Below are 288,358 nucleotides of genomic sequence, written 5' to 3' on the forward strand. Positions count from 1 at the left end.
GGGGCAGGTGGAGGGGGGGAGAGGACATCCTCCACCTAAACCATCTGATTCACACAATACATGCCGGAGAGTGAACTGAATGAAATTACTATGGACCAGGACCAGCAGACAGTACCTGCGAACGGACGAATCACAGATACAGGTCAGAGGCCGTTTCCATTGTTGGAAAAATAATGCGGCCACCTTTGAGACCCGGAACCCTCTCTCCACACCCCACCAGTCATGAGAACCATCCTCAGAGGTCTCTTTCTGTTGGGAATTCTCTCTGGTAAGCGATATCCTTCTATTACAGCAGAATGAATAGAGGCAAAACACAGCGGAGTCTGCCCAGTCATGCGTGTTTGTTAAGAGCAAAAGAAACTTGGAGCCAGTTCATAGTTTCATAGTTTCAAATAGTTGGAGAACTCCATTCTAGATAGGAAAGTGGAGAGACACAATCTCTAATCTAGCTAGCTAGCTGGATGCAGAGAGGTGCTGTCTGCATCTTTGCACACATGGCACAGAGAGCGAGGTGAGTGTGTGTGATAGGGAGAAGAAGGGGGGGCAGGCAGGCAGGAAGTCCCTGAGAGTAGCAATCTACATATCAAAGAGATAGTGTCAGAACAGTAGAGAGAAGGAATGACCAATGTCTTGACCCCTCTAGCCCTCTGACTCACTAGTCTGTCCCCCTCTGTCATTGAGGCATGAGGCAGCACAGAGTCCTTCATTTCCAACAATATGTTCACAGCTTGCCAGCACTATTCAGGAAACTAATCTTGTTGCTCTTTGGAGTCACAGCTAAATTTGAACTAGCAGGTAGCAATGTCTTTTTCAATTAACCCTTGAAAGATATGAGATAAAGGTAAGGATAGCTGTTCCTGAATATTTTCAGAGTGCCTTCCTCCCCTCTGAATATACACAACACACTTCCACATGCTAGGCAGAAAGCCTGGCGTTCAGGCAGAGATTCTCCTGCAGCTTCTCCCCTTGGCAGCTTTTGCCTACATGCATTCCATTTAGAACCATTATTTAAAGAAGCATAATTACATAACTAACTGTACTGCATTGCTTCTTTCCTCCTAACATTTGTTCTGGATGAACTGAAAACGGGAAGAAGGCAAGGATTAGTTGGCATTGCCCGATATTGCTAATGGGCCTGCCTACTTTGCCGGACCTACTTTTATGCATGGAGAAGAGAGAGTGGACAGAGAGAAATCTTTCTCCCTCTCTAACAAATCTCATGGGTCTGAAGGCCAGGTAAAATAGGACCAACTAAAGGAAGTCATTTTTCACAGAGCAGAAAATTAATCTATGGAATTCTCTGCTATGGGATGTGGCAAATAGAGAAAGAAAGAAAAAAGGCATGCCCTTACCTCTTGCCAGTTGGCTTCTCAGAGGCATCTGGTAGGCCACTGTGTGAAACAGTAAGGCTGTTCTTATGTTCTTGAATGGAAAGGTTTTCATCCCCTTCCAAGTCCTTAGAGTGTTTTCTCAAAAAATTAAGGAATAATTACTCATTCCACTGAGTAAATTCACAGGGAAATCCTTCAATGGTGCTTTGTCATTCACACTTCACACAAAAGTAGTTCCAGGATTTCAGGAGTTCCTGGAGAGAATAAATCCATACCAGTCTATGATATATTTCATCCATCAGTTCTGGTCGTATGCATTTCTCTGTTCACTCCCAAAGCATGGCTTTTATGTTCCAAATCATGACAACTGCACTGGGGAGGGGAAACTGGGGAGCCTTCCTGAATCTGTGCTTGAAATGGGTATGTCTGGGCAGAGCTATAACATCTACAATGCTGTTTATGCTGTAGCACATGCTCTCCATTCTATGTATTCACCGAAAGTTAAACAGAAAGAAATGGAGAAACTCGGGGGAAAGAGTCTTTTGTGACGGCCTGTATGTTTTTCCTCCTCTTTGTTTCCATGTCACTTCCCATTGTTTTAGTTCATAACTCATACTAGCAGTTCTGTGATATAAAGTCTGATTATGGCATGCAGTTGTATGCAGTTCCTGGCAACCTGACTAACAAAGCACTGGTGAAGCAGTGTGAGGTAGCTTAGGCTGAGAGAGAAGAAACACCCAGAATCACCCATGAACTTCATGGCTAAATGGGGATTTGAATCTGAATTTGGGAAATTCAATTGGAAATCAAATCAAATTGCCCTTTTAAGGGGTGACACAATTATAATGCTTTTCAACAGAAATAAATTTCAGGAAGAAAACCTTATATCAAGCATCTTGTAATTGTTTATTCAATATTCAGTATTTTTTAATGTTTGATTGCCATTCCAGAATAAGGTAAATGGATGTCAGTTTTTCCAAAAGTCTTTCCCTTTGTAATAATTATCCCAAATTTGCTTTGTATATCAATTTATATGTGAGTATTCTTTCCCGTAAGATCCTGTACGACTCATCAACAGGAATTGCTGTTGCTTCTCATGGCTTGCTACCAATATAAACATGCTTAAAGGTATATTCCTGATAGGTATATAGTATTTCTTCTCAGTGACAACTTCCAGTTGGTGATCAAGGGATTTGTGGTTAAAGTGATAATCTTAATGCAATTTTCCACAATTTGACCCAGGGTGTGAACTTTTTCTCCTCCTAATTAGCTTCATGCTTTTCTGAGCAATATCCATTTCAATAATAGTGCTGGGGAACAAATCTTTTTTGATGAGGAAGGGAGCCTGCCATCAGGATACAATATCATCAACTTGGTCACATTCCCCAATGACACCTTCCAGAAAGTCCAAACCGGAAGGATGGATCCCCTGGCTCGTGAAGGAAAAAGGTTCACCATGAATGGAAGTGCTACTGTATGGAACCACAAGTTTAAAGAGGTATGGAGACCTGTCCCGCCTCACCTTGCTGGGTTCCCTGACTTTAAGGGGTTTTCTCACAACCCAGCTCCAATATCAGGAGTCAAGTATGTTGGGAGGGAGAAATGGGCTGAAAGGAATGGAGTGCCATGATGGGGGATGCTCTGTTTCTCTCCTCTGGGCAATGCTCCGGGAGTCTCAGATTGAGGACTCCAGCAGTAGGGTCCAGGTGACCTCCCCCCCCCCGACAGAGGAAATTATCAGCCTGACCCCAGATTTGCCTTTACCATGTTTGATGCCTCTGACCTCTTTTTGTCTGCCTGCAGTCAGACCCACCTTGGCTTTTGCCTGGTTCAGGGAGTAGACCCCTATTCCATACTCTTTATATGTGGATATTTAGTTTTGAGAATAATAGAAGTGGAGGAAAATCGGAACATTCTTCCTTCTTGCTCCTGTTAGATGCAACCCCGTTCCCGATGTGTTGAGAGCTGCCATCTTGGATCCAGCAGGATTGCCCAGCAGGGAAGACAAGTTTGTTGTTATGATTGTGCTCAGTGTCCTGCGGGGAGGATTTCAAAACAGACCGGTAAAAACATGTATATTGGGAAACCAAATCCAAATGTTTAAAATTCTCTATCTTCTTTTCTACATCAAATAGATGACTGAATTTCTCAACATACTTCTGTTGAACTCAAGTACTAGTGCCAAGATCTGAGGGTTTTATTTCGTCTGGCAAATCTTTTCACTTGAAAAACTTTCCCTACTCCTTCTCCAGGAGGAGCAATCTGCCCTCTGCAGCATCATCTAGGATTTAATCTTCAGGTATTAGCACCCTTGCACGGAAAGGAAACATTTTGTTTTCTTACAACTAAATTCTCAGAATATCTAGGCTTTTCATGTGAAGCCAGAATCTGTAACCTTTCCAAAATTAGAAAGAGTTTATGCAGGATAGAGACTATGGCATTTATGATGAGCATTCCTTTAGTTTAAGTTTTCAGGTGCTGGCCTTTGCAGAAGAATATCCTGGATTCTTTGAAAGTTAAAACAATAACCTGCAATGGCCGATGTTCCCATTAGAAAAAGCTGATGCTAGGTGATATGCATTGATGCTGCTGAAGGGGTCAACGAATGGAACACTGCTACTAACTTGGGGACAGTGAATTTGGATGAATGCTACTTCCCCCCAGAAGCATTATTTGCCAGTTGAAAATATGTCCCTGAGGGTCATGTAGCTCTCAGGGACATGGTTTTGACTGGTGCAGAGCACTTCTGGGGGAAGAAGAGATAATCAAAAATTAATCTCTCTCTCATAGGTGCTGGTGCTGTATTACACTTCATAGGTAGTACCAGCATTTTACAACTCAACATTTCTGCCAATATAAACAAAATAAATCATTGCCCCCAAAAAAGCCTATAAATTTCACAGTGTCTACAAATGAGAAACATGAACTTGGCTTTTTTGTTTTTAATTGCTTTGCATTGCTTTTTTGTTTTTAATTTTCATATTGCCTCTTGTTAAAATTCTATGTATAATAGGGAAGTGCAAAATGTTTTGGATGTTCCGTCACCGAAACAAAAAACCCAATCACCATCCTTAAATTTTTTGGAGCCGAAACGAATCGCCCTCGATTTGGTTCCGAATGTGTTGTTGTTTCGGCCCTCCATTTTGTGACCAAGAACGTGCTTCTCCTTTCTCCTCCAATTTGAGTTCTGATGTGTGCTTGAATTTCCTGCCTTTCAGCCTCCCATTGACTTCCGCAAAGTTCCAAAATGTGTGTCTTCTTCCTCCTCCATTGAGTTCGGTGACATGTGCTTGAATTTCCTGCCTTTCAGCCTCCCATTGACTTCAATGCAATGTTCTGATGTGCAAAATAATGCCCATATTTGGCTCTACAGGAGCCAAATTAATCTCCCATTAGCTAAGGGGAGGTGGAGGAGGGGGCAAGGGGGGGATTTCGGGAGATATTTCAGGAGGGTATTAAAGGGCCAGTAGCCATTTCTTCCTTGCTGTGCCTTGTGTGGGGAGAGAGCTCTTTTTCATGATTGCTCAGCCTTGCCATCACACATCCACCATTACCTCCAACCATTGTTCAGCACTGCCACCATTGCCACCTTTTTTTATCCAGCAATTTTTTTAATTGAGAAAAATAAGAAGATTCCATCTTTTATTCCTTCTGTCTTGCTAACACAGAAAGCCTGCTACCTGAGCCATCCTTGGACCTTGGCTGGATTCTCTCCTGTATTTGTTGAGAAAGCTTTGGCGAAAAGATGGGTTTTGAGGTGTTTTTTTAAAAATTGCCAGAGATGGGGAGGATCATATCTCAGCAGGGAGAACATTCCACAATCTTGGGACAGCAACCGAGAAGGCCCGGCTGTGGGTAGCCACCAAAAGAGTTGGCGGTAACTGGAAACGGACCTCCTCAGATGACCTCAATGGGTGGTGAGGCTCATAGTGAAGAAGACGCTATCTTAGATACCCAGGGCCTAAGCCATTTAGGGCTTTATAAGTTATAACTAGCACTTTGTATTTTGTCCGGAAACCTATTGGCAGCCAGTGTAGCTCCATCAGTAAAGGAGTAACATGGTCTCTCCAAGATGACCCAGAGACCAACCTGGCTGCCACATTTTGAACCAACTGAAGTTTCTGGAATATGTACAAAGGCAGCCTCACGTAGAGCGCATTACAGAAGTCAAGTCTGGAGGTTACCAACTGTTTTGAGGATACTGAACTTGAGAAACAGGTGCAGCTGGTGTATTAGCCAAAGCAGATAAAAAGCACCCCTGGCCACCACCTCAACCTGAGAAACCAGGAGAGATGTGGATCCAGAAGTACTCCTAGATGCGAAGCTGTTCCCTTAGGGGAAGTGTGACCCCTTCTAGAACAGGTAGATCAGAATAGTCTCTGGAGTTCTGGCCCCACACAATAAGTACCTCTGTCTTATCTGGATTCAGCTTCAGTTAATTCTCCCTCATCCAGCCCATTACTGCTTCCAGGCAAGCATTAGGGAGGATATGCCAGTTCCTGAAGAAGTTGACATGGAGAAGTAGATCTGGGTGTCATCAGCGTACTGGTAACACCCAGCTACAAATCCCCTGATGATCTTTGCCAGAGGTTTCATGTAGATGTTAAAAAACATTGGAGAAAGTATGGAGCCTTGAGGGGCACCATGCTAAAGCTCAGATTTCGTAGAGCAATAATCTCCAATCAACACCATCTAGAATCTATCTGAGAGGTAGGAGCAGAAACACTGTAAAAGAGTGCCTCCCACCCACAACAAACTCAAATGTTCCAGAAGGATACTATGGTCGATAGTATCAAAATCCGCTGAGAGATCCAAAAGGGACAACAGAGTCACTTCCCCTGTCAATTGCCAATTGGAGATCATCCATCAGGCCGGCCAAGGCAGTCTCCACTCCATAGCCCGCCCGGAAACCAGTTTGAAATGGGTCTAGATAATCGGTTTCCTCCAAGGCCACCTGGAGCTGAGAGGCCACCACCTTCTCATTTACTTTGCCCGGCCATGGGAGGTAGGAAACAAGCCTATAATTGCTCAACTCTGAGGGATCTAACACAGGCTTCTTTAGAAGAGGTCTAATGATTGCCTCCTTAAGACAAGGAGGCATCCTGCCCCCCCCCCCGAGGAACATTTATGATTTGCACCAGGCTTTCTACAACAGCCCCCCTGTTAGATCGAACAAGCCATGTTGGAGAAGGGTCAAGTGAACAGGTGGTAGGCCTCACTGCTCCAAGCAGCTTGTCCACCTCCTCAGGAGTTACAAATTGAAATTGGTCCAGTCAAATCACATAAGAGGAGTTTTTGGGCACCTCCAGTTCAGACACCAAATTAATTGTGGTTTCTCCATCTATGTCTGTCTGAATCCGAGAGATTTTATCTGCGAAAAACTCAATAAACACATCACAGCGGGAAACTGATGACTCCAAATTCTGGTTCAAGGTGGGGGGTGGATACTAGTGCCTTCACAACCCTGAACAACTCCACTGGACATGAACTCGCAGAGGCAATATGGGCAGAAAAGAACCGCCTGTTTGCCACGCGTGTTGCCTGAGCATAGATCTTTAGATGTGCTCTATGTCGCTATCTGTCAGATACGAGTCTTACTCCACTTGCGCTCCAATCTCCTGCCTTGCCACTTCAGCCCCTGTAGATCTTCCGTATACCAAAAGGGGCCAATTTTGAAGCAGGTCAAAGGGGACGCTTTGGAGCAATCGTATCTACTGCCCTGGTGAGCAAGTTGTTCCAATTCTCAACCAGGGTGTCAACAAGATCACCGGCAAAGACAACACTGAATCCTTTCAAGGCTTCTTGGAATCCTACTGGATCCAATAACCTCTTTGGGCGAAAAATTCTAATAGGCCCATCACCCCTGTGGAGGTGGGAAGTGCTTGTAAGTCCAATCTTAACCATCCATGACAATGGGGAAATCACAGGTGTCCCCACCCACAGAACACCACCCTGATCAGAGTCAAAGACAAAATCAAGCATGTGACCTGCAATATGCATCGGTCCAGAGACCACTTGGGATAGGCCCATAGTTGTCATCGCCGCTATGAACTCCTGAGCTGCCCTGGACAGATTGGTCCCGAAATGAACATTGAAGTCCCCCAGCACCAAGAGTCTGGGAGACTCCAACGCGAGTTCTGCAACCAAGTCCATGAGCTTACTAAAGGATTCAATCGGTACACCAACAGAAGTCCCAATCTATCCCTGGTCCCCAAACTTAAGTACACACATTCAATATGGTCTGATACCCTAACAAGGACCCTAGTAAGGGAGATATTATCCTCCACCTCCCCACCCACGTCCCCTCACCCACTCCTCTATAGAATATCCTGGAGGGAGAAACTGGGACCAGAATGGTCCACTAGCCTCCCCCAACCAAGTTTCACTAATACGTACCTGGTCGGCTCCCTCAACAATGATCAAATCAGGGATGAGTTTAGGTTTATTTTGGACCATCTTGGCATTACAGAGGAACAGGGTAAGGCTTTGTGGATTGTTGGCAGTGACCCCCAAGGTCAATGAGCTGGCAGGACAGCCGGAAGGGGAGACCGCTATTAAATTTCTGACTTCCTTCCCCTGGAATGGCCTGCTGACCTGCCAACATTACTTCTTCTATTCCTCACCACTACCAGGATAGCTGTCCCATAGTCAACAAAGGTGATGTCAAAGAGATGTGCCAAAAAATTGTGTGCCACCATTGTTGTTGTTGTCATCATCACTCTTTCAACTTGCGCAGGTGAGAGGGGGGCAAAACCTCGCTATTCCACTGGCAGAATATGTTTTTTAGCAGCATCCTTACTTTACTTGCTTTGGAAACCCGGTTCTCTTCTTTGCAAAGCTCTACTGTTGTTGTTGACGTGTGCTGTTAATGCAGATTTGGGACAGAAAGAGTGGGGGTAGTGGTAGTGCTCCAATGGGTGCCTGCCACCACCCAGTTCCCATAGGGATTGGGCAAATGACTGGGTTTTGGTGATTTGTTGAAGTTTGAGTGACTTTGGGGCAGATTCGTGGCGGAAAGGGGGCATCTGGGGTGGAAGAGTGGGGTGGGGTGATAGCGCCCCAATGGATGCCTGTCATCACCCAGATCCCAAAGGGATTGGGCAAAGGGGTGATTTTTGGTGATTTGTTGAAGTTTCTTTGGGGCAGATTTGGGGCAGAAAGGGGGCATTTGGGGTGGAAGAGTGGGGTGAGGTGGTAGTGCCTTACCCCAGTGGGTGTCTGCCACCACCCAGATCCCAAAGGGATTGGGCAAAGGGCTGATTTTTTGTGATTTGTTGAAGTTTATGCGTCTTTAAGGCTTTTCTCCATAGGAATAATGGAGGTTTCAGCAGCCCCATAATTGCACTTGGGGGGCACTGGGGTGGCCCAGAGCAAGTGACGGTGTAGTGCACAGGGGGTGCCAACCACCCCCATGGGTTGCTAACCCATGGGGTACAGGGTTTTGTTGTTTCTGAGGTGTTCTGAGTGTCTATTCTCTGGTAGCATATGGGATTTATAATGACAAACCATGAATCCACTCTCATTTGCTACCAGTGAAACTACACTAAGAACCCCTCAGAAACAACAAAACCCTATACCCCATGGGATAGCAACCCATGCGGGTGGTTGGCACCCTCTGTGCACTAAACCTCCACTCACCCGGGCCACCGCAGCGTCCCCCAATTGCAGTTATGGGGCTGCTGAAACCTCCATTATTCCCTATTGAGAAAAACTTTAAAGACGCATAAACTTCAAAAATCACTTTAAAATGATCCCTTTGCCCAATTCCTTTGAAATAATTCTGGTACCTTCCTGGCCCCCTTTGGACACTCCCACCCACTACACCACACCCTGGGCCACCCATTTCCCCCCAATGTGAAGAGATGCATTTGCTGAAACCTCCATTATTCCCTATTGAGAAAAACCTTAAAGACACTTAAATTTTAAAAATCACTTTTTAAAAAATCAGCCCTTTTCCCAGTTCCTTAGAAATAATTCTGGTAGCTTCCTTGCCACCGCTAGGCACTACCACCAACCACACTCCACCCTGGGCCATCCCTTTCCCCCCAAACTTAAAGGAGAAAATCTTAAGGATGTGAGAACTTCAAAAAATCACCAAAAAACAGTCCTTTGCTCAATTCCTCTGAAATTTGAGTGGTAGCCTCCACCCATTAGGCACTTCCATCCCATACCATTCTTTTGTCTCCAGGACCGGTTTTTTGAATGCTAATCAGTTCATATTCAGATTTGGATTAATTCGGAACCAAATCGAATCTGGGGTGATTTGGATGGGTCTGATTTGGATCCGAAATGAAATAGGGGTGTTTTGATTTGGGTCCAAAATCAAACATCGAATATCTGAAATGCACACCCCTAGTGTAGATCACAGATAAAATGAAATAAATCATTAAATTAAAAACTATAAGAACAGCAAAAGTAAGAGCAGCTTAAAATCTATCAATGTCACATGAGAGGGAGCAAGCGTTAACAACCCGGTCAGTAGTAAAACAAGGCAGTCAGCAGATTCCAGTTAAAGTTGAACAATGTTTGTGTATCTTGGAAAAACAAAGACTTTGTTGATGTATTTCAGATGCAGACCAGTGTGAGATGTGCCCAGAAGATCAATGTCCAAATGAGAAACAGGATCAATGCATCGCCAAAACAATGACCTATTTATCCTATGGAGAACATTAGGAGCAATTTTGATTTCTTTTGCTCTTTTGTTTTCCCTGATCACCTTTGCTGTGATTGGGATCTTTGTTCTGCTCCGCAAAACTCCCATTGTGAAAGCCAATAACTGGAGCATTACTTGTACCCTTCTCTCCTCTCTGCTGCTTTGCTTTCTCTGCTCCTTCCTATTCATTGGTCAGCCTAGGAAGGTGACCTGTCTCCTCAGACAAACCGTGTTTGGTATCACCTTTACTGTCGCACTTTCCTCTGTGTTGGCTAAAACCATCACTGTTGTTCTGGCCTTCCTGGCCACGAAGCCGGGAAACAGGATGAGAAGATGGATAGGGAAGACGCTGGCAGTATCGGTCATCATTCTCTGTTCACTTATTCAAATTTGAATCTGTGCTGTGTGGCTGGCAAACACTCCCCCTTTCCCAGAGTTTGACATGCACTCTCAGATCAGTGAGATCATTGTGCAATGCAATGAAGGCTCAAACACCATGTTCTACATCGTCCTGGGCTACATGGGTTTTCTGGCCATCATCAGCTTCACTGTGGCCTTCCTTGCGAGAACGTTACCAGATAGCTTGAATGAAGCCAAGCTGATCACCTTCAGCATGCTGGTCTTCTGCACTGTTTGGATTACTTTTGTCCCAAGCTACTTGAGCACCAAGGGGAAATACATGGTGGCTGTGGAGGTCTTCTCCATCATGGCCTCTAGTGGTGGACTGTTGAGTTGTATCTTCCTTCCCAAATGCTACATTATTATTCTTAGACCTGATCTGAACACCAGAGAGCAACTAGTAAGGAAACAATATGGAGACACTGGACTCTTTCAGCCTTTTCTTGTTCTTCGGCACCAAGTCTCTCATCATTATATTCCCATATTAGTAGTGAAGGAAGGCGTAGATTAGAGAATACAGTCAACATGGGTGGTATCGGTGACTAAGCGTGGGTGATATCGGGACAATGGGGGGGGGAAACTGTGGAAGAGCTGCTTGAACAATGAGCCATATTGCACAGCTCTGGCACTGCTTTGAAGGACACATCAGCCCGGTAGCACCATGTGTCCAGAATGCAGCACCGGATGTCAGCCAGCCTACAGTGTGGGCCACAGACTAACAGTTATCAAAGAAGGGAGATATATGTAGACAACCTTATACTTAAGGTTAGGTGAAAAAAGAATGGCTGACATCCAGACTAACACAGTGTGTGGTCATCCAATGAAGCACATTTGTTTGAAATGCATTCTACATTCATCCAGATCATGTTGCAATGCAATGAAGGGTCTGAGGGTCTCTTACATGGGCTTTCTGGCAATCATCAGGTTCACTGTGGCCTTCCTTGCTAGAATGTTACTGATGGATTTATTTATTTAGTCAGTCATTTATTTAAAATATCTTTATACCACCCAAAACTTATGTCTCTGGGCGATTTACAAGAAGATAAAAACAAATATAAAGCATTAGTTAAAAACAAAAACAAGAAATTTTAAACACAACAATTTATTTTTTAAAAAACAATATCCTAAAAACAACATTAAAACAATTTAATGAAGCCAAGCAGATCACCTTCAGCATGCTTGTCTTCTGCAGTATTTGGATGTCCTTTGTCAAAAGCTACTTGAACACCAAGCGGAGATACATGGTGGCTATGGAGGTCTTCTTCATCTTGGTCTCTAGCGGTGAACTATTGAGTTGCATTTTCCTCCCCAAATGCTACATTATTATTCTTAGATCTGATCTGGACACTAGAGAGCAACTAGTACGGAAAATGAATTGTGGCATTGGACTCTTTGGTTATTTTTGATGAGTTTTCTACTATTTCCTACTATTTCCTACTATTCCTCCTGTATTAGTGGTCATGCAAAATAAAGATACTGTTTCAAACAAAGCCATCACCCTGGATGCTAAAGTGTGGGTGACGTCAAGCTCTGGCTACTTGCACATAAAAATGTCACACAGTTCCTGATTATTTCCCCTTCTTTGTTCAACATTCCATTCCATCTTTCTTGTCCTTATTAGTGTCCACACAATTATGTCTGTAGCTGTCCCTCATTTTCAAATTATCTTTGCTTTGAAAATGTACCGCAAGAGACAGAGGAAATAAGTTTTGGTTTGGTTTCTGGATGATTCCTCTGCTATGGTATTGGTTCTAATTTTGCCAGTCTCTGCCGCCGTGCCAGCACAATGAGGTGGGGTTCTGGGTTGTGCCACCATTACATGAGGCAGTCACGGGCACCATCATGCTCCCCTCCACGTGACAGGGATCGGCCAATTAGGCAAGGAGGCGGCCCGATTTCGTCCCGGCTGCCTCCATTCCGTTCAGTGGCTCCGCAGCTTGGCACCAGCGAGGATCACTGGCGTAGCTCTCTCCATAGTGGCCATGTGGAGGGGCTGGGACAGGACTGACGAGAAGGGCCATCGCCAGCAGCATCATGGAGGTGGGGGGCGAGTGCATCAGCGGAGAGTGGCGGAGGCTTGGGGCCAGTACAATGAGGCAGGGTTGTGCCCCTGGCACATGAGGCAGCCACGGGCACCATCTTGCCTCCCCCTCCACCTGGCAGGGATCGGCCAATGAGGGAAAGAGGTGGGGCGATTGGGTGCCGGCTGCCTCCATTCTGTTCAGTTGCTCCACAGCTTAGCACCCACCCAACACCCTGTACGGGGCCAAGTAGGAAATTTTTGGGTCACCCCAGATTGGCACTAGGCATGGCCTTTTTTTGCCTACTTCTCACTGAGTCCTTTGGCTTTCAGTCATAGGTTGGCACTGAAGGAACCGTTCACTTGGCAGGAGAGTGCTGGAGTTGGGTAGGTAGATTGAATAACGGTTTTCGGCTGGAGGCCAATTTGGGGTGGGAGCAGGGCCAGATTAAGCTAGTGTAGGGCCTGTAACATATGTCATAAAGGGGTCCCAAATTTTTAAAATGCACATAAATTTAAAAACATAAATTATTTACTTGCTTAGTAAAGTCATTCAATTTTTTCATTTGCTATACATACCATAGGATAGCCAAGGCAATGTTAAGAATTGCTGCCAGGGCTGGACTGGGGACACTAAGATGGCGGTGGAATTTATGCGGAGAGGGCGCCAGGTTTTGAGCAGAATGGCTACTTAAAGGTGGGAGTATTCATTGCTGCCGAGTACAGCGTGGCACAGTCAACATGGAGACCAGGGTTCCCTTGAAGGTGTACACGTGTGCATGTGCTCACATGGTTTTTGATGTAAGCTCAGTTAATTTTAGATCCCGCTCAGATTGAATCAGGAAGGCCCCACTCTGAATGCACATGGTGCGCGCACACTGCCTTGAAACTGTCACTCAGAACAAAACTCATTCGACACAGAAATGAAAAATATTAGAGAGAACACCAATGGAGACCAGGGCTCCCAGAAGCGTCGTGTATCAATGGCACATATTGCAAAACGTGCTTGGAGTGCAGAAATGTGAACAAACATGCATGCATACAGATCAGCAATCATGTGCACTGGCCACAGATTTCACAAGTGTTGAGCACAACACATGTATACATGAATGGCTGCCATTCATTCTAAGCTCTACGACTGCAGTGGGGGAGGAAGGGGCTTAATCTTTGCAAGGATGAAAGCAGTGACCAACACCTTTGACCCAGCTTCTGGAGGGGAATATAGTATTTGTGCATGCATGGAGATGTACCTGTCTCCGTGGAAATACAGCTGCAGCTTGTTCAGACATGTCCTTGTGTGTCTATTCCAGGGGGCCAAGGAACAGCCTTCCAGGGTTTTTGCGGCCCAAAGGGTTGGGAATGGCGGGGGTGGCAGGCCGGACTGCGGGCACTCAGAGGACGGGGGAATGTTTGTGGGGAGGGTGCCAGGTTTTGAGCAGAATGGGTAATTAAGGTTGGGAATTGGGGCACAGGGGCACCCCTCAGGGTGTGGCGCACCGGAAATATGCCCTGTTGCTAGAAGGTCCCCTGTATTTGTAAAGGGGAATCCAGCTTGCTGGATTCCCATTTACGAGTAGACCCCCTACCAAGCAAGCCTGTGAGCCAGTTCCATGAATGGGGGGTGGTCCAGTTCTAAATCAAACTGGCACCCTCCCTCATACACCTTATGAGGACTGGCCTGGTTCATCCTCGGACCACCCAAACAGGCCTGGCTCTGTCTGAGCTGGTTCGCACAACCCTATTTCTCTCCCTACTTTGTCTACACTAAGCCAGAAGCAAAGCCTGCTTGGAGTCTGCCGTTCCCCAAATCTCATCCTTCCCTAACTTCTCTGAATGTCCGGTGCACCATTATGGAATATTTTATCCCACTAATTCTTCTACTCTCTTTTCTTTCTAAAGACGAAAGCAAGAGGGCAAGCAAACAAACAAACAAACAAAAGGGAGAGGACAAGTTAAGTTAGTTAGGGCTAGTCTTTTATAGGGTTCAATTTCTGGCTATCCCCCTACTAATTGTGCAAAGAGGCACCTTTTAACGTGGTGCATCTCTTTATTTAGCAGGCCCTATCCACCCTCAGCACAGTACCTCCAGTGACTCTTGCTGGTGTCTGTCTTATGTTTCTTTTTAGATTGTGAGCCCTTTGGGGACAGGGAGCCATTTTATTTATTTAATATATTTCTGTGTAAACAGTCCTGAGCCATTTTTGGAAGGGTGGTATAGAAAATGAATGAATGAATGAATGAATGAACGAACAAATGAACGAACGAATGAATGTAATGTATTTGTCTCACTAATTTACTTTCATTCTCTTTTAATAAATTTGAATTTGTTCACTGAAACCTTGTTTTGTCCCTTTGTGTTGTTATTAGTTCCATGTATACCACAGAGGGATAGACATTACAGTAGCAGCCCTAGGCTCCGCATCTTGTAACCGTGGTTTCTGCTATAACACAGGTCCGGATGATCAAAGACAGCAAGGTTACTGAACATGAACAAAGGTTCTGCACTATGTCTGAATCCTGAAATTATTATTTTATTTTTACAAACTTGGGTAGATTTTTTCCTGACCATGAATCCATTTATATACCACATCTTTGCAGTGGAGCCTAGAAACATTTTCATTCACTGGTTTGTTTTCTTTCTGGGGGATTGACATCTAATAGTCAATTAATCCCTGCTTTGGGCCATTTTGAGGGAAGACCTTGCTGATGAATGCTAGGATACCTCATGGAAGTGGAAGAAGGGGAATGTTCTTCCTGACATTTTAGAAGATAGGTCACTTTGCCTATGTAGGACACATTCGTGATCTGTACCCACTCATTATAAAATCAATGAAATATATATAAATAAAATATAATAAAATAAATCATCTGGACGCATTGACCAGATGCCTCTTACTGCATGTTTCCCTTTCTTCTCACTCAAAGCAAGGCCCAATGACCAGCAGGCACTTGGGTCCACAAAGTGTTAACTGAATCCTGTTATTGCCTGCTAAACAACAAATATTGTTTAGGAGGGAATAAGAAATCTTCTCATGGATTGTATAGGGACCAGAGGACAGCAGGGAAAGTGTCAATCCACCCTGTAATTATCAAAATCACTATTATTCAGTTCTGCTTCTTGTGGAAGCCCCATGGCTAGCTAGAGGTCATTTAATGATAAGATAGGTTAATTATAACTCAGTAGCTCATACTAGGACACATTCACTCAGTGTTTTAAGGATTTTAAATTGCCAGTGTGTGCCCTAGAACTCAGAAGACGTTAACATGAAACAAACAAGGCTCTGTCAAATGGAATTTCTGTGTTGGTAAAGTTCTTTGTGGGTAGCCTTCTCTAGCTGACAAAGCAAGTGTACAGCTGGGGTGAGATTCAAAATTTGCAGGAGCTCAGAATGGTTCGGTTACTACCATTCCTCCTATATCTGCCTACTATTTTCAGCAGGCAAAGACATCTGCGCAGAATTCAGCACAATTCCAAGACAGGTTCCAGAGAAGACATTACCATTGGGGAATTTGGATCCTTCTTACAGGGTGTTGTGCTTCTATTCAACTTTACTGTACCACCAGACATATCCACCACAGGATAGTGAGTATTGGATCTTTTGTTTTAATGGTTGTATTGGGTCTTTTAAGTAGGGTTGATCTAATGTATGCCTATCTGGTTTAAATTATTCTAGTGGAGATTCATTATCAATGGCAGCTTCTGATATGCCTCACATGGAGGCTGCAGCATCAAAAGTCACAACAGTCTCAGGAAGACAGTTCCAGCTGACAGTTGGTCAGGAGTCATATTTTCAAATATCCAGTTTTAAATAGCTTTTCTCTATTTTGGTTAGAAGTGGGACAATCATCCTCTACTCCTGCTTCCCCTGAGTGGAGGATGTCTTTGAAGCTCTATTAGATAGACAGTCAAAACCTCTGAAAGGACATTTAGCAGCACAGGTATAGCTCAACCTTGCCTGGAAAAAGAAACTGGCAGGCATACAGAACAAGGATGCAGAGGGGCAGGGAGAAAGCAGCTAAATAGAACTGGTGCAGTAGGGAAGCAGCAATTTATGAGACCCTTCCCTTTCCCAGGAAGCCCTCTGGGCCACCTGAAAATCTGCACAGCCCTCAGGGAGATATTTTCTGGTGGAACACACCAGAACTCACCCTCATATTGTCCAAATGGAGAGGATGCCACTTTTTCTTTATTAAGGGCAGTGGCATCTCTAAGACCTCCTTTGTCATACAGCTGTATGACAAATGGCGATAGTGGGGTATAGATCAGTGGTAGAGCATCTTTTTTGCATACAATGGGTCCCAGGTTCAATCCATGACACCTCCAGGTCGGGCTGGGAAAGACGCCAGCCTGGAACTTTGGATAGCCAACACCAGTCAATGTGGACACTACTGAGCAATAGTCTGACTCGGATTAGAGCAGTTTCCTATGTCCCTAGGAATTCATGAAGGGGAGCTTTCTCCCAAAGGCTGCATATCAACAATGGGGAAAGATGTACTGGCTGCATATCTGTATGTCAGAAAAAATATACAGCTGGTATTAAAGTCATTCAACTATGTTTGCTTGTTTAACACATTTGTATTCTGACCCAAATGCAAGTCTCTGGGCGGTTTACAACAAAACAATAAAAACAACCAATAAAAAGATTAAAACATTTCAGCCATTAAAATTTAAAATGTTAAAACTATTAAAAACACAATCAACCTATTATATGTTGTCTTCCATACTTGCAAGCAGAATAAATAGAAATGCAATAGACTTGTTTTGCTGATCTATGCATGTAAAACTACATTAAAATCTCATTGCAGTTTAATGCCAAAAAATTACCAGCATGTTCTTGCCTTCATCTTTGCAATTCAAGAGATCAACAGGAATGACCACCTCTTACCCAATATCACACTGGGATTCGAAATCTATGAAAATGTTTTCAATCCGCTGAGAGCCGTTGGGAACACTCTGCAGTTCCTCTTCACAGGGCAGGGGAATCCCTTGAATTACAACTGTGACGGGAAGCAGCAGCTAGTCCTTGCCATTGGTGGGCTCACCTCCCCAAATTCCATGCAGATGGCCAGTGTCTTCAGTACCTACAAGATCCCACAGGTATGTCTGTTCCTACAGAGGAGTAGCTGTAGTCATTCAGAAATGGCTACGTTCCTGAGGTAGCTCAGTTTGGAAGCAGCTTTTGAGAAGACAAGGCTTCCTTGTCTGGAGGAGGAAAACGTCTTTTTTCGTTCCTAAAGAAGAAAGCAAGAGGGCAAGCAAACCAACCAACAAGGGGGAAAGGAGAAGGTAAGTTTGTTAGGGTTAGTCTTTTATAGGGTTTAATTTCTGGCTGTACCCCTACTAATTGTGAGGCACCTTTTAGATGAGGTGATGATTCTCTTTATTTAGCAGGGGGAGAGTAACTGCCACAATCCAACCGCAGCACACTATCTTCAATGACTGTTGCTGGTGTCTATATTTCTTTTTAGATTGTGAGCCCTTCAGGGACAGGGATCCACCTTATTTATTTATTATTTCTCTTTGTAAACCACTCTGGAAACTTTTGCAGAGAAGTGGTATAGAAATATTTGTTGTTGTTGGCTGGCTAGGGGTTCATTTTTGACAGGGCAGTTTCAATTTCAGTTTCAGTTGTGCCTAGAGAGAAAATGGGTGGGGATTAGCTACCGCTATGCTCTGAAGGTGGCTCTTTTTGGAAGCCACCCTTGAGAAGACAATGCTGAGACAAGGGCAGTTTTTCTTTTTGGAGATCTGTGAGCAGGAGTTTGGTAACAGACATCAAATGAGTTTTGTGAGGGGTTTAGTAGGGAAGTTGCATGTGGGCCCAGAAGTGGTCTCCCTTTATCAGAAACAAGACACCAAGCATGAAAAAGTGAGTACTGCCCCACTTTTGTAACTTTCCTGGAGGAAGAGCTTGATACCTTTAATTAGATGATGATTGCAGCTTAGACCAATCTGTGAAGTAAACAATCTCTATGTCTGCATTCACACAGAACATGAAACCGGAGGTTTCAAAAACTGTATGTCTGAATGTGGACAACCAGAGTTTCAACAGAAAATGAAGTTGCGGTTTTCCTCCTCTGAGAGTGATTTGCACTTTTGGTTTGTAATGAGGACCACCACCTGGACAGTTCCACCTGAGGACTTGGAACCACAGTTCCAAACCACAGTTTGTTATATGCAAATGCAGCCACTATATTCTAAATTCTAAATAACCAATAAAACCAGTTATGAAGCAAGAATACCCGCTGAAGAGGGGGTGCCTCCCAGAGTGTGACTATCTGCCTGAGGTACAGAAGTTGTGGGTGTGCGTTCGGTGCAAAGAGCTCCTGGCTCTCAGGTAACAAGTTCAAAGAGCTCCTGGCTCTCAGGTAACAAGTGCATTCTCTTGAAGCCAAGATGGCGGACCTGGAGAAGCTCAGGGAAGCAGAGAGGTTTGTGAATGAGACCCTCAGGAATGTGATAGAGGCATCCTATTCCCATGCTGACAGCTCCTCTGCTCTCATCAATGATGATGATGATGATGATGATGATGATGATGATGATGATGATGATGAATTCAATTTCTATACCGCCCTTCCAAAAATGGTTCAGGGCAGTTTACACAGAGAATTAATAAATAAATAAATAAATAAATAAGATGGCTCCCTGTCCCCAAAGGGCTCACATTCTAAAAAAAAAAATGAGATAGAAACCAGCAACAGTCACTGGATGTACTGTGCTGGGGGTGGAAAGGGCCAGTTACTCTCCCCCTGCTAAATAAAGAGAATCACCACAGTGAAAGGTGCCTCTTTGCCCAATTAGCGGGGATGAAGATCTTAGGGATGCAGGGCATCAGTCTGAAGAAGTGAGGACTGCTCTCTTAGAAGAGACACCTTCCTTGGGTAATGCTCCCAAATCCTCTCACACATACGATACTCCTCCGGGGATTGGGGGCCTCCTAGTAGTGGGCAATTTGATAATTAGGAACTGGGGAAGGTGAAGAAGAGTGCAACAAAGATGATCAGGGGCATGGTGCACCTTTCTTATAAGGTAAGTCTACAGTGTCTGGGGCTTTTTAGTTTGGAAAAGAGGTGGCTATGGGGAGACATGCTGGACGTTTATAAAATTATGCATGGAAAAGAGAGAGTGGACAGAGAGAAATCTTTCTCCCTCTCTAACAAATCTCATGGGTCTGAAGGCCAGGTAAAATAGGACCAACTAAAGGAAGTCATTTTTCACAGAGCAGAAAATTAATCTATGGAATTCTCTGCTATGGGATGTGGCAAATATAGAAAACCCCCCCCCCCAAAAGGCATGCGCTCACCTCTTGCCAGTTGGCTTCTCAGAGGCATCTGGTAGGCCACTGTGTGAAACAGCAAGGCTGTTCTTATGTTCTTGAATGGAAAGGTTTTCATCCCCTTCTAAGTTCTTAGAGTGTTTTCTCAAAAAATTAAGGAATATTTACTCAGTCTACTGTGCAATGTCTTATTTTCAATAAATTATTATTGTCATTTTCTTTCAATATTAGGGCCACAACTCCCCTGAACACATTTTCTTTCAAACTGTGTTTCAACCTTGCCCCAGCTTTCACTTTCAAGTAGGAATAGTCTTTAATTTTTCTTCATCCTGTTTAGAATCCTATCCCAGTATAAGACTCAATGGTACCAGTAGTTCCTACTCAAAATAGAAGTATTGTCTTATCTGAAATATTTGATGGAAGCTGAAATTTAGTGAATTGAAGAAGTAATACCTTGTTCAAGAACAAAGGGATATCCTTTTAATACTGTTTTTAAAAAACAAAAAACAATTTTCCCCCCTTTTAGCTGAGTTATGGATCTTTTGACCGTGTGCTAAGTGATCAAACCCGGTTCCCTTTTTTCTTCCGGATGGTTCCAAGTGAAGACCTTCAATATATCGGGATCATTTTGCTGCTGAAGCATTTCAAGTGGAATTGGATCGGTCTGCTCACATCAGATGATGACAGTGGAGAAACATTTCTCCAAAATATGAGACCAAGACTTCTCCAGAGCAATATTTGTATTGCTTTGGCACAATCCATTCCAAAAGTAACGAGTCACACATTAAATACACACACTAAAAAAATGCTGTTGGAAATAGCTAATGCTGTCTGGAAGGAAGCAAAGATGAATGTGGTTCTTGTCTATGGAGATATTCATTCTGTGGAGGGTTTACGAATGATCTTAGAATACTGCGAATTTGATCTTAAGCTTCCATTGGAGAGAGTGTGGCTCATAACTGCTCAGTGGGATTGCACAACTCTTTCTTCATGGGATAAATTCACAGGGAAATCCTTCAATGGTTCTTTGTCATTCACACTTCACACAAAAGTGGTTCCAGGATTTCAGGACTTTCTTGAGAACATAACTCCATACCAGTCTATGATCTATTTCATCCATCAGTTCTGGTGGTTTGCATTTTTCTGTTCACTCCCAAAGCATGGCTTATATGTTCCAAATCAAGACAACTGCACTGAGGAGGAGAAACTGGGGAGCCTTCCTGAATCTGTGCTTGAAATGGGCATGTCTGGGCAGAGCTATAACATCTACAATGCTGTTTATGCTGTAGCCCATGCTCTCCATACTATGTATTCTTCGAAAACTAAACAGAAGGAAATGGAGAAACTCGGGGGAGTCTTCTGTTACGGCCTGTATGTATTTCCTCCTCCTTGTTTGCATTTCACTTCTCATTGCATTAGTTCATAACTCATAATAGCAGTTCTGTGATATAATGTCTGATTGTGGCATGCAGTTCCTGAAATCCTGATTAACAAAGCACTGGTGAAGCAGTGTGAGGTAGCTTAGGCTGAGAGAGAAGAAACACCCAGAATCACCCAAGAACTTCATGGCTAAATGGGGATTTGAATCTGAATTTGGGAAATTCAATTGGAAATCAAATCAAATTGCCCTTTTAAGGGGTGACACAATTATTATGCTTTTCAACAAAAATAAATTTCAGGAAGCAAACCTTGTATCAAACATCTTGTAAATGTTTATTCAATATTCAGTATTGTTTGATGTTTTAATTTATATGTGAATATTCACTGCTGTAAGATCCTGTAATATTCTTCAACAGATATTGCTATTGCCTCCAGTGGCTTGCTACCAATATAAACATGCTTAAAGGTATATTCCTGATAGGTATATAGTATTTCTTCTCAGTGACGTCTTCTAGTTGGTGATCAAGGGATTTGTGGTTAAAGTGATAATGTTAATGCAATTTTCCACAAATTAACCCAGGGTGTGAACTTTTTCTCCTCCCAATTAGCTTCATGCTTTTCTGAGCAATATCCATTTCAACAATAGTGCTCGGGAAGAAATCTTTTTTGATGAGGAAGGGAGCCTGCCGTCAGGATACGATATCATCAACTTGGTCACATTCCCCAATGACACCTTCCAGAAAGTCCAAACTGGAAGGATGGATCCCCTGGCTCGTGAAGGAAAAAGGTTCACCATGAATGCAAGTGCTACTGTATGGAACCACAAGTTTAAAGAGGTATGGAGACCTGTCCCGCCTCACCTTGCTGGGTTCCCTGACTTTAAGGGGTTTTCTCACAACCCAGCTCCAATATCAGGAGTCAAGAGGGTTGGGAGGGAGAAATGGGCTGAAAAGAATGGAGTGCCATGATGGGGGATGCTCTGTTTCTCTCCTCTGGGCAATGCTCCAGGAGTCTCAGATTGAGGACTCCAGCAGTAGGGTCCAGATGACCTCCCGCCACCCCCGACAGCGGAAATTATCAGCCTGACCCCAGACTTGCCTTGACCATGTTTGATGCCTCTGACCTCTTTTTGTCTGCCTGCAGTCAGACCCAACTTGGCTTTTGCCTGGTTCAGGGAGTAGAGCCTGAATATGTGGATATTTGGTTTTGAGAATAATAGAAGTGGGGGGAAATCAGAACATACTTCCTTGTTGTTCCTGTTAGATGCAACCCCGTTCCCGGTGTGTTGAGAGCTGCCATCTTGGATCCAGCATGATTGCCCAGCAGGGAAGACAAGTTTGTTGCTATGATTGTGCTCAGTGTCCTGCGGGAACGATTTCAATACAGACTGGTTAAAAATATATAATGGGAAACCAAATCCAAATGTTTAAAATTCTCTATCTCCTTTTCTACATCAAATAGATGACTGAATTTCTCAACATACTTCTGTTGAACTCAAGTACCCTCTGTGCACTACACCTCCACTCACCCTGGGCCACCCCAGCACTCCCCAAGTGCAGTTATGGGGCTGCTGAAACCTCCATTATTCCCTATTGAGAAAAACCTTAAAGACGCGTAAACTTCATAAATCACTTTAAAATGATCCCTTTGCCCAATTCCTTTGAAATAATTCGGGTAGCTTACTTGCCCCCTTTGGACACTACCACCCACCACACTCCACCCTGGGCCACCCGTTTCCCCCCAATGTGAAGAGATGCATTTGCTGAAACCTCCATCATTCCCTATTGAGTAAAACCTTAAAGACACTTAAATTTTAAAAATCACTTTTTTAAAAAATCAGCCCTTTTCCCAATTCCTTAGAAATAATTCTGGTAGCTTCCTTGCCACCACTAGGCACTACCACCAACTATACTCCAACCTGGGCCATCCCTTTCCCCCTGACATGAAGGATAAAATCTTAAAGATGTGTGAACTTCAAAAAAAATCACCAAAAATCAGCCATTTACTCAATTCCTCTGAAATTTGAGTGGTAGCCTCCACCCATTAGGCACTTCCATCCCATCCCACTCTTTTGGCTCCAGGACCAGTTTTTTGGATGATAATCAGTTCATATTCAGATTTGGATTAATTCGGAACTGAATCGAATCTAGGGTGATTTGGATGGGTCTGATTTGGACCCGAAATGAAACAGAGATGTTTTGATTTGGGTCCAAAATCAAACATCAAATATCCATAATGCACACCCCTAGTGTAGATCACAGATAAAATGAAATAAATCATTAAATTAAAAACTATAAGAACAGCAAAAATAAGAGCAGCTTAAAATCTATCAACGTCACATGAGAGGGAGCACACGTTAACAACCCGGTCTGTAGTAAAACAAGCCAGTCAGCAGATTCCAGTTAAAGTTGAACAATGATTGTTTATCTTGGCAAAACAAATACTTTGTTGATGTATTTCAGATGCAGACCAGTGTGAGATGTGCCCAGAAGATCAATGTCCAAATAAGAAACAGGATCAATGCATCCCCAAAAGAATAACTTATTTATCCTATGGAGAACCATTGTAGAACCATTGGGAGTTTTGATTTCGGTCCAAATTGGAACACAGAAAATCCGAAATGCACACCCCTAGTGTAGAACACAGATAAAATGAAATAAATCATTAAATGAAAAACTATAAGAACAGCAAAAGTAAGAGCAGCTTAAAATCTATCAACATCACGTGAGAGGGAGGAAACGTTAACAACCTGCTTTGTAGTAAAACAAACCAGTCAACAGATTCGTTAAAGTTGAACAATGTTTGTGTATCTTGGCAAAACAAAGACTTTGTTGATGTATTTCAGATGCAGACCAGTGTGAGATGTGCCCAGAAGATCAATGTCCAAATGAGAAACAGGATCAATGCATCGCCAAAACGATGACCTATTTATCCTATGGAGAACCATTGGGAGCGGTTTTGATTTCTTTTGCTCTTTTGTTTTCCCTGATCACCTTTGCTGTGATTGGGATCTTCATTCTGTTCCACAAAACTCCCATTGTGAAAGCCAATAACTGGAGCATTACCTGTACGCTACTCTCCTCTCTGCTGCTTTGCTTTCTCTGCTCCTTCCTATTCATTGGTCAGCCTAGGAAGGTGACCTGCCTCCTCAGACAAACCGTGTTTGGCATCACCTTTACTGTTGCTCTTTCTTCTGTGTTGGCCAAAACCATCACTGTCGTTCTGGCCTTCCTGGCTACCAAGCCAGGAAACAGGTTGAGGAGATGGATAGGGAAGAGACTGGCAGTATCAGTCATCATTCTCTGTTCACTTATTCAAACTGGAATCTGTGCTGTGTGGCTGGCAAACACTCCCCCTTTCCCAGAGTTTGACATGCACTCTCAGATCAGTGAGATCATTGTGCAATGCAATGAAGGCTCAAACACCATGTTCTACATCGTCCTGGGCTACATGGGTTTTCTGGCCATCATCAGCTTCACTGTGGCCTTCCATGCTAGAAAGTTACCAGATAGCTTTAATGAAGCCAAGCTGATCACCTTCAGCATGCTGGTCTTTTGCAGTGTTTGGATTACTTTTGTCCCAAGCTACTTGAGCACCAAGGCGAAATACATGGTGGCTGTGGAGCTCTTCTCCATCATGGCCTCTAGTGGTGGACTGTTGAGTTGTATCTTCCTCCCCAAATGCTACATTATTATTCTTAGACCTGATCTGAACACCAGAGAGCAACTAGTAAGGAAACAATATTGAGACACTGGACTCTTTCAGCCTTTTCTTGTTCTTCGGCACCATGTCTCTCATCATTATATTCCCATATTAGTAGTGAAGGAAGGCGTAGATTAGAGAATACAGTCAACATGGGTTGTATCGGTGACTAAGCGTGGGTGATATCGGGACAATGGGGGGAACTGTGGAAGAGCTGCTTGAACAATGAGCCATATTGCACAGCTCTGGCACTGCTTTGAAGGACACATCAGCCCGGTAGCACCATGTGTCCAGAATGCAGCACTGGATGTCAGCCAGCCTACAGTGTGGGCCACAGACTAATAGTTCTCTCAAAGAAGGGAGATAACTGTAGACAGGCTTATACTTAAGGTTAGTTGAAAAAAGAATGGCTGACAACCAGACTAACGCAGTGTGTGGCCATCAAATGAAGCTCGTGTGTATGACATGCATTCCACATTCATCCAGATCATGGTGCAGTGCAATGAAGATCATTGCAGTGCAATGAAGGGTCTGTTACATGGGTTTTCTGGCCATCATCAGCTTCACTGTGGCCTCCCTTGCTAGAAAGTTACTGATGGATTTAAATTTATTTATTTATTTATTTATTTATTATGTATTTAGTATTTAACATATTTTTATACCGCCCAAAACTTACGTCTCTGGGTGGTTTACAAGATAAAAACAAAAGTAAAACATTAGTTAAAAACAAAAACAAGAGATTTTAAACAAAATATAAAATTTTTGAAACAATATTCTAAAAATAAACATTAAAACAATTGAATGAAGCCAAGCATATCACCTTCAGCATGCTCGTCTTCTGCAGTGTTTGCATGTCCTTTGTTCCAAACTACTTGAGCACCATAGAGAAATACATGGTGGCTGTAGAGGTCTTCTCCATCTTGGCCTCTAGTGGTGGACTGTTGAGTTGTATCTTCCTCCCCAAATGCTACATTATTATTCTTAGACCTGATCTGGACACCAGAGAGCAGTTTGTATGGGGAAAGAATTGTGGCATTGAAGTCTTTGGTTGTTTTTGTTGAGTAATTTCCTACTATTCCTCCTATTTATTATTTTATTTATTATTTATTATTAAAACTTTTATACTGCCCTTCCAAAAGTCCCAGGGTGGTTTACATTAAAACACCATTAAAATCAGTTAATAATTAAAACAAAAATTATAAAGCATAAAACAATGATTAACAATTAAAAACATTGTAAAATAGCAACTAAATAATCAGAACCATTTAAAAACAAGTTTTAAAAAGCTGAGAAATCCTGGTTGAAGAGATGTTTATTCAGAAGTTGTTTAAAAATTGCCAGAGATGAGGAGGCTCACATTCCAGCAGGGAGCGCATTCCACAATATCGGGGCAGCAGCCGAGAAGACCCATCTCTGTGTAGCCACCAAATGAGTTGGCAGTAACTGGAGAAAGACCTCCTCATAGCAAAGAAGATGCTCTCTTAAATACCCAGTGCCTAAGCCGTTTAGGGCTTTATAAGTTATAACTAGCACTTTGTATTTTGTCCGGAAACCTATTGGCAGCCAGTGTATCTCCATCAGTAAAGGAGTAAGGAGGTCTCTCCAAGATGACCCAGAGACCAGCCTGGCTGCTGCATTCTGAACCAACTGAAGTTTCCAGATTACGTACAAAGGCAACCCCACGTAGAGCGCATTACAGAAGTCAAGTCTGGAGGTTACCAACAGATGTACCACTGGTTTGAGGTCACAGATCTCAAGAAACGAGCACAGCTGGTGTATCAGCAGGAGCTGAAAGAAAGCACCCCTGGCCCCTGCCTCAACCTGAGAAACCAGGGAGAGGTGTGGCTCCATAAATACTCTCAGACTGCGAACCTGTTCCTTTTGGGAAATGTGACCCCGTCTAGAACAGGTAGATCAAAATAGTCTCTAGAGTTCTGACTCCGCACAGTAAGTACCTCCATCTTATCTGGATTTCAGCTTCAGTTTATTCTCCCTCATCCAGCCCATTACTGCTTCCAGGCAGGCATTTAGGGAAGATATGCCAACTCCTGAAGACGTTGACATGGAGAAGTAGATCTGGGTGAACTCCTGAGCCGCACGGGACAAATTGGTCCCAAAATGAACATTGAAGTCCCCTAGCACCAAAATCTGTGAGACTCCAACGCAACTTTCACGGACAAGGCTGTGAGCTCAGTAAGGGATTCTGTTGGGCAACGGGGCAATCGGTACACCAACAAAAGTCCCAAACTATCCCTGGTCCCCAAACTCAAGTACACACATTCAATATGGTCCGATACCCTAACAGGGAGATATTATCCTTATAGACCACAGCCACTCCACCCCCCCGCCCACATCCCCTCACCCTCTCCTCTACAGAATATCCTGGAGAAAGAAGCTGGGACCAGGCTGGGCCACTAGCCTCCCTCAACCAAGTCTCGGTAATACACACCAGGTCGGCCCCTTCATCCATGATCAGATCATGGGTGAGTTCTGATTTATTTTGGACCAACCTGGCATTGCAGAGGAGCAAAGTAAGGTTATGTGGGGTGTTGGCAGTGCTCCCCGAGGTCAAAGAGCTGGCAGGACAGCTAGAAGGGGAGACAGCTATTAGGTTTCTGACTACCCTTCCCCTGGAACAGCCTTCTGACCTGCCTGTGGGGGCCAAGAAGGAAATTTTTGGGTCGCACCAGAATGGCACTAGGCATGGCCTTTTTTTGCCTACTTCTCACTGAGTCCTTTGGCTTTCAGGCATAGGTTGGCACTGAAGGAACCGTTCACTTGGCAGGAGAGTGCTGGTGTTGGGTAGGTAGATTGAATAACAGTGTTCGGCTGGAGGCCAATTTGGGGTGGGAGCAGGGCCGGATTAAACTAGGGTGGGGCCTGTAACATATGTCATAAAGGGGTCCCAAATTTTTAAAATGCACATAAATTTTAAAACATAAATTATTTACCTGCTTAGTAAAGTCATTCAGTTTTTTCACTTGCTGTACATATCATATGACAGCCAAGGCAATGTTAAGGAGTGCTGTCAGGGCTGGACTGGGGACAATAAGATGCGGTGGAATTTATGTGGAGAGGGCGCCAGGTTTTGAGCAGAATGGCTACTTAAGGGTGGGAGTATTCATTGCTGCCTAGTGCAGCAGGGCACAGTCAACATGTTGACCAGGATTCCCTCGATGGTGTGCACGTGTGAATGGTGAGCACCTTGTGTTTTTGATGTAAGCTCAGTTAATTGTAGCTCCCGCATAGATTGAATCAGGAAGGCCCCACTCTGAATGCACATGGTGCCTACACACTGCCTTGAAACTGTCACTCAGACCAAACTCACTCCACACTCAGATGAAAAAAAATTAGAGAGAACACTGATGAAGACCAGGGCTCCCAGATGCATCGTGTATGAATGGCACATATTGGAATACGTGCTTGGAGTGCTTGTAGAAATGTGGAAAAAAAAATATGCCTGAATACAGATCAGCAATATGGTTCACTGGCCACAGATTTCACAAGTGTTGAGCACACATGAATGGCTGCTGTTAATTCTCATCTCTGAGATTGCAGTCGGGGAGCAAAGGGGTTTAATCTTTGCAAGGATGATAGCAGTGCCCTCCACCTTTGACACAGCTTCTGGAGGGGAATATAGTATTTTTGCATACATGGAGATGTACCCCACCCACCCCCACAGACAATGCCTCTGCATATTCCTCCCATCAAAATGATAGGCATTTTGCGAGCCAATAAATCATGCAGCAAGGTGTGCATTGAAGATTGGGGTGGGTTGGGGAGGTTGAAAGGAGGGATCACTGTTGTATCAGGCAAAAAGGTGTCCCTTCCTACTTCAAATCTGGAAACATAAACCCACACAGACAGGTCATGCTAAAAACTCTGGTCCTGAAGTCATGACTAAGGAGGAAAAGCAAAAACCATTGATGAAAAGGCAGGCAAGTGGGGCAGGTGGCAGCGGGGGGAGAGGACAACCTCCATCTAAACCATCTGATTCACACAATACATGGCAGAGAGTGAACTGAATGAAATTACTATGGTCCAGGACCAGCAGACAGTACCTGCGAACCAACAAATCACACATACAGGTCAGAGGCAATTTCCGTTGTTGGAAAAATAATGTGGCCACCTTTGAGACCCAGATCCCTCTTTCCACACCCCACTAGTCATGAGAACAATCCTCAAAGGTCTCTTTCCAGGATCTGCTTACAGAACAACATGCTCCTTCCTTCAGAGGTCAAACAAGAGAACCAACCGGCTTCCTTAAAGATTGGTGGGTTTCACAGGAGAGGCTTCTTGGAAAGTCACCTGTGGGTTCAAGCAGTGCTCTAGGTAAGTACGTGTGAACTGGGGAGTGAGAGATCCCTTACTCTCTTCTACATACACACACATACCCCTTGCTCAGTTTGAGACTCCAGAAAGAGAAGGTGGCACCAGTAGATTACAAGCAGAAAGGCACATGGGAATGCAGGGGGGGATATGTGTCCCTAAATAGCTCCCTCTCTCACACACATGCAAAAATGCACATTGGCACCAACTCATTCTCCTAACGGTGGGGGGATTTTGCAAGCAGAAAAGACAAGACACCATGTGAAGGGCGAAGGACGGGAAGCCCGGCGTCCCTGCGTGAAAGCGCAGGCTGGCACTCAGGAGACTGAGCAGAGCAGCACGGAGAGATACGACTCAGCTATGCGCAGGCGCCTGAATTGTTTTATCTCCCCGCCCTCTCTGCCCACAGTCAATCACAAACTAAAAGATGGAAACTGAGCCACATCGCAGGGCTTGTGGGATTTGGAGTTTCTTTCCTCCAAGAGCTTCCATGGAAAATGCTTCACTTCCAGTTAGCGGCAGAAGAACTACAATTCTCAGGTGCCAAAGGGTGACGATGATAGAGTCACTCGTGATCTGAGCCACCGTTCTCTCGAATACTGGGCCCTCGAAAGTGTGGGGCCTGTAGCATTTGCTACTTTTGCTACTAGGTTAATCTGGCAATGGTGAGGTGGCCAAGGAACAGCCTTCCAGGGTTTTTGCAGCCCAAAGTGTTGGGAATGGGGGGGGGGAGGCTCGACTCACCAAATCAGAGTTCCCCTCCCCCCACCCAGCTGGTTGCTGTGCCCGTTGTCATCAGTTGAGTTTTCTTTACATTTAGTCATAGTCCCATTTTTTCACTGTGCTCCTTGACTTTCATTACTAGAGCTTGCAGATATTCCGCATTCTCCACTATGAGAATGGTGTCATCTGTATAGTATTGGTTATTGATGTTTCTTCCTCCAACTTTAAAACCACGCTCATCTTCTTCCAATCCAGCTTCTCTCAGTATATGTTCAGCATATAAATTGAATAAAAAGGGAGAAAGTATACAGCCTTGTCTTACTCTGAACGTCTGGTTCACCACTATGGAGTAAATCCACCTGTCTCCGTGGAAACACAGCTGCAGCTCATTCAGACATGTCCTCGGGTGTCTATTCCAGGGGGCCAAGGAACAACCTTCCAGGGATTTGGCGGCCCAAAGGGTTGGGAATGGCGGGGGTGGCAGGCTGGACTGTGGGCCCTGAGAGGGCGGGGGAATGTTTGTGGGGAGGGCGCCGGGTTTTGAGCAGAATGGGTAATTGAGGGTGGGAATTGGGGCGCAGGGGCACCCCACAGGGTGTGGCACACCGGGAATATTCCCTGTTGCCCTGTGGGCCAATCTGAGCCCGGGTGGCTCGACTCACCAACTCAGAGATCCCCTCCCCACACGTGCGCTTTAAAGTTTTAACAGGAAAGCCTTTTTAGGCTAGGAGATCCCCTGTATTTGTAAAGGGGAATCCCAGCTGGATTCCCAGTTACAAGTATATCCCCCGCCGTACCAGCCTGCAAGCCAGTTTCATGAAATGGGGGGGGGGTTCAATTCTAACTTGGACTGGCACCACCCCCCCTTTTGAGGGCCGGTCTGGTTCATCCTCGGGCCACCCAAACTGGCCTGGCTCAGTCTGAGCTGGTTTGCACAACCCTCTTTCTCTCCCCTCTCTGTCTACACTAAGCCAGAAGCAAAGCCTCTTTGGAATCCGCCTCTTTGGAATCTCATCCTTCCCTACCTTCTCTGAATATCCAGTGCACCACTATGGGATATTTTATCACACTAATTCTGCCATGTAATGTATTTGTTTCACTAATTTACTTTCATTCTCTTTTAATAAATTTGAATTTGTTCACTGAAACCTTGTTTTGTCCCTTTGTTTTGTTATTAGTTCCATGTCTACCACAGAGGGATAGACATTACAGTAGCAGCCCTAGGCCCCGCATATTACAAACCCGCATATTACAAATCCGTAACCGTGGTTTGTGCCATAACACAGGTCCGGATGATCAAAGACAGCAAGGTTACTGAACATGAACAAAGGTTCTGCACTATGTCTGAATCCTGAAACTATTATTTTATTTTTACAAACTTGGGTAGATTTTTTCCTGACCATGAATCCATTTATATACCACATCTTTGCAGTGCAGCCTAGAAACATTTTCATTCAATTGATTATTTTCTTTCTTGGGGATTGACTTCTAATACTTGTCCATCCCTGCTTGGGCCATTTTGCGGGAAGACATTGCTGATGAATGGTAGGATACCCTATGGAAGTGGAAGGATACCCTATGGAAGTGGAAGAAGGGGAATGTTCTGCCTGACATTTTAGAAGTTAAGTCACATTGGCTATGTAGGACACATTGGTGATCTGTACCCACTTGTTATAAAATCAATGAAATACATGAAAATAAAATAAAATAAATCATCTGGATGCATTTACCAGAAGCCCCTTACTGCATATTTAGTTTTCAACGCACTCAACTCAAGGCCCAATGACCAGCAGGCACTTCGGTCCACAAAGTGTTAACTGAATCCTGTTATTGCCTGCTAAATAGCACATATTAGTTAGGAGGGAATAAAAAATGTTCTCTTGGATTGTATGGGGACCAGAGGACTGTAGGGAAAGTGTCAATCCACCCTGAAATTATCAAAATCACTATTATTCAGTTCTGCTTCTTGTGGAAGCCCCATGGGTAGCTAGAGGTCATTTAATGATAAGATCGGTTAATTATAACTCAGTAGCTCATACCAGGCTACACTCACTCAGTGTATAAGAATTTTTAAATGCCCGTGTGTAACCTAGAACTCAGGAGAAGTTAACATGAAACAAACAAGGCTCTGTCAAATGGAATTCCTGTGTTGGTAAAGTTCTTTGTGAGTAGTCTTCTCTAGCTGACAAAGCAAGTGTACAGCTTGGGTGAGATTCAAAATTTGCAGGAGCTCAGAATGGTTTGGTTACTACCATTCCTCCTATATCTGCCTGCTATGTTCAGCAGGCAGAACAACAGGCAAAGACATCTGTGCGAAATTCAGCACAATTCCAAGACAAGTTCCAGAGAAGACATTACCATTGGGGAATTTGTATCCTTCTTACAGGGTGGTGTACTTTTATTCAACTTTACAGTACTACCAGACATATCCACAACAGGATAGTGAGTAGTGCGTTTTTTGTTTTAATGGTTGTATTGGGTCTTTTAGGTAGGGCTGATCTACTGTATGCCTATCTGGTTTAAATTATTCTAGTGGAGATTCATTATCAATGGCAGCTTCTGATATGCCTCGCATGGAGGCTGCAGCATCTAGCCATGGTGTGTGAATGGACCTTAGCAAATCTAATATCACAGTCTGATCTTTAATCATTTGCATTCCAAATCTCCTGGGTTTGATCTCTGGCATCTCCAGGCACGGCTGGGAAACTGCTCTGTCTGAAACCAGATTCCCTGCCAGTCCCAATAAAGAATAGTGACCTAGCTAGACCAATGGCCTGACCAATGGCAACTTGATATGTTTGCATGTCCATACATCATACCAAGCACAATGATTTCCAAGGGGGTATATTCGTGTGTATTCAGATGTATGTGAACCAACACTATTCCTAGGGTTCTTGATTGCTCACCCAACTATCAAAAGTTAAAACTTTCTAAGGAAGCCAGTTCCAGTTGACACTTACTCAGGAGTTGTATTTTCACATTTTCAGTTTTAAATAGTTTTTCTCTATTTTGGTTAGAAGTGGGACAATCATCCTTTAGGAAAAGGACATATAGCAGCACAGTATAGCTCAACGTTGACTGGAAAAAGAAACTGGCAGGCATACGGTACAAGGATGCAGAAGTGTAGGGAGAGAGCAGCTAAATAGAACTGGTGCAGTAAGGAAGCAGCAATTTATGAGACCCTTACCCTCCTCAGGAAGCCCTCTGGGCCACCTGAAAATCTGCACAGCCCTCAGGGACATATCTTCAGGTGTAACACCTGAAGAGAGGGCTTTTGGGGGAAGGGGAATGTGCAGAAAATTGCTGCTTCCCTGCTGAGCAGGTGCAGTTAGTTAGGCAGTTCTGTTAGATGGCTTTCTTGCTGCACCACTGAATCCTTTCTCTCTATGTCAGCAACATTCCCCGATGTTTGGGCAAAACCCTTGTGGTTGTCCGTGCACTGGAGATAGCGCTTCTGCTAATGTCATAGGTGTTCAGCTGTGTATGCAGGGAACAGGGGATAGAGAGGACCTCATTCAGGTCTGTCATAATACTCCCTCTCTCCCCTGCCAAGCGGTTACAATAATGGTTTATGGTGGAGGGGTGGGGGTTTGCATCCGGACAGACAGTGGATAATACTCTTTTTATTCCTCCCCAATTGTTCTTTCCAGTGCATGACTCTACTCCTGCCTCCCCTGAGTGGAGGCTGTCTTTGAAGCTCTATTAGAGTCAAAACCTCTGAAAGGAAAATCAGACACACCAATACAAATATTCTCAGCAGGAATATTGATCGGTATTGCTACATCTTTCACATTAACCTATGATCTTAGGAACTCACCCTCATATTGTCGAAATGGAGAGGATGCCACCTTTTCTTTATGGAGGGCAGCAGCATCTCTAAGACCTCCTTTGTCATACAGCTGTATGACAAATGGCGATAGTAAAGTATAGATCAGTGGTAGAGCATCTTTTTTTCATGCAGTGGGTTCAAGGTTCAATCCATGACACCTCCAGGTCGGGCTGGGAAAGACTCCAGCCTGGAACTTTGGATAGCCATCACCAGTCAATGTAGACACCACTGAGCAATAGTCTGACTCGGATTAGAGCAGTTTCCTATGACCCTAGGAATTCATGAAGGGGAGCTTCTCCCAATGGCTGCATATCAACAATGGGGAAAGATGTACTGGCTGCATATCTGTATGTCAGGAAAAATATACAGCTAGTCTTAAAGTCATTCAACTATGTTTGTTTGTTTAACACATTTGTATTCTGCCCAAAATGCAAGTCTGGGCGGTTTACAACAAAACAATAAAAAGAACCAATAAAAAGATTAAAACATTTCAACCATTAAAATTTAAAATGTTAAAACAATTAAAAACACAATCAAACTATTATATGTTGTCTTCCATACTTGCAAGCAGAATAAATAGAAATGCAATAGACTTGTTTTGCTGATCTATGCATGTAAAACTACATTAAAATCTCTTTACAGTTTAATGCCTAAAAATTACCAGCATGTTCTTGCCTTCATCTTTACAATTCAAGAGATCAACAGGAATGACCACCTCTTACCCAATATCACACTGGGATTTGAAATCTATGACAATGTTTTCAATCCGCTGAAAGCCGTTGGGAACACTCTGCAGTTCCTCTTCACAGGGCAGGGGAATCCCTTGAATTACAACTGTGACGGGAAGCAGCAGCTAGTCCTTGCCATTGGTGGGCTCACCTCCCCAAATTCCATGCAGATGGCCAGTGTCTTCAGTACCTACAAGATCCCACAGGTATGTCTGTTCCTAGCGATGACTAGCTGTAGTCATTCAGAAATGGCTACGTTCCTGAGGTAGCTCAGTTTGGAAGCAGCTTTTGAGAAGACAAGGCTTCTCAAGTGGAAGACAAGTGGAAAACAAGTGGAAGACAAGTGGAGAACATTTGTTTTTGTTCCTAAAGGAGAAAGCAAGAGGGCAAGCAAACAAACCAACAAGGGGGAAAGGACAAGGTAAGTTTGTTAGGGCTAGTCTTTTATAGGGTTTAATTTCTGGTTGTACCCCTACTAATTGTGCAAAGAGGCACCTTTTTGATGTGGTGATGATTCTCTTTATTTAGCAGGGGTAGAGTAACTGGCACAATCTAACCGCAGCACAGTACCTTCAATGACTGTTGCTGTTGTCTATATTTCTTTTTACATTGTGAGCCTTTCAGGGACAGGGATCCACCTTATTTATTTATTATTTCTCTTTGTAAACCACTCTGGAAACTTTTGCTGAGAAGTGGTATAGAAATATTTGTTGTTGTTGGCTGGCTAGGGGTTCATTTTTGACAGGGCAGTTTCAATTTCAGTTTCAGTTGTGCCTAGAGAGAAAATGGGTGGGGATTAGCTACATCTTTGCTCTGAAGGTGGCTCAGTTTGGAGGCCACCCTTGAGAAGACAATGCTGAGACAAGGGCAGTTTTTCTTTTTGGAGATCTGTGAGCAGCAGTTTGGTAACAGACATCAAATGAGTTTTGTGAGGGGTTTAGTAGGGAAGTTGCATGTGGGCCCAGAAGTGGTCTCCCTTTATCAGAAACGAGACACCAAGCATGAGAAGGTGAGTCCTGCCCCACTTTTGTAACTTTCCTGGAGGAAGAGCTTGATACCTTTAATTAGATGATGATTGCAGCTTAGACCAATCTGTGAAGGAAACAATCTCTATGTCTGCATTCACACAGAACACGAAACCGGAGGCGAAGTGACCTCCAGTTTCAAAAAGAAAATGAAGTTGCGGTTTTCCTCCCCTGAGAGTGATTTGCACTTTTGGTTTCTAATGAGGACTACCACTTGGATAGTTCCACCAGAGGTCTTGGAACCACAGTTACAAACCACAGTTTGTTATATGCAAAGGCAGCCACTATATTCTAAATTCTAAATAACCAATAAAACCAGTTATGAAGCAAGAATGCCTGCAGCAGAGGGGGTGCCTCCCAGAGTGTGACTATCTGCCTGAGGTGCAGAAGTTGTGGGTGTGCGTTCGGTGAAAACAGCTCCTGGCTCTCAGGTAACAAGTGCATTCACTTGAAGCCAAGATGGCGGACCTGGAGAAGCACAGGGAAGCACAGAGGTTTGTGGATGAGACCCACAGGAATGTGATAGAGGCATCCTATTCCCATGCTGACAGCTCCTCTGCTCTCATAGATGATGACGATGATGATGATGATGATGATGATGATGATGATGAAGAATTCGATTTCTATACCGCCCTTCCAAAAAATGGCTCAAGGCGGTTTACACAGAGAAATAATAAATAAATAAGATGGCTCCCTGTCCCCAAAGGGCTCACATTCTAAAAAAAAAATACAAGCTAGAAACCAGCAACAGTCACTGGAGGTACTATGCTGGGGGTGGATAGGGCCAGTTACTCTCCCCCTGCTAAATAAAGAGAATCACCACAGTGAAAGGTGCCTCTTTGCCCATTTAGCAGGGGATGAAAATCTTAGGGATGCAGGGCATCAGTCTGAAGAAGAGAGGAATGCTCTCTTAGAAGGGACACCTTCCTTGGTAATGCTCCCAAATCCTCTCACACATAGGATACTCCTCCGGGGATTGGGGGCCTCCTAGTAGTGGGCAATTTGATAATTAGGAACTGGGGAAGGTGAAGAAGAGTGCAACAAAGTTGATCAGGGACATGGTGCACCTTTCTTATAAGGTAAGTCTACAGTGTCTGGGGCTTTTTAGTTTGGAAAAGGGGTGGCTATGGGGAGACATGATGGACGTTTATAAAATTATGCATGGAGAAGAGAGAGTGGACAGAGAGAAATCTTTCTCCCTCTCTAACAAATCTCATGGGTCTGAAGGCCAGGTAAAATAGGACCAACTAAAGGAAGTCATTTTTCACAGAGAAGAAAATTAATCTATGGAATTCTCTGCTATGGGATGTGGCAAATATAGAACCAAAAAAAAAAAGGCATGCCCTTACCTCTTGCCAGTTGGCTTCTCAGAGGCATCTGGTAGGCCACTGTGTGAAACAGCAAGGCTGTTCTTATGTTCTTGAATGGAAAGGTTTTCATCCCCTTCCAAGTCCTTAGAGTGTTTTCTCAAAAAATTAAGGAATAATTACTCAGTCCACTGTGCAATGTCTTGTTTTCAATACATTATTATTGTCATTTTCTTTCAGTATTAGGGCCACAACTCCCCTGAACACATTTTCTTTCAAACTGTGTTTCAACCTTGCCCCAGCTTTCACTTTCAAGTAGGAATAGTCTTTAATCTTTCTTCATCCTGTTTAGAATCCTATCCCAGTATAAGACTCAATGGTACCAGTAGTTCCTACTCAAAATAGAAGTATTGTCTTATCTTAAATATTTGATGGAAGCTGAAATTTAGTGAATTGAAGAAGTAATACTTTGATCAAGAACAAAGGGATGTCCTTGTAATACTCTTTTTAAAAAACAATTTTCCCCCATATAGCTGAGTTATGGATCTTTTGACCCTGTGCTAAGTGACCAAACCCGGTTCCCTTTTTTCTTCCGGATGGTTCCAAGTGAAGACCTTGAATATATCGGGATTATTTTGCTGCTGAAGCATTTCAAGTGGAATTGGATTGGTCTGCTCACATCAGATGATGACAGTGGAGAAACATTTCTTCAAAATATGAGACCAAGACTTCTCCAGAGCAATATTTGTATTGCTTTGGCACAATCCATTCCAAAAGTAACAAGTCGCACTTTAAATACACACACTAAAAAAATGCTGTTGGAAATAGCTAATGCTGTCTGGAAGGAAGCAAAGATGAATGTGGTTCTTGTCCATGGGAATAGTCATTCTATGGAGGGTTTACGAATAATCTTAGAATCCTACGAATTTCATCTTAAGCTTCCATTGGAGAGAGTGTGGCTCATAACTGCTCAGTGGGATTGCACAACTCTTTCTTCATGGGATAAATTCACAGGGAAATCCTTCAATGGTTCTTTGTCATTCACACTTCACACAAAAGTGGTTCCAGGATTTCAGGACTTTCTTGAGAACATAACTCCATACCAGTCTATGATCTATTTCATCCATCAGTTCTGGATGTTTGCATTTTTCTGTTCACTCCCAAAGCATGGCTTATATGTTCCAAATCAAGACAACTGCACTGGGGAGGAGAAACTGGGGAGCCTTCCTGAATCTGTGCTTGAAATGGGCATGTCTGGGCAGAGCTATAACATCTACAATGCTGTTTATGCTGTAGCACATGCTCTCCATTCTATGTATTCACTGAAAGCTAAACAGAAAGAAATGGAGAAACACGGGGGAAAGAGTCTTTTGTTGTGGCCTGTATGTTTCCTCCGCTTTGTTTCCATGTCACTTCTCATTGTATTAGTTCATAACTCATAATAGCAGTTGTGAAATAATGTCTGATTGTGGCATGCAGTTCCTGACATCCTGATTAGCAAAGCACTGGTGAAGCAGTGTGAGTTGGTTTAGGCTGAGAGAGAAGAAACTCACTCAGAATCACACAGAATCACCCATGATCTTCATGGCTAAATGGAGATTTGAATTTGAATTTGAAAAATTCAATTGGAAATCAAATCAAATTGCCCTTTTAAGGGAAGAGACAATTATTATGTTTTCAACAAAAATAAATTTCAGGAAGCAAACCTTATATCAAACATCTTGTAAATGTTTATTCAATATTCAGTATTGTTTTATGTTTTAATATGGCTGATACCCATTCCACAATAAGGTAAATGGATATCAGTTTTTCCAAAAGTCTTTCCCTTTGTTATAATTATCCCCAAATTGCTTTGTATATCAATTTATATTTGAATATTCACTGCTGTAAGATCCTGTACTATTCTTCAACAGAAATTGCTATTGCTTCCAGTGGCTTCCTACCAATATAAACATGCTTAAAGGTATATTCCTGATAGGTATATAGTATTTCTTCTCAGTGACATCTTCCAGTTGGTGATCAAGGGATTTGTTGTTAAAGTGATAATGTTAATGCAATTTTCCACAATTTGACCCAGGGTGTGAACTTTTTCTCCTCCCAATTAGCTTCATGCTTTTCTGAGCAATATCCATTTCAACAATAGTGCTGGGGAAGAAATCTTTTTTGATGAGGAAGGGAGCCTGCCGTCAGGATACGATATCATCAACTTGGTCGCATTCCCCAATGACACCTTCCAGAAAGTCCAAACTGGAAGGATGGATCCCCTCGCTCGTGAAGGAAAAAGGTTCACCATGGATGGAAGTGCTACTGTATGGAACCACAAGTTTAAAGAGGTATGGAGACCTGTCCCGCCTCACCTTGCTAGTTTCTCTGACTTTAAGGGGTTTTCTCACAACCCAGCTCCAATATCAGGAGTCAAGAGGGTTGGGAGGGAGAAATGGGCTGAAAGGAATGGAGTGCCCTGATGGGGGTGCTCTGTTTCTCTCCTCTGGGCAAAGTTCCAGGGGTCTCAGATTGAGGACTCCAGCAGTAGGGTCCAGGTGACCTCCCCCACTCCCTGACAGAGGAAATTATAAGCCTGACCCCAGATTTGCCTTGACCATGTTTGATGCCTCTGACCTCTTTTTGTCTGCCTGCAGTCAGACCCACCTTGGCTTTTGCCTGGTTCAGGGAGTAGACCCCTATTCCATACTCTTCATATGTGGATATTTGGTTTTGAGAATAATAGAAGGGGTGGGCGGAATCGGAACACAGAGGCGTAACAATAGGGGGGCAGGGGGGCACGTGCCCTAGGCGCCACTCTTGCTGGTCACGTGGGGGGCTCCAAAAAGTCCCATCTCCCCCCCCCCCCCCGCCGATCTCTTTTTTAAAAATTATTTATCGGCAGTCAAAGGAACGCGTGGCGCCCCCTCCCACGAGCGGACCCTGCCGCGGCCGCCCGCACCCCCCCCCCCATTTCATTGTTTGGGAAGAAGAAGGAAGGCAGCAAGAGCAAGGCTTCTAGCAGAGCCCCCGCTTGTGCTCGCTTTTCCTCTCGCAGGAGCTGTTTACGGTTTGGCTCCTGGGTAACCCACCCACCCACTGACTTCACCACACCAGTGAGAGCTGAACTCCTGGGGGATGGAGGCTCCCTCGCAGGATGGCCCGCCGATAAGCCTCGCTCGGTCTCAGAAGAAATGCTTGTTGTGCTTTGAGCGAGGGAGGGGCAAAGGCGTACACGCGCTCCGGGAGCTCCCCTTGCCAGGGCGGCTGCTGCTGCTTCCTTTGCTCAGAGAAGCCACAAGCGGCGGCTAGGGTGTTTCTCTGGGCTTGCAGCTGCACGGCCAAGCCGAGAGACTTTGGGAAGAGAAAGAGCCATTATGATGTTGGGGCGCAGAGAGACCACTTCTCCAGATGAACCGCCAGGTCAGTACAGCCGTTTTTGCCCTGCTGTTTGGTAGAGTGAGTCCCTCCACACCAGTTCCGCTCCATACTGTTGCAGCGCCCGTTGCCTTCCTGTGAAAAGCCCCAGTCAGCACAGAGACAGTCAGCAGGATCAAGTGCTGCCGGGCTGTGAACTCTGTCCCACGATCCACTCGCCGCGGAGAGACAGAGGGTGGCACAAAGGCCCTGGCGTGCAAGGATTCTGCCCCCCGCCTCCGACTCCACGCCACTCCAGGGATCTCGCGCGCACTGCTTGAGCAAATCTGGTACTTGCAAGCCGCTCGTCCGCCCACGCGTGTGCCATTGCCAGAGGCATGTCCTTTCCTGTGCTAGGGGGGAAACGGGCATGGTATTTCTAAGATCAAAACATTTTTAACCAGGGAATCCAACTACACATCCCCCCGCCCCATTTAATACATTTCTGTGCCATCAAAGTATACACTCTCATGCTGGTTTACAACCAACAAAAAATAAAACAAAAACAGTTAAAACATAAGTTGATGTCGGCGATGCAATGCACCTATTAACTCTGTCTGCAGTTTAAATAAGGATTGATAGGGAGAGTTTAAATAAGGACAAAATGTGTGTGCATCCATTGTTGATTAACAAATAGACCTTTCTTATAACAACATCAGAGCAACTGAAGAAGGCAGAAGTTGAAACGTATTGCACATTATATTTCTGTTTGTTAATCAACAATAAATGTATTCTATTCTTTTTTATTAACTGTCTCTTTCTGGGGCTCCAGAAAATACTTGTATGGAGTTCTCTTTGCAGCTTTAGAAATAGTCAGTCTCTGTGTGTGTGTTGTGTGTGTGTGTGTATATATATAAAAATATGTAATGAGTGTGTGTGTATGTATATGTATGAATGAATAAATGTATGCATGCATGATGCAGAGATAAAGGGATAATTTAAATAGAGACAACATATGTGTACACAGCTGCAGATGTATTTATTCTCATATATATATATCAACACACAAACACATATTCATTTTCTTGATCCTATCACTATGAAAATACACATTTCGTGTTAGTAAGTAAGCCCCTTTGGTAAGTAGGTAAGTAAGCCCCTTTGAACTTAAAGGGACTTACTTCTGAGTAAATAAATTCAAGTTGATTTAAGTGGGGGAAAAGGTTTAAGGTTTTTCTGAAACATGTTTGTCAGTCAGATGTATGTTGGGGGGGCCACGGGGGGGCGCAATTTCAGTGCTTGCCCCGGGCGCCATTTTCCCTAGTTACGCCTCTGTCGGAACATTCTTCCTTCTTGCTCCTGTTAGATGCAGCCCCGTTCCCGATGTGTTGAGAGCTGCCATCTTGGATCCAGCAGGATTGCCCAGCAGGGAAGACAAGTTTGTTGTTATGATTGTGCTCAGTGTCCTGCGGGGAGGATTTCAACACAGACCGGTAAAAATATGTATATTGGGAAACCAAATCCAAATGTTTAAAATTCTCTATCTTATTTTCTACATCAAATAGATGACTGAATTTCTCAACATACTTCTGTTGAACTCAAGTATTAGTGCCAAGATCTGAGGATTTTATTTAGTCTGGCAAATCTTTTCACTTGAAAAACTTTCCCTACGCCTTCTCCAGGAGCAGCAATCTGCCCTCTGCAGCATCATCTAGGACTTAATCTTCAGGTATTAGCACCCTTGCACGGAAAAGAAACATTTTGTTTTCTTCAACTAAATTCTCAGAATATCTAGGCTTTTCATGTGAAGCCAAAATCTGTAACCATTCCAAAATTAGAAAGAGTTTATGCAGGATAGAGACTATGGCATTTATGATGAGCATTCCTTTAGTTTAAGTTTTCAGGTGCTGGCCTTTGCAGAAGAATATCCTGGATTCTTTGAAAGTTAAAACAATAAGCTTCAGTGGCCAATGTTCCCATTAGAAAAAGTTGATGCTAGGTGATATGCATTGATGCTGCTGAAGGGGTCAACGAATGGAACACTGCTACTCACTTGGGGACAGTGAATTTGGATGATTGCCCCTTCCCCCCAGAAGCATTCTTCACCAGTTGGAAATATGTCCCTGAGGGTCATATAGCTCTCAGGGACATAGTTTTGACTGGTGCAGAGCACTTCTGGGGGAAGGAGAGATCATCAAAAATTATTCTCTCTTTCATAGGTGCTGGTGCTGTATTACCCTTCATAGGTAGTACCAGCATTTTGCAACTCAACATTTCTGCCAATATAGACAAAATAAAACAATGCCAAAAAAATGCCTAAAATGGCACAGTGCCTACTAATGAGAAACATCAACTGTTCTGCTCCTGAATATGGACAAAGAGATTTTATCTTATTTATTGGTTTTGTTTTTTTAATTTCCATGTTGCCTCTTTTTAAAATTCTATGTATAATAGGGAAGTGCAAAACATTTTGGGTGTTCCAGCACCGAAACGAAAAACCCAATCACCATCCTGAAATATTTGGGAGCCGAAACAAATCGCCCTTGTTTCGGTTCCGAAAATGTTGTCGTTTCGGCCCTCCATTTTGTGACCGAGAACGTGCTTCTCCTTTCTCCTCCAATTTGAGTTCTGATGTGTGCTTGAATTTCCTGCCTTTCAGCCTCCCATTGACTTAAATGCAAGTTCTGATGTGCAAAATAATGCCCATATTTGGCTCTACAGGAGCCAAATTAATCCCACATTAGCTAAGGGGAGATGGAGGAGGGGGCAAGTGGGGGGGGATTTTGTGAGATGTTTTCAGGAGGGTATTAAAGGACCAGCAGCCATTTCTTCCTTGCTGCTGCCTTGTGTGGGGAGAGAGCTCTTTTGCATGATTGCTCAGCCTTGCCATCCCACATCCACCATTGCCTCCAACCATTGTTCAGCATTGCCACCATTGCCACCTTTTTTTCTCCAGCAATTTTTTTAATTGAGAAAAAGAAGAGGAATCCATCTTTTATTCCTTCTGTCTTGCTAACACGGAAAGCCTGCTACCTGAGCCATCCTTGGACCTTGGCTGAGCCATCCTTGGACCTGGGGGATCTAACACAGGCTTCTTTGGAAGAGGTCTAATGATTGCCTCCTTAAGACAAGGAGGCATCCTGCCCCCCTCATAGGAGCATTCATGATTACCAACAGGCTTTCTACAACAGCCCACCTGCTAGATCGAACAAGCCATGTTGGAGAAGGATCAAGTGAACAAGTGGTAGGCCTCACTGCTCCAAGCAGCTTGTCAACCTCCTCAGGAGTTACAAACTGAAATTGATCCAGTCAAATCACATAAGAGGAGTTTTTGGGCACCTCCAGTTCAGACACCAAATTAATTGTGGTTTCTCCATTTAGGTCTGCCCGAATCCAAGAGATTTTATCTGCGAAAAACTCAAAAAACACATCACAGTGGGAAACTGATGACTCCAAATTCTGGTTCAAGGTGGAGGGGCGGATACTAGTCCCTTCACAACCCTGAACAACTCCACTGGACGTGAACTCGCAGAGGCAATGTGGGCAGAAAAGAACCACCTGTTTGCTGCGCGTGTTACCTAAGCATAGATCTTTAGATGTGCTTTATGTCGCTATCTGTCGGATACGGGTCTTTCTCCACTTGTGCTCCAATCGCCTGCCTTGCCACTTCAGCCCCTGTAGATCTTCCGTATACCAAAAGGGGCCAATTTTGAAGCGGGTCAAAGGGGACGCTTGGGAGCAATTGTGTCTACTGCCCTGGTGAGCAAGTTGTTCCAATTCTCAACCAGGGTGTCAACAAGATCACCGGCAAAGCCAACACTGAATCCTTTCAAGGCTTCTTGGAATCCTACTGGATCCACTAACCTCTTTGGGCGAAAAATTCTAATAGGCCCCTCGCCCTGGTGGAGGTGGGAAGTGCTTGTAAGTCCAATCTTAACCATCCATGACAATGGGGAAATCACAGGCGTGCCCACCCTGATCAGTCAAAGACCAAATCAAGCATGTGACCTGCAATATGCATCGGTCCAGAGACCACTTGGGATAGGCCCATAGTTGTCATGGCCGCTATGAACTCCTGAGCTGCCCTGGACAGATTGGTCCCGAAATGAACTTTGAAGTCCCCCAGCACCAAGAGTCTGGGAGATTCCAATGCGAGTTCTGCAACCAAGTCCATGAGCTCAGTAAAGGAATCTGTAGGGCAACGGGGTAATCGGTACACCAACAGAAGTCCCAATCTATCCCTGGTCCCCAAACTTAAATATACACATTCAATATGATCTGATACCCTAACAGGGACCCTGGTAAGGGAGATGTTAGCCTCCACCTCCCCACCCACGTCCCCTGACCCGCTCCTCTACAGAATATCCTGGAGGGAGAAGCTGGGACCAGACTGGACCACTAGCCTCCCCCAACCAATTTTCACTAATACATACCAGGTCGGCTCCTTCATCCATGATCAAATCAGGGATGAGTTTAGGTTTATTTTGGACCATCCTGGCATTACAGAGGAACAGGGTAATGCTATGTGGATTGTTGGCAGTGCCCCCCCAAGGTCAAAGAGCTGGCAGGACAGCCAGAAGGGGAGACCGCTATTAAATTTCTGACTACCTTCCCCTGGAATGGCCTGCTGACCTGCCAACATTACTTCTTCTATTCCCCACCACTACCAGGATAGCTGTCCCATAGTCAACAAAGGTGATGTCAAAGAGATGTGCCAAAAAATTGTGTGCCACCATTGTTGTTGTTGTCATCATCACTCTTTCAACTTGCGGAGATGAGAGGGGGGCAAAACCTCGCTATTCCACTGGCAGAATGTGTTGTTTAGCAGCATCCTTACTTTACTTGCTTTGGAAACCCAGTTCTCTTCTTTGCAAAGCTCTACTGTTGTTGTTGATGTGTGCTGTTAATGTAGACTGGGGACAGAAAGAGTGGGGGTAGTGGTAGTGCTCCAATGGGTGCCTGCCACCACCCAGATCCCAAAGGGATTGGGCAAAGGACTGGGTTTTGGTGATTTGTTGAAGTTTGAGAGACTTTGGGGCAGATTCAGGGCAGAAAGGGGGCATCTGGGGTGGAAGAGTGGGGTGGGGAGACAGTGCCCCAATGGATGCCTGTCCTCACCCAAATCCCGAAGGGATTGGGCAAAGGGATGATTTTTGGTGATTTGTTGAAGTTTATGCATCTTTAAGGCTTTTCTCCATAGGAATAATGGAGGTTTCAGCAGCCCCATAACTGCACTTGGGGGGCACTGGGGTGACCCAGAACAAGTGACGGTGTAGTGCACAGGGGGTGCTAACCACCCCAATGGGTTGCTAACCCATGGGGTAGAGGGTTTTTTTGTTTCTGAGGTGTTCTGAGTGTCTATTCTCTGGTAGCATATGGGATTTATAATGACAAACCATGAATCCACTCTCATTTGCTACCAGTGAAACTACACTAAGAACCCCTCAGAAACAACAAAACCCTATACCCCATGGGATGGCAACCCATGCGGGTGGTTGGCACCCTCTGTGCACTAAACCTCCACTCACCCGGGCCACCCCAGAGTCCCCCAATTGCAGTTATGGGGCTGCTGAAACCTCCATTATTCCCTATTGAGAAAAACTTTAAAGACACATAAACTTCAAAAATCACTTTAAAATGACCCCTTTGCCCAATTCCTTTGAAATAATTCTGGTACCTTCCTGGCCCCCTTTGGACACTCCCACCCACCACACCACACCCTGGGCCACCCATTTCCCCCCAATGTGAAGAGATGCATTTGCTGAAACCTCCATTATTCCCTATTGAGAAAAACCTTAAAGACACTTAAATTTTAAAAATCACTTTTTAAAAAATCAGCCCTTTTCCCAATTCCTTAGAAATAATTCTGGTAGCTTCCTTGCCACCGCTAGGCACTACCACCAACCACATTCCACCCTGGGCCATCCCTTTCCCCCCAAACTTAAAGGAGAAAATCTTAAAGATGTGTGAACTTCAAAATATCACCAAAAATCAGTCCTTTGCTCAAGTCCTCTGAAATTTGAGTGGTAGCCTCCACCCATTAGGCATTTCCATCCCATACCATTCTTTTGTCTCCAGGACAAAACGGTTTTTTGAATGCTAATCAGTTCATATTCAGATTTGGATTAATTCGGAACCAAATCGAATCTGGGGTGATTTGGATGGGTCTGATTTGGATCCAAAATGAAATAGGGGTGTTTTGATTTGTGTCCAAAATCAAACATCGAATATCTGAAATGCACACCCCTAGTGTAGATCACAGATAAAATGAAATAAATCATTAAATTAAAAACTATAAGAAAAACAAAAGTAAGAGCAGCTTAAAATCTATCAATGTCACATGAGAGGGAGCAAACCTTAACAACCCGGTCTGTAGTAAAACAAGGCAGTCAGCAGATTCCAGTTAAAGTTCAACAATGTTTGTGTATCTTGGCAAAACAAAGACTTTGTTGATGTATTTCAGATGCAGACCAGTGTGAGATGTGCCCAGAAGATCAATGTCCAAATGAGAAACAGGATCAATGCATCGCCAAAACAATGACCTATTTATCCTATGGAGAACCATTAGGAGCAATTTTGATTTCTTTTGCTCTTTTGTTTTCCCTGATCACCTTTGCTGTGATTGGGATCTTTGTTCTGCTCCGCAAAACTCCCATTGTGAAAGCCAATAACTGGAGCATTACTTGTACCCTTCTCTCCTCTCTGCTGCTTTGCTTTCTCTGCTCCTTCCTATTCATTGGTCAGCCTAGGAAGGTGACCTGTCTCCTCAGACAAACCGTGTTTGGTATCACCTTTACTGTCGCACTTTCCTCTGTGTTGGCTAAAACCATCACTGTTGTTCTGGCCTTCCTGGCCACGAAGCCGGGAAACAGGATGAGAAGATGGATAGGGAAGAGGCTGGCAGTATCGGTCATCATTCTCTGTTCACTTATTCAAATTGGAATCTGTGCTATGTGGCTGGCAAACACTCCCCCTTTCCCAGAGTTTGACATGCACTCTCAGATCAGTGAGATCATTGTGCAATGCAATGAAGGCTCAAACACCATGTTCTACATCGTCCTGGGCTACATGGGTTTTCTGGCCATCATCAGCTTCACTGTGGCCTTCCTTGCGAGAAAGTTACCAGATAGCTTTAATGAAGCCAAGCTGATCACCTTCAGCATGCTGGTCTTCTGCACTGTTTGGATTACTTTTGTCCCAAGCTACTTGAGCACCAAGGGGAAATACATGGTGGCTGTGGAGCTCTTCTCCATCATGGCCTCTAGTGGTGGACTGTTGAGTTGTATCTTCCTTCCCAAATGCTACATTATTATTCTTAGACCTGATCTGAACACCAGAGAGCAACTAGTAAGGAAACAATATTGAGACACTGGACTCTTTCAGCCTTTTCTTGTTCTTCGGCACCATGTCTTTCATCATTATATTCCCATATTAGTAGTGAAGGAAGGCGTAGATTAGAGAATACAGTCAACATGGGTGGTATCGGTGACTAAGCGTGGGTGATATCGGGACAATGGGGGCAACTGTGGAAGAGCTGCTTGAACAATGAGCCATATTGCACAGCTCTGGCACTGCTTTGAAGGACACATCAGCCCGGTAGCACCATGTGTCCAGAATGCAGCACCGGATGTCAGCCAGCCTACAGTATTGGCCACAGACTAATAGTTCTCAAAGAAGGGAGATATATGTAGACAACCTTATACTTAAGGTTAGGTGAAAAAAGAATGGCTGACATCCAGACTAACACAGTGTGTGGTCATCCAATGAAGCACATTTGTTTGAAATGCATTCTACATTCATCCAGATCATGTTGCAATGCAATGAAGGGTCTGAGGGTCTCTTACATGGGCTTTCTGGCAATCATCAGGTTCACTGTGGCCTTCCTTGCTAGAATGTTACTGATGGATTTATTTATTTAGTCAGTCATTTATTTAAAATATCTTTATACCACCCAAAACCTACGTCTCTGGGCGATTTACAAGAAGATAAAAACAAATATAAAACATTAGTTAAAAACAAAAACAAGAAATTTTAAACACAACAATTTATTTTTTAAAAAACAATATCCTAAAACCAACATTAAAACAATTTAATGAAGCCAAGCCGATCACCTTCAGCATGCTGGTCTTCTGCAGTATTTGGATGTTCTTTGTCAAAAGCTACTTGAACACCAAGCGGAGATACATGGTGGCTATGGAGGTCTTCTTCATCTTGGTCTCTAGCGGTGAACTGTTGAGTTGCATCTTCCTCCCCAAATGCTACATTATTATTCTTAGACCTGATCTGGACACCAGAGAGCAAATAGTACGGAAAATGAATTGTGGCATTGGACTCTTTGGTTATTTTTGATGAGTTTTCTACTATTTCCTACTATTTCCTACTATTTCCTACTATTCCTCCTGTATTAGTGGTCATGCAAAATAAAGATACTGTTTCAAACAAAGCCATCACCCTGGATGCTAAAGTGTGGGTGACGTCAAGCTCTGGCTACTTGCACATAAAAATGTCACACAGTTCCTGATTATTTCCCCTTCTTTGTTCAACATTTCATTCCATCTTTCCTGTCCTTATTAGTGTCCACACAATTATGTCTGTAGCTGTCCCTCATTTTCAAATTATCTTTGCTTTGAAAATGTACCGCAAGAGACAGAGGAAATAAGTTTTGGTTTGGTTTCTGGATGATTCCTCTGCTATGGTATTGGTTCTAATTTTGCCAGTCTCTGCCGCCGTGCCAGCACAATGAGGTGGGGTTCTGGGTTGTGCCACCATTACATGAGGCAGTCACGGGCACCATCATGCTCCCCTCCACGTGACAGGGATCGGCCAATGAGGGAAAGAGGTGGGGCGATTGGGTGCCGGCTGCCTCCGTTCCATTCAGTTGCTCCACAGCTTGGCACCCACCCAACACCCTGTACTCAGTGAAGGATAGCCAGTAGCCTGTGGGGGCCAAGTAGGAAATTTTTGGATCGCACCAGATTGGCACTAGGCATGGCCTTTTTTTGCCTACTTCTCACTGAGTCCTTTGGCTTTCAGTCATAGGTTGGCACTGAAGGAACCGTTCACTTGGCAGGAGAGTGCTGGTGTTGGGTAGGTAGATTGAATAACAGTGTTCGGCTGGAGGCCAATTTGGGGTGGGAGCAGGGCCAGATTAAGCTAGTGTAGGGCCTGTAACATATGTCATAAAGGGGCCCCAAATTTTTAAAATGCACATAAATTTAAAAACATAAATTATTTACTTGCTTAGTAAAGTCATTCAATTTTTTCATTTGCTATACATACCATAGGATAGCCAAGGCAATGTTAAGAATTGCTGCCAGGGCTGGACTGGGGACACTAAGATGGCGGTGGAATTTATGCGGAGAGGGCGCCAGGTTTTGAGCAGAATGGCTACTTAAAGGTGGGAGTATTCATTGCTGCCGAGTACAGCGTGGCACAGTCAACATGGAGACCAGGGTTCCCTTGAAGGTGTACACGTGTGCATGTGCTCACATGGTTTTTGATGTAAGCTCAGTTAATTTTAGATCCCGCTCAGATTGAATCAGGAAGGCCCCACTCTGAATGCACATGGTGCGCGCACACTGCCTTGAAACTGTCACTCAGAACAAAACTCATTCGACACAGAAATGAAAAATATTAGAGAGAACACCAATGGAGACCAGGGCTCCCAGAAGCGTCGTGTATCAATGGCACAGGGGCGTAACTATGATAGGGCAAGGGGAGACAGTTGTCTGGGGGCCCACTGCCTTGAGGGGCCCCCCAGAGGGAAGTCACATGACTGACTCCCCCAGCCGTGCACCCACCTGAGTTTCCCTCAGTTGTATTCATCCTCCGAAATTGATGTGAGTGTTAAGACCTGGAGCTACCAGAACAGCATGTCTTTCTCTAGTACCATTAAATGACTTGCATCGTCCACAATTTACAAAACCTTTCAAAAAATAATTTAGGATGATGTTCTATTGTGGCACATAGGATATATAAATTTTACTCTGCTTTTGGTTACCACTATTCAGCTTCATTTACAATTTCTTTACTTCATGAGCTGAGCTTCAGTGACAGGGGGCCTATTTTAAAATCTTGTCTCTGGGCTCACTCCAACCTTGCTACGCCTCTGCAATGGCACATATTGCAATACGTGCTTGGAGTGCAGAAATGTGAACAAATATGCATGCATACAGATCAGCAATCATGTGCACTGGCCACAGATTTCACAAGTGTTGAGCACAACACATGGATACATGAATGGCTGCCATTCATTCTAAGCTCTACGACTACAGTGGGGGAGGAAGGGGTTTAATCTTTGCAAGGATGAAAGCAGTGACCTCCATCTTTGACCCAGCTTCTGGAGGGAATATAGTATTTTTGCATGCATGGAGATGTACCTGTCTCCGTGGAAACACAGCTGCAGCTCATTCAGACATGTCCTTGTGTGTCTATTCCAGGGGGCCAAGGAACAGCCTTCCAGGGTTTTTGTGGCCCAAAGGGTTGGGAATGGCGGGGGTGGCAGGCTGGACTGTGGGCACTGAGAGGGTGGGGCAATGATTGTGGGGAGGGCGCCGGGTTTTGAGCAGAATGGGTAATTAAGGTGGGAATTCGGGCACAGGGGCACCCCGCAGGTCGTGGCGCACCGGAAATATGCCCTCTTGCTAGGAGATCCCCTGTATTTGTAAAAGGGAATCCAGCTTGCTGGATTCCCATTTACGAGTAGACCCCTTACCAAGCAAGCCTGTGAGCCACTTCCATGAATGGGGGGTAGTCCAGTTCTAAATCAGACTGGCACCCTCCCCCATACACCTTATGAGGACTGGCCTGGTTCATCCTCGGACCACCCAAACAGGCCTGGCTCTGTCTGAGCTGGTTCGCACAACCCTATTTCTCTCCCTACTTTGTCTACACTAAGCCAGAAGCAAAGCCTGCTTGGAGTCTGCCGTTCCCCAAATCTCATCCTTCCCTAACTTCTTTGAATGTCCGGTGCACCATTATGGAATATTTCATCCCACTAATTCTTCTACTCTCTTTTCTTTCTAAAGAACAAAGCAAGAGGGCAAGCAAACAAACAAAGAAAGGGGAAAGGACAAGTTAAGTTAGTTAGGGCTAGTCTTTTATAGGGTTCAATTTCTGGCTATCCCCCTACTAATTGTGCAAAGAGGCACCTTTTAACGTGGTGCATCTCTTTATTTAGCAGGCCCTATCCACCCTCAGCACAGTACCTCCAGTGACTCTTGCTGGTGTCTGTCTTATGTTTCTTTTAAGATTGTGAGCCCTTTGGGGACAGGGAGCCATTTTATTTATTTATTATTTTTCTGTGTAAACAGTCCTGAGCCATTATTGGAAGGGTGGTATAGAAAATGAATGAATGAATGAATGAATGAATGAACGAACGAATGAATGAACAAATGAATGTAATGTATTTGTTTCACTAATTTTCTTTCATTCTCTTTTAATAAATTTGAATTTGTTCACTGAAACCTTGTTTTGTCCCTTTGTTTTGTTATTAGTTCCATGTCTACCACAGAGGGATAGACATTACAGTAGCAGCCCTAGGCCCCGCATCTTGTAACCGTGGTTTCTGCCATAACACAGGTCCGGATGATCAAAGACAGCAAGGTTACTGAACATGAACAAAGGTTCTGCACTATGTCTGAATCCTGAAATTATTATTTTATTTTTACAAACTTGGGTAGATTTTTTCCTGACCATGAATCCATTTATATACCACATCTTTGCAGTGGAGCCTAGAAACATTTTCATTCACTGGTTTGTTTTCTTTCTGGTGGATTGACATCTAATAGTCAATTAAGCCCTGCTTTGGGCCATTTTGAGGGAAGACCTTGCTGATGAATGCTAGGATACCCCATGGAAGTGGAAGAACGGGAATGTTCTGCCTGACATTTTAGAAGATAGGTCACTTTGCCTATGTAGGACACATTGGCGATCTGTACACACTCATTATAAAATCAATGAAATATATATAAATAAAATATAATAAAATAAATCATCTGGACACATTGACCAGATGCCTCTTACTGCATGTTTCCCTTTCTTCTCACTCAAAGCAAGGCCCAATGACCAGCAGGCACATGGGTCCACAAAGTGTTAACTGAATCCTGTTATTGCCTGCTAAACAACAAATATTGTTTAGGAGGGAATAAGAAATGTTGTCGTGGATTGTATAGGGACCAGAGGACAGCAGGGAAAGTGTCAATCCACCCTGTAATTATCAAAATCATTATTATTCAGTTCTGCTTCTTGTGGAAGCCCCATGGCTAGCTAGAGGTCATTTAATGATAAGATAGGTTAATTATAACTCAGTAGCTCATACTAGGACACATTCACTCAGTGTTTTAAGGATTTTAAAGTGCCAGTGTGTGCCCTAGAACTCAGAAGACGTTAACATGAAACAAACAAGGCTCTGTCAAATGGAATTTCTGTGTTGGTGAAGTTCTTTGTGGGTAGCCTTCTCTAGCTGACAAAGCAAGTGTACAGCTGGGGTGAGATTCAAAATTTGCAGGAGCTCAGAATGGTTCGGTTACTACCATTCCTCCTATATCTGCCTACTATTTTCAGCAGGCAAAGACATCTGCGCAGAATTCAGCACAATTCCAAGACAGGTTCCAGAGAAGACATTACCATTGGGGAATTTGGATCCTTCTTACAGGGTGTTGTGCTTCTATTCAACTTTACTGTACCACCAGACAGATCCACAACAGGATAGTGAGTATTGCATCTTTTGTTTTAATGGTTGTATTGGGTCTTTTAAGTAGGGTTGATCTAATGTATGCCTATCTGGTTTAAATTATTCTAGTGGAGATTCATTATCAATGGCAGCTTCTGATATGCCTCACATGGAGGCTGCAGCATCAAAAGTCACAACAGTCTCAGGAAGACAGTTCCAGCTGACAGTTGGTCAGGAGTCATATTTTCAAATTTCCAGTATTAAATAGCTTTTCTCTATTTTGGTTAGAAGTGGGACAATCATCCTCTGCTCCTGCTTTCCCTGAGTGGAGGATGTCTTTGAAGCTCTATTAGATAGACAGTCAAAACCTCTGAAAGGACATTTAGCAGCACAGGTATAGCTCAACCTTGCCTGGAAAAAGAAACTGGCAGGCATACAGAACAAGGATGCAGAGGGGCAGGGAGAAAGCAGCTAAATAGAACTGGTGCAGTAGGGAAGCAGCAATTTATGAGACCCTTCCCTTCCCCAGGAAGCCCTCTGGGCCACCTGAAAATCTGCACAGCCCTCAGAGAGATATTTTCTGGTGGAACACCTGAAGAGAGGGCTTTTGGGGGAAGGGGAATGGGCAGAAAATGCCTGCTTCCCTGCTGAGCACGTGCAGTTAGTTAGGAAGTTCTGTTAGATGACTTTCTTGCTGCACCACCGAATCCTTCCTCTCTATGTCAGCAACATTCCCCGATGTTTGGGCAAAACCTTTGTGGTTGTCCGTGCTCTGGAGATAGCGTTTGTGCTATTGTCATAGGTGTTCAGCTGTGTATGCAGGGAATTGGGGACAGAGAGGACCTCAGTCAGGTCTGTCATAATGCTCCCTCTCTCCCCTGCCAAGCAGTTATTATGCTGGTGTATGGTGGAGGGGTGGAGGTTTGCATCTGGACAGACAATGGATAATACCCACTTTATTCCTCTCCAATGGTTCTTTCCAGATCATGGCTCTACTCCTGCCTCCCCTGAGTGGAGGCTGTCTTTGAAGCTCTATTAGATAGAGAGTCAAAACCTCTGAAAGGAAAATCAGACACACCAATTCTTAGCAGGAATATTGATTGGTATTGCTACATCTTTCACATTAACCTATGGTCTTAGGAACTCACCCTCATATTGTCCAAATGGAGAGGATGCCACTTTTTCTTTATTAAGGGCAGTGGCATCTCTAAGACCTCCTTTGTCATACAGCTGTATGACAAATGGCGATAGTGGGGTATAGATCAGTGGTAGAGCATCTTTTTTGCATACAATGGGTCCCAGGTTCAATCCATGACACCTCCAGGTAGGGCTGGGAAAGACGCCAGCCTGGAACTTTGGATAGCCAACACCAGTCAATGTGGACACTACTGAGCAATAGTCTGACTCGGATTAGAGCAGTTTCCTATGTCCCTAGGAATTCATGAAGGGGAGCTTTCTCCCAAAGGCTGCATATCAACAATGGGGAAAGATGTACTGGCTGCATATCTGTATGTCAGAAAAAATATACAGCTGGTCCTAAAGTCATTCAACTATGTTTGCTTGTTTAACACATTTGTATTCTGACCCAAATGCAAGTCTCTGGGCGGTTTACAACAAAACAATAAAAACAACCAATAAAAAGATTAAAACATTTCAGCCATTAAAATTTAAAATGTTAAAACCATTAAAAACACAATCAACCTATTATATGTTGTCTTCCATACTTGCAAGCAGAATAAATAGAAATGCAATAGACTTGTTTTGCTGATCTATGCATGTAAAACTACATTAAAATCTCATTGCAGTTTAATGCCTAAAAATTACCAGCATGTTCTTGCCTTCATCTTTGCAATTCAAGAGATCAACAGGAATGACCATCTCTTACCCAATATCACACTGGGATTTGAAATCTATGACAATGTTTTCAATCCGCTGAGAGCCGTTGGGAACACTCTGCAGTTCCTCTTCACAGGGCAGGGGAATCCCTTGAATTACAACTGTGACGGGAAGCAGCAGCTAGTCCTTGCCATTGGTGGGCTCACCTCCCCAAATTCCATGCAGATGGCCAGTGTCTTCAATACCTACAAGATCCCACAGGTATGTCTGTTCCTACAGAGGAGTAGCTGTAGTCATTCAGAAATGGCTATGTTCCTGAGGTAGCTCAGTTTGGAAGCAGCTTTTGAGAAGACAAGGCTTCCTTGTCTGGAGGAGGAAAACGTCTGTTTTCTTTCCTAAAGAAGAAAGCAAGAGGGCAAGCAAACCAACCAACAAGGGGGAAAGGAGAAGGTAAGTTTGTTAGGGTTAGTCTTTTATAGGGTTTAATTTCTGGCTGTACCCCTACTAATTGTGCAAAGAGGCACCTTTTAGATGTGGTGATTCTCTTTATTTAGCAGAGGGAGAGTAACTGGCCCGATCCAACCACAGCACAGTATCTTCAATGACTGTTGCTGGTGTCTATATTTCTTTTTAGATTGTGAGCCGTTCAGGGACAGGGATTCATCTTATTTATTTATTATTTCTCTATGTAAACCACTCTGGATACTTTTGCTGAGAAGTGGTATATAGATATTTGTTGTTGTTGGCTGGCTATGGGTTCATTTTTGACAGGGCAGTTTCAATTTCAGTTTCAGTTGTGCCTAGAGAGAAAATGGGTGGGGATTAGCTACCGCTATGCTCTGAAGGTGGCTCTTTTTGGAAGCCACCCTTGAGAAGACAATGCTGAGACAAGGGCAGTTTTTCTTTTTGGAGATCTGTGAGCAGGAGTTTGGTAACAGACATCAAATGAGTTTTGTGAGGGGTTTAGTAGGGAAGTTGCATGTGGGCCCAGAAGTGGTCTCCCTTTATCAGAAACAAGACACCAAGCATGAGAAGATGAGTACTGCCCCACTTTTGTAACTTTCCTGGAGCAAGAGCTTGATACCTTTAATTAGATGATGATTGCAGCTTAGACCAATCTGTGAAGGAAACAATCTCTATGTCTGCATTCACACAGAACATGAAACCGGAGGTGAAGTGACCTCCAGTTTCAAAAACTGTATATCTGAATGTGGACAACCAGAGTTTCAACAGAAAATGAAGTTGCGGTTTTCCTCCTCTGAGAGTGATTTGCACTTTTGGTTTGTAATGAGGACCACCACCTGGACAGTTCCACCAGAGGACTTGGAACCCCAGTTCCAAACCACAGTTTGTTATATGCAAATGCAGCCACTATATTCTAAATTCTAAATAACCAATAAAACCAGTTATGAAGCAAGAATGCCAGCAGAAGAGGGGGTGCCTCTCAGAGTGTGACTATCTGCCTGAGGTGCAGAAGTTGTGGATGTGCGTTCGGTGCAAAGAGCTCCTGGCTCTCACGTAACAAGTTCAAAGAGCTCCTGGATCTCAGGTAATAAGTGCATTCTCTTGAAGCCAAGATGGCGGACCTGGAGAAGCTCAGGGAAGCAGAGAGGTTTGTGAATGAGACCCTCAGGAATGTGATAGAGGCATCCTATTCCCATGCTGACAGCTCCTCTGCTCTCATAGATGATGATGATGATGATGATGATGATGATGATGATGATGATGGTGATGATGGTGATTATGATGATGATTAATTCAATTTCTATACCGCCGTTCCAAAAATGGTTCAGGGCAGTTGACACAGAGAAATAATAAATAAATAAGATGGCTCCCTGTCCCCAAAGGGCTCAGATTCTAAAAAAAAAAAAGAGAGATAGAAACCAGCAACAGTCACTGGACGTACTGTGCTGGGGGTGGATAGGGCCAGTTACTCTCACCCTGCTAAATAAAGAGAATCAGCACAGTGAAAGGTGCCTCTTTGCCCAGTTAGCGGGGATGAAGATCTTAGGGATGCAGGGCATCAGTCTGAAGAAGAGAGGAATGCTCTCTTAGAAGGGACACCTTCCTTGGGTAATGCTCCCAAATCCTCTGACACATAGGATACTCCTCCGGGGATTGGGGACCTCCTAGTAGTGGGCAATTTGATAATTAGGAACTGGGGAAGGTGAAGAAGAGTGCAACAAAGATGATCAGGGGCATGGTGCACCTTTCTTATAAGGTAAGTCTACAGTGTCTGGGACTTTTGAGTTTGGAAAAGGGGTGGCTATGGGGAGACATGCTGGACGTTTATAAAATTATGCATGGAAAAGAGAGAGTTGACAGAGAGAAATCTTTCTCCCTCTCTAACAAATCTCATGGGTCTGAAGGCCAGGTAAAATAGGACCAACTAAAGGAAGTCATTTTTCACAGAGCAGAAAATTAATCTATGGAATTCTCTGCTATGGGATGTGGCAAATATAGAAAAAAAACCCCAAAAGGCATGCCCTCACCTCTTGCCAGTTGGCTTCTCAGAGGCATCTGGTAGGCCACTGTGTGAAACAGCAAGGCTGTTCTTATGTTCTTGAATAGAAAGGTTTTCATCCCCTTACAAGTCCTTAGAGAGTTTTCTCAAAAAATTAAGGAATAATTACTCAGTCCGCTGTGCAATGTCTTGTTTTCAATACATTATTATTGTCATTTTCTTTCAATACTACGGCCACAACTCCCCTGAACACATTTTCTTTCAAACTGTGTTTCAACCTTGCCCCAGCTTTCACTTTCAAGTAGGAATAGTCTTTAATCTTTCTTCATCCTGTTTAGAATCCTATCCCAGTATAAGACTCAATGGTACAAGTAGTTCCTACTCAAAATAGAAGTATTGTCTTATCTGTAATATTTGATGGAAGCTGAAATTTAGTGAATTGAAGAAGTAATACCTTGATCAAGAACAAAGGGATGTCCTTTTAATACTGTTTTTAAAAAACAAAAAACAATTTCCCCCCCTTTTAGCTGAGTTATGGATCTTTTGACCCTGTGCTAAGCGATCAAACCCGGTTCCCTTTTTTCTTCCGGATGGTTCCAAGTGAAGACCTTCAATATATCGGGATTATTTTTCTGCTGAAGCATTTCAAGTGGAATTGGATCGGTCTGCTCACATCAGATGATGACAGTGGAGAAACATTTCTTCAAAATATGAGACCAAGACTTCTCCAGAGCAATATTTGTATTGCTTTGGCACAATCCATTCCAAAAGTAACGAGTCGCACATTAAATACACACACTAAAAAAATGCTGTTGGAAATAGCTAATGCTGTCTGGAAGGAAGCAAAGATGAATGTGGTTCTTGTCTATGGGGATATTCATTCTGTGGAGGGTTTACGAATGATCTTAGAATACTGCGAATTTCATCATAAGCTTCCATTGGAGAGAGTGTGGCTCATAACTGCTCAGTGGGATTGCACAACTCTTTCTTCATGGAATAAATTCACAGGGAAATCCTTCAATGGTTCTTTGTCATTCACACTTCACAGAAAAGTGGTTCCAGGATTTCAGGACTTTCTTGAGAACATAAATCCATACCAGTCTATGATCTATTTCATCCATCAGTTCTGGTGGTTTGCATTTTTCTGTTCACTCCCAAAGCATGGCTTATATGTTCCAAATCAAGACAACTGCACTGGGGAGGAGAAACTGGGGAGCCTCCCTGAATCTGTGCTTGAAATGGGCATGTCTGGGCAGAGCTATAACATCTACAATGCTGTTTATGCTGTAGCACATGCTCTCCATACTATTTATTCTTCGAAAACTAAACAGAAGGAAATTGAGAAACTCGGGGGAAAGAGTCTTCTGTTACGGCCTGTATGTATTTCCTCCTCCCTGTTTGCATTTCACTTCTCATTGCATTAATTCATAACTCATAATAGCAGTTCTGTGATATAATGTCTGATTGTGGCATGCAGTTCCTGACATCCTGACTAACAAAGCACTGGTGAAGCAGTGTGAGGTAGCTTAGGCTGAGAGAGAACAAACACCCAGAATCACCCATGAACTTCATGGCTAAATGGCGATTTGAATCTGAATTTGGGAAATTCAATTGGAAATCGAATCAAATTGCCCTTTTATGGGGTGACACAATTATTATGCTTTTCAAAAATAAATAAATTTCAGGAAGCAAACCTTATATCAAACATCTTGTAAATGCTTATTCAATATTCAGTATTGTTTGATGTTTTAATTTATATGTGAATATTCACTGCTGTAAGATCCTTTAATATACTTCAACAGATATTGCTATTGCCTCCAGTGGCTTCCTACCAATATAAACATGCTTAAAGGTATATTCCTGATAGGTATATAGTATTTCTTCTCAGTGACATCTTCCAGTTGGTGATCAAGGGATTTGTGGTTAAAGTGATAATATTAATGCAATTTTCCACAATTTGACCCAGGGTGTGAACTTTTTCTCCTCCCACTTAGCTTCATGCTTTTCTGAGCAATATCCATTTCAACAATAGTGCTGGGGAAGAAATCTTTTTTGATGAGGAAGGGAGCCTGCCATCAGGATACGATATCATCAACTTGGTCACATTCCCCAATGACACCTTCCAGAAAGTCCAAACTGGAAGGATGGATCCCCTCGCTCGTGAAGGAAAAAGGTTCACCATGGATGGAAGTGCTACTGTATGGAACCACAAGTTTAAAGAGGTATGGAGACCTGTCCCGCCTCACCTTGCTGGGTTCCCTGACTTTAAGGGGTTGTCTCACAACCCAGCTCCAATATCAGGAGTCAAGAGGGTTGGGAGGGAGAAATGGGCTGAAAGGAATGGAGTGCCCTGATGGGGGATGCTCTGTTTCTCTCCTCTGGGCAATGCTCCAGGAGTCTCAGATTGAGGACTCCAGCAGTAGGGTCCAGGTGACCTCCCCCACTCCCCGACAGAGGAAATTATCAGCCTGACCCCAGACTTGCCTTCACCATGTTTGATGCCTCTGACCTCTTTTTGTCTGCCTGCAGTCAGACCCAACCTTGCTTTTGCCTGGTTCAGGGAGTAGAGCCTGAATATGTGGATATTTGGTTTTGAGAATAATAGAAGTGTGGTGAAATCAGAACATACTTCCTTGTTGTTCCTGTTAGATGCAACCCCGTTCCCGGTGTGTCGAGAGCTGCCATCTTGGATCCAGCAGGATTGCCCAGCGGGGAAGACAAGTTTGTTGCTATGATTGTGCTCAGTGTCCTGCGGGAAGGATTTCAATACAGACTGGTAAAAATATGTATATTGGGAAACCAAATCCAAATGTTTAAAATTCTGTATCTTATTTTCTACATCAAATAGATGACTGAATTTCTCAACATACTTCTGTTGAACTCAAGTACCCTCTGTGCACTACACCTCCACTCACCATGGGCCACCCCAGCACCCCCCAAATGCCGTTATGGGGCTGCTGAAACCTCCATTATTCCCTATTGAGAAAAACCTTAAAGACGCGTAAACTTCAAAAATCACTTTAAAATAATCCCTTTGCCCAATTCCTTTGAAATAATTCGGGTAGCTTACTTGCCCCCTTTGGACACTACCACCCACCACACTCCACCCTGGGCCACCCGTTTCCCCCCAATGTGAAGAGATGCATTTGCTGAAACCTCCATCATTCCCTATTGAGAAAAACCTTAAAGACACTTAAATTTTAAAATTCACTTTTTTAAAAAATCAGCCCTTTTCCCAATTCCTTAGAAATAATTCTGGTAGCTTCCTTGCCACCACTAGGCACTACCACCAACTATACTCCACCCTGGGCCATCCCTTTCCCCTTGACATGAAGGAGAAAATCTTAAAGATGTGTGAACTTCAAAAAAATCACCAAAAATCAGCCATTTGCTCAAGTCCTCTGAAATTTGAGTGGTAGCCTCCACCCAATAGGCACTTCCATCCCATCCCACTCTTTTGGCTCCAGGACCAGTTTTTTGGATGATAATCAGTTCATATTTGGATTTGGATCAATTCGGAACTGAATCGAATCTTGGGTGATTTGGATGGGTCTGATTTGGATCCGGAATGAAACAGAGATGTTTTGATTTGGGTCCAAAATCAAACATCAAATATCCATAATGCACACCCCTAGTGTAGATCACAGATAAAATGAAATAAATCATTAAATTAAAAACTATAAGAACAGCAAAAATAAGAGCAACTTAAAATCTATCAACGTCACATGAGAGGGAGCAAACGTTAACAACCCGGTCTGTAGTAAAACAAGGCAGTCAGCAGATTCCAGTTAAAGTTGAACAATGTTTGTGTATCTTGGCAAAACAAAGACTTTGTTGATGTATTTCAGATGCAGACCAGTGTGAGATGTGCCCAGAAGATCAATGTCCAAATGAGAAACAGGATCAATGCATCCCCAAAAGAATAACTTATTTATCCTATGGAGAACCATTGGGAGCGGTTTTGATTTCTTTTGCTCTTTTGTTTTCCCTGATCACCTTTGCTGTGATTGGGATCTTTGTTCAGCTCCGCAAAACTCCCATTGTGAAAGCCAATAACTGGAGCATTACCTGTACGCTACTCTTCTCTCTGTTGCTTTGCTTTCTCTGCTCCTTCCTATTCATTGGTCAGCCTAGGAAGGTGACCTGCCTCCTCAGACAAACCGTGTTTGGCATCACCTTTACTGTTGCTCTTTCTTCTGTGTTGGCCAAAACCATCACTGTTGTTCTGGCCTTCCTGGCCACCAAGCCGGGAAACAGGTTGAGGAGATGGATAGGGAAGAGGCTGGCAGTATCGGTCATCATTCTCTGTTCACTTATTCAAACTGGAATCTGTGCTGTGTGGCTGGCAACCACTCCCCCTTTCCCAGAGTTTGACATGCACTCTCAGATCAGTGAGATCATTGTGCAATGCAATGAAGGCTCAAACACCATGTTCTACATCGTCCTGGGCTACATGGGTTTTCTGGCCATCATAAGTTTCACTGTGGCCTTCCTTGCGAAAAAGTTACCTGATAGCTTTAATGAAGCCAAGCTGATCACCTTCAGCATGCTGGTCTTTTGCAGTGTTTGGATAACCTTTGTCCCAAGCTACTTGAGCACCAAGGGAAAATACATGGTGGCAGTGGAGGTCTTCTCCATCATGGCCTCTAGTGGTGGACTGTTGAGTTGTATCTTCCTCCCCAAATGCTACATTATTATTCTTAGACCTGATCTGAATACCAGAGAGCAACTAGTAAGGAAACAATATTGAGACACTGGACTCTTTCTGCCTTTTCTAGTTCTTCAACACCATGTCTCTCATCATTATATTCCCATATTAGTAGTGAAGGAAGACGTAGATTAGGGAATACAGTCAACATGGGTGGTATCAGTGACTAAGTCTGGGTGGTATTGAGACAATGGGGGGAACTGTGGAAGAGCTGCTTGAACAATGAGCCATATTGCACAGCTCTGGCACTGCTTTGAAGGACACAGCAGCAATGCAGCACCATGTGTCCAGAATGCAGCACTGGATGTCAGCCAGTCTACAGTGTGGGCCACAGACTAATAGTTCTCTCAAAGAAGGGAGATAACTGTAGACAGGCTTATACTTAAGGTTAGGTGAAAAAAGAATGACTGACAACCAGACTAACGCAGTGTGTGGCCATCAAATGAAGCACGTGTGTTTGACATGCATTCCACATTCATCCAGATCATGGTGCAGAGCAATGGGGGGTCTGTTACATGGGTTTTCTGGCCATCATCAGCTTCACTTTGGCCTCTCTTGCTAGAATGTTACTGATGGATTTAAATTTATTTTTTGTTTGTTTGTTTGTTTGTTTGTTTGTTTAGTATTTAATGTATTTTTATACCGCCCAAAACTTACGTCTCTGGGTGGTTTACAACAAGATAAAAACAAAAGTAAAACATTAGTTAAAAACAAAAACAAGAAATTTTAAACAAAATTTAAAATTTTTGAAACAATATTCTAAAAACAACATTAAAACAATTTAATGAAGCCAAGCATATCACCTACAGCATGCTTGTCTTCTGCAGTGTTTGCATGTCCTTTGTTCCAAACTACTTGAGCACCAAGGAGAAATGCATGGTGGCTGTAGAGTTCTTCTCCATCTCGGCCTCTAGTGGTGGACTGTTGAGTTGTATCTTCCTCCGCAAATGCTACATTATTATTCTTATACCTGATCTGGACACCAGAGAGCAGTTTGTATGGGGAAAGAATTGTGGCATTGAAGTCTTTGGTTGTTTTTGTTGAGTAATTTCCTACTATTCCTCCTATTTATTATTTTATTTATTATTTATTATTAAAACTTTTATACTGCCCTTCCAAAAGTCCCAGGGTGGTTTACATTAAAACACCATTAAAATCAGTTAATAATTAAAATAAAAATTATAAAGCATAAAACAATAATTAACAATTAAAAACATTGTAAAATAGCAATTAAATAATCAGAACCATTTAAAAACAAGTTTTATAAAGCTGAGAAAGCCTGGTTGAAGAGATGTTTTTTCAGAAGTTGTTTAAAAATTGCCAGAGATGAGGAGGCTCACATTCCAGCAGGGAGCGCATTCCACAATATCGGGTCAGCAGCCGAGAAGACCCATCTCTGTGTAGCCACCAAATGAGTTGGCAGTAACTGGAGACGGACCTCCTCATAGCGAAGAAGATGCTCTCTTAAATAACCAGTGCCTAAGCCGTTTAGGGCTTTATAAGTTATAACTAGCACTTTGTATTTTGTCCGGAAACCTATTGGCAGCCAGTGTAGCTCCATCAGTAAAGGAGTAACGAGGTCTCTCCAAGATGACCCAGAGACCAGCCTGGCTGCTGCATTCTAAACCAACTGAAGTTTCCAGATTACGTACAAAGGCAACCCCACGTAGAGCGCATTACAGAAGTCAAGTCTGGAGGTTACCAACAGATGTACCACTGTTTTGAGGTCACAGATCTCAAGAAACGAGCACAGCTGGTGTATCAGCAGGAGCTGAAAGAAAGCACCCCTGGCCCTGCCTCAACCTGAGAAAACAGGGAGAGGTGTGGATCCATAAATACTCTCAGACTGCGAACCTGTTCCTTTTGGGAAATGTGACCCCGTCTAGAACAGGTAGATCAAAATAGTCTCTATCGTTCTGACCCCGCACAGTAAGTACCTCCGTCTTATCGGGATTTCAGCTTCAGTTTATTCTCCCTCATCCAGCCCATTACTGCTTCCAGGCAGGCATTTAGGGAAGATATGCCAACTCCTGAAGAAGTTGACATGGAGAAGTAGATCTGGGTGAACTCCTGAGCCGCACTGGACAAATTGATCCCAAAAGGAACATTGAAGACCCCTAGCACCAAAAGTCTGTGAGACTCCAACGCAACTTCCACGGACAAGGCCGTGAGCTCAGTAAGGGATTCTGTTGGGCAATGGGGCAATCGGTACACCAACAAAAGTCCCAAAGTATCCCTGGTCCCCAAACTCAAGTACACACATTCAATATGGTCCGATACCCTAACAGGGAGATATTATCCTTATAGACAACAGCCACTCCACCCCACCACCCACATCCCCTCACCCTCTCCTCTACAGAATATCCTGGAGAAAGAAGCTGGGACCAGGCTGGGCCACTAGCCTCCCTCAACCAAGTCTCGGTAATACACACCAGGTCGGCCCCTTCATCCATGATCAGATCATGGATGAGTTCTGATTTATTTTGGACCAACCTGGCATTGCAGAGGAGCAAAGTAAGGTTATGTGGGATGTTGGCAGTGCTCCCCGAGGTCAAAGAGCTGGCAGGACACCTAGAAGGGGAGACAACAATTAGGTTTCTGACTACCCTTCCCCTGGAACAGCCTTCTGACCTGCCTGTGGGGGCCAAGAAGGAAATTTTTGGGTCGCACCAGATTGGCACTAGGCATGGCCTTTTTTTGCCTACTTCTCACTGAGTCCTTTGGCTTTCAGGCATAGGTTGGCACTGAAGGAACCGTTCACTTGGCAGGAGAGTGCTGGTGTTGGGTAGGTAGATTGAATAACAGTGTTCGGCTGGAGGCCAATTTGGGGTGGGAGCAGGGCCGGATTAAACTAGGGTGGGGCCTGTAACATATGTCATAAAGGGGTCCCAAATTTTTAAAATGCACATAAATTTTAAAACATAAATTATTTACTTGCTTAGTAAAGTAATCCAATTTTTTCACTTGCTATACATATCATATGACAGCCAAGGCAATATTAAGAAGTGCTGTCAGGGCTGGACTGGGGACACTAAGATGCCGGTGGAATTTATGTGGAGAGGGCGCCAGGTTTTGAGCAGAATGGCTACTTAAGGGTGGGAGTATTCATTGCTGCCGAGTGCAGCAGGGCACAGTCAACATGTTGACCAGGATTCCCTCGATGGTGTGCACGTGTGAATGTGTTCACAAGGTTTTTGATGTAAGCTCAGTTAATTGTAGCTCCCGCACAGGTTGAATCAGGAAGGCCCCACTCTGAATGCACATGGTGCCTACACACTGCCTTGAAACTGTCACTCAGACCAAACTCACTCCACACTCAGATGAAAAAAAATTAGAGAGAACAGTGATGAAGACCAGGGCTCCCAGAAGCATCGTGTATGAATGGCACATATTGGAATACGTGCTTGGAGTGCAGAAATGTGAAAAAAAATATGCATGAATACAGATCAGCAATATGGTTCACTGGCCACAGATTTCACAAGTGTTGAGCACACATGAATGGCTGCTGTTCATTCTCATCTCTGCGACTGCAGTGGGGAAGCAAAGGGGGTTAATCTTTGCAAGGATGATAGCAGTGCCCTCCACCTTTGACACAGTTTCTGGAAGGGAATATAGTATTTTTGCATACATGGAGATGTACCCCACCCACCCCCACAGACAATGCCTCTGCATATTCCTCCCATCAAAATGATAGGCATTTTGTGAGCCAATAAATCATGCAGCAAGGTGTGCATTGAAGATTGTGGTGGGTTGGGGAGGTTGAAAGGAAGTATCACTGTTGTATCAGGCAAAAAGGTTTCCCTTCCTACTTCAAATCTGGAAACATAAACCCACACAGACAGGTCATGCTAAAAAATCCGGTCCTGAAGTCAAGACTAAGAAGGAAAAGCAAAAACCATTGATGAAAAGGCAGGCAAGTGGGGCAGGTGGAGGGGGGGCGGAGAGGACAACCTCCATCTAAACCATCGGATTCACACAATACATGCCAGAGAGTGAACTGAATGAAATTACTATGGCCCAGGACCAGCAGACAGTACCTGCGAACCAACAAATCACAGATACAGGTCAGAGGCAATTTCCGTTGTTGGAAAAATAATGCGGCCACCTTTGAGACCCAGATCCCTCTTTCCACACCCCACTAGTCATGAGAACAATCCTCAAAGGTCTCTTTCCAGGATCTGCTTCAAAACAACTGTGAGGGGGGAAATCGCTATGCTCCTTCCTTCAGAGGTCAAACAAGAGAACCAACCGGCTTCCTTAAAGATTGGTGGGTTTCACAGTAGAGGCTTCTTGGAACTTCACCTGTGGGTTCAAGCAGTGCTCTAGCTGAGTTCATGTGAATTGGGGAGCGAGAGATCCCTTTCTCTTTTCTACATACACACACATACCCCTTGCTGAGTGTGATAATCCAGAAAGAGAAGGCGGTACCAGTAGATTACAAGCAGAAAGGCACGTGGGAATGCAGGGGGGGATATGTGTCCCTAAATAGCTCCCTCTCTCACACCCGTGCAAAAATGCACATTGGCGCCAACTCACTCTCCTAACGGTGGGGGTATCTTGCAAGCAGAAAAGAAAAGACACCGTGTGAAGGGAGAAGAAAGGGAAGCCCGGCGTCCCTGCGTGAAAGTGCAGGCTGGCACTCAGCAGACTGAGCAGAGCAGCACGGAGCGATACGACTCAGCTTTGCGCAGGCGCCTGAATTATTTATCTCCCCGCCCTCTCTGCCCACAGTCAATCACAAACTAAAAGATGGAAACTGAGCCACATCGCAGGGCTTGTGGGATTTGGAGTTTCTTTCCTCCAAGAGCTTCCATGGAAAATGCTTCAATTCCAGTTAGCGGCAGAAGAACTACAATTCCCAGGTGCCAAAGGGCGACGATGATAGAGTCACTCGTAATCTGACCCGCCGTTCTCTCGAATACTGAGCCCTCGAAAATGTGGGGCCTGTAGCATTTACTACTTTTGCTACTAGGTTAATCTGGCAATGGTGAGGTGGCCAAGGAACAGCCTTCCAGGGTTTTTGCGGTCCAAAGTGTTGGGAATGGGGGGGGGAGGCTCGACTCAACAACTCAGAGTTCCCGTCCCCCCCCCCACCCAGCTTGTTGCTGTGCCCGTTGTCATCAGTTGAGTTTTCTTTACATTTAGGCATAGTCCCATTTTTTCACTGTGCTCCTTGACTTTCATTACTAGAGCTTGCAGATCATCCGCATTCCCCGCTATCAGAATGGTGTCATCAGTATAGTGCAGGTTATTGCTGTTTCTTCCTCCACCTTTAAAACCATGCTCATCTTCTTCCAATTCAGCTTCTCTCAGTATATGTTCAGCATATAAATTGAATAAAAAGGGAGAAAGTATACAGCCTTGTCTTACTCTGAACGTCTGGTTCACCACTATGGAGTAAATCCACCTGTCTCCGTGGAAACACAGCTGCAGCTCATTCAGACATGTCCTTGTGTGTCTATTCCAGGGGGCCAAGGAACAGCCTTCCAGGGTTTTGGCGGCCCAAAGGGTTGGGAATGGCGGGGGTGGCAGGCCAGACTGCGGGCACTGAGAGGGCGGGGGAATGTTTGTGGGGAGGGTGCCGGGTTTTGAGCAGAATGGGTAATTGAGGGTGGGAATTGGGGCACAGGGGCACCCCGCAGGGTGTGGCACACCGGGAATATGCCCTGTTGCCCTGTGGGCCAGTCTGAGCCTGGGTGGCTCAACTCACCAACTCAGAGTTCCCCTCCCCACACGTGCGCTTTAAAGTTTTAACAGGAAAGCCTTTTTAGGCTAGGAGATCCCCTGTATAGGTAAAGGGGAATCCCAGCTGGATTCCCATTTACAAGTATATTCCCCCGCGGAGCCAGCCTGCCAGCCAGTTCCATGAAATGGGGGGGGGGGGTTCAATTCTAACTTGGACTGGCACACACACACCCCTTTTGAGGGCCTTTCTGGTTCATCCTCGGGCCAGCCAAACAGGCCTGGCTCAGTCTGAGCTGGTTCGCATAACCCTCTTTCTCTCCCCTCTCTGTCTACACTAAGCCAGAAGCAAAGCCTCCTTGGAATCTGCCATTCCCCAAATCTCATCCTTCCCTACTTTCTCTCAATATCCAGTGCACCACTATGGGATATTTTATCACACTAATTCTGCCATGTAATGTATTTGTTTCACTAATTTACTTTCATTCTCTTTTAATAAATTTGAATTTCTTCACTGAAACCTTGTTTTGTCCCTTTGTTTTGTTATTAGTTCCATGTCTACCGCAGAGGGATAGACATTACCGTAGCAGCCCTAGGCCCCGCATCTTGTAACCATGGTTTGTGCCATAACACAGGTCCGGATGATCAAAGACAGCAAGGTTACTGAACATGAACAAAGGTTCTGCACTATGTCTGAATCCTGAAATTATTATTTTATTTTTACAAACTTGGGTAGATTATTTCCTGACCATGAATCCATTTATATACCACATCTTTGCAGTGGAGCCTAGAAACATTTCCATTCAATTGTTTATTTTCTTTCTGGGGGATTGACATCTAATACTTTTTCATCCCTGCTTGGGCCATTTTGAGGGAAGACCTTGCTGATGAATGCTGGATACCCTATGGAAGGGGAAGAAGGGGAATGTTCTGCCTGACATTTTAGAAGATAAGTCACATTGGCTATGTAGGACACATTGGCGATCTGTACCCACTTGTTATAAAATCAATGAAATATATAAAAATAAAATAAAATATATCATCTGGATGCATTTACCAGAAGCCCCTTACTGCATGTTTAGTTTTCCTCGCACTCAACGCAAGGCCCAATGACCAGCAGGCACTTGGGTCCCCAAAGTGTTAATTGAATCCTGTTATTGCCTGCTAAATAGCAAAAATTGGTTAGGAGGGAATAAAAAATGTTCTCGTGGATTGTATAGGGACCAGAGGACTGTAGGGAAAGTGTCAATCCACCCTGAAATTATCAAAATCACTATTATTCAGTTCTGCTTCTTGTGGAAGCCCCATGGCTAGATAGAGGTCATTTAATGATAAGATTGGTTAATTATAATTCAGTAGCTCATACCAGGCTACATTCACTCAGTGTATAAGGATTTTAAAATGCCCGTGTGTGCCCTAAAACTCAGGAGATGTTAACATGAATCAAACAAGGCTCTGTCAAATGGAATTTCTGTGTTGGTAAAGTTCTTTGTGGGTAGTCTTCTCTAGCTGACAAAGCAAGTGTACAGCTGGGGTGAGATTCAAAATTTGCAGGAGTTCAGAATGGTTTGGTTACTACCATTCCTCCTATATCTGCCTGCTATTTTCAGCAGGCAGAACAGCAGGCAAAGACACCTGTGCAAAATTCAGCACAATTCCAAGCCAGGTTCCAGAGAAGACATTACCATTGGGGAATTTGGATCCTTCTTACAGGGTGGTGTACTTCGATTCAACTTTACTGTACCACCAGACAGATCCACAACAGGATAGTGAGTAGTGTGTCTTTTGATTTAATGGTTGTATTGGGTCTTTTAGGTAGGGCTGATCTACTGTATGCCTATCTGGTTTAAATTATTCTAGTGGAGATTCATTATTAATGGCAGCTTCTGATATGCCTCGCATGGAGGCTGCAGCATCTAGCCATGGTGTGTGAATGGACCTTAGCAAATCTAATAGCACAGTCTGATCTTTAATCATTTGCATTCCAAATCTCCTGGGTTTGATCTCTGGCATCTCCACGCAGGGATGGGAAAGAAACTCCTCTGTCTGAAACCAGATTCACTGCCAGTCCCAATAAAGAATAGTGACCTAGCTAGACCAACAGCCTGACTCAGTATAAGGCAACTTGATAACCTTGCATGTCCCTATATCATACCAAGCACAATGATTTCAGATGTACGTTTCACATGATTTCAGATGTGTATTCAGATGTACGTGAACCAACACTATTCCTAGGTTTCTAGACTGCTAACCCAACCATGAAAGGTCAAAACACTCTAAGGAAGCAGATCCATTTGACAGTTGATCAAATTTCAAATTTCCAGTTTTAAATAGTTTTTCTCTATTTTAGTTAGAAGTAGGACAATCATCCTTTAGGAAAAAGACATTTATCAGCACAGTATAGCTCAACGTCAACTGGAAAAAGAAACTGGCAGGCATACAGAACAAGGATGCAAAGGTGCAGGGAGAGAGCAGCTAAATAGAACTGGTGCAGTAGGGAAGCAGCAATTTATGAGACCCTTCCCTTCCCCAGGAAGCCCTCTGGGCCACCTGAAAATCTGCACAGCCCTCAGGGACATATTTTCTGGTGGAACACCTGAAGAGAGGGCTTTTGGGGGAAGGGGAATGTGCAGAAAATTGCTGCTTCCCTGCTGAGCAGGTGCAGTTAGTTAGGCAGTTCTGTTAGATGCCTTTCTTGCTGCACCACCAAATCCTTTCTCTCTATGTCAGCAAGATTCCCCGATGTTTGGGCAAAACCCTTGTGGTTGTCCATGCTCTGGAGATAGTGTTTGTGCTAATGTCATAGATGTTCAGCTGTGTATGCAGGGAACAGGGGACAGAGAGGACCTCATTCAGGTCTGTCATAATGCTCCCTCTCTCCCCTGCCAAATGGTTACTATGCTGGTCTATGGTGGAGGAGTGGGGGTTTGCATCTGGACAGACAATGGATAATACCCACTTTATTGCTCCCCAATTGTTCTTTCCAGTGCATGTCTCTACTCCTGCCTCCCCTGAGTGGACATTGTCTTTTAAGCTCTATTAGAAGGAAAGGAAATGAATTTCAGGAAATGATTTCCCTCTGAAAGGAAATCAGACACTCCAATACAAATATTCTCAGCAGGAATATTGATCGGTATTCCTACATCTTTCACATTAACCTATGGTCTCAGGAATTCACCATCATATTATCCAAATGGAGAGGATGCCACCTTTTCTTTATGGAGGGCAGCAGCATCTCTAAGACCTCCTTTGTCATACAGCTGTATGACAAATGGCAATAGTAAAGTATAGATCAGTGGTAGAGCATCATTTTTGCATGCAATGGATCCAGGGTTCAATCCATGACACCTCCAGGTCGAGCTGGGAAAGACTCCAGCCTGAAAATTTGGATAGCCATCACCAGTCATTGTAGACACCACTGAGCAATAGTCTGACTCAGATTAGAGCAGTTTCCTATGTCCCTAGAAATTCATGCAGGGGAGCTTTCTCCCAATGGCTGCATATCAACAATGGGGAAAGATGTACTGGCTGCATATCTGTATGTCAGAAAAAATATACAGTTGGGCTTAAAGTCATTCAACTATGTTTGTTTGTTTAACACATTTGTATTCTGCCCAAAACGCAAGTCTCTGGGCGGTTTACAACAAAACATTAAAAACAACCAATAAAAAGATTAAAACATTTCATCCATTAAAATTTAAAATGTTAAAACTATTAAAAACACAATGAAACTATTATGTGTTGTCTTCCATACTTGCAAGCAGAATATATATAAATGCAATAGACTTGTTTTGCTGATCTATGCATGTAAAACTACATTAAAATCTCTTTACAGTTTAATGCCTAAAAATTACCAGCATGTTCTTGCCTTCATCTTTGCAATTCAAGAGATCAACAGGAATGACCATCTCTTACCCAATATCACACTGGGATTCGAAATCTATGACAATGCTTTCAATCCGCTGAGAGCCGTTTGGAACACTCTGCAGTTCCTCTTCACAGGGCAGGGGAATACCTTGAATTACAACTGTGACAGGAAGCTGCAACTAGTCCTTGCCATTGGTGGGCTCACCTCCCCAAATTCCATGCAGATGGCCAGTGTCTTCAATACCTACAAGATCCCACAGGTATGTCTGTTCCTAGCGATGACTAGCTGTAGTCATTCAGAAATGGCTATGTTCCTGAGGTAGCTCAGTTTGGAAGCAGCTTTTGAGAAGACAAGGCTTCCTTGTCTGGAGGAGGAAAACGTCTGTTTTCGTTCCTAAAGAAGAAAGCAAGAGGGCAAGCAAACCAACCAACAAGGGGGAAAGGACAAGGTATGTTTGTTAGGCTAGTTTTTTATTGGGTTTAATTTCTGGCTATACCCCTACTAATTGTGCAAAGAGGCACCTTTTTGATGTGGTGATGATTCTCTTTATTTAGCAGGGGGAGAGTAACTGGTCCTATCCAACCGCAGCATGGTACCTCCAGTGACTGTTGCTGGTGTCTATATTTCTTTTTAGATTGTGAGCCCTTCAGGGACAGGGATTCATCTTATTTATTTATTATTTCTCTATGTAAACCACTCTGGAAACTTTTGCTGAGAAGTGGTATATAGATATTTGTTGTTGTTGGCTGGCTAGGGGTTCATTTTTGACAGGGCAGTTTCAATTTAAGTTTCAGTTGTGCCTAGAGAGAAAATGGGTGGGGATTGGCTACCGCTATGCTCTGAAGGTGCCTCAGTTTGGAAGCCACCCTTAAGAAGACAATGCTGAGAGAAGGGAAGTTTTTCTTTTTGCAGATCTGTGAGCAGGAGTTTGGTAACAGACATCAAATGAGTTTTGTGAGGGAACTTTTAGTAGGGAAGTTGCATGTGAGCCCAGAAGTGGTCTCCCTTTATCAGAAACAAGACACCAAGCATGAAAAAATGAGTACTGCCCCACTTTTGTAACTTTCCTGGAGCAAGAGCTTGATTGCCCGCTGAAGAGGGGGTGCCTCCCAGAGTGTGACTATCTGCCTGAGGTACAGAAGTTGTGGGTGTGCGTTCGGTGCAAAGAGCTCCTGGCTCTCAGGTAACAAGTGCATTCTCTTGAAGCCAAGATGGCGGACCTGGAGAAGCTTAGGGAAGCAGAGAGGTCTGTGGATGAGACCCTCTGGAATGTGATAGAGGCATCCTATTCCCATGCTGACAGCTCCTCTACTCTCATAGATGATGATGATGACGATGATGATGATGATGATGATGATGATGATGATGATGATTATTTCAGTTTCTATACCGCCCTCCCAAAAATGGTTCGGGGTGGTTTACACAGAGAAATAATAAATAAATAAGATGGCTCCCTGTCCCCAAAGGGCTCACAATCTTAAAAAAAAAAGATACAAGATAGAAACCAGCAACAGTCACTGGACGTACAATGCTGGGGGTGGATAGGGCCAGTTACTCTCCCCCTGCTAAACAAAGAGAATCACCACAGTAAAAGGTTCCTCTTTGCCCAGTTAGCAGGGGATGAAGGGATGTGGGGATGTAGAGATGCAGGGCATCAGTCTGATGAAGAGAGGGATGCTCTCTTAGAAGGGACACCTTCCTTGCGTAATGCTCCCAAATCCTCTCACACATAGGATACTCCTCCGGGGATTGGGGGCCTCCTAGTAGTGGGCAATTTGATAATTAGGAACTGAGGAAGGGGAAGAAGAGTGCAACAAAGATGATCAGAGGCATGGTGCACCTTTCTTATAAGTTAAGTCTACAGTGTCTGGGGCTTTTTAGTTTGGAAAAGGGGTGGCTATGGGGAGACATGATGGACATTTATAAAATTATGCATGGAGAAGATAGAGTGGACAGAGAGAAATCTTTCTCCCTCTCTAACAAATCTCATGGGTCCGAAGGCCAGGTAAAATAGGACCAACTAAAGGAAGTCATTTTTCACAGAGCAGAAAATTAATCTATGGAATTCTCTGCTATGGGATGTGGCAAATATAGAACAAAAAAAATGGCATGCCCTCACCTCTTGCCAGTTGGCTTCTCAGAGGCATCTGGTAGGCCACTGTGTGAAACAGCAAGGCTGTTCTTATGTTCTTGAATAGAAAGGTTTTCATCCCCTTCCAAGTCCTTAGAGTGTTTTCTCAAAAAATTAAGGAATAATTACTCAGTCCGCTGTGCAATGTCTTGTTTTCAATACATTATTATTGTCATTTTCTTTTAATATTAGGGCCACAACTCCCCTGAAAACATTTTCTTTCAAACTGTGTTCAACCTTGTCCCAGCTTTCACTTTCAAGTAGAAATAGTCTTTAATCTTTCTTCATCCTGTTTAGAATCCTATCCCAGTATAAGACTCAATGGTACCAGTAGTTCCTACTCAAAATAGTAGTATTGTCTTATCTGAAATATTTGATGGAAGCTGAAATTTAGTGAATTGAAGAAGTAATACTTTGATCAAGAACAAAGGGATGTCCTTGTAATACTGTTTTTAAAAAACAAAAAACAATTTCCCCCCCCTTTTAGCTGAGTTATGGATCTTTTGACCCTGTGCTAAGTGATCAAACCCGGTTCCCTTTTTTCTTCCGGATGGTTCCAAGTGAAGACCTTCAATATATCGGGATTATTTTTCTGCTGAAGCATTTCAAGTGGAATTGGATCGGTCTGCTCACATCAGATGATGACAGTGGAGAAACATTTCTTCAAAATATGAGACCAAGACTTCTCCAGAGCAATATTTGTATTGCTTTGGCACAATCCATTCCAAAAGTAACAAGTCACACATCAAATACACACACTGAAAAAATGCTGGTGGAAATAGCTAATGCTGTCTGGAAGGAAGCAAAGATGAATGTGGTTCTTGTCTATGGGGATAGTCATTCCATGGAGGGTTTACGAATAATCTTAGAATCCTACGAATTTCATCTTAAGCTTCCATTGGAGAGAGTGTGGCTCATAACTGCTCAGTGGGATTGCACAACTCTTTCTTCATGGGATAAATTCACAGGGAAATCCTTCAATGGTTCTTTGTCATTCACACTTCACACAAAAGTAGTTCCAGGATTTCAGGACTTCCTGCAGAGCATAAATCCATACCAGTCTATGATATATTTCATCCATCAGTTCTGGATGTTTGCATTTCTCTGTTCACTCCCAAAGCATGGCTTATATGTTCCAAATCAAGACAACTGCACTGGGGAGAAGAAACTGGGGAGCCTTCCTGAATCTGTGCTTGAAATGGGCATGTCTGGGCAGAGCTATAACATTTACAATGCTGTTTATGCTGTAGCACATGCTCTCCATTCTATGCATTCACCGAAAACTAAACAGAAGGAAATGGAGAAAAACGGGGGAAAGAGTCTTTTATTACAGCCTGTATGTGTTTCCTCCTCCTTGTTTGCATTTCACTTCTCATTGTATTAGTTCATAACTCATACTAGCAGTTCTGTGATATAATGTTGACTCAGCCTTCCATCCTTCCGAGGTCGGTAAAATGAGTACCCAGAATGTTGGGGGCAATATGCTAAATCATTGTAAACCGCTTAGAGAGCTTTGGCTATAGAGCGGTATATAAATGTAAGTGCTAAGTCCTATGATGTCTGATTGTGGCATGCAGTTCCTGACACCCTGACTAACAAAGCACTGCTGAAGCAGTGTGAGGTAGCTTAGGCTGAGAGAGAAGAAACACCCAGAATCACCCATGAACTTCATGGCTAATTGGAGATTTGAATCTGAATTTGAAAAATTCAGTTGGAAATCAAATCAAATTGCCCTTTTAAGGGGTGACACAATTATTATGCTTTTCAACAAAAATAAATTTCAGGAAGCAAACCTGATATCAAGCAACTTGTAATTGTTTATTCAATATTCAGTATTGTTTGATGTTTTAATATGGCTGATTCCCATTCCAGAATAAGTTAAATGGATGTCACTTTTTCCAAAAGTCTTTCCCTTTGTTATAATTATCCCAAACTTGCTTTGTATATCAATTTATATGTGAGTATTCTTTGCCGTAAGATCCTGTACTATTCTTCAACAGGAATTGCTGTTGCTTCCCGTGGCTTGCTACCAATATAAACATGCTTAAAGGTATATTCCTGATAGGTATATAGTATTTCTTCTCAGTGACATCTTCCAGTTGGTGATCAAGGGATTTGTGGTTAAAGTGATAATCTTAATGCAATGTTCCACAATTTGACCCAGGGTGTGAACTTTTTCTCCTCCCAATTAGCTTCATGCTTTTCTGAGCAATATCCATTTCAATAATAGTGCTGGGGAAGAAATCTTTTTTGATGAGGAAGGGAGCCTGCCATCAGGATACGATATCATCAACTTGGTCACATTCCCCAATGACACCTTCCAGAAAGTCCAAACTGGAAGGATGGATCCCCTGGCTCGTGAAGGAAAAAGGTTCACCACGAATGGAAGTGCTACTGTATGGAACCACAAGTTTAAAGAGGTATGGAGACCTGTCCCGCCTCACCTTGCTAGTTTCCCTGACTTTAAGGGGTTTTCTCACAACCCAGTTCCAATATCAGGAGTGAAGAGTGTTGGGAGGGAGAAATGGGCTGAAAGGAATGGAGTGCCCTGATGGGGAATGCTCTGCTTCTCTCCTCTGGGCAATGCTCCAGGAGTCTCAGACTCCAGCAGTAGGGTCTAGGTGACTTCCCCCCCCCCCCAGACAGAGGAAATAATCAGCCTAACCCCAGATTTGCCTTGACCATGTTTGATGCCTCTGACCTCTTTTTGTCTGCCTGCAGTCAGACCCACCTTGGCTTTTGCCTGGTTCAGAGAGTAGACCCCTATTCCATACTCTTCATATGTGGATTATTTGGTTTTGAGAATAATAGAAGGGGTGGGGGGAATCGGAACATTCTTCCTTCTTGCTCCTGTTAGATGCAGCCCCGTTCCCGGTGTGTTGAGAGCTGCCAACCTGGATCCAGCAGGATTGCCCAGCAGGGAAGACAAGTTTGTTGCTATGATTGTGCTCAGTGTCCTGCGGGGAGGATTTCAACACAGATCGGTAAAAATATGTATATTGTGTAACCAAATCCAAATGTTTAAAATTCTCCTTTTCTACATCAAATATATGACTGAATTTCTAAATCTGAAATAGAATTATGTGAAAGTGATGTGAAACTAATTACCAAAATGTACAATTTGTTATTATGTGAAGAAATGAGAGATGAAGTGGTAAAATCAACAATGGTAAAATGGGCACAAAATGTAGGTCAGAATATTAACTTAGAGGCCTAGGAGAAGCTATGGAAGAAAGATCTTAAATTTATAGCATGTTATCATTTAAAAGAAAATTTAATAAAAATGATGTACAGATGGTATTTAACACCTAAGAAACTAGCTTTAATGTATAAAAATGTATCTAATAAGTGCTGGAGATGTAAAGATAGTGAGGTGTCTTTTTATCACATGTGGTGGTCCTGCAGAGAGGTAAAGAGGTTTTGGCATATGATTTATGATGAACTTTAAAAGATTTTGAAATGTATATTTCATAAGAGACCTGAATCCTTTCTGTTGGGTATAATCAATGAAGAAATCTTGGGGCGGGGGGGGGGAATAGAAATTTATTCCTATATCTTACGACGACAGCTAGAATGGTTCTTGGCAGAAATGGAGATCTGTGGAAATTCCAGCAAGAGAAGAATGGTTGAGGAAGGCATATGAATATGCAGAAATGGCAAAACTTACTGTATTAGTAAGAGATAGTCATATAGAAAACTTTGTAGAAGATTGGAAACCTTTTTGCGGTATATAAAAAACAATGTGAATTTGGATTTATTAAGGGGGGTTGAAATGTAAAGATAACAGTTGGGGGATTTGTTATAGTAATGAAACTATTAGATTACTATGGTGATGAAAACAAGGATTAGGACGTAATAACTAGATATATAAATACGTAGAAAATATTCACATGAGAGCAAACATGGATGTTATAGTATAACTGTGTTGAAAGATGAACCGGAAGTCACACTGATATGTAGAAAACTAATAAACATAAAATGCAAATATATATATATATGACTGAATTCCTCAACATACGTCTGTTGAACTCAAGTACTAGTGCCAAGATCTGAGGGTTTTATTTAGTCTGGCAAATCTTTTCACTTGGAAAACTTTCCCTACTCCTTCTCCAGGAGCAGCAATCTGCCTTCTGCAGCATCATCTAGGACTTAATCTTCAGGTATTAGCACCCTTGCACGGAAAAGAAGCATTTTGTTTTCTTACAACTAAATTCTCAGCATATGTAGGCTTTGTATGTGAAGCCAGAATCTGTAACCATTCCAAAATCTAGAAAAAGTCTGTGCAGGATAGAAACTATGGCATTTATGATGAGCAATCCTTTAGTTTAACTTTTCAGGTGCTGGCCTTTGCAGAAGAACATCCTGGATTCTTTGAAAGTTAAAACAATAAGCTGCAATGGCCGATGTTCCCTTTAGAAAAAGCTGGTGCTAGGTGAGATGCACTGATGCTGCTGAAGGGGTCAACGAAGGGAACACTGCTACTAACTTGGGGACAGTGAATTTGGATGATTGCTACTTCCCCCCAGAAGCATTATTTGCCAGTTGAAAATATGTCCCTGAGGGTTATGTAGCTATCAGGGACATTGTTTAGACTGGCGCAGAACACTTCAGAGGGAAGGAGAGATCATCAAAAATTGATCTCCCTCTCATGGGTGCTGGTGCTGTATTACCCTTCATAGGTAGTACTGGCTTTTAGCAACTCAACATTTCAGCCAATATAAACAAAATAAAACAAGCAGAAAAGATGCCTACAAATGGCACAGTTCCTGCAAATGAGGAACAGCAAGTGTTTTGCTCCTAAAAATGGTCAAAGAGATTATATTTATTGCTTGTTTGTTTTTAATTTTCATATTGCCTCCTGTTAAACACTTCAAGGCAGTGTAGAATAGGGATGTGCGTAACTTTTGGGGTGTTTCGGCACCAAAATGAAACACCCAATCACCATCCCAAAATGTTTTAGAGCCGAAACAAATCGCCCCTGGGTCGGCTCCAAAATTTTTGTAAGTTTTGGTCCTCCATTTTGTGACCGAGATAGTGCTTCTCCTTCCTCCTCCATTTTGAGTTCTGACATGTGCTTGAATTTCCCACCTTTCAGTCTTCCATTGACTTCAATGCAAAGTTCCGATCTGCAACGGAATGCCCATATTTGGCTCTGCAGGATCCAAACTAATCTCCCATTGGCCAAGGGGAGATGAAGGAGGGGGCAAGTGTGGGGGTGGATTTTTGGAGGTGTTTTCAGGGGGGTATTAAAGGGCCAGCAGCCATTTCTTCCTTTCTGCTGCCTCGTGTGGGGAGAGAGTTCTTTTGCCTGATTGCTCAGCCTTGCCATCACACATCCACCATGGCCTCCAACCATTCTTCAGCATTGCTGCCATTGCTGCCTTTTTTTCTCCAGCAATTTTTTAATTGAGAAAAAGAAGATGATTCCATCTTTTATTCCTTCTGCCTTGCTGACACAAACAGCCTGCTACCTGAGCCATCCTGGGACCTTGGCTGGATTCTCTCCTGCTTTTTTCCCTTTTGTATCTGTGAAAAAGAGAATTTGATAATTCAACCTTTTTTGGCCATCACATAGTTGTTTTGACCTGTACTGAGAGAAGAATGCTGTCTGCCTGCACAAGCAGCCACCACCACCAGCCCCAGATCTTCCAGATTTTTGAGCCTTTTGTGGATGCCCCATCTAAAGACTTAAGAAGGAGCAGGAGAGAGAGAGACCAGCAGACCAACAGAAGTAGCAGCCCAACATTTTGGAGAAGAGAAGACTTAGTGGTGAGTTTATTTTAACACACACATACTGTACACACACGCACCACTCTGGGCCTAGGCGCTGCCTATGAGTCTCTCTGTGTGTGTGTGTTTTAAATAAACCAATCCATCCCCCCATTTTATAGAGCAGTAGCAGTATATTAAACCGATTTTCTCAGCCATTATTTTGTATCTTCTTGTCCGGCTGGCTATACCCCATTGTGTCTCTGCTGTTGGGACATTGTATCTCTGCTCTTTTTATCCATCCATCTCCTCCTACTAGCAACTATTATTATTGACAATGTTGCCTCCTCTTTTCTTTTGTTGAATATTTTGAGTTGATGCTGAAATGAAAATGATGAATGTTAATGTGATAATATTAATATGACTAGTGTTTCAGGCCCGTTGTGATAACGGGCGCTAGTAGGGGAGAGTTCCCCCCCCGCCCCACTTCCTCTGGCCTCCCCCCCCACGCCCTCCCAGCTGGCCGAGACTTCCTTACCCAAAGCAGCCCGCGACAGTCGGGCGATCAAAAATCCATTTTTTGCGAAGAAGAGAGGAGCTCCGGAACAGAGCTCCTCTCTGTGCTAAGCCAATGCCCAAACTGCTGCTATGGACGCAAAGGACGCAATAGGCATCCTTTGCGTCCATAGCAGCAGTTTGGGCATTGGCTTAGCACAGAGAGGAGCTCTGTTCCGGAGCTCCTCTCTTCTTCGCAAAAAATGGATTTTTGATCGCCAGACTGTCGCGGGCTGCTTTGGGTAAGGAAGTCTCGGCCAGCTGGGAGGGCGGTTGGCGGCCATGGCGGCGGCCGCGGAGGCATTCTTCTGGGCCGTTTTGGCCGTTAATCATTTGCGGGGGGGGAGCGGGGAAGGAGTATGTGGGCAGCTGGGAGGGCGGGAGAGTGGGCGGTGGCGGTGGCCGGGCAGACTCTGGGGGCGCCGCTGCCGGTCCGGTCCGCCCCCGCCTCACATTCCCGGCTGGTCTCCCCGGACGGGCAAGGGCCCCAAGGACTCGCAGCCGCCTGGCTGCGGCGGCGGTGCCAGGCCTCGGCGGCGGCTCTGCCGCCACCTCGGCCGGCTTACCCCGTCACCTCCTCCCCCCGCCCGGCTTCGGCGGCGCGGCTCCACCGCCGCCTTGGCCGCGCTGCGTCCTCTGGCCGAGGTGGCGGCTTTGCCGCCGCCTCGGCCAGTCTCCTCCTTCCCCGCATTCCCGGCTTCTTCGGGGCGGCCGCTTCTGGCCGCCCAAGATGGCCACCGGGTGCCGGCCCTCATGTCTCCCTTGCCCTGTTCTGCGCCTGCGCTTCGCGCAGGCGCAGAACAGGGCAGGGAGGCACGAACACACGCTTGGTGCCCGTCCACGGACGGACACCAAGCGTTTTATTAGAGAGGATATATATAATGCTGATGCCCTGATGTGATGTGATGATGATTATGAGTTGCTGTTGTTCATGCATTTCTGTTTTGTGATATGCTTTGCTTTCCAAACCACTTGCCTCTTTAATGTTTATTATCTGATACTTTGCTTTATGGCAGAAGGTTCTGTCTCTCTGTGTGGACTTCTTGTTTGCAATGAAAAAGTGGATTGGGTCATATTGTGAGTTGTAGCATCATCAGAGTTTTTATTCAAAGATTGCTTGCATCATGATGTGCTGGTGCCACAGGCTCTGATCCGGTGCAGAAATTTATTTATTTATTTATTTATTTATTTGAACTTTTACACTACCTCTAACTGTCATCTCTGTGCAGTTCACAATAATATAAAACAAGTTAAAAACATATACAAAAAACTTAAAACAATTTAACAATTGAAAAATAAACCAGAGATTAAAACCTAAAAAAATTTAAAAGCTGGGAAAGCTTGGTGAAAACATGGGTTTTGAGGTGCTTTTTAAAAATATTACCAGAGATGGGGAGAATCGTATCTCAGCAGGGAGCACATACCACACTCTTGGGGCAGCACTCGAGAAGGCCCGCCTCTGTGTAGCCACCAAATAAGTTGGCGGTAACTGAAGAAGGACCTCCTCAGATGACCTCAATGGGCGGTGAGGCTCGTAGTGAAGAAGACGCTATCTTAGATACACAGGGCCTAAGCCGTTTAGGGCTTTATAAGTTATAATTAGCACTTTGTATTTTGTCCAGAAACCTATTGGCAGCCAGTGTACCTCCATCACTGTTTTGAGGTCATTGATCTCGAGAAACAGGAGCAGCTGGCGTATCGGCCGGAGCTGATAGAAAGCACCCCTGGCCACCCTTATTGTTCTGACCCCGCACAATAAGTACCTCTGTCTTATTTGGATTCAGCTTCAGTTTATTCTCCCTCATCCAGCCCATTACTGCTTCCAGGCAGGCATTTAGGGAGGATATGCCAGCTCCTGAAGAAGTTGACATGGAGAACTAGATCTGCGTGTCAAAAGTATACTGGTAACACCGAACTCCAAATCCCCTGATGATCTCTCCCAGCGTTTTCATGTAGATGTTAAAAAACATTAAGTATGGAGCCTTGAGGGGAACCATACTTACGCTCAGAGTTTGAAGAGCAACAGTCTCCAATTGACACCATCTGGAATCTGTCCGAGAGGTAGGAGCAGAACCTCTGTAAAAGAGTGCCTCCCACCCTCAACCCCCTCAGACATTCCAGAAGAATACTATGGTTGATAGTATTGAAAGCCTCCGAGAGATCCAAAAGGACCAAAAGGTCATACTTCCTCTGTCAATTCCCAATTGAACATCATCCATCAGGCTGACCAAGGCAGTCTCCACCACATAGCCAACCCTTGAGTCTATATAATCAGTTTCCTCCAAGACCGACTAGAGTTGAGGCCACCACCTTCTCAATTACCTTTCACGGCAATGGGAGGCTGGAAACAGGCCTATAATTGCTCAACTCTGAGGGATCTAATGCAGGTTTTTTTAGAAGAAGTGTAAGTGTAAGAAGTGTTCTTAAGACAAGGAGGCATCCTGCCCTCCCTCAGAGAAGCATTTATGATTTACACCAGGCTGTCTACAACAGCCCCCTTGCTAGATAGAACAAGCCATGTTGGACAAGGGTCAAGAGAACAAGTGGTAGGCCTCAATGCTCCAAGCAGCTTGTCCACCTCCTCAGGAGTTACAAACTGAAAACGATCCAGTCAAATCACATAAGGAGTTGTTGGGCACCTACAGTGCAGGCATCAAATTAATTGTGGAGTCTCCATCTATGTCGGCCTGACTCTGAGAGATTTTATGTGGGGAAAACTATTTAAACACATTGCAGGGGTAATTGATGATTCCAAATTCTGGTTCAAGGGAGGGGAATACTAGTCCCCTCACAACCCTGAACAACTCCACTGGACGTGAACTCGCAGGGCAATATGGGCAGAAAAGAATCGCTTCTTTGCCGGACGTATTGCCGGAGCATAAATCCTTAGATGTGCTCTATATCTCAATCTGTATATCTCAATCTTCGAGCCGAGTCTTTCTCCACTTGCACTCCAGTTGCCAGCCTTGCCACTTCAGCCCCCATAGATCTTCCGTATACCAAGGGGCCAATTTTGAAGCGGATCAGAGAGGACGCTTGGGAGCAATCGTGTCTACTGCCCTGCTGAGCAAGTTGTTCCAATTCTCAACCAGGGTGTCAACAGGAGCACCAGCAAAGCAACATTGAATTCATCCAAGGCTTCTTGGAATCCTACTGGATCCAATAACCTCTTCAGGTGGACCATTCTAATAGGCCCCTTGCCCCTGCAGAGGTGGGAACTGCTTGTAAGTCCAACCTTAACCAGATGGTGGTCTGTCTATGACAATGCGGAAATCACATGTGTCCACATCCATGGAATACCCCCATGATCAGAGTAAAAGACCAAATCAAGCATGTGACCTGCAATATGCGTCGGTCCAGAGACCACTTGGGACAGGCCCATAGTTGTCATGGCTGCTATGAATTCCTGAGCTGCCCTGGACAGATTGGTCCCAAAATGAACATTGCAGTCCCCTAGCACCAAGAGTCTGGGAGACTCCAACGCGGTTTCCACGACCAAGTCCGTGAGCTCAGTAAGAGATTCCGCTGGGCAGCAGGGTGTTCGGTACAACAAAAGAAGTCCCAATCTATCCCTGGTCCCCAAACTTAAGTACACACATTCCATATGGTCTGATACCCTAACAGGGACCCTGGTAAGGGAGATGCTATCCTTATAGAACACAGCCATGCCACCTCCCCACCCACGTCCCCTCACCTGCTCCACTACAGAATATCCTGGAGGTTAAGCTGGAACCAGACTGGACCACTAGCCTCCCACAACTAAGTCTCAGTAATACATACTAGGTGGGATCCTTTATCCATAATCAAATCTCGTATGAGCTCTGGCTTGTTTTGGACTGACCTGGCAGAGGAACAAGGTAAGGCTATATGGCTTTTTGGCAATGCTCCCTAAGGTCAAAGAGCTGGAGAGACAGCCTGAAGGGGAGACAGGTATTAAATTTCTGACTACCCTTCCTCTGGAACAGCCTGCTGACCTGCCAACATTTCTTCTTCTATTCCCCACCACTACCAGGATAGCTGCCCCATAGTCAACGAAGGCAATGTCAAAGAAATGCACCAAAAAATTGTGTGCCATCATTTTTGTCATTGTCGTCATCACTCTTTCGACTTGCGGAGGTGGAAGGGGGGCAAAACTTTGCTGTTTGAGATTTTTAATGACAAACCATGAATCCACTCACATTTGCTACCAGAGAATCTACACTCAGAACATCTCAGAAACAACAAAACCCAGTACCCCATACGTTAGCAACCCATGGGGGTGGTTGGTACCGTCTGTGCACTACACCGCCACTCGCTCTGGGCCACACCAGTGCCCCCCAAGTGCAGTTATGGGGCTCCTGAAACCTCCATTATTCCCTATGAGAAAAACCTTAAAGATGCCTAAACTTCAAAAATCACTTAAAAATCACCCTTTGCCCAATTCCTTTGAAATACTTCTGGTAGCTTCCTTGCCACCACTAGGCATCACCACCAACCACATTCTTCCCGGAGCCAAACCTTTCCTCCTGACATGAAGAGGAAAAGCTTAAAGATGCATGAACTTCAAAAGATCACCAAAAATCAGCCCTTTGCCCAATTCCTTTTTGGGTGGTAGCCTCCACCCATTAGGCGCTACCACACCACCCTGCTCTTTTGGCTCCAGGACCAGTTTTTGGATCCTAAATGATTCAGATTCAGATTTTGAATAATTCAGATTCGAAGCGAATCTGGCGTGATTTGGATGGGTCTGATTTGGATCCCAAATGAAACAGAGATGTTTTTATTTGGGTCCAAATTGAAACACAGAAAATCCGAAATGCACACCCCTAGTGTAGAACACAGATAAAATGAAATAAATCATTAAATTAAAAACTATAAAAACAGCAAAAGTAAGAGCAGCATAAAATCTATCAACATATCACATGAGAGGGAGGAAACGTTAACAACCTGCTTTGTAATATAACAAACCAGTCAACAGATTCGTTCCTTGGCAAAACAAAGACTTTGTTGATGTATTTCAGATGCAGACCAGTGTGAGATGTGCCCAGAAGATCAATGTCCAAATGAGAAACAGGATCAATGCATCGCAAAAACGATGACCTATTTATCCTATGGAGAACCATTGGGAGCGGTTTTGATTTCTTTTGCTCTTTTGTTTTCCCTGATCACCTTTGCTGTGATTGGGATCTTTGTTCTGCTCCGCAAAACTCCCATTGTGAAAGCCAATAACTGGAGCATTACTTGTACCCTTCTCTCCTCTCTGCTGCTATGCTTTCTCTGCTCCTTCCTATTCATTGGTCAGCCTAGGAAGGTGACCTGCCTCCTCAGACAAACCGTGTTTGGCATCACCTTTACTGTTGCTCTTTCCTCTGTGTTGGCTAAAACCATCACTGTTGTTCTGGCCTTCCTGGCCACCAAGCCGGGAAACAGGATGAGGAGATGGATAGGGAAGAGGCTGGCAGTATCGGTCATCATTCTCTGTTCACTTATTCAAATTGGCATCTGTGCTGTGTGGCTGGCAAACACTCCCCCTTTCCCAGAGTTTGACATGCACTCTCAGATCAGTGAGATCATTGTGCAATGCAATGAAGGCTCAAACACCATGTTCTACATCGTCCTGGGCTACATGGGTTTTCTGGCCATCATCAGCTTCACTGTGGCCTTCCATGCTAGAAAGTTACCAGATAGCTTTAATGAAGCCAAGCTGATCACCTTCAGCATGCTGGTCTTCTCCACTGTTTGGATTACTTTTGTCCCAAGCTACTTGAGCACCAAGGGGAAATACATGGTGGCTGTGGAGCTCTTCTCCATCATGGCCTCTAGTGGTGGACTGTTGAGTTGTATCTTCCTCCCCAAATGCTACATTATGATTCTTAGACCTGATCTGAACACCAGAGAGCAACTAGTAAGGAAACAATATTGAGACACTGGACTCTTTCTGCCTTTTCTTGTTCTTCGGCACCATGTCTCTCATCATTATATTCCCATATTAGTAGTGAAGGAAGGCGTAGATTAGAGAATACAGTCAACATGGGTGGTATCGGTGACTAAGCGTAGGTGATATCGGGACAATGGGGGGAACTGTGGAAGAGCTGCTCAAACAATGAGCCATATTGCACAGCTCTGGCACTGCTTTGAAGGACACAGCAGCCCGGCAGCACCATGTGTCCAGAATGCAGCACTGGATGTCAGCCAGCCTACAGTGTGGGCCACAGACTAATAGTTCTCTCAAAGAAGGGAGATAACTGTAGACAGGCTTATACTTAAGGTTAGGTGAGAAAAGAATGGCTGACAACCAGACTAACGCAGTGTGTGGCCATCAAATGAAGCTCGTGTGTTTGACATGCATTCCACATTCATCCAGATCATGGTGCAGTGCAATGAAGGGTCTGTTACATGGGTTTTCTGGCCATCATCAGCTTCACTGTGGCCTTCCATGCTAGAATGTTACTGATGGATTTAAATTTATTTATTTATTTATTTATCATTTATTTATTTATTTTGTATTTAACATATTTTTATACCGCCCAAAACTTACATCTCTGGGTGGTTTACAACAAAAACAAGAAATTTTAAACACAACAATTTAAATTATTTAAAACAATATTCTAAAAACAACATTAAAACAATTTAATGAAGCCAAGCAGATCACCTTCAGCATGCTGGTCTTCTGCAGTGTTTGGATGCCAGGGCTGGACTGGGGGCACTGAGAGGGCGGTGGAATGTATGTGGGGAGGGAGCCAGGATTTGAGCAGAATGGCTACCTAAGGGTGGGAGTATTCATTGCTGCCAAGTGCAGCGGGGCGCAGTCAACATGGAGACCAGGGGTCCCTCTATGGTTTTTGATGTAAGCTGAGTTAATTGTAGCTCCCGCACAGGTTGAATCAGGAAGGCCCCACTCTGAATGCACATGGTGCCCACACACTGCCTTGAAACTGTCACTCAGAACAAAACTCACTCTACACTCAGATGAAAAAAATTAGAGAGAACACTGATGGAGACCAGGCCTCCCAGAAGCGTTGTATATCAATGGCACATATTGTAATACATGCTTGGAGTGCAGAAATGTGAAAAAAATGCTTGAATACAGATCAGCAATCATGTTCACTGGCCACATATTTCACAAGTGTTGAGCACACATGAATGGCTGCTGTTCATTCTCAGCTCTACGACAGCAGTGGGGGAGCAAAGGGGGCTAATCTTTGCAAGGATGATAGCAGTGCCCTCCACCTTTGACCCAGCTTCTGGAGGGGAATATAGTATTTGTGCATGCATGGAGATGTACAAACACACACACACACACACACACAATGCCTCTGCATATTCCTCCCATCATAATGATGGGCATTTTACGAGCCAATAAATCATGCAGCAAGGTGTGCATTGAAGATTGTGGTGGGTTGGGGAGGTTGAAGGGAGGGATCACTGTTCTATCAGGCAAAAAGGTTTCCCTTCCTACTTCAGATCTGGAAACATAAACCCACACAGACAGGTCTTGCTAAAAAATCTGGTCCTGAAGTCATGAATAAGGAGGAAAAGCAAAAACCATTGATGAAAAGGCAGGCAAGTGGGGCAGGTGGACCGGGGGGAGAGGACAACCTCCATCTAAACCATCTGATTCACACAATGCATGCCAGAGAGTGAACTGAATGAAATTACTATGGTCCAGGACCAGCAAACAGTACCTGCGAACCAACAAATCACAGATACAGGTCAGAGGCCATTTCCGTTGTTGGAAAAATAATGCGGCCACCTTTGAGACCCAGATCCCTCTTTCCACACCCCACTAGTCATGAGAACAATCCTCAAAGGTCTCTTTCCAGGATCTGCTTCAAAACAACTGTGAGGAGGGAAATCGCTATGCTCCTTTCTTCAGAAGTCAAACAAGAGAACCAACCGGCTTCCTTAAAGATTGGTGGGTTTCACAGTAGAGGCTTCTTGGAATGTCACCTGTGGGTTCAAGCAGTGCTCTAGCTGAGTTCGTGTGAACTGGGGAGTGAAAGAGCCCTTTCTCTCTTCTCCATACACACACATACCCCTTGCTGAGTGTGATACTCCAGAAAGAGAAGGCGGCACCAGTAGATTACAAGCAGAAAGGCACATGGGAATGCAGGGGGGGATATGTGTCCCTAAATAGCTCCCCCTCTCACACACATGCAAAAATGTGGGGCCCGTAGCATTTGCTACTTTTGCTACTAGGTTAATCCGGCCGTGGTGAGGTGGCCAAGGAACAGCCCTCCAGGCTTTTTGCGGCCCAAAGTGTTGGGAATGCGGTGGGGGGGAGGCTCGACTCACCAACTCAGAGTTCCCCTCCCCCCACCCAGCTGGTTGCTGTGCCCGTTGTCATCAGTTGAGTTTTCTTTACATTTAGACATAGTCCCATTTTTTCACTGTGCTCCTTGACTTTCATTACTAGAGCTTGCAGATATTCCGCATTCTCCGCTATAAGAATGGTGTCATCAGTATAGTATTGGTTATTGCTGTTTCTTCCTCCAGCTTTAAAACCATGCTCATCTTCTTCCAATCCAGCTTCTCTCAGTATATGTTCAGCATATAAATTGAATAAAAAGGGAGAAAGTATACAGCCTTGTCTTACTCTGAACGTCTGGTTCACCACTATGGAGTAAATCCACCTGTCTCCGTGGAAACACAGCTGCAGCTCATTCAGACATGTCCTCGTGTGTCTATTCCAGGGGGCCAAGGAACAACCTTCCAGGGTTTTTGCGGCCCAAAGGGTTGGGAATGGTGGGGGTGGCAGGCCGGACTGCGGGCCCTGAGAGGGCGGGGGAATGTTTGTGGGGAGGGCGCCGGGTTTTGAGCAGAATGGGTAATTGAGGGTGGGAATTGGGGCGCAGGGGCACCCCACAGGGTGTGGCACACCGGGAATATTCCCTGTTGCCCTGTGGGCCAATCTGAGCCCGGGTGGCTCGACTCACCAACTCAGAGTTCCCCTCCCCACACGTGCGCTTTAAAGTTTTAACAGGAAAGCCTTTTTAGGCTAGGAGATCCCCTGTATTTGTAAAGGGGAATCCCAGCCGGATTCCCATTTACAAGTATATCCCCCGCCGAGCCAGGCTGCCAGCCAGTTCCATGAAATGGGGGGGTGGTCCCAATTCTAACTTGGACTGGCACCCCCCCCCCTTTTGAGGGCCGATCTGGTTCATCCTCGGGCCACCCAAAGGGGCCTAGCTCAGTCTGAGCTGGTTCGCGTAAACCTCTTTCTCTCCCCTCTCTGTCTACACGTAGCCAGAAGCAAAACCTCCTTGGAATCTGCCATACCCCAAATCTCATCCTTCCCGACCTTCTCTGAATATCCGGTGCACCACTATGGGATATTTTATCACACTAATTCTTCCATGTAATGTATTTGTTTCACTAATTTACTTTCATTCTCTTTTAATAAATTTGAATTTGTTCACTGAAACCTTGTTTTGTCCCTTTGTTTTGTTATTAGTTCCATGTCTACCGCAGAGGGATAGACATTACAGTAGCAGCCCTAGGCCCCGCTTCTTGTAACCGTGGTTTGTGCCATAACACAGGTCCGGATGATCAAAGACAGCAAGGTTACTGAACATGAACAAAGGTTCTGCACTATGTCTGAATCCTGAAATTATTATTTTATTTTTACAAACTTGGGTAGATTATTTCCTGACCATGAATCCATTTATATACCACATCTTTGCAGTGCAGCCTAGAAACATTTTTTTGTTATTAGAAACATTGTTTTGTTATTAGTTCCATGTCTACCACAGAGGGATAGACATTACAGTAGCAGCCCTAGGCCCCGCATCTTGTAACCATGGTTTGTGCCATAACACAGGTCCGGATGATCAAAGACAGCAAGGTTACTGAACATCAACAAAGGTTCTGCACTAAGTCTGAATCCTGAAATTATTATTTTATTTTTACAAACTTGGGTAGATTATTTCCTGACCATGAATCCATTTATATACCACATCTTTGCAGTGGAGTTTAGAAACATTTTCATTCAATTGTTTATTTTCTTTCTGGGGGATTGACATCTAATACTTGTTCATCCCTGCTTGGGCCATTTTGAGGGAAGACCTTGCTGATGAATGCTAGGATACCCTATGGAAGTGGAAGAAGGGGAATGTTCTGCCTGACATTTTAGAAGTTAAGTCACATTGGCTATGTAGGACACATTGGTGATCTGTACCCACTTGTTATAAAATCAATGAAATATACATAAATAAAATAAATAAAGCCCCTTACTGCATGTTTCGTTTTCCTGGCACTCAACGCAAGGCCCAATGACCAGCAGGCACTTGGGTCCCCAAAGTGTTAATTGAATCCTGTTAATGCCTGCTGAATAGCAAATATTGGTTAGGAGGGAATAAAAAACGTTTTCTTGGTTTGTATAGGGACCAGAGGACTGTAGGGAAAGTGTCAATCCACCCTGTAATTATCAAAATCACTAGTATTGAGTTCTGCTTCTTGTGGAAGCCCCATGGCTAGATAGAGGTCATTTAATGATAAGATAGGTTAATTATAGCTCAGTTGCTCATACCAGGCTACACTCCCTCAGTGTGTAAGGATCTAAAAGTGCCAGTGTGTGCCCTAGAACTCAGGAGACGTTAACATGAATCAAACAAGGCTCTGTCAAATGGAATTTCTGTGTTGGTAAAGTTCTTTGTGGGTAGTCTTCTCTAGCTGACAAAGCAACTGCACAGCTGGGGTGAGATTCAAAATTTGCAGGAGCTCAGAATGGTTCGGTTACTACCATTCCTCCTATATCTGCCTGCTATTTTCAGCAGGCAGAACAGCAGGCAAAGACACCTGTGCAAAATTCAGCACAATTCCAAGACAGATTCCAGAGAAGGCATTACCATTGGGGAATTTGGATCCTTCTTACAGGGTGATGTGCTTCTATTCAACTTTACTGTACCACCAGACAGATTCATAACAGGATAGTGAGTAGTGCGTCTTTTGATTTAATGGTTGTATTGGGTCTTTTAGGTAGGACTGATCTAATGTATGCCTATCTGGTTTAAATTATTCTAGTGGAGATTCATTATCAATGTCAGCTTCTGATATGCCTAACATTGAGGCTGCAGCATCTAGCCATGGTGTGTGAATGGACCTTAGCAAATCTAATAGCACAGTCTGATCTCTAATCATTTGCATTCCAAATCTCCTGGGTTTGATCTCTGGCATCTCCAGGCACAGCTGGGAAACTGCTCTGTCTGAAAGCAGATTCCCTGCCAGTCCCAATAAAGAATAGTGACCTAGCTAGACCAATGGCCTGATTCAATATAAGGCAACTTGATATCCTTGTATGTCCATATATCATACCAAGCACAATGATTTCCAAGGAGGTAATGTAATGTAATGTAATGTAATGTAATTTTATTTACAGTCATTGACCAAACAGAGAGTAAAAACCAGTAAACATTAAAATATGTATATACATATATACAGTTTAAGATTGGGGTGATATCCCATTATACCTTTTAAAAGCAATATAACTAAACTTAGCTACAGGAATAGAAATTAAAGCATCTTTGTCTGAAAGCAGATGTTTTACAAGGTTAGCATCGGATTGATCTGCCAGTTTACATATTAGAGGAGCAATAAGGCGTTCCCTGGGATACAAATGGAGATTACAGTGGAGAAGGATATGTGCGACAGTTTCTGTATCTCCTGATCCACAACGGCAGTGTCGTTCTTCTAAAGGCACACCTTGAAACCTCCCAGCTAGAAGTGCGGATGGAAAGGAATTAACCCTTACTCTTGTGAATATCCATCGAAACTTAGAGAAAGTAATTGTCGACAGATATTTTGCGGGGAAAAGATCCATATTAGTTCTTATAGTTCTATCAAACTCTGGAAGCGCAGCCCAGTTTTCTTGGATCTCAATATCAACAAAGCGTTGTTTCACTACTCTTTTCGCGTTCACTAGACCCAATTCCAGCAGTTGGGCTGGGTCTAAGCCTAGAGAGGTGAGCTTCGTACTTACTGTAGTACACCATAATGGCTGGGGACTAACTGAAAGAAACTCAGGAATTAAACCAACTGGTCGCAGATGTATTTTCAACCAGAAATAAATAATCAAAAGCCAGGCCAGAGATTCAATTTTTATGAAGCCAGCCTATGTCCTTAAAGTCACATTTGCTGTACATTTTGGTGTACCAAAAACATTCCTCAAGAACCCTGATTGGGTTCTTTCCAAAGTGTCAAACCTTGAGTATGGACCTTGTTGTATGCCATACAATAATTACGGAATGACCTTTGCAGTATAAAGCTTTAAGGCAGCTGGTATGTAGCCTGCACCCTGAGTTCTGAAAAAATCTTAAGATTGCTGCTGTGCTGCGTTTTGCTGAGTCTGTGACCATACTAAGATGTGCTGATTTCCCAGCATTATGTTGAAAAATTACCCCCAGGTATTTTATTTGATTTACCTGTTCTAGTCGGTGTCCATCTAGCATCCATACAAATTTTTTAACTTTATTGGTGAAACACATGATTTTAGATTTGTCATAATTAATCTGTAGATGCTCATCTCTGCAGTAAAGTGCTAAGGCATCTAACGCTCTTTTGAGCCCAACCCTGGTTTGAGACAGAATTACTGTGTCGTCGACATACATCAGGATTGGGATTTTCTTGTTGGCTAGTTTTGGTGGGTGTGTGTCAGATGTCTGCAAACACTTTATCAAATCGTTAATGCAAAGGTTGAATAGGTAAGGGGCTAGTACACACCTTTGTCGCACCCCTTTCCTAATGGGTACTAAGTTTGTAAGGTTACCAGCATGGTCTAAACGCACTCTTATAAAGGAATTTTCGTGCATTTTGATGAGCAAGAGTAGAAGCCTTCGGTCCATAGAAGTAGCCGCCAATTTAGACCAAAGACGGCCTCTAGAAACTGCATCAAAAGCCATCTTAAGGTCTATAAAAGCGGTAAACAGGGGTCGCTTATTCCTTTTTACCTGTTTGTCCACAAGATGTTGTAATATTAGACAGTGGTCTAATCCAGATCTGTTAGCTCTAAATCCTGCCTGCTCATCCTCAGTAATGCACTCCTGCTCCATCCAAGCACATAGTTTGACACAGAAGTGCTTGGCATAAAGTTTACTTATGATATTTAAAAGGCTTATTGGTCTATAATTAAAGGGATCATCCCTTCTGCCTTTCTTATGGATGGGAACCACAATCGCCGTTCCCCAATCCTGGGGGAATTGTGCTGTTTGATCAATATGTGTGAAGAGAGCAGCCAGCTCAGGAGCCCACCAATCTTTGTAGAGCTTCAGAGGTTCCGGCGGGATACAATCGTTTCCAGGTGCTTTCCTGCATTTCAGTTGCATGATTAATTGCTCTATCTCTTTAGTGGAGACCGGAGAGCAGTGTGGTAATGAACCTATTTGAAGGGGGCCTTGGGGAGAGATATCATTATAAAGTGCCCGAAAATGAGTTTCCCATCATTCTTGGGTTATTGAGCAGGCCTGAGTGGAGTGTATCTTATTATTTGCTATTGAAATTAGTCTCCAAAAGCTCATTGAGTCATTGTTCTTCACTGCACTTATTAAAAGTGACCACTTCTTTTGTGTATCAGCCCTTTTTTTTAATCTAAGAAGGGCTTTATATTCCTTTTTCTTTTTCGATATTTCTATAACGAGGTCGGCAGAGGGATTAGAGCTAGCATATTTTGAAAGAGTAACAAGATGTTTTTTAGCCCTAATACACTCATAATCGAACCATTTTTTAGGGCGGTAAGATTTTAGTTCTGATCTGGCGTGGTCCGATTTGGTTATCAAAGCTTTAATTGAGCAAATAAGGATCTCATAGTTCTAAGTGACACAATGGATGCCACCTTTTCTTTATGGAGGGCAGCAGCATCTCTAAGACCTCCTTTGTCATACAGCTGTATGACAAATGGCGATAGTAAAGGATAGATCAGTGGTAGAGCATCTTTTTTTCATGCAGTAGGTCCAAGGTTCAATACATGACACCTCCAGGTTGGGCTGGGAAAGACTCAAGCCTGGAACTTTGGATAGCCATCACCAGTCAATGTAGACACCAGTGAGCAATAGTCTGACTCGGATTAGAGCAGATTCCTATGTCCCTAGAAATTCATGCAGGGGAGCTTTCTCCCAATGGCTGCATATCAACAATGGGGAAAGATGTACTGGCTGCATATCTGTATGTCAGAAAAAATATACAACTAGTCTTAAAGTCATTCAACTATGTTTGTTTGTTTAACACATTTGTATTCTGCCCAAAATGCAAGTCTCTGGGCGGTTTACAACAAAACAATAAAAACAACCAATAAAAAGATTAAAACATTTCAACCATTAAAATTTAAAATGTTAAAACTATCAAAAACACAATCAAACTATTATATGTTGTCTTCCATACTTGCAAGCAGAATATATATAAACGCAATACACTTTTTTGCTGATCTATGCATGTAAAACTACATTAAAATCTCATTGCAGTTTAATGCCTAAAAATTACCAGCATGTTCTTGCCTTCATCTTTGCAATTCAAGAGATCAACATGAATGACCACCTCTTACCCAATATCACACTGGGATTCGAAATCTATGACAATGTTTTCAATCCGCTGATAGCCGTTGAGAACACTCTGCAGTTCCTCTTCACAGGGCAGGGGAATCCCTTGAATTACAACTGTGACGGGAAGCAGCAGCTAGTCCTTGCCATTGGTGGGCTCACCTCCCCAAATTCCATGCAGATGGCCAGTGTCTTCAATACCTACAAGATCCCACAGGTATGTCTGTTCCTACAGAGGAGTAGCTGTAGTCATTCAGAAATAGCTACGTTCCTGAGGTAGCTCAGTTTGGAAGCAGCTTTTGAGAAGGCAAGGCTTCTCAAGTGGAAGACAAGTGGAAAACAAGTGGAAGACAAGTGGAGAACATTTGTTTTTGTTCCTAAAGGAGAAAGCAAGAGGGCAAGCAAACAAACCAACAAGGGGGAAACGACAAAGTAAGTTTGTTAGGGCTAGTCTTTTATAGGGTTTAATTTCTGGCTGTACCCCTACTAATTGTGCGAAGAGGCACCTTTTTGATGTGGTGATGATTCTCTTTATTTAGCAGGGGGAGAGTAACTGGCACAATCCAACCGCAGCACAGTACCTTCAATGACTGTTGCTGGTGTCTATATTTCTTTTTAGATTGTGAGCCAGTCAGGGACAGGGATCCATCTTATTTATTTATTATTTCTCTAAGTAAAGCATTCTGGAAAATTTTGCTGAGAAGTGGTATATAATTATTTGTTGTTGTTGGCTGGCTAGGGGTTCATTTTTGACAGGGCAGTTTCAATTTCAGTTTCAGTTGTGCCTAGAGAGAAAATGGGTGGGGATTAGCTACAGCTGTGCTCTGAAGGTGGCTCAGTTTGGAAGCCACCCTTGAGAAGACAATGCTGAGACAAGGGCAGTTTTTCTTTTTGGATATCTATGAGCAGGAGTTTGGTAACAGACATCAAATGAGTTTTGTGAGGGGTTTAGTAGGGAAGTTGCATGTGGGCCCAGAAGTGGTCTCCCTTTATCAGAAACAAGACACCAAGCATGAGAAGGTGAGTACTGCCCCACTTTTGTAACTTTCCTGGAGGAAGAGCTTGATACCTTTAATTAGATGATGATTGCAGCTTAGACCAATCTGTGAAGTAAACAATCTCTATGTCTACATTCACACATAACATGAAACCGGAGGTGAAGTGACCTCCAGTTTCAAAAACTGTTTGTCTGTTTGTGGACAACCACAGTTTCAACAGAAAATGAAGTTGCGGTTTTCCTCCCCTGAGAGTGATTTGCACTTTTGGTTTCTAATGAAGACTACCACTTGGACAGTTCCACCAGAGGACTTGGAACCACAGTTACAAACCACAGTTTGTTATATGCAAATGCAGCCACTATATTCTAAATTCTAAATAACCAATAAAACCAGTTATGAAGCAAGAATGCCTGCAGAAGAGGGGCTGCCTCCCAGAGTGTGACTATCTGCCTGAGGTGCAGAAGTTGTGGGTGTGCGTTCGGTGAAAACAGCTCCTGGTTCTCAGGTAACAAGTGCATTCTCTTGATGCCAAAATGGCGGACCTGGAGAAGCTCAGGGAAGCAGAGAGGTTTGTGGATGAGACCCTCAGGAATGTGATAGAGGCATCCAATTCCCATGCTGACATCTCCTCTACTCTCATAGATGATGATGATGATGATGATGAATTCAATTTCTATACCGCCCTTCCAAAAATGGCTCAAGGCGGTTTACACAGAGAAATAATAAATAAATAAGATGGCTCCCTGTCCCCAAAGGGCTCACATTCTAAAAAAAAAATACAAGATAGAAACCAGCAACAGTCACTGGGGGTACTATGCTGGGGGTGGATAGGGCCAGTTACTCTCCCCCTGCTAAATAAAGAGAATCACCACAGTAAAAGGTGCCTCTTTGCCCAGTTAGCGGGGATGATAATCTAAGGGATGCAGGGCATCAGTCTGAAGAAGAGAGGAATGCTCTCTTAGAAGGGACACCTTCCTTGCATAATGCTCCCAAATCCTCTCACACATAGGATACTCCTCCAGTGATTGGGGGCCTCCTAGTAGTGGGCAATTTGATAATTAGGAACTGGGGAAGGGGAAGAAGAGTGCAACAAAGATGATCAGGGGCATAGTGCACCTTTCTTATAAGGTAAGTCTACAGTGTCTGGGGCTTTTTAGTTTGGAAAAGGGGTGGCTATGGGGAGACATGATGGACGTTTATAAAATTATGCATGGAGAAGAGAGAGTGGACAGAGAGAAATCTTTCTCCCTCTCTAACAAATCTCATGGGTCTGAAGGCCAGGTAAAATAGGACCAACTAAAGGAAGTCATTTTTCACAGAGCAGAAAATTAATCTATGGAGTTCTCTGCTATGGGATGTGGCAAATATAGAAAGAAAGAAAAAAGGCATGCCCTTACCTCTTGCCAGTTGGCTTCTCAGAGGCATCTGGTAGGCCACTGTGTGAAACAGCAAGGCTGTTCTTATGTTCTTGAATAGAAAGGTTTTCATCCCCTTCCAAGTCCTTAGAGTGTTTTCTCAAAAAATTAAGGAATAATTACTCAGTCCACTGTGCAATGTCTTGTTTTCAATACATTATTATTGTCATTTTCTTTCAATATTAGGGTCACAACTCCCCTGAACACATTTTCTTTCAAACTGGGTTTCAACCTTGCACCAGCTTTCACTTTCACGTAGGAATAGTCTTTAATTTTTCTTCATCCTGTTTAGAATCCTATCCCAGTATAAGACTCAATGGTACCAGTCATTCCTACTCAAAATAGAAATATTGTCTTATCTGTAATATTTGATGGAAGCTGAAATTTAGTGAATTGAAGAAGTAATAATTTGATCAAGAACAAAGGGATGTCCTTGTAATACTGTTTTTAAAAAACAATTTCCCCCATATAGCTGAGTTATGGATCTTTTGACCCTGTGCTAAGTGATCAAACCCGGTTCCCTTTTTTCTTCCGGATGGTTCCAAGTGAAGACCTTCAATATATCGGGATTATTTTTCTGCTGAAGCATTTCAAGTGGAATTGGATCGGTCTGCTCACATCAGATGATGACAGTGGAGAAACATTTCTTCAAAATATGAGACCAAGACTTCTCCAGAGCAATATTTGTATTGCTTTGGCACAATCCATTCCAAAAGTAACAAGTCACATCAAATACACACACTGAAAAAATGCTGTTGGAAATAGCTAATGCTGTCTGGAAGGAAGCAAAGATGAATGTGGTTCTTGTCCATGGGAATAGTCATTCTATGGAGGGTTTACGAATAATCTTAGAATCCTACGAATTTCATCTTAAGCTTCCATTGGAGAGAGTGTGGCTCATAACTGCTCAGTGGGATTGCACAACTCTTTTTTCATGGGATAAATTCACAGGGAAATCCTTCAATGGTTCTTTGTCATTCACACTTCACACAAAAGTGGTTCCAGGATTTCAGGACTTTCTTGAGAACATAACTCCATACCAGTCTATGATATATTTCATCCATCAGTTCTGGATGTTTGCATTTTTCTGTTCACTCCCAAAGCATGGCTTATATGTTCCAAATCAAGACAACTGTACTGGGGAGGAGAAACTGGGGAGCCTCCCTGAATCTGTCCTTGAAATGGGCATGTCTGGGCAGAGCTATAACATCCACAATGCTGTTTATGCTGTAGCACATGCTCTCCATTCTATGTATTCATCGAAAGCTAAACAGAAAGAAATGGAGAAACACGGGGGAAAGAGTCTTTTGTTGTGGCCTGTATGTTTCCTCCGCTTTGTTTCCATGTCACTTCTCATTGTATTAGTTCATAACTCATATTAGCAGTTGTGATATAATGTCTGATTGTGGCATGCAGTTCCTGACATCCTGATTAGCAAAGCACTGGTGAAGCAGTGTGAGTTGGTTTAGGCTGAGAGAGAAGAAACTCACTCAGAATCATACAGAATCACCCATGATCTTCATGGCTAAATGGAGATTTGAATTTGAAAAATTCAATTGGAAATCAAATCAAATTGCCCTTTTCAGGGAAGAGACAATTATTATGTTTTCAACAAAAATAAATTTCAGGAAGCAAACCTTATATCAAACATCTTGTAAATGTTTATACAATATTCAGTATTGTTTGATGTTTTAATATGGCTGATACCCATTCCACAATAAGGTAAATGGATATCAGTTTTTCCAAAAGTCTTTCCCTTTGTTATAATTATCCCCAAATTGCTTTGTATATCAATTTATATGTGAATATTCACTGCTGTAAGATCCTGTAATATTCTTCAACAGAAATTGCTATTGCTTCCAGTGGCTTCCTACCAATATAAACATGCTTAAAGGTATATTCCTGATAGGTATATAGTATTTCTTCTCAGTGACGTCTTCCAGTTGGTGATCAAGGGATTTGTTGTTAAAGTGATAAAGTTAATGCAATTTTCCACAATTTGACCCAGGGTGTGAACTTTTTCTCCTCCCAATTAGCTTCATGCTTTTCTGAGCAATATCCATTTCAACAATAGTGCTGGGGAAGAAATCTTTTTTGATGAGGAAGGGAGCCTGCCATCAGGATACGATATCATCAACTTGGTCACATTCCCCAATGACACCTTCCAGAAAGTCCAAACTGGAAGGATGGATTCCCTGGCTCGTGAAGGAAAAAGGTTCACCATGGATGGAAGTGCTACTGTATGGAACCACAAGTTTAAAGAGGTATGGAGACCTGTCCCGCCTCACCTTGCTGGGTTCCCTGACTTTAAGGGGTTTTCTCACAACCCAGCTCCAATATCAGGAGTGAAGAGTGTTGGGAGGGAGAAATGGGCTGAAAGGAATGGAGTGCCATGATGGGGGATGCTCTGTTTCTCTCCTCTGGGCAAAGCTCCGGGAGTCTCAGATTGAGGACTCCAGCAGTAGGGACCAGGTGACCTCCCCCACTCCCTGACAGAGGAATTTATCAGCCTGACCCCAGATTTGCCTTGACCATGTTTGATGCCTCTGACCTCTTTTTGTCTGCCTGCAGTCAGACCCACCTTGGCTTTTGCCTGGTTCAGGGAGTAGACCCCTATTCCATACTCTTCATATGTGGATATTTGGTTTTGAGAATAATAGAAGAGGTGGGGGGAATCGGAACATTCTTCCTTCTTGCTCCTGTTAGATGCAGCCCCGTTCCCGATGTGTTGAGAGCTGCCATCTTGGATCCAGCAGGATTGCCCAGCAGGGAAGACAAGTTTGTTGTTATGATTGTGCTCACTGTCCTGCGGGGAGGATTTCAACACAGACCGGTAAAAACATGTATATTGGGAAACCAAATCCAAATGTTTAAAATTCTCTATCTTATTTTCTACATCAAATAGATGACTGAATTTCTCAACATACTTCTGTTGAACTCAAGTACTAGTGCCAAGATCTGAGGGTTTTATTTAGTCTGGCAAATCTTTTCACTTGAAAAACTTTCCCTACTCCTTCTCCAGGAGCAGCAATCTGCCCTCTGCAGCATCATCTAGGACTTAATCTTCAGGTATTAGCACCCTTGCAGGGAAAGGAAACATTTTGTTTTCTTACAACTAAATTCTCAGAATATCTAGGCTTTTCATGTGAAGCCAGAATCTGTAACCATTCCAAAATTAGAAAGAGTTTATGCAGGATAGAGACTATGGCTTTTATGATGAGCATTCCTTTAGTTTAAGTTTTCAGGTGCTGGCCTTTGCAGAAGAATATCCTGGATTCTTTGAAAGTTAAAACAATAAGCTTCAGTGGCCAATGTTCCCATTAGAAAAAGTTGATGCTAGGTGATATGCATTGATGCTGCTGAAAGGGTCAACGAATGGAACACTGCTACTCACTTGGGGACAGTGAATTTGGATGATCGCCCCTTCCCCCCAGAAGCATTCTTCACCAGTGGGAAATATGTCCCTGAGGGTCATATAGCTCTCAGGGACATAGTTTTGACTGGTGCAGAGCACTTCTGGGGGAAGGAGAGATCATCAAAAATTATTCTCTCTTTCATAGGTGCTGGTGCTGTATTACCCTTCATAGGTAGTACCAGCATTTTGCAACTCAACATTTCTGCCAATATAGACAAAATAAAACAATGCCAAAAAAATGCCTAAAATGGCACAGTGCCTACTAATGAGAAACATCAACTGTTCTGCTCCTGAATATGGACAAAGAGATTTTATCTTATTTATTGGTTTTGTGTTTTCAATTTTCATATTGCCTCTTGTTAAAATTCTATGTATAATAGGGAAGTGCAAAACATTTTGAGTGTTCCGGCACCGAAACGAAAAACCCAATCACCATCCTGAAATATTTTGGAGCTGAAACAAATCGCCCTTGTTTCGGTTCCGAAAATGTTGTCGTTTCGGCCCTCCATTTTGTGACCGAGAACGTGCTTCTCCTTTCTCCTCCAATTTGAGTTCTGATGTGTGCTTGAATTTCCTGCCTTTCAGCCTCCCATTCACTTCCGCAAAGTTCCAAAATGTGCTTCTTCTTCCTCCTCCATTGAGTTCGGTGACATGTGCTTGAATTTCCTCCCTTTCAGCCTCCCATTAACTTAAATGCAAGTTCTGATGTGCAAAATAATGCCCATATTTGGCTCTACAGGAGCCAAATTAATCTCCCATTAGCTAAGGGGAGATGGAGGAGGGGGCAAGTGGGGGGGGGATTTTGTGAGATGTTTTCAGGAGGGTATTAAAGGACCAGCAGCCGTTTCTTCCTTGCTGCTGCCTTGTGTGGGGAGAGAGCTCTTTTGCATGATTGCTCAGCCTTGCCATCCCACATCCACCATTGCCTCCAACCATTGTTCAGCATTGCCACCATTGCCACCTTTTTTTCTCCAGCAATTTTTTTAATTGAGAAAAAGAAGAGGAATCCATCTTTTATTCCTTCTGTCTTGCTAACACGGAAAGCCTGCTACCTGAGCCATCCTTGGACCTTGGCTGAGCCATCCTTGGACCTGGGGGATCTAACACAGGCTTCTTTGGAAGAGGCCTAATGATTGCCTCCTTAAGACAAGGAGGCATCCTGCCCCCCTCAGAGGACCATTTATGATTACCACCAGGCTTTCTACAACAGCCCACCTGCTAGATCGAACAAGCCATGTTGGAGAAGGATCAAGTGAACAAGTGGTAGGCCTCACTGCTCCAAGCAGCTTGTCAACCTCCTCAGGAGTTACAAACTGAAATTGATCCAGTCAAATCACATAGGAGGAGTTTTTGGGCACCTCCAGTTCAGACACCAAATTAATTGTGGTTTCTCCATTTAGGTCTGCCCGAATCCAAGAGATTTTATCTGCGAAAAACTCAAAAAACACATCACAGTGGGAAACTGATGACTCCAAATTCTGGTTCAAGGTGGAGGGGCGGATACTAGTCCCTTCACAACCCTGAACAACTCCACTGGACGTGAACTCGCAGAGGCAATGTGGGCAGAAAAGAACCACCTGTTTGCCGCGCGTGTTACCTGAGCATAGATCTTTAGATGTGCTTTATGTCGCTATCTGTCGGATACGGGTCTTTCTCCACTTGTGCTCCAATCGCCTGCCTTGCCACTTCAGCCCCTGTAGATCTTCCGTATACCAAAAGGGGCCAATTTTGAAGCGGGTCAAAGGGGATGCTTGGGAGCAATTGTGTCTACTGCCCTGGTGAGCAAGTTGTTCCAATTCTCAACCAGGGTGTCAACAAGATCACCGGCAAAGACAACACTGAATCCTTTCAAGGCTTCTTGGAATCCTACTGGATCCAATAACGTCTTTGGGCGAAAAATTCTAATAGGACCCTCGCCCCGGTAGAGGTGGGAAGTGCTTGTAAGTCCAATCTTAACCATCCATGACAATGGGGAAATCACAGGCGTCCCCACCCACAGAACACCACCCTGATCAGTCAAAGACCAAATCAAGCATGTGACCTGCAATACGCATCGGTCCAGAGACCACTTGGGATAGGCCCATAGTTGTCATGGCCGCTATGAACTCCTGAGCTGCCCTGGACAGATTGGTCCCGAAATGAACATTGAAGTCCCCCAGCACCAAGAGTCTGGGAGATTCCAATGTGAGTTCTGCAACCAAGTCCATGAGCTCAGTAAAGGAATCTGTTGGGCAACGGGGCAATCGGTACACCAACAGAAGTCCCAATCTATCCCTGGTCCCCAAATTTAAATACACACATTCAATATGATCTGATACCCGAACAGGGACCCTGGTAAGGGAGATGTTAGCCTCTACCTCCCCACCCACGTCCCCTGACCCGCTCCTCTACAGAATATCCTGGAGGGAGAAGCTGGGACCAGACTGGACCACTAGCCTCCCCCAACCAAGTTTCACTAATACATACCAGGTCGGCTCCTTCATCCATGATCAAATCAGGGATGAGTTTAGGTTTATTTTGGACCATCCTGGCATTACAGAGGAACAGGGTAATGCTATGTGGAATGTTGGCAGTGCCCCCCCAAGGTCAAAGAGCTGGCAGGACATCCGGAAGGGGAGACCGCTATTAAATTTCTGACTACCTTCCCCTGGAATGGCCTGATGACCTGCCAACATTACTTCTTGTATTCCCCACCACTACCAGGATAGCTGTCCCATAGTCAACAAAGGTGATATCAAAGAGATGTGCCAAAAAATTGTGTGTCACCATTGTTGTTGTTGTCATCATCACTCTTTCAACTTGCGCAGGTGAGAGGGGGGCAAAACCTCGCTATTCCACTGGCAGAATGTGTTGTTTAGCAGCATCCTTACTTTACTTGCTTTGGAAACCCGGTTCTCTTCTTTGCAAAGCTCTACTGTTGTTGTTGATGTGTGCTGTTAATGCAGACTGGGGACAGAAAGAGTGGGGGTAGTGGTAGTGCTCCAATGGGTGCCTGCCACCACCCAGATCCCAAAGGGATTGGGCAAAGGACTGGGTTTTGGTCATTTGTTGAAGTTTGAGAGTCTTTGGGGCAGATTCAGGGCAGAAAGGGGGCATCTGGGGTGGAAGAGTGGGGTGGGGAGACAGTGCCCCAATGGATGCCTGTCATCACCCAGATCCCAAAGGGATTGGGCAAAGGGATGATTTTTGGTGATTTGTTGAAGTTTGAGTGTCTTTGGGGCAGATTTGGGGCAGAAAGGGGGCATTTGGGGTGGAAGAGTGGGGTGAGGTGGTAGTGCCATACCCCAGTGGGTGCCTGCCACCACCCAGATCCCAAAGGGATTGGGCTAAGGGCTGATTTTTTGTGATTTGTTGAAGTGTATGCGTCTTTAAGGCTTTTCTCCATAGCAATAATGGAGGTTTCAGCAGCCCCATAACTGCACTTGGGGGGCACTGGGGTGGCCCAGAGCAAGTGACGGTGTAGTGCACAGGGGGTGCCAACCACCCCCATGGGTTGCTAACCCATGGGGTACAGGGTTTTGTTGTTTCTGAGGTGTTCTGAGTGTCTATTCTCTGGTAGCATATGGGATTTATAATGACAAACCATGAATCCACTCTCATTTGCTACCAGTGAAACTACACTAAAAATCCCTCAGAAACAACAAAACCCTATACCCCATGGGATAGCAACCCATGCGGGTGGTTGGCACCCTCTGTGCACTACACCTCCACTCACCCTGGGCCACCCCAGCGTCCCCCAATTGCAGTTATGGGGCTGCTGAAACCTCCATTATTCCCTATTGAGAAAAACCTTAAAGACACTTAAATTTTAAAAAACACTTTTTAAAAAATCAACACTTTTCCCAATTCCTTAGAAATAATTCTGGTAGCTTCCTTGCCACCACTAGGCACTACCACCAACTATACTCCACCCTGGGACATCCCTTCCCCCCCAACATGAAGGAGAAAATCTTAAAGATGTGTGAACTTCAAAAAAATCACCAAAAATCAGCCATTTGCTCAATTCCTCTGAAATTTGAGTGGTAGCCTCCATCCATTAGGCACTTCCATCCCATACCATTCTTTTGGCTCCAGGACCAGTTTTTTGGATGCTAATCAGTTCATATTCAGATTTGGATTAATTCGGAACCGAATCGAATCTGGGGTGATTTGGATGGGTCTGATTTGGATCCGAAATGATATAGGGGTGTTTTGATTTGGGTCCAAAATCAAACGTCGAATATCCGATATGCACATCCCTAGTGTAGATCACAGATAAAATGAAATAAATCATTAAATTAAAAACTATAAGAAAAGCAAAAGTAAGAGCAGCTTAAAATCTATCAATGTCACATGAGAGGGAGCAAACCTTAACAACCCGGTCTGTAGTAAAACAAGAAAGTCAACAGATTCCAGTTAAAGTTGAACAATGTTTGTGTATCTTGGCAAAACAAAGACTTTGTTGATGTATTTCAGATGCAGACCAGTGTGAGATGTGCCCAGAAGATCAATGTCCAAATGAGAAACAGGATCAATGCATCGCCAAAACAATGACCTATTTATCCTATGGAGAACCCTTAGGAGCAATTTTGATTTCTTTTGCTCTTTTGTTTTCCCTGATCACCTTTGCTGTGATTGGAATCTTTGTTCTGCTCTCCAAAACTCCCATTGTGAAAGCCAATAACTGGAGCATTACTTGTACCCTTCTCTCCTCTCTGCTGCTTTGCTTTCTCTGCTCCTTCCTATTCATTGGTCAGCCTAGGAAGGTGACCTGTCTCCTCAGACAAACCGTGTTTGGCATCACCTTTACTGTCGCAATTTCCTCTGTGTTGGCTAAAACCATCACTGTTGTTCTGGCCTTCCTGGCCACCAAGCCAGGAAACAGGATGAGGAGATGGATAGGGAAGAGGCTGGCAGTATCGGTCATCATTCTCTGTTCACTTATTCAAATTGGCATCTGTGCTGTGTGGCTGGCAAACACTCCCCCTTTCCCAGAGTTTGACATGCACTCTCAGATCAGTGAGATCATTGTGCAATGCAATGAAGGCTCAAACACCATGTTCTACATCGTCCTGGGCTACATGGGTTTTCTGGCCATCATCAGCTTCACTGTGGCCTTCCTTGCGAGAAAGTTACCAGATAGCTTTAATGAAGCCAAGCTGATCACCTTCAGCATGCTGGTCTTCTGCACTGTTTGGATTACTTTTGTCCCAAGCTACTTGAGCACCAAGGGGAAATACATGGTGGCTGTGGAGGTCTTCTCCATCATGGCCTCTAGTGGTGGACTGTTGAGTTGTATCTTCCTCCCCAAATGCTACATTATGATTCTTAGACCTGATCTGAACACCAGAGAGCAACTAGTAAGGAAACAATATTGAGACACTGGACTCTTTCAGCCTTTTCTTGTTCTTCGGCACCATGTCTCTCATCATTATATTCCCATATTAGTAGTGAAGGAAGGCGTAGATTAGAGAATACAGTCAACATGGGTGGTATCGGTGACTAAACGTAGGTGATATTGATGGCGTGGGTGATATTGAAACTACTAGAGGGAATACACAGTAGTAAGCATCCTTCTAGCAGAGCAGATCCTTCAGTTTAGTTAAACATACTGGCGTAGCTTATGTCAAGCTGTGAACTTCTATATCTAATTTATCATAAATCAATATCGGGACAATGGGGGGAACTGTGGAAGAGCTGCTTCAACAATCATCCATATTGCACAGCTCTGGCACTGCTTTGAAGGACACAGCAGCCCTGCAGCACCATGTGTCCAGAATGCAGCACTGGATGTCAGCCAGCCTACAATGTGGGCCACAGACTAACAGTTATCTCAAAGAAGGGAGATAACTATAGACAGGCTTATACTTAAGGTTAGGTGAAAAAAGAATGGCTGACAACCAGACTAACGCAGTGTGTGGCCATCAAATGAAGCACGTGTGTTTGACATGCATTCCACATTCATCCAGATCATGGTGCAGTGCAATGAAGGGTCTGTTACATGGGTTTTCTGGCCATCATCAGCTTCATTGTGGCCTTCCTTGCTAGAATGTTACTGATGGATTTAAATTTATTTATTTATTTATTTATTAAGTATTTGACATATTTTTATACCGCCCAAAACTTACGTCTCTGGGTGGTTTACAAAAAGATAAAAACAAAAGTAAAACATTAGTTAAAAACATAAACAAGATATTTTAAACAAAATTTAAAATTTTTGAAACAATATTCTAAAAACAGCATTAAAACAATTTAAAGAGGCCAAGCAGATCACCTTCAGCATGCTGGTCTTCTGCAGTGTTTGCATGTCCTTTGTTCCAAACTACTTGAGCACCAAGGAGAAATACGTGGTGGCTGTAGAGGTCTGCTCCATCTTGGCCTCTAGTGGTGGACTGTTGTATCTTCCTCCCCAAATGCTACATTATTATTCTTATACCTGATCTGGACACCAGAGAGCAGTTTGTATGGGAAAAGAATTGTGGCATTGAAGTCTTTGGTTGTTTTTGTTGAGTAATTTCCTACTATTCCTCCTATTTATTATTTTATTTATTATTTATTATTAAAACTTTTATACTGCCCTTCCAAAAGGCTCAGAGCAGTTTACATTAAAACACCATTAAAATCAGTTAATAATTAAAACAAAAATTATAAAGCATAAAACAATGATTAACAATTAAAAACATTGTAAAATAGCAACTAAATAATCAGAACAATTTAAAAACAAGTTTTAAAAAGCTGAGAAAGCCTGGTTGAAGAGATGTTTTTTCAGAAGTTGTTTAAAAATTGCCAGAGATGAGGAGGCTCACATTCCAGCAGGGAGCGCATTCCACAATCTCGGGGCAGCAGCCGAGAAGACCCATCTCTGTGTAGCCACCAAATGAGTTGGCAGTAACTGGAGACGGACCTCCTCATAGCGAAGAAGATGCTCTCCTAAATACCCAGGGCCTAAGCCGTTTAGGGCTTTATAAGTTATAACTAGCACTTTGCATTTTGTCCGGAAACCTATTGGCAGCCAGTGTAGCTCCATCAGTAAAGGAGTAACGAGGTCTCTCTGAGATGACCCAGAGACCAGCCTGGCTGCCGCATTCTGAACCAACTGAAGTCGACCACGTACAAAAGCAGGCCCACGTAGAGCGCATTACAGAAGTCAAGTCTGCAGCTTACCCAGAGGTGTAACTAGGGAAAACGGCGCCCGGGGCAAGCGCTGAAATTGTCGTGTCCCCCCCCGCCACGCACCCCCCCGCCACCCCCGGAAATATATGGAAATGTGTCACAGCCATAGTCAAATGTGGGTTGTGGGCTGCATCCGTGCAAGTATACTGGGACAGGAAAAAGGAAACATGAGGCTACAGGGCTCTTTAGAAATATATATTTTAAAGAAATGTCTTGCACACCAACAGCCTAAGTTTGCAGTCCTCATGGCCAGAAAATAAATGCTTTTAAACATAGTAATAGGTTTTGTGTCCCAAAATGGAAAAGACAAGACAGGTATTCAGAGGCGTAACTAGGGAAAATGGCGCCTAAGGCAAGCACTGAAATTGTGCCACTGTCCAAGCAGGAATGATGGGACTTGTAGTCAGCAATATCTGGAAATCCCCGTTAAAAGGAACACTGTACCATCTAGACATGGTTGTTGATCAAAACCTGAAAACATGAGCCATCTCTGTAAAAGACTTAGAACAACAGTCAGGAGTTATGCGAGGATTCCAAGTGTCATTTTCTCTGTCTCCTCTCATTCTTTAAAAAACATGACTTTGTCCTAGAGGATCACCTGCCCAAATAGCCACTAGCAAAATAGGGGAAGAAGAAGGTGGTGGTGGTGGTGGTGGGGTAAATGATTCCTGCCAGCCTTTGTCTTATGATGGCTGTTGGCTCATGATGGGGTATATGTGCATTCACCACACTAGTGCTTACTTTGACACCAAGAGGGAGGAGGATACATTAGTTTGCCACACTAGACAGAGGAATTTGCAACAGGAGCAGATAGCCAAGTTCTGCCTGGGCCAAAACGAGCCCCTGCCAAACTAAGAAATCATTGTTATTTGCCCCTTCCTGTCACAAGCAGTGTGCTGTTCTTTTATTATTGACTCTAACTCTCAGATATCCCAGTCATGGATGGAAAATTCAGGGTCAATTTACAAGAGACACATTTTCTACATGGAAGTTTCTTCTGTGCAGGTGCTGTGCAGAAACCCATGTGTAGTGATCAATACATATGTAACTATTCCGCCAGGGGCATAGCAAGGTTGGAATGGGTCCAGAGACAGGATTTCAAAATGGGGCCCCAGACCCTCAAAGTCCAGGGCCTCCACACACCCCAGGCCCCCAAGGATTTAAGTCTGATATTCCAAAATAAGTATGCTGCCTGGAAATACATTTCACTGAATACACGCATGCACACGTCACAGTATATAGTGATATACATTGAGTACTATATTTTTGTGCTACTTTTAATGCCTAGAACACACTAGCAATGCTAATTATTAAAATGGACTCCTTGCTGCAGATTAGCAAATGATACTTTCAACCATGCAGGGTGAGCCTATGTTTGTTTTCTCAGAATTCTGAACAAATTCAGTCAAGTTTGATTCCAGGAGTCTTTTCATACCAGGCTTATAAGCCCTTTAACACACGTCTCCTCTGGAATAGAGGTGCTGCATTCACACGTTGGCCAGATTTACCCTGAAGTCCCTGCAAGTTATTGGGGAGCAGTTCACACACAAGAAAAATAAAATAAAATAAAATCACAACACATGCTTCACAGTTCTCACTCAGACCTTCTGGATTGCAAAACAACTTGAACATAAGTGCATTTATGAATGAATGAATGAATGAATGAAAATAAATAAAATATACTTGTTCCAGAAGTGTTTGTAATTTTCTGACATGAAACAAGCCACCTATAGGCCTTTTAAGATAGTTTTTGTTTTTAAAGCCAGCACATTTTCCAGTCAGTTTTAAATTAAATATTCAGAGACTTCTCAGTCTCGCCCCACCCCCCCATATCAAAGCCCTATGGCAAGCAGATCCCTATATATGGGGGCAACCACAAAAAGGAATTCACAGCCTACCTAGCAATAGCTGTTCTGGATGGTCTGGTCTGGGCAGAGGGTCTGCTGCCTGCTTCCTCCTTCCTTCCTTGCTTGCTTGGGGCCTACTCGAGTTCAGGCTTCAGGGAGGCCTACTGGGAGGCCTCTCTGGAAGCCCCGCCCACCCGCCGATCAGCTGAGAGGCGGGGAGAGAAGAGCTCTGCAGTTTGCAGGCCTTGCCGATCCTAGGCCTCTTTGCCGATCAGCCGGAGCTGGAGGCAAGTGGCTGAGGGGCGCTGGGGCTGGGCAGGTGGGCAATGGGGTGGGGGTGACAGGGACTGGTATGGTGCCCCCACCTCAATGGCTCCTGGGGCACGTGCCCCCCCTGCCCCCCCCCCAGTTACGCCTATGAGCTTACCAACAAATGTACTACTGTTTTGAGGTCATTGATCTCAAGAAACGGGCTAGGCTGGGGTATCAGCCGAAGCTGAAAGAAAGCACCCCTGGCCACCACCTCAACCTGAGAAACCAAGGAGAGACGTTGATCCAGAAGTACACCCAGACTGCAAATCTGTCCCTTTTGAGGAATGTGACCCCGTCTAGAACAGGTAGATCAAAATAGTCTCTAAAGTTCTGACCCCGCACAGTAAGTACCTCCGTCTTATCGGGATTTCAGCTTCAGTTTATTCTCCCTGATCCAGCACATTACTGCTTCCAGGCAGGCATTTAGGGAGGATATGCCAACTCCTGAAGAAGTTGACATGGAGAAGTAGATCTGGGTATCATCAGTGTACTAGTAACACCGCTGAACAACACCGCTGGACGTGAACTCACAGAGGCAATACAGGCAGAAAAGAACCGCTTCTTTGCTGCACGTATCGCCTGAGCATAGATCTTTAAATGTGCTCCATGTAGTAATCTGCCTGATTCAAGTCGAGTCTTTCTCCACTTGCACTCCAGTTGCCTACCTTGCTGCTTCAGTCCCCGTAGATCTTCCGATTACCAAGGGGCCAATTTTGAAGCAGGTCGGAGGGGACACTTAGGAGCAATTGTGTCTACTGCCCTGGTGAGCAAGTTGTTCCAGTTCTCAACCAGGGCATCAACAGGATCACCAGCAGAGCCAACACTGAATCCCTCGAAGGCTTCTTGGAATCCTACCGGATCCAGTAACCTCTTCGGGCAGACCATTCTAATAGGCCCCTCGCCACTGCGAAGGTGGAAAGCGGTTGTAATTCCAACCTTAACCAGATGGTGGTCCGTCCATAACAAAGGGGAGATCGTGGGAGTCCCCACCCACGGAACACCACCCTGATCAGAGTCAAAGAACAAATCAAGTGTGTGACCTGCAATATGTGTCGATCCAGAGACTGCTTGGGATAGGCCCATCGTTTTCATGGCCGCTATGAACTCCTGAGCCGCCCTGGACAAATTGGTCCCGAAATGAACATTGAAGTCCCCTAGCACCAAAAGTCTGTGAGACTCCAACGCAACTTCCGCGGCCAAGTCCGTGAGCTCAGTAAGGGATTCTGTTGGGCAACGGGGCAATCGTTACACCAAGAAAAGTCCCAAACTATCCCTGGTCCCCAAACTCAAGTACACACATTCAATATGGTCCGATACCCTAACAGGGAGATATTATCCTTATAGACCACAGCCACTCCACCTCCCCGCCAACATCCCCTCACCCACTCCTCTACAGAATATCCTGGAGAAAGAAGCTGGGACCAGACAGGGCCACTAGCCTCCCCCAGCCAAGTCTCGCTAATACACACCAGGTTGGCCCTTTCATCCATGATCAGATCATGGATGAGTTCTGATTTATTTTGGACCAACCTGGCATTGCAGAGGAGCAAGGTAAGATTATGTGGGATGTTGGCAGTGCTCCCCGAGGTCAAAGAGCTGGCAGGACAGCTAGAAGGGGAGACAGCTATTAGGTTTCTGACTACCCTTCCCCTGGAACAGCCTTCTGACCTGCCAACGTTATTTCTTCTATTCCCCATCACCACCGGAATAACTGCCCCACATTCAACGAAGGCACTCCCTGCCTCCCCTTCTCCAGACAAACCCACACACATTGCAACTTCAACCCAACTTCAGCACAATTTAAAACTGATTAAACAGAAGCCCCACTATTGAACGCCTCCCTCTATACAAAGAGTTGGACAAAGTGTCCAGCCCTCGCCCTCGTTTCTGCCCCAGTGTGGCTCACCCAAAGGGGTGACCCCGCCACTGAAGGGCCTTATATTATTGGTCAAGCAAAATAAAGATACTATTTCAAATAAAGCCATCACCGTGGGTGCTAAAGTCTGGGAGACATCAAGCTCTGGCTACTTGCACATAAAAATGTCACACAGTTCCTGATTATTTCCCCTTCTTTGTTCATCATTTCATTCCATCTTTCTTGTCCTTATTAGTGTCCACACAATTATGTCTGCACCTGTCCCCCATTATCAAATTATCTTTACTTTGAAAATGTACAGAAGGAAGCACTGAAAATAAGTTTTGGTTTAGTTTCTGGATGATTTCTCTGCTATGGTATTGGTTCTAATTTTGCCAGTCCCCGCCACCATGCCAGCGCAATGAGGTGGGGTTCTGGGTTGTGCCCCATCACATGAGGCAGTCACAGGCACAATCTTGCCCCCTGCCTCCACATGGCAGGAATCAGTCACTTAGGGAAGGAGGTGGGCCGATTGGGTCCTGGCTGCCTCCGTTCCATTCAGCTTGGCACCAGTGAGGATCACTGCGGTAGCTCTCTCCATAGTGGCCATGTGGACAGGCTGGGACAGGACTGACGAGAAGGGCCATCGCCAGCAGCATCATGGAGGTGGGGGGCGAGTGCATCAGCAGAGAGTGGCGGTGGCTTGGGGCCAGTGCGATGAGGCGGGGTTGTGCCCCTGGCACATGAGGCAAGCACGGGCACCATCTTGCCTCCCCCTCCACATGGCAGGGATTGGCCAATGAGGGAAAGAGGTGGGGCAATTGGGTCCCGCCTGCCTCCATTCCGTTCAATTGCTTCACAGCTTAGCACCCACCCATCACCCTGTACGGGGCCAAGTAGGAAATTTTTGGGTCACCCCAGATTGGCACTAGGCATGGCCTTTTTATGCCTACTTCACACTGAGTCCTTTGGCTTTCAGTCATAGGTTGGCACTGAAGGAACCGATCACTTGGCAGGAGAGTGCTGGTGTTGGGTAGGTAGACTGAATAACGGTTTTCAGCTGGAGGCCAATTTGGGGTAGGAGCAGGGCTGGATTAAGCTAGGGTGGGGCCTGTAACATATGTCATAAAGGGGCCCCAAATTTTTAAAATGCACATAAATTTTAAAACATAAATTATTTACTTGCTCAGTAAAGTCATTCAATTTTTTCATTTGCTATACATATCATAGGATAGCCAAGGTAATGTTAAGAATTGCTGCCAGGGCTGGACTGGGGACACTGAGAGGGCAGTGGAATGTATGTGGGGAGTGAGACAGGTTTTGAGCAGAATGGCTACCTAAGGGTGGGAGTATTCATTGCTGCCGAGTGCAGCGGGGCACAGTCAACATGGAGACCAGGGGTCCCTCGATGGTGTGCGCGTGTGCATGTGCTCACACGGTTTTTGATGTAAGCTCAGTTAATTGTAGCTCCCGCACAGGTTGAATCAGGAAGGCCGCACTCTAAATGCACATGGTGCCCACACACTGCCTTGATACTGTCACTCAGAACAAAACTCACTCCACATACATGGAAAAAAATTAGAGAGAACACTGATTGAGACCAGGGCTCCCAGAAGCATCGTGTATCAATGGGACATATTGCAATACATGCTTGGAGTGCAGAATGTGGAAAAAATATGCATGAATACAGATCAGCAATCATGTTCACTGGCCACAGATTTCACAAGTGTTGAGCACAACACATGAATACATGAATGGCTGCTGTTCATTCTCAGCTCTACGACTGCAGTGGGGGAGGAAAGGGGGTTAATCTTTGCAAGGGTGACAGCAGTGCCCTCCACCTTTTACCCAGCTTCTGGAGGGGAATATAGTATTTGTGCATACATAGAGATGTACCCCACCCACAATACCTCTGCATATTCCTCCCATCATAATGATAGGCATTTTGCGAGCCAATAAATCATGCAGTAAGGTGTGCATGGAAGAATGGGGTGGGTTGAGGAGGTTGAAAGGAGGGATCACTGTTGTATCAGGCAAAAAGGTTTCCCTTCCTACTTCAGATCTGGAAACATAAACCCACACAGACAGGTCATGCCAAAAAATCTGGTCCTGAAGTCATGAATAAGGAGGAAAAGCAAAAACCATTGATGGAAAGGCAGGCAAGGGGGGGCAGGTGGAGGGGGGGAGAGGACATCCTCCACCTAAACCATCTGATTCACACAATACATGCCGGAGAGTGAACTGAATGAAATTACTATGGACCAGGACCAGCAGACAGTACCTGCGAACGGACGAATCACAGATACAGGTCAGAGGCCGTTTCCATTGTTGGAAAAATAATGCGGCCACCTTTGAGACCCGGAACCCTCTCTCCACACCCCACCAGTCATGAGAACCATCCTCAGAGGTCTCTTTCTGTTGGGAATTCTCTCTGGTAAGCGATATCCTTCTATTACAGCAGAATGAATAGAGGCAAAACACAGCGGAGTCTGCCCAGTCATGCGTGTTTGTTAAGAGCAAAAGAAACTTGGAGCCAGTTCATAGTTTCATAGTTTCAAATAGTTGGAGAACTCCATTCTAGATAGGAAAGTGGAGAGACACAATCTCTAATCTAGCTAGCTAGCTGGATGCAGAGAGGTGCTGTCTGCATCTTTGCACACATGGCACAGAGAGCGAGGTGAGTGTGTGTGATAGGGAGAAGAAGGGGGGGCAGGCAGGCAGGAAGTCCCTGAGAGTAGCAATCTACATATCAAAGAGATAGTGTCAGAACAGTAGAGAGAAGGAATGACCAATGTCTTGACCCCTCTAGCCCTCTGACTCACTAGTCTGTCCCCCTCTGTCATTGAGGCATGAGGCAGCACAGAGTCCTTCATTTCCAACAATATGTTCACAGCTTGCCAGCACTATTCAGGAAACTAATCTTGTTGCTCTTTGGAGTCACAGCTAAATTTGAACTAGCAGGTAGCAATGTCTTTTTCAATTAACCCTTGAAAGATATGAGATAAAGGTAAGGATAGCTGTTCCTGAATATTTTCAGAGTGCCTTCCTCCCCTCTGAATATACACAACACACTTCCACATGCTAGGCAGAAAGCCTGGCGTTCAGGCAGAGATTCTCCTGCAGCTTCTCCCCTTGGCAGCTTTTGCCTACATGCATTCCATTTAGAACCATTATTTAAAGAAGCATAATTACATAACTAACTGTACTGCATTGCTTCTTTCCTCCTAACATTTGTTCTGGATGAACTGAAAACGGGAAGAAGGCAAGGATTAGTTGGCATTGCCCGATATTGCTAATGGGCCTGCCTACTTTGCCGGACCTACTTTTATGCATGGAGAAGAGAGAGTGGACAGAGAGAAATCTTTCTCCCTCTCTAACAAATCTCATGGGTCTGAAGGCCAGGTAAAATAGGACCAACTAAAGGAAGTCATTTTTCACAGAGCAGAAAATTAATCTATGGAATTCTCTGCTATGGGATGTGGCAAATAGAGAAAGAAAGAAAAAAGGCATGCCCTTACCTCTTGCCAGTTGGCTTCTCAGAGGCATCTGGTAGGCCACTGTGTGAAACAGTAAGGCTGTTCTTATGTTCTTGAATGGAAAGGTTTTCATCCCCTTCCAAGTCCTTAGAGTGTTTTCTCAAAAAATTAAGGAATAATTACTCATTCCACTGAGTAAATTCACAGGGAAATCCTTCAATGGTGCTTTGTCATTCACACTTCACACAAAAGTAGTTCCAGGATTTCAGGAGTTCCTGGAGAGAATAAATCCATACCAGTCTATGATATATTTCATCCATCAGTTCTGGTCGTATGCATTTCTCTGTTCACTCCCAAAGCATGGCTTTTATGTTCCAAATCATGACAACTGCACTGGGGAGGGGAAACTGGGGAGCCTTCCTGAATCTGTGCTTGAAATGGGTATGTCTGGGCAGAGCTATAACATCTACAATGCTGTTTATGCTGTAGCACATGCTCTCCATTCTATGTATTCACCGAAAGTTAAACAGAAAGAAATGGAGAAACTCGGGGGAAAGAGTCTTTTGTGACGGCCTGTATGTTTTTCCTCCTCTTTGTTTCCATGTCACTTCCCATTGTTTTAGTTCATAACTCATACTAGCAGTTCTGTGATATAAAGTCTGATTATGGCATGCAGTTGTATGCAGTTCCTGGCAACCTGACTAACAAAGCACTGGTGAAGCAGTGTGAGGTAGCTTAGGCTGAGAGAGAAGAAACACCCAGAATCACCCATGAACTTCATGGCTAAATGGGGATTTGAATCTGAATTTGGGAAATTCAATTGGAAATCAAATCAAATTGCCCTTTTAAGGGGTGACACAATTATAATGCTTTTCAACAGAAATAAATTTCAGGAAGAAAACCTTATATCAAGCATCTTGTAATTGTTTATTCAATATTCAGTATTTTTTAATGTTTGATTGCCATTCCAGAATAAGGTAAATGGATGTCAGTTTTTCCAAAAGTCTTTCCCTTTGTAATAATTATCCCAAATTTGCTTTGTATATCAATTTATATGTGAGTATTCTTTCCCGTAAGATCCTGTACGACTCATCAACAGGAATTGCTGTTGCTTCTCATGGCTTGCTACCAATATAAACATGCTTAAAGGTATATTCCTGATAGGTATATAGTATTTCTTCTCAGTGACAACTTCCAGTTGGTGATCAAGGGATTTGTGGTTAAAGTGATAATCTTAATGCAATTTTCCACAATTTGACCCAGGGTGTGAACTTTTTCTCCTCCTAATTAGCTTCATGCTTTTCTGAGCAATATCCATTTCAATAATAGTGCTGGGGAACAAATCTTTTTTGATGAGGAAGGGAGCCTGCCATCAGGATACAATATCATCAACTTGGTCACATTCCCCAATGACACCTTCCAGAAAGTCCAAACCGGAAGGATGGATCCCCTGGCTCGTGAAGGAAAAAGGTTCACCATGAATGGAAGTGCTACTGTATGGAACCACAAGTTTAAAGAGGTATGGAGACCTGTCCCGCCTCACCTTGCTGGGTTCCCTGACTTTAAGGGGTTTTCTCACAACCCAGCTCCAATATCAGGAGTCAAGTATGTTGGGAGGGAGAAATGGGCTGAAAGGAATGGCGTGCCATGATGGGGGATGCTCTGTTTCTCTCCTCTGGGCAATGCTCCGGGAGTCTCAGATTGAGGACTCCAGCAGTAGGGTCCAGGTGACCTCCCCCTCCCCCCCCCGACAGAGGAAATTATCAGCCTGACCCCAGATTTGCCTTTACCATGTTTGATGCCTCTGAACTCTTTTTGTCTGCCTGCAGTCAGACCCACCTTGGCTTTTGCCTGGTTCAGGGAGTAGACCCCTATTCCATACTCTTTATATGTGGATATTTAGTTTTGAGAATAATAGAAGTGGAGGGAAATCGGAACATTCTTCCTTCTTGCTCCTGTTAGATGCAACCCCGTTCCCGATGTGTTGAGAGCTGCCATCTTGGATCCAGCAGGATTGCCCAGCAGGGAAGACAAGTTTGTTGTTATGATTGTGCTCAGTGTCCTGCGGGGAGGATTTCAACACAGACCGGTAAAAACATGTATATTGGGAAACCAAATCCAAATGTTTAAAATTCTCTATCTTCTTTTCTACATCAAATAGATGACTGAATTTCTCAACATACTTCTGTTGAACTCAAGTACTAGTGCCAAGATCTGAGGGTTTTATTTCGTCTGGCAAATCTTTTCACTTGAAAAACTTTCCCTACTCCTTCTCCAGGAGGAGCAATCTGCCCTCTGCAGCATCATCTAGGATTTAATCTTCAGGTATTAGCACCCTTGCACGGAAAGGAAACATTTTGTTTTCTTACAACTAAATTCTCAGAATATCTAGGCTTTTCATGTGAAGCCAGAATCTGTAACCTTTCCAAAATTAGAAAGAGTTTATGCAGGATAGAGACTATGGCATTTATGATGAGCATTCCTTTAGTTTAAGTTTTCAGGTGCTGGCCTTTGCAGAAGAATATCCTGGATTCTTTGAAAGTTAAAACAATAACCTGCAATGGCCGATGTTCCCATTAGAAAAAGCTGATGCTAGGTGATATGCATTGATGCTGCTGAAGGGGTCAACGAATGGAACACTGCTACTAACTTGGGGACAGTGAATTTGGATGAATGCTACTTCCCCCCAGAAGCATTATTTGCCAGTTGAAAATATGTCCCTGAGGGTCATGTAGCTCTCAGGGACATGGTTTTGACTGGTGCAGAGCACTTCTGGGGGAAGAAGAGATAATCAAAAATTAATCTCTCTCTCATAGGTGCTGGTGCTGTATTACACTTCATAGGTAGTACCAGCATTTTACAACTCAACATTTCTGCCAATATAAACAAAATAAATCATTGCCCCCAAAAAAGCCTATAAATTTCACAGTGTCTACAAATGAGAAACATGAACTTGGCTTTTTTGTTTTTAATTGCTTTGCATTGCTTTTTTGTTTTTAATTTTCATATTGCCTCTTGTTAAAATTCTATGTATAATAGGGAAGTGCAAAATGTTTTGGATGTTCCGTCACCGAAACAAAAAACCCAATCACCATCCTTAAATTTTTTGGAGCCGAAACGAATCGCCCTCGATTTGGTTCCGAATGTGTTGTCGTTTCGGCCCTCCATTTTGTGACCAAGAACGTGCTTCTCCTTTCTCCTCCAATTTGAGTTCTGATGTGTGCTTGAATTTCCTGCCTTTCAGCCTCCCATTGACTTCCGCAAAGTTCCAAAATGTGTGTCTTCTTCCTCCTCCATTGAGTTCGGTGACATGTGCTTGAATTTCCTGCCTTTCAGCCTCCCATTGACTTCAATGCAATGTTCTGATGTGCAAAATAATGCCCATATTTGGCTCTACAGGAGCCAAATTAATCTCCCATTAGCTAAGGGGAGGTGGAGGAGGGGGCAAGGGGGGGATTTCGGGAGATATTTCAGGAGGGTATTAAAGGGCCAGTAGCCATTTCTTCCTTGCTGTGCCTTGTGTGGGGAGAGAGCTCTTTTTCATGATTGCTCAGCCTTGCCATCACACATCCACCATTACCTCCAACCATTGTTCAGCATTGCCACCATTGCCACCTTTTTTTATCCAGCAATTTTTTTAATTGAGAAAAATAAGAAGATTCCATCTTTTATTCCTTCTGTCTTGCTAACACAGAAAGCCTGCTACCTGAGCCATCCTTGGACCTTGGCTGGATTCTCTCCTGTATTTGTTGAGAAAGCTTTGGCGAAAAGATGGGTTTTGAGGTGTTTTTTTAAAAATTGCCAGAGATGGGGAGGATCATATCTCAGCAGGGAGAACATTCCACAATCTTGGGACAGCAACCGAGAAGGCCCGGCTGTGGGTAGCCACCAAAAGAGTTGGCGGTAACTGGAAACGGACCTCCTCAGATGACCTCAATGGGTGGTGAGGCTCATAGTGAAGAAGACGCTATCTTAGATACCCAGGGCCTAAGCCATTTAGGGCTTTATAAGTTATAACTAGCACTTTGTATTTTGTCCGGAAACCTATTGGCAGCCAGTGTAGCTCCATCAGTAAACGAGTAACATGGTCTCTCCAAGATGACCCAGAGACCAACCTGGCTGCCACATTTTGAACCAACTGAAGTTTCTGGAATATGTACAAAGGCAGCCTCACGTAGAGCGCATTACAGAAGTCAAGTCTGGAGGTTACCAACTGTTTTGAGGATACTGAACTTGAGAAACAGGTGCAGCTGGTGTATTAGCCAAAGCAGATAAAAAGCACCCCTGGCCACCACCTCAACCTGAGAAACCAGGAGAGATGTGGATCCAGAAGTACTCCTAGATGCGAAGCTGTTCCCTTAGGGGAAGTGTGACCCCTTCTAGAACAGGTAGATCAGAATAGTCTCTGGAGTTCTGGCCCCACACAATAAGTACCTCTGTCTTATCTGGATTCAGCTTCAGTTTATTCTCCCTCATCCAGCCCATTACTGCTTCCAGGCAAGCATTTAGGGAGGATATGCCAGTTCCTGAAGAAGTTGACATGGAGAAGTAGATCTGGGTGTCATCAGCGTTCTGGTAACACCCAGCTCCAAATCCCCTGATGATCTTTGCCAGAGGTTTCATGTAGATGTTAAAAAACATTGGAGAAAGTATGGAGCCTTGAGGGGCACCATGCTAAAGCTCAGATTTCGTAGAGCAATAATCTCCAATCAACACCATCTAGAATCTATCTGAGAGGTAGGAGCAGAAACACTGTAAAAGAGTGCCTCCCACCCACAACAAACTCAAATGTTCCAGAAGGATACTATGGTCGATAGTATCAAAATCCGCTGAGAGATCCAAAAGGGACAACAGAGTCACTTCCCCTGTCAATTGCCAATTGGAGATCATCCATCAGGCCGGCCAAGGCAGTCTCCACTCCATAGCCCGCCCGGAAACCAGTTTGAAATGGGTCTAGATAATCGGTTTCCTCCAAGGCCACCTGGAGCTGAGAGGCCACCACCTTCTCATTTACTTTGCCCGGCCATGGGAGGTAGGAAACAAGCCTATAATTGCTCAACTCTGAGGGATCTAACACAGGCTTCTTTAGAAGAGGTCTAATGATTGCCTCCTTAAGACAAGGAGGCATCCTGCCCCCCCCCCCCGAGGAACATTTATGATTTGCACCAGGCTTTCTACAACAGCCCCCCTGTTAGATCGAACAAGCCATGTTGGAGAAGGGTCAAGTGAACAGGTGGTAGGCCTCACTGCTCCAAGCAGCTTGTCCACCTCCTCAGGAGTTACAAATTGAAATTGGTCCAGTCAAATCACATAAGAGGAGTTTTTGGGCACCTCCAGTTCAGACACCAAATTAATTGTGGTTTCTCCATCTATGTCTGTCTGAATCCGAGAGATTTTATCTGCGAAAAACTCAATAAACACATCACAGCGGGAAACTGATGACTCCAAATTCTGGTTCAAGGTGGGGGGTGGATACTAGTGCCTTCACAACCCTGAACAACTCCACTGGACATGAACTCGCAGAGGCAATATGGGCAGAAAAGAACCGCCTGTTTGCCACGCGTGTTGCCTGAGCATAGATCTTTAGATGTGCTCTATGTCGCTATCTGTCAGATACGAGTCTTACTCCACTTGCGCTCCAATCTCCTGCCTTGCCACTTCAGCCCCTGTAGATCTTCCGTATACCAAAAGGGGCCAATTTTGAAGCAGGTCAAAGGGGACGCTTTGGAGCAATCGTATCTACTGCCCTGGTGAGCAAGTTGTTCCAATTCTCAACCAGGGTGTCAACAAGATCACCGGCAAAGACAACACTGAATCCTTTCAAGGCTTCTTGGAATCCTACTGGATCCAATAACCTCTTTGGGCGAAAAATTCTAATAGGCCCATCACCCCTGTGGAGGTGGGAAGTGCTTGTAAGTCCAATCTTAACCATCCATGACAATGGGGAAATCACAGGTGTCCCCACCCACAGAACACCACCCTGATCAGAGTCAAAGACAAAATCAAGCATGTGACCTGCAATACGCATCGGTCCAGAGACCACTTGGGATAGGCCCATAGTTGTCATCGCCGCTATGAACTCCTGAGCTGCCCTGGACAGATTGGTCCCGAAATGAACATTGAAGTCCCCCAGCACCAAGAGTCTGGGAGACTCCAACGCGAGTTCTGCAACCAAGTCCATGAGCTTACTAAAGGATTCAATCGGTACACCAACAGAAGTCCCAATCTATCCCTGGTCCCCAAACTTAAGTACACACATTCAATATGGTCTGATACCCTAACAAGGACCCTAGTAAGGGAGATATTATCCTCCACCTCCCCACCCACGTCCCCTCACCCACTCCTCTATAGAATATCCTGGAGGGAGAAACTGGGACCAGAATGGTCCACTAGCCTCCCCCAACCAAGTTTCACTAATACGTACCTGGTCGGCTCCCTCAACAATGATCAAATCAGGGATGAGTTTAGGTTTATTTTGGACCATCTTGGCATTACAGAGGAACAGGGTAAGGCTTTGTGGATTGTTGGCAGTGACCCCCAAGGTCAATGAGCTGGCAGGACAGCCGGAAGGGGAGACCGCTATTAAATTTCTGACTTCCTTCCCCTGGAATGGCCTGCTGACCTGCCAACATTACTTCTTCTATTCCTCACCACTACCAGGATAGCTGTCCCATAGTCAACAAAGGTGATGTCAAAGAGATGTGCCAAAAAATTGTGTGCCACCATTGTTGTTGTTGTCATCATCACTCTTTCAACTTGCGCAGGTGAGAGGGGGGCAAAACCTCGCTATTCCACTGGCAGAATATGTTTTTTAGCAGCATCCTTACTTTACTTGCTTTGGAAACCCGGTTCTCTTCTTTGCAAAGCTCTACTGTTGTTGTTGACGTGTGCTGTTAATGCAGATTTGGGACAGAAAGAGTGGGGGTAGTGGTAGTGCTCCAATGGGTGCCTGCCACCACCCAGTTCCCATAGGGATTGGGCAAATGACTGGGTTTTGGTGATTTGTTGAAGTTTGAGTGACTTTGGGGCAGATTCGTGGCGGAAAGGGGGCATCTGGGGTGGAAGAGTGGGGTGGGGTGATAGCGCCCCAATGGATGCCTGTCATCACCCAGATCCCAAAGGGATTGGGCAAAGGGGTGATTTTTGGTGATTTGTTGAAGTTTCTTTGGGGCAGATTTGGGGCAGAAAGGGGGCATTTGGGGTGGAAGAGTGGGGTGAGGTGGTAGTGCCTTACCCCAGTGGGTGTCTGCCACCACCCAGATCCCAAAGGGATTGGGCAAAGGGCTGATTTTTTGTGATTTGTTGAAGTTTATGCGTCTTTAAGGCTTTTCTCCATAGGAATAATGGAGGTTTCAGCAGCCCCATAATTGCACTTGGGGGGCACTGGGGTGGCCCAGAGCAAGTGACGGTGTAGTGCACAGGGGGTGCCAACCACCCCCATGGGTTGCTAACCCATGGGGTACAGGGTTTTGTTGTTTCTGAGGTGTTCTGAGTGTCTATTCTCTGGTAGCATATGGGATTTATAATGACAAACCATGAATCCACTCTCATTTGCTACCAGTGAAACTACACTAAGAACCCCTCAGAAACAACAAAACCCTATACCCCATGGGATAGCAACCCATGCGGGTGGTTGGCACCCTCTGTGCACTAAACCTCCACTCACCCGGGCCACCGCAGCGTCCCCCAATTGCAGTTATGGGGCTGCTGAAACCTCCATTATTCCCTATTGAGAAAAACTTTAAAGACGCATAAACTTCAAAAATCACTTTAAAATGATCCCTTTGCCCAATTCCTTTGAAATAATTCGGGTACCTTCCTGGCCCCCTTTGGACACTCCCACCCACTACACCACACCCTGGGCTACCCATTTCCCCCCAATGTGAAGAGATGCATTTGCTGAAACCTCCATTATTCCCTATTGAGAAAAACCTTAAAGACACTTAAATTTTAAAAATCACTTTTTAAAAAATCAGCCCTTTTCCCAGTTCCTTAGAAATAATTCTGGTAGCTTCCTTGCCACCGCTAGGCACTACCACCAACCACACTCCACCCTGGGCCATCCCTTTCCCCCCAAACTTAAAGGAGAAAATCTTAAGGATGTGAGAACTTCAAAAAATCACCAAAAAACAGTCCTTTGCTCAATTCCTCTGAAATTTGAGTGGTAGCCTCCACCCATTAGGCACTTCCATCCCATACCATTCTTTTGTCTCCAGGACCAGTTTTTTGAATGCTAATCAGTTCATATTCAGATTTGGATTAATTCGGAACCAAATCGAATCTGGGGTGATTTGGATGGGTCTGATTTGGATCCGAAATGAAATAGGGGTGTTTTGATTTGGGTCCAAAATCAAACATCGAATATCTGAAATGCACACCCCTAGTGTAGATCACAGATAAAATGAAATAAATCATTAAATTAAAAACTATAAGAACAGCAAAAGTAAGAGCAGCTTAAAATCTATCAATGTCACATGAGAGGGAGCAAGCGTTAACAACCCGGTCAGTAGTAAAACAAGGCAGTCAGCAGATTCCAGTTAAAGTTGAACAATGTTTGTGTATCTTGGAAAAACAAAGACTTTGTTGATGTATTTCAGATGCAGACCAGTGTGAGATGTGCCCAGAAGATCAATGTCCAAATGAGAAACAGGATCAATGCATCGCCAAAACAATGACCTATTTATCCTATGGAGAACCCTTAGGAGCAATTTTGATTTCTTTTGCTCTTTTGTTTTCCCTGATCACCTTTGCTGTGATTGGGATCTTTGTTCTGCTCCGCAAAACTCCCATTGTGAAAGCCAATAACTGGAGCATTACTTGTACCCTTCTCTCCTCTCTGCTGCTTTGCTTTCTCTGCTCCTTCCTATTCATTGGTCAGCCTAGGAAGGTGACCTGTCTCCTCAGACAAACCGTGTTTGGCATCACCTTTACTGTCGCACTTTCCTCTGTGTTGGCTAAAACCATCACTGTTGTTCTGGCCTTCCTGGCCACCAAGCCGGGTAACAGGATGAGAAGATGGATAGGGAAGAGGCTGGCAGTATCGGTCATCATTCTCTGTTCACTTATTCAAATTGGAATCTGTGCTGTGTGGCTGGCAACCACTCCCCCTTTCCCAGAGTTTGACATGCACTCTCAGATCAGTGAGATCATTGTGCAATGCAATGAAGGCTCAAACACCATGTTCTACATCGTCCTGGGCTACATGGGTTTTCTGGCCATCATCAGCTTCACTGTGGCCTTCCTTGTGAGAAAGTTACCAGATAGCTTTAATGAAGCCAAGCTGATCACCTTCAGCATGCTGGTCTTCTCCACTGTTTGGATTACTTTTGTCCCAAGCTACTTGAGCACCAAGGGGAAATACATGGTGGCTGTGGAGGTCTTCTCCATCATGGCCTCTAGTGGTGGACTGTTGAGTTGTATCTTCCTCCCCAAATGCTACATTATGATTCTTAGACCTGATCTGAACACCAGAGAGCAACTAGTAAGGAAACAATATTGAGACACTGGACTCTTTCAGCCTTTTCTTGTTCTTCGGCACCATGTCTTTCATCATTATATTCCCATATTAGTAGTGAAGGAAGGCCTAGATTAGAGAATACAGTCAACATGGGTGGTATCGGTGACTAAGCGTGGGTGATATCGGGACAATGGGGGGGGGAACTGTGGAAGAGCTGCTTGAACAATGAGCCATATTGCACAGCTCTGGCACTGCTTTGAAGGACACATCAGCCCGGCAGCACCATGTGTCCAGAATGCAGCACCGGATGTCAGCCAGCCTACAGTGTGGGCCACAGACTAACAGTTATCAAAGAAGGGAGATATATGTAGACAACCTTATACTTAAGGTTAGGTGAAAAAAGAATGGCTGACATCCAGACTAACACAGTGTGTGGTCATCCAATGAAGCAAATTTGTTTGAAATGCATTCTACATTCATCCTGATCATGTTGCAATGCAATGAAGGGTCTGAGGGTCTCTTACATGGGCTTTCTGGCAATCATCAGCTTCACTGTGGCCTTCCTTGCTAGAATGTTACTGATGGATTTATTTATTTAGTCAGTCATTTATTTAAAATATCTTTATACCACCCAAAACCTACGTCTCTGGGCGATTTACAAGAAGATAAAAACAAATATAAAACATTAGTTAAAAACAAAAACAAGAAATTTTAAACACAACAATTTATTTTTTAAAAAACAATATCCTAAAACCAACATTAAAACAATTTAATGAAGCCAAGCCGATCACCTTCAGCATGCTTGTCTTCTGCAGTATTTGGATGTCCTTTGTCAAAAGCTACTTGAGCACCAAGCGGAGATACATGGTGGCTATGGAGGTCTTCTCCATCTTGGTCTCTAGCGGTGAACTGTTGAGTTGCATCTTCCTCCCCAAATGCTACATTATTATTCTTAGACCTGGTCTGGACACCAGAGAGCAACTAGTACGGAAAATGAATTGTGGCATTGGACTCTTTGGTTATTTTTGATGAGTTTTCTACTATTTCCTACTATTTCCTACTATTTCCTACTATTCCTCCTATATTAGTGGTTATGCAAAATAAAGATACTATTTCAAACAAAGTCATCACCCTGGATGCTAAAGTGTGGGTGACGTCAAGCTCTGGCTACTTGCACATAAAAATGTCACACAGTTCCTGATTATTTCCCCTTCTTTGTTCAACATTCCATTCCATCTTTCTTGTCCTTATTAGTGTCCACACAATTATTTCTGTAGCTGTCCCTCATTTTCAAATTATCTTTGCTTTGAAAATGTACCGCAAGAGACAGAGGAAATAAGTTTTGGTTTAGTTTCTGGATGATTCCTCTGCTATGGTATTGGTTCTAATTTTGCCAGTCTCTGCCGCCGTGCCAGCACAATGAGGTGGGGTTCTGGGTTGTGCCCCCATTACATGAGGCAGTCACGGGCACCATCATGCTCCCCTCCACATGACAGGGATCGGCCAATGAGGGAAAGAGGTGGGGCGATTGGGTGCCGCCTGCCTCCGTTCTGTTCAGTTGCTCCACAGCTTGGCACCCACCCAACACCCTGTACTCAGTGAGGGATAGCCGGTAGCCTGTGGGGGCCAAGTAGGAAATTTTTGGATCTCACCAGATTGGCACTAGGCATGGCCTTTTTTTGCCTACTTCTCACTGAGTCCTTTCGCTTTCAGTCATAGGTTGGCACTGAAGGAACCGTTCACTTGGCAGGAGAGTGCTGGTGTTGGGTAGGTAGATTGAATAATAGTTTTCGGCTGGAGGCCAATTTGGGGTGGGAGCAGGGCCAGATTAAGCTAGTGTAGGGCCTGTAACATATGTCATAAAGGGGCCCCAAATTTTTAAAATTCACATAAATTTAAAAACATAAATTATTTACTTGCTTAGTATAGTCATTCAATTTTTTCATTTGCTATACATACCATAGGATAGCCAAGGCAATGTTAAGAATTGCTGCCAGGGCTGGACTGGGGACACTAAGATGGCGGTGGAATTTATGCGGAGAGGGCGCCAGGTTTTGAGCAGAATGGCTATTTAAGGGTGGGAGTATTCATTGCTGCCGAGTACAGCGTGCCACAGTCAACATGGAGACCAGGGTTCCCTTGAAGGTGTACACGTGTGCATGTGCTCACACGGTTTTTGATGTAAGCTCAGTTAATTTTAGATCCCGCTCAGATTGAATCAGGAAGGCCCCACTCTGAATGCACATGGTGCGTGCACACTGCCTTGAAACTGTCACTCAGAACAAAACTCATTCGACACAGAAATGAAAAATATTAGAGAGAACACCGATGGAGACCAGGCCTCCCAGAAGCATTGTGTATCAATGGCACATATTGCAATACGTGCTTGGAGTGCAGAAATGTGAACAAACATGCATGCACACAGATCAGCAATCATGTGCACTGGCCACAGATTTCACAAGTGTTGAGCACAACACATGGATACATGAATGGCTGCCATTCATTCTAAGCTCTACGACTGCAGTGGGGGAGGAAGGAGCTTAATCTTTGCAAGGATGAAAGCAGTGACCTCCACCTTTGACCCAGCTTCTGGAGGGGAATATAGTATTTTTGCATGCATGGAGATGTACCTGCCTCCGTGGAAACACAGCTGCAGCTCGTTCAGACATGTCCTCGTGTGTCTATTCCTGGGGGCCAAGGAACAGCCTTCCAGGGTTTTTGCGGCCCAACAGGTTGGGAATGGTGGGGGTGGCAGGCCGGACTGCGGGCACTCAGAGGGTGGGGGAATGTTTGTGGGGAGGGCGCCGGGTTTTGAGCAGAATGGGTAATTAAGGGTGGGAATTCGGGCACAGGGGCACCCCGCAGGTCGTGGCGCACCGGAAATATGCCCTGTTGCTAGGAGATCCCCTGTATTTGTAAAAGGGAATCCAGCTTGCTGGATTCCCATTTACAAGTATACCCCCCACCAAGCAAGCCTGTGAGCCACTTCCATGAATGGGGGGTGGTCCAGTTCTAAATCAGACTGGCACCCTCCCCCATACACCTTATGAGGACTGGCCTGGTTCATCCTCGGACCACCCAAACAGGCCTGGCTCTGTCTGAGCTGGTTCGCACAACCCTATTTCTCTCCCTACTTTGTCTACACTAAGCCAGAAGCAAAGCCTGCCTGGAGTCTGCCGTTCCCCAAATCTCATCCTTCCCTAACTTCTCTGAATGTCCGGTGCACCATTATGGAATATTTTATCCCACTAATTCTTCTACTCTCTTTTCTTTCTAAAGAAGAAAGCAAGAGGGCAAGCAAACAAACAAAGAAAGGGGAAAGGACAAGTTAAGTTAGGGCTAGTCTTTTATAGGGTTCAATTTCTGGCTATACCCCTACTAATTGTGCAAAGGTGCACCTTTTAACGTGGTGCATCTCTTTATTTAGCAGGCCTTATCCACCCTCAGCACAGTACCTCCAGTGACTCTTGCTGGTGTCTGTCTTACGTTTCTTTTTAGATTGTGAGCCCTTTGGGGACAGGGAGCCATTTTATTTATTTATTATTTTTCTGTGTAAACAGTCCTGAGCCATTTTTGGAAGGGTGGTATAGAAATTGAATGAATGAATGAATGAATGAATGTAATGAATTTGTTTCAATAATTTACTTTCATTCTCTTTTAATAAATTTGAATTTCTTCACTGAAACCTTGTTTTGTCCCTTTGTTTTGTTATTAGTTCCATGTCCACCACAGAGGGATAGACATTACAGTAGCAGCCCTAGGCCCCGCATCTTGTAACCATGGTTTGTGCCATAACACAGGTCTGGATGATCAAAGACAGCAAGGTTACTGAACATGAACAAAGGTTCTGCACTATGTCTGAATCCTGAAATTATTGTTTTATTTTTACAAACTTGGGTAGATTTTTTCCTAACCATGAATCCATTTATATACCACATCTTTGCAGTGGAGCCTAGAAACATTTTCATTCACTGGTTTATTTTCTTTCTGGGGGATTGACATCTAATAGTCAATTAAGCCCTGCTTTGGGCCATTTTGAGGGAAGACCTTGCTGATGAATGCTAGGATACCCCATGGAAGTGGAAGAAGGGGAATGTTCTTCCTGACATTTTAGAAGATAGGTCACTTTGCCTATGTAGGACACATTGGCGATCTGTACCCACTCATTATAAAATCAATGAAATATATATAAATAAAATATAATAAAATAAATCATCTGAACGCTTTTACCAGACGCCTCTTACTGCATGTTTCCCTTTCTTCTCACTCCATGCAATGCTCAATGACCAGCAGGCACTTGGGTCCACAAAGTGTTAACTGAATCCTGTTATTGCCTGCTAAACAACAAATATTGTTTAGGAGGGAATAAAAAATGTTCTCTTGGATTGTATAGGGACCAGAGGACTGTAGGGAAAGTGTCAATCCACCCTGTAATTATCAAAATCACTATTATTCAGTTCTGCTTCTTGTGGAAGCCCCATGGCTAGCTAGAGGTCATTTAATGATAAGATCGGTTAATTATAACTCAGTAGCTCATACTAGGCTACATTCACTACATTAAGGATTTTAAAGTGCCAGTGTGTGCCCTAGAAGACGTTAAAATGAATCAAACAAGGCTCTGTCAAATGGAATTTCTGTGTTGGTAAAGTTCTTTGTGGGTAGTCTTCTCTAGCTGACAAAGCAAGTGTACAGCTGGGGTGAGATTCAAAATTTGCAGGAGCTCAGAATGGTTCGGTTACTACCATTCCTCCTATATCTGCCTACTATTTTCAGCGGGTGGAACAGCAGGCAAAGACATCTGCGCAGAATTCAGCACAATTCCAAGACAAGTTCCAGAGAAGACATTACCATTGGGGAATTTGGATCCTTCTTACAGAGTGGTGTGCTTCTATACAACTTTACTGTACCACCAGACAGATCCACAGCAGGATAGTGAGTAGTGCGTCTTTTGATTTAGTGGTTGTATTGGGTCTTTAAGGTAGGGCTGATCTAATGTATGCCTATGTGGTTTAAATTATTCTAGTGGAGATTCGTTATCAGTGGGAGCTTCTGATATGCCTCGCATGCAGGCTGCAGCATCTAGCCATGGTGTGTGAATGGACCTTAGCAAATCTAATAGCACAGTCTGATCGTTAATCATTTGCATTCCCAATCTCCTGGGTTTGATCTCTGGCATCTCCAGGCACGGCTGGGAAACTGCTCTGTCTTAACCAGATTCACTGCCAGTCCCAATAAAGAACAGTGACCTAGCTAGACCAATGGCCTGATTCAATATAAGGCAACTTGATATGCTTGCATGTCCATATATCATACCAAGCACAATGAATTCCAAGGGGGTTTATTCACGTGTATTCAGATGTATGTGAACCAACACTATTCCTAGGGTTCTAGATTGCTAACTCAACCATCAAAAGTCACAACAGTCTCAGGAAGCCATTTCCAGCTGACAGTTGGTCAGGAGTCGTATTTTCAAATTTCCAGTTTTAAATAGCTTTTCTCTATTTTGGTTAGAAGTGGGACAATCATCCTCTACTCCTGCTTCCCCTGAGTGGAGGATGTCTTTGAAGCTCTATTAGATAGACAGTCAAAACCTCTGAAAGGACATTTAGCAGCACAGTATAGCTCAACATTGCCTGGAAAAAGAAACTGGCAGGCATACAGAACAAGGATGCAGAGGGGCAGGGAGAAAGCAGCTAAATAGAACTGGTGCAGTAGGGAAGCAGCAATTTATTAGACCCTTCCCTTCCACAGGAAGCCCTCTGGGCCACCTGAAAATCTGCACAGCCCTCTGGGAGATATTTTCTGGTGGAACACCTGAAGAGAGGGCTTTGGGGGGAAGGGGAATGGGCAGAAAATTGCTGCTTCCCTGCTGAGCAGGTGCAGTTAGTTCGGAAGTTCTGTTAGATAGCTTTCTTGCTGCACCACTGAATCCTTTCTCTCTATGTCAGCAACATTCCCCGGTGTTTGGGCACAACCTTTGTGGTTGTCCGTGCTCTGGAGATAGCATTTGTGCTAATGTTATAGGTGTTCAGCTGTGTATGCAGGGAACAGGGGACAGAGAGGACCTCATTCAGGTCTGTCATAATGCTCCCTCTCTCCCCTGCCAAGCAGTTATTATGCTGGTGTATGGTGGAGCGGTGGAGGTTTGCATCTAGACAGACGATGGATAATACCCACTTTATTCCTTTCCAATGGTTCTTTCCAGATCATGACTCTATTCCTGCCTCCCCTGAGTGGAGGCTGTCTTTGAAGCTCTATTAGACAGAGAGTCAAAACCTCTGAAAGGAAAATCAGACACACCAATTCTCTGCAGGAATATTGATTGGTATTGCTACATCTTTCACATTAACCTATGGTCTTAGGAACTCACCCTCATATTGTCCAAATGGAGAGGATGCCACTTTTTCTTTATTAAGGGCAGTGGCATCTCTAAGACCTCCTTTGTCATACAGCTATATCACAAATGGCGATAGTGGGGTATAGATCAGTGGTAGAGCATCTTTTTTGCATGCAATGGGTCCCAGGTTCAATCCATGACACCTCCAGGTAGGGCTGGGAAAGACGCCAGCCTGGAACTTTGGATAGCCAACACCAGTCAATGTGGACACTACTGAGCAATAGTCTGACTCGGATTAGAGCAGTTTCCTATGTCCCTAGGAATTCATGAAGGGGAGTTTTCTCCCAATGGCTGCATATCAACAATAGGGAAAGATGTACTGGCTGCATATCTGTATGTCAGAAAAAATATACAGTTGTGCTTAAAGTCATTCAACTATGTTTGTTTATTTAACACATTTGTATACCGCCCCAAATGCAAGTCTCTGGGCGGTTTACAACAAAACAATAAAAACAACCAATAAAAAGATTAAAACATTTCAACCATTAAAATTTAAAATGTTAAAACTATTAAAAACACAATCAAACTATTATATGTTGTCTTCCATACTTGCAAGCAGAATATACATAAATGCAATAGATTTTTTTGCTGATCTATGCATGTAAAACTACATTAACATCTCATTGCAGTTTAATTTCTAAAAATTACCAGCATGTTCTTACCTTCATCTTTGCAATTCAAGAGATCAACAGGAATGACCATCTCTTACCCAATATCACACTGGGATTCGAAATCTATGACAATGCTTTCAATCCGCTGAGAGCCGTTGGGAACACTCTGCAGTTCCTCTTCACAGGGCAGGGGAATCCCTTCAATTACAACTGTGATGGGAAGCAGCAGCTAGTCCTTGCCATTGGTGGGCTAACCTCTCCAAATTCCATGCAGATGGCCAGTGTCTTCAATACCTACAAGATCCCACAGGTATGTCTGTTCCTAGCAATGACTAGCTGTAGTCATTCAGAAATGGCTATGTTCCTGAGGTAGCTCAGTTTGGAAGCAGCTTTTGAGAAGACAAGGCTTCCTTGTCTGGAGGAGGAAAACGTCTGTTTTCTTTCCTAAAGAAGAAAGCAAGAGGGCAAGCAAACCAACCAACAAGGGGAAAGGAGAAGGTAAGTTTGTTAGGGTTAGTCTTTTATAGGGTTTAATTTCTGGCTGTACCCCTACTAATAGTGCAAAGAGGGACCTTTTAGATGTGGTGATTCTCTTTATTTAGCAGAGGGAGAGTAACTGGCCCGATCCAACCACAGCACAGTATCTTCAATGACTGTTGCTGATGTCTATATTTCTTTTTAGATTGTGAGCCGTTCAGGGACAGGGATCCATCTTATTTATTGATTGATTATTTCTCTATGTAAACCACTCTGGATAATTTCGCTGAGAAATGGTATATAGATATTTGTTGTTGTTGGCTGGCTAGGGGTTCATTTTTGACAGGGCAGTTTCAATTTCAGTTTCAGTTGTGCCTAGAGAGAAAATGGGTGGGGATTAGCTACCGCTATGCTCTGAAGGTGGCTCTTTTTGGAAGCCACCCTTGAGAAGACAATGCTGATACAAGGGCAGTTTTTCTTTTTGGAGATCTGTGAGCAGGAGCTTGGTAACAGACATCAAATGAGTTTTGTGAGGGGTTTAGTAGGTAAGTTGCATGTGGGCCCAGAAGTGGTCTCCCTTTATCAGAAACGAGACACCAAGCATGAGAAGGTGAGTACTGCCCCACTTTTGTAACTTTCCTGGAGGAAGAGATTGATACATTTAATTAGATGATGATTGCAGCTTAGATCAATCTGTGAAGGAATCAATCTCCATGTCTGCATTCACACAGAACATGAAACCGGAGGTGAAGTGACCTCCAGTTTCAAAAACTGTATGTCTGAATGTGGACAACCACAGTTTCAACAGAAAATGAAGTTGCGGTTTTCCTCCCCTGAGAATGATTTGCACTTTTGGTTTGTAATGAGGACTACCACCTGTACAGTTCCACCTGAGGACTTGGAACCACAGTTCCAAACCACAGTTTGTTATATGCAAATGAAGCCACTATATTCTAAACTCTAAATAACCAATAAAACCAGTTATGAAGCAAAAATGCCTGCAGAAGAGGGGGTGCCTCCCAGAGTGTGACTATCTGCCTGAGGTGCAGAAGTTGTGGGTGTGCGTTCGGTGCAAAGAGCTCCTGACTCTCAGGTAACAAGTGCAAAGAGCTCCTGGCTCTCAGGTAACAAGTGCATTCTCTTGAAGCCAAGATGGCGGACCTGGAGAAGCTCAGGGAAGCAGAGAGGTTTGTGAATGAGACCCTCAGGAATGTGATAGAGGCATCCTATTCCGATGCTGACAGCTCCTCTACTCTCATAGATGATGATGATGATGATGATGATGATGATGATGATGATGATTAATTCAATTTCTATACCGCACTTCCAAAAATGGCTCAGGGCAGATTACACAGAGAAATAATAAATAAATAAATAAGATGGCTCCCTGTCCCCAAAGGGCTCACATTCTAAAAAAAAATATGAGATAGAAACCAGCAACAGTCACTGGACGTACTATGCTGGTGGTGGATACGGCCAGTTACTCTCCCCCTGCTAAATAAAGAGAATCACCACAGTGAAAGGTGCCTCTTTGCTCAGTTAGCAGGGGATGAAAATCTTAGGGATGCAGGCCATCAGTCTGAAGAATAGAGGAATGCTCTCTTAGAAGGGACACCTTCCTTGGGTAATGCTCCCAAATCCTCTCACACATAGGATACTCCTCCGGGGATTGGGGGCCTCCTAGTAGTGGGGAATTTGATAATTAGGAACTGGGGAAGGGGAAGAAGAGTGCAACAAAGATGATCAGGGGCATGGTGCACCTTTCTTATAAGGTAAGTCTACAGTGTCTGGGGCTTTTTAGTTTGGAAAAGGGGTGGCTATGGGGAGACATGATGGAGATTTATAAAATTATGCATGGAGGAGAGAGAGTTGACAGAGAGAAATCTTTCTCCCTCTCTAACAAATCTCATGGGTCTGAAGGCCAGGTAAAATAGGACCAACTAAAGGAAGTCATTTTTCACAGAGCAGAAAATTAATCTATGGAATTCTTTGCTATGGGATGTGGCAAATATAGAACCAAAAACTAAAAGGCATGCCTCTTGCCAGTTGGCTTCTCAGAGGCATCTGGTAGGCCACTGTGTGAAACAGCAAGGCTGTTCTTATGTTCTTGAATGGAAAAGTTTTCATCCCCTTCCAAGTTCTTAGAGTGTTTTCTCAAAAAATTAAGGAATAATTACTCAGTCCGCTGTGCAATGTCTTGTTTTCAATACATTATTATTGTCATTTTCTTTCAATATTAGGGCCACAACTCCACTGAACACATTTTCTTTCAAACTGTGTTTCAACCTTGCCCCAGCTTTCACTTTCAAGTGGGAATAGTCTTTAATGTTTCTTCATCCTGTTTAGAATCCTATCCCAGTATAAGACTCAATGGTACCAGTAGTTCCGACTCAAAATAGAAGTATTGTCTTATCTGAAATATTTGATGGAAGCTGAAATTTAGTGAATTGAAGAAGTAATACCTTGTTCAAGAACAAAGGGATGTCCTTGTAATACTGTTTTTAAAAAACAAAAAACAATTTCCCCCTATTTTAGCTGAGTTATGGATCTTTTGACCCTGTGCTAAGTGATCAAACCCGGTTCCCTTTTTTCTTCCGGATGGTTCCAAGTGAAGACCTTCAATATATTGGGATTATTTTTCTGCTGAAGCATTTCAAGTGGAATTGGATCGGTCTGCTCACATCAGATGATGACAGTGGAGAAACATTTCTTCAAAATATGAGACCAAGACTTCTCCAGAGCAATATTTGTATTGCTTTGGCACAATGCATTCCAAAAGTAACAAGTCACACATTAAATACACACACTAAAAAAATGCTGAAGAAGATAGCTTCTGCTGTCTGGAAGGAAGCAAAGATGAATGTGGTTCTTGTCTATGGGGATAGTCATTCTATGGAGGGTTTACGAATGATCTTAGAATCCTACGAATTTCATCCTAAGCTTCCATTGCAGAGAGTGTGGCTCATAACTGCTCATTGGGATTGCACAACTCTTTCTTCATGGGATAAATTCACAAGGAAATCCTTCAATGGTTCTTTGTCATTCACACTTCACACAAAAGTAGTTCCAGGATTTCAGGACTTCCTGCAGAGCATAAATCCATACCAGTCTATGGTCTATTTCATCCATCAGTTCTGGTCATATGCATTTCTCTGTTCACTCCCAAAGCATGGCTTTTATGTTCCAAATCAAGACAACTGCACTGGGGAGGAGAAACTGGGGAGCCTCCCTGAATCTGTGCTTGAAATGGGCATGTCTGGGCAGAGCTATAACATCTACAATGCTGTTTATGCTGTAGCACATGCTCTCCATTCTGTGTATTCACCGAAAGCTAAACAGAAAGAAATGGAGAAACACGGGGGAAAGAGTCTTCTGTTACGGCCTGTATGTGTTTCCTCCTCCTTGTTTGCATTTCACTTCTCATTGCATTAGTTCATAACTCATAATAGCAGTTCTGTGATATAATGTCTGATTGCGACATGCAGTTCCTGACATCCTGACTAACAAAGCACTGGTGAAGCAGTGTGAGGTAGCTTAGGCTGAGAGAGAAGAAACACCCAGAATCACCCATGAACTTCATGGCTAAATGGAGATTTGAATCTGAATTTGAAAAATTCAATTGGAAATCAAATCAAATTGCCCTTTTATGGGGTGACACAATTATTATGCTTTTCAAAAAAAATAAATTTCAGGAAGCAAACATCAAACATCTTGTAAATGTTTATCAAACATCTTTTAAATGTTTATTCAATATTCAGTATTGTTTGATGTTTTAATTTATATGTGAATATTCACTGCTGTAAGATCCTGTAATATTCTTCAACAAATATTGCTATTGCCTCCATTGGCTTGCTACCAATATAAACATGCTTAAAGGTATATTCCTGATAGGTATATAGTATTTCTTCTCAGTGACATCTTCCAGTTGGTGATCAAGGGATTTGTGGTTAAAGTGATAATCTTAATGCAATTTTCCACAATTTGACCCAGGGTGTGAACTTTTTCTCCTCCCAATTAGCTTCATGCTTTTCTGAGCAATATCCATTTCAACAATAGTGCTGGGGAAGAAATCTTTTTTGATGAGGAAGGGAGCCTGCCATCAGGATACGATATCATCAACTTGGTCACATTCCCCAATGACACCTTCCAGAAAGTCCAAACTGGAAGGATGGATCCCCTGGCTCGTGAAGGAAAAAGGTTCACCATGAATGCAAGTGCTACTGTATGGAACCACAAGTTTAAAGAGGTATGGAGACCTGTCCCGCCTCACCTTGCTAGGTTCCCTGACTTTAAGGGGTTTTCTCACAACCCAGCTCCAATATCAGGAGTCAAGAGGGTTGGGAGGGAGAAATGGGCTGAAAGGAATGGAGTGCCCTGATGGGGGATGCTCTGTTTCTCTCCTCTGGGCAATGCTCCAGGAGTCTCAGATTGAGGACTCCAGCAGTAGGGTCCAGGTGACTTCCCCCCACCCCCGAAAGAGGAAATTTTCAGCCTGACCCCAGACTTGCCTTGACCATGTTTGATGCCTCTGACCTCTTTTTGTCTGCCTGCAGTCAGACCCAACTTGGCTTTTGCCTGGTTCAGGGAGTAGACCCTGAATATTTGGATATTTGGTTTTGAGAATAATAGAAGTGGGGGGAAATCAGAACATACTTCCTTGTTGTTCCTGTTAGATGCAACCCCGTTCCCAGTGTGTCGATAGCTGCTATCTTGGATCCAGCAGGATTGCGCAGCAGGGAAGACAAGTTTGTTGCTATGATTGTGCTCAGTGTCCTGCGGGAAGGATTTCAATACAGACTGGTAAAAATATGTATATTGAGAAACCAAATCCAAATGTTTAAAATTCTCTATCTTATTTTCTACATCAGATAGATGACTGAATTTCTCAACATACTTCTGTTGAACTCAAGTACCCTCTGTGCACTACACCTCCACTCACCATGGGCCACCCCAGCACCCCCCAAGTGCAGTTATGGGGCTGCTGAAACCTCCATTATTCCCTACTGAGAAAAACCTTAAAGACGCGTAAACTTCAAAAATCACTTTAAAATGATCCCTTTGCCCAATTCCTTTGAAATAATTCTGGTAGCTTACTTGCCCCCTTTGGACACTACCACCCACCACACTCCACCCTGGGCCACCCGTTTCCCCACAATGTGAAGAGATGCATTTGCTGAAACCTCCATCATTCCCTATTGAAAAGAACCTTAAAGACACTTAAATTTTAAAAATCACATTAAAAAAAAAAATCAGCCCTTTTCCCAATTCCTTAGAAATAATTCTGGTAGCTTCCTTGCCATCACTAGGCACTACCACCAACTATACTCCACCCTCGGCCATCCATTTCCCCCTGACATGAAGGAGAAAATCTTAAAGATGTGTGAACTTCAAAAAAATCACCAAAAATCAGCCATTTGCTCATCTCCTCTGAAATTTGAGTGGTAGCCTCCACCCATTAGGCACTTCCATCCCATACCACTCTTTTGGCTCCAGGACCAGTTTTTTGGATGATAATAAGTTCATATTCAGATTTGGATTAATTCGGAACCGAATCGAATCTAGGGTGATTTGGATGGGTATGATTTGGATCCGAAATGAAACAGGTGTGTTTTGATTTAGGTCCAAAATCAAACATCAAATATCCATAATGCACACCCCTAGTGTAGATCACAGATAAAATGAAATAAATCATTAAATTAAAAAACTGTAAGAACAGCAAAAATAAGAGCAGCTTAAAATCTATCAACGTCACATGAGAGGGAGCAAACGTTAACAACTCGGTCTGTAGTAAAACAAGACAGTCAGCAGATTCCAGTTAAAGTTGAACAATGTTTGTTTATCTTGGCAAAACAAAGACTTTGTTGATGTATTTCAGATGCAGACCAGTGTGAGATGTGCCCAGAAGATCAATGTCCAAATGAGAAACAGGATCAATGCATCCCCAAAAGAATAACTTATTTATCCTATGGAGAACCATTGGGAGCGGTTTTGATTTCTTTTGCTCTTTTGTTTTCCCTGATCACCTTTGCTGTGATTGGGATCTTTGTTCTGCTCCGCAAAACTCCCATTGTGAAAGCCAATAACTGGAGCATTACCTGTACGCTACTCTCCTCTCTGCTGCTTTGCTTTCTCTGCTCCTTCCTATTCATTGGTCAGCCTAGGAAGGTGACATGCCTCCTCAGACAAACCGTGTTTGGCATCACCTTTACTGTTGCTCTTTCTTCTGTGTTGGCCAAAACCATCACTGTCGTTCTGGCCTTCCTGGCCACCAAGCCGGGAAACAGGTTGAGGAGATGGATAGGGAAGAGGCTGGCAGTATCGGTCATCATTCTCTGTTCACTTATTCAAACTGGAATCTGTGCTGTGTGGCTGGCAACCACTCCCCCTTTCCCAGAGTTTGACATGCACTCTCAGATCAGTGAGATCATTGTGCAATGCAATGAAGGCTCAAACACCATGTTCTACATCGTCCTGGGCTACATGGGTTTTCTGGCCATCATCAGCTTCACTGTGGCCTTCCTTGCGAGAAAGTTACCAGATAGCTTTAATGAAGCCAAGCTGATCACCTTCAGCATGCTGGTCTTTTGCAGTGTTTGGGTGACCTTTGTCCCAAGCTACTTGAGCACCAAGGGGAAATACATGGTGGCTGTGGAGGTCTTCTCCATCATGGCCTCTAGTGGTGGACTGTTGAGTTGTATCTTCCTTCCCAAATGCTACATTATGATTCTTAGACCTGATCTGAACACCAGAGAGCAACTGGTTAGGAAACGATATTGAGACACTGGACTCTTTCTGCCTTTTCTAGTTCTTCAACACCATGTCTCTCATCATTATATTCCCATATTAGTAGTGAAGGAAGACGTAGATTAGATAATACAGTCAACATGGGTGGTATCAGTGACTAAGTCTTTGTGGTATTGAGACAATGGAGGGAACTGTGGAAGAGCTGCTTGAACAATGAGCCATATTACACAGCTCTGGCACTGCTTTGAAGGACACAGCAGCCCTGCAGCACCATGTGTCCAGAATGCAGCACTGGATGTCAGCCAGCCTACAGTGTGGGCCACAGACTAATAGTTCTCTCAAAGAAGGGAGATAACTGTAGACAGGCTTATACTTAAGGTTAGGTGAAAAAAGAATGGCTGACAACCAGACTAACGCAGTGTGTGGCAATCAAATGAAGCACGTGTGTTTGACATGCATTCCGCATTCATCCAGATCATGGTGTAGTGCAATGAAGGGTCTGTTACATGGGTTTTCTGGCCATCATCAGCTTCACTGTGGCCTCCCTTGCTAGAATGTTACTGATGGATTTAAATTTATTTATTTATTTATTTATTATTTAACGTATTTTTATACCGCCCAAAACTTACGTCTCTGGGTGGTTTACAACAAGATAAAAACAAAAGTAAAACATTAGTTAAAAACAAAAACAAGAAATTTTAAACAAAATTTAAAATTTTTGAAACAATATTCTAAAAACAACATTTAAACAATTTAATGAAGCCAAGCATATCACCTACAGCATGCTGGTCTTCTGCAGTGTTTGCATGTCCTTTGTTCCAAACTACTTGAGCACCATAGAGAAATACATGGTGGCTGTAGAGGTCTTCTCCATCTTGGCCTCTAGTGGTGGACTGTTGAGTTGTATCTTCCTCCCCAAATGCTACATTATTATTCTTAGACCTGATCTGGACACCAGAGAGCAGTTTGTATGGGGAAAGAATTGTGGCATTGAAGTCTTTGGTTGTTTTTGTTGAGTAATTTCCTCCTATTCCTCCTATGTATTATTTTATTTATTATTTATTATTAAAACTTTTATACTGCCCTTCCAAAAGTCCCAGGGTGGTTTACATTAAAACACCATTAAAATCAGTTAATAATTAAAACAAAAATTATAAAGCATAAAACAATGATTAACAATTAAAAACATTGTCAAATAGCAATTAAATAATCAGAACCATTTAAAAACAAGTTTTAAAAAGCTGAGAAAGCCTGGTTGAAGAGATGTTTTTTCAGAAGTTGTTTAAAAATTGCCAGAGATGAGGAGGCTCACATTCCAACAGGGAGCGCATTCCACAATATCGGGGCAGCAGCCAAGAAGACCCATCTCTGTGTAGCCACCAAATGAGTTGGCAGTAACTGGAGACGTACCTCCTCATAGCGAAGAAGATGCTCTCTTAAATACCCAGGGCCTAAGCCGTTTAGGGCTTTATAAGTTACTAGTATTTTGAAGCCCGTTATAATAACGGGCGCTAGCCTTTTCCTCTCCCCTTTACTGTTTTTTTTAAAAAAAATACTGACGACGCCGTTGCCGCCGAAGTCCCACCCTCCCTCCCTCCCAACTTCCGAAACCACCTTACCCCGGCCCGTGACAGTTGAGAAAAGAAAGACCTAAATTGAAGAGGGACAGAGGAGCTCACAAGCAGTGCTCCTCCCTCTGCAAAGCCTCTTTCCGAACTGGCGCTTGGGGCGGAAAGGACGCCTCTTGCGTCCTTTCGGCCCCAAGCGCCAGTTCGGGCAGAGCCTTTGCAGAGGGAGGAGCACTGCTTGCGAGCTCCTCTCTCCCTCTTCAATTTAGGTCTTTCTTTTCTCAACTGTCACGGGCCGGGGTAAGGTGGTTTCGGAAGTTGGGAGGGAGGGAGGGTGGGACTTTGGCAGCAGCAGCGGCGGCAGCATTTTTACTTTTCGTTTTCTTCGGCCTTCGCTCGGCCCCCGGTCCCGGCCTCCGTCTCCCTGGGCCGGTCTGGACCTCCGCCGCCATTCCCCCTCCCGCCACCCACCGCGGCCCGTGTCTCTGGCCCGGCCGGCCACCCAGGGCTCCGGCGGGCCCGCCACCCACCGCCACCGTGGCTCCAGCAGGCCCACTGCCGCCGCCCGCGGCTCCAGCCGGGCCCTCCGCTGCCCGGGGCCTCTCCCTTGTTGCCGCGGCATGTCCTCTGGCCAAGGCGGCGGCGGCCAATGTCCCCCAGCGCCGCTCACTCGGCTTCTTCGGGGCGGCCGCTTCTGGCCACCCAAGATGGCCACCGGCTGCCAGTGATCGTGTCTCCCTGGCTCTGTTCTGCGCATGCGCTCCGCGCATGCGCAGAACAGGCCAGGGAGGCACGGACACATGCTTGGTGTCCGTCCACGGACGGACACCAAGGGTTTTATTATAGAGGATAACTAGCACTTTGTATTTTGTCCGGAAACCTATTGGCAGCCAGTGTAGCTCCATCAGTAAAGGAGTAACGAGGTCTCTCCGAGATGACCCAGAGACCAGCCTGGCTGCTGCATTCTGAACCAACTGAAGTTTCCAGATTACGTACAAAGGCAACCCCACGTAGAGCGCATTACAGAAGTCAAGTCTGGAGGTTACCAACAGATGTACCACTGTTTTGAGGTCACAGATCTCAAGAAACGAGCACAGCTGGGGTATCAGCAGGAGCTGAAAGAAAGCACCCCTGGCCCCTGCCTCAACCTGAGAAACCAGGGAAAGGTGTGGATCCATAAATACTCTCAGACTGCGAGCCTGTTCCTTTTGGGAAATGTGACCCAGTCTAGAACAGGTAGATCAAAATTGTCTCTAGAGTTCTGACCCCACACAGTAAGTACCTCCGTCTTATCGGGATTTCAGCTTCAGTTTATTCTCCCTCATCCAGCCCATTACTGCTTCCAGGCAGGCATTTAGGGAAGATATGCCAACTCCTGAAGAAGTTGACATGGAGAAGTAGATCTGGGTGAACTCCTGAGCCGCACTGGACAAATTGGTCCCAAAATGAACATTGAAGTCCCCTATCACCAAAAGTCTGTGAGACTCCAACGCAACTTCCACGGACAAGGCCGTGAGCTCAATAAGGGATTCTGTTGGGCAATGGGGCAATCGGTACACCAACAAAAGTCCCAAACTATCCCTGGTCCCCAAACTCAAGTACACACATTCAATATGGTCCGATACCCTAATAGGGAGATATTATCCTTATAGACCACAGCCACTCCACCCCACCGCCCACATCCCCTCACCCTCTCCTCTACAGAATATCCTGGAGAAAGAAGCTGGGACCAGGCTGGGCCACTAGCCTCCCTCAACCAAGTCTCGGTAATACACACCAGGTCGGCCCTTTCATCCATGATCAGATCATGGATGAGTTCTGATTTATTTTGGACCAACCTAGCATTTCAGAGGAGCAAAGTAAGGTTATGTGGGATGTTGGCAGTGCTCCCCAAGGTCAAAGAGCTGGCAGGACAGCTAGAAGGGGAGATAGCTATTAGGTTTCTGACTACCCTTCCCCTGGAACAGCCTTCTGACCTGCCTGTGGGGGCCAAGAAGGAAATTTTTGGGTCGCACCAGATTGGCACTAGGCATGGCCTTTTTTTGCCTACTTCTCACTGAGTCCTTTGGCTTTCAGTCATAGGTTGGCACTGAAGGAACCGTTCACTTGGCAGGAGAGTGCTGGTTTTGGGTAGGTAGATAGAATAACAGTGTTCGGCTGGAGGCCAATTTGGGGTGGGAGCAGGGCCGGATTAAACTAGGGTGGGGCCTGTAACATATGTCATAAAGGGGTCCCAAATTTTTAAAATGCACATAAATTTTAAAACATAAATTATTTACTTGCTTAGTAAAGTAATCCAATTTTTTCACTTGCTATACATATCATATGACAGCCAAGGCAATGTTAAGAAGTGCTGTCAGGGCTGGACTGGGGACACTAAGATGCCGGTGGAATTTATGTGGAGAGGGCGCCAGGTTTTGAGCAGAATGGCTACTTAAGGGTGGGAGTATCATGGGCGTAACGATAGGGGGGGCAGGGGGGGCACGTGCCCCAGGCGCCACTTGCTGGGGGGGCGCCAAAAAGTGCCCGCCAATCCCCGAAAATTTATTGGGGGGAAAAATATTTTTTGCCGCCGAATTTTTTTTTTTTTTGCCGCCGCCGCCGCCACACAGACCGACCGAGCGGCCAATTGTCCGCACCAGAGAAACCCGGCAGGCGGCAGCCACGAGCAGCAGGAATGGGGGAAAGGGAGGGCGCCGGGCGGCTCTGTGCGGCTGGATGGGGGTTGGGCGGCTCTTTACGGCTGGATGGGGGTTGTTCGCCTTCCCGCCATCTCCCTCTGCCTTCCCTCTCACCCTGCCCACCATTCCCGCCCTCCCGTTCGCAGCAGCAGAAGGTGGAAGGAAGCCCACGCCCACCAGTGCCGCACTTTCCGATCACCATTTTAGAGGCAAGGGGGTCGGTCCTCGCTGTCCTCGCCCGCACCTCCTTCTTCAGGAGTCCCCCCACGCAAAGCCAAGCGAAGCCTGCAAGTAAGTGCGTGCAGGCTGTGGCTTCGTAAGTGCAGCTAGGAATGACTGTGGCAAGAGATAGCTCAGCTGTTTCTGGCAACATAAAGCAATGATTCACACTGAAACGCGACAAGTTTATGTATAAAAATAATATGCAATGACCCTATTGTTTACAATTCTATATCCACACGTTGCATATCCTCAAGGGAAAGCTCAGGTGGTTGTCAAGGCAACCCAGTCACTCCCTGCTCTGCTTCCCCCGCCTCCTTCCTTGAGTCTGCTTGCATTTGAATGGACTCACGTGGACTGTCCCGAGATAATTAGAAAACAATCCCGCACTGTTTGAACGTTTCTCAGACCACGAGGTGCTGTTGCTGCTCCCTCTGAGCTTGCTATACGCCACGCCAGCGGATTGGCAAGATAGTGGAATGGGGCTGCAGCAATGGTGACTCAGCCGACTCCACATCTCCCCACACAACCACAACGCTTCCTAGCGTGGATGATCTCCCATTTTTCATATGGTAGCTTCATCTAGGCTTAGGTGTTGCCAAGCTTGTTTCTGGCAGTGCTCATAGCTGAATTGTACAGACCAGACAAAAACCCAATAGAATAAGTTTTCCCAATACTCTATATTCCCATACACGGAAAAGCAGCAACTCTAGAATTCCTGCATGCCATCTAGCTGTTACAACAACTGTGCCAGAAAAAAGGTGGCAAACTTCAGGTCCCTGAAAACATCATGTGAGGTGATTTATCCATTCCCTACTGTGCATTTGTGATAAAGGAGAAAGCAGGAGGGATGAAATAACCTTTTGGTTCTGAGAAGCTGGAAAAAACAAGAATAGGACAGAAAAGGAAACCAATGGTATACAAATCTGTGATAATTTATGGTTTCACTATGAACTCCTCTGTTCTTGTACTAGAACAGTATATTTTCTATAAAAATATAGATGCTTTTCAGCATCTTCCTATAGCACTGCTGCCCAATATTTCTACTTTTTCTGTTATAAAGTTGGGAGAGGAAGCTATTCTTTCCCCATTTTTTATGTGCAGTTTAGCATGGGGGTGGGGAGTGGAAATATCCTATAAAGCCTAAAAGGGATTTTGATCACATCTTTTAAGTGGAGAGATGTTTAGGAAGTTTTGATTGCTGGTTCCTCAGCTGTATCTATATCTATACATCTATAACCTTTAAAGATTGTAAATCCAGCATTTTTCATAACATAAAACTTCAGTTTACATGGGCTGTTAAATGCTGCAGAATGAGTGAATAAAATTTGTCAGCAACGATCATCTACTGATAGTAAATGCTGAGCCCAAGCTTGGTTAGTCATGTAAACATAAGGGTTTATCTTGTAACTAGTAACTACCCTTAGATGCTGTCGCACTCCTCCTGTGGGGCCACATGATATAACTGTGCTTGGCTGGATAGAGGCGTAACGATGGGGGGGGGGCACGCGGGGGGGGGGCCATTTCAGTGCTTGCCCCGGGCGCCGTTTTCCCTAGTTACGCCTCTGGGGAGTATTCATTGCTGCCGAGTGCAGCAGGGCACAGTCAACATGTTGACCAGGATTCCCTCGATGGTGTGCACGTGTGAATGTGCTCACAAGGTTTTTGATGTAAGCTCAGTTAATTGTAGCTCCAGCACAGGTTGAGTCAGGAAGGCCCCACTCTGAATGCACATGGTGCCCACACACTGCCTTGATACTGTTACTCAGACCAAACTCACTCCACACTCAGATGAAAAAAAATTAGAGAGAACAGTGATGAAGACCAGGGCTCCCAGATGCATCGTGTATGAATGGCACATATTGGAATACGTGCTTGGAGTGCAGAAATGTGAAAAAAAATATGCATGAATACAGATCAGCAATATGGTTCACTGGCCACAGATTTCACAAGTGTTGAGCACACATGAATGGCTGCTGTTGATTCTCATCTCTGCGATTGCAGTGGGGGAGCAAAGGGAGTTAATCTTTGCAAGGATGATAGCAGTGCCCTCCACCTTTGACACAGCTTCTGGAGGGGAATATAGTATTTTTGCATACATGGAGATGTACCCCACCCACCCCCACAGACAATGCCTCTGCATATTCCTCCCATCAAAATGATAGGCATTTTGCGAGCCAATAAATCATGCAGCAAGGTGTGCATTGAAGACTGGGGTGGGTTGGGGAGGTTGAAAGGAGGGATCACTGTTGTATCAGGCAAAAAGGTTTCCCTTCCTACTTCAAATCTGGAAACATAAACCCACACAGACAGGTCATGCTAAAAAATCCGGTCCTGAAGTCATGACTAAGGAGGAAAAGCAAAAACCATTGATGAAGGCAGGCAAGTGGGGCAGGTGGAGGGGGGGGGGAGAGGACAACCTCCATCTAAACCATCGGATTCACACAATACATGGCAGAGAGTGAACTGAATGAAATTACTATGGCCCAGGACCAGCAGACAGTACCTGCGAACCAACAAATCACAGATACAGGTCAGAGGCCGTTTCCATTGTTGGAAAAATAATGCGGCCACCTTTGAGACCCAGATCCCTCTTTCCACACCCCACTAGTCATGAGAACAATCCTCAAAGGTCTCTTTCCAGGATCTGCTTACAGAACAACTGTGAGGGGGGAAATGGCCATGCTCCTTCCTTCAGAGCTCAGACAAGAGAACCAACCGGCTTCCTTAAAGATTGGTGGGTTTCACAGGAGAGGCTTCTTGGAAAGTCACCTGTGGGTTCAAGCAGTGCTCTAGGTAAGTACGTGTGAACTGGGGAGTGAGAGATCCCTTACTCTCTTCTACATACACACACATACCTCACATAGTGTGAGACTCCAGAAAGAGAAGGCGGCACCAGTAGATTACAAGCAGAAAGGCACATGGGAATGCAGGGGGGGATATGTGTCCCTAAATAGCTCCCTCTCACACACACATGCAAAAATGCACATTGGCACCAACTCACTCTCCTAACGGTGTGGGGATCTTGCAAGCAGAAAAGAAAAGACACCATGTGAAGGGAGAAGAAAGGGAAGCCCGGCGTCCCTGCGTGAAAGCACAGGCTGGCACTCAGCAGACTGAGCAGAGCAGCACGGAGCGATACGACTCAGCTTTGCGCAGGTGCCTGAATTATTTATCTCCCCGCCCTCTCTTCCCACAGTCAATCACAAACTAAAAGATGGAAACTGAGCCACATCGCAGGGCTTGTGGGATTTGGAGTTTCTTTCCTCCAAGAACTTCCATGGAAAATGCTTCACTTCCAGTTAGCGGCAGAAGAACTACAATTCCCAGGTGCCAAAGGGCGACGATGACAGAGTCACTCGTGATCTGACCCGCCATTCTCTCGAATACTGGGCCCTCGAAAATGTGGGGCCTGTAGCATTTGCTACTTTTGCTACTAGGTTAATCTGGCAATGGTGAGGTGGCCAAGGAACAGCCTTCCAGGGTTTTTGCGGCCCAAAGTGTTGGGAATGGGGGGGGGGGAGGCTCGACTCAACAACTCAGAGTTCCCGTCCCCCCCACCCAGCTTGTTGCTGTGCCCGTTGTCATCAGTTGAGTTTTCTTTACATTTAGTCATAGTCCCATTTTTTCACTGTGCTCCTTGACTTTCATTACTAGAGCTTGCAGATCATCCGCATTCTCCGCTATCAGAATGGTGTCATCAGTATAGTGCAGGTTATTGCTGTTTCTTCCTCCAGCTTTAAAACCATGCTCATCTTCTTCCAATCCAGCTTCTCTCAGTATATGTTCAGCATATAAATTGAATAAAAAGGGAGAAAGTATACAGCCTTGTCTTACTCTGAACGTCTGGTTCACCACTATGGAGTAAATCCACCTGTCTCCGTGGAAACACAGCTGCAGCTCATTCAGACATGTCCTCCTGTGTCTATTCCAGGGGGCCAAGGAACAGCCTTCCAGGGTTTTGGCAGCACAAAGGGTTGGGAATGGCGGGGGTGGCAGGCTGGACTGTGGGCACTGAGAGGGCGGGGGAATGTTTGTGGGGAGGGCGCCGGGTTTTGAGCAGAATGGGTAATTGAGGGTGGGAATTGGGGCGCAGGGGCACCCCGCAGGGTGTGGCACACCGGGAATATGCCCTGTTGCCCTGTGGGCCAGTCTGAGCCCGGGTGGCTCAACTCACCAACTCAGAGTTCCCCTCCCCACACGTGCGCTTTAAAGTTTTAACAGGAAAGCCTTTTTACGCTAGGAAATCCCCTGTATAGGTAAAGGGGAATCCCAGCTGGATTCCCATTTACAAGTATATTCCCCCGCCGAGCCAGCCTTCCAGCCAGTTCCATGAAATGGGGTGGGGGGGTTCAATTCTAACTTGGACTGGCACACACACACCCCTTTTGAGGGCCTTTCTGGTTCATCCTCGGGCCACCCAAACAGGCCTGGCTCAGTCTGAGCTGGTTCGCATAACCCTCTTTCTCTCCTCTCTCTGTCTACACTAAGCCAGAAGCAAAGCCTCCTTGGAATCTGCCATTCCCCAAATCTCATCCTTCCCGACCTTCTCTCAATATCCAGTGCACCACTATGGGATATTTTATCACACTAATTCTGCCATGTAATGTATTTATTTCACTAATTTACTTTCATTCTCTTTTAATAAATTTGAATTTGTTCACTGAAACCTTGTTTTGTCCCTTTGTTTTGTTATTAGTTCCATGTCTACCACAGAGGGATAGACATTACAGTAGCAGCCCTAGGCCCCGCATATTACAAACCCTCATATTACAAATCCGTAACCGTGGTTTGTGCCATAACACAGGTCCGGATGATCAAAGCAAGGTTACTGAACATGAACAAAGGTTCTGCACTATGTCTGAATCCTGAAATTATTATTTTATTTTTACAAACTTGGGTAGATTTTTTCCTGACCATGAATCCATTTATATACCACATCTTTGCAGTGGAGCCTAGAAACATTTCCATTCAATTGTTTATTTTCTTTCTGGGGGATTGACTTCTAATACTTGGTCATCCCTGCCTGGGCCATTTTGAGGGAAGACCTTGCTGATGAATGCTAGGATACCCTATGGAAGGGGAAGAAGGGGAATGTTCTGCCTGACATTTTAGAAGATAAGTCACATTGGCTATGTAGGACACATTGGCGATCTGTACCCACTTGTTATAAAATCAATGAAATATATAAAAATAAAATAAAATATATCATCTGGATGCATTTACCAGAAGCCCCTTACTGCATGTTTAGTTTTCCTCGCACTCAACGCAAGGCCCAATGACCAGCAGGCACTTGGGTCCCCAAGGTATTAATTGAATCCTGTTATTGCCAGCTAAATAGCAAAAATTGGTTAGGAGGGAATAAAAAATGTTCTCGTGGATTGTATAGGGACCAGAGGACTGTAGGGAAAGTGTCAATCCACCCTGAAATTATCAAAATCACTATTATTCAGTTCTGCTTCTTGTGGAAGCCCCATGGCTAGACAGAGGTCATTTAATGATAAGATTGGTTAATTATAACTCAGTAGCTCATACCAGGCTACATTCACTCACTGTATAAGGATTTTAAAATGCCCGTGTGTGCCCTAAAACTCAGGAGACGTTAACATGAATCAAACAAGGCTCTGTCAAATGGAATTTCTGTGTTGGTAAAGTTCTTTATGGGTAGTCTTCTCTAGCTGACAAAGCAAGTGTACAGCTGGGGTGAGATTCAAAATTTGCAGGAGCTCAGAATGGTTCGGTTACTTCCATTCCTCCTATATCTGCCTGCTATTTTCAGCAGGCAGAACAGCAGGCAAAGACATCTGTGCAAAATTCAGCACAATTCCAAGACAGATTCCAGAGAAGACATTACCATTGGGGAATTTGGATCCTTCTTACAGGGTGGTGTGCTTCGATTCAACTTTACTGTACCACCAGACAGATCCACAACAGGATAGTGAGTAGTGTGTCTTTTGATTTAATGGTTGTATTGGGTCTTTTAGGTAGGGCTGATCTATTGTATGCCTATGTGGTTTAAATTATTCTAGTGGAGATTCATTATTAATGGCAGCTTCTGATATGCCTCGCATGGAGGCTGCAGCATCTAGCCATGGTGTGTGAATGGACCTTAGCAAATCTAATAGCACAGTCTGATCTTTAATCATTTGCATTCCAAATCTCCTGGGTTTGATCTCTGGCATCTCCACGCAGGGCTGGGAAAGGAAACTCCTCTGTCTGAAACCAGATTCCCTGCCAGTCCCAATAAAGAATAGTGACCTAGCTAGACGAACAGCCTGACTCAATATAAGGCAACTTGATATCCTTGCATGTCCGTATATCATACCAAGCACAATGATTTCCATGGGGGTTTATTTACTTGTATTCAGATGTACGTGAACCAACACTATTCCTAGGGTTCTAGATTGCTAACCCAACCATCAAAAGTCAAAACACTCTAAGGAAGCAGATCCATTTGACAGTTGGTCAGAAGTAGTATTTTCAAATTTCCAGTTTTAAATAGTTTTTCTCTATTTTAGTTAGAAGTAGGACAATCATCCTTTAGGAAAAAGACATTTATCAGCACAGTATAGCTCAACGTTGCCTGGAAAAAGAAACTGGCAGGCATACAGAACAAGGATGCAAAGGTGCAGGGAGAGAGTAGCTAAATAGAACTGGTGCAGTAGGGAAGCAGCAATTTATGAGACCCTTCCCTTCCCCAGGAAGCCCTCTGGGCCACCTGAAAATCTGCACAGCCCTCAGGGACATATTTTCAGGTGGAACACCTGAAGAGAGGGCTTTTGGGGGATGGTTAATGTGTAAAAAATTGCTGCTTCCCTGCTGAGCATGTGCAGTTAGTTTGAAGGTTCTGTTCGATGGCTTTCTTGCTGCACTGCCGCATCCTTGTTCTGTATGTCAGCAACATTCCCCGATGTTTGGGCAAAACCCTTGTGGTTGTCCGTGCTCTGGAGATAGCGTTTGTGCTAATGTCATAGATGTTCAGCTGTGTATGCAGGGAATAGGGGACAGAGAGGACCTCATTCAGGTCTGTCATAATGCTCCCTCTCTCCCCTGCCAAACGGTTACTATGCTGGTGTATGGTGGAGGGGTGGGGGTTTGCATCTGGTCAGACAAGGGATAATACCCACTTTATTCCTCCCCAATTGTTCTTTCCAGTGCATGTCTCTACTCCTGCCACCCCTGATTGGACATTGTCTTTGAAGCTATATTAGAGTCAAAACCTCTGAAAGGAAATCAGACACACCAATACAAATATTCTCAGCAGGAATATTGATCGTTATTGCTACATCTTTCACATTAACCTATGGTCTCACGAATTCACCATCATATTATCCAAATGGAGAGGATGCCACCTTTTCTTTATGGAGGGCAGCAGCATCTCTAAGACCGCCTTTGTCAAACAGTTGTATGACAAATGGTGATAGTAAAGTATGGATCAGTGGTAGAGCATCTTTTTTTCATGCAGTGGGTCCAAGGTTCAATCCATGACACCTCCAGGTTGAGGTGGGAAAGACTCCAGCCTGAAAATTTGGATAGCCATCACCAGTCAGTGTAGACACCACTGAGCAATAGTCTGACTCGGATTAGAGCAGTTTCCTATGTCCCTAGGAATTCATGAAAGGGAGCTTTCTCCCAATGGCTGCATATCAACAATGGGGAAAGATGTACGGGCTGCATATCTATATGTCAGAAAATATATATGGCTGGCCTTAAAGTCATTCAACTATGTTTGTTTGTTTAACACATTTGTATTCTGCCCAAAACGCAAGTCTCTGGGCGGTTTACAACAAAACAATAAAAACAACCAATAAAAAGATTAAAACATTTCAACCATTAAAATTTAAAATGTTAAAACTATTAAAAACACTATCAAACTATTATATGTTGTCTTCCATATTTGCAAGCAGAATATATATAAACACAATAGACTTGTTTTGCTGATCTATGCATGTAAAACTACATTAAAATCTCATTGCAGTTTAATGCCTAAAAATTACCAGCATGTTCTTGCCTTCATCTTTGCAATTCAAGAGATCAACAGGAATGACCATCTCTTACCCAATATCACACTGGGATTTGAAATCTATGACAATGCTTTCAATCCACTGAGAGTCATTTGGAACACTCTGCAGTTCCTCTTCACAGGTCAGGGGAATCCCTTGAATTACAACTGTGACAGGAAGCAGCAGCTAGTCCTCGCCATTGGTGGGCTCACCTCCCCAAATTCCATGCCGATGGCCAGTGTCTTCAATACCTACAAGATCCCACAGGTATGTCTGTTCCTACAGAGGAGTAGTTGTAGTCATTCAGAAATGGCTATGTTCCTGAGGTAGCTCAGTTTGGAAGCAGCTTTTGAGAAGACAAGGCTTCCTTGTCTGGAGGAGGAAAACATTTGTTTTTTTTCCTAAAGAAGAAAGCAAGAGGGCAAGCAAACCAACCAACAAGGGGGAAAGGACAAGGTAAGTTTGTAAGGGCTAGTCTTTTATTGGGTTTAATTTCTGGCTATACCCCTACTAATTGTGCAAAGAGGCACCTTTTTGATGTGGTGATTCTCTTTATTTAGCATTGGGAGAGTAATTGGCCTGATCCAACCACAGCATGGTACCTCCAATGACTGTTGCTGGTGTCTATATTAATTTTTATATTGTGAGCCCTTCAGGGACAGGGATCCATCTTATTTATTGATTATTTCTCTATGTAAACCACTCTGGATACTTTTGCTGAGAAGTGGTATATAGATATTTGTTGTTGTTGGCTGGCTAGGGGTTCATTTTTGACAGGGCAGTTTCAATTTCAGTTTCAGTTGTGCCTAGAGAGAAAATGGGTGGGGATTAGCTACCGCTATGCTCTGAAGGTGGCTCAGTTTGGAAGCCACCCTTGAGAAGACAATGCTGAGACAAGGGCAGTTTTTCTTTTTGGAGATCTATGAGCAGGAGTTTGGTAACAGACATCAAATGAGTTTTGTGAGGGGTTTAGAAGGGAAGTTGCATGTGGGCCCAGAAGTGGTCTCCCTTTATCAGAAACAAGACACCAAGCATGAAAAAGTGAGTACTGACCCACTTTTGTAACTTTCCTGGAGGAAGAGCTTGATACCTTTAATTAGATGATGATTGCAGCTTAGACCAATCTGTGAAGGAAACAATCTCTATGTCTGCATTCACACAGAACATGAAGCCGGAGGTGAAGTGACCTCCAGTTTCAAAAACCGTATGTCTGAATGTGGACAACCAGAGTTTCAACAGAAAATGAAGTTGCGGTTTTCCTCCTCTGAGAGTGATTTGCACTTTTGGTTTCTAATGAGGACTACCACTTGGACAGTTCCACCAGAGGACTTGGAACCACAGTTCCAAACCACAGTTTGTTATATGCAAATGCAGCCACTATATTCTAAATTCTGAATAACCAATAAAACCAGTTATGAAGCAAGAATGCCTGCAGAAGAGGGGGTGCCTCCCAGAGTGTGACTATCTGCCTGAGGTGCAGAAGTTGTGGTTGTGCGTTCGGTGCAAAGAGCTCCTGGCTCTCAGGTAATAAGTGCATTCTCTTGAAGCCAAGATGGCGGACCTGGAGAAACTCAGGGAAGCAGAGAGGTTTCTGAATGAGACCCTCAGGAATGTGATAGAGGCATCCTAGTCCCATGCTGACAGCTCCTCTACTCTTATAGATGATGATTATGATGATGATGATAATGATGATGATGATGATGATGATGATGATGATGATGATGATGATGATTTCGATTTCTATACCACCCTTCCAAAAATGCCTCGGGTTGGTTTACACAGAGAAATAATAAATAAATAAGATGTCTCCCTGTCCCCAAAGGGCTCACAATCTTTAAAAAAAAGATACAAGATAGAAATCAGCAACAGTCACTGGAGGTACAATGCTGGGGGTGGATAGGGCCAGTTACACTCTCCCTGCTAAATAAAGAGAATCACCACAGTAAAAGGTGCCTCTTTGCCCAGTTAGCAGGGGATGGAAATCTTAGGGATGCAGGGCATCAGTCTGAAGAAGAGAGGGATGCTCTCTTAGAAGGGACACCTTCCTTGCGTAATGCTCCCAAATCCTCTCACACATAGGATACTCCTCCAGGGATTGGGGGCCTCCTAGTAGTGGGCAATTTGATAATTAGGAACTGGGGAAGGTGAAGAAGAGTGCAACAAAGATGATCAGGGGCATGGTGCACCTTTCTTATAAGGTAAGTCTACAGTGTCTGGGGCTTTTTAGTTTGGAAAAGGGGTGGCTATGGGGAGACATGATCGATGTTTATAAAATTATGCATGGAGAAGAGAGAGTGGACAGAGAGAAATCTTTCTCCCTCTCTAACAAATCTCATGGGTCTGAAGGCCAGGTAAAATAGGACCAACTAAAGAAAGTCATTTTTCACAGAGCAGAAAATTAATCTATGGAATTCTCTGCTATGGGATGTGGCAAATATACAGTAGAACCAAAAAAAAAAAAAAAAAAAGGCATGCCCTCACCTCTTGCCAGTTGGCTTCTCAGAGGCATCTGGTAGGCCACTGTGTGAAACAGCAAGGCTGTTCTTATGTTCTTGAATGGAACATTCCAAGTTCTTAGAGTGTTTTCTCAAAAAATTAAGGAATAATTACTCAGTCCACAGTGCAATGTCTTGCTTTCAATACATTATTATTGTCATTTTCTTTAAATATTAGGGCCACAACTTCCCTGAACACATTTTCTTTCAAACTGTGTTTCAACCTTGCCCCAGCTTTCACTTTCAAGTAGGAATAGTCTTTAATTTTTCTTCATCCTGTTTAGAATCCTATCCCAATATAAGACTCAATGGTACCAGTAGTTCCTACTCAAAATAGAAGTATTGTCCTATCTTAAATATTTGATGGAAGCTGAAATTTAGTGAACTGAAGAAGTAATACTTTGATCAAGAATGAAGGGATGTACGTTTAATACTGTTTTTAAAAAACAAAAAAATTTCCCCCCTTTTAGCTGAGTTATGGATCTTTTGACCCTGTGCTAAGTGATCAAACCCGGTTCCCTTTCTTCTTCCGGATGGTTCCAAGTGAAGACCTTCAATATATTGGGATTATTTTTCTGCTGAAGCATTTCAAGTGGAATTGGATCGGTCTGCTCACATCAGATGATGACAGTGGAGAAACATTTCTACAAAATATGAGACCAAGACTTCTCCAGAGCAATATTTGTATTGCTTTGGCACAATCCATTCCAAAATTAACGAGTCACACATCAAATACACACACTGAAAAAATGCTGGTGGAAATAGCTAATGCTGTCTGGAAGGAAGCAAAGCTGAATGTGTTTCTTGTCTATGGGGATAGTCATTCTATGGAGGGTTTACGAATAATCTTAGAATCCTACGAATTTCATCTTAAGCTTCCATTGGAGAGAGTGTGGCTCATAACTGCTCAGTGGGATTGCACAACTCTTTCTTCATGGGATAAATTCACAGCGAAATCCTTCAATGGTTCTTTGTCATTCACACTTCACACAAAAGTGGTTCCAGGATTTCAGGACTTTCTTGAGAACATAAATCCATACCAGTCTATGATATATTTCATCCATCAGTTCTGGTGCTTTGCATTTTTCTGTTCACTCCCAAAGCATGGCTTATATGTTCCAAATCAAGACAACTGCACTGGGGAGGAGAAACTGGGGAGCCTCCCTGAATCTGTGCTTGAAATGGGCATGTCTGGGCAGAGCTATAACATCTACAATGCTGTTTATGCTGTAGCACATGCTCTCCATACTATGTATTCTTCGAAAACTAAACAGAAGGAAATGGAGAAACTCGGGGGAAAGAGTCTTCTGTTACGGCCTGTATGTGTTTCCTACTCTTTGTTTGCATTTCACTTCTCATTGTATTAGTTCATAACTCATGCTAGCAGTTCTGTGATATAATGTCTGACTGTGGCATGCAGTTCCTTACACCCTGACTAACAAAGCACTGGTGAAGCAGTGTGAGGTAGCTTAGGCTGAGAGAGAAGAAACTCACTCAGAATCACACAGAATCATCCATGAACTTCATGGCTAAATGGAGATTTGAATCTGAATTTGAAAAATTCAGTTGGAAATCAAATCAAATTGCCCTTTTAAGGGGTGACCCAATTATTATGCTTTTCAACAAAAATAAATTTCAGGAAGCAAACCTTATATCAAGCATCTTGTAATTGTTTATTCAATATTCAGTATTGTTTGATGTTTTAACATGGCTGATTCCCATTCCAGAATAAGGTAAATGGATGTCAGTTTTTCCAAAAGTCTTTCCCTTTGTAATAATTATCCCAAACTTGCTTAGTATATCAATTTATATGTGAGTATTCTTTGCCGTATGATCCTGTACTATTCGTCAACAGGAATTGCTGTTGCTTCCAGTGGCTTCCTACCAATATAAACATGCTTAAAGGTATATTCCTGATAGGTATATAGTATTTCTTGTCAGTGACATCTTCCAGTTGGTGATCAAGGGATTTGTGGTTAAAGTGATAATCTTAATGCAATTTTCCACAATTTGACCCAGGGTGTGAACTTTTTCTCCTCCCAATTAGCTTCATGCTTTTCTGAGCAATATCCATTTCAACAATAGTGCTGGGGAAGAAATCTTTTTTGATGAGGAAGGGAGCCTGCCAACTGGATACGATATCATCAACTTGGTCACATTCCCTAATGACACCTTCCAGAAAGTCCAAACTGGAAGGATGGATCCCCTGGCTCGTGAAGGAAAAAGGTTCACCATGAATGCAAGTGCTACTGTATGGAACCAAAAGTTTAAAGAGGTATGGAGACCTGTCCCGCCTCACCTTGCTAGGTTCCCTGACTTTAAGGGGTTTTCTCACAACCCAGCTCCAATATCAGGAGTGAAGAGTGTTGGGAGGGAGAAATGGGCTGAAAGGAATGGAGTGCCCTGATGGGGAATGCTCTGCTTCTCTCCTCTGGGCAATGCTCCAGGAGTCTCAGACTCCAGCAGTAGGGTCTAGGTGACTTTCCCCCCAGACAGAGGAAATAATCAGCCTGACCCCAGATTTGCCTTGACCATGTTTGATGCCTCTGACCTCTTTTTGTCTGCCTGCAGTCAGACCCACCTTGGCTTTTGCCTGGTTCAGGGAGTAGACCCCTATTCCATACTCTTCATATGTGGATTATTTGGTTTTGAGAATAATAGAAGGGGTGGGGGGAATCGGAATATTCTTCCTTCTTGCTCCTGTTAGATGCAGCCCCGTTCCCGATGTGTTGATAGCTGCCATCCTGGATCCAGCAGGATTGCCCGGCAGGGAAGACAAGTTTGTTGCTATGATTGTGCTCAGTGTCCTGAGGGGAGGATTTCAACACAGATTGGTAAAAATATGTATATTGTGTAACCAAATCCAAATGTTTAAAATTCTCCTTTTCTACATCAAATATATGACTGAATTTCTAAATTTGAAATAGAATTATGTGAAAGTGATGTGAAACTAATTACCAAAATGTACAATTTGTTATTATGTGAACAAATGAGAGATGAAGTGGTAAAATCAACAATGGTAAAATGGGCACAAGATGTAGGTCAGAATATTAACTTAGAGGCCTGGGAGAAGCTATGGAAGAAAGATCTTAAATTTATAGCATGTTATCATTTAAAAGAAAATTTAATAATAATGATGTACAGGTCGTATTTAACACCTAAGAAACTAGCTTTAATGTATAAAAATGTATCTAATAAGTGCTGGAGATGTAAAGATAGTGAGGTGTCTTTTTATCACATGTGGTGGTCCTGCAGAGAGGTAAAGAGGTTTTGGCATATGATTTATTATGAACTTTAAAAGATTTTTAAATGTATATTTCATAAGAGACCTGAATCCTTTCTATTGGGTATAATCAATGAAGAAATCTTGGGGCGGGGGGGGGGAATAGAAATTTATTCCTATATCTTACGACGACAGCTAGAATGGTTCTTGGCAGAAATGGAGATCTGTGGAAATTCTAGCAAGAGAAGAATGGTTGAGGAAGGCATATGAATATGCAGAATGGCAAAACTTACTGTATTAGTAAGAGATAGTCATATAGAAAACTTTGTAGAAGATTGGAAACCCTTTTTGCGGTATATAAAAAACAATGTGAATTTGGATTTATTAAGGGGGGTTGAAATGTAAAGATAACAGTTGGGGGATTTGTTATAGTAATGAAACTATTAGATTACTATGGTGATGAAAACAAGGATTAAGACATAATAACTAGATATATAAATGCATAGAAAATATTCACATGAGAGCAAACATAGATGTTATAGTATAACTGTGTTGAAAGATGAACCGGAAGTCACATTGATATGTAGAAAACTAATAAACATAAAGTGCAAATATATATATATAAATATGACAGAATTCCTCAACATACGTCTGTTGAACTCAAGTACTAGTGCCAAGATCTGTGGGTTTTATTTAGTCTGGCAAATCTTTTCACTTGGAAAACTTTCCCTACACCTTCTCCAGGAACAGCAATCTGCCCTCTGCAGCATCATCTAGGACTTAATCTTCAGGTATTAGCACCCTTGCAGGGAAAGGAAACATTTTGTTTTCTTACAACTAAATTCTCAGCATATGTAGGCTTTTCATGTGAAGCCAGAATCTGTAACCATCCCAAAATCTAGAAAAAGTCTGTGCAGGATAGAAACTATGGCATTTATGATGAGCAATCCTTTAGTTTAACTTTTCAGGAGCTGGCCTTTGCTAATGAATATCCTGGATTCTTTGAAAGTTCAAACAATAAGCTGCAATGGCCGATGTTCCCATTAGAAAAAGCTGGTGCTAGGTGAGATGCACTGATGCTGCTGAAGGGGTCAACAAAGGGAACACTGCTACTAACTTGGGGACAGTGAATTTGGATGATTGCCACTTCCCCCCAGAAGCATTATTTGCCAGTTGAAAATACGTCCCTGAGGGTCATGTAGCTATCAGGGAAGAAACCCATGGGTTAGAAACCCATGGGGGTGGTTGGCACCCTATGTGCACTACACCACCACTCGCTCTGGGCCACCCCAGCACCCCCCAAGTGCACTTATGGGGCTGCTGAAAGCTCCATTATAACTTATTATGAGGAAAAACCTTAAAGACACGTAAACTTCAACAATTCACCAAAAATCAGCCCTCTGCCCAAATCCTTTGAAAAAATTCAGGTAGCTTCCTTGCCCCTACCTGGCACTACCACCAACCCCACACTGCTCTAGGCCACACCTTTGCCCCCAATGTGAAGCTATACATTTGCTGACACCTCCATGCTTCTTTATGGAGAAAAACCTTAAAGACGCGTAAACTTCAAAAATCACTTTAAAATCACCCCTTTGCCCAATTCCTTTCAAGTAATTCTGATAGCTTCCTTGCCCACCCTAGGAACTACCAGCTACCACGCTCCACTCTATGACACCCCTTTCCCCCTGATGTGAAGCTATACATTTGCTGCAATCCTAATTATTCTCTATGAGGAATTCAAAAATACTTTAACAATTCACTAATTATCAGTGGAGTGTCCAATTGCCTTGGGATTTTTTGGGTGGTAAGAACCCCTGTCTGTCTACCACCAACCCCGCTATTGTGCCCCTAGGTGCTCCACAATAGGGCATATGGACTGGTTTGTGTCCCATTATACTCAATGAGAAAAATAATTTAAAATATTTCAAATATTCATAAAAAATCATATGGGTGTCTGATTGCTTCAGGGTTTGCATGGTTGTTGGCACCCATGGGTGCTCCACAATAAGGAATAATGGCATGGTTAGGGTCCCATTATATCCTATGAGAAAAAATAAAAATAATTTTCAAAAATTCATAAAAAATCGTACAAGTGTCCGATTGCTTTGGGGTTTGGGCGGCAGGTACCCCTGGGTGCCAGATACCATCCTACCAATTTCTGGGTGTCTGAACCGTTCTGAAGCAGTCCAAACTGGTCTGAACCAGTTCAGATCCTAACCGAACCAGGGGGTGGTTCGAACAAAACCAAAACCGAACCACCCCCTCCTGGTTCAGACCCGGTTCGGATCTGAACCGAACCGGGTGAACCGGTTTTGTGCACATCCCTAATTACCTCCTGTTAAACACTTCAAGGCAGTGTAGAATACGGATATGCGAAACTTTTTGGGTGTTTCGGCACCAAAATGAAACACCCAATCACCATCCCAAAATGTTTTAGAGCCGAAACAAATCACCCCTGTGTCAGCTCCAAAAATTTTGTAGTTTCGGCCCTCCATTTTGTGACCGAGATCGTGCTTCTCCATCCTCCTCCATTTTGAGTTCTGACATGTGCTTGAATTTCCCACCTTTCAGCCTTGCATTGACTTCAATGCAAAGTTCCGATCTGCAACGGAATGCCCATATTTGGCTCTGCAGGATCCAAATTAACCTCCCATTGACCAAGGGGAGGTGAAGGAGGGGGCAAGTGTGTGGTTGGATTTCTGGAGGTGTTTTCAGGAGGGTATTAAAGAGCCAGAAGCCATTTCTTCCTTTCTGCTGCCTTGTGTGGGGAGAGAGTTCTTTTGCCTGATTGCTCAGCCTTGCGATCAAACATCCATCATGGCCTCCAACCATTCTTCAGCATTGCTGCCATTGCCTTTTTTTCCTCCAGCAATTTTTTTAATTGAGAAAAAGAAGAGGACAATAACTATTATTATTGACAATGTTGCCTCGTATTTTCTTTTATTGAATATTTTGAGTTGATGCTGAAATGAAAATGATGAATGTTAATGTGATAATATTAATATGATATATATAATGCTGATGCCCTGATGTGATGTGTTGATGATTATGAGTTGCTGTTGTTCATGCATTTCTGTTTTGTGATGTGCTTTGCTTTCCGAACCACTTGCCTCTTTAATGTTTATTATCTGAGACTTTGCTTGGTGGCAGAAGGTTCTTTCTCTCTCTGTGGACTTCTTGTTTGCAATGAAGAAGTGGATTGGGTCATATTGTGAGTTGTAGCATCATCAGAGTTTTTATTCAAAGATCGCTTGCATCATGATGTGCTGGTGCCACAGGCTCTGATCCGGTGCAGAAATTTATTTATTTATTTATCTATCTATCTATCTATCTATCTATCTATTTATTTATTTATTTAATCAAATTTTTACACTGCCTCAAACTGTCATCTCTGGGCAGTTCATAATAACATAAAACAAGTTAAAAACATATACAAAAAACTTAAAACAATTTAACAATTGAAAAATAAACCAGAGTTTAAAACCTAAGAAAATTTAAAAGCTGAGAAAGCTTGGTGAAAACATGGGTTTTCAGGTGAGTGTTTTTTTAATTGCCAGAGATCGGGAGGATCGTATCTCAGCAGGGAGCACATTCCACAATCTCGGGGTAGTGATCAAGGAGGCCCGTCACTGTGTAGCCACCAAACGAGTTGGCGGTAAACGGAGACGGACCTCCTCAGATGACTTCAGCGGGCGGAGGGGCTCGTAGTGAAGAAGACACTTTCTTAAATACCCAGGGCCTAAGCCATTTAGGGCTTTATCAGTTATAATTAGCACTTTATAATTTGTCCGCAAACCTATTGGAAACCAGTGTAGCTCCATCACTAAAGGAGTAACATGGTCTCTCCGAGATGACCCAGAGACCAACCCGGCTGTCGCATTCTGAACCAACTGAAGTTTCTGGGCTACGTACAAAGGCAGCCCCACTTAGAGCGCATTACAGAAGTCAAGTGTGGAGGTTACCAACAGATGTACCACTGTTTTGAGGTCACTGATCTCGAGAAACGAGAGCTGCTGGCGTATCAGCCGGAGCTGATAGAAAGCAACCCTGGCCACCGTCTCAACCTGAGAAACCAGGGAAAGGTGTGGATCCAGAAGTACTCCCAGACTGCAAACCTGTTCCTTTTGGGGAAGTGTGACCCCATCTAGAACAGGCAGATCAAAATCATCTCTAGAGTTCTGACCCCGCACAATAAGTACCTCTGTCTTATCTGGATTCAGCTTCAGTTTATTCTCCCTCATCCAGCCCATTACTGCTTCCAGGCAGGCATTTAGGGAGGAAATGCCAGCTCCTGAAGAAGTTGACATGGAGAGGAAGTATACTGGTAACACCGAACTCCAAATCCCCTGATGATCTCTCCCAGTGGTTTCATGTAGATGTTAAAAAACGTTAAGTATGGAGCCTTGAGGGGCACCATACTTACGCTCAGAGTTCGAAGAGCAACAGTCTCCAGTTGACACCATCTGGAACCTGACGGAGAGGTAGGAGCAGAACCTCTGTAAAAGAGTGCCTCCCACCCCCCAACCCCCTCAGACATTCCAGAAGAATACTACGGTTGATAGTATTGAAAGCCTCCGAGAGATCCAAAAGGACCAACAGGTCACACTTCCTCTGTCAATTCCCAATTGGACATCATCCATCAGGCTGACCAAGGCAGTCTCCACCACATAGCCAACCCTTGGGTCTATATAATCAGTTTCCTCCAAGACCCACTGGAGTTGAGAGGCCACCACCTTCTCAATTAGTTTTCCCGGCCATGGGAGGCTGGAAAAAGGCCTATAATTGCTCAACTCTGATGAATCTAATGCAGGTTTCTTTAGAAGAAGTCTAATGATTGCCTTCTTAAGACAAGGAGGCATCCTGCCCTCCCTCAGAGAAGCATTTATGATTTACACCAGGCTGTCTACAACAGCCCCCTTGCTAGATCGAACAAGCCATGTAAGACAAGGGTCAAGTGAACAAGTGGTAGGCCTCAACGCTCCAAGCAGCTTGTCCACCTCCTCAGGAGTTAGAAATTGAAACCGATCCAGTCGAATCACATAAGGAGTTGTTAGGCACCTCCAGTGCAGACATCAAATTAATTGTGGAGTCTCATCTAGGTCGGCCTGAATCTGAGAGATTTTATCTGGGAAAAACCTTTTAAACACATCGCAGCGGGTAACTGATGATTGCAAATTCTGGTTCAAGGGAGGGGGATACTAGTCCCCTCACAACCCTGAAAAACTCCACTGTACGCGAACCCGCAGGGCAATATGGGCAGAAAAGAACTGCCTGTTTGCCGTGCGTGTTGCCTGAGCATAGATCTTTAGATGTGCTCTATGTCGCTATCTGTCGGATACGAGTCTTTCTCCACTTGCGCTCCAATCTCCTGTCTTGCCACTTCAGCCCCCATAGATCTTCTGTATACCAAGGGGCCAATTTTGAAGCGGATCAGAGAGGACGCTTGGGAGCAATCGTGTCTACTGCCCTGGTGAGCAAGTTGTTCCAGTTCTCAACCAGGGTGTCAACAGGGTGTCACCAGCAAAGCCAACATTGAATTCTTCCAAGGCTTCTTGGAATCCTACTGGATCCAATACCCTCTTCGGACGGACCATTCTAATAGGCCCCTTGCCCCTGCAGAGGTGGGAACTGCTTGTAAGTCCAACCTTAACCAGATGGTGGTCTGTCTATGACAATGGGGAAATCACAGGTGTCCGCATCCATGGAATACCCCCGTGATCAGAGTAAAAGACCAAATCAAGCATGTGACCTGCAATATGCGTCGGTCCAGAGACCACTTCGGACAGGCCCATAGTTGTCATGGCCGCTATGAACTCCTGAGCTGCCCTGGACAGATTGGTCCTAAAATGAACATTGAAGTCCCCCAGCACCAAGAGTCTGGGAGACTAAAAAGCGAGTTCCGCGACCAAGTCCGTAAGCTCAGTAAGGGATTCCACTGGGCAACAGGGTGATCGGTACAACAAAAGAAGTCCCAATCTATCCCTGGTCCCCAAACATAAGTACACACATTCAATATGGTCTGATACCCTAACAGGGACCCTGGTAAGGGAGATGCTATCCTTATATAACACAGCCACTCCACGTCCCCACCCACGTCCCCTCACCTGCTCCACTACAGAATATCCTGGAGGTTAAGCTGGAACCAGACTGGACCATTAGCCTCCCACAACCAAGTCTCAGTAATACATACTAGGTGGGACCCTTCATCCATAATCAAATCTCGTATGAGCTCTGGCTTGTTTTGGACTGACCTGGCATAGCAGAGGAGCAAGGTAAGGCTATGTGGCTTACTGGCAATGCTCCCTGAGGTCAAAGAGCTGGAAGGACAGCCTGAAGGGGAGACAGCTATTAAATTTCTGACTACCCTTCCTCTGGAACAGCCTGCTGACCTGCCAACGTTTCTTATTCTATTCCCCACCACTACCAGGATAGCTGCCCCATAGTCAACGAAGGCAATGTCAAAGAAATGCGCCAAAAAATTGTGTGCCATCATTGTAATCATTGTCGTCATCACTCTTTCGACTTGCGGAGGTGGCAGGGGGGCAAAACCTTGCTGTTTGAGATTTTTAATGACAAACCATGAATCCACTCACATTTGCTACCAGACAATCTACACTCAGAACATCTCAGAAACAACAAAACTCAGTACCCCATAGGTTAGAAACCCATGGGGGTGGTTGGTACCCTCTGTGAACTACACCTCCACTCGCTCTGGGCCACACCAGTGCCCCCCAAGTGCAGTTATGGGGCTCCTGAAACCTCCATTAATCCCTATGAGAAAAACCTTAAAGATGCGTAAACTTCAAATATCACTTAAAAATCACCCTTTGCCCAATTCCTTTGAAATATTTCTGGTAGCTTGCTTGCCACCACTAGGCACTACCACCAACCACATTCTTCCCTGAGCCACACCTTTCCTCCTGACATGAAGAGGAAAACCTTAAAGATGCATGAACTTCAAAAGATCACCAAAAATCAGCCCTTTGCCCAATTCCTTTTTGGATGGTAGCCTCCACCCATTAGGAGCTAACACCCCACCCTGCTCTTTTGGCTCCAGGACCGGTTTTTTGGATCCTAAATCCAGATTCAGATTTGGATTAATTCATATCCGAAGCGAATCTGGGGTGATTTGGATGGGTCTGATTTGGATCCGAAATGAAAGAGAGATGTTTTGATTTGGGTCCAAATTGAAACACAGAAAATCCGAAATGCACACCCCTAGTGTAGAACACAGATAAAATGAAATAAATCCTTAAATTAAAAACTGTAAGAACAGCAAAAGTAAGAGCAGCATAAAATCTATCAAAATATCACATGAGAGGGAGGAAACGTTAACAACCCGCTTGGTAGGAAAACAAACCAGTCAACAGATTCGTTAAAGTTGAACAATGTTTGTTTATCTTGGAAAACAAAGACTTTGTTGATGTATTTCAGATGCAGACCAGTGTAAGATGTGCCCAGAAGATCAATGTCCAAATGAGAAACAGGATCAATGCATCCCCAAAAGAATAACTTATTTATCCTATGGAGAACCATTGGGAGCGGTTTTGATTTCTTTTGCTCTTTTGTTTTCCCTGATCACCTTTGCTGTGATTGGGATCTTTGTTCTGCTCCGCAAAACTCCCATTGTGAAAGCTAATAACTGGAGCATTACCTGTACCCTTCTCTCCTCTCTGCTGCTTTGCTTTCTCTGCTGCTTCCTATTCATTGTTTGGCCTAGGAAGGTGACCTGCCTCCTCAGACAAACCGTGTTTGGCATCACGTTTACTGTTGCTCTTTCTTCTGTGTTGGCCAAAACCATCACTGTTGTTCTGGCCTTCCTGGCCACCAAGCCGGGAAACAGGATGAGGAGATGGATAGGGAAGAGGCTGGCAGTATCGGTCATCATTCTCTGTTCACTTATTCAAATTGGCATCTGTGCTGTGTGGCTGGCAAACACTCCCCCTTTCCCAGAGTTTGACATGCACTCTCAGATCAGTGAGATCATTGTGCAATGCAATGAAGGCTCAAACACCATGTTCTACATCGTCCTGGGCTACATGGGTTTTCTGGCCATCATCAGCTTCACTGTGGCCTTCCTTGCAAGAAAGTTACCAGATAGCTTTAATGAAGCCAAGCTGATCACCTTCAGCATGCTGGTCTTTTGCAGTGTTTGGATAACCTTTGTCCCAAGCTACTTGAGCACCAAGGGGAAATACATGGTGGCTGTGGAGGTCTTCTCCATCATGGCCTCTGGTGGTGGACTGTTGAGTTGTATCTTCCTTCCCAAATGCTACATTATGATTCTTAGACCTGATCTGAACACCAGAGAGCAACTAGTAAGGAAACAATATTGAGACACTGGACTCTTTCTGTCTTTTCTTGTTCTTCGGCACCATGTCTCTCATCATTATATTCCCATATTAGTAGTGAAGGAAGACGTAGATTAGAGAATACAGTCAACATGGGTGGTATCGGTGACTAAGCCTGGGTGATATCGGGACAATGGTGGGGACTGTGGAAGAGCTGCTTGAACAATGAGCCATATTGCACAGCTCTGGCACTGCTTTGAAGGACACAGCAGCAATGCAGCACCATGTGTCCAGAATGCAGCACTGGTTGTCAGCCAGCCTACAATGTGAGCCACAGACTAATAGTTCTCAAAGAAGGGAGATAACTGTAGACAGGCTTATACTTAAGGTTCGGTGAAAAAAGAATGGCTGACATCCAGACTAACACAGTGTGTTGGCATCCAATGAAGCACATTTGTTTGAAATGCATTCTACATTCATCCAGATCATGTTGCAATGCAATGAAGGTTCTGAAGGTCTGTTACATGGGCTTTCTGGCAATCATCAGCTTCACTTTGGCCTTCCTTGCTAGAATGTTACTGATGGATTTATTTATTAAGTCAGTCAGTCACTCAGTCATTTATTTAACATATCTTTATACCAGTGGTGTAACTATAGGGGGGCAGGGGGGCATGTGCCCCGGGAGCCACCCCAGCGGGTCACATGGGGGCACCAAAATGTGGCCTCCCCCCCGCCACCCCCCTGGATCGCCCCAAGTGGCAGCGGGGCCAGGCGTGTGACGATGTGGCGGTGGTGATGAGCAGTGGTGTGGGCGGTGGCGGCGGCGGTTCCCCCGCCGAGTGCGGCGGTGGCTGGCTGCAGCGAGGGCCGCTGTAGCGAGGCCTGAGCGGCGGCGGATCGCCCGCCGAGGAGGAGTTCAATCAGAGCATGGAGAAGGAGTTCAATCAGAGCCGAGGAGGAGTTCAATCAGGAGGAGTTCAATCAGGGGAGGAGTTCAATCAGAGTGGCGCCGAGCCTGCCTTCTGGCGCCGCTCTGATTGAACTCCTCCCCTGATTGAACTCCTCCTGATTGAACTCCTCCTCAGCTCTGATTGAACTCCTCCTCGGCGGGCGATCCTCAGGCCGCGCTACAGCGGCCCTCACCGCAGCCAGCCACCGCCACACTCGGCGGGCGACCCGCCGCCGCCACCGCCCACACCACCGCCACATCGCCGCGCTGCACGCCCGCCGCCGAATCGCTAGGTGACCCGCCACCGCCGAATCGCCGGACGACCCGCCGCCGCAATTTGTTGCCTGGGGAGCGGCGCTGCGCCCTCACAGGTATGTGGGGGCCGGCGGGGGGGGCACCATTTCAGGGCCGGCCAGAGCTTGCCCTGGGCGCCGTTTCCCCCCGATAGGCCTCTGCTTTATACCACCCAAAACTTACGTGTCTGGGCAGTTTACAACAAGATAAAAACAAATGTAAAACATTAGTTAAAAACAAAAACAAGAAATTTTAACCACAACAATTTAAAATTTTTAAAACAATATTCTAAAAACAACATTAAAACAATTTAATGAAGACAAGCTGATCACCTTCAGCATGCTGGTCTTCTGCAGTATTTGGATGTCCTTTGTCCAAATCTACTTGAGCACCAAGAGGAGATACATGGTGGCTATGGAGGTCTTCTTCATCTTGGTCCCTAGTGGTGGACTGTTGAGTTGCATCTTCCTCCCCAAATGCTACATTATTATTCTTAGATCTGATCTGGACACTAGAGAGCAACTAGTACGGAAAATGAATTGTGGCATTGGACTCTTTGGTTATTTTTGATGAGTTTTCTACTATTTCCTACTATTTCCTACTATTCCTCCTGTATTAGTGGTCATGCAAAATAAAGATACTGTTTCAAACAAAGCCATCACCCTGGATGCTAAAGTGTGGGTGACGTCAAGCTCTGGCTACTTGCACATAAAAATGTCACACAGTTCCTGATTATTTCCCCTTCTTTGTTCAACATTCCATTCCATCTTTCTTGTCCTTATTAGTGTCCACACAATTATGTCTGTAGCTGTCCCTCATTTTCAAATTATCTTTGCTTTGAAAATGTACCGCAAGAGACAGAGGAAATAAGTTTTGGTTTGGTTTCTGGATGATTCCTCTGCTATGGTATTGGTTCTAATTTTGCCAGTCTCTGCCGCCGTGCCAGCACAATGAGGTGGGGTTCTGGGTTGTGCCCCCATTACATGAGGCAGTCACGGGCACCATCATGCTCCCCTCCACGTGACAGGGATCGGCCAATTAGGCAAGGAGGCGGCCCAATTTCGTCCCGGCTGCCTCCATTCCGTTCAGTGGCTCCGCAGCTTGGCACCAGCGAGGATCACTGGCGTAGCTCTCTCCATAGTGGCCATGTGGAGGGGCTGGGACAGGACTGACGAGAAGGGCCATCGCCAGCAGCATCATGGAGGTGGGGGGTGAGTGCATCAGCGGAGAGTGGCGGAGGCTTGGGGCCAGTACAATGAGGCAGGGTTGTGCCCCTGGCACATGAGGCAGCCACGGGCACCATCTTGCCTCCCCCTCCACCTGGCAGGGATCGGCCAATGAGGGAAAGAGGTGGGGCGATTGGGTCCCGGCTGCCTCTGTTCCGTTCAGTTGCTCCACAGCTTGGCACCCACCTAACACCCTGTACTCAGTGAAGGATAGCCGGTAGCCTGTGGGGGCCAAGTAGGAAATTTTTGGGTCGCACCAGATTGGCACTAGGCATGGCCTTTTTTTGCCTACTTCTTACTGAGTCCTTTGGCTTTCAGTCATAGGTTGGCACTGAAGGAACCGTTCACTTGGCAGGAGAGTGCAGGTTGTTTTCCCCCCCAAATTCAATCTTTATTGATTTTAACAATAGTAATATTATCATTAACAAATAAACAAAAGTGGACTTCCCGCACACATCTCTTCGTGAATCATCAGCTATAAAATTTACCCTTGCTATAATAATAATTCAAAACATAAATTTAAACCCTTACAAACACAGTTAGTCTACCCAACCTGCAATTTTTACTAAATTTCAAACCCTGCTGTAAGGTCCATGGTAGGAAAATAGTTCTTTAAATACAACAAAAATGGTTTCCAATCTTCTTTAAAACATTCTAAGTTTTGGTCTCTCATCAATGTTGTAAGTTTTGCCATCTCCGCATATTCCAAAAATTTTATCAGCCAATCTTCTTTTCAAGGCAGTTCATTACTCTTCCATTTCTGTGCATATATTATTCTAGCTGCCGTAGAAGCGTACATAAAAAATGTTAAATTAGTTGTAGAAATTACACCTTGTGTTATTCCCAGCAGGAAGGATTCTGGCTTCTTAGGAAATGTCATTTTAAATATTTTCTTTAACTCATTATATATCATATCCCAATAGGCCTTAGCCTTCTCACAGGTCCACCACATATGAAAAAAGTACCTTCAGAATGTCCACACTTCCAACATTTGTTTGAAACATTTTTATACATTAATGTCAGTTTTTTTGGTGTCAAATACCATCTATACATCATTTTATAATAATTTTCTTTTAAAGTATTACATGCAGTAAATTTTAAATCATTTTTCCATAATTTTTCCCAGGCTGCCATTTCTATGTTACACCCCACATCTTGAGCCCATTTTATCATTGTTGTTTTAACCACTTCTTCTCTTGTCTCCTCCAGAAGTAAAAGTTTATACATTTTAGAAACTAATTTTTCATCATTTTCACATAAGTCCTTCTCAAAGTTCGATGTCTGATCTTCAAATCCAACTTCAAAATCCTTCTTATGTAACTCTTTCAACTGATGGTATTGAAACCAATCTCTGACCAAATTTTGTACTTCAGTTAAACTTTTTAACTTACAGTCCTTGTCCTGAAAATATAGCAAATCCCTATAGGTACCCCAATGCAATTGCATATTTACTTCTTTACGTGATAAAGCTTCAGTCGGAGATACCCATAACGGAGTTTTAGGTTCCAACCATTTTTTATATTTTAACCACACCCTCATTAAACACCTTCTCACATAATGGTTCAAAAAATCTTTATGTATTTTACTTTTTTCATACCACAGATATGCATGCCATCCAAACCTTCTATCAAATCCTTCCCAGTCAAGTATTCTAGGGTTTCTTAATGTTATCCATTATTTTAGCCACGTCAAACAAACAGCATCGAAATACAACCTTAAGTCCGGTAAGGTAAGACCACCTCTTTCCTTTGCATCTGTTAAATTCTTAAAATTAATTCTTGGTCTTTTCCCTTCCCAAACAAACTTAATTATATCCTTCTGCCATTGCTTGAAACAAGTTAAAGTATTGATTATAGGAATAGTCTGAAAGAGAAATAACATTTTAAGCAAGACATTCATTTTCACCACTGAAATTCTTCCCATTCAAGACAAATTCATTTTAGACCATCTTTGTAAATCAATTTTCACTGTATTCCATATTTTAACATAATTATTTGTAAACAACAAAGAATTATTGTTTGTTAACCAGACCCCCAAGTATTTAATTTTCTTCTCCACTTTCAACTCACTTATTTCAGAGAATCTATCCTTGGAGTTCTGATCCATATTTTTTTGTCAGAACCTTAGTTTTGGCCTTGTTTATATAAAATCCAGCCAGCTGGCCAAATTGTTGTATTTTTTCCAAGAGTCTTCCAATCTTGTCCATTGGATTTTCTAGAAAAAACACAACATCGTCCGCAAAGGCTCTCAACTTGTAGTTTTGTTTCCCAATTTGGGGGCCATATATTTTATCATCTTCTCTAATACTTCTACAAAGCACTTCTAGGACCAATATGAAAAGCAATGGGGAAAGTGGACATCCTTGTCTGGTCCCTTTTTGTATTTCACAATTGTCTGATAATTCCCCATTTACAATAATCTTAGCATATTGCTCTGAATAAATGGTCTTAATTGCCCTAATAAAGTTGTTGCCAACACCCATTACATCTAATAGTCTCCACATAAATTGCCACGAAACATTATCGAAGGCTTTCTCTGCATCCAAAAAAATCATCGCCATCTGTTTGTCATTATGTTTTTCATAATACTCCAGGCATAATCCCTTTTTGTAAGATATCATTCATAGTCCATTGAAAAGGCTGTAAAATTTGATCTTTGAATGACTTGTAATACAAAGCTGACAATCCATCAGGTCCTGGGGCCTTGTTGGACTTACTTTGATTTATTGCTTCTATTATTTCCATGATTTTTATCGGAGCATTCTTAATTTCTATATGTTCCTTAGAAAGTTTTGGAATATTTTTGGTTCTAAGAAACTGCTCGATTTTTTTGTCTTCAACTATCTTATCTTTATATAATTCTGAATAATATTTTAAAAATTCAGCTCTTAGTCCCTTTCCATCATAAGAGAGCCCGTTTTTTGTAAGTATTTTAGATATATAATTTTTTTCTCTCGGATCTAATTTTCCAAGCTAACAACTTGCCTGGCTTATTTGCGAACTCAAATACCCTTTGCTTAGCATACTTCAAATTCCGTTCAAATTCATTTGCTACTAACATAGAAAGTTGTTGTAACATTTTGATAGCTTGAGTAACCATCTTCTTATCTTTGGCCCATAATAATTCTCTTTCCTTTTTGGAGATCTGCATCAATAATGTCTCTTTTTTCAATCCTCTATGCTTTTTAAAATATGCATTTTGCTGTATGAAAAAACCTCTCATAACTGCTGTGCTTGCATCCCAGATTATTTTATTGTCCATTCCTTGATTTAAATTCAATTCAAAATAGTCCTTTAACTTCTTTTTGGCTTTCTCCACAACATCTGTTTTTTTCAAGAGGTACTCATTCAATCTCCAGTGAAATGAAGTCGTTCCTTTCTTCTTCCATGTAAAACAAATTGGATTATGATCTGAAAAAGCCCTGGGTAAAATATCCATTCTTTTCATACATGGTGTAATAGCTTTAGATGTCCAAACCATATCTATCCTTGAATGTCATTGATATCTTTCAGAAAAATAAGTATATTCTTTTGCATTTAAATTTTTAATTCTCCACAAATCATAAAGATCCATGTGTTCTGCTAAATCAAAGAATGCTTTAGGAAGTTTACCTTGTAAATTCTTTTCCGATCTATCAGATTTTCTGTCCATAGATGTAGAAACAACACCATTAAAGTCTCCCATTATAATCAAATTGACATTCGATAACTCAGCCATCTTTTGATCCAAATAGTTACAAAATTCAACTTTCTTTTCATTAGGGGCATAGATTCCAATTATCACCGTTTTAATTCCAGAGATTAAAATTTCCAATGCTAGTAGCCTACCTTCATCATCTTTGAAAATCAATTTAGGTTCAAATTGTTGTTTGACATAAAATACTACCCCTCTTTTTTTTTTCCTTATCTAAGGAAACAAATTCTTGTCCTAGAGCCTTGTTGACCAAAATTTTTCTATCTTGTTTTCTAATATGTGTCTCCAGTAAACACACAATGTCCAAATTTTGTTTCTTAAGAAAATGAAAGACTCTATTTCTTTTTGCTTTTGTGTTTAACCCATTAATGTTCCAAGAAAGACTCCTATAGTCTCTTAATTTGTAATCCATCTGGTCTAATTTGAGTTATGTGTTGAGGGAGCTGGATGCTCAGAAGATAAGTTTTTTTTGTATTTCCGCCAGAATTCTTGCGCCTTGAGGAGCTCAGTGAATCTATTCTTCTTGCCCTTATAAAAAAAGGAAACTCCCTCCGGTATTTCCCACCTAAAACGTATTCCATTGGCATTCAAAGCATCTTTCAAAAATTTGTAATCCTTAGGTTTTCTTAGAATTCTGGCTGGTATTTCTTTCAAAAACTTTATCTGCTGGGTTTCAATAGTAAGAGCTGTAGCAAAATGAGCCTGAACAATTCACTCATTAATTGATTTTGAACTAAATTGCACCAAACAGTCTTTAATTTATTTATTCCTTGTAGCAAAATCCAAATTTAAACAAAAAGCTACCTCAATCTGTGGCTCCATCTCTTCAGCTGTAATTCCCAAAAGTGATGCAAGCTCCTCCCCAAGTAATTTTTTGATGTCTTGGCCAGCTTTTTCTGGAATACCTCTGAACCTTAAAAAACTCTCTTTTTGTCTTACTTCCAACAATGCCAATGGGTAGGTAGACTGAATAATGGTGTTTGGCTGGAGGCCAATTTGGGGTGGGAGCAGGGCCAGATTAAGCTAGTGTGGGGACTGTAACATATGTCATAAAGGGGCCCCAAATTTTTAAAATGCACATAAATTTTAAAACATAAGCCAAGGCAATGTTAAGAATTGCTACCAGGGCTGGACTGGGGGCACTGAGAGGGCAGTGGAAAGTATGTGGGGAGAGAGCCTGGTTTTGAGCAGAATGGCTACCTAAGGGTGGAAGTATTCATTGCTGCCGAGTGCAGCGGGGCGCAGTCAACATGGAGACCAGGGGTCCCTCGATGGTGTACGCGTGTGAATGTGCTCACACGGTTTTTGATGTAAGCTCAGTTAATTGTAGCTCCTGCACAGGTTGAATCAGGAAGGCCCCACTCTGAATGCACATGGTGCCCACACACTGCCTTGAAACTGTCACTCAGAACAAAACTCATTCGACACACATAGATGAAAAAAAATTAGAGAGAACACCGATGGAGACCAGGCCTCCCAGAAGTGTCGAGTATCAATTGCAAATATTGCAATACGTGCTTGGAGTGCAGAAATGTGAACAAACATGCATGCATACAGATCAGCAATCATCTTCACTGGCCACAGATTTCACAAGTGTTGAGCACACATGAATGGCTGCTGTTCATTCTCAGCTCTACGACGGCAGTGGGGGAGGAAAGGGGGTTAATCTTTGAAAGGATGACAGCAGTGCCCTCCACCTTTGACCCAGCTTCTGGAGGGGAATATAGTATTTGTGCATGCATGGAGATGTACCCCCCCCTCCCAACACACACACACATACACACAATGCTTCTGCATATTCCTCCCATCATAATGATAGGCATTTTGCAAGCCAATAAATCATGCAGCAAGGTGTGCATTGAAGAATGGGGTGGGTTGGGGAGGTTGAAAGGAGGGATCACTGTTGTATCAGGTAAAAGGGTTTACCTTCCTACTTCAGATTTGGAAACATAAACCCACACAGACAGGTCATGCTAAAAACTCTGGTCCTGAAGTCATGACTAAGGAGGAAAAGCAAAAACCATTGATGAAAAGGCAGGCAAGTGGGGCAGGTGGAGCAGGGGGAGAGGACAACCTCCATCTAAACCATCTGATTCACACAATACATGCCAGAGAGTGAACTGAATGAAATTACTATGGTCCAGGACCAGCAGACAGTACCTGCGAACCAACGAAACACAGATACAGGTCAGAGGCCATTTCCGTTGTTTGAAAAATAAGGCGGCCACCTTTGAGACCCAGATCCCTCTTTCCACACCCCACTAGTCATGAGAACAATCCTCAAAGGTCTCTTTCCAGGATCTGCTTACAGAACAACTGTGAGGGGGGAAATGGCCATGCTCCTTCCTTCAGAGGTCAAACAAGAGAACCAACCGGCTTCCTTAAAGATTGGTGGGTTTCACAGGAGAGGCTTCAAGGAACGTCACCTGTGGGTTTAGGCAGTGCTCTAGGTAAGTACGTGTGAATTGGGGAGCGAGAGATCCCTTTCTCTCTTCTACATACACACACTAACCCCTTGCTGAGTGTGATACTCCAGAAAGAGAAGGCGGCACCAGTAGATTACAAGCAGAAAGGCACGTGGGAATGCAGGGGGGGATATGTGTCCCTAAATAGCTCCCTCTCTCACACACGTGCAAAAATGCACAATGGCACCAACTCACTCTCCTAACGGTGGGGGGATTTTGCAAGCAGAAAAGACAAGACACCGTGTGAAGGGAGAAGAAAGGGAAGCCCAGCGTCCCTGCGTGAAAGTGCAGGCTGGCACTCAGCAGACTGAGCAGAGCAGCACAGAGAGATACGACTCAGCTATGCGCAGGCGCCTGAATTGTTTTATCTCCCCGCCCTCTCTGCCCACAGTCAATCACAAACAAAAAGATGAAAACTGAGCCACATCGCAGGGCTTGTGGTATTTGGAGTTTCTTTCCTCCAAGAGCTTCCATGGAAAATGCTTCACTTCCAGTTAGCGGCAGAAGAACTACAATTCCCAGGTGCCAAAGGGCGATGATGATAGAGTCACTAGTGAACTGACCCGCCGTTCTCTCAAATACAGGGCCCTCGAAAATGTGGGGCCTGTAGCATTTTATACTTTTGCTACTAGGTTAATCCGGCAATGGTGAGGTGGCCAAGGAACAGCCTTCCAGGGTTTTTGCGGCCCAAAGGGTTGGGAATGCAGGGGGGGAGGCTCGACTCACCAACTCAGAGTTCCCCTCCCCCCACCCAGCTGGTTGCTGTGCCCGTTGTCATCAGTTGAGTTTTCTTTACATTTAGTCATAGTCCCATTTTTTCACTGTGCTCCTTGACTTTCATTTCTAGAGCTTGCAGATCATCTGCATTCTCAGCTATCAGAATGGTGTCATCAGCATAGTGCAGGTTATTGATGTTTCTTCCTCCAACTTTAAAATCATGATCATCTTCTTCCAATCTGGCTTCTCTCAGTATATGTTCAGCATAAAAATTGAATAAAAAGGGAGAAAGTATACAGCCTTGTCGTACTCTGAACGTCTGGTTCACCACTATGGAGTAAATCCACCTGTCTCCGTGGAAACACAGCTGCAGCTCATTCAGACATGTCCTCGTGTGTCTATTCCAGGGGGCCAAGGAACAGCCTTCCAGGGTTTTGGCAGCACAAAGAGATGGGAATGGCGGGGGTGGCAGGCCGGACTGCGGGCACTGAGAGGGCGGGGGAATGTTTGTGGGGAGGGCACTGGGTTTTGAGCAGAATGGGTAATTAAAGGTGGGAATTGGGGCACAGGGGCACCCCGCAGGGTGTGGCACACCGGGAATATTCCCTGTTGCCCTGTGGGCCAGTCTGAGCCCGGGTGGCTCGACTCACCAACTCAGAGTTCCCCTCCCCACACGTGCGCTTTAAAGTTTTAACAGGAAAGCCTTTTTAGGCTAGGAGATCCCCTGTATTTGTAAAGGGGAATCAAAGCTGGATTCCCAGTTACAAGTATATCCCTCGCCGTACCAGCCTGCCAGCCAGTTCCATGAAATGGGGGGGGGGGTGGTCCCAATTCTAACTTGGACTTGCACCCACCCCACCCCCCTTTTGAGGACCGGTCTGGATAGTCCTCGGGCCACCCAAACTGGCCTGGCTCAGTCTGAGCTGGTTTGCACAACCCTCTTTCTCTCCCCTCTCTGTCTACACTAAGCCAGAAGCAAAGCCTCCTTGGAATCTGCCATTCCCCAAATCTCATCCTTCCCGACCTTCTCTGAATATCCGGTGCACCACTATGGGATATTTTATCACACTAATTCTGCCATGTAATGTATTTGTTTCACTAATTTACTTTCATTCTCTTTTAATAAATTTGAATTTCTTCACTGAAACCTTGTTTTGTCCCTTTGTTTTGTTATTAGTTCCATGTCTACCACAGAGGGATAGACATTACAGTAGCAGCCCTAGGCCCCGCGTCTTGTAACCGTGGTTTCTGCCATAACACAGGTCCAGATGATCAAAGACAGCAAGGTTACTGAACATGAACAAAGGTTCTGCACTATGTCTGAATCCTGAAATTATTATTTTATTTTTACAAACTTGGGTAGATTTTTTCCTGACCATGAATCCATTTATATACCACATCTTTGCAGTGCAGCCTAGAAACATTTTCATTCAATTGTTTATTTTCTTTCTTGGGGATTGACATCTAATACTTGGTCATCCCTGCCTGGGCCATTTTGAGGGAAGACATTGCTGATGAATGATAGGATAACCTATGGAAGTGGAAGAAGGGGAACGTTCTTTCTGACATTTTAGAAGTTAGTCACATTGGCTATGTAGGACACATTGGCGATCTGTACCCACTGGATATAAAATCAATGAAATATATAAAAATAAAATACATAAATCTTTTGGATGCATTTACCAGAAGCCCCTTACTGCATGTTTAGTTTTCCTCGCACTCAACTCAAGGCCCAATGACCAACAGGCACTTGGGTCCCCGAAGTGTTAAGTGAATCATGTTATTGCTTGCTAAAGAACAAATATTGGTTAGGAGGGAATAAAAAATGTTTTCTTGGATTGTATAGGGACCAGAGGACAGCAGGGAAAGTGTCAATCCACCCTGTAATTATCAAAATCACTATTATTCAGTTATGCTTCTTGTGGAAGCCCCATGGCTAGATAGAGGTCATTTAATGATACGATTGGTTAATTATAACTCAGTAGCTCATACTAGGCTACATTCACTCAGTGCAGAAGGATTTTAAAATGACCGTGTGTGCCCTAAAACTCAGAAGACATTTATATGAAACAGACAAGGCTCTGTCAAATGGAATTTCTGTGTTGGTAAAGTTCTTTATGGGTAGTCTTCTCTAGCTGACAAAGCAAGTGTGCAGCTGGGGTGAGATTCAAACTTTGCAGGAGCTCAGAATGCTTTGGTTACTACCGTTCCTCCTATATCTGCCTGCTATTTTCAGCAGGCAGAACAGCAGGCAAAGATATCTGTGCAAAATTCAGCACAATTCCAAGACAAGTTCCAGAGAAGACATTACCATTGGGGAATTTGGATCCGTCTTACAGGGTGATGTGCTTCCATTCAACTTTACAGTATTACCAGACAATTCCACAGCAGGGTAGTGAGTAGTGCGTCTTTTGTTTTAATGGCTGTATTGGGTCTTTTAGGTAGGGCTGAGCTAATGTATGCCTATGTGGTTTAAATTATTCTAGTGGAGATTCATTATCAATAGCAGCTTCTGATATGCCTTGCATGGAGGCTGCAGCATCTAGCAGTGGTGTGTGAATGGACCTTAGCAAATCTAATAGCACAGTCTGATCTTTAATCATTTGCATTCCAAATCTCCTCAGTTTGATCTCTGGCATCTCCACGCAGGGCTGGGAAACTCCTCTGTCTGAAACCAGATTCCCTGCCAGTCCCAATAAAGAATAGTGACCTAGCTAGACCAACAGCTTGACTCAGTATAAGGCAACATGATATGCTTGCATGTCCATATATCACACCAAGCACAATGATTTCCATGGGGGTTTATTCACGTGTATTCATATGTACGTGAACCAAGACTATTTCTAGGGTTCTAGATTGCTAACCCAACCATCAAAAGTCAAAACACTCTAAGGAAGCAGATCCATTTGACAGTTGGTCAGAAGTAGTATTTTCAAATTTGCAGTTTTAAATAGTTTTTCTCTATTTTAGTTAGAAGTAGGACAATCATTCTTTAGCAAAAGGACATTTAGCAGCACAGTATAGCTCAACATTGCCTGGAAAAAGAAACTGGCAGGAATACAGAACAAGGGTGCAGAGGTGCAGGGGGAGAGAAGCTAAAGAGACTGCTGCAATAGGGAAGCACCAATTTATGAGACCCTTACCCTCCCCTGGAATCCCTCTGGGCCACCTGAAAATCTGCACAGCCCTCAGGGACATATTTTCAGGTGGAACACCTGAAGAGAGGGCTTTTGGGGGAAGGGGAATGTGCAGAAAATTGCTGCTTCCCTGCTGAGCATGTGCAGTTAGTTAGGCAGTTCTGTTAGATGCCTTTCTTGCTGCACTGCCACATCCTTGCTCTGTATGTCAGCAACAGGCCCCGATGTTTGGGCAAAACCCTTGTGGTTGTCCGTGCTCTGGAGATAGCGTTTGTGCTAATGTCATAGGTATGCAGGGAACAGGGGACAGAGAGGACTTCATTCAGGTCCGTCATAATGCTCCCTCTCTCCCCTGCCAAGCGGTTACTATGCTGGTGTATGGTGGAGGGGTGAGGGTTTGCATCTGGACAGGCAGTGGATAATACCCACTTTATTCCTCCCCAATAGTTCTTTCCAGTGCATGGCTCTACTCCTGCCACCCCTGATTAGACATTGTCTTCGAAGCTCTAATAGAGTCAAAACCTCTGAAAGGAAAATCAGACACACCAATACAAATATTCTCAGCAGGAATATTGATCGATATTGCTACATCTTTCACATTAACCTATGGTCTTAGGAACTGACCCTCATATTGTCCAAATGGAGAGGATGCCCCCTTTTCTTTATGGAGGGCAGCAGCATCTCTAAGACCTCCTTTGTCATACAGCTGTATGACAGATGGCGATAGTGGAGTATAGATCACTGGTAGAGCATCTTTTTTGCATGCAATGGGTCCCAGGTTCAATCTATGCCACCTCCAGGTCGGGCTGGGAAAGACGACATCCTGAAAATTTGGATAGCCATCACCAGTCAGTGTAGACACCACTGAGCAATAGTCTGACTCGGATTAGAGCATTTTCCTATGTCCCTAGAAATTCATGCAGGGGAGCTTTCTCCCAATGGCTGCATATCAACAATGGGGAAAGATGTACTGGCTGCATATCTGTATGTCAGAAAAAATATACAGTTGGGCTTAAAGTCATTCAACTATGTTTGTTTCTTTAACACATTTGTATTCTGCCCAAAATGCAAGTCTCTGGGTGGTTTACAACAAAACAAGAAAAACAACCAATAAAAAGATTAAAACATTTCAACCATTAAAATTTAAAATGTTAAAACTATCAAAAACACAATCAAACTATTATATGTTGTCTTCCATACTTGCAAGCAGAATATATATAAACGCAATAAACTTGTTTTGCTGATCTATGCATGTAAAACTACATTAAAATCTCATTGCAGTTTAATGCCTAAAAATTACCAGCATGTTCTTGCCTTCATCTTTGCAATTCAAGAGATCAACAGGAATGACCATCTCTTACCCAATATCACACTGGGATTCGAAATCTATGACAATGCTTTCAATCCACTGAGAGCCGTTTGGAACACTCTGCAGTTCCTCTTCACAGGGCAGGGGAATCCCTTGAATTACAACTGTGACGGGAAGCAGCAGCTAGTCCTTGCCATTGGTGGGCTCACCTCCCCAAATTCCATACAGATGGCCAGTGTCTTCAATACCTACAAGATCCCACAGGTATGTCTGTTCCTACAGAAGAGTAGCTGTAGTCATTCAGAAATGGCTATGTTCCTGAGGTAGCTCAGTTTGGAAGCAGCTTTTGAGAAGACAAGGCTTCCTTGTCTGGAGGAGGAAAATGTTTGTTTTCGTTCCTAAAGAAGAAAGCAAGAGGGCAAGCAAACCAACCAACAAGGGGGAAAGGACAAGGTATGTTTGTTAGGCTAGTTTTTTATTGGGTTTAATTTCTGGCTATACCCCTACTAATTGTGCAAAGAGGCACCTTTTTGTTGTGGTGATTCTCTTTATTTAGCAGGGGGAGGGTAACTGGCCCGATCCAACCGCAGCACGGTACCTCCAATGACTGTTGCTGATGTCTATATTTCTTTTTAGATTGTGAGCCCTTCAGGGACAGGGATTCATCTTATTTATTTATTATTTTTCTATGTAAACCACTCTGGATCCTTTTGCTGAGAAGTGGTATATAAATATTTGTTGTTGTTGGCTGGCTAGGGGTTCATTTTTGACAGGGCAGTTTCAATTTCAGTTTCAGTTGTGCCTAGAGAGAAAATGGGTGGGGATTAGCTACCGCTATGCTCTGAAGGTGGCTCTTTTTGGAAGCCACCCTTGAGAAGACAATGCTGAGACAAGGGCAGTTTTTCTTTTTGGAGATCTGTGAGCAGGAGTTTGGTAACAGACATCAAATGAGTTTTGTGAGGGGTTTAGTAGGGAAGTTGCATGTGGGCCCAGAAGTGGTCTCCCTTTATCAGAAACAAGACATCAAGCATGAAAAAGTGAGTACTGCCCCACTTTTGTAACTTTCCTGGAGCAAGCGCTTGATACCTTTAATTAGATTATGATTGCAGCTTAGACCAATCTGTGAAGGAAACAATCTCTATGTCTGCATTCACACAGAACATGAAACCGGAGGTGAAGTGACCTGCAGTTTCAAAAACTGTATGTCTGAAAGTGGACAACCTCAGTTTAAACAGAAAATGAAGTTGAGGTTTTCCTCCCCTGAGAGTGATTTGAACTTTTGGTTTGTAATGAGGACCACCACCTGGACAGTTCCACCTGAGGACTTGGAACCACAGTTCCAAACCACAGTTTGTTATATGCAAATTCAGCCACTATATTCTAAATTCTAAATAACCAATAAAACCAGTTATGAAGCAAGAATGCCAGCTGAAGAGGGGGTGCCTCCCAGAGTGTTACTATCTGTCTGAGGTACAGAAGTTGTGGGTGTGCGTTCAGTGCAAAGAGCTCCTGGCTCTCAGGTAACAAGTGCATTCTCTTGAAGCCAAGATGTGATAGAGGCATCCTATTCCCATGCTGACAGCTCCTGTACTCTCATAGATGATGATGATGATGATGATGATGATGATGATGATGATGATGATTAATTCAATTTCTATACCGCACTTCCAAAAATGGCTCAGGGCAGTTTACACAGAGAAATAATAAATAAATGAATAAGATGGCTCCCTGTCTCCAAAGGGCTCACATTCTAAAAAAATATATGAGATAGAAACCAGCAACAGTCACTGGACGTACTGTGCTGGGGGTGGATAGGACCAGTTACTCTCCCCCTGCTAAATAAAGAGAATCACCACAGTGAAAGGTGCCTCTTTGCCCAGTTAGCGGGGATGAAGATCTTAGGGATGCAGGGCATCAGTCTGAAGAAGTGAGGACTGCTCTCTTAGAAGGGACACCTTCCTTGGGTAATGCTCCCAAATCCTCTCACACATAGGATACTCCTCCGGGGATTGGGGGCCTCCTAGTAGTGGGCAATTTGATAATTAGGAACTGGGGAAGGTGAAGAAGAGTGCAACAAAGATGATCAGGGGCATGGTGCACCTTTCTTATAAGTTAAGTCTACAGTGTCTGGGGCTTTTTAGTTTGGAAAAGGGGTGGCTATGGGGAGACATGATGGACGTTTATAAAATTATGCATGGAGAAGAGAGAGTGGACAGAGAGAAATCTTTCTCCCTCTCTAACAAATCGCATGGGTCTGAAGGCCAGGTAAAATAGGACCAACTAAAGGAAGTCATTTTTCACAGAGCAGAAAATTAATCTATGGAATTCTCTGCTATGGGATGTGGCAAATATAGAACAAAAAAAATGGCATGCCCTTACCTCTTGCCAGTTGGCTTCTCAGAGGCATCTGGTAGGCCACTGTGTGAAACAGCAAGGCTGTTCTTATGTTCTTGAATAGAAAGGTTTTCATCCCCTTCCAAGTCCTTAGAGTGTTTTCTCAAAAAATTAAGGAATAATTACTCAGTCCGCTGTGCAATTTCTTGTTTTCAATACATTATTATTGTCATTTTCTTTTAATATTACGGCCACAACTCCCCTGAAAACATTTTCTTTCAAACTGTGTTTCAACCTTGCCCCAGCTTTCACTTTCACGTAGGAATAGTCTTTAATCTTTCTTCATCCTGTTTAGAATCCTATCCCAGTATAAGACTCAATGGTACCAGTAGTTCCTACTCAAAATAGTAGTATTGTCTTATCTGAAATATTTGATGGAAGCTGAAATTTAGTGAATTGAAGAAGTAATACTTTGATCAAGAACAAAGGGATGTCCTTGTAATACTGTTTTTAAAAAACAAAAAACAATTTCCCCCCTTTTAGCTGAGTTATGGATCTTTTGACCCTGTGCTAAGTGATCAAACCCGGTTCCCTTTTTTCTTCCGGATGGTTCCAAGTGAAGACCTTCAATATATCGGGATTATTTTTCTGCTGAAGCTTTTCAAGTGGAATTGGATCGGTCTGCTCACATCAGATGATGACAGTGGAGAAACATTTCTTCAAAATATGAGACCAAGACTTCTCCAGAGCAATATTTGTATTGCTTTGGCACAATCCATTCCAAAAGTAACAAGTCACACATCAAATACACACACTGAAAAAATGCTGGTGGAAATAGCTTCTGCTGTCTGGAAGGAAGCAAAGCTGAATGTGGTTCTTGTCTATGGGGATAGTCATTCTATGGAGGGTTTACGAATAATCTTAGAATCCTACGAATTTCATCTTAAGCTTCCATTGCAGAGAGTGTGGCTCATAACTGCTCAGTGGGATTGCACAACTCTTTCTTCATGGGATAAATTCACAGGGAAATCCTTCAATGGTTCTTTGTCATTCACACTTCACACAAAAGTAGTTCCAGGATTTCAGGACTTCCTGCAGAGCATAAATCCATACCAGTCTATGATATATTTCATCCATCAGTTCTGGATGTTTGCATTTCTCTGTTCACTCCCAAAGCATGGCTTATATGTTCCAAATCAAGACAACTGTACTGGGGAGGAGAAACTGGGGAGCCTCCCTGAATCTGTGCTTGAAATGGGCATGTCTGGGCAGAGCTATAACATCTACAATGCTGTTTATGCTGTAGCACATGCTCTCCATTCTATGCATTCACCGAAAACTAAACAGAAGGAAATGGAGAAAAACAGGGGAAAGAGTCTTTTATTACAGCCTGTATGTGTTTCCTCCTCCTTGTTTGCATTTCACTTCTCATTGTATTAGTTCATAACTCATACTTGCAGTTCTGTGATATAATGTTGACTCAGCCTTCCATCCTTCCGAGGTCGGTAAAATGAGTACCCAGAATGTTGGGGGCAATATGCTAAATCATTGTAAACCGCTTAGAGAGCTTTGGCTATAGAGCGGTATATAAATGTAAGTGCTAAATGCTATGATGTCTGATTGTGGCATGCAGTTCCTGACACCCTGACTAACAAAGCACTGCTGAAGCAGTGTGAGGTAGCTTAGGCTGAGAGAGAAGAAACACCCAGAATCACCCATGAACTTCATGGCTAATTGGAGATTTGAATCTGAATTTGAAAAATTCAGTTGGAAATCAAATCAAATTGCCCTTTTAAGGGTTGACACAATTATTATGCTTTTCAACAAAAATAAATTTCAGGAAGCAAACCTTATATCAAGCATCTTGTAATTGTTTATTCAATATTCAGTATTGTTTGATGTTTTAATATGGCTGATTCCCATTCCAGAATAAGTTAAATGGATGTCACTTTTTCCAAAAGTCTTTCCCTTTGTAATAATTATCCCAAACTTGCTTTGTATATCAATTTATATGTGAGTATTCTTTGCCGTAAGATCCTGTACTATTCGTCAACAGGAATTGCTGTTGCTTCCCGTGGCTTGCTACCAATATAAACATGCTTAAAGGTATATTCCTGAAAGGTATATAGTATTTCTTCTCAGTGACATCTTCCAGTTGGTGATCAAGGGATTTGTGGTTAAAGTGATAATCTTAATGCAATTTTCCACAATTTGACCCAGGGTGTGAACTTTTTCTCCTCCCAATTAGCTTCATGCTTTTCTGAGCAATATCCATTTCAATAATAGTGCTGGGGAAGAAATCTTTTTTGATGAGGAAGGGAGCCTGCCAACTGGATACGATATCATCAACTTGGTCACATTCCCCAATGACACCTTCCAGAAAGTCCAAACTGGAAGGATGGATCCCCTGGCTCGTGAAGGAAAAAGGTTCACCATGAATGCAAGTGCTACTGTATGGAACCACAAGTTTAAAGAGGTATGGAGACCTGTCCCGCCTCACCTTGCTAGTTTCCCTGACTTTAAGGGGTTTTCTCACAACCCAGCTCCAATATCAGGAGTGAAGAGTGTTGGGAGGGAGAAATGGGCTGAAAGGAATGGAGTGCCCTGATGGGGAATGCTCTGCTTCTCTCCTCTGGGCAATGCTCCAGGAGTCTCAGACTCCAGCAGTAGGGTCTAGGTGACTTCCCCCCCCAGACAGAGGAAATAATCAGCCTAACCCCAGATTTGCCTTGACCATGTTTGATGCCTCTGACCTCTTTTTGTCTGCCTGCAGTCAGACCCACCTTGGCTTTTGCCTGGTTCAGAGAGTAGACCCCTATTCCATACTCTTCATATGTGGATTATTTGGTTTTGAGAATAATAGAAGGGGTGGGGGAAATCGGAACATTCTTCCTTCTTGCTCCTGTTAGATGCAGCCCCGTTCCCGGTGTGTTGAGAGCTGCCATCCTGGATCCAGCAGGATTGCCCAGCAGGGAAGACAAGTTTGTTGCTATGATTGTGCTCAGTGTCCTGCGGGGAGGATTTCAACACAGATCGGTAAAAATATGTATATTGTGTAACCAAATCCAAATGTTTAAAATTCTCCTTTTCTACATCAAATATATGACTGAATTTCTAAATCTGAAATAGAATTATGTGAAAGTGATGTGAAACTAATTACCAAAATGTACAATTTGTTATTATGTGAAGAAATGAGAGATGAAGTGGTAAAATCAACAATGGTAAAATGGGCACAAAATGTAGGTCAGAATATTAACTTAGAGGCCTGGGAGAAGCTATGGAAGAAAGATCTTAAATTTATAGCATGTTATCATTTAAAAGAAAATTTAATAAAAATGATGTACAGATGGTATTTAACACCTAAGAAACTAGCTTTAAAGTATAAAAATGTATCTAATAAGTGCTGGAGATGTAAAGATAGTGAGGTGTCTTTTTATCACATGTGGTGGTCCTGCAGAGAGGTAAAGAGGTTTTGGCATATGATTTATTATGAACTTTAAAATATTTTGAAATGTATATTTCATAAGAGACCTGAATCCTTTCTGTTGGGTATAATCAATGAAGAAATCTTGGGGCGGGGGGGGGGAATAGAAATTTATTCCTATATCTTACGACGACAGCTAGAATGGTTCTTGGCAGAAATGGAGATCTGTGGAAATTCCAGCAAGAGAAGAATGGTTGAGGAAGGCATATGAATATGCAGAAATGGCAAAACTTACTGTATTAGTAAGAGATAGTCATATAGAAAACTTTGTAGAAGATTGGAAACCCTTTTTGCGGTATATAAAAAACAATGTGAATTTGGATTTATTAAGGGGAGTTGAAATGTAAAGATAACAGTTGGGGGATTTGTTATAGTAATGAAACTATTAGATTACTATGGTGATGAAAGCAAGGATTAGGACGTAATAACTAGATATATAAATATGTAGAAAATATTCACATGAGAGCAAACATGGATGTTATAGTATAACTGTGTTGAAAGATGAACCGGAAGTCACACTGATATGTAGAAAACTAATAAACATAAAATGCAAATATATATATATGACAGAATTCCTCAACATACGTCTGTTGAACTCAAGTACTAGTGCCAAGATCTGAGGGTTTTATTTTGTCTGGCAAATCTTTTCACTTGGAAAACTTTCCCTACTCCTTCTCCAGGAGCAGCAATCTGCCTTCTGCAGCATCATCTAGGACTTAATCTTCAGGTATTAGCACCCTTGCATGGAAAAGAAGCATTTTGTTTTCTTACAACTAAATTCTCAGCATATGTAGGCTTTTTATGTGAAGCCAGAATCTGTAACCATTCCAAAATCTAGAAAAAGTCTGTGCAGGATAGAAACTATGGCATTTATGATGAGCAATCCTTTAGTTTAACTTTTCAGGTGCTGGCCTTTGCAGAAGAACATCCTGGATTCTTTGAAAGTTAAAACAATAAGCTGCAATGGCCGATGTTCCCATTAGAAAAAGCTGGTGCTAGGTGAGATGCACTGATGCTGCTGAAGGGGTCAATGAAGGGAACACTGCTACTAACTTGGGGACAGTGAATTTGGATGATTGCTACTTCCCCCCAGAAGCATTATTTGCCAGTTGAAAATATGTCCCTGAGGGTTATGTAGCTATCAGGGACATTGTTTAGACTGGCGCAGAACACTTCAGAGGGAAGGAGAGATCATCAAAAATTGATCTCCCTCTCATGGGTGCTGGTGCTGTATTACCCTTCATAGGTAGTACTGGCTTTTAGCAACTCAACATTTCAGCCAATATAAACAAAATAAAACAAGCAGAAAAGATGCCTACAAATGGCACAGTTCCTGCAAATGAGGAACAGCAAGTGTTTGGCTCCTAAAAATGGTCAAAGAGATTATATTTATTGCTTGTTTGTTTTTAATTTTCATATTGCCTCCTGTTAAACACTTCAAGGCAGTGTAGAATAGGGATGTGCGAAACTTTTTGGGTGTTTCGGCACCAAAATGAAACACCCAATCACCATCCCAAAATGTTTTAGAGCCGAAACAAATCGCCCCTGGGTCGGCTCCAAAATTTTTGTAAGTTTTGGTCCTCCATTTTGTGACCGAGATAGTGCTTCTCCTTCCTCCTCCATTTTGAGTTCTGAAATGTGCTTGAATTTCCCACCTTTCAGCCTTCCATTGACTTCAATGCAAAGTTCCGATCTGCAACGGAATGCCCATATTTGGCTCTGCAGGATCCAAACTAATCTCCCATTGGCCAAGGGGAGATGAAGGAGGGGGCAAGTGTGGGGGTGGATTTTTGGAGGTGTTTTCAGGGGGGTATTAAAGGGCCAGCAGCCATTTCTTCCTTTCTGCTGCCTCATGTGGGGAGAGAGTTCTTTTGCCTGATTGCTCAGCCTTGCCATCACACATCCACCATGGCCTCCAACCATTCTTCAGCATTGCTGCCATTGCTGCCTTTTTTTCTCCAGCAATTTTTTAATTGAGAAAAAGAAGATGATTCCATCTTTTATTCCTTCTGCCTTGCTGACACAAACAGCCTGCTACCTGAGCCATCCTGGGACCTTGGCTGGATTCTCTCCTGCTTTTTTCCCTTTTGTATCTGTGAAAAAGAGAATTTGATAATTCAACCTTTTTTGGCCATCACATAGTTGTTTTGACCTGTACTGAGAGAAGAATGCTCTCTGCCTGCACAAGCAGCCACCACCACCAGCCCCAGATCTTCCAGATTTTTGAGCCTTTTGTGGATGCCCCATCTAAAGACTTAAGAAGGAGCAGGAGAGAGAGAGACCAGCAGACCAACAGAAGTAGCAGCCCAACATTTTGGAGAAGAGAAGACTTAGTGGTGAGTTTATTTTAACACACACATACTGTACACACACGCACCACTCTGGGCCTAGGCGCTGCCTATGAGTCTCTCTGTGTGTGTGTGTTTTAAATAAACCAATCCATCCCCCCATTTTATAGAGCAGTAGCAGTATATTAAACCGATTCTCTCAGCCATTATTTTGTATCTTCTTGTCCGGCTGGCTATACCACATTGTGTCTCTGCTGTTGGGACATTGTATCTCTGCTCTTTTTATCCATCCATCTCCTCCTACTAGCAACTATTATTATTGACAATGTTGCCTCCTCTTTTCTTTCGTTGAATATTTTGAGTTGATGCTGAAATGAAAATGATGAATGTTAATGTGATAATATTAATATGATATATATAATGCTGATGCCCTGATGTGATGTGATGATGATTATGAGTTGCTGTTGTTCATGCATTTCTGTTTTGTGATATGCTTTGCTTTCCAAACCACTTGCCTCTTTAATGTTTATTATCTGATACTTTGCTTTATGGCAGAAGGTTCTGTCTCTCTGTGTGGACTTCTTGTTTGCAATGAAAAAGTGGATTGGGTCATATTGTGAGTTGTAGCATCATCAGAGTTTTTATTCAAAGATTGCTTGCATCATGATGTGCTGGTGCCACAGGCTCTGATCCAGTGCAGAAATTTATTTATTTATTTATTTATTTATTTATTTATTTAAACTTTTACACTACCTCTAACTGTCATCTCTGTGCAGTTCACAATAATATAAAACAAGTTAAAAACATATACAAAAAACTTAAAACAATTTAACAATTGAAAAATAAACCAGAGATTAAAACCTAAAAAAATTTAAAAGCTGAGAAAGCTTGGTGAAAACATGGGTTTTGAGGTGCTTTTTAAAAATATTACCAGAGATGGGGAGAATCGTATCTCAGCAGGGAGCACATACCACACTCTTGGGGCAGCAGTCGAGAAGGCCCGCCTCTGTGTAGCCACCAAATAAGTTGGCGGTAACTGAAGAAGGACCTCCTAGGATGACCTCAATGGGCGGTGAGGCTCGTAGTGAAGAAGACGCTATCTTAGATAAACAGGGCCTAAGCCGTTTAGGGCTTTATAAGTTATAATTAGCACTTTGTATTTTGTCCAGAAACCTATTGGCAGCCAGTGTACCTCCATCACTGTTTTGAGGTCATTGATCTCGAGAAACAGGAGCAGCTGGCGTATCGGCCGGAGCTGATAGAAAGCACCCCTGGCCACCCTTATTGTTCTGACCCCGCACAATAAGTACCTCTGCCTTATTTGGATTCAGCTGCAGTTTATTCTCCCTCATCCAGCCCATTACTGCTTCCAGGCAGGCATTTAGGGAGGATATGCCAGCTCCTGAAGAAGTTGACATGGAGAACTAGATCTGCGTGTCAAAAGTATACTGGTAACACCGAACTCCAAATCCCCTGATGATCTCTCCCAGCGTTTTCATGTAGATGTTAAAAAACATTAAGTATGGAGCCTTGAGGGGAACCATACTTATGCTCAGAGTTTGAAGAGCAACAGTCTCCAATTGACACCATCTGGAATCTGTCCGAGAGGTAGGAGCAGAACCTCTGTAAAAGAGTGCCTCCCACCCCCAACCCCCTCAGACATTCCAGAAGAATACTACGGTTGATAGTATTGAAAGCCTCCGAGAGATCCAAAAGGACCAAAAGGTCACACTTCCTCTGTCAATTCCCAATTGGACATCATCCATCAGGCTGACCAAGGCAGTCTCCACCACATAGCCAACCCTTGAGTCTATATAATCAGTTTCCTCCAAGACCGACTAGAGTTGAGGCCACCACCTTCTCAATTACCTTTCACGGCAATGGGAGGCTGGAAACAGGCCTATAATTGCTCAACTCTGAGGGATCTAATGCAGGTTTCTTTAGAAGAAGTGTAAGTGTAAGAAGTGTTCTTAAGACAAGGAGGCATCCTGCCCTCCCTCAGAGAAGCATTTATGATTTACACCAGGCTGTCTACAACAGCCCCCTTGCTAGATAGAACAAGCCATGTTGGACAAGGGTCAAGAGAACAAGTGGTAGGCCTCAATGCTCCAAGCAGCTTGTCCACCTCCTCAGGAGTTACAAACTGAAACCGATCCAGTCAAATCACATAAGGAGTTGTTGGGCACCTCCAGTGCAGGCATCAAATTAATTGTGGAGTCTCCATCTATGTCGGCCTGAATCTGAGAGATTTTATGTGGGGAAAACTATTTAAACACATTGCAGGGGTAATTGATGATTCCAAATTCTGGTTCAAGGGAGGGGAATACTAGTCCCCTCACAACCCTGAACAACTCCACTGGACGTGAACTCGCAGGGCAATATGGGCAGAAAAGAATCGCTTCTTTGCCGGACGTATTGCCGGAGCATAAATCTTTAGATGTGCTCTATATCTCAATCTGTATATCTCAATCTTCGAGCCGAGTCTTTCTCCACTTGCACTCCAGTTGCCAGCCTTGCCACTTCAGCCCCCATAGATCTTCCATATACCAAGGGGCCAATTTTGAAGCGGATCAGAGAGGACGCTTGGGAGCAATCGTGTCTACTGCCCTGGTGAGCAAGTTGTTCCAATTCTCAACCAGGGTGTCAACAGGAGCACCAGCAAAGCAACATTGAATTCAGCCAAGGCTTCTTGGAATCCTACTGTATCCAATAACCTCTTCAGGTGGACCATTCTAATAGGCCCCTTGCCCCTGCAGAGGTGGGAACTGCTTGTAAGTCCAACCTTAACCAGATGGTGGTCTGTCTATGACAATGGGGAAATCACATGTGTCCACATCCATGGAATACCCCCATGATCAGAGTAAAAGACCAAATCAAGCATGTGACCTGCAATATGCGTCGGTCCAGAGACCACTTGGGACAGGCCCATAGTTGTCATGGCCGCTATGAATTCCTGAGCTGCCCTGGACAGATTGGTCCCGAAATGAACATTGCAGTCCCCCAGCACCAAGAGTCTGGGAGACTCCAACGCGGTTTCCACGACCAAGTCCGTGAGCTCAGTAAGAGATTCCGCTGGGCAGCAGGGTGATCGGTACAACAAAAAAAGTCCCAATCTATCCCTGGTCCCCAAACTTAAGTACACACATTCCATATGGTCTGATACCCTAACAGGGACCCTGGTAAGGGAGATGCTATCCTTATAGAACACAGCCACGCTACCTCCCCACCCACGTCCCCTCACCTGCTCCACTACAGAATATCCTGGAGGTTAAGCTGGAACCAGACTGGACCACTAGCCTCCCACAACTAAGTCTCAGTAATACATACTAGGTGGGATCCTTTATCCATAATCAAATCTCGTATGAGCTCTGGCTTGTTTTGGACTGACCTGGCAGAGGAACAAGGTAAGGCTATATGGCTTGTTGGCAATGCTCCCTAAGGTCAAAGAGCTGGAGAGACAGCCTGAAGGGGAGACAGGTATTAAATTTCTGACTACCCTTCCTCTGGAACAGCCTGCTGACCTGCCAACATTTCTTCTTCTATTCCCCACCACTACCAGGATAGCTGCCCCATAGTCAACGAAGGCAATGTCAAAGAAATGCACCAAAAAATTGTGTGCCATCATTTTTGTCATTGTCGTCATCACTCTTTCGACTTGCAGAGGTGGAAGGGGGGCAAAACTTTGCTGTTTGAGATTTTTAATGACAAACCATGAATCCACTCACATTTGCTACCAGACAATCTACACTCAGAACATCTCAGAAACAACAAAACCCAGTACCCCATAGGTTAGCAACCCATGGGGGTGGTTGGTACCCTCTGTGCACTACACCGCCACTCGCTCTGGGCCACACCAGTGCCCCCCAAGTGCAGTTATGGGGCTCCTGAAACCTCCATTATTCCCTATGAGAAAAACCTTAAAGATGTGTAAACTTCAAAAATCACTTAAAAATCACCCTTTGCCCAATTCCTTTGAAATACTTCTGGTAGCTTCCTTGCCACCACTAGGCACTACCACCAACCACATTCTTCCCGGAGCCAAACCTTTCCTCCTGACATGAAGAGGAAAACCTTAAAGATGCATGAACTTCAAAAGATCACCAAAAATCAGCCCTTTGCCCAATTCCTTTTTGGGTGGTAGCCTCCAACCATTAGGCGCTACCACACCACCCTGCTCTTTTGGCTCCTGGACCAGTTTTTGGATCCTAAATGATTCAGATTCAGATTTTGAATAATTCAGATTCGAAGCGAATCTGGGGTGATTTGGATGGGTCTGATTTGGATCCCAAATGAAACAGAGATGTTTTGATTTGGGTCCAAATTGAAACACAGAAAATCCGAAATGCACACCCCTAGTGTAGAACACAGATAAAATCTAATAAATCATTAAATTAAAAACTATAAAAACAGCAAAAGTAAGAGCAGCATAAAATCTATCAACATATGACATGAGAGGGAGGAAACGTTAACAACATTAACAAACCAGTCAACAGATTCGTTCCTTGGCAAAACAAAGACTTTGTTGATGTATTTCAGATGCAGACCAGTGTGAGATGTGCCCAGAAGATCAATGTCCAAATGAGAAACAGGATCAATGCATCGCAAAAACGATGACCTATTTATCCTATGGAGAACCATTGGGAGCGGTTTTGATTTCTTTTGCTCTTTTGTTTTCCCTGATCACCTTTGCTGTGATTGGGATCTTTGTTCAGCTCCGCAAAACTCCCATTGTGAAAGCCAATAACTGGAGCATTACCTGTACGCTACTCTTATCTCTGCTGCTTTGCTTTCTCTGCTCCTTCCTATTCATTGGTCAGCCTAGGAAGGTGTTCTGCCTCCTCAGACAAACCGTGTTTGGCATCACCTTTACTGTTGCTCTTTCTTCTGTGTTGGCCAAAACCATCACTGTTGTTCTGGCCTTCCTGGCCACCAAGCCGGGAAACAGGATGAGGAGATGGATAGGGAAGAGGCTGGCAGTATCAGTCATCATTCTCTGTTCACTTATTCAAATTGGCATCTGTGCTGTGTGGCTGGCAAACACTCCCCCTTTCCCAGAGTTTGACATGCACTCTCAGATCAGTGAGATCATTGTGCAATGCAATGAAGGCTCAAACACCATGTTCTACATCATCCTGGGCTACATGGGTTTTCTGGCCATCATCAGCTTCACTGTGGCCTTCCATGCTAGAAAGTTACCAGATAGCTTTAATGAAGCCAAGCTGATCACCTTCAGCATGCTGGTCTTCTGCACTGTTTGGATTACTTTTGTCCCAAGCTACTTGAGCACCAAGGGGAAATACATGGTGGCAGTGGAGGTCTTCTCCATCATGGCCTCTAGTGGTGGACTGTTGAGTTGTATCTTCCTCCCCAAATGCTACATTATTATTCTTAGACCTGATCTGAACACCAGAGAGCAACTAGTAAGGAAACAATATTGAGACACTGGACTCTTTCTGCCTTTTCTTGTTCTTCGGCACCATGTCTCTCATCATTATATTCCCATATTAGTAGTGAAGGAAGGCGTAGATTAGAGAATACAGTCAACATGGGTGGTATCGGTGACTAAGCGTAGGTGATATCGGGACAATGGGGGGAACTGTGGAAGAGCTGCTCGAACAATGAGCCATATTGCACAGCTCTGGCACTGCTTTGAAGGACACAGCAGCCCGGCAGCACCATGTGTCCAGAATGCAGCACTGGATGTCAGCCAGCCTACAGTGTGGGCCACAGACTAATAGTTCTCTCAAAGAAGGGAGATAACTGTAGACAGGCTTATACTTAAGGTTAGGTGAAAAAAGAATGGCTGACAACCAGACTAACGCAGTGTGTGGCCATCAAATGAAGCTCGTGTGTTTGACATGCATTCCACATTCATCCAGATCATGGTGCAGAGCAATGAAGGGTCTGTTACATGGGTTTTCTGGCCATCATCAGCTTCACTGTGGCCTTCCATGCTAGAATGTTACTGATGGATTTAAATTTATTTATTTATTTATTTATCATTTATTTATCATTTATTTATTTATTTTGTATTTAACATATTTTTATACCGCCCAAAACTTACATCTCTGGGTGGTTTACAACAAAAACAAGAAATTTTAAACACAACAATTTAAATTTTTTAAAACAATATTCTAAAAACAACATTAAAACAATTTAATGAAGCCAAGCAGATCACCTTCAGCATGCTGTTCTTCTGCAGTGTTTGGATGCCAGGGCTGCATTGGGGGCACTGAGAGGGCGGTGGAATGTATGTGGGGAGGGAGCCAGGATTTGAGCAGACTGGCTACCTAAGGGTGGGAGTATTCATTGCTGCCAAGTGCAGCAGGGCGCAGTCAACATGGAGACCAGGGGTCCCTAGATGGTTTTTAATGTAACCTGAGTTAATTGTAGCTCCCGCACAGGTTGAATCAGGAAGGCCCCACTCTGAATGCACATGGTGCCCACACACTGCCTTGAAACTGTCACTCAGAACAAAACTCACTCTACACTCAGATGAAAAAAATTAGAGAGAACACTGATGGAGACCAGGCCTCCCAGAAGAGTTGTATATCAATGGCACATATTGTAATACATGCTTGGAGTGCAGAAATGTGAAAAAAATGCTTGAATACAGATCAGCAATCATGTTCACTGGCCACATATTTCACAAGTGTTGAGCACACATGAATGGCTGCTGTTCATTCTCAGCTCTACGACAGCAGTGGGGGAGCAAAGGGGGTTAATCTTTGCAAGGATGAAAGCAGTGCCCTCCACCTTTGACCCAGCTTCTGGAGGGGAATATAGTATTTGTGCATGCATGGAGATGTACACACACACACACACACACACACAATGCCTCTGCATATTCCTCCCATCATAATGATGGGCATTTTACGAGCCAATAAATCATGCAGCAAGGTGTGCATTGAAGAATGGGGTGGGTTGGGGAGGTTGAAGGGAGGGATCACTGTTCTATCAGGCAAAAAGGTTTCCCTTCCTACTTCAGATCTGGAAACATAAACCCACACAGACAGGTCATGCTAAAAAATCTGGTCCTGAAGTCATGAATAAGGAGGAAAAGCAAAAACCATTGATGAAAAGGCAGGCAAGTGGGGCAGGTGGAGCAGGGGAAGAGGACAACCTCCATCTAATCCATCTGATTCACACAATGCATGCCAGAGAGTGAACTGAATGAAATTACTATGGTCCAGGACCAGCAAACAGTACCTGCGAACCAACAAATCACAGATACAGGTCAGAGGCAATTTCCGTTGTTGGAAAAATAATGCGGCCACCTTTGAGACCCAGATCCCTCTTTCCACACCCCACTAGTCATGAGAACAATCCTCAAAGGTCTCTTTCCAGGATCTGCTTCAAAACAACTGTGAGGAGGGAAATCGCTATGCTCCTTTCTTCAGAAGTCAAACAAGAGAACCAACCGGCTTCCTTAAAGATTGGTGGGTTTCACAGTAGAGGCTTCTTGGAATGTCACCTGTGGGTTCAAGCAGTGCTCTAGCTGAGTTCGTGTGAACTGGGGAGCGAAAGAGCCCTTTCTCTCTTCTACATACACACACATACCCCTTGCTGAGTGTGATACTCCAGAAAGAGAAGGCGGCACCAGTAGATTACAATCAGAAAGGCACATGGGAATGCAGGGTGGGATATGTGTCCCTAAATAGCTCCCCCTCTCACACACGGGAAAAAATCTGGGGCCCGTAGCATTTGCTACTTTTGCTACTAGGTTAATCCAGCCGTGGTGAGGTGGCCAAGGAACAGCCTTCCAGGGTTTTTGCGGCCCAAAGGGTTGGGAATGCGGGGGGGGGAGGCTCGACTCACCAACTCAGAGTTCCCCTCCCCCCACCCAGCTGGTTGCTGTGCCCGTTGTCATCAGTTGAGTTTTCTTTACATTTAGGCATAGTCCCATTTTTTCACTGTGCTCCTTGACTTTCATTACTAGAGCTTGCAGATCATCCGCATTCTCCGCTATCGGAATGGTGTCATCTGTATAGTATTGGTTATTGATGTTTCTTCCTCCAGCTTTAAAACTACGCTCATCTTCTTCCAATCCAGCTTCTCTCAGTATATGTTAAGCATACAAGTTGAATTAAAAGGGAGAAAGTATACAGCCTTGTCTTACTCTGAACGTCTGGTTCACCACTATGGAGTAAATCCACCTGTCTCCGTGGAAACACAGCTGCAGCTCATTCAGACATGTCCTTGTGCGTCTATTCCAGGGGGCCAAGGAACAACCTTCCAGGGTTTTTGCGGCCCAAAGGGTTGGGAATGGTGGGGGTGGCAGGCCAGACTGTGGGCATTGAGAGGGCGGGGGAATGTTTGTGGGGAGGGCGCCGGGTTTTGAGCAGAATGGGTAATTAAAGGTGGGAATTGGGGCGCAGGGGCACCCCGCAGGGTGTGGCACACCGGGAATATGCCCTGTTGCCCTGTGGGCCAGTCTGAGCCCGGGTGGCTCAACTCACCAACTCAGAGTTCCCCTCCCCACACGTGCGCTTTAAAGTTTTAACAGGAAAGCCTTTTTAGGCTAGGAGATCCCCTGTATTTGTAAAGGGGAATCCCAGCTGGATTCCCATTTACAAGTATAGCCCCCGCCGAGCCAGGCTGCCAGCCAGTTCCATGAAATGGGGGGGTGGTCCCAATTCTAACTTGGACTGGCACACACACACCCCTTTTGAGGGCCGGTCTGGTTCATCCTCGGGCCACCCAAAGGGGCCTGGCTCAGTCTGAGCTGGTTCGCGTAACCCTCTTTCTCTCCCCTCTCTGTCTACACGAAGCCAGAAGCAAAGCCTCCTTGGAATCTGCCATTCCCCAAATCTCATCCTTCCCTACCTTCTCTGAATATCCGGTGCACCACTATGGGATATTTTATCACACTAATTCTGCCATGTAATGTATTTGTTTCACTAATTTACTTTCATTCTCTTTTAATAAATTTGAATTTGTTCACTGAAACCTTGTTTTGTCCCTTTGTTTTGTTATTAGTTCCATGTATACCGCAGAGGGATAGACATTACAGTAGCAGCCCTAGGCTCCGCATCTTGTAACCGTGGTTTCTGCCATAACACAGGTCCGGATGATCAAAGACAGCAAGGTTACTGAACATGAACAAAGGTTCTGCACTAAGTCTGAATCCTGAAACTATTATTTTATTTTTACAAACTTGGGTAGATTATTTCCTGACCATGAATCCATTTATATACCACATCTTTGCAGTGCAGCCTAGAAACATTTTTTTGTTATTAGAAACATTGTTTTGTTATTAGTTCCATGTCTACCACAGAGGGATAGACATTACAGTAGCAGTCCTAGGCCCCACATCTTGTAACCGTGGTTTGTGCCATAACACAGGTCCGGATGATCAAAGACAGCAAGGTTACTGAACATCAACAAAGGTTCTGCACTAAGTCTGAATCCCGAAATTATTATTTTTTTTTTACAAACTTGGGTAGATTATTTCCTGACCATGAATCCATTTATATACCACATCTTTGCAGTGGAGTTTAGAAACATTTTCATTCAATTGTTTATTTTCTTTCTGGGGGATTGACATCTAATACTTGGTAATCCCTGCTTGGGCCATTTTGAGGGAAGACCTTGCTGATGAATGCTAGGATACCCTATGGAAGTGGAAGAAGGGGAATGTTCTGCCTGACATTTTAGAAGTTAAGTCACATTGGCTATGTAGGACACATTGGTGATCTGTACCCACTTGTTATAAAATCAATGAAATATACATAAATAAAATAAATAAAGCCCCTTACTGCATGTTTAGTTTTCCTGGCACTCAACGCAAGGCCCAATGACCAGCAGGCACTTGGGTCCCCAAAGTGTTAATTGAATCCTGTTATTGCCTGCTGAATAGCAAATATTGGTTAGGAGGGAATAAAAAACGTTTTCTTGGTTTGTATAGGGACCAGAGGACTGTAGGGAAAGTGTCAATCCACCCTGTAATTATCAAAATCACTAGTATTGAGTTCTGCTTCTTGTGGAAGCCCCATGGCTAGCTAGAGGTCATTTAATGATAAGATAGGTTAATTATAGCTCAGTTGCTCATACCAGGCTACACTCCCTCAGTGTGTAAGGATCTAAAAGTGCCAGTGTGTGCCCTAGAACTCAGGAGACGTTAAAATGAATCAAACAAGGCTCTGTCAAATGGAATTTCTGTGTTGGTAAAGTTCTTTGTAGGTAGTCTTCTCTAGCTGACAAAGCAAGTGCACAGCTGGGGTGAGATTCAAAATTTGCAGGAGCTCAGAATGGTTCGGTTACTACCATTCCTCCTATATCTGCCTGCTATTTTCAGCAGGCAGAACAGCAGGCAAAGACATCTGTGCAAAATTCAGCACAATTCCAAGACAGATTCCAGAGAAGGCATTACCATTGGGGAATTTGGATCCTTCTTACAGGGTGATGTGCTTCTATTCAACTTTACTGTACCACCAGACAGATTCATAACAGGATAGTGAGTAGTGCGTCTTTTGATTTAATGGTTGTATTGGGTCTTTTAGGTAGGACTGATCTAATGTATGCCTATCTGGTTTAAATTATTCTAGTGGAGATTCATTATCAATGTCAGCTTCTGATATGCCTAACATTGAGGCTGCAGCATCTAGCCATGGTGTGTGAATGGACCTTAGCAAATCTAATAGCACAGTCTGATCTCTAATCATTTGCATTCCAAATCTCCTGGGTTTGATCTCTGGCATCTCCAGGCACAGCTGGGAAACTGCTCTGTCTGAAAGCAGATTCCCTGCCAGTCTCAATAAAGAATAGTGACCTAGCTAGACCAATGGCCTGATTCAATATAAGGCAACTTGATATCCTTGTATGTCCATATATCATACCAAGCACAATGATTTCCAAGGAGGTAATGTAATGTAATGTAATGTAATGTAATTTTATTTACAGTCATTGACCAAACAGAGAGTAAAAACCAGTAAACATTAAAATATGTATATACATATATACAGTTTAAGATTGGGGTGATATCCCATTATACCTTTTAAAAGCAATATAACTAAACTTAGCTACAGGAATAGAAATTAAAGCACCTTTGTCTGAAAGCCGATGTTTTACAAGGTTAGCATCGGATTGATCTGCCAGTTTACATATTAGAGGAGCAATAAGGCGTTCCCTGGGATACAAATGGAGATTACAGTGGAGAAGGATATGTGTGACAGTTTCTGTATCTCCTGATCCACAACGGCAGTGTCGTTCTTCTAAAGGCACACCTTGAAACCTCCCAGCTAGAAGTGCGGATGGAAAGGAATTAACCCTTACTCTTGTGAATATCCATCAAAACTTAGAGAAAGTAATTGTCGACAGATATTTTGCAGGGAAAAGATCCATATTAGTTCTTATAGTTCTATCAAACTCTGGAAGTGCAGCCCAGTTTTCTTGGATCTCAGTATCAACAAAGCGTTGTTTCACTACTCTTTTGGCGTTCACTAGACCCAATTCCAGCAGTTGGGCTGGGTCTAAGCCTAGAGAGGTGAGCTTCGTACTTACTGTAGTACACCATAATGGCTGGGGACTAACTGAAAGAAACTCAGGAATTAAACCAACTGGTCGCAGATGTATTTTCAACCAGAAATAAATAATCAAAAGCCAGGCCAGAGATTCAATTTTTATGAAGCCAGCCTATGTCCTTAAAGTCACATTTGCTGTACATTTTGGTGTACCAAAAACATTCCTCAAGAACCGTGATTGGGTTCTTTCCAAAGTGTCAAACCTTGAGTATGGACCTTGTTGTATGCCATACAATAATTACGGAATGACCTTTGCAGTATAAAGCTTTAAGGCAGCTGGTATGTAGCCTGCACCCTGAGTTCTGAAAAAATCTTAAGATTGCTGCTGTGCTGCGTTTTGCCGAGTCTGTGACCATACTAAGATGTGCTGATTTCCCAGCATTATGTTGAAAAATTACCCCCAGGTATTTTATTTGATTTACCTGTTCTAGTTGGTGTCCATCTAGCATCCATACAAATTTTTTAACTTTATTGGTGAAACACATGATTTTAGATTTGTCATAATTAATCTGTAGATGCTCATCTCTGCAGTAAAGTGCTAAGGCATCTAACGCTCTTTTGAGCCCAACCCTGGTTTGAGACAGAATTACTGTGTCGTCGACATACATCAGGATTGGGATTTTCTTGTTGGCTAGTTTTGGTGTGTGTGTGTCAGATGTCTGCAAACACTTTATCAAATCGTTAATGCAAAGATTGAATAGGTAAGGGGCTAGTACACACCTTTGTCGCACCCCTTTCCTAGTGGGTACTAAGTTTGTAAGGTTACCAGCATGGTCTAAACGCACTCTTATAAAGGAATTTTCGTGCATTTTTATGAGCAAGGGTAGAAGCCTTCGGTCCATAGAAGTAGCCGCCAATTTAGACCAAAGACAGCCTCTAGAAACTGCATCAAAAGCCATCTTAAGGTCTATAAAAGCGGCAAACAGGGGTCGCTTATTCCTTTTTACCTGTTTGTCCACAAGATGTTGTAATATTAGACAGTGGTCTAATCCAGATCTGTTAGCTCTAAATCCTGCCTGCTCATCCTCAATAATGCACTCCTGCTCCATCCAAGCACATAGTTTGACACAGAAGTGCTTGGCATAAAGTTTACTTATGATATTTAAAAGGCTTATTGGTCTATAATTAAAGGGATCATCCCTTCTGCCTTTCTTATGGATGGGAACCACAATCGCCGTTCCCCAATCCTGGGGGAATTGTGCTGTTTGATCAATATGTGTGAAGAGAGCAGCCAGCTCAGGAGCCCACCAATCTTTGTAGAGCTTCAGAAGTTCCGGCGGGATACAATCGTTTCCAGGTGCTTTCCTGCATTTCAGTTGCATGATTAATTGCTCTATCTCTTTAGTGGAGACCGGAGAGCAGTGTGGTAATGAACCTATTTGAAGGGGGCCTTGGGGAGAGATATCATTATAAAGTGCCCGAAAATGAGTTTCCCATCATTCTTGGGTTATTGAGCAGGCCTGAGTGGAGTGTATCTTATTATTTGCTATTGAAATTAGTCTCCAAAAGCTCATTGAGTCGTTCTTCTTCACTGCACTTATTAAAAGTGACCACTTCTTTTGTGTATCAGCCCTTTTTTTTAATCTAAGAAGGGCTTTATATTCCTTTTTCTTTTTCGGTATTTCTATAACGAGGTCGGCAGAGGGATTAGAGCTAGCATATTTTGAAAGAGTAACAAGATGTTTTTTAGCCCTAATAAACTCATAATCGAACCATTTTTTAGGGCGGTAAGATTTTAGTTCTGATCTGGCGTGGTCCGGTATGGTTATCAAAGCTTTAATTGAGCAAATAAGGATCTCATAGTTCTAAGTGACACAATGGATGCCACCTTTTCTTTATGGAGGGCAGCAGCATCTCTAAGACCTCCTTTGTCATACAGCTGTATGACAAATGGCGATAGTAAAGGATAGATCAGTGGTAGAGCATCTTTTTTTCATGCAGTAGGTCCAAGGTTCAATCCATGACACCTCCAGGTTGGGCTGGGAAAGACTCCAGCCTGGAACTTTGGATAGCCATCACCAGTCAATGTAGACACCAGTGAGCAATAGTCTGACTCGGATTAGAGCAGATTCCTATGTCCCTAGAAATTCATGCAGGGGAGCTTTCTCCCAATGGCTGCATATCAACAATGGGGAAAGATGTACTGGCTGCATATCTGTATTTCAGAAAAAATATACAGCTAGTCTTAAAGTCATTCAACTATGTTTGTTTGCTTAACACATTTATATTCTGCCCAAAATGCAAGTCTCTGGGCGGTTTACAACAAAACAAGAAAAACAACCAATAAAAAGATTAAAACATTTCAACCATTAAAATTTAAAATGTTAAAACTATCAAAAACACAATCAAACTATTATATGTTGTCTTCAATACTTGCAAGCAGAATATATATAAATGCAATAGACTTGTTTTGCTGATCTATGCATGTAAAAGTACATTAAAATCTCATTGCAGTTTAATGCCTAAAAATTACCAGCATGTTCTTGCCTTCATCTTTGCAATTCAAGAGATCAACAGGAATGACCATCTCTTACCCAATATCACACTGGGATTCGAAATCTATGACAATGTTTTCAATCCGCTGATAGCCGTTGAGAACACTCTGCAGTTCCTCTTCACAGGGCAGGGGAATCCCTTGAATTACAACTGTGACGGGAAGCAGCAGCTAGTCCTTGCCATTGGTGGGCTCACCTCCCCAAATTCCATGCAGATGGCCAGTGTCTTCAATACCTACAAGATCCCACAGGTATGTCTGTTCCTACAGAGGAGTAGCTGTAGTCATTCAGAAATGGCTACGTTCCTGAGGTAGCTCAGTTTGGAAGCAGCTTTTAAGAAGACAAGGCTTCTCAAGTGGAAGACAAGTGGAAAACAAGTGGAAGACAAGTGGAGAACATTTGTTTTTGTTCCTAAAGGAGAAAGCAAGAGGGCAAGCAAACAAACCAACAAGGGGGAAACGACAAAGTAAGTTTGTTAGGGCTAGTCTTTTATAGGGTTTAATTTCTGGCTGTACCCCTACTAATTGTGCGAAGAGGCACCTTTTTGATGTGGTGATGATTCTCTTTATTTAGCAGGGGGAGAGTAACTGGCACAATCCAACCGCAGCACAGTACCTTCAATGACTGTTGCTGGTGTCTATATTTCTTTTTAGATTGTGAGCCAGTCAGGGACAGGGATCCATCTTATTTATTTATTATTTCTCTAAATAAAGCATTCTGGAAAATTTTGCTGAGAAGTGGTATATAATTATTTGTTGTTGTTGGCTGGCTAGGGGTTCATTTTTGACAGGGCAGTTTCAATTTCAGTTTCAGTTGTGCCTAGAGAGAAAATGGGTGGGGATTAGCTACAGCTGTGCTCTGAAGGTGGCTCAGTTTGGAAGCCACCCTTGAGAAGACAATGCTGAGACAAGGGCAGTTTTTCTTTTTGGATATCTATGAGCAGGAGTTTGGTAACAGACATCAAATGAGTTTTGTGAGGGGTTTAGTAGGGAAGTTGCATGTGGGCCCAGAAGTGGTCTCCCTTTATCAGAAACAAGACACCAAGCATGAGAAGGTGAGTACTGCCCCACTTTTGTAACTTTCCTGGAGGAAGAGCTTGATACCTTTAATTAGATGATGATTGCAGCTTAGACCAATCTGTGAAGGAAACCATCTCTATGTCTGCATTCACACAGAACATGAAACCGGAGGTGAAGTGACCTCCAGTTTCAAAAACTGTATGTCTGTTTGTGGACAACCACAGTTTCAACAGAAAATGAAGTTGCGGTTTTCCTCCCCTGAGAGTGATTTGCACTTTTGGTTTCTAATGAAGACTACCACTTGGACATTTCCACCAGAGGACTTGGAACCACAGTTCCAAACCACAGTTTGGTCTATGCAAATGCAGCCACTATATTCTAAATTCTAAATAACCAATAAAACCAGTTATGAAGCAAGAATGCCTGCAGAAGAGGGGCTGCCTCCCAGAGTGTGACTATCTGCCTGAGGTGCAGAAGTTGTGGGTGTGCGTTCGGTGAAAACAGCTCCTGGTTCTCAGGTAACAAGTGCATTCTCTTGATGCCAAGATGGCGGACCTGGAGAAGCTCAGGGAAGCAGAGAGGTCTGTGGATGAGACCCTCAGGAATATGATAGAGGCATCCAATTCCCATGCTGACATCTCCTCTACTCTCATAATGATGATGATGATGATGATGATGATGAATTCGATTTCTATACCGCCCTTCCAAAAATGGCTCAAGGCAGTTTACACAGAGAAATAATAAATAAATAAGATGGCTCCCTGTCCCCAAAGGGCTCACATTCTAAAAAAAAAAAATACTGGAGGTACTATGCTGGGGGTGGATAGGGCCAGTTACTCTCCCCCTGCTAAATAAAGAGAATCACCACAGTAAAAGGTGCCTCTTTGCCCAGTTAGCAGGGGATGAAAATCTTAGGGATGCAGGGCATCAGTCTGAAGAAGTGAGGACTGCTCTCTTAGAAGGAACACCTTCCTTGGGTAATGCTCCCAAATCCTCTCACACATAGGATACTCCTCCAGGGATTGGGGGCCTCCTAGTAGTGGGCAATTTGATAATTAGGAACTGGGGAAGGGGAAGAAGAGTGCAACAAAGATGATCAGGGGCATAGTGCACCTTTCATATAAGGTAAGTCTACAGTGTCTGGGGCTTTTTAGTTTGGAAAAGGGGTGGCTATGGGGAGACATGATGGACGTTTATAAAATTATGCATGGAGAAGAGAGAGTGGACAGAGAGAAATCTTTCTCCCTCTCTAACAAATCTCATGGGTCTGAAGGCCAGGTAAAATAGGACCAACTAAAGGAAGTCATTTTTCACAGAGCAGAAAATTAATCTATGGAATTCTCTGCTATGGGATGTGGCAAATATAGAAAGAAAGAAAAAAGGCATACCCTTACCTCTTGCCAGTTGGCTTCTCAGAGGCATCTGGTAGGCCACTGTGTGAAACAGCAAGGCTGTTCTTATGTTCTTGAATGGAAAGGTTTTCATCCCCTTCCAAGTTCTTAGAGTGTTTTCTCAAAAAATTAAGGAATAATTACTCAGTCCACTGTGCAATGTCTTGTTTTCAATACATTATTATTGTCATTTTCTTTCAATATTAGGGCCACAACTCCCCTGAACACATTTTCTTTCAAACTGTGTTTCAACCTTGCCCCAGCTTTCACTTTCACGTAGGAATAGTCTTTAATTTTTCTTCATCCTGTTTAGAATCCTATCCCAGTATAAGACTCAATGGTATCAGTCGTTCCTACTCAAAATAGAAATATTGTCTTATCTGAAATATTTGATGGAAGCTGAAATTTAGTGAATTGAAGAAGTAATAATTTGATCAAGAACAAAGGGATGTCCTTGTAATACTGTTTTTAAAAAACAATTTTCCCCCATATAGCTGAGTTATGGATCTTTTGACCCTGTGCTAAGTGATCAAACCCAGTTCCCTTTTTTCTTCCGGATGGTTCCAAGTGAAGACCTTCAATATATTGGGATTATTTTGCTGCTGAAGCATTTCAAGTGGAATTGGATCGGTCTGCTCACATCAGATGATGACAGTGGAGAAACATTTCTTCAAAATATGAGACCAAGACTTCTCCAGAGCAATATTTGTATTGCTTTGGCACAATCCATTCCAAAAGTAACAAGTCGCACATTAAATACACACACTAAAAAAATGCTGTTGGAAATAACTAATGCTGTCTGGAAGGAAGCAAAGATGAATGTGGTTCTTGTCCATGGGAATAGTCATTCTATGGAGGGTTTACGAATAATCTTACAATCCTACGAATTTCATCTTAAGCTTCCATTGGAGAGAGTGTGGCTCATAACTGCTCAGTGGGATTGCACAACTCTTTTTTCATGGGATAAATTCACAGGGAAATCCTTCAATGGTTCTTTGTCATTCACACTTCACACAAAAGTGGTTCCAGGATTTCAGGACTTTCTTGAGAACATAACTCCATACCAGTCTATGATATATTTCATCCATCAGTTCTGGATGTTTGCATTTTTCTGTTCACTCCCAAAGCATGGCTTATATGTTCCAAATCAAGACAACTGTACTGGGGAGGAGAAACTGGGGAGCCTCCCTGAATCTGTCCTTGAAATGGGCATGTCTGGGCAGAGCTATAACATCCACAATGCTGTTTATGCTGTAGCACATGCTCTCCATTCTATGTATTCATCGAAAGCTAAACAGAAAGAAATGGAGAAACACGGGGGAAAGAGTCTTTTGTTGTGGCCTGTATGTTTCCTCCGCTTTGTTTCCATGTCACTTCTCATTGTATTAGTTCATAACTCATATTAGCAGTTGTGATATAATGTCTGATTGTGGCATGCAGTTCCTGACATCCTGATTAGCAAAGCACTGGTGAAGCAGTGTGAGTTGGTTTAGGCTGAGAGAGAAGAAACTCACTCAGAATCATACAGAATCACCCATGATCTTCATGGCTAAATGGAGATTTGAATTTGAAAAATTCAATTGGAAATCAAATCAAATTGCCCTTTTCAGGGAAGAGACAATTATTATGTTTTCAACAAAAATAAATTTCAGGAAGCAAACCTTATATCAAACATCTTGTAAATGTTTATACAATATTAAGTATTGTTTGATGTTTTAATATGGCTGATACCCATTCCACAATAAGGTAAATGGATATCAGTTTTTCCAAAAGTCTTTCCCTTTGTTATAATTATCCCCAAATTGCTTTGTATATCAATTTATATGTGAATATTCACTGCTGTAAGATCCTGTACTATTCTTCAACAGAAATTGCTATTGCTTCCAGTGGCTTCCTACCAATATAAACATGCTTAAAGGTATATTCCTGATAGGTATATAGTATTTCTTCTCAGTGACATCTTCCAGTTGGTGATCAAGGGATTTGTTGTTAAAGTGATAATGTTAATGCAATTTTCCACAATTTGACCCAGGGTGTGAACTTTTTCTCCTCCCAATTAGCTTCATGCTTTTCTGAGCAATATCCATTTCAACAATAGTGCTGGGGAAGAAATCTTTTTTGATGAGGAAGGGAGCCTGCCATCAGGATACGATATCATCAACTTGGTCACATTCCCCAATGACACCTTCCAGAAAGTCCAAACTGGAAGGATGGATCCCCTGGCTCGTGAAGGAAAAAGGTTCACCATGAATGGAAGTGCTACTGTATGGAACCACAAGTTTAAAGAGGTATGGAGACCTGTCCCGCCTCACCTTGCTGGGTTCCCTGACTTTAAGGGGTTTTCTCACAACCCAGCTCCAATATCAGGAGTGAAGAGTGTTGGGAGGGAGAAATGGGCTGAAAGGAATGGAGTGCCTTGATGGGGGATGCTCTGTTTCTCTCCTCTGGGCAAAGCTCCAGAGGTCTCAGATTGAGGACTCCAGCAGTAGGGTCCAGGTGACCTCCCCCACTCCCTGACAGAGGAATTTATCAGCCTGACCCCAGATTTGCCTTGACCATGTTTGATGCCTCTGACCTCTTTTTGTCTGCCTGCACTCAGACCCACCTTGGCTTTTGCCTGGTTCAGGGAGTAGACCCCTATTCCATACTCTTCATATGTGGATATTTGGTTTTGAGAATAATAGAAGGGGTGGGGGGAATCGGAACATTCTTCCTTCTTGCTCCTGTTAGATGCAGCCCCGTTCCCGATGTGTTGAGAGCTGCCATCTTGGATCCAGCAGGATTGCCCAGCAGGGAAGACAAGTTTGTTGTTATGATTGTGCTCACTGTCCTGCGGGGAGGATTTCAACACAGACCGGTAAAAACATGTATATTGGGAAACCAAATCCAAATGTTTAAAATTCTCTATCTTCTTTTCTACATCAAATAGATGACTGAATTTCTCAACATACTTCTGTTGAACTCAAGTACTAGTGCCAAGATCTGAGGGTTTTATTTCGTCTGGCAAATCTTTTCACTTGAAAAACTTTCCCTACTCCTTCTCCAGGAGCAGCAATCTGCCCTCTGCAGCATCATCTAGGATAATCTTCCGGTATTAGCACCCTTGCAGGGAAAGGAAACATTTTGTTTTCTTACAACTAAATTCTCAGAATATCTAGGCTTTTCATGTGAAGCCAGAATCTGTAACCATTCCAAAATTAGAAAGAGTTTATGCAGGATAGAGACTATGGCATTTATGATGAGCATTCCTTTAGTTTAAGTTTTCAGGTGCTGGCCTTTGCAGAAGAATATCCTGGATTCTTTGAAAGTTAAAACAATAAGCTTCAGTGGCCAATGTTCCCATTAGAAAAAGTTGATGCTAGGTGATATGCATTGATGCTGCTGAAGGGGTCAATGAATGGAACACTGCTACTAACTTGGGGACAGTGAATTTGGATGATTGCCCCTTCCCCCCAGAAGCATTCTTCACCAGTTGGAAATATGTCCCTGAGGGTCATGTAGCTCTCAGGGACATAGTTTTGACTGGTGCAGAGCGCTTCTGGGGGAAGGAGAGATCGTCAAAAATTATTCTCTCTTTCATAGGTGCTGGTGCTGTATTACCCTTCATAGGTAGTACCAGCATTTTGCAACTCAACATTTCTGCCAATATAGACAAAATAAAACAATGCCAAAAAAATGCCTAAAATGGCACAGTGCCTACTAATGAGAAACATCAACTGTTCTGCTCCTGAATATGGACAAAGAGATTTTATCTTATTTATTGGTTTTGTGTTTTTAATTTTCATATTGCCTCCTGTTAAAATTCTATGTATAATAGGGAAGTGCAAAACATTTTGAGTGTTCCGGCACTGAAACGAAAAACCCAATCACCATCCTGAAATATTTTGGAGCAGAAACAAATCGCCCTTGTTTCGGTTCCGAACATGTTGTCGTTTCGGCCCTCCATTTTGTGACCGAGAACGTGCTTCTCCTTTCTCCTCCAATTTGAGTTCTGATGTGTGCTTGAATTTCCTGCCTTTCAGCCTCCCATTGACTTCTGCAAAGTTCCAAAATGTGCGTCTTCTTCCTCCTCCATTGAGTTCGGTGACATGTGCTTGAATTTCCTGCCTTTCAGTCTCCCATTGACTTAAATGCAAGTTCTGATGTGCAAAATAATGCCCATATTTGGCTCTACAGGAGCCAAAAAAATCTCCCATTAGCTAAGGGGAGATGGAGGAGGGGGCAAGTGGGGGGGGGATTTTGTGAGATGTTTTCAGGAGGGTATTAAAGGACCAGCAGCCATTTCTTCCTTGCTGCTGCCTTGTGTGGGGAGAGAGCTCTTTTGCATGATTGCTCAGCCTTGCCATCCCACATCCACCATTGCCTCCAACCATTGTTCAGCATTGCCACCATTGCCACCTTTTTTTCAACAGCAATTTTTTTAATTGAGAAAAAGAAGAGGAGTCCATCTTTTATTCCTTCTTCTTGCTAACACGGAAAGCCTGCTACCTGAGCCATCCTTGGACCTTGGCTGAGCATCCTTGAACCTGGGGGATCTAACACAGGCTTCTTTGGAAGAGGTCTAATGATTGCCTCCTTAAGACAAGGAGGCATCCTGCCCCCCTCAGAGGACCATTTATGATTACCAACAGGCTTTCTACAACAGCCCACCTGCTAGATCGAACAAGCCATGTTGGAGAAGGATCAAGTGAACAGGTGGTAGGCCTCACTGCTCCAAGCAGCTTGTCAACCTCCTCAGGAGTTACAAACTGAAATTGATCCAGTCAAATCACATAAGAGGAGTTTTTGGGCACCTCCAGTTCAGACACCAAATTAACTGTGGTTTCTCCATTAAGGTCTGCCCGAATCCAAGAGATTTTATCTGCGAAAAACTCAAAAAACACATCACAGTGGGAAACTGATGACTCCAAATTCTGGTTCAAGGTGGAGGGGCGGATACTAGTCCCTTCATAACCCTGAACAACTCCACTGGACGTGAACTCGCAGAGGCAATGTGGGCAGAAAAGAACCACCTGTTTGCCGCGCGTGTTACCTGACCATAGATCTTTAGATGTGCTTTATGTCGCTATCTGTCGGATACGGGTCTTTCTCCACTTGTGCTCCAATCGCCTGCCTTGCCACTTCAGCCCCTGTAGATCTTCCGTATACCAAAAGGGGCCAATTTTGAAGCGGGTCAAAGGGGACGCTTGGGAGCAATCATGTCTACTGCCCTGGTGAGCAAGTTGTTCCAATTCTCAACCAGGGTGTCAACAAGATCACCGGCAAAGCCAACACTGAATCCTTTCAAGGCTTCTTGGAATCCTACTGGATCCAATAACCTCTTTGGGCGAAGAATTCTAATAGGCCCCTTGCCCCGGTGGACGTGGGAAGTGCTTGTAAGTCCAATCTTAACCATCCATGACAATGGGGAAATCACAGGCATCCCCACCCACAGAACACCACCCTGATCAGTCAAAGACCAAATCAAGCATGTGACCTGCAATATGCATCGGTCCAGAGACCACTTGGGATAGGCCCATAGTTGTCATGGCCGCTATGAACTCCTGAGCTGCCCTGGACAGATTGGTCCCAAAATGAACATTGAAGTCCCCCAGCACCAAGAGTCTGGGAGATTCCAATGCGAGTTCTGCAACCAAGTCCATGAGCTCAGTAAAGGAATCTGTTGGGCAACGGGGCAATCGGTACACCAACAGAAGTCCCAATCTATCCCTGGTCCACAAACTTAAATACACACATTCAATATGATCTGATACCCTAACAGGGACCCTGGTAAGGGAGATGTTAGCCTCCACCTCCCCACCCACGTCCCCTGACCCGCTCCTCTACAGAATATCCTGGAGGGACAAGCTGGGACCAGACTGGACCACTAGCCTCCCCCAACCAAGTTTCACTAATACATACCAGGTCGGCTCCTTCATCCATGATCAAATCAGGGATGAGTTTAGATTTATTTTGGACCATCCTGGCATTACAGAGGAGCAGGGTAATGCTATGTGGATTGTTGGCAGTGCCCCCCCAAGGTCAAGGAGCTGGCAGGACATCCGGAAGGGGAGACCGCTATTAAATTTCTGACTACCTTCCCCTGGAATAGCCTGCTGACCTGCCAACATTACTTCTTCTATTCCCCACCACTACCAGGATAGCTGTCCCATAGTCAACAAAGGTGATGTCAAAGAGATGTGCCAAAAAAATTTGTGCCACCATTGTTGTTGTTGTCATCATCACTCTTTCAACTTGCGGAGATGAGAAGGGGGCAAAACCTCGCTATTCCACTGGCAGAATGTGTTGTTTAGCAGCATCCTTACTTTACTTGCTTTGGAAACCCAGTTCTCTTCTTTGCAAAGCTCTACTGTTGGTGGTGACGTGTGCTTTTAATGCAGATTTGGGACAGAAAGAGTGGGGGTAGTGGTAGTGCTCCAATGGGTGCCTGCCACCACCCAGATCCCAAAGGGATTGGGCAAAGGACTGGGTTTTGGTGATTTGTTGGAGTGTCTTTGGGGCAGATTCAGGGCAGAAAGGGGACATCTGGGGTGGAAGAGTGGGGTGGGGAGATAGTGCCCCAATGGATGCCTGTCATCACCCAGATCCCAAAGGGATTGGGCAAAGAGATGATTTTTGGTGATTTGTTGAAGTTTGAGTGTCTTTGGGGCAGATTTGAGGCAGAAAGGGGGCATTTGGGGTGGAAGAGCGGGGTGAGGTGGTAGTGCCGTACCCCAGTGGGTGCCTGCCACCACCCAGATCCCAAAGGGATTGGGCAAAGGGCTGATTTTTTGTGATTTGTTGAAGTTTATGCGTCTTTAAGGCTTTTCTCCATAGGAATAATGGAGGTTTCAGCAGCCCCATAACTGCACTTGGGGGGCACTGGGGTGGCCCGGAGCAAGTGACGGTGTAGTGCACAGGGGGTGCCAACCACCCCCATGGGTTGCTAACCCATGGGGTAGAGGGTTTTGTTGTTTCTGAGGTGTTCTGAGTGTCTATTCTCTGGTAGCATATGGGATTTATAATGACAAACCATGAATCCACTCTCATTTGCTACCAGTGAAACGACACTAAGAACCCCTCAGAAACAACAAAACCCTATACCCCATGGGATAGCAACCCATGCGGGTGGTTGGCACCCTCTGTGCACTAAACCTCCACTCACCCTGGGCCACCGCAGCATCCCCCAAGTGCAGTTATGGGGCTGCTGAAACCTCCATTATTCCCTATTGAGAAAAACCTTAAAGACACGTAAACTTCAAAAATCACTTTAAAATGATCCCTTTGCCCAATTCCTTTGAAATAATTCTGGTAGCTTCCTTCAACCCTTTGGACACTACCACCCACCACACCCCACCCTGGGCCATCCGTTTCCCCCCAATGTGAAGAGATGCATTTGCTGAAACCTCCATTATTCCCTATTGAGTAAAACCTTAAAGACACTTAAATTTTAAAAATCACTTTAAAAAAATCAGCGCTTTTCCCAATTCCTTAGAAATAATTCTGGTAGCTTCCTTGCCACCACTAGGCACTACCACCAGCTATAATCCACCCTGGGCCATCCCTTTCCCCCCAACATGAAGGAGAAAATCTTAAAGATGTGTGAACTTCAAAAACATCACCAAAAATCAGCCATTTGCTCAATTCCTCTGAAATTTGAGTGGTAGCCTCCACCCATTAGGCACTTCCATCCCATACCACTCTTTTCGCTCCAGGACCAGTTTTTTGGATGCTAATCAGTTCATATTCAGATTTGGATTAATTCGGAACCGAATCGAATCTGGGGTGATTTGGATGGGTCTGATTTGGATCCCAAATGAAATAGGGGTGTTTTGATTTGGGTCCAATATCAAACATCGAATATCCGATATGCACATCCCTAGTGTAGATCACAGATAAAATGAAATAAATCATTTAATTAAAAACTATAAGAAAAGCAAAAGTAAGAGCAGCTTAAAATCTATCAATGTCACATGAGAGGGGGCAAACGTTAACAACCCGGTCTGTAGTAAAATAAGACAGTCAACAGATTCCAGTTAAAGTTGAACAATGTTTGTGTATCTTGGCAAAACAAAGACTTTGTTGATGTATTTCAGATGCAGACCAGTGTGAGATGTGCCCAGAAGATCAATGTCCAAATGAGAAACAGGATCAATGCATCGCCAAAACAATGACCTATTTATCCTATGGAGAACCATTAGGAGCAATTTTGATTTCTTTTGCTCTTTTGTTTTCCCTGATCACCTTTGCTGTGATTGGGATCTTTGTTCTGCTCTGCAAAACTCCCATTGTGAAAGCCAATAACTGGAGCATTACTTGTACCCTTCTCTCCTCTCTGCTGCTTTGCTTTCTCTGCTCCTTCCTATTCATTGGTCAGCCTAGGAAGGTGACCTGTCTCCTCAGACAAACCGTGTTTGGCATCACCTTTACTGTCGCACTTTCCTCTGTGTTGGCCAAAACCATCACTGTTGTTCTGGCCTTCCTGGCCACCAAGCCGGGAAACAGGATGAGGAGATGGATAGGGAAGAGGCTGGCAGTATCGGTCATCATTCTCTGTTCACTTATTCAAACTGGAATCTGTGCTGTGTGGCTGGCAAACACTCCCCCTTTCCCAGAGTTTGACATGCACTCTCAGATCAGTGAGCTCATCGTGCAATGCAATGAAGGCTCAGACACCATGTTCTACATCGTCCTGGGCTACATGGGTTTTCTGGCCATCATCAGCTTCACTGTGGCCTTCCATGCTAGAAAGTTACCAGATAGCTTTAATGAAGCCAAGCTGATCACCTTCAGCATGCTGGTCTTCTGCACTGTTTGGATTACTTTTGTCCCAAGCTACTTGAGCACCAAGGGGAAATACATGGTGGCTGTGGAGGTCTTCTCCATCATGGCCTCTAGTGGTGGACTGTTGAGTTGTATCTTCCTCCCCAAATGCTACATTATTATTCTTAGACCTGATCTGAACACCAGAGAGCAACTAGTAAGGAAACAATATTGAGACACTGGACTCTTTCTGCCTTTTCTTGTTCTTCGGCACCATGTCTCTCATCATTATATTCCCATATTAGTAGTGAAGGAAGGCGTAGATTAGAGAATACAGTCAACATGGGTGGTATCGGTGACTAAGCGTAGGTGATATTGATGGCGTGGGTGATATTGAAACTACTAGAGGGAATACACAGTAGTAAGCATCCTTCTAGCAGAGCAGATCCTTCAGTTTAGTTAAACATAATGGCGTAGCTTATGTCAAGCTGTGAACTTCTATATCTAATTTATCATACATCAATATCGGGACAATGGGGGGAACTGTGGAAGAGCTGCTTCAACAATCATCCATATTGCACAGCTCTGGCACTGCTTTGAAGGACACAGCACCCCTGCAGCACCATGTGTCCAGAATGCAGCACTGGATGTCCGCCAGCCTACAGTGTGGGCCACAGACTAATAGTTCTCTCAAAGAAGGGAGATAACTGTAGACAGGCTTATACTTAAGGTTAGGTGAAAAAAGAATGGCTGACAACCAGACTAACGCAGTGTGTCGCCATCAAATGAAGCATGTGTGTTTGACATGCATTCCACATTCATCCAGATCATGGTGCAGTGCAATGAAGGGTCTGTTACATGGGTTTTCTGGCCATCATCAGCTTCACTGTGGCCTTCCATGCTAGAATGTTACTGATGGATTTAAATTTATTTATTTATTTATTTATTTAGTATTTAACATATTTTTATACCGCCCAAAACTTACGTCTCTGGGTGGTTTACAACAAGATAAAAACAAAAGTAAAACATTTGTTAAAAACAAAAACAAGATATTTTAAACAAAATTTAAAATTTTTGAAACAATATTCTAAAAACAGCATTAAAACAATTTAATGAGGCCAAGCAGATCACCTTCAGCATGCTGGTCTTCTGCAGTGTTTGCATGTCCTTTGTTCCAAACTACTTGAGCACCAAGGAGAAATACGTGGTTGGCTGTTGAGTTCTTCTCCATCTTGGCCTCTAGTGGCGGACTGTTGAGTTGTATCTTCCTCCCCAAATGCTACATTATTATTCTTAGACCTGATCTGGACACCAGAGAGCAGTTTGTATGGGAAAAGAATTGTGGCATTGAAGTCTTTGGTTGTTTTTGTTGAGTAATTTCCTACTATTCCTCCTATTTATTATTTTATTTATTATTTATTATTAAAACTTTTATACTGCCCTTCCAAAAGGCTCAGAGCAGTTTACATTAAAACACCATTAAAACCAGTTAATAATTAAAACAAAAATTATAAAGCATAAAACAATGATTAACAATTAAAAACATTGTAAAATAGCAACTAAATAATCAGAACCATTTAAAAACAAGTTTTAAAAAGCTGAGAAAGCCTGGTTGAAGAGATGTTTTTTCAGAAGTTGTTTAAAAATTGCCAGAGATGAGGAGGCTCACATTCCAGCAGGGAGCGCATTCCACAATATCGGGGCAGCAGCCGAGAAGACCCATCTCTGTGTAGCCACCAAATGAGTTGGCAGTAACTGGAGACGGACCTCCTCATAGCAAAGAAGATGCTCTCTTAAATACCCAGGGCCTAAGCCGTTTAGGGCTTTATAAGTTATAACCAGCACTTTGTATTTTGTCCGGTAACCTATTGGCAGCCAGTGTAGCTCCATCAGTAAAGGAGTAACGAGGTCTCTCCGAGATGACCCAGAGACCAGCCTGGCTGCCACATTCTGAACCAACTGAAGTCGACCACGTACAAAAGCAGGCCCACGTAGAGCGCATTACAGAAGTCAAGTCTGCAGCTTACCCAGAGGCGTAACTAGGGAAAACGGCACCTGCGGCAAGCGCTGAAATTGTGGCCCCCCCCCCGCCACGCACCCCCCCCCCCGCCACCACCCCCGGAAATATATGGAAATGTGTCAAAGCCATAGTCAAATGTGGGTTGTGGGCTGCATCTGTGCAAGTATACTGGGACAGGAAAAAGGAAACATGAGGCTACAAGGCTCTTTAGAAATATATATTTTAAAGAAATGTCTTGCACACCAACAGCCTAAGTCATCATTGTAATTTGCCCCTTCCTGTCACAAGCAGTGTGCTGTTCTTTTATTATTGACTCTAACTCTCAGATATCCCAGTCATGGATGGAAAATTCAGGGTCAATTTACAAGAGACACATTTTCTACATGGAAGTTTCTTCTGTGCAGGTGCTGTGCAGAAACCCATGTGTAGTGATCAATACATATGTAACTATTCCGCCAGGGGCATAGCAAGGTTGGAATGCGTCCAGAAACAGGATTTCAAAATGGGGCCCCAGACCCTCAAAGTCCAGGGCCGCCACACACCCCAGGCCCCCAAGGATTTAAGTCTGATATTTCAAAATAAGTATGCTACCTGGAAATACATTTCACTGAATACACGCATGCACACTTCACAGTATATAGTGATATACATTGAGTACTATATATTTGTGCTACTTTTAATGCCTAGAACACACTAGCAATGCTAATTATTAAAATGGACTCCTTGCTGCAGATTAGCAAATGATACTTTCAACCATGCAGGGTGAGCCTATGTTTGTTTTCTCAGAATTCTGAACAAATTCAGTCAAGTTTGATTCCAGGAGTCTTTTCACACCAGGCTTTTAAAGCCCTTTAACACACATCTCCTCTGGAATAGAGGTGCTGCATTCACATGTTGGCCAGATTTACCCTGAAGTCCCTGCAAGTTATTGGGGAGCAGTTCACACACAAGAAAAATAAAATAAAAGCACCACACATGCTTCACAGTTCTCACTCAGACCTTCTGGGTTGCAAAACAACTTGAACATAAGTGCATTTATAAATGAATGAATGAATAAATAAAATTAATAAAATACTGTTCTAGAAGTTTTTGCAATTTTCTGCTATGAAACAAGCCACTTATAGGACTTTTTAGATAGTTTTTTTTAAGTCAGCAAATTTTCCAAGCTGTTTCAAAATAAATATTCAGAGACTTCTCGGTCCCTCCCCCCCCCCACATCCAAGCCCTATGGCAAGCAGATCCCTATATATGGGGTGGGGGGGGGCGGGAAAGGTAACCACAAAAAGGAGTTCACACTCTACCTGGCAAATGCTGGTCTGGGTTAAGCAGGGCAGCAAGGGGTCTTCTGCTGCAGAGAACACTCTGGCTGCCTCCTCCTTCCTGGCTTGCTTGGGCCCTACTCGAGTTCAGGCTTCACTGCAGCCTACACGGAGGCCTCCGTGGAAGCCCCGCCCACCCACCGATCAGCTGAGAGGCGGGAGAAAAGGAGCTCTTTGCAGCTTGCCTGCTGCTTCGATTGCGGCCAGCAGAACAAGCAGGAGAGACGGCGAAGAGGGCAAGTGGCTGAGAGGCTATGGGGCTGGGCAGGGGGCAATGGGGAGTCACATGAGGTGCCCCTGGGGTGCCCCTCCAGGCAGTGGGGCCCCCAGACAACTGTCTCCCCTTGCCCTATCATTGTTACGCGCCTGGTCGGAGGGGACGCTTAGGAGCAATCATGTCTCCTGCCCTGATGAGCAAGTTGTTCCAGTTCTCAACCAGGGCATAAACAGGATCACCAGCAGAGCCAACACTGAATCCCTCGAAGGCTTCTTGGAATCCTACCGGATCCAGTAAGCTCTGCGGGCAGACCATGCTAATAGGCCCCTCACCCCTGCGAAGGTGGAAAGCGGTTGTAATTCCAACCTTAACCAGATGGTGGTCCGTCCATGACAAAGGGGAGATCGTGGGAGTCCCCACCCACGGAACACCACCCTGATCAGAGTCAAAGAACAAATCAAGTGTGTGACCTGCAATATGCGCCGATCCAGAGACTGCTTGGGATAGGCCCATCGTTGTCATGGCCACTATGAACTCCTGAGCCGCCCTGGACAAATTGGTCCCGAAATGAACATTGAAGTCCCCTAGCACCAAAAGTCTGTGAGACTCCAACGCAACTTCCGCGGCCAAGTCCGTGAGCTCAGTAAGGGATTCTGTTGGGTAACGGGGCAATCGTTACACCAACAGAAGTCTCAAACTATCCCTCGTCCCCAAACTCAAGTACACACATTCAATATGGTCCGATACCCTAACAGGGAGATATTATCCTTATAGACCACAGCCACTCCACCTCCCCGCCCAAATCCCCTCACCCACTCCTCTACAGAATATCCTGGAGAAAGAAACTGGGACCAGACTGGGCCACTAGCCTCCCCCAGCCAAGTCTCGCTAATACACACCAGGTCGGCCCTTTCATCCATGATCAGATCATGGATGAGTTCTGATTTATTTTGGACCGACCTGGCATTGCAGAGGAGCAAGGTAAGGTTATGTGGGATGTTGGCAGTGCTCCCCGAGGTCAAAGAGCTGGCAGGACAGCTAGAAGGGGAGACAGCTATTAGGTTTCTGACTACCCTTCCCCTGGAACAGCCTTCTGACCTGCCAACGTTATTTCTTCTATTCCCCATCACCACCGGAATAACTGCCCCACATTCAACGAAGGCACTCCCTGCCTCCCCTTCTCCAGACAAACCCACACACATTGCAACTTCAACCCAACTTCAGCACAATTTAAAACTGATTAAACAGAAGCCCCACTATTGAACGCCTCCCTCTATACAAATAGTTGGACAAAGTGTCCAGCCCTCGCCCTCGTTTCTGCCCCAGTGTGGCTCACCCAAAGGGGTGACCCCGCCACTGAAGGGCCTTATATTATTGGTCAAGCAAAATAAAGATACTATTTCAAATAAAGCCATCACCGTGGGTGCTAAAGTGTGGGAGACATCAAGCTCTGGCTACTTGCACATAAAAATGTCACACAGTTCCTGATTATTTCCCCTTCTTTGTTCATCATTTCATTCCATCTTTCTTATCCTTATTAGTGTCCACACAATTATGTCTGCAACTGTCCCCCATTATCAAATTATCTTTACTTTGAAAATGTACAGAAGGAAAAACTGAAAATATGTTTTGGTTTAGTTTCTGGATGATTTCTCTGCTATGGTATTGGTTCTAATTTTGCCAGTCCCCACCACCATGCCAGCGCAATGAGGTGGGGTTCTGGGTTGTGCCCCATCACATGAGGCAGTCACAGGCACAATCTTGCCCCCTGCCTCCACATGGCAGGAATCAGTCACTTAGGGAAGGAGGTGGGCCGATTGGGTCCTGGCTGCCTCCGTTCCATTCAGCTTGGCACCAGTGAGGATCACTGCGGTAGCTCTCTCCATAGTGGCCATGTGGACAGGCTGGGACAGGACTGACGAGAAGGGCCATCGCCAGCAGCATCATGGAGGTGGGGGGCGAGTGCATCAGCGGAGAGTGGCGGAGACTTGGGGCCAGTGCGATGAGGCGGAGTTGTGCCCCTGGCACATGAGGCAAGCACGGGCACCATCTTGCCTCCCCCTCCACATGGCAGGGATCGGCCAATGAGGGAAAGAGGTGGGGCAATTGGGTCCCGCCTGCCTGCATTCCGTTCAATTGCTTCACAGCTTAGCACCCACCCATCACCCTGTACGGGGCCAAGTAGGAAATTTTTGGGTCACCCCAGATTGGCACTAGGCATGGCCTTTTTATGCCTACTTCACACTGAGTCCTTTGGCTTTCAGTCATAGGTTGGCACTGAAGGAACCGATCACTTGGCAGGAGAGTGCTGGTGTTGGGTAGGTAGACTGAATAACGGTTTTCAGCTGGAGGCCAATTTGGGGTGGGAGCAGGGCTGGATTAAGCTAGGGTGGGGCCTGTAACATATGTCATAAAGGGGTCCCAAATTTTTAAAATGCACATAAATTTTAAAACATAAATTATTTACTTGCTCAGTAAAGTCATTCAATTTTTTCATTTGCTATACATATCATAGGATAGCCAATGTAATGTTAAGAATTGCTGCCAGGGCTGGACTGGGCACACTGAGAGGGCAGTGGAATGTATGTGGGGAGTGAGACAGGTTTTGAGCAGAATGGCTACCTAAGGGTGGGAGTATTCATTGCTGCCGAGTGCAGCGGGGCACAGTCAACATGGAGACCAGGGGTCCCTCAATGGTGTGCGCGTGTGCATGTGCTCACACGGTTTTTGATGTAAGCTCAGTTAATTGTAGCTCCCGCACAGGTTGAATCAGGAAGGCCACACTCTAAATGCACATGGTGCCCACACACTGCCTTGATACTGTCACTCAGAACAAAACTCACTCCACATACATGGAAAAAAATTAGAGAGAACACTGATTGAGACCAGGGCTCCCAGAAGCATCGTGTATCAATGGGACATATTGCAATACATGCTTGGAGTGCAGAATGTGAAAAAAAATATGCATGAATACAGATCAGCAATCATGTTCACGGGCCACAGATTTCACAAGTGTTGAGCACAACACATGAATACATGAATTGCTGCTGTTCATTCTCAGCTCTACGACTGCAGTGGGGGAGGAAAGGGGGTTAATCTTTGCAAGGGTGACAGCAGTGCCCTCCACCTTTGACCCAGCTTCTGGAGGGGAATATAGTATTTGTGCATACATAGAGATGTACCCCACCCACAATACCTCTGCATATTCCTCCCATCATAATGATAGGCATTTTGCGAGCCAATAAATCATGCAGTAAGGTGTGCATGGAAGAATGGGGTGGGTTGAGGAGGTTGAAAGGAGGGATCACTGTTGTATCAGGCAAAAAGGTTTCCCTTCCTACTTCAGATCTGGAAACATAAACCCACACAGACAGGTCATGCCAAAAAATCTGGTCCTGAAGTCATGAATAAGGAGGAAAAGCAAAAACCATTGATGGAAACTTGGAGCCAGTTCATAGTTTCAAATCAATATGAGGAGTCTTTATTGGAGAACTCCATTCTAGATAGGAAAGTGGAGAGACACAATCTCTAATCTAGCTAGCTAGCTGGATGCAGAGAGATGCTGTCTGCATCTTTGCACACATGGCGCAGAGAGCGAGGTGAGTGTGTGTGATAGGGAGAAGAAGGGGGGGCAGGCAGGCAGGAAGTCCCTGAGAGTAGCAATCTACATATCAAAGAGATAGTGTCAGAACAGTAGAGAGAAGGAATGACCAATGTCTTGACCCCTCTAGCCCTCTGACTCACTAGTCTGTCCCCCTCTGTCATTGAGGCATGAGGCAGCACAGAGTCCTTCATTTCCAACAATATGTTCACAGCTTACCACCACTATTCAGGAAACTAATCTTGTTGCTCTTTGGAGTCACAGCTAAATTTGAACTAGCAGGTAGCAATGTCTTTTTCAATTAACCCTTGAAAGATATGAGATAAAGGTAAGGATAGCTGTTCCTGAATATTTTCAGAGTGCCTTCCTCCCCTCTGAATATACACAACACACTTCCACATGCTAGGCAGAAAGCCTGGCGTTCAGGCAGAGATTCTCCTGCAGCTTCTCCCCTTGGCAGCTTTTGCCTACATGCATTCCATTTAGAACCGTTATTTAAAGAAGCATAATTACATAACTAACTGTACTGCATTGCTTCTTTCCTCCTAACATTTGTTCTGGATGAACTGAAGATGGGAAGAAGGCAAGGATTAGTTGGCATTGCCCGATATTGCTAATGGGCCTGCCTACTTTGCCGGACCTACTTTTATGCATGGAGGAGAGAGAGTGGACAGAGAGAAATCTTTCTCCCTCTCTAACAAATCTCATGGGTCTGAAGGCCAGGTAAAATAGGACCAACTAAAGGAAGTCATTTTTCACAGAGCAGAAAATTAATCTATGGAATTCTCTGCTATGGGATGTGGCAAATATAGAAAGAAAGAAAAAAGGCATGCCCTTACCTCTTGCCAGTTGGCTTCTCAGAGGCATCTGGTAGGCCACTGTGTGAAACAGCAAAGCTGTTCTTATGTTCTTGAATGGAAAGGTTTTCATCCCCTTCCAAGTCCTTAGAGTGTTTTCAACTTGGTCATCATCAACTTGGTCACATTCCCCAATGACACTATCCAGAAAGTCCATTCTGGAAGGATGGATCCCCTGGCTCGTGAAGGAAAAAGGTTCACCATGAATGGAAGTGCTACTATATGGAACCACAAGTTTAAAGAGGGATGTGGAGACCTGTCCCGCCACACCTTGCTAGGGTCCCTGACTGTAAGCGGTTTTCTCACAACCCAGCTCCAATATCAGGAGTCAAGAGTGTTGGGAGGGAGAAATGGGCTGAAAGGAATGGAGTGCCATGATGGTGGATGCTCTGTTTCTCTCCTCTGGGCAAAGCTCCGGGAGTCTCAGATTGAGGACTCCAGCAGTAGGGTCCAGGTGACCTCCCCCCACCCCCGACAGCGGAAATTATCAGCCTGACCCCAGATTTGCCTTGACCATGTTTGATGCCCCCAACCTCTTTTTGTCTGCCTGCAGTCAGACCCAGCTTGGCTTTTGCCTGGTTCAGGGAGTAGACCCCTATTCCATACTCTTCATATGTGGATATTTAGTTTTGGGAATAATAGAAGTCGGGGAAAATCAGAACATTCTTCCTTCTTGCTCCTGTTAGATGCAGCCCCGTTCCCGATGTGTTGAGAGCTGCCATCTTGGATCCAGCAGGATTGCCCAGCAGGGAAGACAAGTTTGTTGTTATGATTGTGCTCAGTGTCCTGCGGGGAGGATTTCAACACAGACCGGTAAAAATATGTATATTGTGTAACCAAATCCAAATGTTTAAAATTCTCTATCTTCTTTTCTACATCAAATAGATGACTGAATTTCTCAACATACTTCTGTTGAACTCAAGTACTAGTGCCAAGATCTGAGAGTTTTATTTAGTCTGGCAAATCTTTTCACTTGAAAAACTTTCCCTACTCCTTCTCCAGGAGCAGCAATCTGCCCTCTGTAGCATCATCTAGGATTTAATCTTCAGGTATTAGCACCCTTGCAGGGAAAGGAAACATTTTGTTTTCTTACAACTAAATTCTCAGAATATCTGGGCTTTTCATGTGAAGCCAGAATCTGTAACCTTTCCAAAATTAGAAAGAGTTTATGCAGGATAGAGACTATGGCATTTATGATGAGCATTCCTTTAGTTTAAGTTTTCAGGTGCTGGCCTTTGCAGAAGAATATCCTGGATTCTTTGAAAGTTAAAACAATAAGCTGCAATGGCAGATGTTCCCATTAGAAAAAGCTGATGCTAGGTGATATGCATTGATGCTGCTGAAGGGGTCAACGAATGGAACACTGCTACTCACTTGGGGACAGTGAATTTGGATGATCACCCCTTCCCCCCAGAAGCATTCTTCACCAGTTGGAAATATGTCCCTGAGGGTCATGTAGCTCTCAGGGACATATTTTTGACTGGCGAAGAGAACTTCTGGGGGATAGAAGAGATCATCAAAAATTAATCTCTCTCTCATAGGTGCTGGTGCTGTATTACACTTCATAGGTAGTACCAGCATTTTGCAACTCAACATTTCTGCCAATATAAACAAAATAAATCATTGCCCCCCAAAAAGCCTATAAATGGCACAGTGTCTACAAATGAGAAACATCAACTTGGCTTTTTTGTTTTTAATTGCTTTGCATTGCTTTTTTGTTTTTAATTTTCATATTGCCTCTTGTTAAAATTCTATGTCTAATAGGGAAGTGGAAAATGTTTTGGGTGTTCCGGCACCGAAACGAAAAACCCAATCACCATCCTGAAATATTTTGGAGCCGAAACAAATCACCCTTGTTTCGGTTCCAAACATGTTGTCATTTCAGCCCTCCATTTTGTGACCGAGAATGTGCTTCTCCTTTCTCCTCCAATTTGAGTTCTGAAGTGTGCTTGAATTTCCTGCCTTTCAGCCTCCCATTGACTTCCGCAAAGTTCCAAAATGTGCGTCTTCTTCCTCCTCCATTGAGTTCGGTGACATGTGCTTGAATTTCCTGCCTTTCAGCCTCCCATTGACTTCAATGCAATGTTCTGATGTGCAAAATAATGCCCATATTTGGCTCTACAGGAGCCAAATTAATCTTCCATTAGCTAAGGGGAGGTGGAGGAGGGGGCAAGGGGGGGGATTTCGGGAGATATTTCAGGAGGGTATTAAAGGGCCAGTAGCCATTTCTTCCTTGCTGTGCCTTGTGTGGGGAGAGAGCTCTTTTTCATGATTGCTCAGCCTTTCCATCACACATCCACCATTGCCTCCAACCATTGTTCAGCACTGCCACCATTGCCACCTTTTTTTTCTCCCGCAATTTTTTTAATTGAGAAAAATAAGAAGATTCCATCTTTTATTCCTTCTGTCTTGCTAACACGGAAAGCCTGCTACCTGAGCCATCCTTGGACCTTGGCTGGATTCTCTCCTGTATTTGTTGAGAAAGCTTCGGCGAAAAGATGGGTTTTGAGGTGTTTTTTAAAAATTGCCAGAGATGGGGAGGAGATATTAAGAGAGATATTATAATCCACCTCCCCACCAACGTCCCCTCACCCACTCCTCTATAGAATATCCTGGAGGGAGAAACTGGGACCAGAATGGTCCACTAGCCTCCCCCAACCAAGTTTCACTAATACGTACCTGGTCGGCTCCCTCAACAATGATCAAATCAGGGATGAGTTTAGGTTTATTTTGGACCATCTTGGCATTACAGAGGAACAGGGTAAGGCTTTGTGGATTGTTGGCAGTGACCCCCAAGGTCAATGAGCTGGCAGGACAGCCGGAAGGGGAGACCGCTATTAATTTTCTGACTTCCTTCCCCTGGAATGGCCTGCTGACCTGCAAACATTACTTCTTCTATTCCTCACCACTACCAGGATAGCTGTCCCATAGTCAACAAAGGTGATGTCAAAGAGATGTGCCAAAAAATTGTGTGCCACCATTGTTGTTGTTGTCATCATCACTCTTTCAACTTGCGCAGGTGAGAGGGGGGCAAAACCTCACTATTCCACTGGCAGAATATGTTGTTTAGCAGCATCCTTACTTTACTTGCTTTGGAAACCAGGTTCTCTTCTTTGCAAAGCTCTACTGTTGTTGTTGACGTGTGCTGTTAATGCAGATTTGGGACAGAAAGAGTGGGGGTAGTGGTAGTGCTCCAATGGGTGACTGCCACCACCCAGTTCCCATAGGGATTAGGCAAATGACTGGGTTTTGGTGATTTGTTGAAGTTTGAGTGACTTTGGGGCAGATTCGGGGCGGAAAGGGGACATCTCGGGTGGAAGAGTGGGGTGGGGTGATAGCGCCCCAATGGATGCCTGTCATCACCCAGATCCCAAAGGGATTGGGCAAAGGGATGATTTTTGGTGATTTGTTGAAGTTTCTTTGGGGCAGATTTGGGGCAGAAAGGGGGCATTTGGGGTGGAAGAGTGGGGTGAGGTGGTAGTGCCGTACCCCAGTGGGTGCCTGCCACCACCCAGATCCCAAAGGGATTGGGCAAAGGGCTGATTTTTTGTGATTTGTTGAAGTTTATGCGTCTTTAAGGCTTTTCTCCATAGGAATAATGGAGGTTTCAGCAGCCCCATAATTGCACTTGGGGGGCACTGGGGTGGCCCAGAGCAAGTGACGGTGTAGTGCACAGGGGGTGCCAACCACCCCATGGGTTGCTAACCCATGGGGTACAGGGTTTTGTTGTTTCTGAGGTGTTCTGAGTGTCTATTCTCTGGTAGCATATGGGATTTATAATGACAAACCATGAATCCACTCTCATTTGCTACCAGTGAAACTACACTAAGAACCCCTCAGAAACAACAAAACCCTATACCCCATGGGATAGCAACCCATGCGGGTGGTTGGCACCCTCTGTGCACTAAACCTCCACTCACCCGGGCCACCCCAGCGTCCCCCAATTGCAGTTATGGGGCTGCTGAAACCTCCATTATTCCCTATTGAGAAAAACTTTAAAGACGCATAAACTTCAAAAATCACTTTAAAATGATCCCTTTGCCCAATTCCTTTGAAATAATTCTGGTACCTTCCTGGCCCCCTTTGGACACTCCCACACACCACACCCCACCCTGGGCCACCCATTTCCCCCCAATGTGAAGAGATGCATTTGCTGAAACCTCCATTATTCCCTATTGAGAAAAACCTTAAAGACACTTAAATTTTAAAAATCACTTTTTAAAAAATCAGCCCTTTTCCCAATTCCTTAGAAATAATTCTGGTAGCTTCCTGCCACCACTAGGCACTACCACCAACCACACTCCACCCTGGGCGATCCCTTTCCCCGCAAACTTAAAGGAGAAAATCTTAAAGATGTGTGAACTTCAAAAAATCACCAAAAATCAGTCCTTTGCTCAATTACTCTGAAATTTGAGTGGTAGCCTCCACCCATTAGGCACTTCCATCCCATACCATTCTTTTGTCTCCAGGACCGGTTTTTTGAATGCTAATCAGTTCATATTCAGATTTGGATTAATTCGGAACCAAATCGAATCTGGGGTGATTTGGATGGGTCTGATTTGGATCCGAAATGAAATAGGGGTGTTTTGATTTGGGTCCAAAATCAAACATCGAATATCTGAAATGCACACCCCTAGTGTAGATCACAGATAAAATGAAATAAATCATTAAATTAAAAACTATAAGAACAGCAAAAGTAAGAGCAGCTTAAAATCTATCAATGTCACATGAGAGGGAGCAAACGTTAACAACCCGGTCTGTAGTAAAACAAGCCAGTCAGCAGATTCCAGTTAAAGTTGAACAATGTTTGTGTATCTTGGCAAAACAAAGACTTTGTTGATGTATTTCAGATGCAGACCAGTGTGAGATGTGCCCAGAAGATCAATGTCCAAATGAGAAACATGATCAATGCATCGCCAAAACAATGACCTATTTATCCTATGGAGAACCATTAGGAGCAATTTTGATTTCTTTTGCTCTTTTGTTTTCCCTGATCACCTTTGCTGTGATTGGGATCTTTGTTCTGCTCTGCAAAACTCCCATTGTGAAAGCCAATAACTGGAGCATTACTTGTACCCTTCTCTCCTCTCTGCTGCTTTGCTTTCTCTGCTCCTTCCTATTCATTGGTCAGCCTAGGAAGGTGTCCTGCCTCCTCAGACAAACCGTGTTTGGCATCACCTTTACTGTTGCTCTTTCTTCTGTGTTGGCCAAAACCATCACTGTTGTTCTGGCCTTCCTGGCCACCAAGCCGGGAAACAGGATGAGGAGATGGATAGGGAAGAGGCTGGCAGTATCGGTCATCATTCTCTGTTCACTTATTCAAATTGGCATCTGTGCTGTGTGGCTGGCAAACACTCCCCCTTTCCCAGAGTTTGACATGCACTCTCAGATCAGTGAGATCATTGTGCAATGCAATGAAGGCTCAAACACCATGTTCTACATCGTCCTGGGCTACATGGGTTTTCTGGCCATCATCAGCTTCACTGTGGCCTTCCTTGCGAGAAAGTTACCAGATAGCTTTAATGAAGCCAAGCTGATCACCTTCAGCATGCTGGTCTTCTGCACTGTTTGGATTACTTTTGTCCCAAGCTACTTGAGCACCAAGGGGAAATACATGGTGGCTGTGGAGCTCTTCTCCATCATGGCCTCTAGTGGTGGACTGTTGAGTTGTATCTTCCTTCCCAAATGCTACATTATTATTCTTAGACCTGATCTGAACACCAGAGAGCAACTAGTAAGGAAACAATATTGAGACACTGGACTCTTTCTGCCTTTTCTTGTTCTTCGGCACCATGTCTCTCATCATTATATTCCCATATTAGTAGTGAAGGAAGGCGTAGATTAGAGAATACAGTCAACATGGGTGGTATCGGTGACTAAGCGTGGGTGATATCGGGACAATGGGGGGGGGAAACTGTGGAAGAGCTGCTTGAACAATGAGCCATATTGCACAGCTCTGGCACTGCTTTGAAGGACACATCAGCCCGGTAGCACCATGTGTCCAGAATGCAGCACCGGATGTCAGCCAGCCTACAGTGTGGGCCACAGACTAACAGTTATCAAAGAAGGGAGATATATGTAGACAACCTTATACTTAAGGTTAGGTGAAAAAAGAATGGCTGACAACCAGACTAACGCAGTGTGTGGCCATCAAATGAAGCACGTGTGTTTGACATGCATTCCACATTCATCCAGGTCATGGTGCAGTGCAATGAAGGGTCTGTTACATGGGTTTTCTGGCCATCATCAGCTTCACTGTGGCCTTCCATGCTAGAATGTTACTGATGGATTTAAATTTATTTATTTATTTATTTATCATTTATTTATTTAATTTGTATTTAACATATTTTTATACCGCCCAAAACTTACATCTCTGGGTGGTTTACAACAAAAACAAGAAATTTTAAACACAACAATTTAAATTTTTTAAAACAATATTCTAAAAACAACATTAAAACAATTTAATGAAGCCAAGCAGATCATCTTCAGCATGCTGTTCTTCTGCAGTGTTTGGATGCCAGGGCTGGACTGGGGGCACTGAGAGGGCGGTGGAATGTATGTGGGGAGGGAGCCAGGATTTGAGCAGAATGGCTACCTAAGGGTGGGAGTATTCATTGCTGCCAAGTGCAGCGGGGCGCAGTCAACATGGAGACCAGGGGTCCCTAGATGGTTTTTAATGTAAGCTGAGTTAATTGTAGCTCCCGCAAAGGTTGAATCAGGAAGGCCCCACTCTGAATGCACATGGTGCCCACACACTGCCTTGAAACTGTCACTCAGAACAAAACTCACTCTACACTCAGATGAAAAAAATTAGAGAGAACACTGATGGATACCAGGCCTCCCAGAAGCGTTGTATATCAATGGCACATATTGTAATACATGCTTGGAGTGCAGAAATGTGAAAAAAATGCTTGAATACAGATCAGCAATCATGTTCACTGGCCACATATTTCACAAGTGTTGAGCACACATGAATGGCTGCTGTTCATTCTCAGCTCTACGACAGCAGTGGGGGAGCAAAGGGGGTTAATCTTTGCAAGGATGATAGCAGTGCCCTCCACCTTTGACCCAGCTTCTGGAGGGGAATATAGTATTTGTGCATGCATGGAGATGTACAAACACACACACACACACACACACACAATGCCTCTGCATATTCCTCCCATCATAATGATGGGCATTTTACGAGCCAATAAATCATGCAGCAAGGTGTGCATTGAAGAATGGGGTGGGTTGGGGAGGTTGAAAGGAGGGATCACTGTTCTGTGAGGCAAAAAGGTTTCCCTTCCTACTTCAGATCTGGAAACATAAACCCACACAGACAGGTCATGCTAAAAAATCTGGTCCTGAAGTCATGAATAAGGAGGAAAAGCAAAAACCATTGATGAAAAGGCAGGCAAGTGGGGCAGGTGGACCGGGGGGAGACGACAACCTCCATCTAAACCATCTGATTCACACAATGCATGCCAGAGAGTGAACTGAATGAAATTACTATGGTCCAGGACCAGCAAACAGTACCTGCGAACCAACAAATCACAGATACAGGTCAGAGGCAATTTCCGTTGTTGGAAAAATAATGCGGCCACCTTTGAGACCCAGATCCCTCTTTCCACACCCCACTAGTCATGAGAACAATCCTCAAAGGTCTCTTTCCAGGATCTGCTTCAAAACAACTGTGAGGAGGGAAATCGCTATGCTCCTTTCTTCAGAAGTCAAACAAGAGAACCAACCGGCTTCCTTAAAGATTGGTGGGTTTCACAGTAGAGGCTTCTTGGAATGTCACCTGTGGGTTCAAGCAGTGCTCTAGCTGAGTTCGTGTGAACTGGGGAGTGAAAGAGCCCTTTCTCTCTTCTCCATACACACACATACCCCTTGCTGAGTGTGATACTCCAGAAAGAGAAGGCGGCACCAGTAGATTACAAGCAGAAAGGCACATGGGAATGCAGGGGGGGATATGTGTCCCTAAATAGCTCCCCCTCTCACACACATGCAAAAATGTGGGGCCCGTAGCATTTGCTACTTTTGCTACTAGGTTAATCCGGCCGTGGTGAGGTGGCCAAGGAACAGCCTTCCAGGGTTTTTGCGGCCCAAAGGGTTGGGAATGCGGTGGGGGGGAGGCTCGACTCACCAACTCAGAGTTCCCCTCCCCCCACCCAGCTGGTTGCTGTGCCCGTTGTCATCAGTTGAGTTTTCTTTACATTTAGACATAGTCCCCTTTTTTCACTGTGCTCCTTGACTTTCATTACTAGAGCTTGCAGATATTCCGCATTCTCCGCTATAAGAATGGTGTCATCAGTATAGTATTGGTTATTGCTGTTTCTTCCTCCAGCTTTAAAACCATGCTCATCTTCTTCCAATCCAGCTTCTCTCAGTATATGTTCAGCATATAAATTGAATAAAAAGGGAGAAAGTATACAGCCTTGTCTTACTCTGAACGTCTGGTTCACCACTATGGAGTAAATCCACCTGTCTCCATGGAAACACAGCTGCAGCTCATTCAGACATGTCCTCGTGTGTCTATTCCAGGGGGCCAAGGAACAACCTTCCAGGGTTTTTGCGGCCCAAAGGGTTGGGAATGGTGGGGGTGGCAGGCCGGACTGCGTGCACTGAGAGGGCGGGGGAATGTTTGTGGGGAGGGCGCCGGGTTTTGAGCAGAATGGGTAATTGAGGGTGGGAATTGGGGCGCAGGGGCACCCCGCAGGGTGTGGCACACCGGGAATATGCCCTGTTGCCCTGTGGGCCAATCTGAGCCCGGGTGGCTCGACTCACCAACTCAGAGTTCCCCTCCCCACACGTGCGCTTTAAAGTTTTAACAGGAAAGCCTTTTTAGGCTAGGAGATCCCCTGTATTTGTAAAGGGGAATCCCAGCTGGATTCCCATTTACAAGTATATCCCCCGCCGAGCCAGGCTGCCAGCCAGTTCCATGAAATGGGGGGGTGGTCCCAATTCTAACTTGGACTGGCACCCCCCCCCCCCTTTGAGGGCCGGTCTGGTTCATCCTCGGGCCACCCAAAGGGGCCTGGCTCAGTCTGAGCTGGTTCGCGTAACCCTCTTTCTCTCCCCTCTCTGTCTACACGAAGCCAGAAGCAAAGCCTCCTTGGAATCTGCCATACCCCAAATCTCATCCTTCCCTACCTTCTCTGAATATCCGGTGCACCACTATGGGAATCACACTAATTCTGCCATGTAATGTATTTGTTTCACTAATTTACTTTCATTCTCTTTTAATAAATTTGAATTTGTTCACTGAAACCTTGTTTTGTCCCTTTGTTTTGTTATTAGTTCCATGTCTACCGCAGAGGGATAGACATTACAGTAGCAGCCCTAGGCCCCGCATCTTGTAACCGTGGTTTGTGCCATAACACAGGTCCAGATGATCAAAGACAGCAAGGTTACTGAACATCAACAAAGGTTCTGCACTAAGTCTGAATCCTGAAATTATTATTTTATTTTTACAAACTTGGGTAGATTATTTCCTGACCATGAATCCATTTATATACCACATCTTTGCAGTGGAGTTTAGAAACATTTTCATTCAATTGTTTATTTTCTTTCTGGGGGATTGACATCTAATACTTGTTCATCCCTGCTTGGGCCATTTTGAGGGAAGACCTTGCTGATGAATGCTAGGATACCCTATGGAAGTGGAAGAAGGGGAATGTTCTGCCTGACATTTTAGAAGTTAAGTCACATTGGCTATGTAGGACACATTGGCGATCTGTACCCACTCATTATAAAATCAATGAAATATATATAAATAAAATATAATAAAATAAATCATCTGGACGCATTGACCAGATGCCTCTTACTGCATGTTTCCCTTTCTTCTCACTCAAAGCAAGGCCCAATGACCAGCAGGCACTTGGGTCCACAAAGTGTTAACTGAATCCTGTTATTGCCTGCTAAACAACAAATATTGTTTAGGAGGGAATAAGAAATGTTCTCATGGATTGTATAGGGACCAGAGGACAGCAGGGAAAGTGTCAATCCACCCTGTAATTATCAAAATCACTATTATTCAGTTCTGCTTCTTGTGGAAGCCCCATGGCTAGCTAGAGGTCATTTAATGATAAGATAGGTTAATTATAACTCAGTAGCTCATACTAGGACACATTCACTCAGTGTTTTAAGGAATTTAAAGTGCCAGTGTGTGCCCTAGAACTCAGAAGACGTTAACATGAAACAAACAACGCTCTGTCAAATGGAATTTCTGTGTTGGTAAAGTTCTTTGTGGGTAGCCTTCTCTAGCTGACAAAGCAAGTGTACAGCTGGGGTGAGATTCAAAATTTGCAGGAGCTCAGAATGGTTCGGTTACTACCATTCCTCCTATATCTGCCTACTATTTTCAGCAGGCAAAGACATCTGCGCAGAATTCAGCACAATTCCAAGACAGGTTCCAGAGAAGACATTACCATTGGGGAATTTGGATCCTTCTTACAGGGTGTTGTGCTTCTATTCAACTTTACTGTACCACCAGACATATCCACAACAGGATAGTGAGTATTGCATCTTTTGTTTTAATGGTTGTATTGGGTCTTTTAAGTAGGGTTGATCTAATGTATGCCTATCTGGTTTAAATTATTCTAGTGGAGATTCATTATCAATGGCAGCTTCTGATATGCCTCACATGGAGGCTGCAGCATCAAAAGTCACAACAGTCTCAGGAAGCCAGTTCCAGCTGACAGTTGGTTAGGAGTCATATTTTCAAATTTCCAGTTTTAAATAGCTTTTCTCTATTTTGGTTAGAAGTGGGACAATCATCCTCTACTCCTGCTTCCCCTGAGTGGAGGATGTCTTTGAAGCTCTATTAGATAGACAGTCAAAACCTCTGAAAGGACATTTAGCAGCACAGGTATAGCTCAACCTTGCCTGGAAAAAGAAACTGGCAGGCATACAGAACAAGGATGCAGAGGGGCAGGGAGAAAGCAGCTAAATAGAACTGGTGCAGTAGGGAAGCAGCAATTTATGAGACCCTTCCCTTCCCCAGGAAGCCCTCTGGGCCACCTGAAAATCTGCACAGCCCTCAGGGAGATATTTTCTGGTGGAACACACCAGAACTCACCATCATATTGTCCAAATGGAGAGGATGCCACTTTTTCTTTATTAAGGGCAGTGGCAGAGGGATTAGAGCTAGCATATTTTGAAAGAGTAACAAGATGTTTTTTAGCCCTAATACACTCATAATCGAACCATTTTTTAGGGCGGTAAGATTTTAGTTCTGATCTGGCGTGGTCCGATTTGGTTATCAAAGCTTTAATTGAGCAAATAAGGATCTCATAGTTCTAAGTGACACAATGGATGCCACCTTTTCTTTATGGAGGGCAGCAGCATCTCTAAGACCTCCTTTGTCATACAGCTGTATGACAAATGGCGATAGTAAAGGATAGATCAGTGGTAGAGCATCATTTTTGCATGCAATGGATCCAGGGTTCAATCCATGACACGTCCAGGTCGAGCTGGGAAAGAATCCAGCCTGAAAATTTGGATAGCCATCACCAGTCAGTGTAGACACCACTGAGCAATAGTCTGACTCAGATTAGAGCAGTTTCCCATGTCCCTAGAAATTCATGCAGGGGAGCTTTCTCCCAATGGCTGCATATCAACAATGGGGAAAGATGTACTGGCTGCATATCTGTATGTCAGAAAAAATATACAGCTGGTCTTAAAGTCATTCAACTATGTGTGTTTGTTTAACACATTTGTATTCTGCCCAAAACGCAAGTCTCTGGGCGGTTTACAACAAAACATTAAAAACAACCAATAAAAAGTTTAAAACATTTCAGCCATTAAAATTTAAAATGTTAAAACTATTAAAAACACAATCAAACTATTATGTGTTGTCTTCCATACTTGCAAGCAGAATATATATAAATGCAATAGACTTGTTTTGCTGATCTATGCATGTAAAACTACATTAAAATCTCTTTACAGTTTAATGCCTAAAAATTACCAGCATGTTCTTGCCTTCATCTTTGCAATTCAAGAGATCAACAGGAATGACCACCTCTTACCCAATATCACACTGGGATTCGAAATCTATGACAATGTTTTCAATCCGCTGAGAGCCGTTGGGAACACTCTGCAGTTCCTCTTCACAGGGCAGGGGAATCCCTTGAATTACAACTGTGACAGGAAGCTGCAACTAGTCCTTGCCATTGGTGGGCTCACCTCCCCAAATTCCATGCAGATGGCCAGTGTCTTCAATACCTACAAGATCCCACAGGTATGTCTGTTCCTAGCGATGACTAGCTGTAGTCATTCAGAAATGGCTACGTTCCTGAGGTAGCTCAGTTTGGAAGCAGCTTTTGAGAAGACAAGGCTTCCTTGTCTGGAGGAGGAAAATGTTTGTTTTCGTTCCTAAAGAAGAAAGCAAGAGGGCAAGCAAACCAACCAACAAGGGGGAAAGGACAAGGTATGTTTGTTAGGCTAGTTTTTTATTGGGTTTAATTTCTGGCTATACCCCTACTAATTGTGCAAAGAGGCACCTTTTTGATGTGGTGATGATTCTCTTTATTTAGCAGGGGGAGAGTAACTGGCCCTATCCAACCGCAGCATGGTACCTCCAGTGACTGTTGCTGGTGTCTATATTTCTTTTTAGATTGTGAGCCAGTCAGGGACAGGGATTCATCTTATTTATTTATTATTTCTCTATGTAAACCACTCTGGAAACTTTTGCTGAGAAGTGGAATATAAATATTTGTTGTTGTTGGCTGGCTAGGGGTTCATTTTTGACAGGGCAGTTTCAATTTAAGTTTCAGTTGTGCCTAGAGAGAAAATGGGTGGGGATTGGCTACCGCTATGCTCTGAAGGTGCCTCAGTTTGGAAGCCACCCTTAAGAAGACAATGCTGAGACAAAGGAAGTTTTTCTTTTTGGAGATCTGTGAGCAGGAGTTTGGTAACAGACATCAAATGAGTTTTGTGAGGGAACTTTTAGTAGGGAAGTTGCATGTGAGCCCAGAAGTGGTCTCCCTTTATCAGAAACAAGACACCAAGCATGAAAAAATGAGTACTGCACCACTTTTGTAACTTTCCTGGAGCAAGAGCTTGATACCTTTAATTAGATGGTGATTGCAGCTTAGACCAATCTGTGAAGGAAACAATCTCTATGTCTGCATTCACACATAACATGAAACCGGAGGTGAAGTGACCTCCAGTTTCAAAAACTGTATGTCTGAATGTGGACAACCAGAGTTTCAACAGAAAATGAAGTTGCGGTTTTCCTCCTCTGAGAGTGATTTGCACTTTTGGTTTGTAATGAGGACCACCACTTGGACAGTTCCACCGGAGGACTTGGAACCACAGTTCCAAACCACAGTTTGTTATATGCAAATGCAGCCACTATATTCTAAATTCTAAATAACCAATAAAACCAGTTATGAAGCAAGAATGCCAGCAGAAGAGGGGGTGCCTCCCAGAGTGTGACTATCTGCCTGAGGTGCAGAAGTTGTGGGTGTGCGTAGGGTGCAAAGAGCTCCTGACTCTCAGGTAACAAGTGCAAAGAGCTCCTGGCTCTCAGGTAATAAGTGCATTCTCTTGAAGCCAAGATTTCGGACCTGGAGAAGCTCAGGGAAACAGAGAGGTCGGTGGATGAGACCCTCTGGAATGTGATAGAGGCATCCTATTCCCATGCTGACAGCTCCTCTACTCTCATAGATGATGATGATGACGATGATGATGATGATGATGATGATGATGATGATGATGATGATGATTATTTCAGTTTCTATACCGCCCTCCCAAAAATGGTTCGGGGTGGTTTACACAGAGAAATAATAAATAAATAAGATGGCTCCCTGTCCCCAAAGGGCTCACAATCTTAAAAAAAAAAGATACAAGATAGAAACCAGCAACAGTCACTGGACCTACAATGCTGGGGGTGGATAGGGCCAGTTACTCTCCCCCTGCTAAACAAAGAGAATCACCACAGTAAAAGGTTCCTCTTTGCCCAGTTAGCAGGGGATGAAGGGATGTGGGGATGTAGAGATGCAGGGCATCAGTCTGATGAAGAGAGAGATGCTCTCTTAGAAGGGACACCTTCCTTGCGTAATGCTCCCAAATCCTCTCACACATAGGATACTCCTCCGGGAATTGGGGGCCTCCTAGTAGTGGGCAATTTGATAATTAGGAACTGGGGAAGGTGAGGAAGAGTGCAACAAAGATGATCAGGGGCATGGTGCACCTTTCTTATAAGTTAAGTCTACAGTGTCTGGGGCTTTTTAGTTTGGAAAAGGGGTGGCTATGGGGAGACATGATGGACATTTATGAAATTATGCATGGAGAAGAGAGAGTGGACAGAGAGAAATCTTTCTCCCTCTCTAACAAATCTCATGGGTCTGAAGGCCAGGTAAAATAGGACCAACTAAAGGAAGTCATTTTTCACAGAGCAGAAAATTAATCTATGGAATTCTCTGCTATGGGATGTGGCAAATATACAGTAGAACCAAAAAAAAAAAAAAAAGGCATGCCCTCACCTCTTGCCAGTTGGCTTCTCAGAGGCATCTGGTAGGCCACTGTGTGAAACAGCAAGGCTGTTCTTATGTTCTTGAATGGAAAGGTTTTCATCCCCTTCCAAGTTCTAGAGTGTCTTCTAAAAAAATTGAAGGAATAATTACTCAGTCCACTGTGCAATGTCTTGTTTTCAAAAGACTATTATTGTCATTTTCTTTCAATATTAGGGCCACAACTCCCCTGAACACATTTTCTTTCAAACTGTGTTTCAACCTTGCCCCAGCTTTCACTTTCAAGTAGGAATAGTCTTTAATCTTTCTTCATCCTGTTTAGAATCCTATCCCAGTATAAGACTCAATGGTACCAGTAGTTCCTACTCAAAATAGAAGTATTGTCTTATCTGAAATATTTGATGGAAGCTGAAATTTAGTGAATTGAAGAAGTAATACCTTGATCAAGAACAAAGGGATGTCCTTTTAATACTGTTTTTAAAAAACAAAAAACAATTTCCCCCCCTTTTAGCTGAGTTATGGATCTTTTGACCCTGTGCTAAGTGATCAAACCCGGTTCCCATTTTTCTTCCGGATGGTTCCAAGTGAAGACCTTCAATATATTGGGATTATTTTTCTGCTGAAGCATTTCAAGTGGAATTGGATCGGTCTGCTCACATCAGATGATGACAGTGGAGAAACATTTCTTCAAAATATGAGACCAAGACTTCTCCAGAGCAATATTTGTATTGCTTTGGCACAATCCATTCCAAAAGTAACAAGTCACACATCAAATACACACACTGAAAAAATGCTGGTGGAAATAGCTAATGCTGTCTGGAAGGAAGCAAAGCTGAATGTGGTTCTTGTCTATGGGGATAGTCATTCTATGGAGGGTTTACGAATAATCTTAGAATCCTACGAATTTCATCATAAGCTTCCATTGGAGAGAGTGTGGCTCATAACTGCTCAGTGGGATTGCACAACTCTTTCTTCATGGAATAAATTCACAGGGAAATCTTTCAATGGTTCTTTGTCATTCACACTTCACAGAAAAGTAGTTCCAGGATTTTGGGAGTTCCTGGAGAGTATAAATCCATACCAGTCTATGATATATTTCATCCATCAGTTCTGGTCGTATGCATTTTTCTGTTCACTCCCAAAGCATGGCTTATATGTTCCAAATCAAGACAACTGCACTGGGGAGGAGAAACTGGGGAGCCTCCCTGAATCTGTCCTTGAAATGGGCATGTCTGGGCAGAGCTATAACATCTACAATGCTGTTTATGCTGTAGCACATGCTCTCCATACTATGTATTCTTCGAAAACTAAACAGAAGGAAATGGAGAAACTCGGGGGAAAGAGTCTTCTGTTACGGCCTGTATGTGTTTCCTCCTCCTTGTTTGCATTTCACTTCTCATTGTATTAGTTCATAACTCATAATAGCAGTTCTGTGATATAATGTCTGATTGTGGCATGAAGTTCCTGACACCCTGACTAACAAAGCACTGGTGAAGCAGTATGAGGTAGCTTAGGCTGAGAGAGAAGAAACACCCAGAATCACCCATGAACCTCATGGCTAAATGGGGATTTGAATCTGAATTTGGGAAATTCAATTGGAAATCAAATCAAATTGCCCTTTTAAGGGGTGACACAATTATTATGCTTTTCAACAAAAATAAATTTCAGGAAGCAAACCTTATATCAAATATCTTGTAAATGTTTATTCAATATTCAGTATTGTTTGATGTTTTAATATGGCTGATTCCCATTCCAGAATAAGGTAAATGGATGTCAGTTTTTCCAAAAGTTTTTCCCTTTGTAATAATTATCCCAATCTTACTTTGTGTATCAATTTATATGTGAGTATTCTTTGCCGTAAGATCCTGTACTATTCGTCAACAGGAATTGCTGTTGCTTCCCGTGGCTTGCTACCAATATAAACATGCTTAAAGGTATATTCCTGAAAGGTATATAGTATTTCTTCTCACTGACATCTTCCAGTTGGTGATCAAGGGATTTGTGGTTAAAGTGATAATCTTAATGCAATTTTCCACAATTTGACCCAGGGTGTGAACTTTTTCTCTTCCCAGTTAGCTTCATGCTTTTCTGAGCAATATCCATTTCAATAATAGTGCTGGGGAAGAAATCTTTTTTGATGAGGAAGGGAGCCTGCCATCTGGATACGATATCATCAACTTGGTCACATTCCCCAATGACACCATCCAGAAAGTCCAAACTGGAAGGATGGATCCCCTGGCTCGTGAAGGAAAAAGGTTCACCATGAATGCAAGTGCTACTGTATGGAACCACAAGTTTAAAGAGGTATGGAGACCTGTCCCGCCTCACCTTGCTAGATTCCCTGACTTTAAGGGGTTTTCTCACAACCCAGCTCCAATATCAGGAGTGAAGAGTGTTGGGAGGGAGAAATGGGCTGAAAGGAATGGAGTGCCCTGATGGGGAATGCTCTGCTTCTCTCCTCTGGGCAATGCTCCAGGAGTCTCAGACTCCAGCAGTAGGGTCTAGGTGACTTTCCCCCCAGACAGAGGAAATAATCAGCCTGACCCCAGATTTGCCTTGACCATGTTTGATGCCTCTGACCTCTTTTTGTCTGCCTGCAGTCAGACCCACCTTGGCTTTTGCCTGGTTCAGGGAGTAGACCCCTATTCCATACTCTTCATATGTGGATTATTTGGTTTTGAGAATAATAGAAGGGGTGGGGGGAATTGGAACATTCTTCCTTCTTGCTCCTGTTAGATGCAGCCCCGTTCCCGATGTGTTGAGAGCTGCCATCCTGGATCCAGCAGGATTGCCCGGCAGGGAAGACAAGTTTGTTGCTATGATTGTGCTCAGTGTCCTGAGGGGAGGATTTCAACACAGATCGGTAAAAATATGTATATTGTGTAACCAAATCCAAATGTTTAAAATTCTCCTTTTCTACATCAAATATATGACTGAATTTCTAAATTTGAAATAGAATTATGTGAAAGTGATGTGAAACTAATTACCAAAATGTACAATTTGTTATTATGTGAAGAAATGAGAGATGAAGTGGTAAAATCAACAATGGTAAAATGGGCACAAGATGTAGGTCAGAATATTAACTTAGAGGCCTGGGAGAAGCTATGGAAGAAAGATCTTAAATTTATAGCATGTTATCATTTAAAAGAAAATTTAATAACAATGATGTACAGGTGGTATTTAACACCTAAGAAACTAGTTTTAATGTATAAAAATGTATCTAATAAGTGCTGGAGATGTAAAGATAGTGAGGTGTCCTTTTATCACATGTGGTGGTCCTGCAGAGAGGTAAAGAGGTTTTTGCATATGATTTATGATGAACTTTAAAAGATTTTTAAATGTATATTTCATAAGAGACCTGAATCCTTTCTGTTGGGTATAATCAATGAAGAAATCTTGGGGCGGGGAATAGAAATTTATTCCTATATCTTACGACGACAGCTAGAATGGTTCTTGGCAGAAATGGAGATCTGTGGAAATTCCAGCAAGAGAAGAATGGTTGAGGAAGGCATATGAATATGCAGAAATGGCAAAACTTACTGTATTAGTAAGAGATAGTCATATAGAAAACTTTGTAGAAGATTGGAAACCCTTTTTGCGGTATATAAAAAACAATGTGAATTTGGATTTATTAAGGGGAGTTGAAATGTAAAGATAACAGTTGGGGGATTTGTTATAGTAATGAAACTATTAGATTACTATGGTGATGAAAACAAGGATTAGGACATAATAACTAGATATATAAATACGTAGAAAATATTCACATGAGAGCAAACATAGATGTTATAGTATAACTGTGTTGAAAGATGAACCAGAAGTCACATTGATATGTAGAAAACTAATAAACATAAAGTGCAAATATATATATATGACTGAATTCCTCAACATACGTCTGTTGAACTCAAGTACTAGTGCCAAGATCTGAGGGTTTTATTTAGTCTGGCAAATCTTTTCACTTGGAAAACTTTCCCTACTCCTTCTCCAGGAGCAGCAATCTGCCTTCTGCAGCATCATCTAGGACTTAATCTTCAGGTATTAGCACCCTTGCACAGAAAAGAAGCATTTTGTTTTCTTACAACTAAATTCTCAGCATATGTAGGCTTTTTATGTGAAGCCAGAATCTGTAACCATTCCAAAATCTAGAAAAAGTCTGTGCAGGATAGAAACTATGGCATTTATGATGAGCAATCCTTTAGTTTAACTTTTCAGGTGCTGGCCTTTGCAGAAGAACATCCTGGATTCTTTGAAATTTAAAACAATAAGCTGCAATGGCCGATGTTCCCATTAGAAAAAGCTGATGCTAGGTGAGATGCACTGATGCTGCTGAAGGGGTCAACGAAGGGAACACTCCTACTAACTTGGGGACAGTGAATTTGGATGATTGCTACTTCCCCCCAGAAGCATTATTTGCCAGTTGAGAATATGTCCCTGAGGGTCATGTAGCTATCAGGGACATTGTTTAGACTGGCGCAGAACACTTCAGAGGGAAGGAGAGATCATCAAAAATTGATCTCCCTCTCATGGGTGCTGGTGCTGTATTACCCTTCATAGGTAGTACTGGCTTTTAGCAACTCAACATTTCAGCCAATATAAACAAAATAAAACAAGCAGAAAAGATGCCTACAAATGGTACAGTTCCTGCAAATGAGGAATAGCAAGTGTTTTGCTCCTAAAAATGGTCAAAGAGATTTTATTTATTTTTAATTTTCATATTGCCTCCTGTTAAACACTTCAAGGCAGTGTAGAATAGGGATGTGCGAAACTTTTTGGGTGTTTCGGCACCAAAATGAAACACCCAATCACCATCCCAAAATGTTTTAGAGCCGAAACAAATCGCCCCTGGGTCGGCTCAAAATTTTTGTAAGTTTTGGCCCTCCATTTTGTGACCGAGATAGTGCTTCTCCTTCCTCCTCCATTTTGAGTTCTGAAATGTGCTTGAATTTCCCAACTTTCAGCCTTCCATTGACTTCAATGCAAAGTTCCGATCTGCAACGGAATGCCCATATTTGGCTCTGCAGGATCCAAACTAATCTCCCATTGGCCAAGGGGAGATGAAGGAGGGGGCAAGTGTGGGGGTGGATTTTTGGAGGTGTTTTCAGGGGGGTATTAAAGGGCCAGCAGCCATTTCTTCCTTTCTGCTGCCTCGTGTGGGGAGAGAGTTCTTTTGCCTGATTGCTCAGCCTTGCCATCACACATCCACCATGGCCTCCAACCATTCTTCAGCATTGCTGCCATTGCTGCCTTTTTTTCTCCAGCAATTTTTTAATTGAGAAAAAGAAGAGGATTCCATCTTTTATTCCTTCTGCCTTGCTGACACAAACAGCCTGCTACCTGAGCCATCCTGGGACCTTGGCTGGATTCTCTCCTGCTTTTTTCCCTTTTGTATCTGTGAAAAAGAGAATTTGATAATTCCACCTTTTTTGGCCATCACATAGTTGTTCTGCCCTGTACTGAGAGATGAATGCTGCCTGCCTGCACAAGCAGCCACCACAACCAGCCCCAGATCTTCCAGATTTTTGAGACTTTTGTGGATGCCCCATCTGAAGACTGAAGAAGGAGCAGGAGAGAGAGAGACCACCAGACCAACAGAAGTAGCAGCCCAACATTTTGGAGAAGAGAAGACTTAGTGGTGAGTTTATTTTAACACACACCTACTGTACACACACGCACCACTCTGGGCCTAGGCGCTGCCTGTGAGTCTGTGTGTGCGTGTGTGTGTTTTAAATAAACCAGTCCATCCTCCCATTTTATAGAGCAGCAGCAGTATATTAAACCGATTCTCTCAGCCATTATTTTGTATCTTCTTGTCCGGCTGGCTATACCACATTGTGTCTCTGCTGTTGGGACATTGTATCTCTGCTCTTTTTATCCATCCATCTCCTCCTACTAGCAACTATTATTATTGACAATGTTGCCTCCTCTTTCCTTTCATTGAATATTTTGAGTTGATGCTGAAATGAAAATGATGAATTTTAATGTGATAATATTAATATGATATATATAATGCTGATGCCCTGATGTGATGTGATGATGATTATGAGTTGCCGTTCTTCTTGCCTCTTTAATGTTTATTATCTGAGACTTTGCTTTATGGCAGAAGGTTCTCTCTCTCTCTGTGGACTTCTTGTTTGCAATGAAAAAGTGGATTGGGTCATATTGTGAGCTGTAGCATCATCAGAGTTTTTATTCAAAGATTACTTGCATTATGATGTGCTGGTGCCACAGGCTCTGATCCGGTGCAGAAATTGATTGATTGATTGATTGATTGATTGATTGATTGATGTATTTAAACTTTTACACTACCTCTAACTGTCATCTCTGTGCAGTTCACAATAATATAAAACAAGTTAAAAAAATATACAAAAAACTTAAAACAATTTAACAATTGAAAAATAAACCAAAGATTAAAACCTAAAAAAATTTAAAAGCTGGGAAAGCTTGGTGAAAACATGGGTTTTGAGGTGCTTTTTAAAAATATTACCAGAGATGGGGAGAATCGTATCTCAGCAGGGAGCACATTCCACACGCTTGGGGCAGCAGCCGAGAAGGCCCGCCTCTGTGTAGCCACCAAATAAGTTGGCGGTAACTGGAGATGGACCTCCTCAGATGACCTCAATGGGCGGTGAGGCTCGTAGTGAAGAAGATGCTATCTTAGATACACAGGGCCTAAGCCGTTTAGGGCTTTATAAGTTATAATTAGCACTTTGTATTTTGTCCGGAAACCTATTGGCAGCCAGTGTAGCTCCATCACTAAAGGAGTAACGTGGTCTCTCCAGGATGACCCAGAGACCAACCAGGCTGCCGCATTCTGAACCAACTGAAGTTTCTGGACTCCGTACAAAGGCAGCCCCACATAGACCGCATAACAGAAGTCATGTTTGGAGGTTACCAACAGATGTACCACTGTTTTGAGGTCATTGATCTCGAGAAACGGGAGCAGCTGGTGTATCAGCCGGAGCTGATAGAAAGCACCCCTGGCCACCCTTATTGTTCTGACCCCGCACAATAAGTACCTCTGTCTTATTTGGATTCAGCTTCAGTTTATTCTCCCTCATCCAGCCCATTACTGCTTCCAGGCAGGCATTTAGGGAGGATATGCCAGCTCCTGAAGAAGTTGACATGGAGAAGTAGATCTGCGTGTCAAAAGTATACTGGTAACACCGAACTCCAAATCCCCTGATGATCTCTCCCAGCGGTTTCATGTAGATGCTAAAAAACGTTAAGTATGGAGCCTTGAGGGGAACCATACTTAAGCTCAGAGTTCGAAGAGCAACAGTCTCCAATTGACACCACCTGGAATCTGTCCGAGAGGTAGGAGCAGAACCTCTGTAAAAGAGTGCCTCCCACCCCCAACCCTCTCAGACATTCCAGAAGAATACTACGGTTGATTAGGGATGTGCAAAAAATTTCGGGCACAGAACGATCTGTGCCCGAAACGAACAATTTCGGGTGATTTGGGGCCGAACCGTATCACCCCCGATTTCCCCCGATATTTTTCGGGCACGAGCCAAATCACCCGAATTTCGGGCATAAAAATTTGGGTGATTCGGCTCACGGTTGATTTTTGGTGAATTTTTAAAATTTTAGTGACTTTGGGGCAGTTCGGGGGCATAGCATGGGATCTGGGCAAAAGGAGTGGGGTGGTGTGGTAGTGCCTAATGGGTGCAGGCTACAACCCCAATTTCAGGGGGATTGGGCAAAGGGCTGATTTTTGGTAAATTTCTGAAAATTTCATGTCTTTGGGGCAGATTGGGGCATATTGGGGCAGAAAGTGGGGCCTGGGGCAGAATAGTGGGGTGGGTTGGTAGTGCCTAATGGGTGGAGGCTACCACCCCAATTTCAGGGGGTTTGGACAAAGGGCTGATTTTTTGAGAATTTTTCAAGTTTTAATGACTTTGGGGCAGTTTGGGGGCAGAAAGTGGATCTGCCCCAAAAGAGTGGGGTGGGGTGGTAGTGCCTAATGGGTGGAGGCTACCACCCCAAAAACTTCTGAGGTGTAAATTCTCATTCTATCATAGCAAATGAGCTATTTTTCAATTAAACAACTCTCATGACCCCACTTTCACTTTTTCACACTTTCCTTTACTATGAATAATATGAGGAAGTAATCAGTTTAGCACACTTCACCTTATGAAGACAAACCTCATACAAATAAATTCACCATAATTCACCCCTCTGCCCAATCACTCTTAAATTGGGGATGGGTGGTAGCCCGCAGCCATTAGGCACTATCTACCAGCCCACCCCACTCCTTTGGGGCAGATCCACTTTCTGCCCCCTATCTGCCCCAAAGACACCCAAACTTCAAAAATTCTCAAAAAATCAGCCCTCTGCCCAATCCCCCTGAAATTGGGGTGGTAGCCTCCATCCATTAGGCACTACCACCACACCCCACTCTTTTGGGGCAGATCCACTTTCTGCCCCCAAATTGCCCCAAAGTCACTAAAACTTAAAAAATTCTCAAAAAATCAGCCCTTTGTCCAAACCCCCTGAAATTGGGGTGGTAGCCTCCACCCATTAGGCACTACCACTGCACCCCACTATTCTGCCCCAGGCCCCACTTTCTGCCCCAATATGCCCCAATATGCCCCAAAGACATGAAATATTCAGAAATTTACCAAAAATCAGCCCTTTGCCCAATCCCCCTGAAATTGGGGTGGTAGCCTGCACCCATTAGGTACTACCACGCCACACCACGCCTTTTGCCCAGATCCCATGCTATGCCCCCGAACTGCCCCAAAGTTACTAAAACTTTAAAAATTCACCAAAAATCAGGATTTTGCCCCAACCCCCTGAAATTGGGGTGGTAGACTCTACCCCTTGGGCACTACCACCGCACCCCAAAATTTTGCCCCTGGGCCCCTTTTTACCCCCCCGAATCGATTCAGAATCAGATTCGGGTTAAATCCGAATCCGAAACGAATCAAGGGTGATTCGGGTGACCCAGGTTCGGGTCCGAGCCAAATCACCCAAAATCCCAAATTGCACACCCCTACGGTTGATAGTATTGAAAGCCTCCGAGAGATCCAAAAGGACCAAAAGGTCACACTTCCTCTGTCAATTCCCAATTGGACATCATCCATCAGGCTGACCAAGGCAGTCTCCACCACATAGCCAACCCTTGGGTCTATATAATCAGTTTCCTCCAAGACGGACTAGAGTTGAGGCCACCACCTTCTCAATTACCTTGCACGGCCATGGGAGGCTGAAAACAGACCTATAATTGCTCAGCTCTGAGGGATCTAATGCAGGTTTCTTTAGAAGAAGTGTAATGATTGCCTTCTTAAAACAAGGAGGCATCCTGCCCTCCCTCAGAGAAGCATTTATGATTTACACCAGGCTGTCTACAACAGCCCCCTTGCTAGATAGAACAAGCCATGTTGGACAAGGGTCAAGAGAACAAGTGGTAGGCCTCAATGCTCCAAGCAGTCTTGTCCACCTCCTCAGGAGTTACAAACTGAAACAGATCCAGTCAAATCACCTGTTGTTGGGCACCTCCAGTGCAGACATCAAATTAATTGTGCAGTCTCCATCTATGTCGGCCTGAATCTGAGAGATTTTATGTGGGAAAAACTATTTAAACACATCGCAGGGGTAATTGATGATTGCAAATTCTGGTTCAAGGGAGGGGAATGCTAGTCCCCTCACAACCCTGAACAACTCCACTGGACGTAAACTCACAGGGCAATATGGGCAGAAAAGAACCGCCTCTTTGCCGCACGTATTGCCGGAGCATAAATCTTTAGATGTGCTCTATGTCTCAATCTGTCGGATTCGAGCCGAGTCTTTCTCCACTTGCACTCCAGTTGCCAACCTTGCCACTTCAGCCCCCATAGATCTTCCGTATACCAAGGGGCCAATTTTGAAGCGGATCAGAGAGGACGCTTGGGAGCAATCGTGTCTACTGCCCTGCTGAGCAAGTTGTTCCAATTCTCAACCAGGGTGTCAACAGGAGCACCAGCAAAGCAACATTGAATTCATCCAAGGCTACTTGGAATCCTACTGGATCCAATAACCTCTTCAGGTGGACAATTCTAATAGGCCCCTTGCCCCTGGAGAGGTGGGAACTGCTTTTAAGTCCAACCTTAACCAGATGGTGGTCTGTCTATGACAATGGGGAAATCACAGGTGTCCGCATCCATGGAATACCCCCGTGATCAGAGTAAAAGACCAAATCAAGCATGTGACCTGTAATATGCGTCGGTCCAGAGACCACTTGGGACAGGTCCATAGTTGTCATGGCCTCTATGAATTCATGAGCTGCCCTGGACAGATTGGTCCCAAAATGAAAATTGAAGTCCCCCGGAACCAAGAGTCTGGGAGACTCCAACACGGTTTCCGCGACCAAGTCCGTGAGCTCAGTAAGGGATTCCGCTGGGCAGCAGGGTGATCGGTACAACAAAAGAAGTCCCAGTCTATCCCTGGTCTCCAAACTTAAGTACACACATTCCATATGGTCTGATACCCTAACAGGGACCCTGGTAAGGGAGATGTTATCCTTATAGATCACAGCCACTCCACCTCCCCACCCACGTCCCCTCACCTGCTCCTCTACAGAATATCCTGGAGGGTGAAGCTGGAACCAGACTGGACCATTAGCCTCCCACAACCAAGTCTCAGTAATACATACTAGGTGGGATCCTTTATCCATAATCAAATTTCGTATGAGCTCTGGCTTGTTTTGGACTGACCTGGCATTGCAGAGGAGCAAGGTAAGGCTATGTGGCTTGTTGGCAATGCTCCCTGAGGTCAAAGAGCTGGAGGGACAGCCAGAAGGGGAGACAGCTATTAAATTTCTGACTACCCTTCCTCTGGAACAGCCTGCTGACCTGCCAACGTTTCTTCTTCTATTCCCCACCACTACCAGGATAGCTGCCCCATAGTCAACGAAGGCAATGTCAAAGAAATGCGCCCAAAAATTGTGTGCTATCATTGATGTCATTGTCGTCATCACTCTTTCGACTTGCAGAGGTGGCAGGGGGGCAAAACCTTGCTGTTTGAGATTTTTAATGACAAACCATGAATCCACTCACATTTGCTACCAGACAATCTACACTCGGAACACCTCAGAAACAACAAAACCCAGTACCCCATAGGTTAGCAACCCATGGGGGTGGTTGGTACCCTCTGTGCACTACACCGCCACTTGCTCTGGGCCACACCAGTGCCCCCCAAGTGCAGTTATGGGGCTCCTGAAACCTCCATTATTCCCTATGAGAAAAACCTTAAAGATGCGTAAACTTCAAAAATCACTTAAAAATCACCCATTGTCCAATTCCTTTGAAATACTTCTGGTAGCTTCCTTGCCACCACTAGGCACTACCACCAACCACATTCTTCCAAGAGCCACACCTTTCCTCCTGACATGAAGAGGAAAACCTTAAAGATGCATGAACTTCAAAAGATCACCAAAAATCAGCCCTTTGCCCAATTCCTTTTTGGGTGGTAGCCTCCACCCATTAGGCGCTACCACACCACCCTGCTCTTTGGGCTCCAGGACCATTTTTTGGATCCTAAATGATTCAGATTCAGATTTTGAATAATTCATATCAGAAGCGAATCTGGGGTGATTTGGATGGGTCTGATTTGGATACGAAATGAAACAGAGATGTTTTGATTTGGGTCCAAATTGAAACAGAGAAAATCCGAAATGCACACCCCTAGTGTAGATCACAGATAAAATGAAATAAATCATTAAATTAAAAACTATAAAAACAGCAAAAGTAAGAGCAGCATAAAATCTATCAACATATGACATGAGAGGGAGGAAACATTAACAACATTAACAAACCAGTCAACAGATTCGTTCCTTGGCAAAACAAAGACTTTGTTGATGTATTTCAGATGCAGACCAGTGTGAGATGTGCCCAGAAGATCAATGTCCAAATGAGAAACAGGATCAATGCATCGCCAAAACGATGACCTATTTATCCTATGGAGAACCATTGGGAGCGGTTTTGATTTCTTTTGCTCTTTTGTTTTCCCTGATCACCTTTGCTGTGATTGGGATCTTTGTTCTGCTCCGCAAAACTCCCATTGTGAAAGCCAATAACTGGAGCATTACTTGTACCCTTCTCTCCTCTCTGCTGCTTTGCTTTCTCTGCTCCTTCCTATTCATTAGTCAGCCTAGGAAGGTGACCTGCCTCCTCAGACAAACCGTGTTTGGCATCACCTTTACTGTTGCTCTTTCTTCTGTGTTGGCCAAAACCATCACTGTTGTTCTGGCCTTCCTGGCCACCAAGCCGGGAAACAGGATGAGGAGATGGATAGGAAAGAGGCTGGCAGTATCGGTCATCATTCTCTGTTCACTTATTCAAATTGGCATCTGTGCTGTGTGGCTGGCAACCACTCCCCCTTTCCCAGAGTTTGACATGCACTCTCAGATCAGTGAGATCATTGTGCAATGCAATGAAGGCTCAAACACCATGTTCTACATCGTCCTGGGCTACATGGGTTTTCTGGCCACCATCAGCTTCACTGTGGCCTTCCTTGCGAGAAAGTTACCAGATAGCTTTAATGAAGCCAAGCTGATCACCTTCAGCATGCTGGTCTTCTCCACTGTTTGGATTACTTTTGTCCCAAGCTACTTGAGCACCAAGGGGAAATACATGGTGGCAGTGGAGGTCTTCTCCATCATGGCCTCTAGTGGTGGACTGTTGAGTTGTATCTTCCTCCCCAAATGCTACATTATGATTCTTAGACCTGATCTGAACACCAGAGAGCAACTAGTAAGGAAACAATATTGAGACACTGGACTCTTTCTGCCTTTTCTTCTTCTTCGGCACCATGTCTCTCATCATTATATTCCCATATTAGTAGTGAAGGAAGGCGTAGATTAGAGAATACAGTCAACATGGGTGGTATCGGTGACTAAGCGTGGGTAATATCGGGACAATGGGGGGGGGACTGTGGAAGAGCTGCTTGAACAATGAGCCATATTGCACAGCTCTGGCACTGCTTTGAAGGACACATCAGCCCGGCAGCACCATGTGTCCAGAATGCAGCACTGGATGTCAGCCAGCCTACAGTGTGGGCCACAGACTAATAGTTATCTCAGATTTTGCCCCAACCCCCTGAAATTGGGGTGGTAGACTCTACCCATTGGGCACTACCACCGCACCCCAAAATTTTGCCCCTGGGCCCCTTTTTACCCCCCCGAATCGATTCAGAATCAGATTCGGGTTAAATCCGAATCCGAAACGAATCAAGGGTGATTCGGGTGACCCAGGTTCGGGTCCGAGCCAAATCACCCAAAATCCCAAATTGCACACCCCTACGGTTGATAGTATTGAAAGCCTCCGAGAGATCCAAAAGGACTAAAAGGTCACACTTCCTCTGTCAATTCCCTATTGGACATCATCCATCAGGCTGACCAAGGCAGTCTCCACCACATAGCCAACCCTTGGGTCTATATAATCAGTTTCCTCCAAGACGGACTAGAGTTGAGGCCACCACCTTCTCAATTACCTTGCACGGCCATGGGAGGCTGAAAACAGACCTATAATTGCTCAGCTCTGAGGGATCTAATGCAGGTTTCTTTAGAAGAAGTGTAATGATTGCCTTCTTAAAACAAGGAGGCATCCTGCCCTCCCTCAGAGAAGCATTTATGATTTACACCAGGCTGTCTACAACAGCCCCCTTGCTAGATAGAACAAGCCATGTTGGACAAGGGTCAAGAGAACAAGTGGTAGGCCTCAATGCTCCAAGCAGTCTTGTCCACCTCCTCAGGAGTTACAAACTGAAACAGATCCAGTCAAATCACCTGTTGTTGGGCACCTCCAGTGCAGACATCAAATTAATTGTGCAGTCTCCATCTATGTCGGCCTGAATCTGAGAGATTTTATGTGGGAAAAACTATTTAAACACATCGCAGGGGTAATTGATGATTGCAAATTCTGGTTCAAGGGAGGGGAATGCTAGTCCCCTCACAACCCTGAACAACTCCACTGGACGTAAACTCACAGGGCAATATGGGCAGAAAAGAACCGCCTCTTTGCCGCACGTATTGCCGGAGCATAAATCTTTAGATGTGCTCTATGTCTCAATCTGTCGGATTCGAGCCGAGTCTTTCTCCACTTGCACTCCAGTTGCCAACCTTGCCACTTCAGCCCCCATAGATCTTCCGTATACCAAGGGGCCAATTTTGAAGCGGATCAGAGAGGACGCTTGGGAGCAATCGTGTCTACTGCCCTGCTGAGCAAGTTGTTCCAATTCTCAACCAGGGTGTCAACAGGAGCACCAGCAAAGCAACATTGAATTCATCCAAGGCTACTTGGAATCCTACTGGATCCAATAACCTCTTCAGGTGGACAATTCTAATAGGCCCCTTGCCCCTGGAGAGGTGGGAACTGCTTTTAAGTCCAACCTTAACCAGATGGTGGTCTGTCTATGACAATGGGGAAATCACAGGTGTCCGCATCCATGGAATACCCCCGTGATCAGAGTAAAAGACCAAATCAAGCATGTGACCTGTAATATGCGTCGGTCCAGAGACCACTTGGGACAGGTCCATAGTTGTCATGGCCTCTATGAATTCATGAGCTGCCCTGGACAGATTGGTCCCAAAATGAAAATTGAAGTCCCCCGGAACCAAGAGTCTGGGAGACTCCAACACGGTTTCCGCGACCAAGTCCGTGAGCTCAGTAAGGGATTCCGCTGGGCAGCAGGGTGATCGGTACAACAAAAGAAGTCCCAGTCTATCCCTGGTCTCCAAACTTAAGTACACACATTCCATATGGTCTGATACCCTAACAGGGACCCTGGTAAGGGAGATGTTATCCTTATAGATCACAGCCACTCCACCTCCCCACCCACGTCCCCTCACCTGCTCCTCTACAGAATATCCTGGAGGGTGAAGCTGGAACCAGACTGGACCATTAGCCTCCCACAACCAAGTCTCAGTAATACATACTAGGTGGGATCCTTTATCCATAATCAAATTTCGTATGAGCTCTGGCTTGTTTTGGACTGACCTGGCATTGCAGAGGAGCAAGGTAAGGCTATGTGGCTTGTTGGCAATGCTCCCTGAGGTCAAAGAGCTGGAGGGACAGCCAGAAGGGGAGACAGCTATTAAATTTCTGACTACCCTTCCTCTGGAACAGCCTGCTGACCTGCCAACGTTTCTTCTTCTATTCCCCACCACTACCAGGATAGCTGCCCCATAGTCAACGAAGGCAATGTCAAAGAAATGCGCCCAAAAATTGTGTGCTATCATTGATGTCATTGTCGTCATCACTCTTTCGACTTGCAGAGGTGGCAGGGGGGCAAAACCTTGCTGTTTGAGATTTTTAATGACAAACCATGAATCCACTCACATTTGCTACCAGACAATCTACACTCGGAACACCTCAGAAACAACAAAACCCAGTACCCCATAGGTTAGCAACCCATGGGGGTGGTTGGTACCCTCTGTGCACTACACCGCCACTTGCTCTGGGCCACACCAGTGCCCCCCAAGTGCAGTTATGGGGCTCCTGAAACCTCCATTATTCCCTATGAGAAAAACCTTAAAGATGCGTAAACTTCAAAAATCACTTAAAAATCACCCATTGTCCAATTCCTTTGAAATACTTCTGGTAGCTTCCTTGCCACCACTAGGCACTACCACCAACCACATTCTTCCAAGAGCCACACCTTTCCTCCTGACATGAAGAGGAAAACCTTAAAGATGCATGAACTTCAAAAGATCACCAAAAATCAGCCCTTTGCCCAATTCCTTTTTGGGTGGTAGCCTCCACCCATTAGGCGCTACCACACCACCCTGCTCTTTGGGCTCCAGGACCATTTTTTGGATCCTAAATGATTCAGATTCAGATTTTGAATAATTCATATCCGAAGCGAATCTGGGGTGATTTGGATGGGTCTGATTTGGATACGAAATGAAACAGAGATGTTTTGATTTGGGTCCAAATTGAAACACAGAAAATCCGAAATGCACACCCCTAGTGTAGAACACAGATAAAATGAAATAAATCATTAAATTAAAAACTATAAAAACAGCAAAAGTAAGAGCAGCATAAAATCTATCAACATATGACATGAGAGGGAGGAAACGTTAACAACATTAACAAACCAGTCAACAGATTCGTTCCTTGGCAAAACAAAGACTTTGTTGATGTATTTCAGATGCAGACCAGTGTGAGATGTGCCCAGAAGATCAATGTCCAAATGAGAAACAGGATCAATGCATCGCCAAAACGATGACCTATTTATCCTATGGAGAACCATTGGGAGCGGTTTTGATTTCTTTTGCTCTTTTGTTTTCCCTGATCACCTTTGCTGTGATTGGGATCTTTGTTCTGCTCCGCAAAACTCCCATTGTGAAAGCCAATAACTGGAGCATTACTTGTACCCTTCTCTCCTCTCTGCTGCTTTGCTTTCTCTGCTCCTTCCTATTCATTAGTCAGCCTAGGAAGGTGACCTGCCTCCTCAGACAAACCGTGTTTGGCATCACCTTTACTGTTGCTCTTTCTTCTGTGTTGGCCAAAACCATCACTGTTGTTCTGGCCTTCCTGGCCACCAAGCCGGGAAACAGGATGAGGAGATGGATAGGAAAGAGGCTGGCAGTATCGGTCATCATTCTCTGTTCACTTATTCAAATTGGCATCTGTGCTGTGTGGCTGGCAACCACTCCCCCTTTCCCAGAGTTTGACATGCACTCTCAGATCAGTGAGATCATTGTGCAATGCAATGAAGGCTCAAACACCATGTTCTACATCGTCCTGGGCTACATGGGTTTTCTGGCCACCATCAGCTTCACTGTGGCCTTCCTTGCGAGAAAGTTACCAGATAGCTTTAATGAAGCCAAGCTGATCACCTTCAGCATGCTGGTCTTCTGCACTGTTTGGATTACTTTTGTCCCAAGCTACTTGAGCACCAAGGGGAAATACATGGTGGCAGTGGAGGTCTTCTCCATCATGGCCTCTAGTGGTGGACTGTTGAGTTGTATCTTCCTCCCCAAATGCTACATTATGATTCTTAGACCTGATCTGAACACCAGAGAGCAACTAGTAAGGAAACAATATTGAGACACTGGACTCTTTCTGCCTTTTCTTCTTCTTCGGCACCATGTCTCTCATCATTATATTCCCATATTAGTAGTGAAGGAAGGCGTAGATTAGAGAATACAGTCAACATGGGTGGTATCGGTGACTAAGCGTGGGTAATATCGGGACAATGGGGGGGGGGACTGTGGAAGAGCTGCTTGAACAATGAGCCATATTGCACAGCTCTGGCACTGCTTTGAAGGACACATCAGCCCGGCAGCACCATGTGTCCAGAATGCAGCACTGGATGTCAGCCAGCCTACAGTGTGGGCCACAGACTAATAGTTATCTCAGAGAAGGGAGATAACTGTAGAAAGGCTTATACTTAAGGTTAGGTGAAAAAAGAATGGCTGACAACCAGACTAACGCAGTGTGTGGCCATCAAATGAAGCACGTGTGTTTGACATGCATTCCACATTCATCCAGATCATGGTGCAGAGCAATGAAGGGTCTGTTACATGGGTTTTCTGGCCATCATCAGCTTCACTGTGGCCTCCCTTGCTAGAATGTTACTGATGGATTTAAATTTATTATTTATTTATTCATTTATTTATTTATTTATTTATTTATTTTGTATTTAACATATTTTTATACCGCCCAAAACTTACATCTCTGGGTGGTTTACAACAAAAACAAGAAATTTTAAACACAACAATTTAAATTTTTTAAAACAATATTCTAAAAACAACATTAAAACAATTTAATGAAGCCAAGAAGATCACCTTCAGCATGCTGGTCTTCTGCAGTGTTTGGATGCCAGGGCTGGACTGGGGGCACTGAGAGGGCGGTGGAATGTATGTGGGGAGGGATCCAGGATTTGAGCAGAATGGCTACTTAAGGGTGCGAGTATTCATTGCTGCCCAGTGCCGCAGGGCGCAGTCAACATGGAGACCAGGGGTCCCTCGATGGTTTTTGATGTAAGCTCAGTTAATTGTAGCTCCCGCACAGGTTGAATCAGGAAGGCCCCACTCTGAATGCACATGGTGCGTGCACACTGCCTTGAAACTGTCACTCAGAACAAAACTCACTCCACACTCAGATGAAAAAAAATCAGAGAGAACACTGATGGAGACCAGGCCTCCCAGAAGCATTGTGTATCAATGGCACATATTGCAATACATGCTTGGAGTGCAGAAATGTGAAAAAAAATGCTTGAATACAGATCAGCAATCATGTTCACTGGCCACATATTTCACAAGTGTTGAGCACACAGGAAAGGCTACCGTTCATTCTCAGCTCTACGACAGTAGTGGGGGAGCAAAGGGGGTTAATCTGTGCAAGGATGATAGCAGTGCCCTCCACCTTTGACCCAGCTTCTGGAGGGGAATATAGTATTTGTGCATGCATGGAGATATACACACACACACACACACACACACACACAATGCCTCTGCATATTCCTCCCATCATAATGATGGGCATTTTACGAGCCAATAAATCATGCAGCAAGGTGTGCATTGAAGAATGGGGTGGGTTGGGGAGGTTGAAAGTGGGGATCACTGTTGTATCAGGCAAAAAGGTTTCCCTTCCTACTTCAGATCTGGAAACATAAACCCACACAGACAGGTCATGCTAAAAAATTTGGTCCTGAAGTCATGAATAAGGAGGAAAAGCAAAAACCATTGATGAAAAGGCAGGCAAGTGGGGCAGGTGGAGGGGGGAAGAGGACAACCTCCATCTAAACCATCTGATTCACACAATACATGCCAGAGAGTGAACTGAATGAAATTCCTATGGTCCAGGACCAGCAGACAGTACCTGCGAACCAACAAATCACATATACAGGTCAGAGGCCATTTCCGTTGTTGGAAAAATAATGCGGCCACCTTTGAGACCCAGATCCCTCTTTCCACACCCCAATAGTCATGAGAACCATCTTCAAAGGTCTCTTTCCAGGATCTACTTCAGAACAACTGTGAGGGGGGAAATCGCTATGCTCCTTCTTTCAGAGGTCAAACAAGAGAACCAACCAGCTTCCTTAAAGATTGGTGGGTTTCACAGGAGAGGCTTCTTGGAACGTCACCTGTGGGTTCAAGCAGTGCTCTAGGTAAGTACGTGTGAATTGGGGAGCGAGAGGTCCCTTTCTCTCTTCTACATGCACACACATACCCCTTGCTGAGTATGATACTCCAGAAAGAGAAGGCGGCACCAGTAGATTACAAGCAGAAAGGCACGTGGGAATGTAGGGGGGGATATGTGTCCCTAAATAGCTCCCCCTCTCACACACGGGAAAAAATCTGGGGCCCGTAGCATTTGCTACTTTTGCTACTAGTTTAATCGGGCAGTGATGAGGTGGCCAAGGAACAGCCTTCCAGGGTTTTTGCGGCCCAAAGGGTTGGGAATACGGGGAGGGGGGAGGCTCGACTCACCAACTCAGAGTTCCCCTCCCCCCACCCAGCTGGTTGCTGTGCCCGTTGTCATCAGGTGAGTTTTCTTTACATTTAGACATAGTCCCATTTTTTCACTGTGCTCCTTGACTTTCATTACTAGAGCTTGCAGATATTCCGCATTCTCCGCTATCAGAATGGTGTCATCTGTATAGTATTGGTTATTGATGTTTCTTCCTCCAACTTTAAAACCATGCTCATCTTCTTCCAATCCAGCTTCTCTCAGTATATGTTAAGCATATAAGTTGAATTAAAAGGGAGAAAGTATACAGCCTTGTCTTACTCTGAACGTCTGGTTCACCACTATGGAGTAAATCCACCTGTCTCAGTGGAAACACAGCTGCAGCTCATTCAGACATGTCCTCGTGTGTCTATTCCAGGGGGCCAAGGAACAGCCTTCCAGGGTTTTGGCGGCCCAAAGGGTTGGGAATGGTGGGGGTGGCAGGCCGGACTGCGGGCACTGAGAGGGCGGGGGAATGTTTGTGGGGAGGGTGCCGGGTTTTGAGCAGAATGGGTAATTGAGGGTGGGAATTGGGGCGCAGGGGCACCCCGCAGGGTGTGGCACACCGGGAATATGCCCTGTTGCCCTGTGGGCCAGTCTGAGCCTGGGTGGCTCGACTCACCAACTCAGAGTTCCCCTCCCCACACATGCGCTTTAAAGTTTTAACAGGAAAGCCTTTTTAGGCTAGGAGATCCCCTGTATTTGTAAAGGGGAATCCCAGCTGGATTCCCATTTACAAGTATATCCCCCACCGAGCCAGCCTGCCAGACAGTTCCATGAAATGGGGGGTGGTCCAATTCTAACTTGGACTGGCACCCCCCCCCTTTAGAGGGCCGGTCTGTTTCATCCTCGGACCAACCAAACAGGCCTGGCTCAGTCTGAGCAGGTTCGCATATCCCTCTTTCTCTCCCCTCTCTGTCTACACTAAGCCAGAAGCAAAGCCTCCATGGAATCTGCCATTCCCCAAATCTCATCCTTCCCGACCTTCTCTGAATATCCGGTGCACCACTATGGGATATTTTATCACACTAATTCTGCCATGTAATGTATTTGTTTCACTAATTTACTTTCATTCTCTTTTAATAAATTTGAATTTGTTCACTGAAACCTTGTTTTGTCCTTGTTATTAGTTCCATGTCTACCACAGAGGGATAGACATTACAGTAGCAGCCCTAGGCCCCGCATCTTGTAACCGTGGTTTCTGCCATAACACAGGTCCGGATGATCAAAGACAGCAAGGGTACTGAACATGAACAAAGGTTCTGCACTATGTCTGAATCCTGAAATTATTATTTTATTTTTACAAACTTGGGTAGATTTTTTCCTGACCATGAATCCATTTATATACCACATCTTTGCAGTGGAGCCTAGAAACATTTCCATTCACTGGTTTATTTTCTTTCTGGGGGATTGACATCTAATACTTGTTCATCCCTGCTTGGGCCATTTTGAGGGAAGACATTGCTGATGAATGCTAGGATACCCTATGGAAGTGGAAGAAGGGGAATGTTCTGCCTGACATTTTAGAAGTTAAGTCACATTGGCTATGTAGGACACGTTGGTGATCTGTACCCACTTGTTATAAAATCAATGAAATATACATAAATAAAATAAATAAAGCCCCTTACTGCATGTTTAGTTTTCCTGGCACTCAACGCAAGGCCCAATGACCAGCAGGCACTTGGGTCCCCAAAGTGTTAATTGAATCCTGTTACTGCCTGCTGAATAGCAAATATTGGTTAGGAGGGAATAAAAAATGTTTTCTTGGTTTGTATAGGGACCAGAGGACTGTAGGGAAAGTGTCAATCCACCCTGTAATTATCAAAATCACTAGTATTGAGTTCTGCTTCTTGTGGAAGCCCCATGGCTAGCTAGAGGTCATTTAATGATAAGATAGGTTAATTATAGCTCAGTTGCTCATACCAGGCTACACTCCCTCAGTGTGTAAGGATCTAAAAGTGCCAGTGTGTGCCCTAGAACTCAGGAGACGTTAACATGAATCAAACAAGGCTCTGTCAAATGGAATTTCTTTCTTGGTAAAGTTCTTTGTGGGTAGTCTTCTTAGCTGACAAAGCAAGTGTACAGCTGGGGTGAGATTCAAAATTTGCAGGAGCTCAGAATGGTTCGGTTACTACCATTCCTCCTATATCTGCCTGCTATTTTCAGCAGGCAGAACAGCAGGCAAAGACATCTGTGCAAAATTCAGCACAATTCCAAGACAGATTCCAGAGAAGGCATTACCATTGGGGAATTTGGATCCTTCTTACAGGGTGATGTGCTTCTATTCAGCTTTACTGTACCACCAGACATATCCACAACAGGATAGTGAGTAGTGCATCTTTTGATTTAATGGTTGTATTGGGTCTTTTAGGTAGGACTGTAATAATGTATGCCTATCTGGTTTAAATTATTCTAGTGGAGATTCATTATCAATGGCAGCTTCTGATATGCCTAACATTGAGGCTGCAGCATCTAGCCATGGTGTGTGAATGGACCTTAGCAAATCTAATAGCACAGTCTGATCTCTAATCATTTGCATTCCAGATCTCCTGGGTTTGATCTCTGCCATCTCCAGGCACAACTGGGAAACTGCTCTGTCTGAAAGCAGATTCCCTGCCAGTCCCAATAAAGAATAGTGACCTAGCTAGACCAATGGCCTTATTCAATATAAGGCAACTTGATATCCTTGTATGTCCATATATCATACCAAGCACAATGATTTCCAAGGAGGTAATGTAATGTCATGTCATGTAATTTTATTTACAGTCATTGACCAAACAGAGAGTAAAAACCAGTAAACATTAAAATAGGTATATACATATATACAGTTTAAGATTGGGGTGATATCCCATTATACCTTTTAAAAGCAATATAACTAAACTTAGCTACAGGAATAAAAATTAAAGGATCTTTGTCTGAAAGCAGATGTTTTACAAGGTTAGCATCGGATTGATCTGCCAGTTTACATATTAGAGGAGCTATAAGGCGTTCCCTGGGATACAAATGGAGATTACAGTGGAGAAGGATATGTGCGACAGTTTCTGTATCTCCTGATCCACAACGGCAGTGTCGTTCTTCTAAAGGCACACCTTGAAACCTCCCAGCTAGAAGTGCGGATGGAAAGGAATTAACCCTTACTCTTGTGAATATCCATCAAAACTTAGAGAAAGTAATTGTCGACAGATATTTTGCGGGGAAAAGATCCATATTCGTTCTTATAGCTCTATCAAACTCTGGAAGCGCAGCCCAGTTTTCTTGGATCTCAATATCAACAAAGCGTTGTTTCACTACTTTTTTCGCGTTCACTAGACCCAATTCCAGCAGTTGGGCTGGGTCTAAGCCTAGAGAGGTGAGCTTCGTACTTATTGTAGTACACCATAATGGCTGGGGACTAACTGAAAGAAACTCAGGAATTAAACCAACTGGTCGCAGATGTATTTTCAACCAGAAATAAATAATCAAAAGCCAGGCCCGAGATTCAATTTTTATGAAGCCAGCCTCTGTCCTTAAAGTCACATTTGCTGTACATTTTGGTGTACCAAATAAATTCCTCAAGAACCCTGATTGGGTTCTTTCCAAAGTGTCAAACCTCGAGTATGGACCTAGTTGTATGCCATACAATAATTGCGGAATGACCTTTGCAGTATAAAGCTTTAAGGCAGCTGGTATGTAGCCTGCACCCTGAGTTCTGAAAAAATCTTAAGATTGCTGCTGTGCTGCGTTTTGCCGAGTCTGTGACCATACTAATATGTGCTGATTTCCCAGCATTATGTTGAAAAATTACCCCCAGGTATTTTATTTGATTTACCTGTTCTAGTCGGTGTCCATCTAGCATCCATACAAATTTTTTAACTTTATTGGTGAAACACATGATTTTAGATTTGTCATAATTAATCTGTAGATGCTCATCTCTGCAGTAAAGTGCTAAGGCATCTAACGCTCTTTTGAGCCCAACCCTGGTTTGAGACAGAATTACTGCGTCGTCGGCATACATCAGGATTCGGATTTTCTTGTTGGCTAGTTTTGGTGTGTGTGTGTCAGATGTCTGCAAACACTTTATCAAATCGTTAATGCAAAGGTTGAATAGGTAAGGGGCTAGTACACACCCTTGTCGCACCCCTTTCCTAATGGCTACTAAGTTTGTAAGGTTACCAGCATGGTCTAAACGCACTCTTATAAAGGAATTTTCATGCATTTTGATGAGCAAGAGTAGAAGCCTTCGGTCCATAGAAGTAGCCGCCAATTTAGACCAAAGACGGCCTCTAGAAATTGCATCAAAAGCCATCTTAAGGTCTATAAAAGCGGCAAACAGGGGTCGCTTATTCCTTTTTACCTGTTTGTCCACAAGATGTTGTAATATTAGACAGTGGTCTAATCCAGATCTGTTAGCTCTAAATCCTGCCTGCTCATCCTCAATAATGCACTCCTGCTCCATCCAAGCACATAGTTTGACACAGAAGTGCTTGGCATAAAGTTTACTTATGATATTTAAAAGGCTTATTGGTCTATAATTAAAGGGATCATCCCTTCGGCCTTTCTTATGGATGGGAACCACAATCGCCGTTCCCCAATCCTGGGGGAATTGTGCTGTTTGATCAATATGTGTGAAGAGAGCAGCCAGAACAGGAGCCCACCAATCTTTGTAGAGCTTCAGAAGTTCCGGCGGGTTACAATCGTTTCCAGGTGCTTTCCCACATTTCAGTTGCATGATTAATTGCTCTATCTCTTTAGTGGAGACCGGAGAGCAGTGTGGTAATGAACCTATTTGAAGGGGGCCTTGGGGAGAGATATCATTATAAAGTGCCCGAAAATGAGTTTCCCATCATTCTTGGGTTATTGAGCAGGCCTGAGTGGAGTGTATCTTATTATTTGCTATTGAAATTAGTCTCCAAAATCTCATTGAGTTGTTGTTCTTCACTGCACTTATTAAAAGTGACCACTTCTTTTGTGTATCAGCCCTTTTTTTTTTATCTAAGAAGGGCTTTATATTCCTTTTTCTTTTTCGATATTTCTATAACCAGGTCTGCAGAGGGATTAGAGCTAGCATATTTTGAAAGAGTAACAAGACGTTTTTTAGCCCTATTACACTCATAATTGAACCATTTTTTAGGGCGGTAAGATTTTAGTTCTGATCTGGCGTGGTCCGGTTTGGTTATTAAAGCTCATCACCAGTCAATGTAGACACCACTGAGCAATAGTCTGACTCGGATTAGATCAGTTTCCTATGTCCCTAGGAATTCATGAAGGGGAGCTTTCTCCCAATGGCTGCATATCAACAATGGGGAAAGATGTACTGGCTGCATATCTGTATGTCAGAAAAAATATACAGCTAGTCTTAAAGTCATTCAACTCTAATTGTTTGTTTGTTTAACACATTTGTATTCTGCCCAAAATGCAAGTCTCTGGGCGGTTTACAACAAAACAATAAAAACAACCAATAAAAAGATTAAAACATTTCAACCATTAAAATTTAAAATGTTAAAACAATTACAAACACAATCAAACTATTATATGTTGTCTTCCATACTTGTAAGCAGAAATGGCTACGTTCCTGAGGTAGCTCAGTTTGGAAGCAGCTTTTGAGAAGACAAGGCTTCTCAGGTGGAAGACAAGTGGAAAACAAGTGGAAGACAAGTGGAGAACATTTTTTTTTTGTTCCTAAAGGAGAAAGCAAGAGGGCAAGCAAACAAACCAACAAGGGGGAATGGACAAGGTATGTTTGTTAGGGATAGTCTTATATAGGTTTTAATTTCTGGCTGTACCCCTACTAATTGTGCAAAGAGGCACCTTTTTGATGTGGTGATGATTCTCTTTATTTAGCAGGGGGAGAGTAACTGGCACAATCCAACCGCAGCACATTACCTTCAATGACTGTTGCTGGTGTCTATATTACTTTTTACATTGTGAGCCTTTCAGGGACAGGGATCCATCTTATTTATTGATTATTTCTCTATGTAAACCACTCTGGATACTTTTGCTGAGAAGTGGTATATAAATATTTGTTGTTGTTGGCTGGCTAGGGGTTCATTTTTGACAGGGCAGTTTCAATTTCAGTTTCAGTTGTGCCTAGAGAGAAAATGGGTGGGGATTAACTACAGCTTTGCTCTGAAGGTGGCTCTTTTTGGAAGCCACCCTTGAGAAGACAATGCTGAGACAAGGGCAGTTTTTATTTTTGGAGATCTGTGAGCAGGAGTTTGGTAACAGACATCAAATGAGTTTTGTGAGGGGTTTAGTAGGGAAGTTGCATGTGGGCCCAGAAGTGGTCTCCCTTTATCAGAAACGAGACACCAAGCATGAGAAGGTGAGTACTGCCCCACTTTTGTAACTTTCCTGGAGAAAGAGCTTGATACCTTGAATTAGATGATGATTGCAGCTTAGACCAATCTGTGAAGGAAACAATCTCTATGTCTGCATTCACACAGAACATGAAACCGGAGGTGAAGTGACCTCCAGTTTCAAAAACTGTATGTCTGTTTGTGGACAACCACAGTTTCAACAGAAAATGAAGTTGCGGTTTTCCTCCCCTGAGAGTGATTTGCACTTTTGGTTTCTAATGAGGACTACCACTTGGACAGTTCCACCAGAGGACTTGGAACCACAGTTACAAACCACAGTTTGTTATATGCAAATGCAGCCACTATATTCTAAATTCTAAATAACCAATAAAACCAGTTATGAAGCAAGAATGCCTGAAGCAGAGGGGGTGCCTCCCAGAGTGTGACTATCTGCCTGAGGTGCAGAACTTGTTGGGTGTGCATTCGGTGCAAAGAGCTCCTGGCTCTCAGGTAACAAGTGCATTCTCTTGAAGCCAAGATGGCGGACCTGGAGAAGCTCAGGGAAGCACAGAGGTTTGTGGATGAGACCCTCAGGAATGTGATAGAGGCATCCTATTCCCATATTGACAGCTCCTCTACTCTCATAGATGATGATGATGATGATGATAATGATGATGATGATGATGATGATGATGATGATGATGAAGAATTCGATTTCTATAGCACCCTTCCAAAAATGGCTCAGGGCAGATTACACAGAGAAATAATAAATAAATAAGATGGCTCCCTGTCCCCAAAGGGCTCACATTCTAAAAAAAAAATACAAGATAGAAACCAGCAACAGTCACTGGAGGTACTATGCTGGGGGTGGACAGGGCCAGTTACTCCCCCCCTGCAAAATAAAGAGAATCACCACAGTAAAAGGTGCCTCTTTGCCCAGTTAGCAGGGGATGAAAATCTTAGGGATGTAGGGCATCAGTCTGAAGAAGTCAGGAATGCTCTCTTAGAAGGGACACCTTCCTTGCATAATGCTCCCAAATCCTCTCACACATAGGATACTCCTCCAGGGATTGGGGGCCTCCTAGTAGTGGGCAATTTGATAATTAGGAACTGGGGAAGGGGAAGAAGAGTGCAACAAAGATGATCAGGGGCATGGTGCACCTTTCTTATAAGGTAAGTCTACAGTGTCTGGGGCTTTTTAGTTTGGAAAAGAGGTGGCTATGGGGAGACAGGATGGACGTTTATAAAATTATGCATGGAGAAGAGAGAGTGGACAGAGAGAAATCTTTCTCCCTTTAAAACAAATCTCATGGGTCTGAAGGCCAGGTAAAATAGGACCAACTAAAGGAAGTAATTTTTCACAGAGCAGAAAATTAATCTATGGAATTCTCTGCTATGGGATGTGGCAAATATACAGTAGAACCAAAAAATAAAAAAGGCATGCCCTCACCTCTTGCCAGTTGGCTTCTCAGAGGCATCTGGTAGGACACTGTGTGAAAAAGCAAGGCTGTTCTTATGTTCTTGAATGGAAAGGTTTTCATCCCCTTCCAAGTTCTTAGAGTGTTTTCTCAAAAAATTAAGGAATAATTACTCAGTCCACTGTGCAATGTCTTGTTTTCAATAGATTATTGTTGTCATTTTCTTTCAATATTAGGGCCACAACTCCCCTGAACACATTTTCTTTCAAACTGTGTTTCAACCTTGCCCCAGCTTTCACTTTCAAGTAGGAATAGTCTTTAATCTTTCTTCATCCTGTTTAGAATCCTATCCCAGTATAAGACTCAATGGTACCAGTAGCTCCTACTCAAAATAGAAGTATTGTCCTATCCTAAATATTTGATGGAAGCTGAAATTTAGTGAATTGAAGAAGTAATAATTTGATCAAGAACAAAGGGATGTCCTTGTAATACTGTTTTTAAAAAACAATTTCCCCCCTTTTAGCTGAGTTATGGATCTTTTGACCCTGTGCTAAGTGATCAAACCCGGTTCCCTTTTTTCTTCCGGATGGTTCCAAGTGAAGACCTTCAATATATCGGGATTATTTTTCTGCTGAAGCATTTCAAGTGGAATTGGATTGGTCTGCTCACATCAGATGATGACAGTGGAGAAACATTTGCTCAAAATATGAGACCAAGACTTCTCCAGAGCAATATTTGTATTGCTTTGGCACAATCCATTCCAAAAGTAACAAGTCGCACATCAAATACACACACTGAAAAAATGCTGGTGGAAATAGCTAATGCTGTCTGGAAGGAAGCAAAGATGAATGTGGTTCTTGTCTATGGGGATAGTCATTCTATGGAGGGTTTACGAATAATCTTAGAATCCTACGAATTTCATCATAAGCTTCCATTGGAGAGAGTGTGGCTCATAACTGCTCAGTGGGATTGCACAACTCTTTCTTCATGGGATAAATTCACAGGGAAATCCTTCAATGGTTCTTTGTCATTCACACTTCACACAAAAGTAGTTCCAGGATTTCAGGACTTTCTTGAGAACATAACTCCATACCAGTCTATGATATATTTCATCCATCAGTTCTGGTGGTTTGCATTTTTCTGTTCACTCCCAAAGCATGGCTTATATGTTCCAAATCAAGACAACTGCACTGGGGAGGAGAAACTGGGGAGCCTCCCTGAATCTGTGCTTGAAATGGGCATGTCTGGGCAGAGCTATAACATCTACAATGCTGTTTATGCTGTAGCACATGCTCTCCATTCTATGTATTCATCGAAAGCTAAACAGAAAGAAATGGAGAAACACGGGGGAAAGAGTCTTTTGTTGTGGCCTGTATGTTTCCTCCGCTTTGTTTCCATGTCACTTCTCATTGTATTAGTCCATAACTCATACTAGCAGTTGTGATATAATGTCTGATTGTGGCATGCAGTTCCTGACATCCTGATTAGCAAAGCACTGGTGAAGCAGTGTGAGTTGGTTTAGGCGGAGGAGAACAAACTCATTCAGAATCACACAGAATCACCCATGATCTTCATGGCTAAATGGAGATTTGAATTTGAATTTGAAAAATTCAATTGCAAATCAAATCAAATTGCCCTTTTAAGGGAAGATACAATTATTATGTTTTCAACAAAAATAAATTTCAGAAAGCAAACCTTATATCAAACATCTTGTAAATGTTTATTCAATATTCAGTATTGTTTGATGTTTTAATATGGCTGATACCCATTCCACAATAAGGTAAATGGATATCAGTTTTTCCAAAAGTCTTTCCCTTTGTTATAATTATCCCCAAATTGCTTTGTATATCAATTTATATGTGAATATTCACTGCTGTAAGATCCTGTACTATTCTTCAACAGAAATTGCTATTGCTTCCAGTGGCTTCCTACCAATATAAACATGCTTAAAGGTATATTCCTGATAGGTATATAGTATTTCTTCTCAGTGACATCTTCCAGTTGGTGATCAAGGGATTTGTTGTTAAAGTGATAATGTTAATGCAATTTTCCACAATTTGACCCAGGGTGTGAACTTTTTCTCCTCCCAATTAGCTTCATGCTTTTCTGAGCAATATCCATTTCAACAATAGTGCTGGGGAAGAAATCTTTTTTGATGAGGAAGGGAGCCTGCCATCAGGATACGATATCATCAACTTGGTCACATTCCCCAATGACACCTTCCAGAAAGTCCAAACTGGAAGGATGGATCCCCTGGCTCGTGAAGGAAAAAGGTTCACCATGAATGGAAGTGCTACTGTATGGAACCACAAGTTTAAAGAGGTATGGAGACCTGTCCCGCCTCACCTTGCTGGGTTCCCTGACTTCAAGGGGTTTTCTCACAACCCAGCTCCAATATCAGGAGTGAAGAGTGTTGGGAGTGAGAAATGGGCTGAAAGGAATGGAGTGCCCTGATGGGGGATGCTCTGTTTCTCTCCTCTGGGCAAAGCTCCAGGAGTCTCAGATTGAGGACTCCAGCAGTAGGGTCCAGGTGACCTCCCCCACTCCCTGACAGAGGAAATTATCAGCCTGACCCCAGATTTGCCTTGACCATGTTTGATGCCTCTGACCTCTTTTTGTCTGCCTGCAGTCAGACCCACCTTGGCTTTTGCCTGGTTCAGGGAGTAGACTCCTATTCCATACTCTTCATATGTGGGTATTTAGTTTTGAGAATAATAGAAGTGGGGGGAAATCAGAACATTCTTCCTTGTTCCTGTTAGATGCAACCCCGTTCCCGGTGTGTCGAGAGCTGCCATCTTGGATCCAGCATGATTGCCCAGCAGCGAAGACAAATTTGTTGCTATGACTGTGCTCAGTGTCCTGCAGGGAGGATTTCAACACAGACTGGTAAAAATATGTATATTGGGAAACCAAATTCAAATTTTTAAAATTCTCTATCTTATTTCTACATCAAATAGATGACTGAATTTCTCAACATACTTCTGTTGAACTCAAGTACTAGTGCCAAGATCTGAGGGTTTTATTTAGTCTGGCAAATCTTTTCACTTGGAAAACTTTCCCTACTCCTTCTCCAGGAGCAGCAATCTGCCCTCTGCAGCATCATCTAGGATTTAATTTTCAGGAATTAGCACCCTTGCACGGAAAAGAAACATCTTGTTTTCTTACAACTAAATTCTCAGAATATCTAGGCTTTTCATGTGAAGCCAGAATCTGTAACCTTTCCAAAATTAGAAAGAGTTTATGCAGTATAGAGACTATGGCATTTATGATGAGCATTCCTTTAGTTTAAGTTTTCAGGTGCTGGCCTTTGCAGAAGAATATCCTGGATTCTTTGAAAGTTAAAACAATAAGCTTCAGTGGCCAATGTTCCCATTAGAAAAAGTTGATGCTAGGTGATATGCATAGATGCTGCTGAAGGGGTCAACGAATGGAACACTGCTACTCACTTGGGGACAGTGCATTTGGATGATTGCTCCTTCCCCCCAGAAGCATTCTTCACCAGTGGGAAATATGTCCCTGAGGGTCATGTAGCTCTCAGGGACATAGTTTTGACTGGTGCAGAGCACTTTTGGGGGAAGGAGAGATCATCAAAAATGATTCTCTCTTTCATAGGTGCTGGTGCTGTATTACCCTTCATAGGTAGTACCAGCATTTTGCAACTCAACATTTCTGCCAATATAGACAAAATAAAACAATGCCAAAAAAATGCCTAAAATGGCACAGTGCCTACTAATGAGAAACATCAACTGTTCTGCTCGTGAATATGGACAAAGAGATTTTATCTTATTTATTGGTTTTGTGTTTTAATTTTCATATTGCCTCCTGTTAAAATTCTATGTATAATAGGGAAGAGCAAAACATTTTGGGTGTTCCAGAACCGAAACGAAAAACCCAATCACCATCCTGAAATATTTTGGAGCAGAAACAAATCGCCCTTGTTTCGGTTCCGAAAATGTTGTCGTTTCGGCCCTCGATTTTGTGACCGAGAACGTGCTTCTCCTTTCTCCTCCAATTTGAGTTCTGATGTGTGCTTGAATTTCCTGCCTTTCAGCCTCCCATTGACTTCCGCAAAGTTCCGAAATGTGCTTCTTCTTCCTCCTCCATTGAGTTCAGTGACATGTGCTTGAATTTCCTGCCTTTCAGCCTCCCATTGACTTCCGCAAAGTTCCAAAATGTGCTTCTTCTTCTTCCTCCATTGAGTTCGGTGACATGTGCTTGAATTTCCTGCCTTTCAGCCTCCCATTGACTTAAATGCAAGTTCTGATGTGCAAAATAATGCCCATATTTGGCTCTACAGGAGCCAAATTAATCTCCCATTAGCTAAGGGGAGATGGAGGAGGGGGCAAGTGGGGGGGGATTTTGTGAGATGTTTTCAGGAGGGTATTAAAGGACCAGCAGCCATTTCTTCCTTGCTGCTGCCTTGTGTGGGGAGAGAGCTCTTTTGCATGATTGCTCAGCCTTGCCATCCCACATCCACCATTGCCTCCAACCATTGTTCAGCATTGCCACCATTGCCACCTTTTTTTCTCCAGCAATTTTTTTAATTGAGAAAAAGAAGAGGAATCCATCTTTTATTCCTTCTGTCTTGCTAACACAGAAAGCCTGCTACCTGAGCCATCCTTGGACCGTGGCTGAGCCATCCTTGGACCTGGGGGATCTAACACAGGCTTCTTTGGAAGAGGTCTAATGATTGCCTCCTTAAGACAAGGAGGCATCCTGCCCCCCTCAGAGGAGCATTTATGATTACCACCAGGCTTTCTACAACAGCCCACCTGTTAGATCAAACAAGCCATGTTGGAGAAGGATCAAGTGAACAAGTGGTAGGCCTCACTGCTCCAAGCAGCTTGTCCACCTCATCAGGAGTTACAAACTAAAATTGATCCAGTCAAATCACATAAGAGGAGTTTTTGGCACCTCCAGTTCAGACACCAAATTAATTGTGGTTTCTCCATCTATGTCTGTCCGAATCCAAGAGATTTTATCTGCAAAAAACTCAATAAACACATCACAGTGGGAAACTGAGGACTCCAAATTCTGGTTCAAGGTGGGGGGTGGATACTAGTCCCTTCACAACCCTGAACAACTCCACTGGACATGAATTCGCAGAGGCAATATGGGCAGAAGAGAACCACCTGTTTGCTGCGCGTGTTGCCTGAGCATAGATGTTTAGATGTGCTCTATGTCGCTATCTGTCAGATACGAGTCTTTCTCCACTTGCGCTCCAATCTCCTCCCTTGCCACTTCAGCCCCTGTAGATCTTCCGTATACCAAAAGGGGCCAATTTTGAAGCGGGTCAAAGGGGACGCTTGGGAGCAATCGTGTCTACTGCCCTGGTGAGCAAGTTGTTCCAATTCTCAACCAGGGTGTCAAAAAGATCACCGGCAAAGACAACACTGAATCCTTTCAAGGCTTCTTGGAATCCTACTGGATCCAATAACGTCTTTGGGCGCAAAATTCTAATAGGCCCATCACCCCTGTGGAGGTGGGAAGTGCTTGTAAGTCCAATCTTAACCATCCATGACAATGGGGAAATCACAGGCGTCCCCACCCACAGAACACCACCCTGATCAGAGTCAAAGACCAAATCAAGCATGTGACCTGCAATATGCATCGGTCCAGAGACCACTTGGGATAGGCCCATAGTTGTCATGGCCGCTATGAACTCCTGAGCTGCCCTGGACAGATTGGTCCCAAAATGAACATTGAAGTCCCCCAGCACCAAGAGTCTGGGAGACTCCAACGCAAGTTCCGCGACCAAGTCCATGAGCTTACTAAAGGATTCTGTTGAGCAACGGGGCAATCGGTACACCAACAGAAGTCCCAGTCTATCCCTGGTCCCCAAACTTAAGTACACACATTCAATATGATCTGATACCCTAAAAGGGACCCTGGTAAGGGAGATGTTATCCTCCACCTCCCCACCCACGTCCCCTCACCCGCTCCTCTACAGAATATCCTGGAGGGAGAAACTGGGACCAGAATGGTCCACTAGCCTCCCCCAACCAAGTTTCACTAATACGTACCTGGTCGGCTCCCTCAACCATGATCAAATCAGGGATGAGTTTAGGTTTATTTTGGACCATCTTGGCATTACAGAGGAGCAGGGTAAGGCTTTGTGGATTGTTGGCAGTGACCCCCAAGGTCAATGAGCTGGCAGGACAGCCGGAAGGGGAGACAGTCATTAAATTTCTGACTACCTTCCCCTGGAATGGCCTGCTGACCTGCCAACATTACTTCTTCTATTCCTCACCACTACCAGGATAGCAGTCCCATAGTCAACAAGGGCGATGTCAAACAGATGTGCCAAAAAATTGTGTGCCACCATTGTTGTTGTTGTCATCATCACTCTTTCAACTTGCGCAGCTGAGAGGGGTGCAAAACCTCGCTATTCCACTGGCAGAATATGTTGTTTAGCAGCATCCTTACTTTACTTGCTTTGGAAACCCAGTTCTCTTCTTTGCAAAGCTCTACTGTTGTTGGTGACGTGTGCTTTTAATGCAGATTTGGGACAGAAAGAGTGGGGGTAGTGGTAGTGCTCCAATGGGTGCCTGCCACAACCCAGTTCCCATAGGGATTGGGCAAATGACTGGGTTTTGGTGATTTGTTGAAGTTTGAGTGTCTTTGGAGCAGATTAGGGGTGGAAAGGGGGCATCTGGGGTAGAAGAGTGGGGTGGGGTGATAGTGCCCCAATGGATGCCTGTCATCACCCAGATCCCAAAGGGATTGGGCAAAGGGATGATTTATGGTGATTTGTTGAAGTTTGAGTGTCTTTGGGGCAGATATGGGGCAGAAAGGGGGCATTTGGGGTGGAAGAGTGGGGTGAGGTGGTAGTGCCATACCCCAGTGGGTGCCTGCCACCACCCAGATCCCAAAGGGATTGGGCAAAGGGCTGATTTTTTGTGATTTATTGAAGTTTATGCGTCTTTAAGGCTTTTCTCCATAGGAATAATGGAGGTTTCAGCAGCCCCATAACTGCACTTGGGGGGCACTGGGGTGGCCCAGAGCAAGTGACGGTGTAGTGCACAGGGGGTGCCAACCACCCCCATGGGTTGCTAACCCATGGGGTACAGGGTTTTGTTGTTTCTGAGGTGTTCTGAGTGTCTATTCTCTGGTAGCATATGAGATTTATAATGACAAACCATGAATCCACTCTCATTTGCTACCAGTGAAACTACACTAAGAACCCCTCAGAAACAACAAAACCCTATACCCCATGGGATAGCAACCCATGCGGGTGGTTGGCACCCTCTGTGCACTAAACCTCCACTCACCCGGGCCACCCCAGCGTCCCCCAATTGCAGTTATGGGGCTGCTGAAACCTCCATTATTCCCTATTGAGAAAAACTTTAAAGACGCATAAACTTCAAAAATCACTTTAAAATGATCCCTTTGCCCAATTCCTTTGAAATAATTCTGGTACCTTCCTGGCCCCCTTGGAACACTCCCACCCACCACACCACACCCTGGGCCACCCATTTCCCCCCAATGTGAAGAGATGCATTTGCTGAAACCTCCATTATTCCCTATTGAGAAAAACCTTAAAGACACTTAAATTTTAAAAATCACTTTTTAAAAAATCAGCCTTTTTCCCAATTCCTCAGAAATAATTCTGGTAGCTTCCTTGCCACCACTAGGCACTACAACCAACTATACTCCACCCTGGGCCATCCCTCTCCCCCTGACATGAAGGAGAATATCTTAAAGATGTGTGAACTTCAAAAAAATCACCAAAAATCAGTCCTTTGCTCAATTCCTCTGAAATTTGAGTGGTAGTCTCCACCCATTAGGCACTTCCATCCCATACCACTCTTTTGTCTCCAGGACCGGTTTTTTGAATGCTAATCAGTTCATATTCAGATTTTGATTAATTCAGAACCAAATCGAATCTGGGGTGATTTGGATGGGTCTGATTTGGATCCAAAATGAAATAGGGGTGTTTTGATTTGGGTCCAAAATCAAACATCGAATATCCGAAATGCACACCCCTAGTGTAGATCACAGATAAAATGAAATAAATCATTAAATTAAAATCTATAAGAACAGCAAAAGTAAGAGCAGCTTAAAATCTATCAATGTCACATGAGAGGGAGCAAACGTTAACAACCCAGTCAGTAGTAAAACAAGGCAGTTAGCAGATTCCAGTTAAAGTTGAACAATGTTTGTGTATCTTGGAAAAACAAAGACTTTGTTGATGTATTTCAGATGCAGACCAGTGTGAGATGTGCCCAGAAGATCAATGTCCAAATGAGAAACAGGATCAATGCATCGCCAAAACAATGACCTATTTATCCTATGGAGAACCATTAGGAGCAATTTTGATTTCTTTTGCTCTTTTGTTTTCCCTGATCACCTTTTCTGTGATTGGGATCTTTGTTCTGCTCTGCAAAACTCCCATTGTGAAAGCCAATAACTGGAGCATTACTTGTACCCTTCTCTCCTCTCTGCTGCTTTGCTTTCTCTGCTCCTTCCTATTCATTGGTCAGCCTAGGAAGGTGACCTGCCTCCTCAGACAAACCGTGTTTGGTATCACCTTTACTGTCGCACTTTCCTCTGTGTTGGCTAAAACCATCACTGTTGTTCTGGCCTTCCTGGCCACCAAGCCGGGAAACAGGATGAGGAGATGGATAGGGAAGAGGCTGGCAGTATCAGTCATCATTCTCTGTTCACTTATTCAAATTGGCATCTGTGCTGTGTGGCTGGCAACCACTCCCCCTTTCCCAGAGTTTGACATGCACTCTCAGATCAGTGAGATCATTGTGCAATGCAATGAAGGCTCAAACACCATGTTCTACATCGTCCTGGGCTACATGGGTTTTCTGGCCATCATCAGCTTCACTGTGGCCTTCCTTGCGAGAAAGTTACCAGATAGCTTTAATGAGGCCAAGCTGATCACCTTCAGCATGCTGGTCTTTTGCAGTGTTTGGGTGACCTTTGTCCCAAGCTACTTGAGCACCAAGGGGAAATACATGGTGGCAGTGGAGCTCTTCTCCATCATGGCCTCTAGTGGTGGACTGTTGAGTTGTATCTTCCTTCCCAAATGCTACATTATTATTCTTAGACCTGATCTGAACACCAGAGAGCAACTAGTAAGGAAACAATATTGAGACACTGGACTCTTTCTGCCTTTTCTTGTTCTTCGGCACCATGTCTTTCTTCATTATATTCCCATATTAGTAGCGAAGGAAGGCGTAGATTAGAGAATACAGTCAACATGGGTGGTATCGGTGACTAAGCGTGGGTGATATCGGGACAATGGGGGGAACTGTGGAAGAGCTGCTTGAACAATGAGCCATATTGCACAGCTCTGGCACTGCTTTGAAGGACACATCAGCCCGGCAGCACCATATTTCCAGAATGTATCACCGGATGTCAGTCAGCCTACAGTATTGGCCACAGACTAATAGTTCTCAAAGAAGGGAGGTATATGTAGACAACCTTATACTTAAGGTTAGGTGAAAAAAGAATGGCTGACATCCAGACTAACACAGTGTGTGGTCATCCAATGAAGCACATTTGTTTGAAATGCATTCTACATTCATCCAGATCATGTTGCAATGCAATGAAGGGTCTGAGGGTCTCTTACATGGGCTTTCTGGCAATCATCAGGTTCACTGTGGCCTTCCTTGCTAGAATGTTACTGATGGATTTATTTATTTAGTCAGTCATTTATTTAAAATATCTTTATACCACCCAAAACCTACGTCTCTGGGCGATTTACAAGAAGATAAAAACAAATATAAAACATTAGTTAAAAACAAAAACAAGAAATTTTAAACATAACAATTTAATTTTTTTAAAACAATATCCTAAAAACAACATTAAAACAATTTAATGAAGCCAAGCCGATCACCTTCAGCATGCTGGTCTTCTGCAGTATTTGGATGTCCTTTGTCAAAAGCTACTTGAACACCAAGCGGAGATACATGGTGGCTATGGAGGTCTTCTTCATCTTGGTCTCTAGCGGTGAACTGTTGAGTTGCATCTTCCTCCCCAAATGCTACATTATTATTCTTAGACCTGATCTGGACACCAGAGAGCAACTAGTACGGAAAATGAATTGTGGCATTGGACTCTTTGGTTATTTTTGATGAGTTTTCTACTATTTCCTACTATTTCCTACTATTTCCTACTATTCCTCCTATATTAGTGGTCATGCAAAATAAAGATACTGTTTCAAACAAAGCCATCACCCTGGATGCTAAAGTGTGGGTGACGTCAAGCTCTGGCTACTTGCACATAAAAATGTCACACAGTTCCTGATTATTTCCCCTTCTTTGTTCAACATTTCATTCCATCTTTCTTGTCCTTATTAGTGTCCACACAATTATGTCTGTAGCTGTCCCTCATTTTCAAATTATCTTTGCTTTGAAAATGTACCGCAAGAGACAGAGGAAATAAGTTTTGGTTTGGTTTCTGGATGATTTCTCTGCTATGGTATTGGTTCTAATTTTGCCAGTCTCTGCCGCCGTGCCAGCACAATGAGGTGGGGTTCTGGGTTGTGCCACCATTACATGAGGCAGTCACGGGCACCATCATGCTCCCCTCCACGTGACAGGGATCGGCCAATGAGGGAAAGAGGTGGGGCGATTGGGTGCCGGCTGCCTCCATTCCGTTCAGTTGCTCCACAGCTTGGCACCCACCCAACACCCTGTACTCAGTGAAGGATAGCCGGTAGCCTGTGGGGGCCAAGTAGGAAATTTTTGGATCGCACCAGATTGGCACAAGGCATGGCCTTTTTTTGCCTACTTCTCACTGAGTCCTTTGGCTTTCAGTCATAGGTTGGCACTGAAGGAACCGTTCACTTGGAAGGAGAGTGCTGGTGTTGGGTAGGTAGACTGAATAACAGTGTTCGGCTGGAGGCCAATTTGGGGTGGGAGCAGGGCCAGATTAAGCTAGTGTAGGGCCTGTAACATATGTCATAAAAGGGCCCCAAATATTTAAAATGCACATAAATTTAAAAACATAAATTATTTACTTGCTTAGTAAAGTCATTCAATTTTTTCATTTGCTATACATACCATAGGATAGCCAAGGCAATGTTAAGAATTGCTGCCAGGGCTGGACTGGGGACACTAAGATGGCGGTGGAATTTATGCGGAGAGGGCGCCAGGTTTTGAGCAGAATGGCTATTTAAGGGTGGGAGTATTCATTGCTGCCGAGTACAGCGTGGCACAGTCAACATGGAGACCAGGGTTCCCTTGAAGGTGTACACGTGTGCATGTGCTCACATGGTTTTTGATGTAAGCTCAGTTAATTTTAGATCCCGCACAGGTTGAATCAGGAAGGCCCCACTCTGAATGCACATGGTGCGCGCACACTGCCTTGAAACTGTCACTCAGAACAAAACTCACGCCACACTCAGATGAAAAAAAATTAGCAAGAACACCGATGGAGACCTGGGCTCCCAGAAGCGTCGTGTATCAATGGCACATATTGCAAAACGTGCTTGGAGTGCAGAAATGTGAACATGCATGCATACAGATCAGCAATCATGTGCACTGGCCACAGATTTCACAAGTGTTGAGCACAACACATGGATACATGAATGGCTGCCATTCATTCTAAGCTCTACGACTGCAGTGGGGGAGGAAGGGGCTTAATCTTTGCAAGGATGAAAGCAGTGACCTCCACCTTTGACCCAGCTTCTGGAGGGAATATAGTATTTTTGCATGCATGGAGATGTACCTGTCTCCGTGGAAACACAGCTGCAGCTCATTCAGACATGTCCTCGTGTGTCTATTCCAGGGGGCCAAGGAACAGCCTTCCAGGGTTTTTGCGGCCCAAAGGGTTGGGAATGGCGGGGGTGGCAGGCCGGACTGTGGGCACTGAGAGGGTGGGGCAATGATTGTGGGGAGGGCGCCGGGTTTTGAGCAGAATGGGTAATTAAGGTGGGAATTCGGGCACAGGGGCACCCCGCAGGTCGTGGCGCACCGGAAATATGCCCTCTTGCTAGGAGATCCCCTGTATTTGTAAAAGGGAATCCAGCTTGCTGGATTCCCATTTACAAGTATACCCCCTACCAAGCAAGCCTGTGAGCCAGTTCCATGAATGGGGGGTAGTCCAGTTCTAAATCAGACTGGCACCCTCCCCCATACACCTTATGAGGACTGGCCTGGTTCATCCTCGGACCACCCAAACAGGCCTGGCTCTGTCTAAGCTGGTTCGCACAACCCTATTTCTCTCCCTACTTTGTCTACACTAAGCCAGAAGCAAAGCCTGCTTGGAGTCTGCCGTTCCCCAAATCTCATCCTTCCCTAACTTCTCTGAATGTCCGGTGCACCATTATGGAATATTTCATCCCACTAATTCTTCTACTCTCTTTTCTTTCTAAAGAAGAAAGCAAGAGGGCAAGCAAACAAACAAAGAAAGGGGAAAGGACAAGTTAAGTTAGTTAGGGCTAGTCTTTTATAGGGTTCAATTTCTGGCTATCCCCCTACTAATTGTGCAAAGAGGCACCTTTTAACGTGGTGCATCTCTTTATTTAGCAGGCCCTATCCACCCTCAGCACAGTACCTCCAGTGACTCTTGCTGGTGTCTGTCTTATGTTTCTTTTTAGATTGTGAGCCCTTTGGGGACAGGGAGCCATTTTATTTATTTATTATTTTTCTGTGTAAACAGTCCTGAGCCATTATTGGAAGGGTGGTATAGAAAATGAATGAATGAATGAATGAACGAACGAATGAATGAACAAATGAATGTAATGTATTTGTTTCACTAATTTACTTTCATTCTCTTTTAATAAATTTGAATTTGTTCACTGAAACCCTTTGTTTCAGTGAACAAACCCTTTGTTTTGTCCCTTTGTTTTGTTATTAGTTCCATATCTACCACAGAGGGATAGACATTACAGTAGCAGCCCTAGGCCCCGCATCTTGTAACCATGGTTTCTGCCATAACACAGGTCCGGATGATCAAAGACAGCAAGGTTACTGAACATGAACAAAGGTTCTGCACTATGTCTGAATCCTGAAATTATTATTTTATTTTTACAAACTTGGGTAGATTTTTTCCTGACCATGAATCCATTTATATACCACATCTTTGCAGTGGAGCCTAGAAACATTTTCATTCACTGGTTTGTTTTCTTTCTGGTCGATTGACATCTAATAGTCAACTAAGCCCTGCTTTGGGCCATTTTGAGGGAAGACCTTGCTGATGAATGCTAGGATACCCCATGGAAGTGGAAGAACGGGAATGTTCTGCCTGACATTTTAGAAGATAGGTCACTTTGCCTATGTAGGACACATTGGCGATCTGTACCCACTCATTATAAAATCAATGAAATATATATAAATAAAATATAATAAAATAAATCATCTGGACGCATTGACCAGATGCCTCTTACTGCATGTTTCCCTTTCTTCTCACTCAAAGCAAGGCCCAATGACCAGCAGGCACTTGGGTCCACAAAGTGTTAACTGAATCCTGTTATTGCCTGCTAAACAACAAATATTGTTTAGGAGGGAATAAGAAATGTTCTCTTGGATTGTATAGGGACCAGAGGACAGCAGGGAAAGTGTCAATCCACCCTGTAATTATCAAAATCATTATTATTCAGTTCTGCTTCTTGTGGAAGCCCCATGGCTAGCTAGAGGTCATTTAATGATAAGATTGGTTAATTATAACTCAGTAGCTCATACTAGGACACATTCACTCAGTGTTTTAAGGATTTTAAAGTGCCAGTGTGTGCCCTAGAACTCAGGAGACGTTAACATGAAACAAACAAGGCTCTGTCAAATGGAATTTCTGTGTTGGTAAAGTTCTTTGTGGGTAGCCTTCTCTAGCTGACAAAGCAAGTGTACAGCTGGGGTGAGATTCAAAATTTGCAGGAGCTCAGAATGGTTCGGTTACTACCATTCCTCCTATATCTGCCTACTATTTTCAGCAGGCAAAGACATCTGCGCAGAATTCAGCACAATTCCAAGACAGGTTCCAGAGAAGACATTACCATTGGGGAATTTGGATCCTTCTTACAGGGTGTTGTGCTTCTATTCAACTTTACTGTACCACCAGACATATCCACCACAGGATAGTGAGTATTGGATCTTTTGTTTTAATGGTTGTATTGGGTCTTTTAAGTAGGGTTGATCTAATGTATGCCTATCTGGTTTAAATTATTCTAGTGGAGATTCATTATCAATGGCAGCTTCTGATATGCCTCACATGGAGGCTGCAGCATCAAAAGTCACAACAGTCTCAGGAATACAGTTCCAGCTGACAGTTGGTCAGGAGTCATATTTTCAAATTTCCAGTATTAAATAGCTTTTCTCTATTTTGGTTAGAAGTGGGACAATCATCCTCTGCTCCTGCTTTCCCTGAGTGGAGGATGTCTTTGAAGCTCTATTAGATAGACAGTCAAAACCTCTGAAAGGACATTTAGCAGCACAGGTATAGCTCAACCTTGCCTGGAAAAAGAAACTGGCAGGCATACAGAACAAGGATGCAGAGGGGCAGGGAGAAAGCAGCTAAATAGAACTGGTGCAGTAGGGAAGCAGCAAATTATGAGACCCTTCCCTTCCCCAGGAAGCCCTCTGGGCCACCTGAAAATCTGCACAGCCCTCAGGGAGATATTTTCTGGTGGAACACCTGAAGAGAGGGCTTTTGGGGGAAGGGGAATGGGCAGAAAATGGCTGCTTCCCTGCTGAGCACGTGCAGTTAGTTAGGAAGTTCTGTTAGATGACTTTCTTGCTGCACCACCGAATCCTTTCTCTCTATGTCAGCAATATTACCCGCTGTTTGGGCAAAACCTTTGTGGTTGTCCGTGCTCTGGAGATAGCATTTGTGCTATTGTCATAGGTGTTCAGCTGTGTATGCAGGGAATTGGGGACAGAGAGGACCTCAGTCAGGTCTGTCATAATGCTCCCTCTCTCCCCTGCCAAGCAGTTATTATGCTGGTGTATGGTGGAGGGGTGGAGGTTTGCATCTGGACAGACAATGGATAATACCCACTTTATTCCTCTCCAATGGTTCTTTCCAGATCATGACTCTACTCCTGCCTCCCCTGAGTGGAGGCTGTCTTTGAAGCTCTATTAGATAGAGAGTCAAAACCTCTGAAAGGAAAATCAGACACACCAATTCTCAGCAGGAATATTGATTGGTATTGCTACATCTTTCACATTAACCTATGGTCTTAGGAACTCACCCTCATATTGTCCAAATGGAGAGGATGCCACTTTTTCTTTATTAAGGGCAGTGGCATCTCTAAGACCTCCTTTGTCATACAGCTATATGACAAATGGCGATAGTGGGGTATCAGTGGTAGAGCATCTTTTTTGCATGCAGTGGGTCCCAGGTTCAATCCATGACACCTCCAGGTAGGGCTGGGAAAGACGCCAGCCTGGAACTTTGGATAGCCAACACCAGTCAATGTGGACACTACTGAGCAATAGTCTGACTCGGATTAGAGCAGTTTCCTATGTTCCTAGGAATTCATGAAGGGGAGCTTTCTCCCAAAGGCTGCATATCAACAATGGGGAAAGATGTACTGGCTGCATATCTATATGTCAGAAAAAATATACAGCTGGTCTTAAAGTCATTCAACTATGTTTGCTTGTTTAACACATTTGTATTCTGACCCAAATGCAAGTCTCTGGGCGGTTTACAACAAAACAATAAAAACAACCAATAAAAAGATTAAAACATTTCAGCCATTAAAATTTAAAATGTTAAAACCATTAAAAACACAATCAAACTATTATATGTTGTCTTCCATACTTGCAAGCAGAATAAATAGAAATGCAATAGACTTGTTTTGCTGATCTATGCATGTAAAACTACATTAAAATCTCATTGCAGTTTAATGCCTAAAAATTACCAGCATGTTCTTGCCTTCATCTTTGCAATTCAAGAGATCAACAGGAATGACCATCTCTTACCCAATATCACACTGGGATTTGAAATCTATGACAATGTTTTCAATCCGCTGAGAGCCGTTGGGAACACTCTGCAGTTCCTTTTCACAGGGCAGGGGAATCCTTTGAATTACAACTGTGACGGGAAGCAGCAGCTAGTCCTTGCCATTGGTGGGCTCACCTCCCCAAATTCCATGCAGATGGCCAGTGTCTTCAATACCTACAAGATCCCACAGGTATGTCTGTTCCTACAGAGGAGTAGCTGTAGTCATTCAGAAATGGCTATGTTCCTGAGGTAGCTCAGTTTGGAAGCAGCTTTTGAGAAGACAAGGCTTCCTTGTCTGGAGGAGTAAAACGTCTGTTTTCTTTCCTAAAGAAGAAAGCAAGAGGGCAAGCAAACCAACCAACAAGGGGGAAAGGAGAAGGTAAGTTTGTTAGGGTTAGTCTTTTATAGGGTTTAATTTCTGGCTGTACCCCTACTAATTGTGCAAAGAGGCACCTTTTAGATGTGGTGATTCTCTTTATTTAGCAGAGGGAGAGTAACTGGCCCGATCCAACCACAGCACAGTATCTTCAATGACTGTTGCTGGTGTCTATATTTCTTTTTAGATTGTGAGCCGTTCAGGGACAGGGATTCATCTTATTTATTTATTATTTCTCTATGTAAACCACTCTGGATACTTTTGCTGAGAAGTGGTATATAGATATTTGTTGTTGTTGGCTGGCTATGGGTTCATTTTTGACAGGGCAGTTTCAATTTCAGTTTCAGTTGTGCCTAGAGAGAAAATGGGTGGGGATTAGCTACCGCTATGCTCTGAAGGTGGCTCTTTTTGGAAGCCACCCTTGAGAAGACAATGCTGAGACAAGGGCAGTTTTTCTTTTTGGAGATCTGTGAGCAGGAGTTTGGTAACAGACATCAAATGAGTTTTGTGAGGGGTTTAGTAGGGAAGTTGCATGTGGGCCCAGAAGTGGTCTCCCTTTATCAGAAACAAGACACCAAGCATGAGAAGATGAGTACTGCCCCACTTTTGTAACTTTCCTGGAGCAAGAGCTTGATACCTTTAATTAGATGATGATTGCAGCTTAGACCAATCTGTGAAGGAAACAATCTCTATGTCTGCATTCACACAGAACATGAAACCGGAGGTGAAGTGACCTCCAGTTTCAAAAACTGTATATCTGAATGTGGACAACCACAGTTTCAACAGAAAATGAAGTTGCGGTTTTCCTCCTCTGAGAGTGATTTGCACTTTTGGTTTGTAATGAGGACCACCACCTGGACAGTTCCACCAGAGGACTTGGAACCCCAGTTCCAAACCACAGTTTGTTATATGCAAATGCAGCCACTATATTCTAAATTCTAAATAACCAATAAAACCAGTTATGAAGCAAGAATGCCAGCAGAAGAGGGGGTGCCTCTCAGAGTGTGACTATCTGCCTGAGGTGCAGAAGTTGTGGATGTGCGTTCGGTGCAAAGAGCTCCTGGCTCTCACGTAACAAGTTCAAAGAGCTCCTGGCTCTCAGGTAATAAGTGCATTCTCTTGAAGCCAAGATGGCGGACCTGGAGAAGCTCAGGGAAGCAGAGAGGTTTGTGAATGAGACCCTCAGGAATGTGATAGAGGCATCCTATTCCCATGCTGACAGCTCCTCTGCTCTCATAGATGATGATGATGATGATGATGATGATGATGATGATGATGATGATGGTGATGATGGTGATTATGATGATGATTAATTCAATTTCTATACCGCCGTTCCAAAAATGGTTCAGGGCAGTTGACACAGAGAAATAATAAATAAATAAGATGGCTCCCTGTCCCCAAAGGGCTCAGATTCTAAAAAAAAAAAAAGAGATAGAAACCAGCAACAGTCACTGGACGTACTGTGCTGGGGGTGGATAGGGCCAGTTACTCTCCCCCTGCTAAATAAAGAGAATCAGCACAGTGAAAGGTGCCTCTTTGCCCAGTTAGCGGGGATGAAGATATTAGGGATGCAGGGCATCAGTCTGAAGAAGAGAGGAATGCTCTCTTAGAAGGGACACCTTCCTTGGGTAATGCTCCCAAATCCTCTGACACATAGGATACTCCTCCGGGGATTGGGGACCTCCTAGTAGTGGGCAATTTGATAATTAGGAACTGGGGAAGGTGAAGAAGAGTGCAACAAAGATGATCAGGGGCATGGTGCACCTTTCTTATAAGGTAAGTCTACAGTGTCTGGGACTTTTGAGTTTGGAAAAGGGGTGGCTATGGGGAGACATGATGGACGTTTATAAAATTATGCATGGAAAAGAGAGAGTTGACAGAGAGAAATCTTTCTCCCTCTCTAACAAATCTCATGGGTCTGAAGGCCAGGTAAAATAGGACCAACTAAAGGAATTCATTTTTCACAGAGCAGAAAATTAATCTATGGAATTCTCTGCTATGGGATGTGGCAAATATAGGAAAAAAAACCCAAAAGGCATGCCCTTACCTCTTGCCAGTTGGCTTCTCAGAGGCATCTGGTAGGCCACTGTGTGAAACAGCAAGGCTGTTCTTATGTTCTTGAATAGAAAGGTTTTCATCCCCTTACAAGTCCTTAGAGAGTTTTCTCAAAAAATTAAGGAATAATTACTCAGTCCGCTGTGCAATGTCTTGTTTTCAATACATTATTATTGTCATTTTCTTTCAATACTACGGCCACAACTCCCCTGAACACATTTTCTTTCAAACTGTGTTTCAACCTTGCCCCAGCTTTCACTTTCAAGTAGGAATAGTCTTTAATCTTTCTTCATCCTGTTTAGAATCCTATCCCAGTATAAGACTCAATGGTACAAGTAGTTCCTACTCAAAATAGAAGTATTGTCTTATCTGTAATATTTGATGGAAGCTGAAATTTAGTGAATTGAAGAAGTAATACCTTGATCAAGAACAAAGGGATGTCCTTTTAATACTGTTTTTAAAAAACAAAAAACAATTTCCCCCCCTTTTAGCTGAGTTATGGATCTTTTGACCCTGTGCTAAGCGATCAAACCCGGTTCCCTTTTTTCTTCCGGATGGTTCCAAGTGAAGACCTTCAATATATCGGGATTATTTTTCTGCTGAAGCATTTCAAGTGGAATTGGATCGGTCTGCTCACATCAGATGATGACAGTGGAGAAACATTTCTTCAAAATATGAGACCAAGACTTCTCCAGAGCAATATTTGTATTGCTTTGGCACAATCCATTCCAAAAGTAACGAGTCGCACATTAAATACACACACTAAAAAAATGCTGTTGGAAATAGCTAATGCTGTCTGGAAGGAAGCAAAGATGAATGTGGTTCTTGTCTATGGGGATATTCATTCTGTGGAGGGTTTACGAATGATCTTAGAATACTGCAAATTTCATCATAAGCTTCCATTGGAGAGAGTGTGGCTCATAACTGCTCAGTGGGATTGCACAACTCTTTCTTCATGGAATAAATTCACAGGGAAATCCTTCAATGGTTCTTTGTCATTCACACTTCACAGAAAAGTGGTTCCAGGATTTCAGGACTTTCTTGAGAACATAAATCCATACCAGTCTATGATATATTTCATCCATCAGTTCTGGTGGTTTGCATTTTTCTGTTCACTCCCAAAGCATGGCTTATATGTTCCAAATCAAGACAACTGCACTGGGGAGGAGAAACTGGGGAGCCTCCCTGAATCTGTGCTTGAAATGGGCATGTCTGGGCAGAGCTATAACATCTACAATGCTGTTTATGCTGTAGCCCATGCTCTCCATACTATGTATTCTTCGAAAACTAAACAGAAGGAAATTGAGAAACTCGGGGGAAAGAGTCTTCTGTTACGGCCTGTATGTATTTCCTCCTCCCTGTTTGCATTTCACTTCTCATTGCATTAATTCATAACTCATAATAGCAGTTCTGTGATATAATGTCTGATTGTGGCATGCAGTTCCTGACATCCTGACTAACAAAGCACTGGTGAAGCAGTGTGAGGTAGCTTAGGCTGAGAGAGAACAAACACCCAGAATCACCCATGAACTTCATGGCTAAATGGCGATTTGAATCTGAATTTGGGAAATTCAATTGGAAATCGAATCAAATTGCCCTTTTATGGGGTGACACAATTATTATGCTTTTCAAAAATAAATAAATTTCAGGAAGCAAACCTTATATCAAACATCTTGTAAATGCTTATTCAATATTCAGTATTGTTTGATGTTTTAATTTATATGTGAATATTCACTGCTGTAAGATCCTTTAATATACTTCAACAGATATTGCTATTGCCTCCAGTGGCTTCCTACCAATATAAACATGCTTAAAGGTATATTCCTGATAGGTATATAGTATTTCTTCTCAGTGACATCTTCCAGTTGGTGATCAAGGGATTTGTGGTTAAAGTGATAATATTAATGCAATTTTCCACAATTTGACCCAGGGTGTGAACTTTTTCTCCTCCCACTTAGCTTCATGCTTTTCTGAGCAATATCCATTTCAACAATAGTGCTGGGGAAGAAATCTTTTTTGATGAGGAAGGGAGCCTGCCATCAGGATACGATATCATCAACTTGGTCACATTCCCCAATGACACCTTCCAGAAAGTCCAAACTGGAAGGATGGATCCCCTCGCTCGTGAAGGAAAAAGGTTCACCATGGATGGAAGTGCTACTGTATGGAACCACAAGTTTAAAGAGGTATGGAGACCTGTCCCGCCTCACCTTGCTGGGTTCCCTGACTTTAAGGGGTTGTCTCACAACCCAGCTCCAATATCAGGAGTCAAGAGGGTTGGGAGGGAGAAATGGGCTGAAAGGAATGGAGTGCCATGATGGGGGATGCTCTGTTTCTCTCCTCTGGGCAATGCTCCAGGAGTCTCAGATTGAGGACTCCAGCAGTAGGGTCCAGGTGACCTCCCCCACTCCCCGACAGAGGAAATTATCAGCCTGACCCCAGACTTGCCTTGACCATGTTTGATGCCTCTGACCTCTTTTTGTCTGCCTGCAGTCAGACCCAACCTTGCTTTTGCCTGGTTCAGGGAGTAGAGCCTGAATATGTGGATATTTGGTTTTGAGAATAATAGAAGTGTGGTGAAATCAGAACATACTTTCTTGTTGTTCCTGTTAGATGCAACCCCGTTCCCGGTGTGTCGAGAGCTGCCATCTTGGATCCAGCAGGATTGCCCAGCGGGGAAGACAAGTTTGTTGCTATGATTGTGCTCAGTGTCCTGCGGGAAGGATTTCAATACAGACTGGTAAAAATATGTATATTGGGAAACCAAATCCAAATGTTTAAAATTCTCTATCTTATTTTCTACATCAAATAGATGACTGAATTTCTCAACATACTTCTGTTGAACTCAAGTACCCTCTGTGCACTACACCTCCACTCACCATGGGCCACCCCAGCACCCCCCAAATGCCGTTATGGGGCTGCTGAAACCTCCATTATTCCCTTTTGAGAAAAACCTTAAAGACGCGTAAACTTCAAAAATCACTTTAAAATAATCCCTTTGCCCAATTCCTTTGAAATAATTCGGGTAGCTTACTTGCCCCCTTTGGACACTACCACCCACCACACTCCACCCTGGGCCACCCGTTTCCCCCCTATGTGAAGAGATGCATTTGCTGAAACCTCCATCATTCCCTATTGAGAAAAACCTTAAAGACACTTAAATTTTAAAATTCACTTTTTTAAAAAATCAGCCCTTTTCCCAATTCCTTAGAAATAATTCTGGTAGCTTCCTTGCCACCACTAGGCACTACCACCAACTATACTCCACCCTGGGCCATCCCTTTCCCCCCAAACTTAAAGGAGAAAATCTTAAAGATGTGTGAACTTCAAAAAAATCACCAAAAATCAGCCATTTGCTCAAGTCCTCTGAAATTTGAGTGGTAGCCTCCACCCAATAGGCACTTCCATCCCATCCCACTCTTTTGGCTCCAGGACCAGTTTTTTGGATGATAATCAGTTCATATTCGGATTTGGATCAATTCGGAACTGAATCGAATCTTGGGTGATTTGGATGGGTCTGATTTGGATCCGGAATGAAACAGAGATGTTTTGATTTGGGTCCAAAATCAAACATCAAATATCCATAATGCACACCCCTAGTGTAGATCACAGATAAAATGAAATAAATCATTAAATTAAAAACTATAAGAACAGCAAAAATAAGAGCAACTTAAAATCTATCAACGTCACATGAGAGGGAGCAAACGTTAACAACACGGTCTGTAGTAAAACAAGGCAGTCAGCAGATTCCAGTTAAAGTTCAACAATGTTTGTGTATCTTGGCAAAACAAAGACTTTGTTGATGTATTTCAGATGCAGACCAGTGTGAGATGTGCCCAGAAGATCAATGTCCAAATGAGAAACAGGATCAATGCATCCCCAAAAGAATAACTTATTTATCCTATGGAGAACCATTGGGAGCGGTTTTGATTTCTTTTGCTCTTTTGTTTTCCCTGATCACCTTTGCTGTGATTGGGATCTTTGTTCAGCTCCGCAAAACTCCCATTGTGAAAGCCAATAACTGGAGCATTACCTGTACGCTACTCTTCTCTCTGCTGCTTTGCTTTCTCTGCTCCTTCCTATTCATTGGTCAGCCTAGGAAGGTGACCTGCCTCCTCAGACAAACCGTGTTTGGCATCACCTTTACTGTTGCTCTTTCTTCTGTGTTGGCCAAAACCATCACTGTTGTTCTGGCCTTCCTGGCCACCAAGCCGGGAAACAGGTTGAGGAGATGGATAGGGAAGAGGCTGGCAGTATCGGTCATCATTCTCTGTTCACTTATTCAAACTGGAATCTGTGCTGTGTGGCTGGCAAACACTCCCCCTTTCCCAGAGTTTGACATGCACTCTCAGATCAGTGAGATCATTGTGCAATGCAATGAAGGCTCAAACACCATGTTCTACATCGTCCTGGGCTACATGGGTTTTCTGGCCACCATCAGCTTCACTGTGGCCTTCCTTGCGAAAAAGTTACCTGATAGCTTTAATGAAGCCAAGCTGATCACCTTCAGCATGCTGGTCTTTTGCAGTGTTTGGATAACCTTTGTCCCAAGCTACTTGAGCACCAAGGGAAAATACATGGTGGCAGTGGAGGTCTTCTCCATCATGGCCTCTAGTGGTGGACTGTTGAGTTGTATCTTCCTCCCCAAATGCTACATTATTATTCTTAGACCTGATCTGAATACCAGAGAGCAACTGGTTAGGAAACGATATTGAGACACTGGACTCTTTCTGCCTTTTCTAGTTCTTCAACACCATGTCTCTCATCATTATATTCCCATATTAGTAGTGAAGGAAGACGTAGATTAGAGAATACAGTCAACATGGGTGGTATCAGTGACTAAGTCTGGGTGGTATTGAGACAATGGGGGGAACTGTGGAAGAGCTGCTTGAACAATGAGCCATATTGCACAGCTCTGGCACTGCTTTGAAGGACACAGCAGCAATGCAGCACCATGTGTCCAGAATGCAGCACTGGATGTCAGCCAGTCTACAGTGTGGACCACAGACTAATAGTTCTCTCAAAGAAGGGAGATAACTGTAGACAGGCTTATACTTAAGGTTAGGTGAAAAAAGAATGACTGACAACCAGACTAACGCAGTGTGTGGCCATCAAATGAAGCACGTGTGTTTGACATGCATTCCACATTCATCCAGATCATGGTGCAGAGCAATGGGGGGTCTGTTACATGGGTTTTCTGGCCATCATCAGCTTCACTTTGGCCTCTCTTGCTAGAATGTTACTGATGGATTTAAATTTATTTATTTGTTTGTTTGTTTGTTTGTTTGTTTGTTTGTTTGTTTGTTTAGTATTTAATGTATTTTTATACCGCCCAAAACTTACGTCTCTGGGTGGTTTACAACAAGATAAAAACAAAAGTAAAACATTAGTTAAAAACAAAAACAAGAAATTTTAAACAAAATTTAAAATTTTTGAAACAATATTCTAAAAATAAACATTAAAACAATTTAATGAAGCCAAGCATATCACCTACAGCATGCTTGTCTTCTGCAGTGTTTGCATGTCCTTTGTTCCAAACTACTTGAGCACCAAGGAGAAATGCATGGTGGCTGTAGAGTTCTTCTCCATCTCGGCCTCTAGTGGTGGACTGTTGAGTTGTATCTTCCTCCGCAAATGCTACATTATTATTCTTATACCTGATCTGGACACCAGAGAGCAGTTTGTATGGGGAAAGAATTGTGGCATTGAAGTCTTTGGTTGTTTTTGTTGAGTAATTTCCTACTATTCCTCCTATTTATTATTTTATTTATTATTTATTATTAAAACTTTTATACTGCCCTTCCAAAAGTCCCAGGGTGGTTTACATTAAAACACCATTAAAATCAGTTAATAATTAAAATAAAAATTATAAAGCATAAAACAATAATTAACAATTAAAAACATTGTAAAATAGCAATTAAATAATCAGAACCATTTAAAAACAAGTTTTATAAAGCTGAGAAAGCCTGGTTGAAGAGATGTTTTTTCAGAAGTTGTTTAAAAATTGCCAGAGATGAGGAGGCTCACATTCCAGCAGGGAGCGCATTCCACAATATCGGGGCAGCAGCCGAGAAGACCCATCTCTGTGTAGCCACCAAATGAGTTGGCAGTAACTGGAGACGGACCTCCTCATAGCGAAGAAGATGCTCTCTTAAATAACCAGTGCCTAAGCCGTTTAGGGCTTTATAAGTTATAACTAGCACTTTGTATTTTGTCCGGAAACCTATTGGCAGCCAGTGTAGCTCCATCAGTAAAGGAGTAACGAGGTCTCTCCAAGATGACCCAGAGACCAGCCTGGCTGCTGCATTCTAAACCAACTGAAGTTTCCAGATTACGTACAAAGGCAACCCCACGTAGAGCGCATTACAGAAGTCAAGTCTGGAGGTTACCAACAGATGTACCACTGTTTTGAGGTCACAGATCTCAAGAAACGAGCACAGCTGGTGTATCAGCAGGAGCTGAAAGAAAGCACCCCTGGCCCTGCCTCAACCTGAGAAAACAGGGAGAGGTGTGGATCCATAAATACTCTCAGACTGCGAACCTGTTCCTTTTGGGAAATGTGACCCCGTCTAGAACAGGTAGATCAAAATAGTCTCTATCGTTCTGACCCCGCACAGTAAGTACCTCCGTCTTATCGGGATTTCAGCTTCAGTTTATTCTCCCTCATCCAGCCCATTACTGCTTCCAGGCAGGCATTTAGGGAAGATATGCCAACTCCTGAAGAAGTTGACATGGAGAAGTAGATCTGGGTGAACTCCTGAGCCGCACTGGACAAATTGGTCCCACAAGGAACATTGAAGACCCCTAGCACCAAAAGTCTGTGAGACTCCAACGCAACTTCCACGGACAAGGCCGTGAGCTCAGTAAGGGATTCTGTTGGGCAACGGGGCAATCGGTACACCAACAAAAGTCCCAAAGTATCCCTGGTCCCCAAACTCAAGTACACACATTCAATATGGTCCGATACCCTAACAGGGAGATATTATCCTTATAGACAACAGCCACTCCACCCCACCACCCACATCCCCTCACCCTCTCCTCTACAGAATATCCTGGAGAAAGAAGCTGGGACCAGGCTGGGCCACTAGCCTCCCTCAACCAAGTCTCGGTAATACACACCAGGTCGGCCCCTTCATCCATGATCAGATCATGGATGAGTTCTGATTTATTTTGGACCAACCTGGCATTGCAGAGGAGCAAAGTAAGGTTATGTGGGATGTTGGCAGTGCTCCCCGAGGTCAAAGGGCTGGCAGGACAGCTAGAAGGGGAGACAACTATTAGGTTTCTGACTACCCTTCCCCTGGAACAGCCTTCTGACCTGCCTGTGGGGGCCAAGAAGGAAATTTTTGGGTCGCACCAGATTGGCACTAGGCATGGCCTTTTTTTGCCTACTTCTCACTGAGTCCTTTGGCTTTCAGGCATAGGTTGGCACTGAAGGAACCGTTCACTTGGCAGGAGAGTGCTGGTGTTGGGTAGGTAGATTGAATAACAGTGTTCGGCTGGAGGCCAATTTGGGGTGGGAGCAGGGCCGGATTAAACTAGGGTGGGGCCTGTAACATATGTCATAAAGGGGCCCCAAATTTTTAAAATGCACATAAATTTTAAAACATAAATTATTTACTTGCTTAGTAAAGTAATCCAATTTTTTCACTTGCTATACATATCATATGACAGCCAAGGCAATATTAAGAAGTGCTGTCAGGGCTGGACTGGGGACACTAAGATGCCGGTGGAATTTATGTGGAGAGGGCGCCAGGTTTTGAGCAGAATGGCTACTTAAGGGTGGGAGTATTCATTGCTGCCGAGTGCAGCAGGGCACAGTCAACATGTTGACCAGGATTCCCTCGATGGTGTGCACGTGTGAATGTGTTCACAAGGTTTTTGATGTAAGCTCAGTTAATTGTAGCTCCCGCACAGGTTGAATCAGGAAGGCCCCACTCTGAATGCACATGGTGCCTACACACTGCCTTGAAACTGTCACTCAGACCAAACTCACTCCACACTCAGATGAAAAAAAATTAGAGAGAACAGTGATGAAGACCAGGGCTCCCAGAAGCATCGTGTATGAATGGCACATATTGGAATACGTGCTTGGAGTGAAGAAATGTGAAAAAAAAATATGCATGAATACAGATCAGCAATATGGTTCACTGGCCACAGATTTCACAAGTGTTGAGCACACATGAATGGCTGCTGTTCATTCTCATCTCTGCGACTGCAGTGGGGAAGCAAAGGGGGTTAATCTTTGCAAGGATGATAGCAGTGCCCTCCACCTTTGACACAGTTTCTGGAAGGGAATATAGTATTTTTGCATACATGGAGATGTACCCCACCCACCCCCACAGACAATGCCTCTGCATATTCCTCCCATCAAAATGATAGGCATTTTGTGAGCCAATAAATCATGCAGCAAGGTGTGCATTGAAGATTGTGGTGGGTTGGGGAGGTTGAAAGGAAGTATCACTGTTGTATCAGGCAAAAAGGTTTCCCTTCCTACTTCAAATCTGGAAACATAAACCCACACAGACAGGTCATGCTAAAAAATCCGGTCCTGAAGT

General features: G+C 43.8%; 8 protein-coding genes across 8 annotated transcripts; all 8 read left to right on the plus strand.

The window, feature by feature from the left end:
* The first annotated feature begins 15,717 nt into the window (after positions 1 to 15,717).
* Positions 15,718 to 47,407, plus strand: LOC128330906 (vomeronasal type-2 receptor 26-like). The gene is made up of 10 exons (XM_053264270.1): positions 15,718 to 15,986; positions 17,210 to 17,501; positions 20,207 to 21,055; positions 21,669 to 21,896; positions 30,993 to 31,144; positions 34,286 to 34,577; positions 37,870 to 38,085; positions 38,809 to 39,036; positions 41,409 to 41,535; positions 46,506 to 47,407. The coding sequence occupies exons 1-10, from the start codon at positions 15,793 to 15,795 to the stop codon at positions 47,405 to 47,407; spliced, it is 3,480 nt and encodes a 1,159-aa protein (XP_053120245.1). The 5' UTR covers positions 15,718 to 15,792.
* Positions 47,408 to 54,524: 7,117 nt separating this feature from the next.
* Positions 54,525 to 61,753, plus strand: LOC128330907 (vomeronasal type-2 receptor 26-like; the record flags this gene model as incomplete). The annotated part of the gene is made up of 5 exons (XM_053264271.1): positions 54,525 to 54,812; positions 58,176 to 58,391; positions 59,010 to 59,237; positions 59,665 to 59,791; positions 60,864 to 61,753. Coding segments are annotated over exons 1-5 (1,749 nt in total), but the record flags the coding sequence as incomplete, so codon positions are not given.
* A 6,266-nt stretch (positions 61,754 to 68,019) lies between these two features.
* Positions 68,020 to 85,543, plus strand: LOC128330908 (vomeronasal type-2 receptor 26-like; the record flags this gene model as incomplete). The annotated part of the gene is made up of 5 exons (XM_053264272.1): positions 68,020 to 68,084; positions 71,241 to 71,532; positions 75,597 to 75,824; positions 76,262 to 76,388; positions 84,669 to 85,543. Coding segments are annotated over exons 1-5 (1,587 nt in total), but the record flags the coding sequence as incomplete, so codon positions are not given.
* Positions 85,544 to 94,101: 8,558 nt separating this feature from the next.
* Positions 94,102 to 105,357, plus strand: LOC128330909 (vomeronasal type-2 receptor 26-like). Its single transcript, XM_053264273.1, has 4 exons — positions 94,102 to 94,389; positions 98,622 to 98,849; positions 99,292 to 99,418; positions 104,456 to 105,357. The coding sequence occupies exons 1-4, from the start codon at positions 94,102 to 94,104 to the stop codon at positions 105,355 to 105,357; spliced, it is 1,545 nt and encodes a 514-aa protein (XP_053120248.1).
* A 10,726-nt stretch (positions 105,358 to 116,083) lies between these two features.
* LOC128330910 (vomeronasal type-2 receptor 26-like) lies at positions 116,084 to 139,421 on the plus strand. Its single transcript, XM_053264274.1, has 5 exons — positions 116,084 to 116,161; positions 131,148 to 131,417; positions 134,753 to 134,968; positions 135,603 to 135,798; positions 137,460 to 139,421. The coding sequence occupies exons 1-5, from the start codon at positions 116,084 to 116,086 to the stop codon at positions 138,359 to 138,361; spliced, it is 1,662 nt and encodes a 553-aa protein (XP_053120249.1). The 3' UTR covers positions 138,362 to 139,421.
* A 10,229-nt stretch (positions 139,422 to 149,650) lies between these two features.
* Positions 149,651 to 164,853, plus strand: LOC128330911 (vomeronasal type-2 receptor 26-like). The gene is made up of 7 exons (XM_053264275.1): positions 149,651 to 149,751; positions 150,775 to 151,066; positions 153,765 to 154,613; positions 155,342 to 155,569; positions 157,486 to 157,580; positions 162,552 to 162,559; positions 163,952 to 164,853. The coding sequence occupies exons 1-7, from the start codon at positions 149,651 to 149,653 to the stop codon at positions 164,851 to 164,853; spliced, it is 2,475 nt and encodes an 824-aa protein (XP_053120250.1).
* A 180-nt stretch (positions 164,854 to 165,033) lies between these two features.
* On the plus strand, positions 165,034 to 192,121 carry LOC128330912 (vomeronasal type-2 receptor 26-like; the record flags this gene model as incomplete). Its single annotated transcript, XM_053264277.1, has 5 exons — positions 165,034 to 165,134; positions 178,571 to 178,862; positions 183,181 to 183,408; positions 183,842 to 183,968; positions 191,241 to 192,121. Coding segments are annotated over exons 1-5 (1,629 nt in total), but the record flags the coding sequence as incomplete, so codon positions are not given.
* A 7,319-nt stretch (positions 192,122 to 199,440) lies between these two features.
* On the plus strand, positions 199,441 to 247,065 carry LOC128330913 (vomeronasal type-2 receptor 26-like; the record flags this gene model as incomplete). The annotated part of the gene is made up of 8 exons (XM_053264278.1): positions 199,441 to 199,523; positions 200,681 to 200,972; positions 205,192 to 205,419; positions 231,841 to 232,110; positions 235,491 to 235,706; positions 236,423 to 236,650; positions 237,083 to 237,209; positions 246,191 to 247,065. Coding segments are annotated over exons 1-8 (2,319 nt in total), but the record flags the coding sequence as incomplete, so codon positions are not given.
* Between the last annotated feature and the right edge of the window lie 41,293 nt (positions 247,066 to 288,358).

This window comes from Hemicordylus capensis, chromosome 6 (genome assembly GCF_027244095.1).
Source record: "Hemicordylus capensis ecotype Gifberg chromosome 6, rHemCap1.1.pri, whole genome shotgun sequence".
Classification (NCBI taxonomy): Eukaryota; Metazoa; Chordata; class Lepidosauria; order Squamata; family Cordylidae; genus Hemicordylus; species Hemicordylus capensis.

What these genes read in the sequence shown, in the direction of transcription:
- LOC128330906 (XM_053264270.1), top strand. Translation starts at nt 15,793, where the DNA reads ATGGTTCGGTTACTACCATTCCTCCTATATCTGCCTACTATTTTCAGC. An exon ending in TCTTCTGTTACGGCCTGTAT is followed by an intron (nt 21,056 to 21,668) that starts GTATTTCCTCCT and finishes CCTCCCAATTAG; the next exon opens with CTTCATGCTTTTCTGAGCAA. An exon ending in AGAGTCTTTTGTTGTGGCCT is followed by an intron (nt 38,086 to 38,808) that starts GTATGTTTCCTC and finishes CCTCCCAATTAG; the next exon opens with CTTCATGCTTTTCTGAGCAA.
- LOC128330909 (XM_053264273.1), top strand. Translation starts at nt 94,102, where the DNA reads ATGCCTAAAAATTACCAGCATGTTCTTGCCTTCATCTTTGCAATTCAA. An exon ending in ATACCTACAAGATCCCACAG is followed by an intron (nt 94,390 to 98,621) that starts GTATGTCTGTTC and finishes CCTCCCAATTAG; the next exon opens with CTTCATGCTTTTCTGAGCAA. An exon ending in GGAACCACAAGTTTAAAGAG is followed by an intron (nt 98,850 to 99,291) that starts GTATGGAGACCT and finishes TGCTCCTGTTAG; the next exon opens with ATGCAGCCCCGTTCCCGATG.
- LOC128330910 (XM_053264274.1), top strand. Translation starts at nt 116,084, where the DNA reads ATGGATCCCCTGGCTCGTGAAGGAAAAAGGTTCACCATGAATGGAAGT. An exon ending in GGAACCACAAGTTTAAAGAG is followed by an intron (nt 116,162 to 131,147) that starts GTATGGAGACCT and finishes AAAAATTACCAG; the next exon opens with CATGTTCTTACCTTCATCTT. An exon ending in ATACCTACAAGATCCCACAG is followed by an intron (nt 131,418 to 134,752) that starts GTATGTCTGTTC and finishes TCACTCCCAAAG; the next exon opens with CATGGCTTTTATGTTCCAAA.
- LOC128330911 (XM_053264275.1), top strand. Translation starts at nt 149,651, where the DNA reads ATGGCTTTCTTGCTGCACTGCCGCATCCTTGTTCTGTATGTCAGCAAC. An exon ending in AGAGTCTTCTGTTACGGCCT is followed by an intron (nt 154,614 to 155,341) that starts GTATGTGTTTCC and finishes CCTCCCAATTAG; the next exon opens with CTTCATGCTTTTCTGAGCAA. An exon ending in GGAACCAAAAGTTTAAAGAG is followed by an intron (nt 155,570 to 157,485) that starts GTATGGAGACCT and finishes TTAACTTTTCAG; the next exon opens with GAGCTGGCCTTTGCTAATGA.